Below are 263,159 nucleotides of genomic sequence, written 5' to 3'. Positions count from 1 at the left end.
TGCAGTGCTGGTTCAAACCCCGGACACCGGCGAGGGTCCCACATGGCGCGCAGACCTCTCCTGCCTCCCGCTGCTCCCCTCAGCAGTGTACTTCGGTCCTTCTGCCTGCTCTGCTCCACGCTCTGGCTCTGGTGAATTCTCTCACCCTCCCGTGCTTCTGACTGTACCCAGTGCTTATATAAATAAATAAATAAATCTTAAAAAAAAACCCAACACAGTTAGAGTTCCAGCCGTTATATATTGGGAGCAGCAGGCTCAAGCCAGTAATCATCACTCTATACCCCTACTTCTATAGTTTTCCATCAGCACACCCCCTATCCTCCACACAAATTCTGTGCACCCCCTTATCCAGAGCAGTGATGGGCTTCCAAAGTCCCTAAAGTAGGTATGTGACTCCTAAGTCAACAACTGTGGGGTGCTCTGTAAAGTAGCCCCCACTCCCTTGGAGTTGTAGAGTCCCACAATCGCTTCAAAGAGAGTTCAATGATGGTTTTTCCTACCCTATCCTGTTGCTCCTGATACAAACTGTAGTTGTCCATTTGTCTTTCAGGATTACTGACTTTGCTTTGCTGCAATTTAGTTGTGAATACATGGAGGAGGCAAGCACTGTGTATTCACTCTCTCATCTTGCCAGATTCCAATCTGAACTGTGTCTTGAAGGTTCTGGATTCTCCACAAGCATAGTGTCTTATTCAGAGTAAGTGTCCACTAATTTGTTAAATGAACAAAAGCCTATTATTTAATTCAGTACTTTAATTTCTCAGAGGACAGGTTTATTGCAGACACTAATTTATGCCCAGTAACTGTTCATCTCTCTACATTCTGGAGCTTATTAGGTATTCAGAAATACGATATCTGAGATGTCAGGAGTACATGTACTCCTGGGTGACATAATTTTGGCCCAACTTGTTTAAGACTAAAATACTGTAACAAGACTCTCAATGACTCTAAGCCCCGTTTATGTAGTAACAGCAGTTAAAATGTATTAAGTACCTACCATGGGCCAGATACCTTGTACAATCTTTAACAAACAAATTATTTTGGTCACTGTTTACCAACAAGGGACCTATGATTCAGTGAGGTTAAAAATATTTTCCATGACTTCATTGCTGGTGATGGCAGAACAGGAATTTTATTTCAGATAGTTTTATATGGAACTAGTCTCTTTCCAATATGTTATGCCACTTGGAGATAAACATGGCTTAATCAATTTTTTTATTTCTTTGTTCTTTTGCTTTTCTACATCCTTTATAGTTAGAAGGCAAGGTCTTTTAGGTTTAATTTACCAAGGCCAGAGAAGGACAAAACTATCTATAAAGGCTAAAAAGGCAGAGAAAAGACAAAACTTCGTCTATAGCATAAAGATTCAGAGGTTAAAAAAAAAAAAACAACACTTGATGTGCCTCTAAAATAAAATAAAATGTTATTAAATTCTTCACCCACCTGAGATAGAAAGTCTGCAGGAAAGAGAAGCCCCTGGGGATTCTATTTTTACAAGGATCTCCTGGGAGAAATAGTAAAGTACACTTAAAACTTAATGAGGTCCTCAGAGCAGAACCCTCAGCAAAGTGAGGTGAAGTGCCTTGAAATCTTTGGAAGGGCGGCTGGAAGAGATGATGGGAAGTCATTTAGGAGACCTCTTGCAGAACAAGGAGTGAGACAGTGGTGACAGAAATCAGAATGGAGAGAGGAGAAGTTGGGAAGAAGCATACATTGTTGAGAGAGTTAAGTGACAGAATTGTCAGCACTTGATTCACTGCATGTGGAAAGTGCAGGAGCAGGAGGCTTGGAAAACAGGCTTAGTTTCTGAGTTGGCCTTAGTCCTCCAGCACAGGCCCTGGAAGAATGCTCCATAATTCAGAGAAAGCCTTAAAAATCAGTACAGTACTTTTTAGACAACTGGATGCTGGTCATAAAAGCTATCACGGATGGCTCTCGGATGGCAAGACATTAATACATTAACACTTTTTTAAAAAAAAAAGATTTATTTATGCATATAAGAACTGGGGTACAGGCCAGAGATGCGGGGGGTGAGCGGATTCACCAGAGACAGAGTGGGGAACAGAACAGGCAGATTGACTGAAGCACACTGCTGAGGGGAGCAGCAGGCGAGTCAGGAGAGGTCAGCTTCGCCATGTGGGTTGCTCCTTGGCTGGCTGGGGATAGAACTCATGCTGCAGAGGCTACAGATTGCCTCATAGTGCGGTGCTTAAACATTTGCTCCACCAGGGAAGCCCCATTAACACATTTTTAAGCCAGAAAATGTATTAGAAGCTGATGGTATCTTTTTTTTAGGAATATCATCTTCTGATCATGGACTTTAAAATATGCCTGCCCATCCAATTTATTATTTTCATGTCACATTGTAGAAATGAAAGAGAGAATGAATAACTGATGGTTACAGTGCTGTCAAGTGCCAGAGCATGAAATGGACACATGCAGGCTAGCCCCAGAGCCTGCCTTTGTGTGCTCTCTCCTTACTGTGATTTACAATGCATTTTTGACTTGTTTTAAAAAGTACTAAGCATATATCCCATTAAAATTATAGTTAGTATTCTGTTTCCACCTGACAAAACACACACGCACAGATTGTGTTTAAAATACATCTTGCTGGGCCTCCCCAGTGGTGCAGCGGTTGAGCGCTGGGTTGCGAAGCTGCCCGCAGCCTCTGCAGCGCCGGTTCAATCCCCGGCCGCCGGGCAAGGGTCCCACATGGCGCGCAGACCTCTCCTGCCGCCCGCTGCTCCCCTCAGCAGTGTACTTCGTCAGTCTCCCTGTTCTGTTCTCCGCTCTGGCTCTGGTGAATTCTCTCACCCTCCCACGCTTCTGACTGTACCCAGTGCTTGTATAAATAAATAAATCTTTAAAAAAAAATAAAAATAAAATACATCTTGCTATAATCTAAGAGATCACTTCATTGGGTCAAATATATCTTACATTTTTTATACTTTGAGAAATACACACATTACCGGTCTGGATCTTAATAACAGATTTCTATGGTGATTTCACATTTCTAGTAGATAAAGAGGATCAGGGTCACACACACACACACACACACACACACACAAAACAACAGAAAGAAGCATCAACAGAATATATTCAGCTATGAAAGGTATTAGTCTTGGAAGAAAGAAGTGAAACCATGAGTCATTTTTGCTTTTAGAGATGAGAGCAATGAAGAGATTTGGGAAACAGCCTCCTCCGTGTGCTCTACAGCACACTCTGACTCCAGGGAATGGGTTTTTCACTGGCAGTACATGCAAATGTGTCTTCTCTACTGATTCCTTTTTATAAACCATAACGTTATGTGTCCTGATGAATAAATTAATTTGGATAATAACACTATAAACCTCAAAGTAGAAAATATTTGATCAAGATATATTCAAAAAGGAAATATATTACTATAGAAAATATTAATAGAGCTGGAACTACCAGAGGAAAAAGATTCAACTCTCAATGAGGTTAAATTTCTCAAAATCTGAGCATAAATATTCCCAAGTGTTATTCGCCGTACAGTCTTTTCCAAAAGCTTTATAAGATTGAACAGATGCTCCTGAAGGTCAGTGAACAACATTATAAATTTGTACTAACTTATTCTTTTTTTCCTTGTTTATAGGGGGAAGGGGTGAAGAAAAAAGAGAGCCTAAGTGGGGTCAGTATTATCGTCATCATGGAGGCACAGGGACAAAAGTATCAGGCTAAGCTCCAGAGGAAGCAAAGAAACTGAACCTCTCCAACTACCAATCCTGCAGAAACAGCCTGGAATGAATGGGAGACAGAAATAACTTGGAAACGGTTTTGCAGAAGGTCTCCCTCTATCAAGGAAGCTGTTTAACCACAGCTGTGGTTGAAATACTCATAAGTAAGCAATGTTTGCCAAAAAGAAGTGTTGATTTTTACTAGATAAATAAGAAAATCATTTACAATTAGTTTTAAAGAGTATGCTAAATTGAATATACATGATATTTAATCATCTCATATTTTGGCAGCAGGAAACAAGCATGTTAAGAAGCCAAAATCATGTTTTTAACTCCTATACATGTTGCCTGAATGGAATTCTTCTACATGGTAAAGATGCCTCCGCCGATGCAGTACAATCCACCCAACTCCAACGCCATTTTCTCAAAGCCTATTTCCTTTCAATAAGGCAATAAATCACTTTATTGCAAACAAAAAATGCTTCCTTATTGCTAGCAACAGTATGATACACTTACTTTTTGACATATGTTTCAGCTTTTCAAGATTTGGAAACACAGTGATCATCTATGACATTTTATAATATTCCACTCTGTTTACTGTTTTCCAGAATTCCTATCATTAATTAAAGGGACTTCTTCCACCACCATCCCTCCCCCAAAAATTATTCCCCAACTGCCTATCACAGACTAATAAAAGTCAGTCTATCACAGCAGCAGTGATGGTCATGCCAATTTCACAGAGTGATTTGTGCACTCATTTCATTTTGAAAATGACCCTGCCCTCCATCTGTCTAAGCCGAATGTCCTGCCTTTTTCAAGCCAGGCCTTGGAGCAGCAGCACATGAAATAAGGAGGAAGACACAAAATGGCCTCCCTCCTGCCACTTCAGCTGCCACACTCACAAAGGGGTATCCGTGCAAAAAGCGGAACCTCAACTGATCCCTGTAGGGATCAGAGAATTTTAGGGAGAGCAGAAAGTCCTTCTGTTTTCCATACATTGCCAAGAAGCCATTTGAAGGTGAATGCTTGCATGATGGAAATATAATACTGAACAACAGAGACAGGCTGAAGATATAAAAGGCAATTTCCCATTTCCATGTTCTGTCATCCTGACTTAATAGCAACACACCAAGGTAACAGCTCAATATATAAGGATTTAAAATACATACGGATTTTAAAATATTGAGCCTTAGGGATAACTATAATTTCCAAAACACAACTGTTAATGAGGTAGGCATAAGGAAAAAGACACTTTAGACCTTGATTTTGGAGTAGCACTAGCCCAGTATTCCTGAAACCACATACCTTCTTGGGTTAAAGACCAGAAAGGGCTGCAGCTGGACGATGGGTTGGAAGAAGTCTCGAAACAGGGTCATACTGAGTCTTCGTCAGCTGCATTCTCTGGGGATCTTAGGTTGTCCAGAGTCCCACTCAAACCTCTGAAATGGATGCAGTTTGTTCCTTCTTGGTATTCATGCAGCACAAGGCACTTTGTCCAGTCCCTTTGGCAAACTTCTCAGAAGAGAGAAGCATGTATGAATATATAAAGGCAATCCTTTGATAGTATAGTATTCGCACACTTTATTGAAATTTCTTTGTGGCTATAATAGGTGCGTAGGAACTACACCACCTCCCACTTCATTACTTCCTAACATCTACTCACAGCTGCAACTCAGGTCAGGTAATTCAAATTCAACTGTTCAAAGTTGTTTGTTTTATGAGAAAATAACAGCAACAACAAAACCCCAAGACACCAATCTTCAAACTTGGCCCAATGGGATGATCTAAAGTTTGAATTAACTTATCAGTTAATGTTTCCTAATGAATTTAGCTTTGGGATATCATGATTCAGTAATCACTAAGATATAGTGAATAGTCTAATAGAATTAAACAGTGTATCTCTGACTATACAAGCAGTGTGTAATTGACATATAGAAAAGATGTATGGGCAACAATACTATTGAGGAGGTAAAGGATTTGCATTGATGTTGTTAAATGATATAACAAAAACATGCTTTTAATCTGGAATATCATGGAAAACAGTGAAAGATAACTCACAAACCAGCAGGCCACCAGCAGAAGTGTAGTACATGTCAGATATTCATAAATTATAGTGAAAATTGCACATTTACCACTATCTCAATGGAATGAGTCAGTTTTGTCCATTACTAGGTGGTCAGCAACCCTAATACTTGACTGGAAAATTGTATTAATTTCCCATAAATTCTAGTCTCCAGGTTAGTCTAAACTACAGGATAATTAAGTCCAGTTTTTTCGTGGTCCCATAATTCAAAAAAATTCTGACAAAATTTGATGCAAGGTAGTAACATTTGGCACCTACAGCATCTATTCATAAATGCGACAGAGGAATAAAAGAAAATCCTGAATGGTTTTTTGTGCAGTCCTGTGCATCTCCATAGAGATTGTTATGCTAAGACTGACCAAAAAAAGTTAAGTGTGGACAACTGTAAAGGGCAGGAAAGGAAACAGTGCAGGTTTTCTGATCCCATGCAGACGGGGTAAAGGAGGAGTCAGAGTCCTCAGTCGTTTTGCAGGTTTTTTATTGGGGTTCAGCGGATATGTGGCAGGCAGGGGTACTGGGGGGCTGGGAGGCCGGCAGTCCTCCCAGCCCCCAGCAAATCTTCACTCTATCTGGGCTCTCTGGCGTTCTCTGCTTCTGCTCCTTCGCTTCTCTCATCGGCTTTTCTCAGCTTCTGGCGTCCCCGTGACGCTGCCCTTAAAAGCACAGTCTTAGCTCAGTTGAATCCCATCTACCTATGCCCACACCCCATTCCAGGTGCCCGCCATCAGGCATGCATTCAGGACAAGGATCCACCATCTATCCTGATAGCGGAAGGACAGAAAAGCCTGATATTTTCTTTACCCTACAGTCCACCCCCTCAGGGTTTTCTGCCATACAGTCTATATATATATATATATATATATATATATATATATACACAATTTTCTAAGCAATCAAACAATGCAGCCATGGCCCACAAAAGCAAATACATCAAATATAACAAAATACAATATAACAAAATACAACAGAACACAAATAAATCCAGGCAGGACACCAACCTAGTGCAAAAGACGATTATTGGTACCAGCAGATGAGCCACCAAATCTGCTGCCGAAGGCACTGCTCATACGAGGGAGGGGAAATCACTCACGGCATCTACTATATCACACCAGGAGCCGGCAGGCTTCCTGGCTTTCTCTGGCTGTAGCCTCGGCTCCAAGCCACACACAGCATCCACCCCCAGGATGCACTCGCTCTGGGATTGGCAATTCTATTCTGTTGGGGGTAATCGCCAACCCTCAGGGTTTCTGTCTGCAGTTGCTCCAACACTTGGCTTTCATAGCCACCCATGCGACTCGCAGACCTCTGCACTCAGGCCAATCTGTAACAGGGTGGTCCCCAGGAAAGGGGGAGGTTCCCTGCCCCACCCAAGGGAGGGTGGAGCTGAGCAGAAAGAGAAGCTGCAGAAGAGACTGAGGAAGGAAGCAGGATGGAGCCAGGAGACCTGGAGGAGGCGCATGGAGCCTAGAGACACGTGAAGAAACTGCGCTTGTCTTTTGGTCGTGGACGGGGTGACACAGATGTGGGTGAGACCCGTGGGGAGGTGACAATGGCAGCTTTTATCTTGATGTTGATTTTGCTCTTTTCCTTCCGGGCTTGTTTGGTTGTTTCTGACTCTTTTCTGTGGGTCCCCACTGGAAGGTGCTTTAGACTTGTGGCAGGCTTTGGAGCCTTGCTCTGGGCCAATCCCATATGGATGGACTTTTACCCACGAGGGGACGGGTAACTTTGGGTGCTTCATTTAGAAACTAGACTCTTTGCCTTACCTGTATTGTTTCCTAGTTTTATTAAAGATCCTTCCCATTAAAGTCTCATATGTTTTGTGTTAATGCGGTGGATGGCAGAACCCATTTAGAATGGGCAGGTTTGCGGGGCTTGGGCTGCCCCTCTCCCTGTCCTATAACAGATTCACTGCACAAGCACATGGGTTGGGGATCCAAACTCTGCATTCGGCTTGGGCTCCACCCCAAGCCACGTTCCCCACCCGTCCCCCAAGGACGGGTTCCTCAGCTCCTCACCCTCACTCAAGAATGAGCAGGGCATCACCCACAGGTGATTTTACGAGACTCACAGGTCTTCAGCATACTCAGGCTGCTTAACAGCCACTCAGGGCTTCTCAACTTAGCATCAGCACCAGCTTTTGCCTTCTCAGTTGGCTTTTCTCCTCCGCCTGGCTGCTGGGCATGCACAGGCTGCTTTTGGCCTTCTAGGCCCACTGGCCACCCCCATATTCCCATCTCCCGGGGTTTACAAACAAAACTGTTCCACCCCCAGGGTCCCAAAACATATCAACCTGCAAGGTCCTCCGCCTTCTGGCAGGATTGTCAGTCCAAGTTCAATTGTCAGTCCATCAGTCCAAGTCTCTTGGCATCTCCCTGAATCAGCACTGGCGAGCTCCAAATCTTGGTCCTCTCTTTGCCGATGATTCTTGCTGCCTCAGGGGTCGTTGGCTGATCCTTTCAGGCGTCTTTGGTTGGTTCTCTCGGGCCTCTCCTTCTCCTCCTCTGGGCAAGGTCTTATCCCATAGATCCTGGACATTATCCATCTCCTGGGTTGCCATGATGCCTCCGGCGTCATCACAGGCAGTCTTTTACTCCGTAGTCCCTCCAGCTCTTCAGAGGGCTCCATACCCGTCTGCATGGATCATCTTGCCGACTTACGCCAACTGTAAAGGGCAGAAAAGGAAACAGTGCAGGTTTTCTGATCCCATGCAGACCGGGTAAAAGAGGAGTCAGAGTCCTCAGTCATTTTGCAGGTTTTTTATTGGGGTTCAGCGGGTACGTGGCAGGCAGGGGGCTAGGGGGGGGAATGCCGGCCTCCCAGCCCCCAGCAAATCTTCACTCTATCTGGGCTCTCTGGCGTTCTCTGCTTCTGCTTCTTTGCTTCTCTCATCGGCTTCTTTCTCAGCTTCTGGCATGCCCGTGACGCTGCCCTTAAAAGCAGTCTTAGCTCAGCTGAATCCCATCTACCTACACCCACACCCTACTCCAGGTGTCCGCCATCAGGCATGCATTCGGGACTGCAGATCCATCATCTATCCTGATGGCGGGAGGGCAGAAAAGCCTGACATTTTCTTTACCCTACAACAACTAAAAAAAATTTAGCCAATATAAAACCACTTTTCATTAGTCTAGTGTCATTAAGCTAGACAAGCAGTTAGACATGTCTCTCTCACTGTCACATACCTACATCACAAACTAAGTTAACAGTTACAAGAGTAACCACGTGTACTAAAAGGAACACTTTGGGTCTTTGCGTATTTTTTTCTTCTCTATTGGAAAAGATGAGATTTCTCCAATGCTTCCAGCTGGAGTGAAATTTGAAGTATCAAGACAGTGTGTAGGGCCAAGTTTAAATGCTATAGTGTGCTAGGAATATTTGTTATGGGAAAGGAAGTCGACGGATGGGTGGAAATAAATCATCTCATCAGCGCCAGCTAAGATCCACAAGCACTCTTTCCTGCTATCAACCCCTGGACAACAAAATAAAGCCTCCTGGTCACTGCGTTATTACTCTGCTCTTAGAAAGTTTGCCTTGAGGGCGGCCTCCCAAACGGAATCTACTCTAATTTCAGAAGAACGCCTTTTCCATTCCTACTTCATTCACTACTACAACAACACACTGAACGCACATTACTTGCATGCATTACAAAAGGCAAAAAACCGAAAGGAACTTCTGACCTCAAACCTTCCTCTGCGCCAAAGCCAATGTGGCACAACAGACAGGTAACAAACCCCCTTATATATGTTCAGGCAGGAAGGCAGCGCCGACTTGCAAAGAAAGACTACGTTTCCCACAATGCATCCGACCACGTCCGCAGCGGTGACGACATTGGCGCAATGTCTGCCGGGAAGCAGAGTTTCCGAATCGGAACTGAGCGGCGGCTTTTCCTGTTCCCTGTTTAACGCCGCGCCTCAGCTTCACCGTTTGGAATTTTGGTGGGCCAGACCCCGGATATGGTAGTCACACGGTGATTTCCTTCCAATTTTGACCTAAACCTACCGCTGCAAAGAAACTTTTGGATATCGCACCCCCCCCACCAGCCCAAAACATTCTTTGTAGTCTTCCGTTTCCGGTTGGCTTGTTGCCGTGGTAACTGGGACGCACACCCGCCCTGGCGGTTATGGCGGGGCTGGGCGGCGCGCAGATCCCCGATGGGGAGTACACGGCCGTCGTGTACCGGCTCATCCGGGATGCCCGCTACGCAGAGGCGGTGCAGCTGCTGGGCGGAGAGCTCCAGCGGAGCCCGAGGAGCCGCGCCGGCCTGTCGCTGCTGGGCTACTGCTACTACCGTCTGCAGGAGTTCGCGCTGGCGGCCGAGTGCTACGAGCAGCTGGGCCAGCTGCACCCCGAGCTGGAGCAGTACCGCCTGTACCAGGCCCAGGCGCTCTACAAAGCCTGCCTTTATCCGGAGGCCACCCGGGTCGCCTTCCTCCTCCTGGACAACCCTGCCTATCATAACCGAGTGCTTCGTCTCCAAGCCGCTATCAAGTACAGTGAGGGCGATCTGCCCGGGGCCAGAAGCCTGGTGGAGCAGCTGCTGAGTGGGGAAGGGACAGAAGGCAGTGGGGGCGAGAACGAGCCTGATGGCCAGGTCAACCTGGGCTGTTTACTCTACAAGGAGGGACAGTATGAAGCCGCGTCTTCCAAGTTCTCTGCGGCTCTGCAGTCCTCAGGCTACCGGCCTGACCTCTCCTACAACCTGGCGTTGGCCTATTACAGCAGCCGCCACTATGCCCCAGCCCTGAAGCATATCGCCGACATTATTGAGCGTGGTATCCGCCAGCACCCAGAGCTAGGTGTGGGCATGACCACTGAAGGCATTGATGTTCGCAGTGTGGGCAACACCTTAGTACTTCACCAGACTGCTCTGGTGGAAGCCTTCAACCTCAAGGCAGCCATTGAATACCAACTGAGAAACTATGAGGCTGCACAGGAAGCTCTCACTGACATGCCACCTAGGGCAGAGGAAGAGTTAGATCCTGTGACCCTGCACAACCAGGCGCTAATGAACATGGATGCCAGGCCTACAGAAGGTTTTGAAAAGCTACAGTTTTTGCTCCAACAGAACCCTTTCCCCCCAGAGACCTTTGGCAACCTGCTACTGCTCTACTGTAAGTATGAGTATTTTGATCTGGCAGCAGATGTCCTGGCAGAAAATGCCCACTTGACTTATAAGTTCCTCACACCCTATCTCTATGACTTCTTGGATGCCATGATCACATGTCAGACAGCTCCTGAAGAGGCTTTCATTAAGCTTGATGGGCTCGCAGGGATCCTGACTGAACAACTCAGAAAAATCACCATACAAGTACAGGAAGCAAGACACAATAGAGATGATGAAGCTGTCAAAAAAGCAGTGAATGAATATGATGACACCCTTGAGAAGTATATCCCCGTGTTGATGGCCCAGGCAAAAATCTACTGGAACCTTGAAAATTACCCGATGGTAGAAAAGATCTTCCGCAAATCTGTGGAGTTCTGTAATGACCACGATATTTGGAAGCTGAATGTGGCTCATGTTCTGTTCATGCAGGAGAACAAATACAAAGAAGCCATAGGTTTTTATGAGCCCATAGTCAAGAAGCATTATGACAACATCCTGCATGTCAGTGCTATTGTATTGGCTAACCTCTGCGTTTCATATATTATGACAAGTCAGAATGAAGAAGCTGAGGAGTTGATGAGGAAGATTGAAAAGGAGGAGGAGCAGCTCTCCTATGATGAACCGGATAGGAAAGTCTACCACCTGTGCATTGTGAATTTGGTCATAGGGACACTTTATTGTGCCAAAGGGAACTATGACTTTGGTATTTCCCGGGTAATCAAAAGCTTAGAACCTTATAATAAAAAACTGGGAACCGATACCTGGTATTATGCCAAACGATGCTTCCTATCCTTACTGGAAAACATGTCAAAACACACGATCATGCTGCGTGACAGCGTTATTGAAGAATGTATCCAATTTCTAGAACATTGTGAATTTTATGGCAGGAATATACCTGCCATTATTGAACAACCCCTGGAGGAAGAAAGAATGCATATTGGGAAGAATACAGTCACCTATGAATCCAGACAGTTAAGAGCCTTGATTTATGAGATTATAGGTTGGAATTTATAGTAATGTCTGATAATGACTTTTATAGTTGTTTTAGATCTAGATTTTGTATCCTGTTTTATCTGCATTTAGCATCTTTACATTTGTTCCATGTTGAACTTTTTGACACTTAAAAATTATAAAAATAATTGCTTAACATTGTTTTTTAAAATCTTTACCAAGTTAAATAAGAACTTTGACATTAATTTATAAAAATTCAAAAGAAAACATATTTAAAAACTTTCTACTAGAACTTTTAGTGCCTGTCTTTCTCCTGTGTTGTAGTTGTGCTTCCTTATACCCTCCAGGTTCCCTTGCACATAATTACATTACCCAGGGACATGACACTACAAAGCCCAGCATTCGGTAGTTACAGATTTCTAGGCTTTTAATAATATCTTCAGGGATTGTGTGCTCTATTATCACAACTTACCCTCATCATCTGTAATGCACACATTTTACTTGAGTTTATGTTTCAATAGGGTTTTTCACGATAGATGTAATCCTTTATGTAATTGAAATTTCTTAGGTTATAAATGTTTGCTTTTTTTTTTAATGTGCAAAATTTACAGGAAAATATTGTGCCTGCAACATAATTATGGTGCTATGGTATAGAGAGAATAAAAAGTTGCCCAAAAACAATTTTACATGGTTTTCTCTTGTTCCATTGTTAATAATTTGAATACATGAATTGGATATATATTGTTTATCATAATACCTCTGCTCTCCTTTATCTATTAGCAGTGGCTAGTAGCACAGGGATCCTGAGAACTGATTCGTATTTGTGTTTGCAGCTTAGGATGTTAATGCTGAAGGTGTTTCCATCTTGTAACCTTTCGGATGAAGAAAAGTCTGCTATACTCTTCCATAACCCCACCAAACTTCTCTCCTTTCACCCCCATCCTAGATGAAAAGGTGAATTCTGAAACCTTCTCTGACAGATCATAATGCTAGTTTCATGCCCACAGTCCTCCCAGTGGGAGCCCATACATTCTACTCAAGCATTTTATTTCTGGGGTACAAAGCCTTTACTGTTTGTTTCTAAATCCTCCTTTCATAAATGCAACTGTCAACCCCGTGTTGACATGGCTTACAAAAAACCTGAAGTATTAGATTTGAATTATATGAAATTAATAATTTTGAAAGTTTTTGATTAATAGTCATTTCTTACGGTTTAGCCTAGTAGCTTTCTACTGAAACATAGTGAAACCCTGCCATAATGGAGTTCCTTTTTCCTTCAAAGAGAAGGCACTTAGCCACAGGTACCCAGAAGCAGTATGCACAGCATAAATCCTTTGTAGTATGACTTGGTTGCTCAAAATCTGTTACATCTGAGAAAATTTGACTTCTTATAAAATGCAATGGCTTTGAATTTATAGCATTTTTAACCTTAAGTATATGAGCTGGTGCCATTTACCACTGATGTTTACATCCATATTTGGAAAACAATAATTGTTTAATGACCTCTTCTTTGCATCCCATAGCATAACTCTATATCTGAGAAATGTTCTTTAACAACTTTTGTATTAAAAGTGTTGCTACTTCTTTGTGCAGTAGCTCTGTGCCCCTCTCAAACCTCAGAGCCCCTTAAGATTTGGAAAGTAAGTGAACTGATCTTATTTTCAATAGTTAAAATACTGATTTTTTCCTGCACATTTCCTCTAAACTTTTTCCCCCCAAAACAAAAATAAAAAGCACAAAGTGTAAGTAATGTTAACCACCCCAAAGCAAATGTTTTCCAGATTCCCTTTTGCAAATAGCCCAGCCTTTATTCAGTCACACTTGATTTACCCAGGTGCTGTGTGTTTGTGGTTTGCATGTATGTGTAATTTAGCTTTTCAGAACATTAAAAGCTTTTCAGAACAGTTTTCAACCCCTTGCCACTGGGCAGTTGGGGTTTCCTAGTTAGTAATGCATCAGGAAATTCTAACTACTACCACCAAATAAAGGAATGAGGGCCAATCATGGCATTTGGCTCCTTCAGTCAGCTCTCCAGAGAGGCACCCATTCGGAATGACAGATTGCTGACTGGCAACAGCAGGAACTCAGGAACCACGCCAACACTCGGCCAGGTGTGGGAGCGCTGGAGGCAACTGGCAAGGGGGAGGGCAATCCTAACTCCCCAGCATGTATTGTCTTTTATTTTTAGGATATACTTCTTTTAAACTTACCTTCAGAGTACTCTGTTCTGCTTATTGGTACTAACAGGTAATTAATTGACTTTACAATGACTTCATATTTTGCCATTTGAGTGAAGGCTTTCATTGCTAATGTTCCAATGAAAAGTTTGGTTCTGTGCTCCTAGAACATTCTGCATTAAGTGCTAAAAGCCTCTCCCCCCTTTTTTTTACTAAAGGATTTCCCTATATTGCTAAAGCTTTTGTTCCTTGAAAATTTTTTGATGCTATCTACATAGTGCATTTCAAAGGGATAAGATGTTAAATCCAGTATTTCATGATTTTTAGTCAAAACCCCTTGTCCATGGGTTCAAAATATGTCGCTCTTTCCATTTCCTCAGACATGAACAAGAACTTGATCTCTTTGCAGAACTCTTGAGGAGAAAGGATGCCCTGAACAAACTCCACAAATAGGTTTTATGGATCCCACCCCTACCCCAGACCAAAGGACTACAAATCCCATAATGTCATCATCACCGAAGGGAGGATTGCTGGGAACTGAGGGTGGAGGTAAGCAGCCAGGTTTGGTGTAATCAGACATGTGGGCCTTGAGAGTCTCTTGGCTCTTAGCTTTTCGTTGGTTCCCAGCATGCCATTGGGATTCCAGCTCAGTGGAACTGTTAAGATGCATTCATCAATTTATCAATTTATCTCCCTCTCTCCCTTTTTCATTTCCCCTTCTTTTGTAAATAAACCCCTTATTAACCCTTTTGTCTGTGCCTGCAGTTGAGTCTTATTATATAATAAGTCCCTTTAAAGCGCACGGGTGAGGATCCAGTCAGGCAACCCATTTCATGTCGGGGTTGCCCTGTAACAGAACGACCAAGCAGACTTCTTTGATCAGTGACATGACACACTTGCCAAAGGATTCACATTCCTCACTGACAGCCCCTCTGAACTTGGCCTCAGCTGCGGCATGGACATTCACATTAATGCCGCTTGTGAGGTCAAATGTACAATGCTACCTCTGCCCCAATCATGAGAAGGAGACAACTGGGAATTGAGAAAACTGGGGATAGAAGCAGGTCGTAGGGCAATGAGACAGTTGTAATCATAGGTGACACCCCATCCCAGAGACATGATATAGGACCTACAGTCATGGCCTCCTCAAAGGAGGACCTCATGGAATAATGCATACAGAATTGTCAGTGATAGGTTTGGCCTAAGGTTAAAGCAATTTGTTTCCAGAGGGTGATGGGATAGATTCCCCAAACAAATAAGCTTACTAGGAAATGTGAGAAAAGTAGGGCAAATGGTTGGAGGGGGAGCTTTTGGGGAAGTAACATTCTGATTACCTATAATCCTTGCTTGCACTCACTTCCACACTGGCAAAACAGTTCACAATGCTGGAAGTCTCAGATAAATAATATGACTATCTCAATTACCTAAATTTAAAAGGATAACTACACCAAAGAAAAACTTTCCATTTCAGGTGAACATCAGCATTTTCAAATACAATTGTTTGCATTTTTCTTAAAGACAAATCTTTTTCTTAATGACTGAGTGATGAGGAAATACTGGAAAGGTGCTTTCTTGAGGTTTTTCTCTGCCACACTGAGTTTTCTAAGCAGTTGGTTTGCAGCTCATTATTCCCCATTCATTAACTGTCCCTTTCTGTTGACCTACCACTGGGAATAAAAGTGACAATCGGGTTTTTCGCTGTGTCTCTTACTGGGTTATGCTTTTAGCAGTAAAACAGCACATTTTGTGATTGATAATTTCTTATCAACTCTGGGAACATGGTTAATAATTTCTTATTAACTCTGGGAACATGGTCGTGCAACCACATAGTCACCATAACTGTAACCACCAGAGTCTAAACTTTAACTTTCATTCTAGCAGTAATATAAATACAGTTTTTGAATACCCCAATGTAGCTCAAATCTCTTAACAGCAGCCTTAATTCTTAAATTAGCAGTTTTAAGGAAGTGGGACTTTCCCAAAAATCTAGATAGTCTCTAGGTTACAAAACATTTCTTTAAACAGCTCTCTTAATTTCCAGTTTCTCTATGAGAAGAATTAAAACTTACAGAAACAGGTTATACTCACATTTTTCAGTTCAGCTCAAAGGAATACAACATTAAAGTTATAAAAATGCAAATCTATTTTCAAATACAGCACTTTTAAGAGTTTCATATTAAACTCATAGCAGGACACTGAGGAGTAAACATTTACACAGCAGGACACAGCTGAGACAAAGGCTTCCTGATACTTCCCTGGCTTGTATTATGAAGACAACAGCTTCCACTCCATAGTTAGGCGGAGACTCCTTTTCCTTACTTATGCCCTTCCGTGGAGGGCAACAACAAATAAGCAGAGATTCTGTACGTGTCATAGTCACCCAGCACAAGCAGATTAGAACAGCGATGCGGCCAGCATGGAAGCACTGGCTGTAGTCTGATCTGGCTCCATACCCCTGAAATGCCACTTCCTCGTACTAACAATGGGAATTAACCTGGCTAAAGCTCAGTTATTTCAAGTAGGGAATGACTGCTGGAGAAAACTGGTGTGCACACAAGATTTCTGCATTACAACTTTGAACTCCATGAACTCCAACTTTTTTCAGTTGCTTCACGGGTTTACAGAGACAAATTTCAACGCTAACGATGGCACAATGTAGTAGAAAGGACCTGACAGAACTATGCAAACATGAATTTCAGAGCTTGTCCGTCAGTCAATACTAGGCCCAATCAACAGAACATATGGGAGAGGCAGCAGAAAACCAGCTAGGGAGTATATTGAAATAAAGGAGAAGGCCTGAGGCCAAACAGAAGCAAATGTGAATGGGATGGAGCAAGACCTCTTTTGTTTTTCTGAAAGGATAGCACAGGAAGTGGGAGCAGCAAGCTTTATCAAAGCAATTCAAGCTGGCAATTGATAAAGTTAAATAAAGGTAACTACATGTTGATAAAGTTAATTAAACGTAACTACATGTTTAATGTTTGGCAGGTATAAAACTAATTCATTGAAGTCTATTTGTGGACAAAATGTAAAAATATGATGACAATAGCCTGTCACATGGAATTGCAGCTACCTGAACCCTGGATCTTCCTTCATGGATGTGTTATCTGGCAGTGTGTACTACAGATATCTGCCAACTTTTGGATGAGTATCTAGAAAGTGTGTCTCTCAATTCTACTGATGACCCAAAGGTGGATGAGGCAAAGAATATTCTGGGTAAGAGTCAAGATTATAAAATTCTGAATATTTGGAAATCCAGTAAAACATTTATCTTAGTAAAGGCAAGTTAAAAAAAAAATCGACCACAGGGAGATGTGGCCAAAATTGTACATGCAGAAAAGACATGCTTTGTTAAATTCAAGTTCAGTGTGAGGTGACAGTGCAATGCCCATCAAAAAATGCATTTTAGTGACAAAAAGGGAACTGGTACTACTCTGGAATGTTTAGGGCCAGAAACCTCACATTAAGAACAATGGACACACATGGAGCAAGATTTGGACGGTGAAAGGTCTAGAACTGATATTGCAAAGGTTAACTGAAGAAGGTCTATCTCAGTATCTGAAGAGGTGTCCTTCAACACAGCAACTGCTCAATTCTTTATGATGACAGAAGACAGCTACACGAATAGGAGATTTCAATCTTATTAATAAACAAAAACCTTTTCAGAAGTTGGGAAAAGCTTCCTAGAAAGGTAATACATTCATTTCCATTTGGTCAGAGCAAATGTTAGGAAGATGGGTAATCTGTGACCCTGGAGGGGGTGGGGTGTTTTGAGGGTGGGGGTGTTAGACTACAGTTATGTTTGGGAAGATGATTTTTAAGGTTCATTGTTCAAGCTGCTATCAGTCAGGTAGAAAATTGTTTTAACTAAGTAATATAATACCTAAAATCTGAGGGTGGTTATTACTGAAATGTATCAATGGGTAGATTCAATAGGTCTGATCCTCAGCCATTTCAGAGCCCAGAAAGCTATAACCTCTCCAGAGTGGGAGCCACAGGTAGGGACAGAATCAGTGTCTATACACACAGACTTCACTACTAGAGAGGCTACTGGTGGGTATAGATAGTATTCTATTCATTCTCTGAAGACAGACTGATACTGCCAACAAAAGTTAAATGGAATGGACATGAAATAAGCAATAACTCTGTAACAATGACTGGTTTTGGTATTGTTTTATTTTTTTTTTTCCCAGCACATCTTAAAAATCACACATGGGCATTTGCTTATAGAACAGTACAGTCTAGGAAAAGCAATAAAAGAATTTAAACATACATTGAAAGCACAATATACACACTATGGTTTGAGCCCTTGTAGAAAAACAGTATGGCTCAGTCTGAATTGACAAAGTTATGCGGGAATCTCTCAGGAATTTTCCTTCTCACTACATATCCACTTTTAGACTATAAATGTAAAGAGAAGAACTGTTTGCACGCATTAGTTACAGCAGTGTAATGGCTTACATACAAGTGCTTACCCACATGTAGTTCCCAAAATATTACTACAGTACTGGCAGGAGTATGTACTGCCTTGGAGGAAGACTCGGGATAAGATATTATTCAAGTCAAGTTGTATCAGAGCCAAAGTATTTCACAGGCTTAGCAAAAGAGGACAAAAATTAAGAAATATAACCTACACATATTTCTCATAAGATTTATCATTGTCCAGAAACAGAAATATTCATTATTCTGAAGGCACCATCACACAAAAAAGGATTGACAAACATTGGGAATAGGCCCCTACCCCACCCCCACCCCGGCTCTGCTCCTCAAGGAGCTGTATGAGCAAACATCCAAAAGCAAGTAGTGGGTGTCTCAGGGACAGAGTGAATACACCACATCCACTAAGTCACACCTAGGACTACTAAGTTGGGACAGTAGGAATGAAATGTAAGAATGAAAATACATATAATTCTATCGTCTGAATAGATGTGAGAATGCAGAGCTACCATACAACTAATTATGATAGAATATGTGATCCAAACCAACACTGTGGGAAAGATTATTAGTGTTTCTACATACAACTACTTAATTCCTGACATGTTCTTGAAGAGGAATAGCCTTGAACTGCTAAACCACCTGTCTTTGAAGACTTATCCTCTCCCACTCACTTTAAATAATGGCTATTTCATGGAAAAAAAATCCCAACAAGGCACTGTGAGCTTTCGGGGATATTCTTTAAGTAGCTCAAAAAATAATTATTTATAGAAACTGTATACCAGTACAAGCATTTCATGTTTTTTTAGATATGTGAACAAGATTAAGGGTTAAACATGTTTTACAGGATGCTCATGTGTTCGTGAAAAACACTGCCAATAATAAGATGCCTTAAGCACGTGTACATGCTGCTTTGAAATCCACACTAAAACATTTTTTTCTTTCTCTCTTACAATCAGAAGTTCAGAATCTCTGAAAAATGTTCTTAATGACAATGTACTATTTTTCTTTCTCAGGGGAAAGAAAAAAAGCTTATCTCCTTTGTGAACTAGAAAAGAAATCGTTACATGTTCACAGGACTAAATATACTTAATTCTGTGATGGTTCTTTGGCTTGAGTGCTCTATTATCAGTGATCCTTACTCATGTCTGTTAAGGAATTGCTGTGGTTAGAAGAGCACACAAGAGTGCCCATTCTTTGAGGATCGCCCAAGGTTCAACTGAGAATGCTTCAGGTTAACAGAAGACTAAACACCTCCTAGGAATATAACATTGATTTAAAAACTAGAATGATTAAAAACTAGCTAACAATATACTTAGCTATAAATCCAAATGGATTTAGTTATATTTGGGTTGCACTTGATTATGCTACATTAATAAAATTGGAACAATCGACTTTCTATTTTCAACTCAGGAAATATGAAGATGAATAAAGTTGAAAGGAAAACACATGTAAACAGAAGAACTAGTGGCTTCAAATTCCCTTTGAAGAAAAAAATCTCTTAGACCTAGGTCCACTTAATTTTAAATTTTCTTAAGCTGTTGATGTTACAAAGTCGCTTTTACAGTTAAATTATATACTAAAGACAAACACTGGCTGCAGGAGCAGAAAGCTGAGTACTTACATCCTTCATATCAGGTACTATTATTTCAATAGTTCAAAAAATCTTTTACACTTACTGATTTCAGCATCAATTGTTGCTTCCTTTTCAGGATACTGAAATTAGTAAGAACAGGAGAATATATTGACATGAGGCTCAGTTGCGAACATGAAACTTTTGAGCAAAGCCAAGTTTCCATAATTCAATAAAGCCAAAGGCAATTCTAGATTCTTCAATTCTAAATTGGCACTTGTTAGTTTCAGATTTTCTCTCACCAAGAGCTAAGCTATAATTAAAATAAAAGTTGCTAATGATTAAGTGGTTCACATAGTTATAAAAGTTGACCTTCTATCTTGGTGTTTCTTAAAATATAGATATGCTTCCCACAGAATTCTATTCTGCTTCAAACACCAGCACAGGCAGTTTGTGAACAGCCAAGGTAACACATTTTTGCTTGGGGCTATAGGGCTTCTCTAAGCTAGGGTTAAGAACATGACAAAAGAAAATCTCTGGAGCCAACATGCAGAAAGGTATTTTCAAAAATGCAAAGTTGGACTTAGTAGTTACTAAGAGAATATTCTGAAAAAGAGGTTTCCGTGCAACCACCTATATCTGGCACAGTATATACACTGATAGATGCTCACCCCTTAATGCTGTTTTCTAAAATATATCAACACAGCTATGCATTCCAGAAGGCTTACAGTTTCTAAAAGTTAAAAATAACTTTTAATAATAGTACTAGAACGTGTAAGCACTTAGGAAGAAAACTGCCAACTCCTCAGAAGAATGAAGAATTTAATCTTCATTCTTTATGGTAAAATGCTGTGCACAATATAAACATGTGGCTTCTGCAAATCTTACTAAACTAAAAAAACTCAAATTACTCAGCATAAGACTAAATTCACTTATGTACTGTAAACTGAACCAAACATTAAGGCAACAGTTTCCCTAAAGGTCATAAAGCCTGTTCATACGGAATCTTTAGTATTCTATGCAGTATCTCACAAGCAGCAAGTTCTTATGCCCACTGAAACCCCAACCCAAATTTGACTTAACCAAATGAAACATTAGAAAGACAAGTCATTGTTATGCATCACTGAAAACCAAAATGGCTAGGAGCTTTTAAAACTTAAATGTATTCAAAATGAGTTCAGGGCCTTATACACACAATGTTTTCTGGGCTTTTATGAAACCATTTCAGATATTTCAAAAATCAGAGGCAAGGTTTAAGTGCTTCTGTGCATATTCAAAAACTCAGTTCTCCAGAGATACTAAATATATGCCGAGGTACCTCTCAGAAGTGGTTGCGTGAAAGTGGAGAAAGGCATTCTGATTTACTAAATCAGAGTGGACCAACACTGATGAGGGTTCATGTTTTTCAAAATGATCCCTGTAGAAATGACTCCAATTACAAAATGTAATCATCACTATAAATCAAGGTTGGGGAGTCCTGCATATATGGGGGAAGAAAAACAAAGACATAAATCTCTAATTTCCATAAATTTCATGTAGAATAGTGAATATAACAATTTCAGGTATCACATTTATGTTTCCTAATATCAAATACAGATTTCTGAGGTTGCTGAAATCTGAACTCCTGGAAAAGAACGTTGTATAACAATCATATGCAAAGGAATGGATCTGCTTATGAATCTGTTTTATTCAAAAAAAAAAAAGACTCAAATACGTATACACTCCAATGAAATTAGTACCATATTAAATCTTACATTTTGATCACCAATTAGAGAAATTACCTTCATGAATAGATGCATTTTATAAAGCTGAGATCTTTGTAATTCTAGAGGCAAGAATAATTTACTCACCAATTATAGAACTATTTTAAATATCAAGGGCTTCAAGCAAAGATCTGCTGGAAATTTTATAATTAAAAATTAATCACTAATGAAGAAAAGCAGTTTCTAAATAAAATACATAGTTTTTGTTATACTAAATATTTAATTTTGATTTGCTTATAGATTTAAATTTATTAGTTCAAGGCCAATTTTATTAGCTAAAAATGATTTATTATTTTGAAGTCTTAAAAATACCATCTTGTTAATTTTAAATTTTCACTTTTCTGGTTAAGGCTACTTCAGATATAAAAGGTATTAAACTGCCCAAAAATACTTTGGAGCTGTTGCTACAAAGACAGTGTGTCCATTTAAAGGATCATCTGCATTTTTCACTTTACATTATCTGATCAAATATTAATTTTAAAAAATTATCAAAAGTTAGGTATTGTATTCAGAAAAGAATCCATCTCAAAATGTGAATCATGAACTGTGACAGACAGTGATTCAAAGTAATCATTTATTTTAATATTCAGGTTTAAATGTAAAAATGTTTGCTAAATGTGATTAATGTTCTCCCTAGTATTTAAGAAATATGATATTTCAAACTTTTGATTATGGTACATGTATTAATACATTACATTTTCTTTAAATTTAGGTTAAACCAGTAATTAAAAAAAAGGCATTAAACCATTATTAAAAACTAAATTGAAACTTTACTTTTATATGAAAATTTATGTTTGGGTTAATTAAAAAAAGATTTTGTCATTGAAAATATTGAGGCTTTCAAGTTCAATAGCTGAATGATGACTGTATTTCTTTAGCCAAACAATTCTTTGAATTGGAGATAGTAAGTGTAAGGAGTCTTTCTTCTTCTGCTCCTGTTGCAGCTTCTTATGCACCTCAGCAACAAGAATGTCAAATCAGAAACATCAGGACTCTAAGTTGGAAAAGGCATTCATTCATTCTTGGTAAACCTGTTCTTCACACTGAATGAGTGGTAAATCAGCTTTTCCTAGAAAACATATTATGAATGAACTAAACTAGCATACAACAATAGGTTATCTCAGTGACACAAATACAACTCACATTTGAGTAGAAATAGAAACATGGAGAACAAAAACATGTCCCCTAACAGAATAATTTGTATATACGATTTTATAACTCTGCTCATTTAAAAGAAAAACATAGGCCAAACACCTTACACAACTGAAGGCATCCTAAATAACAGGTTGCCTATATTCTTTCACAAGTATCCTCCCTTAATGGTCTACTCACACGAGGATGCACTCTTTGCTTCTCAGAAACATTCTTTTAATAACAGGCGAGATAAGCAATAGATGACACCAAAATCTGCCTTTGTTCCCAAGAGGAAGAATCAATATAAAACAGCTGGCAGCATCTTCCCCTGAAATAACAACTTGTGCTGCCTGACTAAAATTTGAAATGACAACCAGTTGGCTGTAAACTGATACACTTACAATGATGGAGTTTTAGGAATACCATCTGTCAATCCACAGACGCAGAAACAAAACAAACTACAGATAAAACAAACTTGCTTTAAACCAACAAACAAATGTGGCTGAAATATAGTCCATGATATAGATATATATATATATATATGATTACTGGTATAACCATAGTTGAAGACTTAAAAAAAAAAGTGACTTTTTGAAACAATAGTAATGGATTTATAAAAGGTTTCTGTTTCCAAAGATGTTATTGGGGTCCACATATTCCTTGACAGACTTCAGCATCCCATAGCCAACATCAGAGATACTTTCTTTTAGCCACTGCTTCCGTAACTTGCCGACTGGAAAAACAAAATCAAAAATGCTTCAATATACACTATGATGCTGGGAACCAATCAATCTTATGACCACGAATGAACAAACACTGTGTGATAAATGCTTTTATTCAAAAATGAGAAATGTTTTGCTTTATTTGATTTATTGAGCCCACTAGACTATCAAGCTCATTAAGTCCAATGTATTCCCAGGGGAAGCCAGAGCTCCACTGAGTCTCCTTTCTCTGTAAACTATAAAATGGAGATGGAGGAAGCTTGGGCTGAAATTTTGCCCCATTTTACAAATAGCAGAATGAGAAAAACATACCTTTCCAAAAAACCCACCTCCCGTCTTAACCAAAACATGCTGAAGTTTCAGAGAAAATGAAGTTTTAACAAAAGAAAACATCATACCCAGATGAATTTGTTGGCTGCGCTATAGCAGAAATGGTAGTCTGTATCTGTGAAATACTTTATAAAGGGAACAAAAGCTTTAAAATTTTTTTAACTTGAAAATTTAATGGGTTTAAGCAAAAAACATTATCATGTAGCTTTCTATTTGTATTTTCTTTTCATATTTCTTTTATATAAATTTTCATGTTCCCTAATGATGGCTATTTTCTTCTTGGTAGAGTTTTTTTAGGTACTAAATAAATTCCTAATCTACTAAAATCTATATTTCTGCTTTTGTACCCTGTATAATGTTCTCTTTCTTTGTTTCAAGATCTTGCCAATTTATTTTGAGAATAATGAAGTAATATAATGGTTAGCAGCATAAATTATTTTTTAAAGGGCACTCAATGAAAAAAGTAACCTTTTTAAAGTAGAACTTTCGTAAAAAAAGGATATGTACTTTTAATCTGTAAAAGAACTCTGAAAGACCAACATGCTTTCGCATTTAAAAAAAAGCAATATATTTTGCTGACTTATCTGTGGTAAAATGGATACTTTTAATTTATGGGTAAGATTATTTGTGATTAGTACTTTTCAAACAGATTATTGTAATAATTAAAATCAAATGGTCATTTTCCACAAATGTTCATTAATGATCCAAAGTCATCAACAGTAATTTAATTGGCCAACTGAAATGGGAAACCTTTTTTCATTAAAGTATTCAGCCTGTCATTCTAAAATGCTTTCCATTTATCAGGCTGTGGTGATACACCACAGTGTCTGCATTTTGGGAACCTTAAAGACCATTTTAAACTCAACTCAAACCATCTTTTGATTCTAGTTCTTCAGGAAACCACCAAATTGTGAAATGATAAATAGAATGATATCCTTGAAAGCAAAATATTTCCACTTGACTTCTAGAAATTAAAAAGCATTGCTGATCTTCTGATGGGGACAGAATGTGGATGAAGTACAACAGGCAAAGTTATTTTAATTTAAAAAGAAAAATTTTGCTTTAAAAATGTCTAAAACCAGAACCTAAACAGTATAATTTCTTATTCATGCAACCTCTTCCACGTGAAAGATGTTCCACCAGGTTGTCCTACTACCTATCTTCCTAAGGACAAGCCACCTCCATGTTTCAGCCTCAGTTTTCTCATGTGCAAAGGAATTAGAATCTACAGAATCTCTTCACTTCAAGTATTTTGATTTTTAAGCACTTAAAAAAGTTACAAATCAGTTATTTCCAGATTTGCTCCAAGGGATTAAAAAAAAGGAGAAAAAAAAAAGCAACTACTCTGTGAGTGGTAGAAGTAGCATATTATAAGCTCCCCACACTAATGCAGCCCAAGAGAGAGGCGTGAAGCGCAGTCAATGCCAGTCTCCACTGTTATCTGTAATATAGTTTCACTGAATGTGTCCTGTGGTTATGGATGTAATTGTCCTGAAAAGACTGCAAACAACTGCTCCAACGAGATGGAGCACATTAGAACCTCAGCAGGATGCCCAAGAGCTAGCTTGTCTGCCTGGTTTTACACCTCTAGTAATAATGCAATTCCACAAGGAACTGAACCATTGTCTGAGAAGCCACCCAATAGTCATTGCATATTTAATGAAGTTGCTCACCAAGCGCTGGAAAACAGAAGGTGCTTGGAGTGCATCATTAGTTCTGTCAGAAGGATAATTTACACATCTATCTTGTCAAATTTTCTATGGTTTATACTTTTACAATAATCAATCTAACATACATTTGATTAGTGAACTAGAAAGTTAAAAAAAAAAAGAAGATAGTCAGCATAGCTGTGGCTCCTCATAAACATATTTGATCAAAGAATTTAACTCCTAGATAGCAGACATCTGTAAGGTGCTACTGTCAGTAAAAACAGTATTAACTGAGGTTAAAAATCATGAATTATGCAAATAAAGGGACTAGGAAATTGTTTGCTTTTGCTTAACAATTTAAGTCAACTACATTGTAGGATGCACAAATAAAACACAACTTAAGTAAAAATGCTCTGTGGTCTTTACAATAAGACATTCCTGGAAACAGTCTTCATAAAATTCTAGAGACTCTGTGGCTGTCTCAAATCAAAATGATAACAATGAAACATCCAAGGCCTTAATTCTAAATAGGGACCACAATTCAAAATAGAAGACTTTTATTCTAGAACTAAACAACAACAGTATTCCTTGTACAACCTTTAGTTGCACTGCTAGACATTCAGAAATCAGCTGACTATCCCCGTTTGTACACATGTAATGCATGTGTGCACAACTAAATAGTAACAGCTTTAACATTTCTAGAGGTCATGTTCAGAAATAAAAATGATTTTTATGTTACATTGGTGGAGGGAAGAATGGATTAATAAAAACAGCAAATAACAGGTGGCCTAAGATCATTTTAACATTGCTTGTATGTGATAGTTATCCCCTGAAAAGGCACATATATGTATATTTAGACCACATGAAGTTTACTCATCTCAGACATGGATTATCTGATGTGGAATATTCATAATTATTTTTATTATATTCAACTACATTCCTTTGACATCTGATTCTCTAGGAGTACAAACCTAGCCCAAGAGTCAACACTAGAGTTACAAAAAACCAAGTCCACTATCTTTCAAAACAAGATAGGGAGCCTGAATTCACAATTGACTATTATTCTAAACACATAATACTTTAACTAGCTATTAGTTTTAGAAGTATTTTTAAAGATACAAGAAACATAGCCAGATACTGAATATTCTAGAAAACTAATAGGAGAAATTTATTGTTCTGTTTAAATTAAAAGTGGACTTCACCTCTTTTACAATTTATTTCTAATGATGTAGATATAGATTAGGTAAAACAAGTATTTTGTATTTTGCAACAAATAGTATATTAAAAAAATTTACTTCTGGAACAGAGGAAATGGACACTTAAAGAGGTAGTCTTTAACATCACAGACTCAACATTCCCCTTTGGTTGCTAAAAGCTCTAATAAAGAAAGCATTTTATAGTATGATCCAGAGCAAAAAAAAAAAAAAAGAATGAACACACATGTAAACAAGGAGTGGGGAGTGTGGGATTTCTGTTTGTGGAGAATGTAAACATGGGTAGTCAGCCTAGACACCAAAATGATTTGGATCTACTCTTTGTAGTATAAAGGACTAAAGACTTAGCAGAAACTACCAAATAGTCCCATGTTAAAAGAGATAAATTTGGGATGTGCTAGCTAAAGTTTTTAGCCAGATAAACATCAAACTCTGAATTATGAATGAGTATTAACTTTGAAAAGATTTATTATATATTAATTTTTAAAAATAAATTATGAAATAGACTATATTTAGATTACTAAAGTTAAAGCTCAGATGTAGAATTTAGTCTAAGCTAAAACCACCTAGCCATTATTTTAATAACTGTATTTTGAAAGTTCTAGTTTGTACATACAGGGTACCTCCTTAGTACTAATATATAGATCTTATTTAAATAAAAAAATCTAGACTAAGCCATTTAAATAAGTGATCTGATTAGACATTAGATTTGGCTGTCTAAAGTCACTTCCTCCTCTAAGGAGTGTGATAGTGTACTCCCAGACTTCAAATTATACCATAAAGCTACAATAATCAAGAACAGTATGGTACTGGAACAAAACCAGACAAACCAACCAATGGAATAGAATTGACAGGTCAGAAATAAACCCAACCTATATGGATAGTTAATCTACAGCAATGGAGCCAAGAATATACACTGGAGAAAGGAAAATTTCTTCAATAAATGATGTAGGGAAAACTGGACAGCATAGGCAAATAATTAAAATAGACCACCCTCATGCCATACACAAAAAATTAACTCAAAAATGGATAAAAGATTTGGATGTAAGACCTGACACTGTAAAAAACATAGATGAAAACATAGGTAAAACATTCCATATCATAGGCCTTAGTGATGTCTTTGTGGATTCATCTCAAACAGCAAGAAAAACAAAAGAGAATATAAACATTGAGACTACATCAAACTGAAAAGTTGCACAGTGAAAGAAAGAATCCCAAAGACACTGTACTGAAAAAAATTTCACATACCATACATGGGACAATGGACTGATATCCAAGATCTACAAAGAACTCATACAACTTGAAGAAAAGAAAACAATCCAAAAATGGGCAGGACTAAATAAGCACTTCTTGCAAGAAGTTATACAAATGGCCAACAGACACATGAAAAAATGCTCACCATCACTTATCAACAGGGATGATAATGTGATCGCTGGTGAAAAACAGAATAAAGATTTCTCAAAATATTAAAAATAAAGCTACCATATGATTCATCAATTTCACTCCCAGGTATTTATCTGACAAATGGAAAAACACTAATTCAAAGGTATATATGCACATCTGTGTTTGCTGCAGCATGATTTATAATAGACAATTATGGAAACAACCTAAGTGCCCAAAGACAGATAAGTTGATTAAGAAGATGTGGTATGTATACAGAATGGACTATTATTACTCAGCTATGAAAAAAAGATAACCTGTGATCTGCAGCAACATGACTGGAACTGGAGGGGATCATGCTAAGTGAAGTAAGTTAGGAGAAAGACAAATACTGGATAGTGTCATTTATATACAGAATGTAAAGAAACAAAAGGTTAGATAAAACCAAACCAATAATAAATCCTAAAAATCTGGGCCTTCCTGGTGGCGCAAGGGGTTAAGTCGCAGCACTATGAAGCAATCCACAGCCACTGCAGCACAAGTTTGATTCCTAGCCAGGGAGGTGACTCACATGGTGTAGCAGACCTCTCCTGTCTCGCCTGCTGCTCCCCTCAGCAATATATTTCAGTCAATCTGCCTGTTCTGTTTCTCTCTGTCTCTGGTGAATCCTTACCCCCCTGTACCGCTAGCCTATACCCCAGTTCTTATATGCATAAATAAATAAATCTTTTAAAAAAATTTTAAAAAATCCTAAAAATCTGCAGAATTGAGGCTATGAAAGGAGAACAGAGTTGGAAAGGGGCACAACAGACTATGCTAAGGACTTTCAGCATCTTGGTGTGGTATGGGGACATACATCTGGAGAGGTGTGATAATATTCCTCTAAAACACATAGTGCTGTAAACCAATATTACTTCAATAAAAATATAAAAAAGTCATTTCCTCCCCACAGTTGACTCTTGGAAATCACTAATCTATTTCTATAATTATGTCATTTCAAAAACAATATTGAAATAGAATCATACAGTATGTAAACTTTTGTACTTGGCTTTTTTTTTCCTGCATCATAATTCCTTGGAGATTCATCCAAGTTGTTGCATGTACAAATAGCTGGTTTCTTATTGCTGTGTAGTATTTCATGGTATAAATGTACCACAATTTGTGTAGTCATTCACTATTTGAAAGACATCTGTCTGGGCTGTCTCCAGTTTTGTGTAATTATGAGTAAAGTTGCTATGAATATTCATGGAAAAGTTTTTATGTAAATGTAAGTTTTCATTTCTCTGATATAAGTGCCCAAGTATATGACTATTGGGCTGAATGGTAGTTGCATGTTTGATTTTACAAGAAACCGTCAAATTGTACCACACCAGCAATGTATGACTGGTCCAGTTTTTCCACATCCTCACCAACATTTGATATTGTCACTGTTTCTTATCTTAGCATTCTGATATCATCACCCAGTGATGTCTCTTATGATTTTAATTTGCATTTCCCTAATAATTTATGATGCTAATAAGCATCTTCTCATATAACATTTTCTATCTGTATATCTTCTTCAGTGTAATGTTTCTTTATGCGTTTAGCCCATTTTGTAACTGGATTGTTTAAATCTTACTATTGCGTTTTGAGTGCTCGCTCTATATATTGCAGTACAAATTTTGGATATGGAATTTGTACATATTTTCTTTTATACTGTAGCCTATCTTTTCATCTCCTTACTTGAGTCTTTCAAAGAACAAACATTTTTTATTTTGATGAAATCTAAGTTATTTTTTCACAAATACTACTTTTGGTAACAGTGTAAGAACTATTTGCCTTGCTCTAGAGCCTGAAGATTATGCCACATTATTTTTCCTAAAAGTTTGTTTTATATTTAAGGCCATTATCCATTTTGAGTTAATGTTGCTATCAAGTGTGAGGTTTAGGTGAAAATTTTTTTTTTCATCATCACTGTTTGTTGAAAAAGCTTTATACACGTCCATCACAGAACTGTTTTTATATACCTTTGTCATAATCAGCTGGATATATCTGTACAGGTCTACTTCTGGCTTCTCTATTACTAATCTAAGTATCTATCCCATAATACCACAAAGTCTTGATGACTGTAACTATGTCTGGAAATAGGCAGATTGATTGCAATCACTTTCTGGTTTCTTCAAAATTGTTTTAGCTATCTAGTTCCTCTGCCTTATCATATAAATTTTAAAATAATCTTATATTTTTATAAAAAGTCTTGCTGCAATTTTGATAGGAATTGCATTAGATAGACAGATCAATCTGGGAAGAAATGACCTCTACTCTGTCCAATTTTCTACCAACCCTAAACACATTCTCTCCAATTATTTATGTCGTCTTTGATTTTTTTTTCAGCAGCATTCTGTAGTTTTTAGTATACAGATCCTATATATAATTGGTTAAACTTATGACTAAGTATGTTAATATTATGTTAAAGTTATGCCTATTTCATTTTCTTTGGAGCAATTGTAAATAGTATTGTGCTTTAAATTTCAGCTTCTATTTTCAATATATGTTTGCCATACAGAAATATACAGAATTTTACAGATATTATATTATATTATATATAGAAATATAAACACTATTGTATTCTGTAATGTTGCTGCTGATTTTTTTGTGGGTTGGGTGGGATTTCCTACACAATGATGTTACTACCTACAAATAGGGACAAGATAGTCCTGTTTCTTCCTTACCAATTCATATATATATATATATATATATATATAAGTTATATATATAACTTCCTGACAGGACTTAGGTATAATTTAAGCAAATAAAAATTTAAAAACTTAAGTCATAAAGTGAAATTAAATATTTACCCATTATAAACTCCACTGTTTAAACTGACCAGCTTGTCAGTTACAAAAACAAGCACTGTGAAGATTAAGTTAAGCAGTCTTTATATTTCCTATAGCCTCCAGTTCCAGACTACATCTGTTTTCTTTGATACACAAAACCAGAGTTAAAATAGCTCCATTTATCACAGCATGATTGTAGGCAGACAAACCAGCCTGTCTGTTTCTAGATAGTGAAAGAACTGCTATTAATCACAATTACAGACCAAACCCTCTAAGAAATTGCATCAATATTCTCCCAACCCCCCCCCCTCCCCCGCCCCAGACCTCCTATTCTGGAACTCAAAAATGGTGGTAGAGAGTCACAACACTGCCTGAAGGTCAGTAAATAAAGAATCTACTTATCATGAGGTCAATTTGAGTTTTAAATTCAGGAGAAAAATTAAGGAAAATCTTTTCTACACATTAATGATCTCTCAAAAGCTCTAGCATCAATTTACTTAATAGGACAAATACACTCTATTTAAAATTTATATGGAAAGGAATTTGCTTTATAAAATTATACTGACTAACACAAAACACTTGAAGTTTACAAATTAGATGATTAACTTAAAGCAGAGGAGCATTTATGGAACTAGACATTTTTTTCTACAGCAAATTCTATAGCCAAGAATATAAAGGTAATTTCTTTCTCTTTAATACAGACTATAACAGAACTTCCCATAGAAAGACAACCTGTAGGCTATAGATGAAAATTTGTTAAGACCAGTATTGAATCATATCCTTTCTGAATGTGGGGATCTTTTCTTAAAAATAAGCTGTAACCCTTTCTTCAATGTTGTTAGAACAAGGGCTTAAGAAAACAAATCCACTTGGTGCAATTGCTATTACTTTTTCTAAAAAGCTTCTGTTTTTTAAGCATCTACTATATGCAAGGTACTTAGATGCTTTATAAACATTGCCACATTTAAGTCTTACAATAATCTATGAGGCAGGTACTATTATTCTCATTTTGCCAACGAGAACAATTCAATCCTGAGAAGTTATTTCCCTAAGGTAACACAAATAAATGCAGAGTCAGAAATCAAATACTGATTTGATTTCAAAGTTCTCTCCCTCAGTTTACAAATCTCTTAAACTTATATTTGTTTTAAGACAATCTTTGAATGAAGACCTACATATATAAATCATCTATGGAAAAACCTTAAAATGGCCATTGTTATAAAGTTATAGATTACTGCACATTATTTTACCCTGCTTTCACTAAAAAGCTGATTTAGCTATAAAACACCTTCCTTAAATACTATGAATTAAATCATGTCTTTCCATGATCCTTTATTCAAACAAGGCCTGACTATTAAATATTTAAAGTCAATGATACTACTGCCATCCTGATATGACAGCTTCAAAACTGTTTAAGATATTGCAAAACTGCCCCCAAATTCAGTGGGCACTTGAATGGTTATCCATTCACTTCCTATAATCATTGAGCACTGACTATACAGAACAGTTAGTTACTATTTTAGGGATAAAAGAACAAAGTAACAACTAAGATAAAGTCAGTAATCTCACTGAGTTTATTCAAATGAGGGACACAGAAATGACACAGAAAACAAGAAAGACATCTCTACAAAAGTAACTTTTTTGTCAGAAATCTAAATGATGGGTAAAGTTAAGTCATGCAGATATTTTAAATACAAGAGAAAGAACATTAGAACAAGAGGCAACAAAGAGCAAAGGCTTTGCAGGGGACAGAGAGTTGATTGGTCTAAGGAATAGCAAGGACAATGCTGCTAGATGGTAAAAGTAGTAAGAGGTGAGGACAGCATTTTTCCATGTTTCTCCTTGAAGGTGCTGATAAGGCATTTGGATTTTACAGTGGATATGAGGAGAAAACACTGATTTTCAGAAAGATTATCCCTGCAACAAAAGAAATGACAGGGGAGCAAAAAGAGAAGCAAACAGACCAGTTAAGAGACTACTGCAGTAGTCCCAGCAGGGGAAAATAGTGAATTTAGCACTAGAGTAGTAACAGTGATTTGAACTAGAGGCGATTCCTTCTGATATTTGGGAAGGCATCTATCAGCCTATAGACAGGTTAATGTCTTAATCCTTGAACGGAGGTAATCACTGAGGGAAGGGGAGAATACGGAGAACAAACTGGCTTAGGGCTGAGTCTGCCCTCACTTTGACATTAACAGTTTAGAAGAGGACAGTGAGCAAAGGGAAAGCACCTTCTCTTTACCAACATGTATGAACAACAATCAAGCTTTCCTAGTTTCCTTTTCTAAGTACCAGAGAAAACCAGTTTCTCTTTCTAAGTACCACAGGAAACCAGGTTTTAAAGTTTGTTTCCATGCAGTCATAATTTTGACTACATAGAAAATAGCAACATGGTAAATATGATAGAAATAAAAGATTTCTATTTAAATGAGGCAGAACGTCTCAATAAATTAATATGCAGTGAAGTCTTTATATGTTCAACATTAAGCCATTAATTTCTAAAAATAAATTATTTCACTAGATTTGTAATCTTCAACAAATAAAGATCTATAAGCCTATACAACCTGAAAGCATATAAATTATACAAGGAGTTTTACTGTAACATGATCTGACCTGCATTTGTTTTATTGCCTGACACTGCCAATATGTTAGAAACTACAATCCAGGAAGAATAAAAACAACCAGAGTCTCAAACTGACTTATGTGCAAGAACTTAGAAAACAATGAAGTATCTATGATGAGGGAATTAAAATACTGATTCATTTCTGTTTAACATCTAAAGCAGGGCATTAACTTAGTGTCAAAATTAAAGAAATAGAAGTTTTAAATTTTAAATGAAATGTAGTAATGTTTAGTATTTCTTTTTTTCATATACTTTAAAAAGTACGTCCCTCTTTCAAAGAACATCAATTTCAATCATTTCATATTTTTATCTATTTTAAGAAGATAGGGAAACCAAGGGCTGGAGGATCTAAGTTCAAACTCACTCTGCTATAACAATTATTGCTGATACCTTTGGGCAAGTTACTCTACACTCAAGAGTCTTAATATGCCTTCACTTGAAAGACAGGAATAATAATTACTTCATAGCATTTTGGTAAAGATTAAAGGAGACTTAAATTGTGCAGACTAGCAAATAATTAAATACTCACAAATGTTACTTCTTTTGCCTAGTCTATCTTCGTTCCTTTGTTCTCTTCACTGCTTAAGCATTTACATCTTTATTAAAGTCACCATTTCAGTTCTTGTCAAAGAAAAGGGCAGGCTTTTACCTTGGCTAAAGAAATGATGATGATAATCCTACCAGTTTTGACCAGTGGCCTGTTGAAATGCTAAGATATTAATTTTACTGGACTATAAGGTCTTTCAGGGGATGGACTAACAATTCTTTGAAAAACTTGCATAATGGATCAGTACATACATAGTATGGAAAACATACAACAGTATTAAAAAGTATTAAGCACATTTTGTTTCAAAAATATCACAGGAAACTATGTGTTTTGGGATCAAGAATTGAATAATCTTGATAGGGCTTACATTTTTGCATAATACTTTTCTTCTATTTGTGTGCATTGGTTAATGTAATGGACTATTACCAGAGTTTTCATAAATAACAAAATCCAGTTTTCATGTAAGTTTGTACTAGAGTTGTTTAATCCTTTATTACTTTGTGTATATTTTCTCTTCACTATAATGAGAGCTTAACTGGATAAATCACTTCAAGTATGTTTATGTAGACTATGTTAGAGCCTACTAAGAAACTCTCAGTCTGGGGTGTATACAAAAAAGTAATATTTGCAGTTCTGTCATATTCAACTTTCAGCATCTCACATACAGACACTATTGGAGAGAAATCAATATCCTAACAGATCCTAAAAAAGTAAAGAGAAAAAAACATTTTGCTTAGCTTTCCTCTATAACCTTATAGGACATGTGGTTGTATTTAGCTCCTATTGAACTTCTTATACTATAATGTTTGAGTAAACTGAGTACATCCTCCCTCAATTAAGGAAACAGTTCATCTGAAACCCAATTACCTAAATGACAATTAGCCTCTATTTCCTCCTGTATATTTAAGATTTAGCTACTTGCATCTTCGCGCAGAATCACATCTCTCATATGTAACAACACAAACATGGAAACTGCAGTTCCAAAGGTGTTCTGTTGGCCACTGACATGTACCAAAAGGTAAAATTGTTAGCTAAAGAAAGGAAAATTTTCCTGTTTTTTTTTCAAATAAGTAATTATGGCTAAATTATTTTGCTTCCTCCCTCCATCCAATTTAGATGAAAAACATACCAGTATTTCGCCATTCTGTAATTTAATAAGCATTTTCCTTAACATATTAATGTGGTGGCATCCTGCACTCAATAATATTTTAAAAATCTTAAATATATATGGCTTTCTGAACATTTTAAAAGAGGCTAAAAATCTAAGTATCTTTATGAAATATCTCGTTTAAATTTCCAAAATCAGGTGTAGACTTTTAGATTAGTCAGAAGCTTTTCATTCCACTTGAGAGGTTTCTAGTATCCATTTTCCTCCCGTCTTCATTTTTGTCATTCTAACATTCATCAGAATTTCCATCAAAAGATAACAAACAGAAAAGAGGAGTGAAAGAACAAATTTATTCACTTTAATGCCTATAAGTCAGTTAAGTTCGAAATTTGTGGGGATTACAAAAAAATGGTGACAGCAAAAGTATAACCGATATAGTTGCAGTGGTGACTGTCCTTCTATTTCATTCACCTACATTAGCAATCTACCCCAGGTCCAGGTACAACAATGTTACAAGGAAGCAGATCACTTTATAGTTCATTGTTTTCTCTACCAAAATTCTTTCCTTCATTCTATACACATGTATAGAGGGCTGACTGGGACAACCACTGTTCTACATCTTGGTACATAGCAAAAAAAAACAAAACAAATGCCTAGCCCTGATGGATACTCACTTTCTAGTAGGAGAGTATAGTTCACCTTAAGAAAAGTATAAATAGCTAGAATGTTAAATAATACTAAATGCTATGAAGGAAAATGAAACAGGGAAAGAGGACTATGGAGTAGGACAGAGGCAGGTGTTGAATTTTTAAATTTTGGTAGTCATTTATCCTCACAGTGCTCCCTAAAATTTTTTTTAATTAAAAAATTAACATGTTTCCATTTTTCTGAGCATCAAATTATATTGAGGCATGTATTAAGAACAAATTTGTTTCAGAGAAGAGACAACCTCAAAAGTTACTGTTTTACTATTTTATCCTCATATTTCTTTCAAAAGCCTGCTTATAACATAGGTAGATATATCATAATTTTTATCGGTGATGTGATAAATTCTGATGACATCAGAGATTTGACACAGAAACTTAACACCATAAAGACCATCAAGTAATATCAAAACTGCATCACAATTTTGAAAAACATTTCTTTTTTATATTCTGTTTTGATGAATTTACTGAGGGTGAATAGAACAAAGCACTCTTCAATGTATGGTACAATTGATGTTCAGCTACAATCCCATAGAGGCTGAAAAATACTTATCCAAGCTTTTTTTCCCCTTTAAAGACTTTTGATTTCATAGTCAAATACTTCCCAGGCAAGTTGGGTTATTCCTGGGTAACCAATTTCCCTGAGAACTTAGAAGACTGTCCAGGTTTTATATCTAGGCAGGCTTGTCAAAACAAGCTTCTGCTGGTGACTGCCACAACTTAGACAACCTCTTTGACAACTTCTCTAATAAATAAAAACTTTCAAGAAATCTCAAGTACTGTCAAGTTACTCATATTATGACTCTCTTCAATATTTTATTGAACCAAATATATTAAACAGTAGAACTACTAAAAAGTATGCCCCCCAAAGAAGAATACCTCCATGATGATGTGACAGGCTCCCTCCATTAGCGAGGATTTCTTCTCTAGCAGCTGTCTGTATTTAGAAACAACAACGACAAAGATTTCACTTAGACGTTAAAGAGGAAGACCCAACCCTGAAAAAAGGTACATATTCTCTGGGTCAAATAATGAACTAGAAGTCTAATTTTCCTTCCTCTTAGGTCAATTTGCACTAAAAAGCAATTAAAATATGCAGGCTAGCTTTATAAGATTTTTTCCTAGGGAATAATCACAATGTATATAATAGGCACTTAGAGATTCTAGAATTCAGCAGCACAAATTGTTTATAAAAAGTTTTATAAGGACAGAGATAGGTTCAATTCTGAAGGAAATCTCTCACTACTCCAGAAAGTTGTTTGTTGAATGTCCAGAAAGGTATGAAGCAATTTACCTACAATAATGCTTAAATTATGAAACAATTACAATTACTTCTATTTTACAGATAAAGAAAATAAGTCTTCGATGGCTAAATTACCTAGTGTCATACAGTAAACATCAGACTCAAGATTACTTACAAAGCTATCAGAGATCAACCATAAAGGCCTTTATAGCATTTCTTAGGTTGATGCCTAGGGACAAATTACTTGGTTATTCTGTGGATATCTAAATGTGGGGGGGAAAAAAAGCCTTGCTTTGTTGGAGGAACATGGCCCTAAGTAAGCTTACAGAATACTAAGGTTACAAAGGTAAACACACACACACACACACACACACACACGACAAACACTCACAGCCAAATAACAGAATGATTAACATGCTGAATGAAAGTGGGAAACAGAAATTAGAGCATTCAGTTCTTTATAATTCATGAATACATAATAGTTGTGAGATGAAATATTTACAGTGCTTCAAACTTCTTGGAATACACATGTTTGTATAAACCACTAAGAGTTAGACCAGGGTAGAAGAGAGCCTGGGGAAACATGGGACCATAGCTCATTGCCAAGTAAAATATAAGAATCTCATCTAGAATTTAGGAATTTTCAAATGAATCATAAATATGCTAGCCCTCTTCTAAGAAATAACTATCTTCTAACAAATTATTTTAAATGAAGCAATAACTACATGAACTCAACACATTTACAGAATTTCAGTTTGGATTAGGAAAGAAGAAAAATATCTCTGGTACTACTACAGGCTATCTTTGGGTAGCCAGAGTAGGCAATACTGAAACACAAACACTGAAAGGCTAAGGTTATGGGAAAGGACTCACACTTTTGAAGGTGGTGGGCATGTTCATGATTTTGACTGCAATGATGATTTCACAAAACTCATCAAATTATACAATTTAAAAATGTAGATTACTATTTTTCACTAATACTTCAAAAAAGTTGGGGAACAAAAAAAAGCATACAAGGGAGTCAACTAAACCTTGTGTATGTTTTGGGTCTAAAAGTATGCCACTGAAAATCAACTTACAGTTTACTGCAGGTCTGCAATAAACACTAGGACCTCAGTTTCCCACAATTCCTCACAATCTAGTCTGTGTCTTCAACTCTAGGCAGACTTACAATGAGAAGCATTCACCATCAAAAGAAAGCTTTATAAAAATTAGGAACTTAAGATCATATAAGAAATATAATATTAACTGCTAGCAAGTGAACTGTACTAGCCAATATATATAACTTCAGCAAATTAAAAAAAAATTAAAGCTAGAATAATAATATTACAGCAACATAAACTAACAGCATTAGAGCTGCTGACCTCAATAGTAGCAGCCACCACTACTTTGGGCTGCCAAAGTGATCCCTATAGTCTTTTGTTACTTAATTGAATCAGTTATAATGTGCAACAACAAAAGAAATTATAGGCCACAGAATATTTTCTTTAAAATTTGTAGAAAATATTTACTCTAGATTTACAATTTCATACACAACTAGTGTAACAAATATACTTCTCATTTCTATGGGCTAGCAACCAGGCAAGCAATGAATGTTCAGAGTCAAAAATAAAATTAACAAAATGATAGTCAAGTGTATTTAAGTCAATAAGAGAATGTAAGAACTACATTCATGAATGCAAAATTACCTCAGTTTGTTCAAACACAGTCAGTGGGTCACTTATTCCCCTGTAGTTAAAGGCAAAGTAGAAGTAGACACATGCACCTGCATCATAAGTCTGCGTCACCCTAAAAAACAGACAATCCCCACAAGGCTTTAAGTGAAGTGAAATCAGATTTAATGCACAGAAACTTAAAAGGTAAGATCACCTAAATGGATTTGCTTAAGCTATAATCACATTCTCTAGCCTGGCTAGAGAATGATTTCCCAGAGATAATAAGAGAGACTGGGTGAAAGATGTATATAAGAACTGTTTTATAACTTGTTTTGGTTAAGTCTTAACTATTAAATTTTTTTTTTAAGATTTATTTTTATTTATTTATACAAGCACTGGGTACAGTCAGAAGAGCGGGAGGGTGAGAGAATTCACCAGAGCCAGAGCAGGGAGCAGAGCAGGCAGAAGGACCGAAGTACACTGCTGAGGGGAGCAGCGGGCGGCAGGAGAGGTCTGGGCGCCAGTGGGACCCTCCTCTGGTGGCCGGGGAGCAGCCGGGGATCGAGCTGGCGCTAGAGAGGCTGCGGGCAGCTTCGCAACCCAGCGCTCAACCGCTGCGCCACCGGGGAGGCCCTTAACTATTAAAAATTTAATAATGTAAACAGTTCTCCAATTGGCAAGTCGAGGCCAAAATAACAAATAAACAAAACTCCACCTCCAGAGAAGGGATTTTCTTTCTCTCTCTCTCTCTCTTTTTTTTTTTTTACAAGTATACTGCAGTTAAAGACAGTCCCTGAACAGACTAGATGGAACTTGGTGAACCCATTATAAGTTTTCCAAACTTAATCAAAGTTGACAGAAATAAGTATGAAGCTTAAAACTCAAAAACAAGAGAAATGTGCACATACCAAAAAAACGATCAGATTGGGTTAAATACAGCAACTTTACTAGTTCACAAATTATTAGTAAAGACTGTGAAATCAAACTGAATGATCGTATCAAATTCAGTGACATGATCTTAAAGTGTCTTTACACTCGGGACCTATTTGTATACAGTCTGTCTATATGTGTGTTTAGAAAGGATATCAAGAACATTAGATCAAATCACATAATCTATAGCTAGGCTTTCAAAGTGCAATTAAGTGAGGCATTTAAAAGGGAGCTAAGGTAATCACAGCCAAATCTCTGAATTCAATCCACAAAGATTCCCACAGAGTTTGATTTAACAGAAGGAACAAATGCAGAGGGAATACTCTTGTTTACTACAAAATACAAATAGAAACTAATCTAAAATTTTAATGGCTTTTTAGGCCAAATGTTAGGTGCCTCAGAACCGAAGAAATAAACTCTTTAACAAAGCTACTGTCAATTTGCCAGCTGTGTTTTTCTTCTAGTGTTAATTCACACTCATAAAAAAGACCCCTTAAATGTTTACATTTTAAGTACCAGATTTACAAAGTTTAAAATAAACTGGAGAGCCATTTGAACTACGTAGGTACCATCATTAGGACTAACTAAACTCAAATAAATTTTAAAGGATACATGAATGAAATGAGTTTACAGTAATCAGTAAAACATACACTTATATGAGAATCATTGATATTAATAAACAGAAAATGTAATTAAATATTAATATAACATTGTCGACTTCTAAAAAATCCAGGATCTATATTATACGGTTCAGTTTTCAGTAGAAAAGTAGCTTCTATTGTTACAACAAAATTTGATGGATCAAGTATCTCCAAGTAGAAATAATGAAAAACAACTCTTGGAAAAACTCAGTTTCAAAAAGTGACTTAGATTTAATACATTTTAATAAATAGATTTTAACACTTAAAACACTTAAATACTATCCTCTTCCAAAATCATCTGGACAAGTGATAGTGTGATTGTCAGTCATTATACTATTCTTGAATTTCTAAAAATTGTGCTGTATACATTTTTGGAGTGCTTATGTTAGATTCATCAGGAAATTTAGGATTGTAATTTCTATACAAACTACCTTTTTATACAAACTACCTTTTTATAACTACTAACTAACTAACTCACTAAATGAAATAACGTACCTGCAGCTGACTTAGTTTCCTTAGGGATCTTTGATTTCAATGAGATCTACCAGTGTCTTAAGACACTAATTTAAAATATACATTTCATGTTCAACATTTACACAGAATAATCTCCTTAGACATTGTTAAGCAGTTCAAATCAAACTAAACTAAAATAAAACTTTATTTAAACATCAACTGAACCAAACATGAGCTATAAGAACCATATTTAAAATCCTACTTATCAAAATAATTCAAATAACTAAACGCTGCACATTCTAAACTTTGATTTAACATGTCAGAGAAGCTGGGAATCTAATCTTTTACCAGAAAATCATTCTTAAAAAAACAGGAACTTAATTGTGCAAGAGGAGAAGTCAGGCTGAGAGGCATCTCAATAGAACCCTCACATGACTCCCCGGCGAAATCTAAAGATAGGATGACCCATCAGACCTGTCCCAATAGGGGATGCTGGGCCTTTACACCTGCAAACCAGTCAGTAATTGTATGCACAGAGATCATCCCTGAAGTGAGCCCACAACAGTACTTTCAGTGGTCATTGTCCTCATTCCTAAAGGGATGTGTGCAGTGCTTCACAGCATCTACCACAAAATAGCCACTCCCCAAGGTCTCAGAAGTCTTGTGAATTCAGTCTTGTTACATTAAATCTTCTGGTGTTTATGGAGAAAATATCAAAAGACTGAGTATAAAGTGCCCCCTTCTCAAGAAAAGCTCTTTTTGGTCTGTTGCTACTTAACGAAGAGGACATGATCATCAGTTAACCATGGAGTACGGGAGACTCACTCCACACAATCATCAGTTCAATATGGAAGATACTTGTCACATTTCAATTTAGATTATTTAAAATTAAATAAAATTTAAAATTCAGTTTCACACTAGTCACATTTCAATCACTTAATAGTCACATGTGGCTTGTGACTACCATTCTGTACAGGTCAGATAAAAACATTTTATTATCTCAGAAAGATCATGGAAAGCAACAAGTTAATCTTCATTTGGATCTTTTGCTTCACTCATTCCTTTATTCAAAATCCATTTATTTCATCAATAACTAAAAAAATTTGTTAATCTCTGTAGATGAAAGAGTCCTTCTCTTATTCCAGGAGCTCAGGTGTTTGGCTCCCCGTCATACCATCCAGATAGTGCAGAAGGTACTAACTAGGATGTTCTCCCAAAGGACTCAGAACTGCTGTAAAATCTTCTAGGCACAATCCTAACAAGGTGGCAAAAGGGTTTAGAAAAGCTTGCTAAGTAGACAGACTGAAGCTTTTCTTCAGCTGACAAAATATACTTCTCCATTAATTAAATTTTTTCCAGAATAACATGTATAGGATCAAACTCACCTGCATGTAGAAAGAGGAGCAAACTGAACACCCTTCTCTTTGCATTCCCTTGTTATTCTTTCTTTTACATTTCTACAGAGATCTACAACTCTAGAAAACATAATACAATATTAAGTTTTGAAACAAGTTACCAAATTTCTACTATAAGCCAGTTTATTTGACATCCTTCAAGACAGAAACTGTCTTAATCAAAACTTTCATATGCAATTGCTCAAGAATGAACAAGAGCCTTGATGACTCAAGTTATGTCTTATATTCATAACTTTAAAGATCAGCAAAGTCATTTCTTTTTTTGCCATAGAAAGGAGAGAAGTCAAAAGAGCATACTCAGTCGCCTGAAGGCAGTTTCCTACACTTGGGAGAACCCAATTTCAAAATAAATTTTATAACAAGACTTCAGAGTCTGTTAAAATAGAACACTGTAATGAGAATCCAATTCTGAGCTATACAAATACCAATCCATAACCATGTCCAAGAAGTTTGTCTTAATTTGAAAACAATTAATAGTTTTGATGTTATAACAATTTCAATAACCTATTCTCAAGCACCTAGGTAAAAACCAATTCAACAAACTTATTGGTCATGAACTATATGTGAAGTGCTAATGTGCTATGCTAGACTGATATTAAAAGTCAATGAAAATAGGTGAGGGACAGCAATAACCCTTAAAGTGTAAGGGGGGTTGAGGATATTTAACAATATTAATTAATTAATAATTAATGTAAGTAGTAACATACTGTTATAACTATATATTTTGTTTCATCAAGAAAGTAAAACTATTAAGATATATATGCCTTTTATTCTCCAATAAATATCCTGACCATGTACTAACACTGATTCTGGATCACCAGAACTGAAAAGACACTGAAGAAACTCAAAAGGTTGACCCATCTCTCATCGCAAGATTTATTTGATTGTATGGAAACCAATTTGATAAAAGCAATAACATTCAAATGGATTATGCTTTCTAAAACACATTTAAGTTATCTATATTTCCAGTAAGAACATATGATTAGAATATAAATATCAAAAGGGTTTTAGTGTTTTATTAGCATGTCAAATTTTATTTTTAGAGGATCTGAAAGTTTTATAAATTCTGATTTTTTAAAACAGTGCTCTTATGTTAAATTCTGCCTTATTTTATGAGAGCTGCAGCAAATACAATTTTTCTGTGTGCTATTTTTGGAATGGTAAGGATGCATATTTTAAAGAAAATTCTCATAAAGTATTTAGATTATTGAAATTTTATGTTTTTATTTGGAAAATGTAAGTATATAAAGTAATTACAAAACAATTACTTTAAATAAAACCTACTAAGCTTTAACATTTACAGGGATTAATATCACAAATTTATAAAAGCAACAAGTTTTATAATTAGTAACTAGTGTGCTCTTATAGTCCTTTGCAAGTTAAATGTTTGTGTGGATCATATTTCCGTTAAAATGCATTCAAATTCAAATGTATACAATTGTCACAAATGCAGTAATACTGACATTTTAAGAACTGCTTATATCTAAAACTTCACAGCTAGGTGAGTAATGAGGAGATGGGACAAAGAACTGAATGTTATACCCCTTAATGGTATAGTTCCTAGACATGATTTGTAGGGAGGATGTTCTCATAGAACTTTAGCAAAGGTGAGTAAAGTTCCTTTGAACCAATCACTTTACAGGTGACAAACTTACATAACTGTGTCTACTTTTAAATCCTTAACTGACCTTTGAGCAAATTTAACACTATTGACCATTTTCTCTTTCAAAATAAAATTCCCAGGGCTATTGTCACATCACTGGTTTTCTTCTAAATTCTCTAGATATTATTCTCATCTCTTGCTAGTTCTTGTGCATATGACTATCACGTCTATGTTGAGATTCCCTGGAATTCTTTGGATAGGTCCTCTTTGTTTCTTTTCATTTCCATGTTATCTGCTGTGTTTGTATCTTCTCCCTTGTTTTTAATCACAGTCTCATGCTGGGGTCTTTAAAAATCTATGACTTGGAGTTTACAGACAACTATTTTATATACTATATTCTTGAACCACTTTAGAGTTCATTCAGACAACTCTGCAGAATATTCATTAAGCACTTAACAGGTACAACTACTGTTGCCAGGGCGACTAAGGAATACACAGAAACTAGTGAGACCATAATTCCTTAAAAGACTTATGTATGAAAAGGCCAAAAAGGCCTATGAAAAAAATTTCGTCACTTATTATCAGGGAAATGCAAATCAAAACCACAATGAGATGCCATCTCACAACTGTGACAATACACATTAAAAAAACTATAAACAACAAATGCTGGCAAGGATGTAGTGAAAATGGAACCCTCTTATACTGCTGCTGGGAATGTAAACTGGTCCAGCCATTATGGAAAGCAGTCGGAGGTTCCTCAAAACACTAAAAATGTATCTACCATATCATCAGTGATTCTACTACTAGGAATCTAGCCAAAGGACACAAAAACACTAATTCAAAAGGAAACTTGTATTCTAATCTTTATTGCAGCACTATTTATAATAGCCAAAATATGGAAACAACCTAAAGGCCCCAAAACAGACGGATGGATCAAGAAGATGCAGTATATATACACAATGCAATACTACTCTGTGATCAAAAAAGATAAACTCATTTCATTTGTGGCAAAACAGACGGAGTTGAAAGGGACAATCCTAAGTGAAATAAGTTTGAAGGAAAAGATAAATATTGGATGGTTTTGCTTACATGTGAAATATAAAGAAAGTGAACAAAGGATCAGAAAAAAGACAAATCTTGCAAGCTGACCACAGATCTGAGAGACACAACAGGGGAGTGGGAGGGAGAGGGGCTAAAACAGGGGAGGAAAGCATAAGGTACAATGGTGATGGGAGAACTATGGGGACTACACCTGAGAGGAGAAATCAAATACTGTCTAAAAATTAACAATGATGAAAGAAAATAAGTAATTTTTAAAAGAAGACCAATAATCTAATACCATATGAGGGCTGAAGACCCTGATCCCATGGGCTGTTGCCAAACACCATTTCTAACCAGCTAAAGGTTTGAAAGAAAAAGCAAGTTGTTAAATGAGTAACAAGTAAATACTAAGTAAGGAATATTATTGCTTCCCTTTAAATTTACTTATTAAAAACTTCAGCTGGAGAAATTATTTTCCAAGGAAAAAACCCTACATATGCAATTCTACGTAATAAGATATTGTCAGTGAATCTAACAAGCAGGTAAGTATATACAAGGTATTCCAGTACATTTTACCTGTCCCAAGGAACAGAAGTCTCAAAAGATTCTCCTAATATATAGTATTCCAAGCCCAAGTCCTGTTAAGACACACACATAAAAATCAAGAAATTAGAACACATGCAGAAAAATCAATAATATTGTCGGTATTTCATGTTCACTGTTAGTATTTCATGTAATTCTTATGCTAGCATCATGTTTTTCTAACTAACCTCCAAGGGTCTTTACTATTCATCTCATAAGTGCACTGGAAAGGTGTCCCAAGAGTGCAACAAAACCTCACAGAGGATAAGAAACCTGTCTGTCTTACTCTCCTCTGTACCTTTAGCACCAGACAGTGCCTGACACACAATAGAAACTCAAACATTTCCCCAATAAATGGAGTCTCTATCTAAGAACAGTCTATGTACATCTAGAGAATACCAACAACAGATTTCTAGTAACCTAAAATAGCAAATTAAACAATAATAAAAATTGGCCATCAGGATCAACAGAGCAAGCAGGTCTGAAGAACTAGAGGAAGAAGGTATCTTCCTTTCTTAAAATCAACTTTTCTTTGAAAAGAAATTTAGAAAACACAGTGCCTCTCTATAGTACATCTAGAAGGAATCAAACAAGCAGAAAAATATATTTTATCACAAACAAGGTACAACATCTTTATAAGTAACTTATAATACTAATTTCTTTATTCTATTTTACAATTCTGGTTTTGTTTTTTTTTTTAAAGATTTATTTATTTATTCACACAAGCACTGGGTACAGTCAGAAGCGCGGGAAGGTGAGAGAATTCACCAGAGCCAGAGTGGGGAAGAGAACAGGCAGACTGACGAAATACACTGCTGAGGGAAGCAGCGGGTGAGACAGGAGGTCTGTCGCGCCATGTGAGACCCTCACCAGTGGCAGGGGATGGAACCGGTGCTGCAGAGGCTGTGGGCAGCTTTGCAGCCCACGTTCAACTGCTGCGCCACCAGGGGAGGCCCTCACAATTCTGTTTTAATAGCAAAACTGGAAAAAACAATTCACAAGCTACCAAAGTGTAGATAGGAAAGAAACTTAAATTCCACTACTGATAGCAAGAAAAATTCTCAAATAACTGAAGTAAAATGTCTGTTTTTCTATAGGAATTTAATTATTCAGTACACATGTATTTGGTAAGAATGGTATTAAGCACTGGAAAAATGAAAAATAAGATAAAACAATCTCCTCCTCCAATCTCTAATTTGCTTTTGATTTAGTTTTAACATTCATTAGTAAAAAACTACTATAAACTCTCCATGCTGTACTCATTTTCATTTTTCAAATCTCACATAGCCTCAAAAAAAAAAAAAAAAAAAAAGCCTAACAAACAAATCTTATATATACCCAAAATGTTTACTATGGGAGAAAATAGGGATAAGTGACATTATTGGAGGCCTAAAATCACCTATTACTTTTCATGGATCTGTAAATCTTTTAATTATAATTTCTAATCCAGCACAAATGCAATAAAGTATTTTTTCCTTATCAGCATGGGGAAAAAAAACTTTAAGAGGGAAGAAAGACCTTATGAGGATGAAAGATCTACATGTTACAAATTCACTGTAAACCAAAATTTAGATCTTACCTAGGATGAAGACATTTTTTAAATGAGAACATAATTCAAGCTTTTCTAGAGAAGTAAAAGCAAATTTGGGGCCCACTGGTGGTGCAGGCAGTTGAGTGCCACACTGTGAAGCTGTCCACAGCCTCTACAGCGCGGTTTTGATCGCGGCCAGCAGGCAAGGGTCCCACATGGCACAGCAGACCTCTCCTGACACGCCCGCTGCTCCCCTCAGCAGTGTATTTCGTCAGTCTGCCTATTCTGTTCCCCACTCTGTCTCTGGCGAATCCTCTCACCCTCCCGCGCATCTGACCTGTACCCCAGTTCTTGTATAAATAAACAAATTAATAAATCTTAAAAAAATAAAAAAGTAAAAGCAAATTTTATATAATATTTTATAAAAGTATTTCCCTCAGAACAATTTCCAAATGAAATATTAGAGGATTTAATATTTGGGGAAGTCAAATTCTCAATAGACTACCTAAGAAATAAGCTTTAAAAGTAAAGGCCTTGAAACTTATAATACTAATTATAATATTAAACAAGCAGAGTTCTTTTAAAAAAAGTGACCCCAATGGCAGAAAGCAATTAAAACACTTGAGCTGGTTATAGTCAAAGTAAAAAACCAAAACAGAACAAATTTCCATATCAATAAATATACCAGAGTCTTTTATCCATTAAACTATGAAAACGGATTCATAGGACCTTAACTACTACTACTATGTTGTCAAAAGAACAGAATTAATCATGAGAAATAAGCTTAAACAAGTTTAAGTAATTTTCACAAACATTTTAACAAAATACTTTTTTTACTTTATTAGTCCAGATAACTAGTACAGTTTCTTACAAATAGAAAATCTATAACTGGAAAAAAATTTAATGCTCAAATATACACAAATTATCTCCAGTGAACCAATAACTGGCTGAATCAAGGTAAATACCAACTTCTAAAGATAAAAAAGATTTTTATCTTTGAAACAGATTATGGATCAAGTGAGGAATGTTTACTAAATAAGACAGCTTGATTCTAACCAAATAATGTTAGGAATGGTATATTCAACTTCCAGACAGAGAATATAAACTTTAAATTTTTGAAAAGCATATGTGAAAGGTTTAGCTGGTTTCTGAAGAATTGTACCTAATCCTGGATTCACACAAAGTGATGTATTAGCTTATAGTAGCTTAAAATTTAAGAACATTATTTTATTCACTCATGTGCAAAAAGGATTGTTTGCAACATAGACCAAAGTGTGAGATAACTTACTCGAATGTATGCAATGACATAGGTCAGTAAATAACCTCTCTGTCCATTATCTTCTCCAGCTGCCAATCCACTGTATATAAAGAAAATTTTTAATATTTTTCAAATGAACTATTAAAAATATGTAAAACTAAAGAAATTGATATGCTACCTCAAGATAATTGCTTTACAGAGTAACATATATTACATTGCATCTCACTTTTATTTTAATCTCAGATTATAAATTTATCCAAGTCCTAGCAATAATATAAGCTTGTATAGTAGAAATCTGAAAACACTTTTAATATTTCAGTTTGGCCCTTAGTTTCAAACTTTTATCCACCAAACTATGAAAACTGACTCATAGGACCTTAATTACTACCACCATGTTGTCAAAAGAACAGAATTAATCATGAAAAATAAGCTTAAACAAGTTTAAGTAATTTTCACATTTTAACAAAATACTTTTACTTTATAGATATACTCTTATTTAATATTCATTTTATTTGATAAGATATACTCATAGATATATTTTTATTTATCCATTTATATTATTATAATTATATTAATATAAAAAGATATGCAAGGAATCACTTCCAAGTACCAAGCAGTTGTTTGACTATTTGAGCACAAATAATTTGGAGCATTAGGCATGGCTGTTTACTTCATGGAACTTACAACTTAATGAAAGAACAAAACGTACTTACACAGAAGTATTACAGTTTGTGAAGCAACATAAAGGTTAAGTGCAAGACCAACAGGCAAGGTGCTACTACTATGAGCACATTTCAACTTGAAAGTAATTTTATCCATAGAAACTGCATTTGGTAATCTAGTTAGAATTAATCCCATACAACATATAATTCAGCACAAGCACTCCAGTTTGTGAGAGTCATTCTTATTTTAAAGGACTATGAGTGATTACTGATTTCCACTACTCTTCAGTAAAAAATATTTTTTTTCAGTTATTAGGCAGAAATTAAATTTTATTTTATTTATTTATGCGTGCATGCGTAGAAGAATTGGATGTAGGCCAGAGGTGCAGGGGCGAGAGGATTCACCAGAGATAGAGTGAGGAGCAGAACAGGTAGATTTACTGAAAGACACTGCTAAGGGGGGCAGTGGGTGAGTTAGGAGAGGTCAGCTGCCCTGTGTGGGTTAGCTCTTTGGCCAGGGATCAAATTCAGGTCGTTGTGATGGGCCTTCAAGGTGGTAGCACTGAGATTTAACCCCTATGCCACCTGGGAAGCCCCAGAAATTATATTTTAATTATTATTAGTCATCTAAACAAAACTTGGTCCAAATACTCAATGTACCCACTAAAATCCCCTCAATAAGACTCCCCGGTGGCGCAGCGGTTGAGTGCTGGGTTGCGAAGCTGCCAGCAGCCTCTGCAGCACCAGTTCAATGCCCGGCCAGCCGGGCGAGGGTCCCACATGGCGTGCAGACCTCTCCTGCTGTGCCCACTGCTCGCTCCCCTCAGCTGTGTATTTCGTCAATCTGCCTATTCTGCTCTCTGCTCTGGCTCTGGTGAATTCTTTCACCCTCCTGCGCTTCTGACTGTACCCAGTGCTTGTATAAATAAACCTTTAAAAAAAAAAAAAAAAGACCAGATAAAACAAAAATATACTTTCTTTTGGTGCTTGTTTTGGGAAGGGGGGGGCATCACGAATGATAATTAACTTTTATACCTATCTTTTCACATTTCTTCTTAATACCCTACCTTCACATTCTCACTCTCAGAATGCTAAGACTTTAACCAAGATATCATCTAAGATTCAGGCCTTGAGCCTGTTATTTGAGATTCTTTAGGAAGAATCATTTCTTTCATGACTTCAGTTAACACCTTAGAGTTAAAATCCTTCCTTCCTCTTAAGTTTGCTTAGATTTGGCAGTAAATAAATAATACAGTGCAGATTTAGCCTTGTTGTATGCAAATACTGAATGACAATTTTAGGCTAGTATATGTAGGATAACTCAGATTTCCTGACTTATCATTATAGCTGGATATGTACAAACTAGTGGCATCAAAAGGAGTGGTGAAAATTTGATAGGTGCAGCTCTAGTCTAGAACTACTTGAGAACTGGGTACAATGAAACTGAAGAGGTTGTTTATATTACTAGAATATTAATAAATAAAGAAGATAAAACAGGTCAAATAGTTGAGAGAGCAAAGTAACAAAAAAAAAGATAATTCTGGATTGGATGAGTATGATTTGAGTTTGGAAGCAGGGCGTCAAGTAAAGTTCTAGAACAAAAGGGAAATTAGAAAATTGCTATGGCAAGTGCCTGGAGAAAAACAGCTGAGTTTATACCTCAGATAGACATGTTCTGTTCATATGTTTGGAAACTGAATACAAGAGAGAAAAAATACTACTGATCTAGGAAATAGAAATGCTTCAGTGGTAGGAAAAAAAAGGAGAGTGAAAGACTAGGAAAGGGTGTAAAAGGCTAGCAAATTTTTGAAAAGGTGCAGCTAAGTACATATTTGCTGAAGTAATAGGTAGCCCTGTTTCTCATATCAGGATGATAAAAAGCCCTACTCTCCAGTCTCAGGTCAAGCAATTTTTCCTTAGACCCTATTCTAACATCTGTCAGAGAGATGGGGAGTGGGGAGATCTGTTCAATTTGGACAAATGCTAATAATACATTTTCTTACCTAAAACAGAAAGAATTTGGATGTCCACACTAAAGTCTTTCTAGATTTGCCCTTTCTGAATCATTGGTTTCCATGCAAATTTAGCTTTTGTGGAACTTCTCCCTTTTTTAGCTTTCAGGACTATCTATCTTCTAGTCAGAATTACCTGGAGATATAATATGTAAGCAACAGTAGGGCTGAGAAAATAAATGCTTCTAACTTGCTACTTTTGCAGTCACTCCAAGTAACTATATTTAAACTCAAAATGTTTCATGTTAAAGTAGCAACATTCATCCCCTACTTCCTGCTCCTTGCCACAAATTTCAAACATCAATTAACAAGGTTCTTAAACAAATTTAAAGCTGTTTCATGAGAAAGAACCAGGAAGACTAATGAAAAAGGAATGAGAAACAATCTTTTTATATAAAAGAGCCATCTGGTGAACCTAATCACTCTCACGCTGAATTACATTAAACAACTTAAGCACATACTTTAGAAATAATGATAATATATTACCTTAAGTTCTATGCTAAATGTCAGTACATCTGTCATGACTGTTGACAGGTAATGTTTACTCTGCTTAGCTCTTATACAAGTTCATGTGCATTACTAGCAAACAGATAAAACACCTAAGTATGATTATTCAACATTTGGCTATTACGTTCTGTTAGATGGTGTATGTTCAAAGCTATTTAGCAGTGTTAGGATGGGGGTGGAAGGCAAGGAGAAAAAAAATACCTAAGATAACACATAACAATATCCCAAATATTGGGAAACTTCATGAAAAACAATCAATTTAAAGTTAATTAAGCAACAGGAACAGAGGATGGAACAGAAAATAAAAAATAAAATAACAAAACCTAATTCAAAATAAAATACATCGACTAAACTGATGAAAACTTTGTAAGAACCACAGTGGAGGTTTTTATGCATACAGTTATGCAGAAGGTGTAAGAGTTGAGAAAGGGTTAGCAGAGTAGCATCCCAAATAATAAAAATACTATGGACTCTTTCAGCAATTAGAACAAAGAACTAGTGTCTGCAGACAACTGAGGGAAAACCAGTTCTGCTAAGAAACCACAAAAAGATATTTCCAAGTCTCAAAAAAAACCAAAAAACAAAACCCAAATAGTCCTAAATCATCTGCTAATAACAGAAAGGTTGCTCAAAACAAAAGATTTCTTCATCTAAATGAAGGGAGCCAGGATGAAAGTAGATGAAGAAACATTATAACATAACTAGGAAGTAGTAATAACAGCACAAAAATGAGACCCCAACTAAGATGTATTTAATGCTATAACCTAGCTTTGAATAGCTATCTATATATATCTATATATAGATATTATATAAAGATATTAATGGATATATATAGATATATCCATATATATTAATGGATATATATAGATATTAATGGATACAATTTTTGCTTACTATAAGATGAGCTGGAATCAAATGAATAGTTGTGGAGTCTAATATCAACACCTAATGAGACCTGGATTCATCTTAAAGAAGATTCTACCTTATTTTAAGTTGTAAATGGATGGTGCAATATGAGAAAGACAAAACTAGAATTATGTGAAAAAAGAATTTATGACAACTGACAGTTCAAATCAAGTAAGACTGACAAATGTTTCTGATAAGTACTTAAAGATTAAAACACTGTTTCTAGATTGGCATAGTAATTAAGACATTAAAGAAATAGAATTAAAGATGTCAGGGAAAAACTATTCAGTTTCATTAATTCTTTCCACAAATATTTAATAAAGCATCTAATATGAACCAGAAATGGTGATACCCCAAAAGAGACAGGGCATACCTTATAAAAATTATGTATGACGTAGAACAAAGAAACATTTTTTCATCATCCTACCCCAGTCAACAGGATATGTGCCAATAAAGATTTGCCAGCTATTCTGAATTATAATTGTAATTAAAGATCTTAAAAAGTAGTGGCAGGGAGAGAGAGAATCAAAGGACACAGGGTGGGGCGCTGAGAGGAATGAGATGGAAACAAGCAAACAATTTTATATATAGTGAGTCAAATATTTTCGGTATCTATTTCCTACAAGTCCTTCTGAAAATCCCAATTAAATATTAAATATTTAAAGAATTTTAAAAGTTAAATCTCTAAATAAGGGGTGGGGATGCAATTGTATGGGGAATATAACCAAAATGAAAATGCATACATTGTACAAAGATGAAAAATGATGTAAGAATTATATAAAATAAAATATTTTTTAAAAAGTTAAAACTCTAGTATTTAAGACTGGAGTAGATATAAAAAGTTTTAATTTAAATCTCAATTTTTCCTGAATAATATGGACTTTTAGAAAAAAGTTTTAAAATCAATTTATTTATGTGCTCCACACAACTATTTAGTATGTTACTAAATTCTGGTATGGTACTAAATGCTGTATGGAAAGGAAAACATATACATTAAAACAAAAATTCAGATTAACTGAAATTTAAGCTATTTGGTCATTAAATGAATTTTTATAGTATATTTACTCTTTAATTATTTAAAAAATTAATAATTCCAAAAAAAGTAGTGTGGAAGAGGAAATTGAAAGATTACTGAATTTCACATTTTACTAAAGAAATTAAAATTCCACTGGCTAATTTCAGAATAAGATACAAATAAGTAAAACCGAGAGAAAATGCAAAACTCAAAAAATGCACAAAATATACTAAAAATTTCAAGATTAAATCTTTTGTGACAAATACTACACTAACACTAAATTCAGAAAATCATAAGGTAAAGGGTTGAACATCACATGATATTCTCATAAAAAATAGCAAAAAAGGAATAAAAGTAAATATTTACAAGGAACTGATTAAGCATAATGTCTCCATATTTTAGTTCTGAAATAAAAAAAAGTACAAACTGGTATCCAGAAAACAGTTAGTCTATTTAGTTAAAAAGGAAAGAAAAAAATGTAGTCCTGATAAATGGCATTTTCACTCTAGCTCTCATCCATCAATCTTATAATCCATCAAGCAGACAGACAGAAACCACCCAATCATTATTCAGTTGGTTATAGATGTGAAATGTTTTCTGTTTCTTTAAACCAGCAGAGAACAATAAGTGACAGGGGGTGGAGTATAGATAATTTATCAAATACTTTTGATTAAACACAATTTCCTTTTAAAAACACACTAATAACATGTTTTATACATATACTATTATCATGAAAAATTGATAAACATGACATGAATCTCTCTAATTTCACTCTAGCAAAACAAACACAAAATATAAAATCAGCACAAATGGAACATTTAATGCATCATATATATGATCAGAAAAGCAAAAAGCAACATACCAATCTAATTTCTACAAATTTTGGTAATAAACCAATACAAGATTTTAAATTGACTATCATTTAATACTAAAAAGAGCACACTAACAACTGCTTACAGATGCTAGAATTTCAGTTTAATTTTCTCTTGGCATTATGAACTTAAACGCCATACCCAAATTTTGCAGCAATGTCGTACACTTGTTTTTCATGTTGAAGGACCTTCTCACGGTCCCCTTCAAACAGTAATGTGGCAACACTTATCTGATTTGGATCAAATCCTTTAAACTATAAAAAAGCATATATTAGACATAAGTGTTATGCAACAACATAATTACTGAAAATACATATTGCTCTTTTTCCCCTTCTGATCTGGTCTCAAACATAGCAACTCATTAAGAATTGAGCTTTGGAATTTTATGTGTCAATCAAAAAAGAATGCTTAATGCAATTATTCGTTACAATAAAACAAAACTATAGAAAATGCTTCATTTCAAAATATTCCATGGTGTCAATCATGACAACACTGGCTTTTTACAAAATACAAAAAATGACTTGCGATAATTATGATTTTAATAAATGATCAAATAAGCCTATCAGAATGACAGAACATAATAAAGAGGCAGAGTATGGGGGGGGTGAAAAACAACAGCATCTTTACATGCCAATAAAAACTTATTAAATATTTTTGAAGGAGATTTTAGTATAAAATTAAAATATAAAATAACTAAGAATAATCTTAAAAACAAATATATAACTTAATCAGGAAAAAATGCTTAAAAGAAGATAAGGACATGTTTCTGAGTGCATAAACTAAATTATTATAAAACATGTCAATGCTTGCCCAAATTAATAAATGGGTTTATATTAGTTGCAATAAAGTTTTTGATGCACTTCCTAAAATGGGTGAGAGTTTTCCTAAAATAATAAATAGGTAGATAGATGATGGTTTTAACAAGGAAAATTTTGAAAACAAGAGGGTAAACTAGACATACAGGAATTAAAATCATTTACTTTTTCAAAAACGAAAGCTCATTAAAATGAATTAGATACATTAAATGGAGTCTATTTCTTGAGTAAGTATATAAAAAGATGTCTCAGACATGGCAAATCATTATAAGGAAAGCAGGGATTAATTAGTTTATAGTGCTAGAAACTGGCTAGCAACTGGGGGAGCAGGAGATGAAGATTAATTTGGATCTTTATTTTATGTCACAAAATTGAAATAAATTCAAATAGGAATAAATATTTTTTTTAATTTCCATTTAACAAAAAAGTCAGAAAGAAAATATTCCTATATCATATGTATAGAGGAAGTCTTCTCTAAGCTTAGAAATAATCACAGGAAAAGAAAAAAAAATAATTTTATACACACACACACACAAAATCTCTTATTAAAAAAGGGAGTCATCTGATTGGAAAACTTATCTACATTTATCACATTTATCTACATTTATCAGATGACTCCCTTTTTTTTTTTTTTTAAAGTAGGTCATATTTTATTTTTTTTTTATAAATTTTATTGTTATATTCCCCATACAATTGCAGCCCCCCCATTCTGACCCCAATCCCTCCCCTCCCGCCCCCGCCCCCCTAAAAGTGTCTCTGGTTCATAGTTTTTTGTTGATTTTGATTTTCACTTTCTTATAGTTATTCATTTTCCTGGTCCCTTATTTAAGTTTTCTAGATTCCTGCTATGAGTGAGACCCAGATGACTCCCTTTTTTAATAAGAGATTTTGTGTGCCTTTGTGATAAATAATTCCATTACTCAAAGGACACATTCCAAAGCACCAAGAAGAAAAACATGAACTGTCACCCCTGACAAAACCATCATATCCAACTAATTCGCATGAAAATTGCATCTAGAAAATACAGGGAAATGGTTATCGTCTCTTTGGAGTTTCAAGAAACAACAACTAAAATAAAGTAGTATTTCCCCCTGGATATAATGATTTTAAAACAACAAAACAGGAATCCCACATGTAATAGCAAGGATACAACAACAACAGAATGGCACATGCAGTGCTGGTGGTAGTGTAAACTAGTATAATCCTTTAGGGAAGGAATTCATCAAAAGCTTTTTTAAAAATTCCACGCTATTTCACTTATGTATATTTACTGTAAAGGCAAATATTTAAGCTATAAAAAAAAGTTACATGCATGAAACTGTTCAATGCAGTGTTACTTTTAGGAACCTCAAACCTGGAAAAGAATTTCAATTTCTAAAATTGAATGCATGATTGATTTACTGATAATATTTATTCAAACATGAAAAAAATAATGATTTATACATAGCTACATGGAAAAACATACTTATAATAGGTCCATTTGAAGGGAAGAAGACAGGAAACAAAATACCCTAAATATTTAACACTTTAGCATTTATAAAATAATTACCTTTGTAATATAAAACTTTTTTAGTCCATCCAAAAATGATGTAAAAATAGAAGAAACCTGAGGTTTAAGAGCATGACCTAGAGAGAAAAAAAAAATTCACATTTTAAGTTAATAGCAGATTTTGTGTTTTTTTTAATCAAAAGGCTACTTTAACTTAGTACTCTAAAAGTAAATGAGTATAATTTTAATTTTTAAAATCTCCCTATTTATATATATAGCATTTTATATATTTATCTATCTATTACCCTTCTTTCAAGTCACAAACTGTTGTTCACAAGCCCCTTCATGGGTTTTTATTTTTAAGTCTAATTACTATATGTAATTAATACTAGACATAGTTTAGGATATCTTTCAGTGTAATAGTTTATATGTGATAAAATCATTTCATTAATTTCTATTTCATTTAGCATACCCAATGGTGGTGATTTTTGCTTTTTTTGTTTTTTAATGATGCAAAAGCCATTCAGATCTATAATCAAATATGGAGTCAATGCTGAGCTTAAGGTTGTTTCTTAATTAATTCTTAATTTACCCAGAATTCTTGGCATAAAACTAGTAATTGTTTCCTTAATCACACCCGGAGAGTTAAAATTGCCAAAATAACATAAATGGTGTCTCAGAGTCTGTTAAATTAACAACTTTGCCTGCGGATTGAGTTTAATTGAAGGAAAGTGTTTTTACTCTTTTCTCATTGTTTTCAGAGTAGCAATTTAACTCCCATTACTGTTATATTTGAGTCATGCATCTGGTCTTAGTGCTATGAACCCAATTCAGAAAAGATGTAGCATACCAGTTGCATATAGTTTTATAAAGAATTTTAAAGGTTCTAGTAAATCTATCTCCAAATAAAAAGTTTGTTTTTTAGAAAAAGGACTTTAAGATTTGGGGATTTTTTTTTTTTTTTAAGTGTAGGTCCTTTTTTTCTTTTAAAAGTGCAAAACTAGTTTTTTCATTTAAAAAAGGGCTTCTGTGGCAGGGAAGGAACTATCTATCACCTATAATCTTTCTTCCATTATCTATTTTTTAAAAGTAACAACATTAATCTATAATATTTATTACATTTTTACTGATTATAGTAGGAAACTGAGTTACATAAAATATGTAAATCTTAAACAGACTAAGAATTAGATAATCCTGGGAAAACTGAACAAAGCAAAAAAATAAAAAAATAAAGAAGGGCAGATTAAACAGAGATCAACCTAGCAATCTTTCTGAGTTCCTGAATTGAAAGTAAGAGGTTTACTTTGGGGATTCATTTTTTATTTCACTATAATCTATCAGATTTGCTTCTGTATTTCAAAAGATACCATTTCTAGCATATATAAAGTTTGAAATAACATATCATCAAAATATTTATTTGTTGCTCCAAATGGAATTCATCCTTTTTGACAACTGGAGATAAATTTATAAGTGTGTGCGTGTGTGTGCTTGTATGTGTGTGTGGGGGGTGTATTCTTACAAAATTGAAATTACCTGTTCCTCAGGTAAGTCATAGTATATGAGGATACCCCACTTTTAAGTGGGTCAAGCATTAGTATTAATTAAAAGATTTTATTATCTTTCATGTATTCTTAATGTTACCTATTCAATTAATTACATTCTAAGTATACTGTTTATCATTTTATCTTTTCTAATAAATGAAAGAACTAGTTTTCAAATATACTAGCGAGACAGATTAGTAAATTTTGTGTTGTTGCAGTATTAAATAAATTTAAAGGATTGAATAACATCTACAGGGCCTCCCCTGGTGGCGCAGCAGTTGAGTGCTGGGCTGCGAGGCTGCCCGCAGCCTCTGCAGCGCCAGTTCGTTCCCCGGCCATCGGCGAGGGTCCCACAAAAAACAAATAAATAACATCTATAGTTCAAAGAAGTAGTCTGAGACAGTAGAAAAAGTCTTGGGTTTTGGAATCAGATTGGGTTCAACCCCAGTTTTACCCTATATGACTTGTGGACTTTGGACAAAATATTTACAAATTGGGAATATCTCCTTGAAGAACAAATGTGAGGAGATATTTGATAAATTGTGCTATTTATAAACGTGCTTAGCACTTAACACCATGTGCTGTCCAAGATTTGTTCACCCTCTTTTCCCAATTTGATGATTGATCCAGCCAGCACGTCAAATGCCTGTTGTACCAATATGGTACAAACACCAACCAGTCAGTCATGTGGTGAGAGCAAAGTCCCTAACAAACCTTGCTGTATTAAGTGTTACTCTATAGTTGCCTCATCAAGATGCTATGGCAGGACATAAAGAAGCAAAGGCCTCAATGGGTAATGAGAAGCCAAAAAAAGTTATAGAGATTCAAAAGGAATTTTCAGATGTTGTAGGATCTAATAAGAGATCATCTCAGACAAATTTAATTCCTCTTTTAAAATTTAGCTTAAGCATCACACTCCTTTAAGAAGCCTTTCTTGATTCTCCATCACTATCTGAAGCAAAACAAAGCAGACAAACCCATTTCATTATTGGCACTCTTCTTTCTCAGCACTTCTAATAACCCTGCCCTCATTCATTTACATAACTTCCTGTTTTTATTAAACTGAGAAATTCCAGGTACCATGGCATTCGCCTTTCTAGCTCTATACTCAGTATTTTCTTCACACATAATTGGTATTTCATCAAATTTTATAGTTCAATAAGCAAACTCTAAAATTACCACTCCTCACTCACCAAACTGAAACTGCTGGTTGTCCATGAGGCGAATAGATGCAGGAGCACATCTCTGTTCAAAAAAAAAAAGATACAGACTTAATATAGTAAAGAAGCTACCCGGGTAGAATATGAATTTTATCTTTCTATATTTGAGATCAAGAGCTTAATTTCTATGGATATATACAGGGAAAAATATTAACTTTTTATATACTTTTATGAAGACAAAACATGACTGGGATCTATAAAATATTTGGAAAGGAGAATTTTATATATATAATACATACATGTTGCCAGAGTTCTAATCTGCAAAAAGATCTGCTTAATACCTAGCAAAAACCTGTGGAAATAACCTAAAAAAAAAAAAACCACTAGATTTCAAAGTACACTATTTTAGAATGAAGTAGAAATTTTAAAGACTAAAATCAGTGCTTAATGCATCATGCCATTATGAACTACAATGTGTCATCAGGATCTTTTACACTTTTAAAACAAGGAAGATGACGTAGAAATTTTGTTAGCCCAAGCACTTCAAAAGATTATCTGCAATATCTTCATAATTAACTCTAGGATTTGTTCCTTATTTTCATCTCCTCTTATAATCCATTTTTAAATAGAAAACTATCAGTGTCCACAATGCTAAGATCTTCCAAGATTACTTGATTTATGTATGCACACCCTAAAAGCTGCAAGGAAATAAAAATATAGAAAGCAGATATTCATATTAATTTTGTGATGCTTAACACTACAAACATTAGCAAGGCTTAAGTTAGCTACAATTTCTTCATAGAATTAAAATGAGCTACAACCTAAATGGGGCTTTTATTTTCTAAGCAAATTTTTAAAAAGGTTAAACGTCTATCATGATGATATTTTCAGACCAAGAATGTCACAAACTTTTTGAACAATTATCTTCTGAGTAATAACATTTATCATTAAAAAAATTCGTACCAACAGCCAGATTTATGAAAATCACTCGAGAACAAAACTTAACACACACTAAAAACACATTATAAGTTATTATTTGTTTTTAATTGAACAAATACTTAATTCTATACCACTCATAATACATATTTTATTTCACCCAACAAAATGACTAGATTCTTATTTTGAACACTACAATTAATTTACTCACCTTGACATTTAATAAAGGTGAGATAATTCAAAACCATTGTTTTAAAAAGTCACTGCCAAATCTAAAGAAGCAGTATTCAGTACTTTTATTTAAATATAATTAATAGTAACCGATTTACTCTCCTACATTTTTCTATGGTTCTGAGTTGCTTTCATATGACATTATTTAACATAGGAAACAATCCTGTCACAATAGCAGAACTGGTATTATCCCCATTTTATAGATGAGGACACATGAACCAGACAAAGACTTGTTTGAGATCAGATGACTGTTAGATAGTAAAGACAGAACTAGGACTAAGATATCCTGACTGTGAGATGAACAGTATTTCATATACACAACAGTCTCCTAAAAAATCACTTAAAACATACACATGCATGTATCTGCAGACATACATACACTATGAGCTTTCAAGCCATATTTGAGAAAAAATTACATTGAAACTATTTGCAACTTTGTGGTCTTATTAAAAGTATAAGTTATAAAATAAAAAATCTATAATCTGAAATATTTCAAATCTATCAAGATAAAGGTATCATTATAAATTGGGCTAATTTCTAAAAATGTTACCAGTTTCCAAAACACAAAAGAAAATCAATTTTATGGAAACATTTTTGTTATTTAAAATAGGCACATAAGCATTATAAAACATGATGGCTGATTAGAATAAGTTTCTTTTCTTCATAAAATGAAGAGTATCACATAACACAAACATTTCTATGTTTAAGCTTAAACTAACCAGTAATAATGAGAAAATTCAGTCATTCTCTCATTACTAGAAAAAAAACCCTTTAAATTCCTACCAATGACTTATAAATTCCATCTCCTACTGACACCCAGATTCTACTTCACTTGCACATACAGCAGGTGTTATTAATGAAAACAATCAGCATAAGCACAAGTATCAGAAAAGTATATGACATCTATAGTAAATTTTTAGTGGAATTTAACATCCTAAACAACTAAAGGATAATATGCAGGACTGGATGAAATCTTAAATTTGAAAAGTCTACTACAATCTATATCTTGTATTGAATTAGAATACTTTGATTTTATAAAGAATATTAGATGGCAATAAAATTACTGCTGGTCTTCTTAGATGTGATAATGGCATTGTGGTTATAAAGAAATGCTCCTTATAGGAAATATGTGCTGAAGTATTTACAGGTCAAGTGTCTTAATACCTCCAACTTAATTTCAAATGGTTCAGAAAATACATTCATAAACATGTAAAACAGAACAAAATTATTGAATTAAATAATTTTTGAATAATAATTATTGACTATACAACACAGATATACAGGTTATCAGTGTACTATTCTTTTAGTTTCTGTATGCTTAAAATTTTCAAATTAAAGGGTTGGAAAAAACAGTAAGATAGCTTTTAGGGCTCTTCAGGATATTTGCAACACATAATGACCAATATTATTATATTGAACATGATTTTAACTTGATAGCTTAGTCACATAAACTAGTCAGTCATATACTGTCCCCCTTTACAGTAAGGCAAAGTAGAAAACAGGTTAATGCTATCAAAAAAAAAAGAGTAAGAAGCTAAAAAAATTTTTATATTGATACTAGCTTTCAACAATGGCATTTTACAAATTAATAAAATCAAATCAACAGCTTTAAGTCTCAAGTTTTAATAATATTATTTATTTAAAAGTCAGTAAATGGAGTTTTTCAATTATCACAAATAAACCCTCATAAGTAAAGCATTCAAAATTAAAAAAACAGCATTTAGATTGGTTTATAATTCTCTGGCAATGGTTGATTTGTAAATCATTGTGCATTATTCTAAAAATAGAAAGCAGGAAATTTCTTAGGAATTTAAATTAAAAGCAGTCACCACAACTAAACAGAAGATCCTATAATAAAAAAAGACAAAATACTACTGCTAGTCTTAAAAAGAGATCTTACACGTCTAAATATAAACAAATCTATGTTAAAGCAATAAAAAACATTATTTTAAAAAAGCAGTAACAACATTCAATATGGGTTATTTTATCTATAGTGATGATTAGGTTGTATTTCAGCCGCTATAAAACTAATTTGGTAGGTTAAAAGAAACACAAAAGGTTTTCTTTATAAGTGAGGGGCTTCACAAATTCTGAGAACAAGAGCTCTAAATTCACCCCAAGATATTCAATTATGCTATAGCTGAACAGTATTCCACAGATAAGGGCAGGGGAAGAGAGGGTCCTTGAGTTAAAGTGACCTCTAGTGGTGGGTGATCAGAACTAACCAGAGAGGGACTATTTTTACTAAGTAATTTTAATGGTGGATTAATGACTAAATTCAGACAATGTAAGAAATGCTCAAACAAAAACTGCTTATTCAAACTGGAGTTAATAAAATAACTGATTTCTTGCCTGCGATAAATGTGGTCTTATTAGAATTTCTCATGTCACCTAACATGTACCTATGTATACTTTATACTTAGCTTGAAACTCATTATGGGCCAATAAAGAAATTATCATTACTTTTGTTTTATTTGAACAAAGAAGAAATAATCCCGTTAACCTCGAGGCACAGGTATACGACTGACTAGTAAAATTTCTAGCAGTTTCGTCCCTTTAATTATGCTACACAACTAGGAATTTACTTGACAATGAACCTAAAAAACATAAAACACTCTCACTAATCTTATTTACACAGTAGAGTTCTCTGTACTAACTTAAAAAGCAACATATTTCTCAACCCAATCATTTCATCCAAAAAATAGTCCCTACAAGAAACACATCAAAAGATTTCTGAAAAATTTGTTTTTATAGAACTCTGTTTCTTTTCTATTACAGAGAAAACTGAACTTGCCACTTCAGCTGAGAAACATTATTTAAGAAGGCCTCTTAATTACTAGTTTTTCCGGCAAAAGAATTTCAATATTAACAGCTTTAAATGTCTGCAGCATATCTACTATTCATAAGGATAAACTATTAAATATAAGCACTGAATGGTAGTCTTCTATCTCTGGTTCCTGGTTAAGGAATGAATCATCTTTGAATTGAAATTTTCAAAGAGTATATCAAACTTTCTGAGTAGATGCTAAAATGGACCTAATTCCTGAGCCTGAAGACTACTCTGGAGATAGTCTACTGAATCCCATGCTGTATCAGAAGTTAATGGTTCAATACCAAACACCCTGTACATAGCTATACAAAAAATTTAAATATAGATATGAAAATGGTGAGGAGACAGAAATCATGTCTATTTAACTCACACAATATCCATTGCACTATATGTTGGCTATAAAGTTAAGAATACACTATCTCACACAAAAAAATTTTTTTAAGTTAAAAAACAGGACCTGTTAAAGAAGAGAATTACACTAAATGCAAATTTCTAGATACAAAAACTTAACAGTGCTGACAGATAATTACGTCTTCCTCTTATAAATTACAGTTGATACCACAGATGAAATCATACAATATTTAAGACTACTGGAATAAATGGTCAGTCATATTGAAATGAACATACTAGCTTATAGCTAGGAGTCTATACTGTAAACAAGAACTTTTTAAAATGATAATTATTTCTTGGTTTTTAAAGAATGAAATTTTCCTCCCCTTATATTAAAGGAAGAAGCAAAAGTTAATGCCAAATAGTCTCCTAGTCATAGTTTTATATTTTTCATAGTAGAAAAGGTGAAATTACTTGTTCTAAATAGCTCCTGGTTAAGAGCATTTTGTTGGATCACACTGGAAAGAATCCATTTACCAAACAGTTGGCAAGGGTTAGTTTCTCTGCTTTAGAGGGAGAAAAACATGACACACACACAAAAGATTTAAAATACAATTCCATTGTCTATAGTTAACAAATTATTCCCAAGCAAGATGACTGAATCTGAAGAAGTTTTAAAAGTTTTATCATGTAATTCCTAAACCTAACTTCTTTCAACTTATTTGAACATCTTAAGGACAAAACAAATTTAAAACAGAATTCAGAATTGAGAATAACATTATGAGATGTCAGGCATGAAGTATGCATTTCTCCCCATATTATGGCTTATATTTATTAAGGAAGAAAACCAGTCTATTTGTTTAAAATTCTTAATTTTTTTTTAATAAAAGTGACGGTAGGTAAAGAGGGTCTTTTTAAAGGTAGTAAGAGGAAAGGCTGACTTTTAATTTATAATTATAATAAAAACCTAGTTCTGATACTGAAAAAGACAATGTACAGAGGAATGCACACCAATCTGAGCCATATAGACGATTAGTTTTTCCTTCTACTGGAGTAAATGGTCCTCTTTCAACACCACAGGGTTTTACTTCTAGATTTTTATTGGGTTCAAAGAATACCCCCATACCTCAAAAATTGCTTTTGAACTTGTTTCAAAACTCAGTTTTCCTTTCAAACCTTGTAAACACATCATTGTCATTTCTAAACAAAAATAGAAGAGAATAGAATATTACATCTGACACTGACATTCTAATTAAAAAATACTATTTTTCCCCTCTTGAGAGGTTACAGCAGGAAATCTATTTTCTGAGAAAGGCTTAAAAGTCACTTACCCATCTACTGAGTAAAGTTGGAGATTACACTTGACTGCCACTTATGAGATAGAATCACATTAATCTTCCACTAAATCTTCCTTTCTAGCTCCTCACAAGGCAGTGAAGTATTGAAAGAGGACAATTCCTCACATGGACAAAGATCAGATGAGAGACCTTAGTAGAATCCTTCTGCTGCCCGTATAAGGTTGCTTAATTTATTTCCTTCAGTAAGAATAGTGATGAAAATATACAGAGCTCACTTTGCTATTTGTGAACAATCACGTATGCTCCTTTCCAAAAGATACTCATCCAAAATACAGTTTCCCACTTCAAAAGCAACTTGAGTCTGAAAATATTGCAAAAATGGAAGTGCTATGAAATGACAGTGAGGAATTACAAGCAGTCAATTCATTAGTCAATCAAGAATTTGGCACATTCATAAACCATGTACCATCTATTTTAATGGATCTTAATTCTCCTGCTATCATTTGAAATTCCAAGTCACAAATTGAACAATGACCAATGCCAAAACCTGATAATTTTCTCAATTTTTCTGACTGAGAATACTATTACGAAGCAAGGCAGCATATACAGTATCATTCCTAACACATGAGAATTTTACGATCTGAAAACTATTAATATAAATATCCCTAAGTAGTAATGCTAACATTTACCCACTTCTAGAGAAAGTAAACATTAATGCCTCTATACATGTGTAATATAATGTGAGTAAAATATGTAGATTCCCCTAAAATAGAGGAATATCCCCAAATCCGACTAACTATTCTTAACAGCTGTTTTACTCATAAGAGCAGTATTTGATAAAACATTATCTACCTAGTTTTTTAATCAAATAAGGCAAGTTCTAGTCACATGGTATTTATACCTTTAAAAATTGTATATTACTAAACATACAGAACAAATCATTAAGAATTTAGATTAAAAAGGTGCTCTCCTTCTGACGTGCTTTTTAACCACAGGGTGGCACTTTATATTAATCAACTTTATTTCAAGATACATATCCAATAGAGCTTTGTGTAGTGAATTTAGATTATGGTCATTAGGAGACTATCCAAAGAATTTAAAAAAACAAATAAAAGGGTAATTTTCACTGACTTATGCAAGGATGAAGGAAAATTTCACAACCTACTTTCATTACCACAATAGCTCTTTTCAGTTACTTTCCCCTAGGGACATGTTCAATTTCAACAAAAACTGCATCATGTGGAAGCAAATATTTCTTCTTTTTTTTTTAAGATTTATTTATTTATGCATACAAGAACTCGGGTAGGCCAGAGGCGTGGGGGGTGGGAGGATCTTCCAGAGACAGAGTGGGGAACAGAACAGGCAGACCGACTGAAATACACTGCTGAGAGGAGTAGCAGGCAAGTCAGGAGAGGTCTGCTGCACCATGTGGGTTCCTCCCTGGCCTGGGATTGAACTCATGCTGCAATGGCTGCAGATAGCTTTATAGGTTGCATCTTAACCCCTTGCGCCACCAGGGAGGCCCCCAACTATTTCTATTTAAAGCTAACATTTTCATTTTAATGAAATTATAAATGTAGGATTTTGATACATTTTAACATAATTTCTCATTAATTAAATCCAAGATATATTCAAATGTTAGTAACTGCAATGTGGGGGGAAAGGAGAAGATGGCACACTTAGGAAAGCATAAAATTTGTCTACCTCTATTCCAGTGATCTTACAACACTTTATCAAATATGTGTTCCGCAGACTGAAGATAATGTGAAGGGGCAGAGTTGCCAACACAGACCTAACATGACCTTAATGAGAGACTTTGTTAAAAATACATAAATTATCAGACTAGTTTTATAAATTACCCATAAGAATCTAAATTGGCATTCACGTTTATTTCGCCATAAAAATGGAGGCAATCATGGTCAGTTAAAAATAAAGCACTCAAAACTTGAGAGATAATAAGAACTCTATCTATAATATTGTTTTTTTGGGAGCAAATAGTTAAACTTGAAAGTAAAAATAAAAGTACTTGTATAAAAAATAAATTACAATACAAAGTGAAAACATAAAAAAATCAATCATTAAGGAAGATCTGGAATTAAGAAAATAGAAACAATTTACAGAAAATGTTTGGTTTTGATTTTTAACTTATCATTATTTCCTTAAAAAAAAAAAAGACAACAAATCTAGCCTTCTATTCTTCTAGGTACAACTCACAGGCAAAACCATAAAGCTCTGCAAGTAGTTCTCTACTTCTTAATACCTGAGGTAACTTAAATTCAAAGATACTTTCTTTGACTTTTTAAGTAATAGAAGAGTTCAGCAACAAGAATCAACATACTTGAACCTTACTGCTCAATGCTTAAACATCATGTTAGCATAATTACTATTTACTCTTAAAACTTATCTGTACTCCTCCATTCTGCAATCCTATTTTTAAATATTATTGCAATTGGATCATTTTAGAAAACAGCCTAATACTGAATTCTTAACGCTATAGCCATTACATAATATTCCCAAAGTTCTAGTGAATTAGAGTGCTATGTAAGGATTTCAATTGTTGATATTCACTTTTGTCTTAACACCACCAAAGTAACCTGACAGAGTACAAGAATGTTCATTCCAGGACTACACTTTTAAAATCCTCCCTTCATCCAGGAAGTGTAAGACAATCAAGATTAGGAGGTGACTGACTTAATGGGGAAAGCAATGTAATTAAGTATAACTATAAAAATTATCCCTGTCAATTGTTAGACTAAGTTGATCAGATAGCTGAACTGCTGCTAGAAAGTGGGAAACTGTTAAACTGAATGAGTGTCTCAAAGCACTAAAGAGCAATGAAAACAGTAAATATAGATTTTTTTTGCTCATTTTAAATTTCTTAAAAATACTATTATTGGCTCTCCACATTAATTGTAGAAAGTGGGGAGTGGTTGGTAGGAAGATAAGACTCTTCTCCACTTTGTATTTCAGTACCTTGCAGCATCCACATGGACATGGAGCACTTGCTAGATAGCATTCCTCTCTGATCCTTCCTTCACTCTGTTCTCCATACTGGGATCACTTTAGAAAACTCTCTTGCCTTCAAGATTCTAGTTAGGTATATAACTCATAAAAAGTAGTAAAGAACTCGGGCATTTTGAGGAAAGCAACCAGAAAAAAGCTGGAGTATATTCCCTTGACATCCTTCCTGCTAGGAAATGTTAAAATAAGAATTTTTCACAAATCATTTTAGTTCAAACAATAAACCAAAGGCCTAAAGAAATGCCAGAATTTCCACACTGATACACAGAAATAAAAACAGAAATAAAATTACTTGGCATTATGTGTTCTTTTAAAAATCTTGATATATTTTAAGAAAGGAGGAGAAAATGGGAATTCATTTTAGCTTATAGCCAAATATATTACTCACTGCTATTGTTTCTTAATTTAAGCTACAGCTTAGGTAACAATATAAAACAAAATAGGTTCTAGTAGTTAGACATTTTAAGAGTTGATAAAGTTTAATTACCTATATTTAATTTCTAAATTTTGGGGCCACTGGTAGCCATTTCTTTTAATTTCAATAAATGTTTTAAGAAAAATTAAATATTACTTCTACTAATCATAAAATATCTTAGCCAGAACAACTTAAAAAAAAAACATAACATTCAACAAAAGACAAAATCATTGGAAGCCATTGACCCAAGTATGTATCTTACCTTGGCTTAAAATCATATAGCACACTTTGAACCAAGAAATAATTATTGAAAAAAAATAACTGTACTTAAAGGGATGATTTTACAACATTACCTCTTCATATAGAACTGGGTAAAAAACCACATATATGTAACAACTAAATATGAAGACTATATGTGACATACCACAATCAACTATGCAGTAGAATTTTTAAAATATAAATATATATGGGTTGGGTTTTTTTTTACCTGTTTTGCAATTTCTCTTAAACAGGCTACTCCTTGTTCAAAATTAGGGAAAGCTACTGAGCCATACTTTTGGTATTCAGGGATTGGTCTGATTTTTATTGTAGCTTCTGTTATCACACCAAGAGTTCCTGAAAAAGAAGGGGGAATAATCCAATATATCACATGCCAATTTTCTAAATCATATTTAAATCTATTTTATCTATTTATTCAATTAGTTTATTCCATTATTCATATTGAAATCTATTTAATCTATATGGGGAATAATGATTATTCAAGTCTTTTTAGAATAACAACTAAGCAAATTTTATAGTTTCTAAAAAAAGCTTTTGGATTACATTTTTCTTAGTTATGTATAAATATCTGAAAGCATTTTAGGGCAACCATTCTCCAAGAAGGTTACTTTGAAATAATTTTTAAATATTACAATTTAGTAAAAGAAAGACAGTTTTGAAAAACAACAGGTGTTTAATATCATATGCATTCAGACAGAATAGTTTGATATTTGTGCTTATTTTTGCTGCAAGGACAATTTGTAGGGTCAAAAAGAACCTAATTTTTTTGAGAACTTAAGATGACATAAGAAATTAGAGAGAATACTACCTTGTTTTTTCCCCTAATTCATACAAAGAAAAGACAAAGGCAATACTGACATGTCCTTGTAAGAAACAAAACAACATATTTCAGAGACAAAATAGTTATCAAGAACTAATTGGCATAAGCGAAACCACCAATGAAACAAATGTTCTTTTCTTTATTACATGGGAAGTGGGGGACAAATCAAAGAGGGAAAAAAACAAATGTAACCACACAATCTAAATATATATGCTAAAATATTTGAAGAGACAAGGTTAAAAACTATTATATTCATAAAATGAAGTTTTTTAAATCAGTGGTCTCTAATGTAAAAATGGTAGAAATTATTAATGCTATTAATAAATATTCTGAGCATCATAAAAAGAGCAAAGAGGGAAACATTTATAGAAGTTATAGAAATTAATCACAACACTAGAAATTAAAGTATAAAAATAAAAGCTTCCAATAAATTTATAACAGACCTAAAATAATATATAATACAGAGTTAAAAACTACACTAAGTCCTAACAAGTAAACAATATTACATTAGCACACAATATGCTTATCACACACACAAATGATTTCCTACTGAGATAGCAATATATCCCCATTATGATTTGTAAAATCACAAAAGCTCTGCAGGTTTGGTTTGACTAGTCATTTTAATAAAAAGAAATATCTGGTAACTTTTAAATGATAACAAAAGTGGTTTTCACTTCTACTGAGGTATAAAAGAGACCATAAAGTCCATGCACTTAGAGTATAAAACTCACTATTTTTAGTATAAACACATATATGTGCAACTCATTACCATCTAAGTTTAGAACATTTTTATAGCTCTAAAAAAGAAACCCAATACCCAGGAAATAGCCAGTCCCCCCAAACCCCCCACACGTCTCAGCCATAGGCAACCACCAATCTACTTTCTGTCTGTATAGATTTCTGTCTATTCTGGACATTTGATACAAATGGAATCTTACGATAAGTGGTCTTTGTGAATGGCTTTGTTCACTTAGATATGCTTTCAAAATTTATCCATGTTTTAGTACACATTAATATTTATTTCTTTTTCATGACTATTATTGCATTGTATACTATAACTCATTTTGTTTGTTCATTTATCATTTGATGAACATTTGGGTGTCTATATTTTTATTAGACTACCAGTTTATTATGAAATGATACAACTCAGGCACAGCCAGGTGGAAGAAATGCATAGGGCCAAGCATGGCGAGAGGAGCAGAGCTTCCATGCCCTCTTCACATACATCACCCTCCCAGTACCTCCACATGTTCGTTCATCAACCTGAAAGCTCTCTGAAGCCCACACTTTAGGAATTTTTTTAAAACGGAGAACTCATTTCTTGGTACGACTGATTAAACCACTGGCCACTGGTGATTAATTCAGCCCTTCTCCCCGCTGGAAGGGGTTGGATGAAAATTCCATAGGCTTCCACCTTTTGGTTACTATGAATACACATGTAGAAAAATTTGTGCAGACATGTGTTTTCCTTCAGGGAAGTGCAGTGGAGAAGTGGGAGTAGGAAGTGCGGGTGGGGGAAGGGGCAAGAGGGGGGCTGCTCACTTCTTACACCCAGCTTTAACTTGTGGCACAGAAGTTCTACTTTGAGTGCCTGGGATCCCAAATGCCCTTGCTCTTACTGGTAAAGCCCTCAGAGATGGGGGGAGAAATAAATCATAAAGCAGCTCCTAATCTTTCCAAAGGAAACTGATTCGCAACAGTACATAAGGAAATTCAAACCTAAGAATACTTTCAGAATGAATGAAGGATATGGTAAGAGGCAACTAGGAGGACATATATAAATTTATTGGAAATCCAGGAAAAATTGTGAGCCAGCTAATTTGCCTGGGTAGAAACAGCAGGAAGATCCATCCCAGGTTCAGAAAGAAAAATCTCAACACCAACTTTAGGAATTATTTCTTCTAAGAAATATACTTTAAATGAGTAAATTTTATGGTGTATGGATTATACCACAATAAAGCAGAGAATTATCCCCACACAGAATTATCTATCACATCTATTCTTTCTTACCAAGACAAGTTCTCTCACCTTAATTTTTACAGTTGTTAATTTTCCTTCTACTTTACTGATACCATCACTAAGTTAATTCGCAATCCTGTTCTTTTCAACATTTTTAGACGTTCCTGGAAATATTGGAATTATTACCTCATATTCAATTATGTCAGGTATAAACTCCTAAAGACATGAATCATCTCCACGATTTAATCTGCTCACAGACTATAGAAAATTTAATAAGTATTTGCTCAAATTCAAAAGTCACCAGGTAGGAATCATTAAGTAAAAGAAGATTAATAAAAGTCTGATTATAGACAGGAAAACTTCTATTTATAACCAAACTCCAAGTTTCCAGCTCTTTCTAAAATATTTCCTTATACCTAAGAAATGAAGCCATTTGAAATATTTCTTTGAATTACAGCAGATGATATAATCTAAATATAATCCAATCTAAATACAACTTGAATATAATCCAAAGAAAAATGAAAATCATTAAAATGCCAATTAATGAGGGTCTGGCTAAATACACCACAGTACATTTCAAGGAAAGGGATATCATGTGGCTGTGAAAAAGAGTGAAGAAGCACTAAATGTAAAGATATGGAATATTATAAAGTTAACTGTTAAGCTAAGAGTAGCAATTTTCCATTTGTGTATAAAAAATACATATATATAGCAAAAGTACTGAATCTGGGAAGAGAGATGCCTGGAAGACAGGAGTCAGAGGCAGATTTTCCCCTACACCTTCTTCAGTTCCTTTTGTATTTTGTACATGTGTTTGTATATTTTAATTTTGTATATGTAAATACTTATTAAAAATTGATTTTTAAATATATATAGTTTTACATCAGTAAAATTTGTTTAAAATTGGAATTCTGTATCAAAAATTATTTATATATATATATATATATATATATATAGTATAGGCCTTCTAAAGTAGTAAAGCCCACCACAACACTGTAAATAAGGCTAAAAAAGTAAAAATTAATAAAATGAGACTCTGCATTATTACAAGGTTAGTGAAATGACCAAGGCAAGTCTCCGCAATTATCCAGTTATAAGTCTCTTGGAGAGAAGGCTGTAGGGTGGGGTCACCCAACGTCAAGTGAAACCAATTCAGGTCCCAAATGCAGTTTGACAGAGGGGAGCTTCCAATCAGACCTAAATTCAAACTACGCCAATTAGAAATGGATATATCCAAATTTAGTTCACCAAAAGGCTCACTTCTATTGATTATTTATTGAGTCTTTTGCCCTGGGAACATTATATCCATAGAATGATATAAAACTAGTTAATCACTTGATTATCTACGTATTATACCAACATTTTATATCCACTATATTAAACAGTTTATAAATAATTCCATGGCAATGTGACATCAAAAAGGATAATATGACACTTTTCTTTCTGTTTTAATAAAAATATGCGACAATAAATTTTAGAATTTTGTTTTATAATCTTTAAATGATCTTAAGAAAACTGAAAGCTTTAATTACTATTTAATATAAAATGCAAGTATTTGCTTGAAGTAAACAAAATATTTCATAATCTGAATATATACTTTCAGGTGACTTTAGGATTGAGAAGAATGGGAATCATTTGATTCTGAATCTGCTGCCTCTACTTTTCCCACTAAAGAAAATCAACAAGAAAACAACCACACAGGACCTATGCCTTTAGTATTATTAGGAGACAAAAAACATCATGACCTTCAAGTTATCTATAAGTAGAAATAAAAAGAAAAAATTCCAACAGATCCACAGTCTTCTACTGTTGCAAGCTTGTAAGGGCAGAAAGTGAATACGGAGGCTTAAAAGACTACATAAGAAAGAGTAAAGAGTAGCAGAGGACTTGGCGGAAGGAGACAAAAATCAACCCAAGAAAGCAAAGGCACAACAAAAATGCCAAAATACAGTAACGCAGAGCCATAGTTATGAGTAGGGGTTTGAAAATGACAGGAACCAGAAATGGCTTATAGGAGCAAAAGGAGTATCTTCAGGGGAGCATCATATTTAGTGATGTGTATTATTCTTTGGTGACAAGGCAGTGAAGGGGAAAATGAAATAAATAAGGGCAATTAGAGATCTTTTAAAAAATGAAAGAGAAACAAGCTATGGCATGCCTTCTCCCCTGCCAAATCACCACCATCCATAAAAGAGAGTAGAAGTGACAAAAGGACACTCTCAAAGTAGGGCCCCATTTCAAACAACACATAGGAACCAAAAAACAGCAGACCAACCATTAACAAAAACTAGTGTAGGGCCTCCCCAGTGGTGCAGCGGTTGAGCGCTGGGCTGCAAAGCTGCCCGCAGCCTCTGCAGCGGCAGTTCAGTTCCCGGCCACCAGGCAAGGGACCCTCAAGGTGCACAGACCTCTCCTGCCGCCCACTGCTCCCCTCAACAGTGTACTTCATCACTCTGCCTATTCTGCTCTCCCCTCTGGCTCTGGTGAATTCTCTCACCCTCCCGCGCTTCTGACTGTACCCAGTGCTTGTATAAGTAAATAAATAAATCTTTAAAAAAAAAAAAAAAAACTACTGTAAAGTCAGAAAATATAAATCAAATCTTTTTTTTTACTCCTTTGTCATAGATTAGTTGCCCACTAGAAAATACAAATTAAATCAAATCTTGATGAAGCCTCCCTCCAAAAACCAATCATGATTCTAAGAAAACAGTAATACAATCTTTCAAAATGAATTAAAAATTGTCAAACAATTATTCGGGAATATGAAAAATTAGAGATTTGAATCAGAAATGAAAACATTAAAAACATGAATGGACCAAAAACAAAACAAAAAAACAAAACAGAAAAATGAAATAAGAGATGACCAAATTCAGGAAAGAAATATTAACAACAAATAAACAAAAATGAAAATGAATCTGTAAGCATCCAAAGGAGAACAGATGCAAAGGAAGACTAATAATGAACACTGACGTAAAACAGGTAAGTAACAAAGTGAATGAAAATGAAATAAAGCATTAAAGAAAAAAGGTCAGCGAAATAGTGGCTAAAATAAGTAAAAAAAAGAAAAAAAGTCAGTCATGTATAACTGGTGTTCCTAAAGAAAAAAAAATCAAAATAGGAGGGAAAATCAGTATCACTACAACCCAAAAAAACTTTGCAGAAATGAAAGACACAAATATATACATAGAGGGTCCACTGCATACTAGAGCAAAATGACCCAGGACAATCAATTCTGAAGTGTTAAAGTATTAGGGTTTAGCAATAAAGAAATACAAATCCTCAGGATCTCTAGTAAACAAGCTACAAAGAGAACAGGCATCAAATTTCTTCAAAACAACATACAAAACCAGTAACGATAGAGCAACATTTTTTAAGAAACATAAAGGAAAGGAGGTGTGACCCAAGAGTAGCCACTAAAATAGTCCTGCAAGGCCATTAGAAAGTAGTAGTATTCAGGCCATCAGAAAAACAGTTCGGAACCACCCAGAACTCATGGGACACACAAATGAACTGTTCCTGAATCTACTGAAGGATAAAATTCAGTTGATCAAAAGAGAACTATTAAAACTACCCCAAAGGGACTAATATTGGATACTGTATCTATTTTATTCTAGAATAAAAGCTAAAACAAGGATGGATCATGAGTTAAAAAATAAAAACCTACTTTTTCAGTTTTTCAAATAAAAGAACAAATCATTTTAAATTTACTACTACTAATAAATTACATATAGGACAGAATATAAAGCATTTTAAGTGCTTTGACTATCATAATTTTCATTATGGTAATTACATTTTAGCATCTAAAATGCAAGGATGCTGCTTGTTGAAAAAATTACGAAACATTCTTAAGATAAGACAAAAACATGAAACTTCATATGGTTAGACACATGTGGAACTTAATTGGATGGGGTAATAATTTTTTAAATGCTTTCAAGGCTGTCATCAGATAGTTCATCTAAAGGAAAACAATGAGAAAAAAAAGCTTGAGGAAAAGTTTAAGATGCACATTTAAAACAAAAAAAAATATTTAGGTAGTTCATAAATAGCAGATAAAAATACATTTTATAAAAGAATTATAATTTCACATAAATTTTCTCAATTACGCTATCACCTGACATAATGATTCTATATCCACATACATGCAGAAATAGGGATTAGAGATCATAAATATTCTTGAAATGATCGTTGATGCCAAAATAATAAAATGTTACTATAAGAGTAATACATTTAACATTTGTTAAGTATTTATTATATGCTTATAAACTGTTTAGCCTAATCTGATTTAATGCTCACAAAATGTTTATGAAGATGGATACTCTTATTGCCTCCACTTTATAGCTGAGGGTACTAGACATAGAGGATTAGTTAAATTATACAGTCACAGAAATGCCAGTCGTGGAAACAGGACTGAATCCAGATTTGAAAGACTTCAGGGTGAATGCTCTTAAATCAGGATGGTATTTTGCATGCATAGTTATTATAAAATCTTATTTAAATACAGTAATGTACCCTAATATATATATTTATTAATCATATTTGCTTATTTTATTATGAATTTGCCTTCCTTAAACTCATATAATAATTTACTAATGAGAGACGTCTAATCTTTTTGATAAAGTTCAAATTATTTTTTTAAAGATTTATTTATTTATACAAGAACTGGGGTACAGGCCAGAGGCACGTGAGGGTGAAAGGAGTCACCAGAGAGAGTGGGAAGCAGAACAGGAAGATCTACTGAAACACACTGTTGAGGGGACCAGGGGGTGAGACAGGAGACCTCTGCCGCGTCTTGTGGGATTCTTGCCAGGCGGCCAGGATCAAATCCCGCTGCAGAGGCTGCGAACAGCTTCACAGCGCTGCGTCAACCACCTGCGCCACCAGAGAGGCCCCTAAAGTTCAAATTATTTTAAAAGCATAAAAGATTAAACTTTTTCTTTTTCTCCCACCACCCTAATACCCTCACCACTTTGCCCCTGACTTGCTGTTGCCCACTCCATCCTATAATTGAATCTAATGTTCCAGTAATACTGTAAAACCGGCAGGTGACCACGCAAACTCGTCCTTACTTCTAAGGCTGCTATATGCTGTTCTTTCTGCAGGGATCCTCCTTCCCCACTTTAGTCCCAACCTCTTCCAGGAACTGTTTTCTCCGTAACAACCTGAGAGACCCATGTTAGGCATGACCTATCTGAGAAAGTTTTCTTAAGCATCCATCAACATGATTTTTGTCTCTATTTCCCCTGTATTCATTTCTAGCATAGAATTCATCACTCTATTACAATGGTCTGTTACTGCCAGTGTCCTTGAGTGTGCTGACAATCAGAGTTTTTTAAATGCTAATGTGGTTACTTAAAAAGATAACATACTTATAGAGTTCACCACAACTAGGTATTCATTAATAGTATAATTAATAATTATCATTTTAATACTTATTTGTTATTCAACTGATATTTGAATGCCAAAAGTTATTTCTTATAGTTAACTTTTATATGATGTATTAGTACAAGTTCCACAATAATATTTCTTGGAGAACTGTATTATTTTAAAGAAAGTTAACATTTTATTTCTTGTTAAGAATACAGTTCTGCTTAGTCCATTTATATTTAATATAGCTACAAAATTAGCTTTGAACTTATCATATTACTATTTGCTTTCTATTTGTTCCATGTGTCCTTTGTTGTTGTTTTTTTAAATTCTTACATCATTTTTCATTTTTGCACAATGTATGCATTTTCATTTTGGTTATATTTCCTATATGGTTCTGCCCCCTTGTTTTAACACTAATCCCTCCTCTTCAAGCAAGCCAACCTGAAAGATAAAGATTATCAGACCGGATTTTTTTTAACTAATACTATGAAAGAATTCTATAAGTAAAGGAATTAAGTTTTAATACCAGAAAAGAACAGAAAGCACAATTTGTGGTGTTTCCATAGTGCTGTGACTGGTAAAGCAAGGATTTTGCTGTGTTCACTATTGCATCTCCAGGGTCAGTTATTGGATCTAGTACAGGATAAAGTATTTACTAAATCAAAAAAAAAAAAAAAAAAACCAGTTCTGTATTTCCACAGAAGAATGTACTGATCAGTAAAGTAGTAAGAAAGTAAACTGTTAAGATACATTGAAAAAGTTTGTCACTGTCATGAAAAAGATCCAAGTTATACCCCTGGTCAACTCAAGCACTGGTCATCAACTCAGCAGTTGATCTCCGGCATGTCACTAAGATACAAAGTTACTTTTATCCCTTGTTGTTATTACCAAAGCAACATCTGTTACTAGATTAAAAATTTATGCCCTAACATATTCTTCATTATAATCTTTTTTTTTATTAATATAGTTTAATGTTTCTAAAATCTCTTTTTTTCCCTGTTTGTACCATCTTCTGAAGTTAGTAAAGAGTTCCTCTGCTACTGTGGAAACATTTCTCTGAGTTAAGAGTATCCCTTTTCAACATTCTCACTGAAAAATAACCCATTATCACCTTATCCATACAATACACAATGCCTATATAACATTTATTAGAAGGAAAATTAGTTTTTATTCCTAACCATTACAGGAATTAAATGTTCTGGACAGGAGGAAGAATTATATTCTAATATGCCCAGTACTAACTAACCAAAGAATACTGCTTACGTAGTGAAAACATAAAAGACCAACGTAAGTTTTACAAGATAATCTTAGCAGTGAATCAACAGAATTTTAAATTCCACTTCGTCAAAAAATCAAATAGCAGGGCCTCCCCTGGTGGCGCAGGCAGTTGAGCCCAGCGCTGTGAAGCTGTCCGCAGCCTCTGCAGCGCCAGTTCAATCCCGGCCAGCAGGCAAGGGTCCCACATGGCACAGCAGACCTCTCCTGACTCGCCCGCTGCTCCCCTCAGCAGTGTATTTCGTCAGTCTGCCTATTCTGTTCCCCACTCTGTCTCTGGTGAATCCTCTCACCCTCCCACACATCTGGCCTGTACCCCGGTTCTTGTATAAATAAATAAATAAATCTTTAAAAAAAGAAATCAAATAGCAAATAATGGGTAATTATATAAAGAAAAGATACTAAGACAAAACTTTATTAGTCCTTTCCCTCTGATAATTCAGATAAGATTAAAGTACAATATAAAATATTAAAGGAAACCATTTTAAATTCTGAAACTATTCCTAACATTATTGATTAAAAAATCTATAAAAGAAAAATAAAACCAAGAAGATCAAGCTGTCTTTAAAGCTATAAAAAGCAAAATGTAAGAGGAAGTTTAATAAGATGTTCTCATAATAAAAGTTTTATGAAGTACTAAATTAAAGTAATAAAACTTTTTTAAATCATCATTCCTTAAATATATAAAACATGTCTCGCAAAGATCTGATATCACAATATCACAGATTTTCACAAAACTCAGCCATTAACCTGTATTTTTTCATAATAAATTTGCAGTTATATTTACCTTCAGATCCCATGATGAAGTGATGGATATCAGGGCCTGTTGACATACGAGGTCCTTGACAGCTTTTTTCTATTATACCTCGAGGTGTTACCATTTTTATATGAACCACCTGTTTAATACAATGCATGATATAAAGTCTAGACATTTGTCAGTGCATGGTGTGGGTATATGTACACACATCCATTTCTATTCATATAAAACACTACTTTGAAAATATTTGGTTACATGATAAATGGATACCCTTCATATATCTCTTGGTAATCCCTAAGCGAAAATTAGATGGTATATAACTTTTTTGAAAGAAAGAAAAATCATTCTAAAATTATTACTAGTTTAGGTATTGAAAAACAAGTTTCTTTAAAACAAATCTAGCCTAGGGTTATCCATGTGGCAAAGAACTAAAGAAAAAATGAGAAATGATCATATTTTAATTGGCTTATTGTTTTACTTATTTAACAATATTTATAAAACACTATTATTCATGTCAAACACTGCTCTCAATGCTTAGAATCCTAAAAAAAAAAAGTTATTCTCACCTTATCCCCACATTCAAATTGTCTACTTTGCCCACTTAGTTGTAAAGAGTAAAATGAACAAAGTACTAATTATGATCAGGTCAAAATTGGGATGAAGAGGGAGATGCAGTGATTAAGTATGTGAGTTATGGCTCACAAAGGTGAGAAAGTATACTGGGGGAAGGGTGTCATCCAAAAATAGTTCCTGAGATCAGAATCAGAAATGGTTAGGTAAAAATCCTACACATTTTCAGAAATATTTTTGACAGGTAAGTAAAAAGTTGTATTACTGTTGATAGAAATGAGAAGAGAGTATCAACAAGCAATTCAAAGTACTTATTCAAGAAATAAAACTTACAAATATGGACATTTAAAAATTTACATTCACTAGCAAGTAAAAAAAAATTAAAAAAGAGGAATTCAAAATTATAAACAAAATGTCCAGTAAAATAAATATTCTCACAGTGTTAAAGGGAATGTCAACTAGTATAAAATTTCTACAGTGCAATTCGGTTATAAAGATCCAAAGACTTAAAAATATACAAATATTTTGATCCAGCCATTTAAATTCTAGGAACTTACCCCAAGAAGACAAAGATGTATACTAAAAGAAATTATTAAAAAGGATATTTCCCCTTGTTTTCTATAACTATGAAATCAAAAATAATTTAAATGTTCACTACTAAGCAGTTATTTTAATAAACCGTGCAACCAAAAGAGAATTATGCACTCTAAAAATTATGGTGCAAGGCTTTATTATTTTAATATATTGGTAACATAATTTAACGAGATTAAACAATATGGACCTTTTTATATTAAATATTAGATAAACACATATAAGTACATCAAGATGTATACTTATAATTTGTGCCCTAGCAGTACTAAATGTGGCAGGCTATCAAATATTTGTTTAGTTCTGATAAAGATCTTATTAGTTCAATGCTAAAGGGTAAAATTCTCTCCTCCGAAATTGAATTCATGTTATTTTAATTGCCAAAAAAACGTGATTTCTAAAATATACTCAATTAAAAAAAACAGGATAAAGTAAACTTTTTAAAAGTTTTTATATTGTAGACATGTAAAGCCTTAAATTGTTGGATGCTAGTAACCAATATGTTCTATTGAAAATCTGGTATTTCTAGCAACAAAGGTAATAATGAAAATGTTGACAGTTTAGATCTGAAAAGCAAGCAAAACTAAATAGTTCTACCCATAATGTTAGGAACCTGACTTGAATAGTCTCATAAATTAAAGTTCTTCTAAATTGTATTAAAATATTGATAATAAGGCAATCAACATTTATGAAACACCTACTACATGCTGGGAACTCTAACAGTTTTCATTTTAAGTCCTGTTCTCCCTGTAATTCTATGCTGCAAATATCATTATTCCATTTTACAGGCGGAAACTCAAGTTTAAAAAGTTGAACAAGTTTGTACAAGGTTATACGATCAGTCACTAAAAAAGCTACTAATGGAAGAAGTGATAAACCTAATTCCTAGTCAGGATGTCCATAATTATACTATTATCACATTAACTCTCAGACCACAGGCACCAGACGAGGTAAACAAAATTGCATGTACCTAAAAACATCAAATGTCATGCTGCCACTTAGAACATTTTAATCAGGCCTTTTAAATCTATATAAGGTTTTTTTCAGAAAAGTAAATCTCTTAAGGCAGAAGAGTTGCAAGGATAAGATCACCTAAGTAAATGCACTAAAATCCTGGTAGTTGAAGACAGAGGTTCCCATAAAGCTTACGAGCTATATTTATATATTTTATAAGTCAGTTATTAAGAAACACATACAAAGTTTAAATATCCACGACTTTAAAGGGCACACCATTAAATAATGACCATAGTTACATCTTTTTAACTGCTTCTATATACATAGCCAATGTTGCTATAACCAAAAGGGATAGATATACTTTGGGGGACTCAACCATCCAACTTTCAATATTTGGAGCTTTAATACACCTTTAATAACCTATATACTAATCAACTATTACAGAATAACTAGAAAAAATTTACCAGGTCTTCAATATTGCCATAGATATTCTTCTTCATGCCTGATGCCCGAGTTGATACCCATCCTCCCAAAGTGCTGAATTCCAGGGAATCAGGCTCATGACCTGTACAATAACCACTTTCTTTAAGCTAAAAAACAAAAAGGTAATATTTTACTAGTGAAATGGTCCCTTTTTACACACATTCTATACATTAAATCTCCTCACTTTAAAATTTCCATGTCACTGTATTTGAATGCATTAATACCTACATGAAAAAAGAAATTCTTTCATGATACTTGTATCATGAAATGTATGTATCATAAAATGTCTTTACGTATCATAAAATGTCTTAAGCTTTTGCCTTGTGGAAAAGTTGGCAAAGGTGAAAAATGTTGTATTTTCCACAGGTTCACTAGCCAATCTTACTCTTTCCATCCTTTCATTTTAAAGCTATCCAACTCTACTGTTTTCTTCCACAAAAAGAAAATTTAAATACTTACAGCAGTCAGATTATGCTTAAATAACTGCCAACTTCACCTAAACACTTCCAATAAATAAAGCATTTAATCTCCTGTTCTCCCTACCCTAATATAATATGCAGCAGGCCTGCAGAAAATCCAAACAAATTGCCTGTACTTAATTCTCTCAAGGAGTCATGTGTTTTAATGTACAGCCATCTGGCTAGGTTTCCTGCATGTAATACCGTCATTTATTTGTGATGCAGATCATGCATTCCTGTACATTAAATAGTCACTTGTTTCTCATTTTTCTATATTAGCTTGGCTTTGCCATCTGCACAGCACCTGAGGTTGAATAGATGCCCTTAACTCCAACAACACGAAAGCCATTCTACTGAAATCATTTTAAAGACTAAGCCATCTCATGTCAAATGGTACAGATACTCCCATCTGCATACCCACTGTCTATTGCACTCAAGCCCATCAATCTGTGTTCACCATTCTAATAGTCATCCAGTTAAGCTATGCAGAAATGTAGCGTATGTCAGCCATGTTTATATCTTTTCTAATTTCATTTCTAAGAGAACAAGATTAAAAAAAAAAATCACTGGTTACATAATAGGATATTTCTCACTACATAGTAAATATATATACTTCATTTGAAGAGATTACAAACCATCCCAAAATAAGTAGCTTAAAATACATGACTGAAAATGTTAAAATGTAGATTATCACACTACCATTTTATATCTCTTCCCTAACATCTCCAAAATCTACATTCATATTGTTTATTCCCAAAACAATACTGTTACTCAATTTCCCTGAAATAAGGAGAAGAAAAAGAAAGTACGTTCAGAGATCACTTTATTTATTAGGCTCGGTACTGAACAAGGGGTGTTCACATACTCTAATGATAAAATTTCCACATTACCTCTACAGAAGCAAATCATTAAATACACATATAAACTATTTCTAATAGTAGATACACTAGAGGTATTAATACACCTCTATGTCTGGCAATTTACTTCATTATCTTCTCCAATTAAAAGTAGCTACTATGAATCAGAAATTATGTAAAGCAATGGAAATTTAAAAAAGCCAACAAAAAAACAAAGCCTACAAGACAGCTAGCTCCTCCACGAAGGGAGCTCCACATGGTATACCAATGTAAATCTGCTTCTTTGTTGAAATCTGACAACTTCCTACTAGGTAAGTAAGGGAACTAATGTTAACAACCTGACTTGTCACTTATCCTTGCTAGAAAATTTGCATACTATAGTTCTATACGTACTATATATTACAGTACACACACATAATAATTCTTGGCTTACAGTAAATGCTGAATAAATGGTATTTATAACCATGTAAGTTCAGCCTCTCTTAAAACTGTGTTTTTGTTAATGCCATTAGCTACTAAAAAATATCTGCTAAAGAAAGGTTTACAGATTTATTCCTACACTTAACCAAATATCCTTTTTTAATAAAATAACTTTTTACCCCATCTGCATGCCATAAAGATCAGTGGGTGTAAAAAATTTATTTTACTTTTGTATACTCATTCAGAACAAGTATTTACTGACTACAATGTGTTAAAGCTTCAGATACATTACAAAAAAAGGAAAGCCTAATTACAGAGCTTGTATTACAGACAGAAAGAAGGAACCTGAAATTAATAAAAAGAATAATTAAATTAACACAGAACAATTAGAAGAATACAATGGAAAAAACAGAAAGCAGAGCAGGGACTTCCACTCCTATCCAAATAACTTACCCTCCCATCTGGAAGAATTAAAAAATAAGAAAAATTTAAAAATGTTTTCAAATATTGTATACAAGATAACAAAGCTAGAATCCCTATGAGAAAGCAGAGGTAAGAACTATAATTGCTCCTAGCTTACTGCTCTGGACTGTCCGACAGGGAAAAATAATCCAGGTAGAACTTGTGAAACACTGCTTTGAGGAGACTGATTTTAGAGTTGTGGGAAACCAAGGCACCTAGATGTCACAAGATAAAGTCCTGAAGAGTAGAGAACAGCACAAAGAAAATCATGAAAATCAGCAATTGTCTCTGAACCTGTTCCCTAGGAAGTCAGCAAACTACTGAAAAGCAAATGTGAGTAAGGAACCTATGGGGGTGGGGGATGGGGGAACGAATAATCCAAAAGGAATAGAGGACAGTGGCAGCATTCATAGGTCAGAACAGTGCCTAACTGGAAATACCCAGGAAAATCATTTCTCAGTAATGGGAAATGATTAGCCTTAGCCTCAGACTGAGCACGGCTCTGAACTCACCCATCTGAAAGATCATAAAAGCAAGAACTAATGGATCAAATGACTTCTAAGTAAGTTTATTTCAAAAAAAGTAAAATATATTTATAAAATTAAAAAATATCTAAGACACAACTAAATTAATATTCACAATGATGACACCTAATAAAAAATTACCAAGTACACAAAAAGACAGGAAAACACAACACACAATGAGAAAAAAATAATTATGAGGTGAATAATCAAAATCAACCCAGAACTAACACAGATGTTAGACTTAGTTGACAAGGACAGCAAAACAGTTACTACCATACCCTATATGTTCAAAGTTTAGTAGAGGCACAGAAGATGTAAAACACCGGGCCTCCCCTGGTGGCACAGAGGTTGAGCACTGGGCTGCGAAGCTGCCCGCAGCCTCTGCGGCATCAGTTTGATCCCTGACTGGCGGCGAGGGTCCCACATGGCGCATACCTCTCCTGCCGCGCCCGCTGCTCCCCTCAGCAGTGTACTTCGTCAGTCTGCCTGTACTGCTCCCAGCTCTGGCTCTGGTGAATTCTCTCACCTCTGCACTTCTGACCATACCCAGTGCTTATATAAATAAATAAATAAATCTTAAAAAAAAAGATATAAAACACCCAAATTAAATATCTAGAAATTAAAATATATAATGGCTGAGATAAAAAATATTGAGGGGATTGAAAGCAGAATATACACTGCAAAATAGTATATTAGTGAAATTTAAGACATGGTAACAACAACTAAAAGAAAGAAATGGGAAGAACTGCAGTGAGCTGATAAAGTTCAAACAGCCTCAGGAATTCGATGAGTAGACAGTCTCTGAAGGTCAGGTGGGATAAGAGGAGCAGACAGTTCACCTTATGAAGTAGAATTTTTTTTAAAAGATTTATTTATTTATGCATATAAGAGCTGGGGTACAGGCAGAGGTGCAGGGGTTGAGAGGATTCACCAGAGACAGAGTGGGGAACAGAACAGGCAGACTGACTGAAATACACTGCTCAGGGAAGCAGCAGGTGAGCCAGGAGAGGTCTACTGTGCCATGTGGGTTACTCCCTGGCTGGCCGGGAATGGAACTCATGCTGCAGTGGCTGTGGACAGCCTCACAGGTTGCGTCCCAACCCTTGCACCACCAGGGAGGTCCCTGAAGTAGAATTATTACTCCCATTTTATAGATGAAGAAACTGAGACATGGGGAAATGGGGGTGGGGGCCAGAAGTATGTCATATATCCCCAGTCTATTAACAAATAAAATAAAGTAGCCAAATATTTAATAAACTAAATAGATTAAAAATCAAAAATTCCATTGACATGTTAATGATCTTCCTTAACTTGTATACTTATCAAAATCAATGTAATTTATAAGTTAAAAGAGATTATAATTTGTGCTACCTGTCTACTATTACTTCCATCATTTTGAAACTTCTAGAAGAAAAAAGAATGCTGTCTTAAGTTAGTTACCTCAGCTGAAGTAGAAACTAAAGGACACAAGTTTAATGAGGAAGAACTTGAACTGGGATCAAAATAGATACTATATCACACTGTACTAGAGACAAAAAAGTTCTACATTGGCATTTAGGAAAATGAACTACTAGGTAAAATATCCTACTCTAGCAAAATGTCATTTAAATTTCCAGGAAATATGTTCTTGAATTTTAATTCCAACTTTAAAAAAAAAGAAAACTTGGAAAGGTTAAACTACTATATCAAATGTGACAATAAATAAAGAATATAAAACTGGAGACATGAAAGGCCACCTTTTGTATAAAGAATTGCTATACTGATAATGCCTCACTCAGGCAATGGAAGACTAAGAAAGGCTTTTTTATACATTTTTTTCATTAAATACTATTATTCTGCCCAATGAAATTCACTACACATTATAATAATTAAAAATCTAATTACCTTGATTTATATAAAACCTTGACTTATTGAAGATCTTTAACATTGCCTCAACAAATATGTTCAATTTTATTCCAGTTCTGTGTCTTAACACATTAAATCCAAAATAAAGAGTTTAATAGTTTTTTTCAATGCCTTTTATCCAGAATTGGTCACAAGCATACCAACTTCATTCATCTCTTTTCCACGGAAAAGAAAAAAGGGGCATCACACAAAAAAGTAAGATCAACAAGCACATCACATCTGTCTATATATCCTGTCTTTGAGGGAAGGGTCTCTGCAAGGGGTCAATATATCACTCAACAACTGAAATTTTTTGTTTACAAACATCTTGATCATGTTTGAGAAAGTTGAAGGAGCCAATACATTTTAATAATTACTTGCTTAGAATCTATCAAGTGAACCTAACATTTTCCGGAAGCTCATTAGGTTTCCAAAAATGTGTTATAAAGACTCCAAGAGTTTCATGAGACAAGCAGTTTTCAATGAAATTATGCACTGAAAAGTTCAGTGGCTGAAACAAATACCAACTACCCATTTGATCTAACTTATCAACTTCCAAGGATCCTATTCCCATTTGTTCCATCTTGATCCATTTTTAATATTTACTTCAGGTTACTATCAGCTCCAGCCTGAATCACTGCAACAGTCTTTTGACCCACACTTTCACATCCCATCCATCCTCCACAGAGCAGTCAGAACTATCTAAGTACAAGGGTAAAATTCAAACTTCTAAGAGGGGTTCTCTGAGGTCTGACCTCTCCATATATTCCTGATTTCATCCTTCACCACTACTACACCTATACCCACCCAATATACAAACAGCAAGAATAGGTTTTCTCCCATATACACCCACTAGATCTCAACCATACTCAGTTATCTGCAGGCCTCCAAAAGCAACAGCTGCCCTTTACAGTCTTTGTACACACTACTTTCTTTGAACATACTGTTTCCCCCATCTCCTTTTTGTTAACTCCCAGTCATCCTAAAGTCTCATTTTATTGTATTGTAAGTCTCATTTATATGTCTATGATACCTTGTTTGTCCAGTTCCTGCCCTCTTAACCTCATCTGATGAATCACAACATCCTACATTTGGCCTTCACCTAGCAATTCTCACTCTGAATCACAACTATTTATCTAAGATAACTGTAACTAACACAACTATATTCTATTATAACTATCAATGAGTATCTTATTTACCATTGAGTCCTCAGGATCTAATTCACTGCCTGATCTACAACAGAAATTAAACAAACTCATTCATTGAATGTATTGTGAAAAACACTTCATTCAGAGAGGGGATGCAAAGCAGTTTTAAAAATCTTAATTAAAGAAATAAAATACCTGTCTTTCCAACTCTTGTCCTGTTATGCCAGCCTCCACATGAGCTGTCAGATTGTTTTCATCAACCCAGAGGATTCGATTCTGTTGCAAAGGAAGAAAGAAGTCTCAATTCCACAAACTAATGACATTTTCTCAGAAAATACAACTTCCCAACTCAAAACAGCAAGTGACAAAATAAATCAGCAAGTAGGGTTACCCACACTAGAAATTTCCCTTTACGGCCTCCCCAGTGGCACAAGGGGTTAAGCACAGCATTATGAAGCAACCCGCAGCCTCTGTAGCACGAGTTCCATACCCAGCTGGCCAGGGAGCACCCACACGGCACAGCAGATCTCTCCTGTCTGGCCTACTGCTCTCCTCAGCAGTGTATTTCAGTCAGTCTGCCTGTTCTGTTCCCCACTGTGTCTCTGGTGAATCCTCTCACCCTTCAAACCTCTGGCCTGTACCCCAACTCTTGCATATATAAATAAATAAATCGTACCAAAAAAAAAAAATCTCCCTTTATACATGACTATATTATACAACAAAGTAACATATGCAGTTAAGTATATTGTGCAGGGGTTGGTTTAAAACATATTCTCTTGTTTCATGTAATAGAAAACTATTATTACAATTACACACAATAAGACAACAGTAATTTCAGTATAACTGTGGCAAAATCAAGCTTTTGATTCCATGGCGACTAAAAAAAGTATTAAATGGTAAATTACAAAGACAACTTATTAATCTCATGGTATTTTATAATGATGCATATACATCTTCTCCCCCATTACAATGGCTCTTGAGGCAATTATATACTTATGCTAATTATATACCTCACACTTAGTAGGGGTCCAAATATATTTCTGATAGAACAAAAGAACTGCAGGAGGCAGAAGTACAAACCACTTTTAAGGGCACTCAGAAAGAAAATGTACAGGCTACTCTTTTATATCCAACATATAATACCCAACACAAATTAACAATACAACAAAAAACTGTAAGGTTAACTGACCTTAGTATTACCACATATATTTAAGTAGCAAACTGACAAAAAAACTAATTCTTGTTATATTTTCTACATATCAGAAGTACATTGTACAAAGTCTGCACAGTTTAATGACTTCAATGTAAATAGCAATTATAAATAGCAGCCATTCAATATAAATTATTTTAAAAAGTTCAGTGTTAAAGGCAGTAAATATACTAGGTGGTTTTTGTCTGTTTGTTTTGCTTTACAAAATAAATGGCTAGAAATTTGGCATTTAAAATTCTGCCATAGAATTTTAGACTTTTACCCAATGTAAGAACTTTTACTTCCATTACCTTATTTAATCTTTACAATAACCTTCTGCAGTATTACTGTCTCTATTTTACATATTCAGTAACATTTAGAGATAAATTTGCACACAGTAAGATAAAGAGCCAGAAATTCAAACACATTCCAGAATAGGCTACCTCTTCAGATATTTATAAGAAAACTGAATTTCTTATACTTTGGAATAAGGTCGGAGGTTGATGAGAAACTATACAACAGAATTATTAACTTATCACCACTATAATCTGATGGTCAAAAGTGAACAAGCAGCTAGTATATGCCTGTGATACAATTTGACAAAAAATACATCATTTAGAGCAAGATAGTCTGGCTTTAAAAAAATTAATAGCTATGCCTAAATTTAGACCAGACTTTAACTCTAATTTGAAATTTAGAGGACATACTCAGACTAGCATTAAATGACACCAAAAAAAAGCAACAGGTAAATTCAAAATTGACATATTTTATACCAAAAATAACCTAGTTTCTCCAAATTCAGTAACATCTAAAAAAGAATGTTACTAACAATTAACATGAGCTGGATCTCCCCAGCGGCACAGCAGTTGAGCGCTGGGTTGCGAAGCTGCCCGCAGCCTCTGAAGCGCCTGTTCGATCCCTGGCCGCTGGGCGAGGGTCCCACAAGGCGCACAGACTTCTCCTGCTGGCTGCTGCTCCCCTCAGCAGTGTACTTCATCAATCTGCCTGCTCTGCTCTCCCCTCTGGCTCTGGTGAATTCTCTCACCCTCCCGCACTTCTGACTGTACCCAGTGCTTGTATAACTAAATAAATAAATCTTTAAAAAAAAAAAAAATTAACATGAGCCTTGTCTGACTCCCAATTTGAACAAATGACTATAAAAAAGGATTCTATTACTAGGCAGCTACCCAAAGAGTGCAAAAACGCTAATTCAAAGGGATACATGCACTCCTATGTTCACTGCAGCATTATTTATAATAGGCAAGCAATGGAAATAAACTAAGTGCCCAAAGAGAGAAGAGTGGATGAGGAAGATGTGGTATCTATTCACCATGGAATACCATTCAGGTACAAAAAAGGATAAACTCTTGCCGTTTGGAACAGCATGTATGAAACTGGGGGGGATTATGCTAAGCAAAGTAGGTCAGAAGGAAAAAAAACAAATACAGCATGGTGTCTCTTATATGTAGAATATAGAGAAACAAAACAAAGGATTGGACAAAGTCAAATCAGTAACAAATTCTAGAAATCTGAACTGCAGAATTGAGGCTACCAGAAGGGTAAGAAGAGAGAGGCAAACGGGGAAGGAAGCACAATGGACTAAGGTGGAAGACTATGGGTATCTTAGTGGGTGTGCTGTGGTGGCATATACCTGAAGAGGATAGCCCTATTCCTCTAAATCATACAATATTTTAAACAAATGTTACCTCAATTAAAAAAAAAGAAAGAAAGAAATCAAGGCAATGGAAAAAAAATAATAATTTTGAGTCAGATAGAAACTTTGAATACAGATAGGATATTAAATGATGTAAGAAATTACGTTAAATTTTGCCAGCACTGATAATATGAGAAAATGTCCTACTTAAAAGAGATACATGGAAACTTTAGGTATATATAGCATAATAGGATTTGCCTTTAAATGAAGTAGGGGGAAAAAAAGTCAATGGGACAAAAAGTTAGTAATTATTTTACCTAAAGAATGGCAATAAAATTCTCTCTACTTTGATGTTTGAAAACATTTCAAATTCAACAGCCATCAACAAATTTTTAAAATGACAATGAAGAAATATCTAGGAATATTGTTGACTATATGAACCTAAATTCAAATCTAAATTAAAACATTAAGATGGTACAATGTCCTACTCTTGCACCACAATAAGTCAAAAGCTTAAAAACCAATGCTAATTTCTTCCACAAACAAAAATGCAACATTTATTGGTAAAAAGTGGGGGGACAAGTTAAGTTCTGATGATTCACTAAATCAAAACAAGTGTTATTTGTTTCATTTCTCAGTAATACAAATCAGATCATCTATGATATCAACATTCCAATTCAAGCTTCTCTAAGTATCTACTTCACATGTCAATTTGGTAGAACCCATCAAGATATGTACCTTAGAGTAAGAATGAGCTTAACTTTTGGAGATCTGAAGACAAAGGTAAAATATAAAATTCAAATAAATTTAAAACAAAATGGACAATATAATATACACCTTTTTAATGACAACTAAGACTGAGACACACAATTTTTAAAAATTGAAAGCTACTGTCAAATACATCTTAAGTGATCAAATACCATTTGTGAAGTGTCCAAAGAAATAATTGTTCTTGTTTCATCTGCAGGACACATGAGGCCATATGAAACACTTGTTCCTCCTGCCAAAATAGAAAACAACAAAGTTATGCTTAAATATTTTATTTTTAGCAACAATTCTAGGACAAATTCCTAATATAAAGTGTAAGAAACCCACTAGGAAAGTAGTAAATTCCTATTTCTACTTTATAAAATGTAATTTGTAAATGCTAGCACACTGAAAATAAACTCACCTTTATTTTTATGCTGCATGCCAAAATGAAGAAATACTATGGAGCTGAAAGCAAAGGGATATGGTTTCATCCCCTGGGCACACTCAAGTGAAGCCCCTAGCAATTTGTAGAACTCCAAAAACATGATTAGAAAAGTTCTAAGCTAATGATTACTGTAAAAAGATAACTTAAAAGAGAACACACTTGCTTCAATAATAAAAAAAAAAAAAACACTCATCCTATACAACTAGAGACACCATTATTTCTTTTTTACCATGAGATTCATTTACCATGTAAAATAATCTTATATTCCCATACAAAAGTTTTAATTCACTAGGATATAAACAAGCTAAAACTTCTCAGGTTAAATGATATACATAAATAAATTTGGTTTTGGTAAAAAAGTGATTTTAATATAGAATAAAGAATAGGTACAAGTTATGTAAACAACATACTCCTATTTTCTCTTAACATTAGTTGTCCAAGGAAAAATGCTTACTTGATACCATTATAGAATAATATGGTGTTCTCAAATTCTTAACCAGATCTGCATTAGCATGTATTATTAAACTTTTAATTAGTTTCCTTATGTTTTGGACAGAAAACATGTGGAAGTCACCTTGACACAAATTAAGAATTATAGAGGATATTGATCTATAAGGTTTAGCTTAATTTTTCAAGGTGAGACCAAGAACTGTCAGTAAATGATGGGTAACCATCATTTGTTTGACATGGCCATGTGAAATCAGAAAAGTACTTAATAAAAAAGTATCTTAGTGCACTTTTGCATGAGTTCAATAGTAAGCATCAGCAAAGAAGAAATCTGGGGCTCCTTATTTGTGGGGTTCCATTCCATCACTGCCAGTTCAGTCAGTGAAGGTAATTTCCTTTGACTTGTATAAGTTGTTAAAACAATGTGGTTAATGAAAGGTCAAATTTATCTTAAAATATAAAATAATATTAGATTTTGTTATTAAAAGACATTATTGATTTGGGATCACTGTTCTGGTTGATCTTTTACAGTGCATAGCATTTCTTCTCAAAGAGGAATCGGGCATATCTAGCCTTTGAAAAATAACATTCTCTCCATAAAAACAAAGGTTAAAAAATAATTACTAAAGCAAAAACATTTATTTTTTATTGAGGCATTACATCACAGCTTTAATGAGAGTCCGTATAGGAAAGAAGTTAGTGAACTAAAGATACATCATGTCACAAATAGGTAGATCTACTCTGAAAATAAACACCACCAATTTTTCAGAGTAACCATACAATCATTAAAAGATTTTCATGTTTCCACTGGGATGGCACCAATATTTAAAATACAAGTGTTTTAAACAGAACAAATTTACATCATTTTAAAATTCAAAAGTCACAATACCTACCACCAATTGGTATGATACAAAGATTATATTTGCATGCTAGATTCACAATCTTAACTACATCATCGTGACATGCTGTTGAAAGAAGGGAAAATAAATTAATTACAAGAACATGAATAAAAACCCTATAAAATAAGGTTCTATAAAGCTCTTCAGTATGTAAACTTCCCTTCATTTATTCATTAACATATTAGTTAAATTAAAGCAAACTATCTTTTTAACTTTTCACTTTAAAATTTCATACTTACTACAATGTTGCAAAATAGCACAAAGAATTTCCTTCACCCAGTATCCACAAATATTAACATCTTATATAACTACAGCTCAATTATCTAAACCAAGCAATTGATAATGAAATAATACGAATCTTCAGACCTTATTCAAATGTTACCAATTGTTCTTCTTATGTCCTCTTTTCTGGACCAGGATCATATACTGCATTTAGTTACCATGTCTCTTTAGTCGTCTTCAATCAGAATTCCTCAGTCTATATTTGATTTTCACTACCTTGACACCTTAAAGAACACTAGTCAATTATTTCACAGAATGTCCCTCAATTTGAGTTTTTACAATGTTTATTGTTTAATGATGTTCAGATTATACATTTTTAGCAGGAATCCCACAGAAGTGATATTGTACATTTCTCAGTGCATTACATCTGGAGGCACATGATGTAGACAAGTCTCATTCCTGGTAAGTCAGCTTTTATCATTTGATTACATAGTATCTGCTAGCTTCTCCACTATAAGAATACTATAATTAGTAAGTATTTTGTGGGGTGATACTTAAGCAATGTACTCAAGTTCTCACCATACTTTCTTTCACCACTAATTTTTGCATCCACTGATGATTTTTATTATGTGTTATAAACAAAATTTAAAATATTATACAGGGTCTCTCTGGTGGTGCAAGGGGTTAAGACACAACCTATGAAACTATCCGCAGACACTGCAACACGAGTTCAATCCCTGGCCGGCCAGGGAGCCAGCTACACACAAGGCGCAGCAAGACCTCTCCTGACAAGCCCGCTGCTCCCCTCAGCAGTGTACTTCAGTCAATCCACCTATTCTGTTCTCCACTCTGTCTCTGATGAATCCTCTAACCCCCCACACCTGTGACCTGTACCCCAGTCCTTGTATGCATAAATAAATAAATCTTAAAAAAAAAGAAAAAAAATTACACATAATATACTGCATAAGAATTCCCTTCCATTGTACAGAACTGAAGGGAACTCTATCAATGTAACAACTTTCTACACCTAGTGTAGAAGACTTTAAATATCAAGACAGACTTGCTCAGACTCAATATGACTAGCAATAGGTCATTAAAGAAGGGAATAATCTGGCAAAAAGCTTTTTAGAAGAATATCAGATGACATAGAGAAAAAAGGGACTAGATGCAAGGCAACTATATAAAAACTGAATATTACTTGCTAAGAGCCTAAAAGGAAAGGATGCAAAGGAAAATGTATAAATGGGAATAAAAAAATCATTCTAAAAAAGTTGTAATTAATATATCTCAGGTTTGCTGAAAGCTAGAAATGTTACTTATATCATTCTAATTTTTAATGAAAATCAATTTTTAAACTTTCAGATTAAGTTTATAAAGCTTACTGATTATGGTAAAAAAATGTTTACTAAATAAAATACTAGTTCATTAATTATTAATAAAATATCTGAAGGTATCTGTTATAAACTTTTAACCAGGCAAAAGTATGTCTAGGATTATCACCTAATCAGGTGCTTTCTTTGACCATGTTGTCTGACATAGGTACTCCCTCCTCCCACCACCTATTCTGTACTCTATTTTGTATCTATTTTGTACTCTAGCTTCCTATATCTATTTTTTTAAGATTTATTTTATTTATACATACAAGAACTGGGGTGTAGGCCAGATGTGCTGGGGGGGTGAGAGGATTCACCAAAGACAGAGTGGGGAGTAGAACAGGAAGATTGACTGAAATACACTGCTGAGAGGAGCAGCGGGCGAGACAGGAGAGGTCTGCTGCACCATGTGTGTTAGTTCCCTGGCCAGGGATCAAACTCATGCCGCAGTGGCTGGCACTGCTGGTGATAGTTTGATAGCACAGAGAGACTTTAACCCCTGCACCACCAGGGAGGCCCTAGCTTCCTATTTTTCTTTACAGCAGTTATTCCCACTCAATATATTATATATTTATCTACTGTCTTGTCCTCCCCCTCACTAGATTGTACGGCACCTGAGAAAGGGGATTTTTATTGTTTTACTACTTATCCTCAAAGTCTAGAAAAGTAACAAGCATATATTTTTATAGGCCTAAAGTTGTATTACTTAGACCACTGAAAATAATGCATAATTACTAAATTTAATTAAGTGGCATAATTTTTTAAATGTTACTTCTAAAGACTTTATTTTTATACACCTACTTACAACACTGTATGAGTGACTAACCTGTCCAAACTAAATGAAAGATAGAGATATTCAAGAAGATGTGGTACATATACACTATGGACTATTACTCAGCAATCAAAAAAGATAAACTCATGCCATTTGCAGCAACATGGATGGAGCTGGAAGGGCTCATGCTCAGTGAAATAAGCCAGAAAGAAAAAGAAAAATACCAGATGGTTTCACTTTTAGGAGGAATATAGAGGATCCAAATAAGGGATCAGGGGGAAAAAAAGTAATTATAATAAAGTAAATATCAAAATCAACAGGCAACTATAAACCAGAGACATTCTATAGGGGGGGAAAGGGAAGTAGGATCAAAATAGGGGTGGGAAAGAGTACAAGGGCCTATGGTGATGGTACATGGGTGAATTGGTGGTGGGAATTCCACGGGGATATAACTCAGATGAGAAAGCATACACTGTATAAAATTGAAGAATGATATAAAAAATATATAAAATTTAAAAAAAGAAAGAGATATTCACACTATGTAAAGGTCACACTATGTAAAGGTCTGCTTCAAAAGTAACTCCACGTCACAAGTTATATATATATTACAAGTTCTTACTCTTAAGCCCATAACATCCTATTAAAGCCACATGCAAAACTCAGATTCAGATGACAACCATACTTAAAGATATCCACAACTGTAGATTTCCAAGATGTGTGTACATATGCATTATATATATGGCATATATATTCAAACTACAAGGTCAAACAAGCACCTCCATTCCTTAGAATACCACAAGGTGTCAAAATGACATTGTCAAAAACTTGCCCTCATGTAAAGAAACACCTGAACTTCATCAATAGGAAATTTACATTAAATTTAAACAAAGTCTTAAGTGAAATAATCTGTTGGGAAACTATTTCTATCGAGTTCTTATAATGGAAGATTCAACAGAATAAAATTATAAACGTGATTCACAACAAAAGACTATTAATATTGTTGAGATATGGTACAAGATAGTAAAAGGGAATATTTTAGAAAAATTAACCTCTCACTGTTAAGGGTCTAAATTGGAAATGGGGATGGAAAAACAAAGGAAGGGCAAATTGAAGAGGGAACTAACTAAAGGAGGAGAATTTTATAAAGCAAAGAAACTTTAGAGCAATGACTAACTTCATATGCTTCCTAATAAATCTAGATTTTTAAAAATATTTGATTTTCTTAAAGCAAATCACATATCTCCATTATGGTAATCTCTTAGTAATTTAATATTCAGACACACAAAGAAAAAAAACCTAGAATGCTCATTTGAAAGTTGTGTTTAAGATACATTAAAGGATAATCTATTAGGTTTTTCCTATATGAAATAAAAATTGGTCAGTTTTGCATTCCTTTTTCCCAGTAAAAAAATGGAATGAAACTACCTTAAATCTTAAGCAGGCAAAACGAAAGTATTTCTTCTATTTTTTTCCTCCAGGAATAGCTAAATTTCTGTATTACACTAACAGAAACAACAAGATTTATTTCATAACTTTTCCAAACATCACAAGTATCAGAAAAGCAATTTAATCTCAGCTACAGATGCTCTTGGATTTTCCTCTTATGTGTGTTACCTCCCTCCTACCCTTTATTAAAATATGATTTTTCCCACAGATACTCCCTGCAAACTAGAAATAGCACATCTAAAAGCTAAGAGACCATGAATGAACCAATTTTTAAAAAAATAGTTCCATATACTAATTAGATTATGTAGAATTTGAAGAGGGAAAAGGATCAGAAGATCAATGAAACTTTCCCATGTTCATTGCACCATTATTTACAATAACCAACAGCTGGAAACAATGTTAAGTACCCATCAATAAATGACTGGATAAAGATGATGTGGCATACTACTCTACTATTAACAAAGATGAAATCCTGCCATTTGTAACAACACAGATAAATCTGGAGCGTATTATGTTAAATGGAATAAGTCAAACAGAGAGAGACAAACACCACATGATTTCACTCATATGTGGTACATAAAGAAATAAAACAAATGAGTGAACTAAATAAAACAATAATAAACTTTGAGACTATAAGATTGAATTAGCAGTTACCAGAAGGAGAGTGGTTTAATCCAGTAAAACGGATCAGTTGTACAGTGAAGGATAAAACTGGACTTTTAATGGTGAACTTAATACACACATGTATTTGTACTGATGCACACCTAAACTTGTATAGTGTTACAATGCAATGATACTTCACTAATAACAATTTGAAAATCAATTAAATGAGGACTTAATCATCAACAATAAAATCAATCATTAAATCCTATAGTTCAGGATGATCAGCTCAAGAAAAACTCTATGACCTTTAGGAAATTCTAAAAATACAGCTACCTATATTTTTTACAACTCATATATTAAGAAGTATTATTTCCAATACTAAATTAATAATACAAAGGGAGAAAAAACTTACTTGGCCATAAAACTATATCAGGAATTCGCTGAAACATTCCTTCCCTGAGCAAAAATATCTCATGAAGACAATGACCTGTTTTGTGGTTTAAAAAAGAAAATGCAAAACCATCTTAAATTATAGAAAATTTAAAAATAAAAATAAATGTTACTTATATAAAGTTGCTTACCATGAGCTCTGAACACTCGATCAACTGCTTCTTGTGAATATGAAATATTAGTTTTTTTAAGGTCATGGAGAAAATCTTCATTTACTATAGAAGGAGGTGTATCACTAGGATTTAAGGATGCCTGGGGGGAGAAAATGGTTTCTTTATTTCTGGAAAATGAATTTTGAATACCTCTGTTAAGGAGAGTGTCCATAAAATGAAATTTTTTTTAAATCCAAACTATAGATAGAAACACAGAAAAAATACCATGTAATATGTATGGAAACCAGCTTTGTGACAGTAACAAATCATAAATGGCCTGGTTAATCACATTCTATGATAAAAGTTATAAAGTCTTAAGCTTCCTCTCTTGCTTCTATGATCCACATTTTATTTCTAAAGATTGCAATCAAGAACAAGTAAAGTCTCAAATCTTTAATTTTAAACTAAGAAGACAGGGGAAGCTACTCAATTTCCTTGCATTAATGGTTATTTCAACTAATAGAACATGAAAATAAATCCTCAACTCTGAAGCTATGTGACACTGGATAAGTCACCCAACTTCTGTGTCTTGGGGCTTCTTCATTTGTTAAATAAGATTATCACCATTAATACACAACTATCAGATTTATCACAAGATTAATTATAGTTGTTTTTTTTTTTGACTAGCACCTAATATCATGCCTAGTATAAAAGAAATGCTCTATAAATGGCAGGTTATTCAACTCTACTTAAAAAAAATTGCTATGATACAGAATTTGGAAAAAAAAGAAATGTAAGGCTATGTAAAGAAAAATATGTGCTATTATATAGTGCTTAAGTCATTATTAAGGTTCTATATTTAATATTCAATTACATATAATCAAATTATACTTTGATTTATGATAAATATTTAGTGCATGCCTATTGTAAGTTAGGCATTGTTCTAGGCCCTAGAAGTGCGTTAAAACAGGAAAAAAAAAATTCATCTGAAGGAATCTACCTTGTAAGTGGAAGAAAGTGATCAAAAATATCCCAAAAACATTTTTCTTATTATTTTGTTGATATAAAAAATTAAAAATGACTAACAAAAAAAAAGAACATATAAAACTGTAGCTGTTTCTGAATATGTATGTGGATTACATTAAAATAAAAAAAGGATTTCAAATAGTTGAGAGAGAGAAAATGAAGGAAATGAAAGATCTAAGAAAAGCTAAAAATTTCATTTGGGAGGATATGAAATAGTTGTTTAGCCTAGTTTAATTACAATAAAATGTAATAGCGGATTTATAAATAAATCTACCAAGTACTCACTGAATATCTATAGTCTTTAATAACATGTTGCATCTAGTAAAGGAGATAGTGTTAAGTCTTAGCTACTACATTTATGGAATTTATATCCAGTCAGAAGGATACAGAGAATACCATTCCATAGCACTATAATTATCATAAAAATAAGTCAAATATAAAGAAATGTTAGTTATTTCATTAGTTTCATATATATACAGTTTAAAATTTTCTAACCCCACTTTCAGAAAAGTAAAGCTACATGAGCAAAGCAAAATTCTAAATTTTCTATCACTCACACCCGCATCAAATTTTTATTTTTTATGTCTTCAAAGTCCTAAATGTTTTGACATTGAATGTAATATTACTTTTTACTTTAAATAATTCTAGGTTTATTCAATTCAATAATTTAGTAATTAATAATTTCATTACTCGAGATTTAAATTAATTACTATCAGTCTATTATATACCAAAAAAACTTATATAATAAAAACATGTATTTGTAACAAAATACGCTGACAGAATTCAGTTATTTGAAATTTACTAATACCCTAAATGAAGTTCAGAGAGGATAAAAAATTTGCCAGGTAAGTTTCAGATAAATTTTGAGATTAGAATTTAGATCTGTGGTGCTAAAAAAAAGTGCCCCCAGGTAACCTAATAAGGAACTAGTGTAACTAGCAGACTTTTTTAAACATAAAAAAGGTAACAATGCATTAAACAACTATAATGAATAACAAAGGTTACGCCTAGTTAATTTAATTAATTTGAGGCTTAAAAGCAAACACACAGAGTTAAACATTTTGGTAGTCATTTGTATTCACTTACTTTAGAGGTAGTTTTATGCTCCAGATTTACTCCAAGGGTATTTTGGATCCATTCTCTAAAAGTTGGTAAAATCATGCCACTAAGAGGGTACCTAAGATAAAAAGAAGGTAAAAGAGTAAAGCAAGGTATTTTCATTTAAATTTAAATCCTACATTCTGCTTCTAGTAATGGTCAAGTAGTTGCTAGTTGCTATCAAGTCAACCCACCCACATATAACTATAAATTCAGGATCAAAACAAAACAAACAGTCCCACTATCTGAAGGCAATACAGACTGACCCAAAGCAGGCCAACAAAGCCAAAGAGGTGTGATGCACTTGGAGGAAGGAAATGGCACTACACTAATTCTCAGTTTGAGTTTGTTTTTAAATAAGTTTTGGCCTGAGATAAAGTCCCAGCTGGTACACCAAAAGGAAACAAAAATTCAGAAAACATACAGTGTTCCTATTCCAAGACCACTGGATATGCTTAGCTCTAAATTTATGCCTCCACACAATATTTAAATACAAATTTTGTTTTCCACACATCTTAACATCAGAAGGGTATTAACAAGTGTCCGACAAACAGGAAAAGGAATAATATAACCATAAATTAATTGACTGGGCTTTTAATTTCTAAAACGAGGCATCTGCAAAGAGTAGAACATGTATTGGACCTCCACAACCTGGTTCTATTTGGGAAAACTGACAAATCAAATGCCAGAACACCCAAAATAAGGACCAGATTCTGAACCAATAGAATCACTAGTGTATAAGTACATGTGATCTTTTCTGTGACTGATCGTCTCAGATATCTATACTTCCAACATAAACCACCACTACCTAGAGTTGGTACTCTACAGAAGACAGTAAATGCTTTGAAGGCACTGTGCTGGATTACAAGTAAATAATCTCCACTTCTTGTGAAACAGAAATGCTGTAACTTCAAGATCCAAAGAAAGAAAGAGAAGAAAATGAAGACAGTGTCTGAGAAGAGAAGAAACTGTTTTTCTAAGGTAAGATTATTCTCCCATCCCCTGTCACCAGAAGATTTTGAAAAGTCAGTCTCTACATAAATAAGTTTCTACTATATTAGCCATCAATCTATTTAAAACATAAAAATGTTCAATACTTAGAACACTGGTATCTTTAATTTTAGCCAGAAATCCCTTTTACTCAAATTATAAAATTTCTCAACTAATCCTCTACCAATATGCTGCCCAGTCAATTTAGGATTATGATAATATCACAGATATTCTTATTTTTCCTACTAAAAAGCAAATGTCAAATGTACAACTTTATACCTTCATCAAAGTTATTTAGATCCTGGTTAGTACTCCTGAGGTTTTGTTTCAGAAAAATGGAATGATGGAGTTGCAAAGAAAAAGAAATAACCTCTTCATGTTCAAATGAATAAAACTTTCTTGCTGATATTTCAATACACTGACATACCATTACAATTAAAAAATATTAACCTACAAACACTAATGCCAAATAGATATTAAATCAAAGTGCAATACTGAAACATGTTCATAACATAGTTGTTCCAATTTTTTAACCTAGTCTCAATTACTTATTTTTTAGGGTCAACATTCAATTATTACATATTTGTACTCACTGTCCTTATGAAAGTTATATTAAAATTCAACAGTCAAACCTCAAACACCAACCATGGCAGGATCAACTGTTCCTTAAAACCAAGAACTCATTATATAATTTTGTCTGCATCTGGAATAGCATACTTTAGAATCCTTAATATATTACCAAAGATTTTATAAAGTGAAAGTTATCACACAAATGACTGATCTTTCTCATCACTTCTTCCCTAATATATCTCAGAAAACTAATTTTAAAAATACTACTTAGATTCACACACACCTAAAGTTGTTTACCTTTCATAACAACTTATACCCAAAAGCAAATTCTCAAACATGAAAGTACAGTTACTTTTAACAAGTCAATGGTGTGAAGATTTGGAGGTTGGGTGATTGTAGGCATTGTTTGGGTCCCGATTCAAACCATCTACAGAACAGCATTTTTGAGACAATTGGGGAAATGTGAATGTGGCCTGGATAATCAAATATAAAATTTTGTTGTTTGGGTGTTATATGATTGGTTATATTAGGACCTGATATTTTAAGGGATATATCTGTAAACACTGAGAAGTGATTTGATATCTCCAGAATTTTAAATTCCACAGAAAAGAAGCAATTACAGCAAAATGTTGATTACTTTTAAATTGAGAGAGATCATTGTATTTGTTTCTCTTTTTATTTAAACTTATAATTTAAATGTTATGTTTAATATTTATGTTTAAATTTTTGCATAGAAGGGGGGGAAGGAACAAAAGAAAGAATAAACAAACCAGTTACCTTTTCCCAGTCAACTCAAGTTGGCCTTTCTTATTTAAGAAGAACTTGGAATCACTATATCCCCAGCCATTCCATTTCATAACTTCTTGCCTAATAAAAAGAAAAATAAATAAAAATGAGACCTGTGCTAAACATCTCAAAACCATTAACTTTCCAAACAATTTAAAAGACTTTATCCCACTGATAATAGTTTAGATGAGTACATATCACAATGTCTATATGTGAATACTACTAACTATAGAACCACTCTATGAATAGCACCTGCTTCACAAAGGGCTACAACCACTAAATTTTATGCATTCAAAGGAAAAAGAAAGTACAAAGAAAAAAATGCTTTAGAGTATAAATGATTCATTTTGTACATGTTATACAGTTTACATTTTAGGATAGCCTGAAAGATACTGTAATCAGAATTCACTTAATAGAAAACAGTTGTTCATGTATTTAATAGAAAATAGTTGTTCATGTATTAGAAAAATCACATTTGGGCCTCCCCTGGTGGCGCAGCGGTTGAGCGCTGGGCTGCGAGGCTGCCAGCAGCCTCTGCAGTGCCCATTCGGCGGCCAGCGAGGGTCCCACCAAAAAAAAAAAAAAGAAAGAAAGAAAAATCGCATAATCTTCTGTTATGATAAAAAAGACCAATTTACAAAGCAGGCTAACTAGTAGTGACATACTACTAGCAGATACTTCTAATAAAATACATTAAATATCTGAGTGCTGGATTTAAAAACAATTTAAATCCTTCAACTTCATTGTAAGCTAGAAATGCATTAATCTCAACTGTAACCCTGTATCGTAAGTAATGACTATGCCAGTTTTCAGTATTCCAAGGTAACATGCTATTTTTAAGTTCCAAAGTGTTAGCATCTCAGTTTTAAAAACCATCTTTATCAAATCCATAACTCATTCATTCAACTTTATAAATTACATAAGAATAGAATTTGGACCTGTGCAGAACACAATAAGCGACCACAAGGAAGTGCTGTGTCAGTATTTATTACATGTATTAGCAATGGTGCCCAATATATATGGAGTACTGAAATAAACTGATCGTGAATCTTCTTATTGCAAATTTATTTATGCAGTTCATGATGAAAATACTTGAAGCAGCTATTCTCTATTCTCTATACAGAAAATTATCTACTCATTAAGATAGTCTCAAGCAAGAATGACAATAGAAAGAAAAATTTTATTACAATCATAACTGTCCAGTTCAAAGGATTTTCAAACAAGTAGAACATTAACACAATTCAGCTGAACCAAATACAGATAATTGTATATTGAAATCTCCAACTATACATAAAACTAGGACAAAGAAATTATGAATGCTCTCTTTAAAATCAGTCTGATATCAATAAAAACTAGAGTCCCTATGCAAAATTAAGCTGTTCAAAAATATCTCAAGTGTCAATCAACTCACAGATTTGATTTGTAGGAGCCTGTTATAAACTGTAATCCAATATTTTCTTTTAATTTCCCATTACTACCTCCCTGTATAAGGAGGTTTTGGAAGAGAGCTTCTGAACAATCTCTACAGAAAACCGCATAACTAATGTCACCATTGATATCTTTTTTTAATATTACACTTCTTAAAAACAGAGTAGGTTATCATTCACTTTGTTTTTTTCATAATTATACTCACTTCACTCCTATGAAGTATAGCTTAATATTTTATTTCCATAATAGTTTACATTAGAAGGGCAACATGTATATTTTAATAATCTTTGTTTCACAATAAGTACATTACTTTTCCTACATGAAATGAAAAATTAGTGAATTTAAGCATTCATCCATGAATGCTTAATTCATTGTCATAGATTCTCTATAAAATAGCAGTTTGGTATTTCAGGACTGCAGGGATCCATCATCAATCCTAATGGCGGGAGAGCAGAAAAGCCTGATTCTTTACCTACCCTACAGCTATTTTAACTGGCCTGGTGCAAATGTTCTTTGACAACGGTTGTTTAAAAGATGAAATAAAACCATGTGTGCAAAATTAAAAAAAAAAAAAAAGTAAAAATACCACTATGATCACCTTGCTTTATCATTACAACCACCAGACACTGGGAAATTATTTCAGTACAAATTTGGTATGTTTACAAAGCTGAACATAGATTATTTTCCTTAAGATTCTGCTTAGAATTTTCAAAAAGTATTCCCCGGTTTCCAAAGTAAAATGTTAAACCTGACTGAAGCAAAGAAAGCAAGAACCACAAGAAAAGCAGAGAGCAGAGAAGCAGGGAAAAAAAAAATTTTCCAGGGCCTCCCTGGTGGCGCAGAGGTTGAGCGCTGGGTTGCAAAGCTGCCCGCGGCCTCTGCGGTGCCGGTTCCATCCCCAGCTGCTCCCCGGCCACCAGAGGAGGGTCCCACATGGCGCGCAGACCTCTCCTGCTGCCCGCTGCTCCCCTCAGCAGTGTACTTCGGTCCTTCTGCCTGTTCTGCTCCCCGCTCTAGCTCGGTGAATTCTCTCACCCTCCCGCGCTTCTGACTGTACCCAGTGCATGTATAAACAAAACAAACAAACAAATAAAATAAATAAATAAAGCATGCCTCTATTAAAAAATAATAAAAAAAAAAATTTAAAAATTTAAAAAAAAAAATTTTCCAGTTGGGTACTGTCCTAAAGAACTTCAAGTTTTCAAATGTAGGATAATGTAGCCTTTTCTCCATTTTCATTTCAATCTATGAAAAGGCCTTTACTACATTTATACCAACTTTTGAGTCTTCCCAGACGTTGCACTATAGGCATTTGGAATGTGTTTGTGGCCCCAAATAAAGAATTATGTTGCTCTGCTAGTGTATAATTAAAATCTAGGTCAACCCAAAACCAATCTTCTGATATCTTCAAGTATCACATGAGTTAAATTAAAAGCAGCCAAATTTCTTTGGTTTCTGGTTTTAAACTTCAATACAAATGTATTTCCTCAAATGACTAATTTACTATGTGATAGTTAAACACAACTACGTGATTACATTAACCCTTTAAAAAAAAAAACTTCATATATAAAAGATAAAAATAAATAAAGTAAATTGAAGAGCATTACAGCATTAACATTTTAAAAATTAGAGTAAAACTTTACAGGGTCATAAAGTTGTAAAGCCTAAAATTTCACTAGAAACTATCCAGTTCAACTATTTATTTTCCAGATGAAGAAAGTAAGCTAGAATGCTAGCATCAATAAGCAAACTTGTAATTCTTCTTTAGACAGGTAACATCTCACTTGAGTAATGTTTACTAAATCATGCCCTCAGGTAACAAAAATGATTAAAGGAATACTTTTTACATCACATCAATATTTTTCAAAGCACAATTACATTTTATTATTACAGTTATTCTTCTGACTCAATAAATAGGAAAAACATTTAAAAATCAAGGAAAATGGTTATGTGAGTAGGCCCAATGCCCTTCCTTTATCAACAGTGTTATGAATTCTGCCATTCAGAATAACGATCCAAAGCACGGCAAACAGTGATATGAAGAAAGGTCAAAGAACCAGCAACTTTCCATAAGATTCAACTAAAACGGTTCAATTCTCAACTAACCCCAGAGTTCAACAAATCACACTGATCTTTCAAATTGCCCAGTTCTTATAGTTAACTACACCAAATGTAATGTCTTCAAAATAAAGAACCCCAACCTTGTTAAGAAAAAGAAAAGTTGGCTTGATTTTACTATAGGAACAAAATAAAACAAATGTTTCACACATTTACATATCCATCTATAGTACTATCTATAGTACCATATGGTGAAAAGGCACAGAACAAAAGAAAATGGAAACAAAACAGCATCACATATACACAAGGTGGCAGTAGTCTACTATGATATACATATTCAGTATTCTGTACTTCTCAGTGCTGTTCGCCTAACTTTTAACTGAAATATTTAAGCTTAGGAAAAATTTCCTAAGGCTGAAAAGGGAAAATTTCCTATTTAAGTCCCCACATACATAAATAGTCAGGTTACTATTCCTCTAATTGTAATAAACTGCAAGCAGCCTGATACATAAAAGCATGGTTTTCTACCATTACTATCTAATTATTACTATTAATTTGTCCATCATTTGCATAACTATATGTGTACATGCTTCACTGACCCTCCACCAAACTTCTAGCGCCAAGTCCTATCTATCCTCTTCTTCCCCATCCCCTGACCCCTCCCCCATCTATTATTATTTCTAATCATATCATTTTTCATTAGAAGATAAGAAAAAGAAAATATTTTAACTTAATTTTTTTGGTTAACAACAAAAAGTTCTGCTAGCTGATAGCTAAAATAAAAGAATGTTTTCCAATATAAATCCAGTAACTGAAGTTATAATCTAATTTACTACTCAGTTCAGATGAAAACCAATTTATCTTTTCCAACTTAAACAATGAGAAAAAGATTATGTGATCTCGTATTTTTTGAAAAACAAAAACTGAAGTATGCTACTTAACTCCTGATGTTGGATTTCTAATTAACCAAGCTCAGTATCACTTAAATTCAAATTAATTCCATATATAATACAACAAGTAGAAGTTAAAAATAAAATCCTTCAAGGATTTTTTTGTGTGTGCCAATTAAAATCCTTACTGTAAAGACTGTATACTTAACTATAGCAAGACACAGATAACCTAGTGAAAAATAAAAGTAAAAAATAAAAGTGATGAGAAAAAGACCAAGAGTTGATCAATGAAACATATATCCCTGAAAAAAAATAAATACGCTGCAAAAATTCCTATACATGAAATAATATTCTCACTGGCTTCATTTAAAAAAGAAATTTAAATAATGCCTATTACATACTTTTTTTGGAGAGTAAAGCTAAAGTGTGTAGAATCGCTGGTAGTGTCCAGCAGAAAGAGGTGCTAAATAACTGGTAACATTGTTTTAATGGGCAATGATGAAAAATACCAGAATGGTCATATGTCCTCCTCCAAAGTTAAAGTATTAACATATTCAGTAATACACTATTGCGTATCTGAAAGTTGCTGAGATCTTAAAAGCTGTCATTACAAGAAAAAAAACTATGTATAGTGATGGAGGCTAACTAGACTTATCTTGAAAATCATTTCACAATATATACAAATACCAAATCATGGTGTAAGCCTGAAATATGTTATGTGTCAATTATATCTCAATTTAAAAAATAAGAAGTATTAGTAAACTATTTACTTTTCTTGAAAAAAAATTGATGCTGAGTTCCCATTAGAAATACAAAGCCCTAATGAGGGGCAAAAACTATAGAACATTAATTCTAAATCCCAAATAATCTTCTGATTATACTTAATTTCCTACAGAGAAAAGGTTACTAACTGAAATGACCTGAAGGCATTTTTTTCAACATGAATTAGTTTATTGACATTCTAGTTAACTTTATCCATTAACAAGGGCGATTAAATGGGTTAGATTACCTTAACATGATTGACTCTGGGACCCTAACATGATCAGGTTTCTGGACAAGTCAACTAAGTAATATTCCTACCCTCTTCACAAAGAGACTTCTTGTGAAACATGGACAATATCATGTAGGACATTTAAACTTTGACATGAATTTCAATCTTCTTTTAACATTCCCATGAAAAGTTTTAAAGCTCTAGTTGCCATAACAAAAATTTGGCCATTAAATATAGGAAATTATTTATCAACTTTCTAATTTTTTCCCAAATGTGACAGCACAAAATGAATTAAATGTAAGATTTATGACACAGAAAGTTATTAGAAAAAATATGGAGAAGAGAGACCCATATGCACACCAGTTTAGTTGTACAACTCCTGAGAATATATTCAGGATAAATTTACACCCCCTTCCATTAAGGAATATGTTTGATCCTTACAGCATGGATCACTGAAAGAGTAGCTGAAGGCATCATTAGAGAAATGAATAAGAGGCAAATAAAATCTGTGAAATACCATGAAGCAATCAGAAGCCGTAAGGTGGGTAGGTAGGTACGTAGGTAGAGAAACAAACATACTTTTTAAACTGGTGAACACAAAAGGAGGAATATTAAGATATATAGGGTAAAACCATTTAAGCAAATTAAAAAATAAACAAGGATTTTTTTAAAATAAATAAGTAAATAAAGACCATACCAAATAACACTGCATATTTTATAAATAACATGTTTAAGAACATTCATGGATGCCCATGAGAGGGAGCAACTGGGATTAGGAATTAAAAATGGAAAGTAAAGGAGTGGTCTTGAATTTGTTCATAGACAAATGCCATATATGTTTACAACTCAGATTCTGAAGCAAATAGGCTGCTCAACCCTTGATTCTCTGTGCAGTTTCCCTCTGTTTCAAGAAAACAATTATTTGTTTCACATATATACAGAAATTTCATGATGATTTGTTATGAATCCTGCTGTTGGCCTTCTCAGCAATCTCTACAAGTTTTGTTTTAATGAATAGAATTCCATTAAGAACTCAGCTTCACATATACACCAAATCAAATATATATTTCATTTCCTACAGTCAACTTTGCATAGTTGGCAAAAAAAAAAAAAAGGCACTTTAAAGAAAATCTGAATCAAAAACTGTATCCCTTAACATCCAATTTCTGTATCTTTTGCTAGGAATTAATGAATGAAATAAAAGGGATACACTGTTATTTATCTTATACATATACTTTATATATCTTACAGACAGACATAAAGAAGTGAAAAAGGGGAGGAGACTGGAGCAAATAAGTCAAGGTTGTTTTACCCCTTAGCATAATAATGTGGCACTCACTGTTCAATACAGGCTCCTGGGATACCTTCCCTCACCTCCAAATGTCTCTTACATTTACATATTATCCAATTCTATCAATTAGAAATCCATTACTGTTTGAATGATCTTTTTGAAAATGGAAATAGAGGTTATTAGTCATTTACACTTGTAGGAGCACATGTCACAGATATTTTTGCTAGACAGGTCTGTATGCATGTGCACAAAGCCACAACCACACATGCTTGGTACCTGCCATTCTGAAGGTCTGGAAAGGTACTACCATCCTATCAGTTAGACCTTAACCTGTTGGTCTAAAGAATGAGGAGAACAACACAAACCAGTATCAGGGAGTTGTCTTAGCAAAGGACAAAAAAGACAAAGGTACATATTTCCCCTGATCACTTATGCTTCCTGGACTATACTTTAAATTACATGGTTTGTTCTCTTCACTGGCCATTTGTAATTTAATCAATATGGCAATTTAGGTAACCAATTCTAGACTTTCTTGATCATCAACTGGGAAAATGCTAATTCACTTTCATTGCTCCTCTCTGCTTGCCAGTAATTACAAGAGCAATTTATGGTACAAGCTTATTATACTGACCAATCTGTAAGGGACCCAGGGTCACTTCTAGTACAGTCTTGCATTTCTGCAAAAAGTATAAAACTGAAAAAAGAAAATATGAATGGCTTCAAAAATCTGTGTATCATTTTACCACAAAAACAAAGCCTCTGAATTGCCTTTCTTAGCTGTCCTCCAGGAAATAAGACAGTCCAATATGCTTAACAGGACCCTAAAAAGTCCAAGATTTAAGTCTATATCTGCTTGATATACATAATATTCCTGCAATATACATTTTTTATTTAATAATAATAAGCAGCAGCCCCTTTTATTTTAAATGACAAGTAACTGGAATTATTACATTTGCTTCTAGCAAATCAGAGGAGGAGAAATGAACCCCACAAAATGTGGGGGAAGAAAAAAATTTTAAATCAGAACCCAAACCTAACAACAGTGGTTTCCAAAGTTTTGGGAAGTATAAATCACTTTATGACTGGGGTACTCATTTTATAAAAGCATCCTGGATATCATTCTATACCTAGCCAATAATTAGAATCTCCAACAATGGATCTCAGAATGTATATTTTAAGCAAGCACCCACAGAAAATTCTGACGCAGGCCATCCATAGAACACACATAAGTAAACACTACCATAAGACCAGAGGAAAAGCTGACAGCAGAGGTTTCATCTGTCTAACAGACATAAAGGGATACAAACCATAATATAAATTATTTAAAATCAAGTTGCGTTGACCCAAATTTTATCCAAATATAAAGGGAAAAACTTTAAACTCTCTGAACTACAGATGATGAACCTGAATAGAATTTTACAACAAAATAACAGGACAAAGTGACATATTCACCAAGAAGAAAGAATAACAGGAGATTTGGTTATATGTCTGGATATAGCATAGTTCTAAAACCAAATTTTACAAAGGAATATCCTGGAGAGGAAAGAAATATTTTCTGATCCAAGTTTCAGGGAAGCTGACCTGTTATGGAGCTTTTCCTAGTTGATACATGTTAGCAGTTTGCATAAAAATTCAAACTTATTAAATAATTTGTCTTTAGCACATATTTTTTCATATTTAAATGTGGGTGGTTACCAAGGCCACAAAGCAAGTAAAGGCACTAGGGAACTGTGACTCTTAAGAGCCACCCAGAAGAGTTGCAAATGAGAAATATCAATAGCACAATAGTGCCATTTTGTGTGTGAAAGTGACAATCATTCTACCCCCAAGTAGGAGAAATTGCCAATGCTCTCTTTACTCTTTGGGTTCTTCCTTTTCCGCCCTAATGCACAAGGTGATATTTATTAGAAAATCCATTTTTGCTATTAAAATTCCAAGGTCTACATCTTGCTGTACTTCCACCTTCAGACACTATTTCAGCACTGGATTCTTATTACTCCTTTCTATACAGTTTAATGCAGTAATAATAGCATTGCATAATACTATAAAATTAAGGGATCTACAGTCATTATTTCATGTCCTTCTCATTAATCCTGTTATTATCCCTATTTATTAAAACATGAGAAAACAGGTCAAGAAAGATTCAGTAACTTGTCCAGGGTCACACACAGTATATGATATAGCCAGGACTTAAGTCTTAGTCTCTGGCTCCAATGCTCCTGAGCTACCGAGCTATCATTTCAATATTCACCAACTGCCACACAAGGAGTACAAAGTATTACAAGAACTCAGAGAAAGTAGTGTTGGTCATTTCTAGCTGAGAGAGGGCTTTGCTGTGTTGGTATCTAAACTTAGATTGCTTTGTAAAATGGTAGAAATTCAATAATCAAGCAGAGGCAAAAAAGTCACAAGAAGTCACAAAAAGAAGGGAATGGAGGCATCACACTCCCAGACTTCAAACTATACTACAAAGCCATAATCATCAAAACTGCATGGTATTGGAACAAGAACAGACACACAGACCAATGGAAGTGAATAGAAAATCCAGAAATAAACCCACAGATTTATGGTCAACTAATCTTTGACAAAGGAGCAAAGAATATGTATTGGAGCAAAGAAAGTTTGTTCAATAAATGGTGCTGGGAAAACTGGGTCGCTACATGCAAAAGAATGAAGCTTGACTACTACCTAACACCATGCACAAAAACCAACTCAAAATGGATTAAAGAACTAGACATAAGACCTGAAACCATAAAATACATACAAGGAAATACAGGTGAAACACTCCATGATATGCACATCAAAGACATCTTTACAGACACATCACCCAAAGCAGTGATAGTGAAGGCAAAGTTAAACAGCTGGGACTACATCAAATTAAAGAGCTTCTGCACAGCAAAAGAGACAAAAACAAAAACAAAGAGAAACCCCACCGACTGGGAGAACATTTTTGCACTCAACACTAATGATAAAGGACTGAGCACAAAAATCTACAAAGAGCTGATGAGACTCAACAACAACAAAGAAAATAATCCAGTCAAAAAATGGGCAGAAGAGCTAAAAAGAAACTTCTCTGAAGAGGAAATGCAAATGGCCAACAGGCATATGAAAAAATGTTCAACATCACTTGTAATCAGGGAAGTGCAAATCAAAACTACAATGAGATACCATCTTACACCAGTGAGAATGGCACATATTAAAAAAACTAGCAACAACAAATGTTGGCGAGGGTGTGGAGAAAAAGGAATTCTCCTGCACTGCTGGTGGGAGTGCAAACTGGTCCAACCACTATGGAGAGCTGTGTGGCAATTTTTGGCCCTACTAAACACAGAGCTTCCATATGATCCAGCAATTCCACTCCTAGGTATTTACCCAAAGGACACAGAAACATCAATTCCAAAGAGCACCTGCACCCCTATATTTATAGAGCACCTGCACTATTCACAATAGCTAAGCTTTGGAAACAACCCAAATGCCCAAAAATAGATGACTGGATCAAGAAGATGTGGTACATATACACCATGGAATATTACTCAGCATTCAAAAAAGATAAACACATGCAATTTGCAGCAACATGGATGGTGCTGGAAGGGATCATGCTCAGCGAAATAAGCCAGAAAGAAAAAGAAAAACACCGGATGGTCTCACTCATAGCAGGAATCTAGAAAACTTAAATAAGGGACCAGGAAAAAAGAGTAACTATAAGAAAGAAAATATCAAAATCAACAAACAACTATGAACCAGAGATACTCTATGGGGGGTGGGGAGCAGGGAAAGGAGGGCTTGGGATCAAAATAAGAGGGTTGTAATTGTATGGGGAATATAAAAATAAAATTTAAATTAAAAAAAATATGAAAATGGAGCTCCAAGAGTGAAAAATATTAACTCAAAAGTTCTCCCAATAGTGACTAAAAGCTAATACAGGAAATTTTAGTTCAAAAATGAAGCTACTGATTTTCCTTAAAATGCATCAAAAATAGACTAATGCTGAATGGAGAGAACAGAATAATAGATATGCCATAAGCAATAACAGTAAAATGTTAATGGTAGAATCCAGGTAAGTTGATAAATGTGTTTATTATAAAATTCAAATGCACTATATATAAATTTATCAAAATAATATGTTGGAAAGAAAAAAAAACTGCTGAACTATAAGCCATAAAATGCAACACCCCATATAAAGGGATTTGCCCCTTTAGTAAGTAGGAGATAGTAAGTAGAAGTCGAGTCGTGTGAATAAGCATGTAATGTACATCAATTACTCATAATAGCAAGTTGTTTAAATTGGCACATTTAAGCTATTGCTTCAGCTCTCCCTCCTTAACACCTCAGGCAGGGTTATGCACTGTTTCCTGGACATCCTGTGACCATATGTTGGTTTCCCCTTTACAACTCAGGTCAAAACATCTAATTTCTTTTCACCTGAATTTCTAGAAAGCTATTGCTTAAGTTATAAAAATATCAATCTGTACACAGTGATGTCTTCCTCCTCAGATTCCAATCATTTTCAAATCTTTCTTCTTGGTGACAAGTCCGAACAAGCAACTCTTTTATTCCTGCCTCAACCCCCTGAGATGAATGAATGGTGTATTCCAATGCTCTTTGACCAACTTAAGTCTTTTTTTAATTTGTCTTAAGAAAAATTTTAAGAACTTAATTGTAAAAAGTTTACCACAGCATTCTTTATAATAGAGAAAAATGGGAAACAAATAGAATGTGATTCTGGTTTGAGTCACTAAAGAACATGTTAGCCATTACTATTTCCTGACTAGAAAGCTATATACAAATCGTAAGGAAAAATGGTGGTTTCCAGACATTATTACTGCATGACTTTCCACACATCATATCTGCCAAGATGTAACAGGTGTTACCTCTTAATTAGTTTGGACACTTTTCTTCATATTTATTGTCTACTATTCTCTATTTTTTCTGCAACAAAAATATAAAACATTTCAGAACTATTTATCTCTCCATCTTTTATAACTGTAAAGTAACTACCACATATTCTACTGCTAGCAGAAAAAAATTTCTAAAAGATCCAGATAGGTGAAGAACCCCATCAATACACAGCCAACTGCCATACCATTTTATAAACTTATATTGTCCATATTCTCCCTACTCTAATTCTTGTGATTCTACTCTAACCCAATTGTTCTTATCACTGTTTCTGCCTTCAGATTTAAGAAATTTTGTGTAACATCTTGATATAGAAAACTACTCTCTCAACCCTTCTGATGTGTTTCTTTCAAATGAAGCTGTCCTTCCATTGCTGTAATAACCATTCGCCTCCCATACTGTTGTCACTGCACTTAGCACCTTGCAGTAACAGAAGACAGCACCAGTCTTCCTTAGCAGAGCTCCACATCGTAGAAGGCAAAAACTGTGCTACTCCAGTACTTAGCACATAGAAAAAACTGAATAAATTCCAACAAACTTGGGTAGATGAGGTTTCAAGCACATGAAACTTCAGATGGTGGGAGTAGCTAATTTAAATGAATTAAAGGTTTCATGTCTAGATATTACATTAACATATAATTTTAGAATTATGTTCATATATGAAAAATCAAGAAGAGGTAACACAATAAACCAACGCCCCGTCCCACCAATTCTCTAAAATAAAATGAGAAGTTCCTCAAAACAATAGACCCTAAAACCAGATTTCAAACAAGCAAGGCTATCCAGATGATGACACCAAGAAAGGTGTGTAAGCTAAAAAGTGTGGCATGAATAAGAAACCATGGTCAAAAACAGAACAGACAGATAAATTAGAAGCTGAGTTATAAAGGTATAAAGTTTTAACAGTGGTGGTGGTGGGGCAGGGAGAGGGATATGAACTGATCCTAGTTCAACTAGTGTCCTCATTAATCTCCTCATATTCTATATGCGCACCTCCCCTTAGAGTTTGTGCACACACTATTCCTCTGCCTGGAACACTCATTCAACTAGATATCCATATAGCTAAACTCTCTCATCTCATATTTGAACATTTGTTCAAATACCATGATCTCCAGTGTCAGTCTATTTAAAATGAATACTACCTTCTTATTCTGCTCCACTTTTTCTTTTCCCCATAGCACTTATCGCCTTCTAACATAATTAATGACTTATTTGCTTATATGCATAGTTAGCCATTTCACCCATCAGAATGTCAATTCCATGAATGCACAGATCTTTGTCCATTTTGTTCACTGATATAAGTCAAGCACAAGAACACGAACACAAGTAACCGATAAACACCTATTTAATGCACAAAATGAATGTGAAAAAGGTTGTGGAGGAAAAATGAACAGGACTTGGTGATAACAGTATAGAAAAAAGTTGTAAATTTTAGATAAAAAATCTGGATTCTAATCTAAGCTCTATCACTTACTAGCTAGCCGTGACTATATTCTAGCAAGTTTTTATGAACTTAATTTACTCATGTGTGAAATGGGTGGCTGTAAAGCTGAGATGAGATCAACATATGGAAGAGCAGCAGAGTAACTGAAGAATTCATTATATTAAATAAACTAATTCAAAACAGCATTTAATCTTACAAGAAGAAAAAGATGTTCAAGAGGAAGGACTGAAGAATGTGATTATGGGACGAGTGCTAATAGTAAGAGAAGAAATCCCAGCAAAGTAACCTCACTTGGGAATAAGAAAGGAGAATGAGTTAGGTTTCAATCTATAGTTGTGTGGTATCAATAGCAAGAGGTGCCTATTTAAATTTAAGTAAAATATAAAATTTGGCCTATCGGTCACACTAGCCATATTTAAGAGTTTAGTGATCACTTACGACTTGTGGCTAGTATGTTGCACAGCACAGACTGCAGAACATTTCCATCATCATAGACTAGTTTCCTGGAGAGTGCTGACATATAAAAGCTGACTTGACAAGCAGAGTGGAATTCAAATGGGTATCATTTTAAAATCCCTGGTGCTGAATTCCTGCAAAGTTCAAATACCTTCGGAAGAAATGCAAAATTCAACCACTAATGAATCTGAGTGGGAGTTGCAAACTTCTGTGCCTATAATGAATTAGATCATTTGTATTACTTGACCAGAAGGTCCTGGGGTGAGTGAATGTTCTCCACCTGATGGTATGAGGTTGCTAAGGTGGCAACTATAAATAGAGTCTGGAGACTCTCTGAGCTTGTTGACAAGAATTTGGTCAACATTCTGGCCCAAACCACTGGTTTCATAACTTCAAATATGCTGACAGGGCCAACTGAAACATACAATAAATATAGATCTTCCTTGACTTAAGATGAGATTTCTTCCAAATAAACCCTCTATAAGAGAATATGCATTTGATACCCCTGACCTACCAACTATCACTGCTTAGTCTAGCCTACCTTAAATGTGCTCAGGACACTCACACTATCTAACAGCTGTGTAAAGTCATCTAACACAAAACCTATTTTAAAATAAGTGATTATCTCATGTAATTTGTTGATTACCACACTGAAAGTGAAAAATAGTCTAAAGATACCAGTTGTGGGCCTCCCTGGTGGCGCAGCTGGTTGAATACTGCGCTGTGGAGCTGTCCGCAGCCTCTGCAGCACGGGTTTGCTTCCGGGAAGGCCAGGGAGAAACCCAGATCTCTCCCGTCTCGCCCGCTGTTCCCCTCAGCAGTGTCCTCAGTCCATCTGCCTGTTCTGCAACCCACTCTCTCTCTGGTGAATTCTCTCACCCTCCTGTGCCTCTGACCTGTACCCCAGTTCTTGTATAAATAAATAAAATCTTAAAAAATCAGTTTTATCCACGTGACAGAGTGACTGACTGGGAACTGCTACTCACTGCATCTGCCCTACATCACCAGAGAGTATCTTATCATATATAGCTAGTCTGGGAAAAGATCAAAATGCAAAATGCAAAATTTGAAGTACAGTTCCTGCTGAAATGCATGCCTTAGCATCACGGTGAAGTTTAAAAGATGGTTAAGAATTATTATAAATTTCAAATCTCATCAGAGCGGCAAAATTCTCTTGTCAGAAGTAACCAATTACCTTGAGTGGTAACAGCAGTCACTAGTGAGAGGGCATATTTCAACTATAGAAAGATCTAGAAGTAAATATACAACATTTGACAGAAAAGAGTCAGACGTCAGTGTTTGTTTCAGAAAAACTATGCAAAAATTGATCTTCTGTATACTTACAAAATTTAAGAGAATCTGGCCTGTAAAAATGACTGACTTGCAACAAACTTAAAATGTGTAACTGAGTAACAGATTTTAACTTATGATTTTAAGCTGAAATTTTACATATTCATAAATAACATTTGGACATTGCAAAGACTTTAAGGTCACTGTATTTACAAATCTGATTTAATATATTTATAAGAATGATTTAGTACCTAAGAGTATTTTATTATTTCATACAACTGATACACTTAAGAAAATGAAACATATTAAACACTAAACATTATTAATTATTTTAGTCTAATCTCATGCAATAGTATCTGTAAAAACACTGCTTACTATGTAGTTCATATTAAAAATAATATTTAAACCTAAAATTAGCAAACATCTAAATGTCCTTCATTAGTAACAGAATGGATAACTGTGCTGTATGTTCACTCAAAGAGAATACAGCACATTGGCAACAATTTGTGTTCAACATAGTTTTGTTATGGGCTGACAAGGAAAAAAAAATTCCCCACAAGGGCGAGTATGTGGAGTTTTTTCTGTGAACTCTGATGAGAGAGAGAGAGAGAGAGAGAGAGAGAGGAGAGAGAGGAGAGAGAGAGAGACAGAGAGAGAGAGAGTCCTGCAATGGAAGGGTGTCCCCTTGCATCCTGAACTGCTGGGATAAGCTCTGGCCACCAACACTCAAACTGGAATAGGCAGGTTAGAAAATGAAGAATAAATGCATGATTACAAAGGACTGGTTAATATTAGAAGTGTTCTGGGACTTTACATAGAAGTTTGGTAATGTTTTTATGGCCAGAAATATGCTACAGAGGGGCCTCCCCCGTGGCGCAGTGGTTGAGCGCTAGGTTGCGAAGCTGCCCGCAGCCTCTGCAGCGCCGGTTCGATCCCCGCCTGCTGGGCAAGGTCCCCACATGGCGCTCAGACCTCTCCTGCAGCCCACTGCTCCCCTCAGCAGTGTACTTCATCACTCTGCCTGTTCTGTTCCCCGCTCTGGCTCTGGTGAATTCCCTCACCCTCCCACGCTTCTGACTGTACCCAGTGCTTGTATGAATAAATAAATAAATCTTTTTTAAAAAAAAAAATGCTACAGAAACTTAACTCTTGTTTATATCAATTAACCTACGGTACAACTGTTTTCGTTATAGATGTTTCACTTAAAGTCTGTTTCAAAGAACCTGTGGACAGTGTTAAGTGAGAAACTACTGTACTATTCACCTGAGGACAAACAAAATACAACTAGCCACCATCTGACTGAATATCACATACATGATACAGAGGGAAAGAAGCCAGACACAAACAAGTACACACTGCATGATTCCATTATAAAATTTCATTTATATAAGTTTCAAAAGAAATCCAGGAAGTGGAGGGGATGATGCTAAGTGAAATAAGTCAGCAGGATAAAGACAAACACCAGATGATTTAACGCATCTGTGGAACATACAGAACCAAAACAAAGGATCAGACAAACTAAATCAAAGCCAACCCTTGAAATCGGGCTGTAGAACTGAGGGAAGCAGAGGGGGAGATAAAAGAGGGGGTGAGCAAAGGTGGCAGGGACCCAGTGGGCTGTGGTGGAGCATTATGGGTGCTTTGGTGGTGGCTGTGGTGTGGTAACACACATCTGAAGAGGTGTGATCCTCTACTTCTACCACATTCACTGCTGCAAACCAACATAATATACATACATACAAACAGGTACATCCAAACTATGGTGCTAGAAATCAAGACAGTTATCTTGGTGGGAAGAAGCACTGGAAAGGAGTATGAAGGGGGCCTTTGGGTACCAGTAGTGATGTTTCTTAACTAAACACCAAATAAATGTTCACTTAAGAAAAGCAATAAGCTATAAACTTATGATTTGTGTACCTACTTTTATAATAAATTATGTAATAGTTCAGTAAAGTTTAATAAAAATAGTAAATATATACAAATATTTATAACTATTCAAGTAAGTTTTTTTTTAATCTTTTTTTTTTATAGAGGCATGTTTTTATTTATTTGTTTGTTTGTTTGTTTTGTTTATACATGCACTGGGTACAGTCAGAAGCGCGGGAGGGTGAGAGAATTCACCAGAGCCAGAGCGGGGAGCAGAGCAGGCAGAAGGACCGAAGTACACTGCTGAGGGGAGCAGCGGGCGGCAGGAGAGGTCTGCACGCCATGTGGGACCCTCCTCTGGTGGCCGGGGAGCAGCCGGGGATCAAACCGGCGCCACCGAGGCCGCGGGCAGCTTCGCAACCCAGCGCTCAACCGCTGCGCCACCGGGGAGGCCCTCAAGTAAGTTTTTAATCCATGTACCACTGTAGATTAACTCAGGACCATCAGTGCTGCATATACTACACTTTGAGAAGCACGTATCAAAGGAAGAGAAGGAAGAGCATGTTCTGGGAATAACAATCATTCTAGTCAGTAGCACAAGCACATAGCAGGTACATAGAAGATATCAAGGAAATGAAAGAGAGGCCGAGAAAGGCTGATTAAGACCTTAACTGCCCTCCCAAGGAAACTGTGAAAACAAGTAATATACTCAGCAGGCAATGGGGATAACACATGGTAATGAGGCAGGTGGAGGACTTTACCTACCATAGATTTTCAGTCTTATCCCTTAATTTCTCCAAAAACATTGCAGCAATACCTCCATTCTCTGGCCTCCAGTTTCCAATGTGGAGGGCCTTCAGCAAGAGTAATAGTCCTGGACTCTCCCCAACCCTCACACGCATTCTTTCTCAAGGAAGGAGGGATTTACCTAGTTAGTGAATTTTGAGACATGGCACTAAATGTATGCGGCAGCCCTTCCTCTCTCTTTAGAAATCTGTATCCTACAGAAAGGTTATGCTCTAATCTTGCAGTGCCATGTATGCAGCTTAGAGGAGCTGGTTATGTACTCGCAGACAGGCAGCTGTGATCCAGCATTACCTGTATCTAATTCTAATTCAGGGTAAGTATTAGGTAGTCCAGCTCTCAGCCACATTCTCCACCCAGGTTCATTCATAATAAAGTTGGCTTTTTTATCAACATCAGTTTATACTGTGTCTTAATTCTCAACTTATTCTAAATTAGACTTGGGACAATGACATAATTAAATATTAGCCCTCAAGCCTGACAAATAAGGAGTGATAGTGGGAGAAGAATGGCTACTACTTTATGAGAAAACAGAAAACTCTACTTAGAAGTCTTTGGTTTGGGGGCCTCCCCGGTGGCGCAGCGGTTGAGCGCTGGGTTGCGAAGCTGCCCGCAGCCTCTGCGGCGCCGGTTCGATCCCCGGCTGCTCCCCGGCCACCGGAGGAGGGTCCCACATGGTGCGCAGACCTCTCCTGCCGCCCGCTGCTCCCCTCAGCAGTGTACTTCCGTCCTTCTGCCTGCTCTGCTCCCCACTCTGGCTCTGGTGAATTCTCTCACCCTCCCGCGCTTCTGACTGTACCCAGTGCATGTATAAACAAAAAAACAAACAAACCAGCAAACAAATAAATAAAAGCATGCCTCTATTAAAAAAAAAAAAAAAGAAGTCTTTGGTTTGGGGTTGAAATGAACACACTTACCTGTTGAATAGTCAAAGTTGTCTTCTCAGTAATAAAAAATAAAACTGAAAGGAATAATAAAACAAGTGCTTAGCACTTGTTTTGAAAGTGTTCCATCAAGCATCCGGACTATAACTGCATTCCATTTCCATGAAGCCTAAAAACAAATCAATCTAGTTCTAGACATAAGTGACCAGAGGACAGATGGTTCTATAGTAACTTACTTCCTGATATAAGGAAGCCTAGGTGTTGTCCGCTCCAAAATGATACTTGTAATCTACGAGAAGTAGGATGCCAAATAACCATGGAGTCTAGGTTCATTCACAGTCCAAAGACAACTTATAGAAAGGCAGTAAATCCGCCAAGACCTCTCCTCTTCAACTACTTTCTCCTCTAATTTTGAATCTTCCACATTTTCCCTCCGCTTTCCCCCATTTAATATTGTCTTCTCCCTTATGTTAAATAGCAAAATTCACTCATAAATGGAAACAAATGGGTTCATCTTTTTAAACGATGTTCCTGCATCCTACAGCCCGCTCCACAATTCCTATTTCTTTTCTTTATCAGTTAGTTTCATTTCTTTATCAGTGCGGTGTTGCTGAAAAAACAAATGGCCACATGTATACTATTTTCTTAAATTATAGATTTCATTTTGACAACATCATATAGCTTACAATTTATTCAGTAAGTACAATATAAACTAATGCTTTCTCAACTATATGACTGTGTTTGACATGATATATTTAATTACAAAAGATTTGGAACTTGGCATGACAACAAAAGCAACTTGATGAATACCAAGTATATAACGCCCCCATTCCTGCTCCCGTCAGAGAACATGACCTCAACTGCAATAATACTGCATAGAGAAAGGAACATGGCCTCTATAAGAAAGATCAGAGTTGAAATGATGTCTCTTTCATTTCTAGTTGCATGACCTGAAGCCAATTTCTCTGAGCTTCCACAATTCCACACACCTTCAGCTATAACATACATATCATATCACCTAATTTTCAGAGCTGTTGTGAGAATTAAAGGTGGTAATATACAAAAAGCCTCTACACAGTACCTGGTATATTAGGGCTTAAAATTCTACTACTATTTCTAGAATTCCTAGCTAAGAACTCAAAATAGGTTAAGTGGCCCTTAGCATAACTACTAAAATCAACTCTAAGTCATATGTCAGGTCACTTGTGCAAATAACCTTGTTGAAGAAATGTATCAGCTCTTAGGGTTTTCAGGATGCTCTCCTGGGAAACATTTATAAGAGATTAACTCATAATTCAACTTTTTTCCTTTTGGAAAACACATCAAGGATTCTAGTAGATGTTAATATATTATTTTTCAAAAAGTTGTGTGGATAAATACAGAATAAGCAAATAAATTAAACAATTAGTAGCAAGCTTAATCAGATATTCTTTTGAGCTAAACTATAACAGTTTACAACCCCTATAAAAATTGCCATAGGACACTTCTGAGTAATGCAAAACCACAATAAGGTTTGAGTTAAAACTACAACTGGAAAAGCTGTTCACTATGGAGGAACAAATGTCAACTAAGTTTGTTCTTTTTTTTCTTCTTTTTTATAACATTACATTAGTCTTTTAAATCCAAAGCCAAGGCACAAAAATGTCAATTAATATTTATGATGAATCCTACAAATATAAAACTTCATTCAGAAGCAAGATCAAAAAGAAACTGCTCATAACTTGCACTTTAAAAAAAAGTACAAAAGTAAACTCACTCTTAAAACTGTGCTCAGGAACTCTAAATAATGAGTATATATGTTTCTGAGAAGTAATTAGAAACAATTCAGAGGAGACCACGTGACAAGTATAACATGTTTTGCTCTAACATCCCCTTAAATATCAGCAATCCTGAGAACTTTGTCATCCCTTTTCTGTTTTCATTGTATCCAAATCCTCCTGGTATTTAGTCACATGGTCTTATGTACCACTAACCTTAACATACCAACTTCCAAAACTCAATCCATCTTTTCACCTCCATTCTCATTACCATCATCTTGGTTTAATCCTTCTTTAACTTGCCCTATGCCCACTTTCCCTCTCCAATTCATTCTTAACACTGCAGCTGGAGCGATTTCTTTCGAGCCCAAGCCCAATCTAATTGTGTCCCTCCCCAGCTTAATTCTTTCAAGGGTTCTCCAGTTGCTTCATTTTTCATTACATTTATCACCATCTGACATATATTACTTATTTGTTCAATATCTCCACTCAAATACAAGCTTCATTAGGTTGAGTTTTTGTTCACTGCCTCACGTTGCATAGTAAGCGCTCAAATATGCATATGAATGATGACTGAAGAATAATGAATGAACTGATGACATACCAGCCAAAGGGCTCCATGACCTCTTAATTCGCTCCTGTTTTTCATTTTAGTCCTACCAATATAGAATCATTTAGTTACTTAAAAGCAAGATGCCCCTTTGCTTTGGCACATGCTGCTCCCTTTACCTGGAATACAAACTCTCCTCACCATCTAATCAACCTGCTATGCAATCATCAATATTTTAAAATGCCCCAGAAAGTTTCCTCTACCCCCTAGAGTATACACCACTTCTTCTTTGTGCTATTTCTATGCCTACAGTGGCTCCATCAAAGTGTACTGGAATGTGCATTTCCCTTGCTAGATTGTGAATTCTTTGCAGTCAAGGACTAATATTTATCTCTTCACCTCCAGTGCCTAGGATAATACTGTCATAAAGCAAATACTCTATAAAAGTTGAGTAATGTATGCAAGACTATCCTGTAAGAAGATATGGAGTTAAAAAATCATTCCTCTGATTCCATGATGATAAGTAATAATTAGATAATTACAACCCATGATATCACCCACGGTTATGAAAAAAGGAATTTTACAAATAATACACATCACCAACTAATTCCAAAATAACTGATATAGAGTCACATTCACACATTATTGGATATACACACTAGCTCCTCCTTCCTCCATCATTTGCCTTGCCTTTAGGCTCAGCTGTGCTGCTGGCAAACTTTGGTGAGGTTATGCAACAGGACATAGAAGTTCCCCATGAACAAGGAGATCACTCTGAGGAAGTTTTTGCTGTTCCATCCAATACAAATTTTTATGTTCTCTCATATTTTGATTCAAATTTAAAAATAGTTGACAGGACTAGGTTTCGCCACTGGCCACTCTAAGCCTGAACCAAAAACCAGAACTTTCTGCCATCAATGTATTACAGTTGTCTTCAGTGTTTGGAGTAGCCACACAGGGACAAACTTGCAGACCAGTAATGTTCAGATATGGAAAGGCTCACCCACTACCCCAATATGACTTACAAACATTACTTTTTCTCTAAATGCTTGTAGAACAAGGCCCATAAATCCAACCATACAGAAATACCTGTCCTACCGACTTATTTCTAAAAACGCAAACCTGCATATAAATGTACAATCACACAAATGCCTAAAAGTGAATACAACAAATGCACACAACACCATCAAGAAAATTAAATGTTTTAAACCCTTTATGGTTAATATAACATTAAGTGAAGTCAGAGGTCAAGATGTGATCCTTGATCCCTCCCTACTACACCATTCTGTAGCCATAGGGAAAATTTACCTCCTAATATTTTTTCCAATAGGTTGCCCACTCCTAATATTATGTCTCAGGTAAGAATCATGGCATTTCTCATCAAGTAATAGTGTCCTAATTTGTCTCTATTTTTGAATTCCATAAAAATTTCACCTACCATAGCACTAAGTAATTGATCACTTAACTCTGTATTTGCAACTGCGTAAAGCAAGAATTACTGTTTTTATATACACACATGAGGGGACTGAAGCCTGGAGAGGTTAAGTCGTTTGTCCATGGTCATGCAGGTGGCAACCGTGCAGTTCCGAATTCAAACTCAGATAAAAGTTCCCATACATTATATGCTAAAATGTATAACCTTTAAATCAGTCCCCAGACTTTCTAAAAGGTAAATGTAATCATGTTTTGCCCCACATAAAATCCTGCAAACAGAACCAGTCTTTCTAGTCCTCCCTAATCCCCTGTCATCCTCACCCCTTCATGCAAATTTAACACCTAGCAATTCCCTAATCTATCTCTCATTACAGTTTTTCCTCTTCAGTAGATTACTTCCAACACAAGCTTCCAAGATTTATGCAGATAGTCTTTACTCTGGGAAGCTTTTACCCTAACACATCACCATTGGATTAAATGACCACTTGCTACAGTTAATCAGATAAGTTTCTTATCACATTGTATTATAACTTTACCTTACTAAGTTGTATTATGAGTAAATACTAAACTTCTAAATATCTGTATTGCCAGTACAGCGTGTAAGTAGTAAAGTCTCGCGAATGCTAAATTAATAATAATTGGATTCAATAGAAGCAATACAGCTCAGGAAGTAGGCACTAGAGTCAATCTTATATGCTTTTAAATCTCAACCGCCCACATAATATAGTTCGCAAGGTTGTAGCAAGTTTCTAAATCCATCTTATTTCTTCATCTGTAAAATGGGACATAACTACACGTACTTCATAGTTATGTGAGGAGTAAAAGTAACAGACTTACAGCACAATCTCTGGCACATTGAAAGTACATGTGAAACATTAGCAACTTTTCCCCTAAAGTTGATCTATGATGAGAAACCATATCTTAGAAAACAGCTTCTCCCAGTAGCTTCCATAAGATTTTAAGAACTCTCAAAAAGTGGGAAATCAAGGTCTCTCACAAACACCTTAAACCACAAACGTGGGTCTTTAAGCTTCTGGTTATGCCCGAGCAAGGTAGCTACCACTAAACTAGTTTAGCTATATATAACTAGTATCTAAATCACTAACATTTGCAGATTTTGCTTTCTAACCCTACCCTCCGTTTACCCTCTCTCCTGCACCTAAGCAAGTGGAAACCTGCCCCCCAGAAATCAGTCAGTGCTTTCCAGGAACCACCAACTGCAGCACCCAGACAAGCGTGAATTAGAAGAGATCATCAATACGAACATCTAGTACACATTTAAATCTCAGGATCATGACAGAATTCCTTCTGTCCATCCAAGACCTTAGTCCCCAAAGTACAAATGCAAGATAATTCCCAGCATTAAGAACCCAAGAAAAAAGATCCCCTTAAAGCCATTCCCGGTAAGAGTTCCTCATGTACTGTTACTCCGAAACAGTGCCCCAAGTCCACCATTCCATCCAGACAGGGTCTCGTCCACTCTTTCCTGAACGAGAGAGAGGGGTCGGCATCCTTCCAGGGACCGGATGCCTCCCTTCCCACCTGACCGGTGCCCTCCCGCAGCACAGGCCCGGCCTGGTCCCCAGCTGCCAACTCACTCCACCCGGCCGCTACTCACCGCTTCTTGGGGATGGTGCCCGACTCCTGCGCGCCGGGAGTGGCCGTGGGCTCCGCCGTGGCCGCCGACGCGGATCTCCGCGCTTTGCACTCATTGGTACTCAGAGCCTCTCGGGGCCGGCCCAGCAGATGGCCCGAGAGAACCCGCAGCCTCCGCCCGGCGCGGTCCCGCTCAGGGTCCCGGTCCCGGTCCGCTACACAGCCGGAGCCCGAGCCAGCGCCCGTCCCGCCGGCTGCAGCAGCCGCCTCCGCCATGGCTTCCGCCTTGTGCCGCCGCCCCGGACCGCTGGGCGCGGGTGAAAGGTCACTCACAGCGGCGCCCGGCGCGACCATTCGCTGCGGCGCATCCCGGCAGCCACTGCGGCGACTGGGCGGCGGGTGCCATGCGCCTGGAGCTTCACATTCTCAGCCCCCGCCCACCGCCCCCGCCCACCGCCCCCGCCCGCTCTCGGCGGTCACGCCTTGGAATGACAGCACCTGCTAAGCAGGTGAGTTTGAGCTGTCTCGGGATTGGCCCAGCCCGGGCCGGACCTGAAGCCAAACCGCAAGCATACTCAGGACACCCCAGTGCCCTGGGTGGTGTCATCTGGGCCTCCGGAGTAGCTTTCAGAGCCAGACGCCTTGGAACCGGAGGCATGGGCAGTGCTGCTGGAACTGACAACCGGAACCAGGGCCATCCTTTACTTGAATGCGCTCTTGCTGCGCCTTCTCCCTGCCAGGTCACTAAAGTTACTCAAAATTGGTTGCCTGTCACCGGTAGGGCAAATAGGTTATCATTTTCTATCGCCTATTTCAAGTGTAGCACTATGAGTAATATTAGATATCAAGTAAGTGATCTCCATTTTACAGATGTGAAAACTGAGGCTCAACCACTAACTTGCCTGAGAACATACAGCTCGTAAATGCTACATATAAGTTGTAACCTAAGTTCTCTTGCCATTCCTTTTGGATGTGGTGCTCTTTAGTCTAATGGAGGCAACCTATTTTATTGCTACAGATAAAATTGCCCAACAGCTGTTCTTAAAAGCGCCTACTTATTTGCAAATTAACTTCATTTCTGCACAATGACACGGTGAAATTATAGAACAGTGCTCCAAAACCATTTTTACACTGGGTTAGATAGTATTTTACAAACCATCCTGCAGACTTATACATCAGAAGTAAATTTCCCCTTCCTATAATGTGTAGTTCAAAGATAAGGCTTGGGAATGGTGAGAGAAAGGATAATCATAAAAATTTCAAGCCAAATTTAGTCACCTTTTTTCCTAATACAGACTCCATGAAAGCATTAAGAAACTCCCTGAGTTATTTAATAGTTCTGAGAAAGTTAAAGCAATAGGGAGGAGGACTTGATTTGTATGCCAGTTCTCCAGATCTTAGGAAAAAATTCAGCACTAAATATTAAATATTCAGAATTATTGAACCCAACTCCTGTTTAGCTGCAGCTTCTAACTATTGTTCTCTTTCAAAGGGGGAAGCCAGTGGCTATTTCAAATGTACTAAAGTAAAGAAAAGGAACATATGTTACTGGGTGATTTAAGGAGAAAGCCTCCTCGAATTTGAGAGTCCAGCAACTGTCTACTCTTAGAGCTTCCCACAACCTCTATAGATGATACCAGAACAGCATTAAAACTGACTCGCACATGTACTTGAAAGCATATAAAGTCCATGGATTTATTGCCAAAATACTTTTATCAGTAACAATTTCCTCAGCTTTTTGGAATGAGATGGGTGTATTAATTTTTTCTTGACTCTCAGAGAACTCAATATAACATTACCGACACTTTAAATATAAATGTAGATAACTGATTTCTTTATTCTTGTCCACATTGAGCTATGGACATGCTTCTTGCCAACTCTCAGGAGCTAAAACTTACAAATACTGAAGATATTAATAAAAGAACCAAAATTCTTTTCTGATTGGTGATATGTTTGATGTAAACCAAAGTTAGGTACCAGTAGAAAAATTACTGATTATATATTTCAAATACATGTATATAGTAATGAAACACATACAGGAATTAAAAGCATTTATTGCAAGCCTATTATATACCTAATTTATTACTGTGTCCTATGAGTTGCAAAATATTTTAGCCAATGATTCATCTAAATGTTATAATCAGACTAATTAAGAGTTAGAATATATGTGGGGGAAGATCTGTGGTACTAGTAGATGAAATAAGTGGGGTATAGGTGACCTTATGAAATCTTATCCCCTCTCCTTATGAGAGAAAAACCCAAGCAGAGTGCCAAAAATTTATGCTGCCTAAGAGAGAGAAATGTTTCACATGAAGCATATCCCATTAAGATGCTTATGATTCCCACAAAAGCACAAACCTTGGTGATTTTCACATTCGGGATAGCCATCTTAACGAATTGTTCCTTCTAAGTCCTGGAAATCTTAGCCTTGTTTACCTGCATTCCACTGGAATCCACATGCATAGAAACAATGCATAGGCCACATGCATAGAAACAATGGGGTAAGCCCATGAACTGTGGATTTTTAAATGAAGCAGCCTTTATTTGCATTTATAACATCTCTTCTAATGAGGCATAATAGCACCTATATAGCATAGATTGATTCCTGAAACATGCACAAAAACTTCTTTACTGAACTGATTTTCATTACTCAACTTTAGATCTGCTAAATTCTTGCATTTTCACACATTTATTATATGATATAATGCAGAAAAAAAGTAAACCAATGCATAAATTATCATGTATCAAGCACCATGTTACTTCCATCTAGGTTGAGAATAGATACTGACAGCACCCTGATGGTCTCCCTTAGGCCCTCTCCTTCCCTACCAAAAGTTGCGATATCCTGAGTTTTATGAAAAACATTTCCCTATTTTTCTTTATGGCTTTAACATACACATGCATCCTTTACTTGTTTTTTTGCACTTACTTAGATGGAATCATACACTATGTTCTTTTTTCTCTGATTTGTTTCATAAGTATTATGTTTGCATGATTCATCCATATTGTTGCATATAGTGGCAGTGCATTCTTTTTTTTTTTTTGCTGTATATTATTTCATTGAATGCATGTACCAAAGGGTACATTGAATGCATGTATGCTACAATCATTAGACATTTGAGTTGTTCCCAGTTTGGGACAATTGTAGAAAAGGTTGTGATGAACAGTCTTGGCTTCTCTCTGTAGGTGGACATGTTGATGAATTTCTGTTGAGCACCCATCTAGGATAGAATTGCAGGACATAAAGTATACAAGTTTAGTAGATAATGAATTGTCAAACTGTTTCCCACAGGGCCTGTACAAAATCTATCCCAACAGTAGATGAGAGTTTTAGTTGCTCTAACATGTTGTTGTCAATCTAATTTCAGTTATTATATATTATTATCTTTTTTGTGTTCATTGGCATTTCCCTCATTGTCAATGAGATCAAGTGACCTTTTTCTATGTTTGTTGGCCATTTGGATATCATTGTTTGTGAGTGTGTAATGAAGAGAAATCTATGGTAGTACCTTCTAAAAGCTTTATTGGTTTTCCTTTGACATTTATACTTACAGTTTACATGGAATTGATTTTTGTCTATGATGTGGAGATCAGGTTTTGATTTTGTTTCCCCCCGCCCCATATGATTATCCAGCTGTCTCAGCACCACTTGTTGAAAGATTTTATTTTACTTTGTCACCTTTATCTTATTCAAGTGTCCATATAGCATTAGTCTGTGGGCTCTCTATTCTATTTTGTTGATCTTTTCATCTATCTTATGCAATTATCACACTATCTTAACTATTATATATGCTTTTAAGGCTTCGATATATAGTTACATTCTTTGTGAATAACAGCAATTGATTTCTTCCTTTCCAATCCTTTTTTATTTTTTTGCCTTACTGAGCTAGCTAAAACCTCCAGTACAAAGTTGAATAAAATGTTTCGTAATGCCAGTCTTACCTTGTTCCAGGTTTCAAAAGGAAATGTCTCAACATTTCAGTAAAGGAGGTCACTATTTGTTTTAATTAGCTTTTTAGCAGATTAAGGAACTGACTTTCTACTCCTAATTAGCTGAAAGTTTTTATCCTAATTTGCTGATTTTTTCAGATGTTATTTCTGCATCTGTTGAGATGCTCATATGATTTTTCTCTTCTATTCTGTTAATTATACTGATTGGCTATCCATTTCCAGCCAACTTTGCAATGCTGCCATAGCCCCATCTGGACATGATATATTGGCCTTTTTGTGTATTCATGAATACAACATATTAAATAATCTACATTTTTAAGTAAAGTTGGTCTATGGTTTCCCTTTTTCTAACAGGAATGTATCAGGTTTTGCTGGCTTCATGAAATAAGTTAGTGAGTAGATCTTTGTTTTTCCAATTTAGGAAGTGTATATTGAGATTGATCATTATTTCTTCTTTTGATATTTGTTGGAATTCAAAAATATCATCTGAAGCTATAGTTTTCACTATGGGAAGGCTTTTATTTACAGATTAAATAGTTTAGGCTATTCAGATTTTTATTTCTATTTGTTTTAGTCTTTCACAGTGTGTTTCTAGCAATTGCCACTTCATTTACATTTTCAAATATACTAACATGAAGTTTGTCGTAGTAGCTTCTGTTATCATTTTAATGTCTCTGTTATCTGTGGTAATATCCCATTTTTTTCATTTTCAACATTGGTTATTTTGCGCTCATGCTCGCTCTCTCTCTCTTTCTCTTTCTGAATCAGTTTGCCAAGGCATTTATCAATTTTGTTAACTTCTTAAAGTGCCCACTATGGACTTTATTTGGTCCTATTATATGCATACTTTTTATTAATTTCTGCTAATATTCCTTGTTTTCTATTTTAAACCTTTTCTAGAATTTCTTTAAAATGAATCCTTGCCTCATTAATTTCTCAGTCTTTTTATGTGTATGTTTTCTAATATAAATTTTAGGGTTGTAAATTTCTCTCTAAGCAATTAACTTCAAGTTTTGATAACAGTATTTTCACTATTACTAATTTCTAATTTCCAAATAGTTTCCATTTATATTTGAAAAGAATGAGTATTCTCTTTTGTTTTGTGGCATAGTATTTCCCAAATACAAATCTGACCTAGTGGTTGTATTGCTTATATCAGAATTGGTATTTTGTCTACTTACTGTATCAGTTTTAAAGTATGCTAAAATCTCCCAGTATTATTATGGATCTCTCTGTTTCTTTGTACTGCAAATTTTTGTTTCTCTGCTTGGAAGCTGCATACCAGAAATTTCAAAATTATTATATTTTCCTGATGAATTGAGTCTTTTGTAAGTGATTAAACATCACACTTTGTTTCTAATAATGATTTTTGTCTTAAAGTTTAATGTACATGTGTGCTATTCACTAGTGTATCACTACTGGATACTAATCTTTTTGCATCTATATAACCTATTGTGCCTCTTTGTAAACAGTGTTTAGGTGTTTTCTTTTAACCAGTCTGAGTATAAAATCTTATCATTTAGCCCATTTAAATTTAATTAGACTAAATTAATTAAATACTGATGTATTTAGTACAGTGGCTAACACCACTAACCTCTTGCCAGACAGACTTGGGTTTGAAAATTGGCTGTATTATTGACAAGATGTGTTGTCTAGAGTTATCTAGAGTTATCTCTGGGCTTGGCTCCTTGTCTGTAAAACTGAAATAGTAATGACTGCTTTTCAGGTGTATTAAAAGGTTAATGAGCAAAATATATAGTAGACATATATAGTAGATCCTAAATACTGTTACAGGGGTAGGAGTGAGGCTCATAAAAGGAAGAGAGCATTTGAGAAAGACAATCCATACTAGAGAGAAAAGAAATGGCTACATGGATACTGTGAGATCAACTCATGGGAACACTGAAAACTTAACAGAAGAGTAAATACTTGATCGGCTGAGAACTATTGTAACTTCTGGAGCAGGGGGTTAGCTGTATGACAAGCCTGAAGAGGCCACTACTTTGGAATTCATTCTCAAGTGGAAGTCAGCCTATCCCTTATACCTCAGAACCCATTGGTAGTTGTAAAAATAAGCGGTCCCAGAAGATCTAAAGAACTACAAACTTTTACAAATGAAGTTAACATTTTTGAATGCCAGGGAGGCATTGAACTGTGGTTAGCTTCTGCTCTAGAAAAAGAGCTCTGAGTTAGCGTAGGAAGTGAAGATAGTTAATGTGAAAGTGGGTAGAGGTGATTCCATATTCCGTTGCAATACTACTCTATATCAAGATGTCACAATCACACTAATACATGTAGGGCAGGGAGGATTGACTAAATTAGCCAAATCAGTGTGGTAGAGTTGAAAGTACTTTATGTTCTCTTTCTACTCCGCTACTAACTTACTATGCAATTTAAAATTCTTTGTTTCTCAAATATTTATAATTTAGATAGGAATAATTTCTGCCCTGCCTACTTCTCAGGTTTATTATAAAATAACAAATATGCAGGCATTTTAGAAATCAAAGTCAAAAGTAAAATAGTTAGGTTTTGGAACATACAAAATCAAGATTTGATATTTACCAATTTATACACTAAAGCAGAAAGCTTTTTTTGACCATTTATCTAAATGGAAGTAACATTGCTTTACAACACTATCTGTGATTCAGAGAGAGGACCACATGTCTTCATATGTATGCGAGCACAGTCACCCAGCACCAGGGCACCCACAGTCCTCCACCATAGTTCATTGTGCCCCACCTCCATACCATGTACTCTATTCTCCCCTGCCCTCTGTGGTAACCTCAGTTTTATAGTCAGATCTAGGGTTTGTTATTGGTTTGGTTCTGTCTGACTCTTGTTTTGTTTCTATATATTCCACATATAAATGAAGCCATCTGGTATTTGTCTTTAAATAAGCTTTTTGAGTTTTAAGCTTTTAAGTAAACTTATACATTTTGGTCTCTAGAATTCCTCCATAATCTTAAAAACTGAGACTCCTAAAGAACTTTTGCTTATGTTTATACTTCTCTACCTATCTGTGCCATATTAGAAATTAAAATTGAGGGCCTCCCTGGTGGCTCAAGGGGTCAAGCACCTCACTATGAAGAAGTCCGCAGCCTCTGCAGCACGAATTCGATCCCCGGCTGGCCAAAGAGCAACTCACATGGCGAAGCAGACCTCTCCTGACTCGCCCACTGCTCCCCTTAGCAGTGTATTTCAGTCAGTCTGCCTATTCTGGTCCCCACTCTGTCTCTGGTGAATCCTCTCACCCCCTGCATCTCTGGCCTGTACCCCAGCTCCTGTATGCATAAATAAATAAATCCTTTTTTAAAAAGAAATTAAAATTGAAAAATATTTAAAATATTCACCAATTTATTTTAAAATGATAGTGATTAGGATAAATAATATATTTCTATTAAAAATAACTAGATCTTTTAAAGAAAAAAGCATGGGAAGAATGGCATTTCCTTACAATTTTGCAAATCTCTTTAATGTTGGACTTGATAGAAGACAGCTAACTGAATTCTCATATCTGTTTCTGAATTCAGTTTGCTAAGATGTCATAGGCCATGTAACTATGGGAAAACTCAATTCATATTCATGAGAGAATGAGTGTGAAAATGACAAACATCTTAGTCTTATTATGAAAATGGTTTTGACTTTACTGACACCCAGAAAGGGTTTAGAGTTTCCAAACCATATCTTGAAAATTGCTACTCTTATTTCTGTAGATGTCTCCTAAAACACTTGCCAGAGAATCTTTTGACAACTGGATGCTAAAAGTTGACAGTGCTGTTGCTAAAAAGAAGTGGTATGTAATGCCATTATTGATGAAACAAATTTTTCAAAAATATTTAAGGCATAATTTCATATTTTGATAGTTCTATATGAATTATTTATTTTTAACTTCATATAGTCCCATTTTGAAAGTGATTTGTGTGGTTTAAAATATAATTTACAAATTCAACTTATGTTTGAAGAGAAAAATAATTCTTACAGCTGAATTTAATGTGACTTTTGTGACATAATATGATTTGATTTATTTTGTAAAATCAGGCTCACTTCCATTTTAGGCTTACAACATTACTGTTATCATTTCATTTAGATCAATGGCAAACAGTTAAAAAGATGTCTTGGGGTCATTTGTTTCCCAAGTGATTTTTTTTTTTTCCAAATGCTGGGGAGAGCATAGCTTGGAAATTATTTATTCACAAATCTTGGCATTTGGTTTTTCACACCTCAAGGTTTCTTCTTAGCCCTCCTCACTAGCTTATTTACACGTCATGGCCAACAGTCATCAAACACTGAGGAACAAGAGGTGTTCTCAAAGGGCAGTCTTTTATGTCCTAAATCAGATATGATAGGAATAGTTTTTTCCCATTGATCAGAAGTATTCCTGGAGAATAAAGAGAGAAAGTAAATCTTTGTGTACACTAAGACTTCTCCAGAGCCCCCAATGGGAGCCAGGTTTGGGGCTGCTGTGGCTTATGTCAGTGGACAAGGGCCTGTACTCAACTCTGGCTTAATCTGCTTTTGACTGCTTCAGGACTGTAGACTCTTTTAAGAACCCCTACTCCATTCTCAGGAGAACTTAGAAAGGAAACAATTTGCCTGCCTAGCCCTCCCAGGAGGTCCTCAGTTCTATGTCTATTCAACTTTTCCCATTATTTTCTTTTCCAAAAAGGGAAAAGAACCACTGACTTAGGTTATGCTATAAGAAAACTACTGTGAGTGAATTAGGTGTAAACACACCTCTGTCATCCCATCCTTACTCTTTACAGTCAGAGAAGTTCCCTCTCTAGTCAGTTGAACCTCCTGCTACCTGCAGTGACATCTCCTTGAAGCCTGAAGAGGTATGAAAGCTATGTTCAATCAAATGTTTTAAGCCACATATATTCCACCAATGCAGTGTGCCCACTACACCCCTAAAATTTCTACTTAAAGGAGCAACGTCTGGTTTTGGAATCTACTTTTAAAAATGTTGACATATTAAGTGATTATTTTCAAGCAAAGATTCACGGCATCTTACCTTTTTCCCCTCATTTTTAAATACTCTCCCTCCTTCCTATTTTTTTCTTTCTTTAAAAGCCGAGATGGCTTCTTTTTTGTTTTTTTCAACCTGGGTCAATATAATACAGGACTAGAAGTGGGGGGAAAAAAGTATTCAAGTTCAGTAAAAGGAGCAATAAAATCAGTCCATGAGCCAAGAGACAAAGTCATGGGAAGACAGCAAAGGCTAATGCCTTCTCCCCTGAGGAGAAGCCAAAGCAGAAAAGACTCCAAAATAGAGCCCTGCATGCAACCATGCAACCACTGATAGCCAGACTGCAAAGCATGGATGTGAAGACAATCATTAAGAGGCCAACTAATTCTGCTAAAAGGGGTCCTTTATTAAATATGCTCTTAAGGACATCATCTGACCCTTGGAATATAATCCTCAAAATATATTCTTTATCCAGCTTATTTAAATTTTATTCAAAATCATAGTGTGTTTGAAAATGTTAGATATTTTTTCATTTGGTTTGAAGGCAGTCAAATATCAAGGACTATGCGCATATTCATTTCTTATTTCTTAAAAAAAATATGTCCAAGTTACTGGGAGGGGCAGAGTTGAAACTCATACAACTTATTTTTTATTTAGAATAAGTCCTAACACTTTATTTTTATGATGAACCATATGATCCATAAGCAGCTTTTAAGCTCATCCATTTAATCACAGTTCAGGCCAGAAGATGAGGTTACCTCTGTAGGGTAGGGTCACAGATGAGCCCCCGGAGAGCAGGCAGGACACTGGTAGAGAGGTGAACATCAAGAAACCTCCTACAGAGAAGCAGTGCACCAGCTGGAAAAACATGACACCAGATGCAATAATAATCATGGAGAGATCTAGGCCCCACAGCAGCCAGGGGTTCTGGCAAGGGGATGGGGGAGAAACCTGAGTGAATGAGCCACTTTGTATGCTAGTTCTGGGTGGTACTTATGAAGCACCAGGGGTGAGGAAGAGAAGCCCGTAGTATCTACCCACTGACCTGCCCTTTTGCACTTTCACTGCATACACATTTGCAGTCATGGGAACAGCTCCCCAAGTTCCAGTCATAGTTTTCTAAAATCTACTGCATCACTGAAGGGGATTGTTTATTATAACCAATCTACAGATCTCCTGGCTCCCCTGCAGATCTTAAAATATCAGGTGAAAAATGCAGTACTCAAAAATCAGCATATAAATACATGAAATTACCATAAAATATATGAAAATTCAGTTTTTCTCATAAGAAATCATAAAATTTCTTTTATGTGGGTTGATGACCAGGTATACAACTTGTCTATCATAAAAACATATTTCAGCTAAATCACATTTTCCTTAGAACTATTGATGAGAACGATTGGTGCTCTTCTGCTTTCTGGCATTGAAATGAGATCATTAAAATTGCCTTGTCTTATTTGAATTTGCATCCAAATAATGCAATTCAGGTTACAAGTGGATTGGAGAATAGATCAAACAGAATTGGCCATGTTTTTTAAAGCTGGATGATACCTACATTGGGGTTCCTATACTCTTTGTTTTCTTATGTCTCAAATTTTCCATAATAAAAGTTTAAGAATTATATTTAAGATTTTAACTTACTGTCTTTTTAAATTAGTGTTTCAAAAGCAATCTATGCATATTGTAAGAAATTCAGAAAGGATAGTAAAATGTAGAGAAGGAGAAAAAAATCTTAGTGTGCACAAGCTTTCGTAACACTAAAATATCAAATATGCTAACAACAGCATTCGATAAATATAAATTGATCGGTGGTCGTAGTAGCCTCAACTGGCCCTTAACTTTAATGACATAATTTCCCCAGTATTGACGGAAACTGATAGTACTCAACATTTGTGAAAGTGAATGGTGATTTAAAAACAGCGATAACATACATGTTGCTTTTTAACCACCCAGCAGTTGTGATAATTGTCAGTTTAGGTCCAATGGTGAACTAGTGTGAGTAAATAGATTCTTGAGAATAATGTGTTTATCCTCCACAATTTGCATGACACTTCCAGGGAAGAAAGACATCATCTGATCATTTATTGCCTACTGTGGCTTTATAAAGCATCTTGAGAAAAGTGCTGCAGAGCCATTCATTTCCACTGCCGAAACTGCAGTATCATTTCTGCAACCAACCATAAACACAGTATTTAACATTTCAGTACAGTTATGGTATTTTGTTTATCACTAGCTAACAAATTACCCTAAAATTTATCAGCTTAAAACTGTAAACATTTATTATCTCACATCATTTCTGAGGATTAAGAAACCCCAGGAGCAGCCTAGGAAAGTAGTCCTGACTCAAGATCTCTTCATGAGTTGTAGTCGAACTTTTATCACTACTGCATTTACCCCAAGCCTTGACTAAAGAATCGGTTTCCAAGTTCACTCACAAGATTGTTAGCCAGCCTCAGTTTCTTACCACAAGGACCTCTTCGTAGGCTGCCTTAGTGTCCTCATGACATAACCACTGTTTTCCCAGAGTGTTAGTGACCAGAGAGGGAGACAGTAAAGAGCAAGAGCATATGAGAGTGCCTAGATAGAAGCTACGTTCATTTGTAATCTAGTCTTGGAAGTAACATACCATCATTTCCACCCTGTTCTGTTAGACTAATCCCAGTGTGTTGGTGGTGGGAGGGGGGGAACGCAAGGATGTAAATACCAGGAGGTGAGGATCATTCAAGGCTGGCTGCTAACATGTAAGAGAGAAAAAGAAAAATAAGTCATAAATATTAGAGATAAGATGCACATAAATGGATTTGTAAGGTTTAAGTCACATACAGTTGGCCCCCAATCCATCTAGGATTATTTTGTTACTAATATAAAGAGGTTACTTCATCAGTTAAAACTTTTATTTTAATGCAAAGTACCCCTCTCAAACATCAAGTCAGAAGATTGCTGAGTTTATCTACATTCAGAGCTAAAGAGATTGCTGCTAAATTCTGTCATATCCCCACCCTTCACAAATGGAATCATCTGTCCCTCTGCCAAAGTTCAGTTTCTCCTTTCTTGCCCCATTTCTGGTGAACTTCAATCTGAATTGGCACTAATGCTCTAAACGGGTATTTTTGTTGATTTCTAATCTTAACTATCCCAACCAAAAAGTCATGGTAGAAATATGGCATTTGACTTCTGCCTCAAACAAATTTAAAAGCTCAACAAAAGAAGAAAATAATCTCCCAAACCCAAACTAGAGGCCTTTGGAAAAAGTGAGAAACTTTATAATCATAATTCATTGCTATCCCTAGGCCTCTGTTTATGCATACTAAGTTAAAAATTATACTTCAGTCTCTTTCCTAGTATTAAACTCTAAATCCACACTTACATGTTGATTTTTAGTAATGGTAGTTTTAAAAAATATTTCAGGGTCTCCTACCTTTCAGAATATAAGTTATCACTGCAAATAACTCAATTCAGTAACTTAACAATTAATGTCAGTAAGTCACTGATAGTCGACCCAGAGAATCATATTTTTTCAGCTGTGGTATTGATCAGATTGTAATAAAGCATGTAATCTGTTGCCACGTTTGTACCATCTCATCAAAAGTAGAGACAAATAATGTACTCAAGTAGCTCTAAAATTACAAATTAAGGAATGATTATTTCATTTTAAATCCTGAAAAAAAAAAGATTATTCAAATATAGTAGAAAGGGAAGAGAGAGAAAAGTGATATCTTTTCACTTTCATAATAGCTGTCATAAAATAGCCTTTATAATAATTTTTATTGGTAAAAAAGATTTAATCATTTTTACAGATGATTGACTAAGTTAACCCACTTTAATGGAAAGAGTTTGATGTGTGACCATTCATTCTGGGGCCTAATAGTCACTATTAATCATTATCTTCTCCACCCACAGTAGTGCTCTCAATAGCCTACAATTCTGATTCTTTCTCAAGTCTTCCCTTGATGTTATCAGAACATGTGGAATTATATTGTCAGGTATTTTTTTCTTGTCAGGATAATTCATTAGTATCTCTTCAAAGGAGTTTTTTGTACCACTTTGAAAATAAAGCATCTACATCTCCCCACACAAGTTAATGTTTTTAATTCTTTAACCAGCATTTAATAGTTAGGAGTGAAGAGATTCTCCCTTCTGTTTCATTTTCTATGAGTTATTATGTTTATACAACCAAATTTTGTTGGTTTTCTTTTTGGGTCCTTTTTAGGTTCTCTTTAACAGATACTTTTTCCCAGGGAAACACAGTGGTGTTGATCATAGCAGTAGGTCTAATTCCTTTCTCCTATGTTTACTTTTGAAGAACTCCCACAGACTGACTTGGCCTTGGCCATAGATAGAAGTTTATTCTGTATGATGTGTTTGTGTAAAGGAGGGGGTGACAAGGGTAGTGTAGGGAATAATGTATACAAACATGTAAAAGAATCCTCAAGTACCCTTGGTAATATCATACCCAAGAATGAACGATTAATGCCAAATTCCTGCCTAAGGACAAGTTTTGATAGGGCAGGAGTAGAGATACCACAGAGATACCAGGCACCTAAAAGGGGGTTAGGTGAAATTAGGCAGAACATACTTATATCCAAAATCAGTCATCTGTCCTTCCATCCAAATGCTGCCTAAAAAAAATCTCCCCCAGTGACTTCCAAAGAAATTTAAATCAATACGTGAAAATATTCTTTCATTTTATGACTTTGAAACTATTTTCAAGTCTATAAAACTCTTTCCCTTACATTTTCATTAAAAAGGCCCTAATTTCACAGTTATTCTTGTATTTCAGAGAATTATCCCTGATACCTAGGTGGGATTCCTTGATGCTGAATTACCTAAGAATAACGTAAAGGGTAACATAAAGGCTTCATTTTATAGGGACAAAATGAGAGAAATGAGAGACAATCTGAAATCTTTTTGTGACCTTGTATAAATACTGTGTGTTCACCCATGGAATTATTTCCCCTAAAATCTATGTATAGCCCTTTGGGATAAGTTAAATTATAAAGTCCTACAGAGCAGGTTATCAAGATATGAATAACCAACACCAACACCCAAAGGACAGTGATTAGTGATGAACCAGTCTATGATTAGTGGCCAAAGTTGTCAGTCTGAAGTTTGAAGTTATTAATGGATGAAGGTCATAGGAACATGTACTTACCATTTGAAGATGATATTAAAGCTATATCTGTGTAATAACTTTTTCTCTTGGCTATAAGGTAAATTCAACCTCTTTGGCAAACCTCAGCCTAATAATCAGCCCAGGAAAACTTACTGGACACACAAACACATATGCACATATAAATTGAGTGTCTTTATATATGGAAGCCATAATTGAGATGAGTGACCAAGGTTTTCAAGCTTGCTGTTTCCCGGCATGAAAGAACAATAATTCATGATCCTGAGACAGTCCACAAATAGAGTAGAAACAGCACCGAGTCCAATACTTCTTAGGATAAAGAGAGGGTTGCAGATTTAGAAGAACATTGTGAAAAATAAAAGAAGGAATTTAGCTCTACCTAAGCATTGGAAAAGTCATGATGTCTCATGTACAATTGACAGTTTTCAGGGACTTGCGCTGCATAGCTCCACTTCTACACAAATATTCTTCTACATGCAGGTTCTGTGTTCATGGATTCAACCAACAGTTGCTTATCTCAGTGATGCAGAATCTATGTTTAGGTAAAGCCAACTATAAATTATACTGTGTTTTTGACTGGGGGGGTCAGTAATCCTAACCCCTTCATTGTTTAAGGGGAAACTGTATTCCTATGTTTATTATTTGAGAGGATAATGCCTACTATGATGGGAAAAATGCATATGGTGGAGGATGAGAATATTAGCAGCTCTGACTTTGCTACTTAACTTGAAATGGAAACAGTATTCTAGACAGAAAAAGTTTCAGAAACGGACTAGTAAAATGTCATTTGTATAAATTGGACTAATTATCTCCTGCCCTAAATTCCATGAATAATCCTCATTTTCCTCTTTCAGCTTTTTTACCCAGAAAAGGAAAAAAATCATCTTTATGCATTTACCCTTTTTTTTTAGAAAGTGACCTTCTGGAACTGCATTTTTGGCATGTTCTGGGTGGGTGTAAGCATTCTGGGGGTGTTCAACAAATGATGATAGAGAAACTTAGATGAAGAACATAAAGTCAAACAACTAATATAGTTCAATTCAGAACTCTTAATGCCGAAGTTTCCAGCAAAGCCAGGTCTCACACACATCACCTTTAAACTATGTCTAAACAGATTTTTAAACAAACTGATTTTGTTTCCTTATATTAACTTACTCAGGTAGTCCTCTTAAGTGTTGAGTTGAAATGCCAGCAAGTCGAATTTTGTTAAATTGTCTTGGAAATACCATTTATTTTCTAGACATGTTCAAGACGTGTTTGCACTATTCTGTCATCCTTGGGTAGGGAAAAAGAGGACTTGCTACAAATAGGATTAGTGGGTCACAGATTGAATTACTACTCACTCATGTGAAATCATGAACTTATTATATTTTCATGGTTTGTCATGCATAAGATTTTTAAAAAGCCAGACTTGAAACTTATATATGTTACTAGTCATCATCTGCAGGGCTTCTCAAGTCAATGATGTCCACTCACTTGTTGGATATATTTTTTAAATTTACAATAAAAATGTTTGTATAGTCTATAACTTGCAGAGTACTTTGTTCTACATTCTTCTCAATATGTTCTAGAGCTGTGACCTCCAAGAGCTTGAATTGGCTATAGCTACAGTATCTGTTTTCTCCAAATCTGCTGTCACTGTCACTATTCTTGCAGTCTCAGAAACTTGAAAGCTTTCCATGATTTATCTTCTGTCCTTCCACTTCCATTCCAATTGTCACCAAATTACACCACAAAAGGAATCACCTTTCCTCATTGTCTGCAGGCCATATCTCCTCACTGGCCAATCTACTTTTTCCAAACTCCCTCTTTTGGATTACTCTTATGTACAGTCCTTCCAGAATAATCTCACTAAAATACCATTTATAATATCCTCTAGCCAATCTGACTACTACAGACCTAAGTGATTGCTACAGACTCAGAGTACCTATATTACTTATAGTCAGGCCCATGTAGTTTAACCCTTTAGTATTTGCAAACAGTTTCATTTGAATTAATTGTGTCTTTCTTGAGGAAAGAGAAGTGTCTCATGTTTCTTTTCAGCTACTATATCTCCCAACATAAGATTTGTTTAAGACTGATCCTCAGGATCTAATCCTATTTAGTAATACTTTATTTTTTTTAACCCACTAAATTTTAATAAAGACACCATCCAATGAATTACGATATAATTAAAAGTTTGCTTTAAATATTTTTTAGAGAGGGGACACCACACTTCTACTCAATTAGGTGAAACATTTTTGTAGTCCAGAGCTCTTTTATTTCTTTTTGCACACCTATCATGCCATGAATTCATAAGGAATAGGTTCTAGCAGCTCAGGCTCCTTCCCATTGGTTCTCACAAAGTGTGCTTCTCTAGGTGGAGCAGGCTGGCGCTTCAGCTGAACCCAAGTACCCTTCTCTTTGGCTTCCTTTTTCTTCTGATCATTTTCTTTCACACGTTTCAGGAAGCTATCTCGGCTCTTAGAGTGCTTAATGTGCTCAATACGAACATTAATTCTCTTTGCAAGAATCTTGCCCTTGCTTGTTTACAACAATGCCAACTGCATGCTGGGTAACATTATAGACTCTTCCGGTTTTGCCATGGTAGCATTTGTGGGGTATTCCTTTTTGAACAGTGCCCATCCCCTTGATGTCAACAATATCACCTTTCTTATAGATTCACATGTATGTGGCCAAAGGAACAACTCCATGTTTTCGAAAAGGCCTAGAGAACATATAGCGGGTCCTTCTTCTCTTTCCCTTTGTGTTAGTCATTTTGGCGACTGACTGGAAGATGGCGGTTCCGGCCGAAAGGCTATTTAGTAATACTTTAAATGTGCCATCTATATTCTGTGCTATGCGGGAAGAGGTACACTATGATTTATTCCTTTATTCATTCACTCATCAGATATTTTCAAACTCTGTATGCTAGACACTGTGCAATGGACATGAAGAAGCCTTGTCTTAAAGGCTCTTGTGGAAGAGTCGGGTAAGTACATTGTGGGTAGCACTGGAAAAGAGGTCTGCTCAGGTGCTTATGAACACCCAGAGGAGACACAACTAATCAGACAGGGAATAGTAAGGAATCCATGGTTTATTTTATATATATATATATATATATATATATATACACACATACACACACACACATATATATAGCCATATATATATATATATATAGCCATATATATATATGGCAAGAGTATTATCGAGGGGCTGTTGAAAGGAAAGTACATTGAGGGTGTGAGGAATTGGAGACAGTGTCAATTGGACTTTTGAGAAATTTGGTTATGAATGCTTGGGAGTAATCTAGGCATTGAGAAAGAGAGATGCATGAAGTTGAGTTATTTGACAATAAAGAAATTTGAATTTCCTTATATGCTGAGCCAACTGGATAGGAAAGGTTAAGATACAGGTGAATTTGGGTGAGAGTGCTTTGTAAGGCTAGATAAATGGACAGGGAGGAGGGGATAAATCACAGATAAGGTGGAACCAGCCACAAACAGAAAGAGAACAACTTTTTCTTCTGGGCAGAATTTTTAAAAAAGAAAAGGCAAGGTAAAAGGGAGGATAAAGTTGTACTTGGTAAGAAACTTATTAATAACATGGGTTAATACTGAGGACCTCTTGTGTGCCATGCATTGTGCTGAGTCGTTTGCATAGGTTGTCTTATTCAGTCCTTACAGCGACTTTTAGGACAGGCACTGATATCCCAATTGTACAGATGCATAAAGAGCAGTATGGAGATAAACTAGGTACCTTATTGTATCGTGGAGTCAAGACGCAAATTGAGATTAAAATAGGTCTTTTGCCTAATGAGTTCATTCTTAGAAGGCAGTTCATTCCAGATGCTCAGTTTCTCAGGATGAAGTGGGAAGCAAGGCTGGTTCCTGTGAGTGAGCAGAGAGGAGGCAAGGTAAGGATGTCTGAGGAAGAGGGTGCTTACAACTGGAACAGCCACAGACAGGAAAGAGCACTTAGCTGAAGACACATTTGAGAGCCTAGTTAAAGCTGGGGGCAAACTTTAGGAGAGATTTCAGGTCTCTGGTTTGTGACACCCCACCTTGACCTGCTATGCCAGGGCTTAGCTAAGACAGCAGGGAAAGGAGGGTTGAGGTGTGTAGGGTCTTGAGAAGAGACATGCAGTCCTCAAAAGTGAGCACCAGGACATGCAACATGGTGTGCTTTCCTGTAGACATAAGTAAAGGGTTGCCAGGGTGCAGAAGTCAGAGAGGAAGGCACTCTGATTGGAGAAATCTGAGGATATGGGAGAAATTTACCTCCTCTTCCCATGTGAAACTGAACAAATTTCAAGCCAATTCCACTGAGAAATGAATAAACAGCACAAAAGGAAGAGCAAGTTCATAGGAAAACTTTAAGTTCAGTTTTTAGACATACTTCGAGATGCCTAGATTTTTAACACATGGAGATGTTTGGACTTAGAAGTTATCACCTCAATGTATTAGTTGAAGATTTCACACACCAAGTTGCTGGCACACATTGAGTGAAAAGGGTTCTAAAGCTATCTCACATATTGCTTACAAATAAGGGCAGAAAGATAGTATAGTCACCTGATGATTGATAAGAGTAAATGCTACAATACCACTTAGCCCCAGAACAGAGTTCTCTAGTAAGGAAACCAAGATATAAGAGGAGATAAAATCTGAGATGCCTTTTAGGACATAGGATGGATAAAGAGTCACTGATATGGCCCTTAAGAATGATTAGGATATTGCATGAGGTGTAGGAATAATTTAAGATTATACAGAGGGAGGTGGCACCTGGAGGAACTACAAAAACAAAGGTCTCTACTTTCACAAGTTTGCCTGGATCCCTCTTTGTAGAGACTTACAGCAAAATGTTCTGTGTTCAGTGGTAAGGTCAAAATTATTAGGAAAGGCCTTGAGGAAACTATGCTATCTCCTAAGTTTTTTTCCTAACCTCTTCAGCTTTTCATGAACCGTGCTCTCCTCTCACTGACATCATCTCAGAGATCCCTCTTTGCCCTAAAAATATATTCTAAGTGTAAAGAAACCCAACAAATTTGTAAAATAAAATTATTTTTTAGCAAGTTCCAAACGCTGTGTATATTTATGTCTGGTTAAATCCTGGGCTTGCATCTTAAAATTCAAATGTGCAGAGGCAATCAAACTGTGTTTTAGGAATAGCCCCTGGTAATAAAAGTAGGCAAAAGCCACCTCAACCATGCCTACCAAAAATATGAAGGATTGCTGGCTAGTCACTGCTTCCTCTAGCTACATTGCGCTTATCCATGAGTACAAACCTTTGTTATTGGACATCTCTTGGACATAGCTTAAAATTAGGTTCTGTGATCCAGCATCAACTCCCTCTTAGATAATACAGCTGCTAGACCTTTTAGATTTCAGTTCCAAACTCACGACTAGCTGCCCGTGGTATGTAGGCAGGTCAGCCTCTTGAAGCCTTATTTCTCATCTGAAAAGCAGAACTAACACCTGATCCCCTTCTTCACATGATGTGCTGAGAATCAAACCAGACAGGTACTAGATGGGAACATCTTTTTGTAAGATGACTATCATAATAAAAAAAAAATAAGCTGTTACATTTTTAATAATTTTATTAGTGGTAATGATCATTGTTATTAATAACAGTAGTAAATATGAGTTTATTTTCATATAGTCTCATGGCATAATCCCTAAGGGCTCCATACTCTTGACCATTAAAACATCCATAACTAATACATCGTGAAGTTCAGTAACAGGCAGGCAGAGAGGCAGGAAGAAGAGGAGAGGAGGAGAACAAATGGAGAGAAAGGAGCAAGGGGAAGCGAGAGACGTGGGGAGGATGGCAACACAAAGCACTCTTTTACTGCCTGCCTTTAGCCTCCTGAAGCCACTTATTAGTAGAGTTACTAAAAGGTGGTCTTCCTAAGGATTTTTCCATCTGAGGTCGCTGAGATTATTTTTTAAAATCTTTTAAACTTGGTTATTTTCTTACATCGTAATTTTTGTACAGTATTTGATTCTCTTCTCACTTGTAGTCCCCATAGTTCTCCCACCACCATGTGATCACCACGTGATCCATCACAGAAAAAAAAAAAAAGAGGTCATTGAAATCATTGACTGAGCAATATACTAATGCATTGTGTTTTGGAAGGTTCTGACCTTTACACATAGCCCGTGGAGAAGGACATACCAAAAAAAAAAAAAAGTTAGATTTTAGAGAAGAAAAAGAAATTTAATGATCAAGGAAATAATCTGGTTCAGTAACGGACCCCTATTTTACATGAAATCTAATTTGGGGGAAAACGTTTATGGCTGCATTTTTTAAACTAAATGAAATATCTCTTCTATTAAGTCCCTTGGGGGTAAGTGTGTCTATTTTTACAATATGTTTTACCTATTTATTAAATAGCAAAATGTCAATGAGCAAATTACATAGCTTCTTAGGGACTTAATATCTGGACATAACTGAAAAGTAGATAAATTTTCAGATTTTTTGCTTTTGATTAGAATCAGCAGCATGGGGCAACTGGTATGGTAAAGGTGGTTGGGCATCAGGAAAGGGGAAGGAGAAAGGGGGCAAGAAATGCATCAAATAGCCATTGAAAATTCAAATTTTCCATATTTCTTTCTCTCTCTCTCTTTCTCTCCCTCTCTCTCTCTCTCACACACACACACACACACACACACACACACACAATATACACAAACATCATTAATCATTTCTGAGTTGCTGAGAAATAATTTTATTCCTCATGTACAAAAACCTAGGCCTTACTCCTCTGTATATGTTATGGAAGAAGGTTTAGGTGCAATATTAAAAAAGTTAAATTAATAATTTTTAACCTGCCAAACAAAATTAAACTTCTACCCCAGGATTAATAGTTTATATTTTGCTATTATCTTAAATTATGTGGTAAATGAGAGAGTATATATGTTCAGTAGATTGATTGCAGAGTGAAGCAAAGCTGCACATTTCCAGTCAACACACTTGCCTTGAAATGAAAAGGCAGGTTTCAGCTGAAAGACCAGCAATCATTTCAGACAACATATTCCTTCAGCTGAAAATATGGGAAATGGAGTGGCACAAATGAATATCCGCTGTCCCAAATATCTACAGCATAATTAATGTGCCCTTCACCCTGCTGAATGGAGCCCACTACTCCTCTCTATTAAATGAAGGCAGGATCCTTTCAAATAGTAGACATAGGGGGACAAGAAGATGACATAGATATTAGATATAGGGGTAATATATGATATATAAATATGTAATAAATACTTTCCTAATTATAAAGTAACTCATGGGAAAAAATTATAATGAAAATTCAATTCGTTTGTTGCAGAAAAATTGGAAAATTAAAAAAAAGAGAAGGAAGAAAATAAAAATAGTTCATTGTTCCATCACCTCAAGAGATATGCTGATAATATTTTGTTGTATTTCTTCCTAACATTTTTTTTTTCCTTTAATGCAAGACCATCTTTGTTTAGTACAAGAAAAATACCATCATTTGATGCTTTCTACACTGCTGGACAGGGAATAATAAAAATGTAAAAGCAAAAGAGAGACAATAATTGTAGCCAATTGAACTGTGGGAAGCTGTACCAGCCTCCAGAACTAAGTATTCAAAGAGGAAACAGTTGTGAGAAATCAGCAGAGTAGAACACAGAGAAGATTCTGTTTTAGCACAGTGTTACTCCACGACCTTAGGAAAATCACTTTCCTTCTCTGGTCTTCATTTTCTTCATCTTTAAACTAGGGAACAGCAGCTCAGAAGTTTCACAAATATTATAAGGTGTTTCCCCCTGTGCTGGAGACTAGAGATGATGGGGGGAGTCCTCCAGTCTTCTACAGAAGGCTTCTACTTTAGAAATAAAGTCAGGTAAAATTTAGATATCCCTAGAACTTGAAAAGAGATAATTTGCAAAAATCTTGGTTTAGTGGACAAATGCTACCCAAAAGTTCCTCAGGCTTTGAAATTCTGTATTATATTAACAACAGACAAGTGCATCTTTAAGACACCACACCACTAAATTAGTATTGACCATTCATGTGAGAGTAGTCAGTAAAATTGCTGAGGGTTTAGGAGAGCTCCAATTTCAAGGCAAAGCCAGAGCTGGAATTGTTATTATATATCCTCTAAATACCTAAGGCTAAGGTTTCACAAAGTTGGGCAGTGAAAATCTATCTTTATTCCAAACCTTTCTCCTTCTCATTCTCCCCAATCAGGTACACCTTAATCTAGGAATTCAGTGTCTTTGAATTTTCTCTGCTATTTCCTATGAAAAACTATTGAATTAATCATTGATATATTTACTGATAAATGATTCCTCTAGATTGGTGCTGCCCAACAGAGCTTCTGAGATGATGGAAATTTCTATCACTGTGCCATCCAGTAGACAGCCACTAGTCCTGTAGGTTTTTTGAGCACTTAAAATATGGCACTTGAAATTCAGAGACTAAATTTTTAATTTAAATTTATTTTTATTTGTTTAAATTTAAATAGCCACATGTGGCTAATGGATGCCTTATTAGTCAGCACTGTTCTAGATGATTCTTTGCAGAAGCTGGTTGGGTGCCACACACACTATTGTGATACTGACAAAGGAACTTTGTTCAAATAGGATGAATATATGTGTAGAATTTCAGGTCTATTAGTTGCCAAGTCAAAGATAGTTGCTACTACTATAAACCAGAGACACACTGAGTGGGGGGGGGGCGGGGGGGATTAGGGAGGAGTGGGGGGAGGAAGAACTAGAGTCAAAATAAGGGGGTGGGGGGTGCAATTGTATGGGGAATATAACCAAAATGAAAATGCATACATTTTACATAGATGAAAAATGATGTAAGAATTATATAAAATAAAATATTAAAAAAAAACAAAGATAATTGCTATTGACAAACCAGAAAACCCACATAATTGCCATGGAAACACTGTGTGTGTGTAGGGGAACATAGGGTAAACCAGTATTTTGCTATTTAACTAGATTCACATAGGCCTGAGCCTGTCCCTGAAAGTGATCCAGTAAAGCCAACTTAATGCTTTCTATGTTTCCTTAATTGTGTGTCTCCTGAGATCTTTTCATGTTTCTCTATTAATTCTTGTTACAGGATATCTTGAAAAGATCTCCTCTGACAAAATATCCCCTGAAATCACAGTTTTTCTAACTAATAGAATTAGGAAGCTATGACTATGGTCTGTTGTTCTTAAACAAGACTTTTGGGGCCCTGCCAAGAAGTAGCTTAAATATCTGTTATAAGAAAGAAGAATCATACGATATCTAAGAGCCCTTTGTTGAAAATTTGTTTTTTGATAATTTATGTTTTTATCTAAAGACTCTTTGTCAAAACTCTCTCTTTGAAAATTATGCTTGCTGACTCCTCTGATCAGAATTTCTATTTTAGAAAAAAAAGGAGAAAGTTTGCCCATCAGGTTTTCAAGTAAGGTAAAATTATGATAAAATGTTAACATTGGCCCTCAATTTCTGTCCTGATTGAAACATTAAAGGAGTATAAAACCATTACCCCTGACCCTTTTGAAACAGTTATGCTTGCCAGTACCTCGGTTACCTGTTACCTACAGGTAGTGTTAGCCTACAACCCACTGAACTCCACTAGCTGTAGAGACCACTATTTGCAAGAGCAGATATACATGGAGATTCCCTGGCCAACCTTGCCATACTTATCTTCATTGCCCTTTGGAAAAAATAGAATTGATTGGAAGATTGGAAGTTATAAAATTATACTTACTTCTAGAGTTAAAGAGAGATTTTCCCACTGGTTATAAAAGATTAAAAAAGCTCTGAAAGGAAATCTGAGGTTTGACTGCTCTGGGTCAGTGCCCTAGGAGACTGGGAGACTGGGATAGAAGAATTTTAAATGAATACAAGTCTTTGGTGAGGTTCTGGGTTTCCTGTGTTGTTAACAAAGTTGGGAAACTGAGGATTTCATGAAGGGGGAATACTTGTTTTAGACAATAGCACTGCTGATAGAGACAGGTGATGGGAATCACTTCCTAGTCAGGAGACAGAAAATGGAATCCACATTTGGATCCCATCTCACATTGAGAGTCTTTAAAATGTAGCAAAGAAGCTCACTATGGCTTTCAATAATTGGCTTGCTTGCTTTTCTCCCTCCACCCAAAACTATGTAAATTTATAACATACCATCTTGGACTAAAAATTACATGTAGCATTCATGTTATATAATCCCTTTACTACAAAGCTGAACAAAGATTTGTCAAGGTTCAACTTGTTATTACTGGAACTCCTGGCCCAGTTTACTTCATATGCCACAAAATTCCTGTTTTCGCAGCAGTAACCAAGCCCTTCTTTTCTGTTTCCTTCTCTTTTATGTAATGAAATAAGTTGTGAGGCTCTGAATTTTGCTGAGAATGCATAGCCCTAGAACCTTATGACAGCCCTCTAACAGATAATTACTGAGCAGCTGCAAGGTCCTAGACCTGGACCCAGGTGTTGCTCCAGCAGATAAAAGCCTCAAACAAAGTTGCAGGTAACATACTCTCTGAAGAGTGATGTGACCTGCATCCAAACATAGGAAGGCCTGGGGTACTAGTATCAATATATTTTTCTAACTCAATGTAGTTAACTCATATTTATTAATTTTCCTTTTCTTTCTACCTCTTATGTCTCCCTAAGATCCTTGCCTGTTGTCTTTGTTTAAATTTGAGGAGAAGATTATGAGAAAGGAATAATAATACCTAATTGTGACTCCACAAGCTGAATCTTGAACAGTTTCTGCATATGGAGAAAAGAATGAATGATTCTTGAAGTTCTGGCTTGACTTTGGGCTTGGGTTTGGGATATGGGGGTGGGGATTCTGATGTGAAGAAAGAGTATAACTAAAACCGGTGCAGATTTGTTAGTAAGATCTATTCCCTGTCTGCAGGAATAATCGTATCCCTCTCATTGCCACACACACACACACACACACACACACACACACACACTGATCTTGTCAAGCCATTCTCTTCAGATCTTGTCAACTTTTCTTCTGTACTCCCTCCCTATCAACTATCTCCACCCTCGTCCATGTCATGTTAATATTTTTGCCAGAACTCAAGAGGCCTTGATGGCTTGCTGAGTGACCTTCTTACACCATTCTGTGGAATAGTGGGCTTTGATCTTTTCTGCACACTGCACTAGAATGACCTTTCAGAAATGTGTGGCTTCCTGGTGTGCAAGTGTAATGACCCAAATCGTGAATGGGGCCTAAAATACAATGCACAAAGGGCCTCTCTGTTAGCTTAACACTACCATATGTATGGACTGAGTTTGATCCCGGCCAGAGAGCTAACCCAAATGACGCAGCAGACCTTTCCTGTCCCACCATTGCCCCCCTTAGCAGTATATTTCAGTTAATCCCCTTGTTCTGCTCCCCTCTCTGTCTCTGGTGAATTCTCTCACCCGCTGCACCTCTAGCCCACACCACAGTTCTTCTACTCAAAAATAAAAAAATAAATAAACTAAAACATTTTAAAAAATACAGTGCACAAAAAGACTTTCATCTATCTTATTAGCCTTCTCCCTCTTTGTGGGAACACCAGCTTTGTTCTCCCTGTCCTGAACTTAATTCCCCAGCCTCGATCCTAACCCCAACTGTCATACCCTTATTTTTCCTTAGTACTCAGCTCAAATGTCAATTCTTCACAACAGCTTCCCTAATGCACCAGACTGAGGGGCCTGATCAGAGTTCCCCGGCCATCGCACGATTTTCCCTCACACTGCTTTTTACAGATGCAGTTGTATAATTACTGATTCAAAGACTATATCTTCCTAGTCAGAATATAAAGTGAAATCAGAGATTGTGGCCATCTTGTTCACTCTTCTACCTTCAGCCTCTGTCAGTGTCCACCATTAAATATTTGTGGAATAAATGGCCACACTCATGTTCCAGAGATCCACATGACTCCTTTCCTGACACACTGATTCTGGAAAGAACCTATCCTGTTCATATTGTGTCCTCCATATTGGTATTCTTTTGACTTTGTCTTGATTGTTATTTTTATCCTATGCTTTTATGTTTTATTCTAAAAAGGAAGAAAGAGCTCGCTCTGATGGAATTGCACCCAGTAGCTGCAGCCTCACCAATGTTCTCATAACATGCCCTGTTCTTTCCCATTTCCTGTATGTACTGAAACCATCAGTCTTCCATGACAAGTCTTGACTTCTGATTCTCCGCTGAAGTAAGAGCCTTCAAGGTCCCAATCACATGCTACTTTCTCTCAGAACGCTGCCAATTCTGGTCAGAGCTACTCTCCTCTTACCAGAGTATTTTGTTTTTATCCTGGTTCAGTGGTTACATTCTGGCTTTTTATTACAGTTGTTTTAATGCCCATCTACCTTACCTACTAAATTGTGCTCTCTGGGGACAGCACTGAACTGATACATTGTCAGAATCATCTTTATATTATTGCATCTAATGCAATGCTAGGTGTTTATTAAATTAATTTGATTTTTCCTATTTGTATAGTACCAGAGTCACTGGAGCAAAGTCCTTTAGTCTTACCAGTTCCATTCATTAATTTCATCATATATTCTCCCTTAGTTTCAACAAGAATTACAGAAAATAAAACTATTCTGTCCCCTTTGCCCTTACTATGAAAGGTTCCCAAAATTACTGGGGAAGAAAAGAAAGCTTTGTAAAAATATAGAACCCACCAAGGAATGCCAGTAAATACATAGATTGAGCATGGCACATGTTTCAAGCCCTATAGCTCTTTCTCAAATCAGATAAGTTAAAACAACAGGGGCATCTGGCAAAAGGGCATCTTTTGAAATTGATATCTTAAAAAAAAAAAAAACAGGCCATGTGCTGATAAATTGAATGTGCTTTATTGTTGGTTCCTAGTACAATACTGTGCTTTATATGCTTTGTAAGTAGAAATCATTCTCCCTAATGTGTCAACCTCTAAAAATGATATATAAACCAAAACAAAACATACAAATGTGGGTTCTAATCCCATTTCTGCCCCCATTTAGCAGGGTGCTCTTGGGCAAGTCAGGTTACCATATATAGTTGAATATATTGCATATGAGGCCTCATGTTACATATTTACAAAATAGAAGGCCTCCTAAAGGATCTTCTTTTTATTTAAAGTTTCTGTCATAGACTTGGGGACTTGTAGACTTGAGGAGGGCTGCAGTCAGGCACAGCTCTCAGATGAGAAATTAGACTTTGCCATTTCCAAAGACACAATATATCTAGAAAATAAATCTTTTTCAGATAAAACCCCTTCTAGCCAATTGCTAATTAAAATCCATTCAGGTACATCTCGGCTTTGTTTTTTTTGTTGTTGTTTTCAGTTTAACTGGTATTTATTAAAGTCTGTTCAACTCAAAATATGGCAGAACTATCGATCAAAAAATCTATGCCCTAGAGCTATATGTACCATTACAAACTGTGTGATCTTAGATGTCATAATATAATAATAGTGACAGTTGCGACTTACAATCATTTTCTCTCTGTTCACTGTGCAAGACACTTTACAAGTATGATTCCTTTAATTCTCACAAAACCCTTCATGGTTAGGCTCATTATACACATGACTAAACTGATGTCCAGAGAAGTTGGTAACTTATTCCATGTCACATAGCATTGTAAGTGAAATCCCAAATTCCTTGTTTTTTCCACTGACTGAATTCTTTAGACCTCAATTTTTTCGATTCATCCAAAAGGAATTTTAATATTCCACCAGGGATAATATTAAATTTCATTTTTTTCAAGTTAAATTTAACTTTAACTTCTGTCAAGAATGCTTCATAAGTGGTAATGATTCTTCTATCAGGAGGCAATGTTATCTAGTTGTCTTTCTTTTTATTTGAATAGTCTGTGGTGATCACAGCCTTGATCCATTTTTACCACCAGAGGGTTACCAAACGGTCATTTCTAATTATATCTTTTCTTCTTCATTTACTAGCTAGACTATTTCTATATATATTTCTATAGTGTCCTGACCTCAACTATTTAAATTACCATAAGGCACAATTCATTAAAAAAAAAAGGTTAGGTTAAATGCATGATCCTTTACCTTTATTTACCAATTTCAGAATATTGAGTTGGCTCACTAGCATCCTACAAAATGATCAATAAAATAATTTTTAAATATAATTATGACCTTATGGATTTTAATATATTAGATCAATTATAGTTATTTTCATTGATACTCAAATTGTAGGAACCTCCTCAGTTGGCATGTCCCTTTGACATCCAGTAGTCTTTGACAGCAACCTCACTTTTTGGTATGACAAGATGTTCAGGCTCATCTCATACATTCCTGCCCCAGAACTCAAATCCTCCATTTCTCCAAGGAGGTTCTGGAGAACACAAGCTGGGCATTTATATTGGGCTGTTTGCAGTTTCTGGGCCTTTTCAGTTAAAGGAATAGGAAATATCCTTTTTTAAATTTAAGAGAAAAATGCATTATGATTTCATATTGGCATTTTCAGTTCAAATTTAGGAATACAAAGTTTTATTTCTTGATTTTACAGTTATATGTATCTTCTCGTGCTAGAAATCTTTTTTCAATTATTTATTTATTTATACAAGAGCTGGGGTACAGGCCAGAGGCACGGGAGAGTGAGAGGATTCTCCAGAGACAGAGCAGGGAACAGAATTGGCAGACTGACTGAAGTACTCTGCTGAGGGGAGCAGCGGGCGAGACAGGAGAGGTCTGTTGCACCATGTGGGTATCTCGCTGGCCGGCTGGGAATCGAACCCATGCTGCAGAGGCTGCAGACAGCTTCACAGCACTGCGCTCAACCCACTGCGCCACCGGGGAGGCCCTCATGCTAGAAATCTTACTCCCTGCTCTTAGAATACTTTAATACTTTCAGAATTTTTACCAACAATTTAATCATTTAAGATAATGTAAGATATTTTTTGGTGGTTTTTTTTCCGCCTGAGGGTATATCCCTCTGTAGGTGAAATTACACAAATTACCATGTGTGCGTTTGTGTTTTAATTATTGTGTTGGTTTTTTTTTTTTATACCACAGATTCTAAACAACCAGTTGGAAGTGGTGACTGAAATAAGTTCTCAAGGACAGTAAGAGTTAGATAAAATGAAGATTGAAAACTGGGAAGCAGCCCCACAGATTTTACTCTCTGAGAACTGCTCCATCCTCCCCAAGTTTCAGTTCAGTTGATGTATCTTCTTATAGAGTAAGATACAAGCAAAAGAAGAAAAGGAGCAGTGTGTCACTGATGGTAAAAATGTAGTTATTCTTGACAGGGAGCTTCTGGTTTTTGTTCATAGGTTTAGATCTTCTTGTTTTCTAAATTATCTTGACCTAAATAAGTATCCATGCTATCATGATGTACCGAGGAGGGCAAAAGCTGGGGTTTCATCATTTTCCTGACTTCTAAAGAATACATTTTGGAGACAGGGGTAGGAACTAGGCCCAAGTCAATATAACTGGACTTTTCAAACTAGAATCCAAAAACTGAGTCAGCCATATTATTATTAAAGGACTCTGACCCAAAGAGATATTGGTGTCCATGTTTATGGTGAAATTCTGGCTGCAGTGAGAGAAGATGAAGCTGACGTGCAGAGAATAGCTGAGCCTGTTGTCAATAAAAGTTTCGATAGCAGTGGAGTTCCTGCACTTTTCCCTGAGACCTAACCACAATGCTGTCCCATCTCTTAGATTGTCTTTTTAACTCTATTTTGAAATTCATAAGCTAATAATTTCTAATTTTTGCCAAAGATAATTCAACTTAGACTTCTGTCACATGCTATCAAAGTAATCCCCACTTTATTGACAAAGGGATACAGAATAAATTTTCCACAATAGATTACTGTTGAGTTATATCTGTCTTATAATGTCCACAGATTCTCTCAATTCACCCATTATTATCAATTTTAAAATGGATTTTTGATTACATGATTTTTCAACTTGGATTTTTATAGGCTAGCATGTGGTAGAAAAGACAGGATCTAAGTATGGAGAGGTAAATTGGGTTTAGAATATAAAGGCTGTAAATGTCAATGCTAAGGTGTTCAGATTTTATCCTATAGGTAGCAAGGATCCAACTGGAAAGCTTTCAAGAAGGAAAGAGATAATGTTTGGATCATTAGACTTTGTGGATAGGTAGGTTTTTTTTTTTTTTTAAGATTTATTTATTTATACAAGAATGGGGGTACAGGCCAGAGGCACGAGAGGGTGAGAAAATTCACCAGAGACAGAGTAGGGAGCAGAACAGGCAGACAAACTGAAAGCACTGCTAAGGGGAGCAGTGGGCGAGAAAGCAAAGGTCTGCCATGCCATGTGGGTATCTCCCTGGCCGGCCGGGAATCAAACCCGCACTGCAGAGCCTGCGGACAGCTTCACAGTGCTGTGCTCAACCCGCTGCACCACTGAAGAAGCCCTGGATAGGTAGTTTTGATGGCAATGTGGAATTTCAATTAAAATGAGTTTTAAAAAATGGAGACAGATTAATAGTTTCTTATTCTGAAAATGTCATTGCTTGAAAGCTATTCTAGATACCTGAGGCTGAGTTGATTAGGAAAATTAACTGGAAAATGTTTGGGAGAGAGAAGGATTCAAGAGCTATTTCAGTGGTAGACTAAGCACACCTTGATAACCTGTTGGACATGGAATGAGAGTGGGGAAATATAGATGGAGTGTAAACAAATGGAGAGACCATCAACACAGGAGGAGGGAAAGAAGATAGTTTGGAGCATGAGTGTCTTCCCTTGACTTTAAATCTATTTTTGTTTTTATAGCTTAAGTGAATCTCTTACAAGCTACATGTAGTTGGGTTTTGCTTTTGTCTGGCCCCTCTGTGCCTTTTGAGTAGTAGTTCAATCCATCTATCAATATATTAAGAATGATTGCTGATGTATGAGGACTTGCTACTGCTATTTTGTCTTTAGTTTTTTGTTCTATTTGCTTGTTCATTTTTTTGTGGATTTTCTTTTCTTTGATTTATGTATGAGAGCTCCTTTCAACATTTCTTGTAGGGGAAGTCATAAGTCAGACAGAATGACAATCACCACATAATCACATGGTATAGCGGGAAAACAAACAGATGAACTAAGTAAAACAAAACTGTTTTGGGGCTGTAAGACCAGTTAGGGTTATCAGAGGGAAGGAAAAAGGAGGGTTATGTGTAAACCAGGAATAATGGCATGGACATTCATTGATGATTCTCAATGCTATACATTGAGAATGCTATACATGTTGATTCTCAATGATACACACTTGAAACTTATAGTACATTATAAAGCAATGTTATTTCAATAAAAAGTAGAAAAATAAAAAATAAAACCATACTTTAAAAGAGAGATAGACTGTATTTCATTTCAATGAAATAATATAATCATATCAATGGGAGGAATAAAAACTATTCCAATTAACCTTTGAACATAGTGCTTTGACTATATGTATATCATTATCTAATAAAAAAGAGTATAAAGATAAACTGAACTCTTTTTAGTCATTTTCTTGTGGTGGTATGGATACAGCCATTTTAAAACTTTTTTATCTTATGTCTATTATAAAATTAAGCAAATGAATAAATATGAATAAATATGTCCCTTAAAAAACGTAAAGCAAGCTACATGTGTAATCGTAAAGGAAAAAAGTAAAGAGAGACAGGTGAAAATGATCTTAATCATATATTTTATTTAACCAACTTTTCTAAAATGTCATTTTAACATATAATCAATATGTTTTAGTTACTGATGAAATATATTACATTTTTTATGCAAACTCTTCAAAATCTCTTACTTTGCATAGTTTATACGTATAGCACATCTTAATTCATTCCAAGAGCTCAATAGCCATAAGTGTCCTTGGCTACCATATTGGACAGTGCAGCCTTAGATAAGAGTCACAGTTGGAGATAACATCTTTCAAAGACCTAAGCTTCTTTTCCTTTATTTATTTTTTTTAATTAATTAATTTATTTATTTATACAAGCACTGGGTACAGTCAGAAGCGCGGGAGGGTGAGAGAATTCACCAGAGCCAGAGTGGGAAGCAGAGCAGGCAGAAGGACCGAAGTACACCGCTGAGGGGAGCAGCGGGCGGCAGGAGAGGTCTGCTCGCCATGTGGGACCCTCCTCTGGTGGCCGGGGAGCAGCCGGGGATCGAACCAGCGCTGCAGAGGCCGCGGGCAGCCTCGCAACCCAGCGCTCAACCGCTGCGCCACTGGGGAGGCCCAACTTCTTTTCCTTTAAATGATATAATGAGTATGATGTGTTTTTCATGGTGTTTGCCACTTTTAGCTGGAAAGCCATTCCCAGTCTATTGCAGATTACAAATGCATATCCAAATATTTAATCTTTTTTATTCTAATGTCTACTAACATTCTGTTTTCCATATTTTGAATAATAAATGGTGTTTCTGTAATGATGAGTTATGTTCCTATGTAACAGGAAAGAGTAAATTGCTATTAATGGATTTTATTCCCAAATACAGAAGTAATGTGCTATTCTGGAGGGAGTTCTAGCTTAAGAGGCAAATTTCACTTTTCATCCTGGCTTACCACTAACTATATGGTCTAACACAGGTCAAATCAATACTTTGGACTTTCTTATCTCTAAAATGAGGATAGACTACATTAATAGCTTCCAAGCCACGCTTTGAAGAGTCCAGGAGTTTATAAGGGAAGAGCGAGGAGAAAATAGATGAGATTTTTGCTACACACACTCACACAGACACACAATAAGTATGCACAGATATGTGATCAAGCACAAACATACACATCACCAGACTCAATCACTGCAGCATCAAGTTCATTTGTTTTATATATTAACCTTCAATGTAAGCTCCAAAGTTAATTAAAAATTTAAATATTACAACCAGGGAAATTAATCATCTCTACTTTTTAATAACATCAGACATAATATTTGAATCTTCTGGCTCATACCTAAAGATGTTTTCACATACCTTTTACTCAAACTTGTCACCAGTTTTACCCCTCCCAAGTTGGTAGTCAGGTTACCAACCATTGGTCACTACTGATTCCAGGCAAATTGAAAAATGGCCTGTATTAGTTCAAGCTCTGACTCTTCCTTTCCCCTTGTTCTTCTGGTCTCTGGGTAAGCTGAGAATGCTAAAGCTGTCCACTTGCAGTCGGCAAGAGACACCTGTAAACTGGATTTTTTTCCCCTCCTAAATGAATTGGCAGTAATGAATACCCTGTGAGGCAATATATATAAATTGGAGGCACAACAGTCTGACAGGAGTAGGCAGGAAAATTGAGCAACTTGCTAATTAAACTTACCTGCATTCAAGACTTGTCCAGGCCTGGTTCTACATTTACCTTTCTTTTTTTTTTTTTTTAAAGATTTATTTTATTTATGTATACAAGAGGTGTGTGGGGGAGTTGGGGAATGAGAGGATTCACCAGAGACAGAGTGGGGAGCAGAACAGGTTGATCGACTGACATACACAGGAGAGGTCTGCTGCACCATGTGGGTAGCTCACTGGCCTGGGATCAGACTCATGCTACAAGTTACTAGCTGTTCATGCTGAGTGGCTACTGACTGCTTCATAGTGCTAAGGCTGAGAATTAACCCCTTACACCACCAGGGAGGCCCTCTCATTGACCTTTCAACTCAAATGAGGAGTCTCAGATAATACCTGGATCATGCTGAATAATTGGGATTACAGTCACTTGGATTAGGTTTTCCAGTGGGATTCAGTAGGAAGCCTTTTAAAACCCAGAAGTTCTAAACAGACAATTATAAACCAGAGACATCCTGCAGGGAAGGAGGAGGGAGAGGGATCAGAGGGAGGGAGGGAAGGAGGGAGGGAAGAGCACAGGGAACTGTGATGATGGTGCACGGGTACATTGGTGAAGGAAAATCTGTGGGGACTGCTTCTGGGGCAGGAGGGAAGCAAACGTTTAAAAATGAACAATGTTGTAAAAAATATAAAAAAATAAATAAAATAAAAAGATAAATGCAAAAAAAATTTAACATATCACACACACACACACACACACGTAAGAACTAGGGAAAAAAATAAAATCCAGAAGTTCTCTAAAATAGTAATAGTGCCTCTTTTTATTGGTAACAGTTCAGGTATAATGGTTTATTTATCACTTTAGAATCACAAGTACTTATTCTACATGCCGCTGCACCCTTGAAAATTTTCTACTCTGTTTACAGAGTGTTCCTTCAAGGTTTCAATGGCAAATAACACTTTCTACCCCTTTGTCCCTAACTGTCTAGAATTAACAAACTGATGAGTCAGTGTCATGCAATGAGAAATAAGCAAGCTTTCTGCTTAGTTGTGGCCCAAACTCTGAAAGTTGATAGAATCTTGTGGCAAGAAAATGAAGCTATGTTATTGTCTGTACCAGTTGAAAGCAAACTATTTCTGCCTCATTGTTCATTAGTTGTCCTAAAAAAAAAAAAATGGCCACGTGTTCCTCTGCATGACAGAAGAAAGATTTAAAGTAGGCACTCCCTCAAGAGTACCCAGATTTCCTAAAATTGTGTCTGAGAACTGAATCCTATATAGAAATGGGATAATGTTGCTCTCTTTTCTGAACCTGAATGTATTTTTGTTTGTTGGCTTGAGTTGATATGTAAGTCAAGTAATACTATGCTGCCCATCTTTACCAGTCTTAGGAATTCCATGACCAGCTAATCACCTCAAAGTACTAATGAGTCAGCTCATTCTGATTTCCGCACTGACCCTCCCACTTTCAAGCCAACCACGTTCAAGTGTTAAGTGCTGCTACCTTGACCATGTTTCCCTGGGATCGTCCCATCTCCTTGTAACTCTGTAAACCAAATTCAACTCCAATCTCTTACCATCATCCCTGATCTAAAGAAAACATTCTCCAGAATATTTTCAAATATGTTGATCCTCTCCTTATAGATTCATTTCTCAAGATCTTTGTGAAGAAAGTCTTTTGGATCTTTTTGAAAGATACAGTTGAAGTAGGTAGGTGGGTGAGAAATGATCAATTCACTCCTACATTCCTGCCACCTGAATTTTAAAAATTTGTTCTTTTACCTTTACCACATAGACTTGCATCTCAACTTCGCTTTGCATAATTCACCCTTCAGCAGAATAAATGGAATGATCCCAGCTTCTCAGGCAACAACATTTAATCCAGGATCTCTTATGAAATCTATTTGTAATACCAGCCCTGTCTAAATTTGTGTCCAACTCTTCTCTATCGTAACCCATATTGTAACCTATTGTAACCCATATTCTATTGTAACCCATATTCCACAGATTGATTAGTAAAGTTCTTCAATTCCTCTGGTGCCTGATTCCTGTCTTCCTGAATTTCACTTTATAACTGACCTCCTGAAGCATATTAGAATTTTGACTCTAACCAAAGATCTGGAGATAGTGCAGGGTGAGAGTAGGGCATAGGAGAACTGTCTTCTTCTTGTTAGACAACTCCCTCAAAGTAGGGTTCTTTAGTATCTTCATACAAAGAAGCCTCCTACGTAAAAGGAGATACCATATCAGCTGCCAAGAGAGGCTCAATAGAATTTGGGAGTGGGAGTTTTCTAAGTTCACCACACTTTCTCCTACATAGCATTTTACTTTTAAAGATCTTTTTCTTTCTGCATTAGCACCTTAAATATGTTTATGTAAGATCCTGGTTAAGGAGATGAATACAACTGATTTGCAAGTCAGCAATCACCTAAAACAAATATTAGTTACCTTAATCCTAAAGCTATATGAGTTTGTATTTTCCCTGACAAATTTACAGTTTGGGTTTCAGTGCAAGTTTTAAATTGAGAATATGGAGGCATTCACTTGTCAGTCTTTTGAGCTGAACTAACCTCAGCAATTCCTCAAATGCTTCATACTGTTACATGAAAATTAAGGTCTCGAAAGCTGTATCTTCAATGCCCACCATAGCCCTAATGTTCTCAGGCATTAGTTTCTGTAGTTGTTTCATTATAACAAGCCATAGGCTTTCAAGATCATATTTCTAATATTAACTGAGATTTTATTATCTCAGACATAATACATCTGCATAGGTAGGGACTTCTCATTTCCTTAAGAGTCTGTTTGTAACTAACTTCCCATTACCAGTTTTTGTACAAGTCAACTCTGGGTACCTTAAAAAGAATGGAATTTGTGTAAGGATACCAAGTAGCTCATAAAATCTATGGTAAAGTTAAAAACTGGTCTCAGGAAACAGAGGAGTCTCTAAAGAGACTACCAGCAGAATTCTCTTCCAAGGACCTCTATGGGAAGAGTCTGGTTTGAAAACTACCAAGAACTTAGTCAAAAACTGTAAAAGGAAGAGTCTAGAAAGAGTCCTTCGATTGACACTGCCACCACTAGAAATTCTCTTCTAGATTGTTGCTGTCACCACTATCTCTGTAAATAACTTTCAGATGACTGTACCTTTACATCACTCCCACTGGACAAATCTCGGTTATATGCTGATGCCCTTGCTGTCTAGAAGAGGGAAGATATTCCCTTCTTCAATTACATATTTGGAAAAGTATTGGAATGCTAGATAACCAAAACATGCACACACACACGTACATGCCCAGGACACCATGCTTGGGGTTCTGTACTTGTTATTCTGTTATTTCTTTTAGAATATTATAGTCCAAATTCCCTTTCCCCTCGAAGCTTAAAAAAATTCTCGGTTCTTCTCAGGTTAGTTTTTTTCAATGAATTTCAGAACTTTTGCCAAGTTTCCAAGAATATCCCATTGGAGTTTTGATTATAATTATATTTTGGGGAGTAATTTAAAATTTTTACAATGTCTTCTTATCTAAAAACATCTTATCTAAAAACACCTCATCTAGGGCCTCCCCGGTGGCACAGCGGTTGAGCGCTGGGTTGCAAAGCTGAGCAACCTCTGGAGCGCTGGTTCAATCAGCGGCTGCGGGCCAGGCGAGGGTCCCACATGGCGCGCAGACCTCTCCTGCCGCCTGCTGCTTCCCTCAGCAGTGTATTTCGTCACTGCTGTTCTGCTCTCCTCTGGCTCTGGTGAATTCTCTCACCCTCCCGGGCTTCTGACTGTAGCCAGTGCTTGCATAAATAAATAAATAAATCTTAAAAAAAAAACAAAACAAAAAACCTCTATTAAAAAAAAACCACCTTATCTAAAAATATCCTTCTATTTATTTAATTCTGCTTTATACTCTTGGGTAGTTTTTGTCAGAGAAGAGGGATAATTTCTCCCTGTCCCTCTAGATTTTTCTTGGCCTGGTCTAGAAATCAAATTAACATCAGACAGATTAGTAGGAGAAAAAGCTAAATTTAATATGCATGGATATATGTAATGTATGGGTTCCAAAGCCAGCGAGGCAAAATGGGGGTATAATATATCCTGAACTAAGAAATGGGATAGGGATCTGGGCCTTTCACTCAAGAGGAGGGGGATTCATATGACAAGGAAAGGGTGAATCATATAAAGACCAGATGCTCTGTAATTAGATGTTTGTAAAGTTCTCAGATAAAGAGATTATTTCTGGTAATAACTGTCATTCTGGGTAAGATCCCCAGTTTTCATTCTTCTAGATAATTAAGGGAATGTTTTCTTATGAGCAGGCAGGGCCTCAGTTAACTTTTGTGCAAAATAACGCACATGCCAGAGTAGCACATCTTGGAGACTTCTAAACATCTGGCGAAGGGGTTCAGAGTGAAGGCCTTGTTCTGAACATCTTAAGGAGGCCTCTCCTTCACGATATAGTTGTATTCGCATAAATTTGACACTCTTATTAAGGGAATGTTTTTGTTAGAGTAGATAAAATTCCTTCCCTATGAAAGCATTTCCAGGTCTTCCTTTTGGTTCAAGCAAAATCTTAATACCTAAATACCTTACCATGTCTCTATGACTCTAATTTTCCTACTAAGCAATATTAATCGAGGGAAATTCTTTCAGGATTTATCTAGCTTCCATTACCAAATTAAATCTTATATTTTGTAGCATAAATTTGAGTTTGAAAGTTAAAAAGGAAAAAAGTTTCTCAGGGAAGTAAATTCAGGAAAATAGTTCAATCCAATTGGATAAATTGGAAGCCGGTGGCTACTGAACTAGTACTGCAGTACCCCCTAGTGGACACAAAAAATGTGATTTAGTTTATACCAAGAATAACTCCTCTTTGGCAGGCAACAAGAATCTAGATGGGCCTTAATGATAAACCAGGTCAACCTCTCTGGCTTCTAGATAAGAAAACTGAGGAACAAAAATGATAAATGAAAAGAAAAAGAAAAGAAAAATAAGGAGAAATGATAGGGCCATGTTGACATAGCCAAGATAAGACTAAAATCCCTTTTTTCTTCCTTTCCCCCATTTTCTATCTTCTGTCTTCTTTTTCAATATATGCTGTCCACCCATTGTAAGTCAGAATGTTAAGAATATAGATATTTAAAAAATTTAGTCTTTGTCTTCTACTCTATTTTCCTTCTAAGCCTACTTTTATCCATTTTCAGAGAATAAATTTGTTAGAGGGGAAGGTTCTCAATCATCCATAAATTGATATGCAGTATGATTAATTAATTATTGAGACTTAATTGGAAAATACATTTACAAATGTGGAAACTGCCCTTAACTAGGTTCATGAAGAAATGACTTACTTTTGAATAACCTGCATTAATCTTTTTCTTATTTCCCCCTTACAGATTCATAACTGAATTCTCTTGCAAAAAAATAGCAATAGGATATTGCCCACCAATAGGTGGGTCTTCATATGTGCCCACCACGTAATCCTAAACATTATCACTTGTGCTTACTTCATTGGGCAAATCTTTATTGAGGACCTACAGCCACGCCCCTGTTAAGCACTGTATGTAAGTTTGGTAAAGCGAACAGAAGTGGCTCATGGTTTCTGCTCTCAGAAAGCTTACAGTATCCTATGAATGTGTGTGTAATTTTCTAGAGCTCAGGAGAATTATTTGTCCATTTCATTTTGGCAAGTCATATTTTTAGGTATATAAATCAGGGAGTATGCAAAATATTTCCAAAATTACTCTGCCCTGTTATAAAGAAAATAAGTAATATGATTTCGGGACCAGATAAGACTGGATTTGAATTTCAACCCCACCATTTACAAGCTATTAGACAAACTGATTGACTTTTCTGCACTCTAGTTGCTTCTATTAAATTAAAATAAAATGCATCCCTTGTGAGGGAGGATATTTTATTATTATCCTTATTAATACCTAAACAGACATTATTTGAGTCATAAGCATGAAAAATATATTCCTTTTCCTAAGTACAGGAAAAAATATTAAAAGAGAAGAAATTAATATTGTTAATTTCACCAAGAATGTCTTTTTTTCCAGCATTAATACAGAGAAATAGTCATTGATTGGCATTTAAATTTTTTTATATAAGGTAAACTCCTCTAACAATTGATGCTACTTCAGCAATATTTCTTTAAGGCTGTTTTCGCCCGTGGGTGAATATGTTCTTGTTCCATAGAAACAGAGCCCGTAATTTCAGTTCTGATGCATAAATCCAGCAGGACCATCAGTTTTCTGTATAAAGGATCTTTTAGTAAATTTCATGTATATTTATCATTCCACCTATTTCACGGTTCGACAAATCAAGGGTGATGTTGTATTCAGCTCTGTTCTCCCCCACCAAATGGCATCTTGCATAGAGTTAGAACAAGCAAACTGTGTGCTAAGTAAAAAGACCATCTTATTGTATGCTATTGGGCATGTAGGCTGAGAGAGAAAATCTGGCTTATGTTATGAGTAAACTTATTTTATTTTACCTGAAAGTAGCAATTATCAAAGAAATCCTACTATTATAAAATTCCTACTAGGAAGAAAAGTATTTAAATTCCCCAACCTCTACTTAAACCAAAATAGAACTTCAAAAGTAATTAGATGCAGGGTGGCCTGGGGTTAAGTCTCAGCACTATCACCTCTAAAGGCCTGAATTCCATCCCCAGCCAGGGAACTAACCCACATGTGGCACAGCAGACCTCTCCTCTCTCACCCGCTGCTCCCCTTAGCAGAGCATTTCAGTAAATCTGCCTGTTCTGCTCCCCACTCTGTCTCTGGTGAATCCTCTCACCGTTCCTCCCCACCCCCCCAACACATACCTCTGGCATACATCCCAGGTCTTCTATGCAAACAAAAGAAAAGAAAAAAGTAGATTCAGAGAGAAGAAATTGGGCAGATCGGTAGATCAGAGGACTGGTATGTTTGCAGATAGTTCTTTTCCCTGTTGTAATATTTCCTGAAGTTTGCTCCACACAACACCTGTCCTATGAAAAGCCCAAGGTCAAATAAATTTGAAAAACTGTTCTCAGAATTTTCCTCTCTTTCAGGTTCATAGTGTGCATTGCTAAAGATTATCAGAAGTCCTGTCTACAATAAGAAAATTGCTTAAAATTGTTTTATTTAGCATTCCCCAAATTTATTTGACTGTTTCATCTTGCAGAGCTAGTAGTTTCTGTGAACACTCTGACTTCTGGAAGCTGCCCTGCAGTTTTCAAAGGATCTCTTTATGGTATTAATAAACACAATCTCTCTCTCTCTCTCTCTCTCTCTCTCTCTCTCTCTCTCTCTCTCGCCTTTCATCCACAAATACTGCAAAACTGAGGATGTGAACATAGCCAACAGTGTTCTAACTATGGAAAAATCATACTTCATTAGCGCTCCCAGAAAGTTAGTAAGATTGAAGAGGTCGGTTTGAATCCAGAAAATGGCTTCCCAGCAATGCCTGGAATGTTGTCACAAACACGGATAAACAGACATCCAAATCCTGTTTTGTATCCGAGAGGGACAGAATGAGAGAGGGGAATAAACAAAATTATAATTATACCAATGTCACTGATATTTCTTACAGTTTTCTACAAATAATATACAGTATCCATTTCCCTTTTACTCCATCTTGGGACTTCCAGTTTATTTTTGTGTTTCTAATTCTCCTCTCTAGATGGCAGCACAGATGAAAAAATGCTGGATAACCTCCAGGGAGCAGGCTGGCTTCATGAGCAGTGAACAGCCAATGTCTAACTCATCCTCCCTTTAAAAGAGAAAAGAAAGAAAGAAAATTAAATGCTAAGGTATGATGTTTGACACTTGAAAGCTGATGGAAAACTGATATCATGAATGAGATAACTAATTGCTTAGCAGCTGGGTGTGTTTTCTGTACTTTAATGATAATAGCATCAAGAGTTCCTACATCATCCAGAGTGTTTCATAAGCATTCTCATTTGCATCCTCACGGTGGGCATTTGATACAGCCAAACTTTAAACCACCTGGTTTTTTATAAGTGTTGGATTGATTTAAGACATATAATGGTGCTATTTACTGGCCCTTTTGTCAATCCATGCTTTGAACCTGGTCTAAAGTGATTACCATTTCGCTAGATGCTGCACTGAAGCTTAGGAAGTTCGCATAAAAATAGCACTTCAATAAAAGCATGCAATTTATGAATTAAATTGTGAATTAAATTGAATTAAAAATGCAAGAGAAAAGGAGTGGCATGAACTCAGAAGACCTTTAGATTTTACATCGAGCCAATAAGGATTTTTTTTAATCTTACTCTATATGGATTCATTGACTCTCTTCATTAAATATTAAAATGGGGTCTGTGAACAAGATGTCCTCAGCAAAATCTGCTGACAGGGTGAACGTAAGGAAGCTGGCCTATTCAACACATGGCATTTCAAGGGCTCAAAAATACTCCAGAGAACACTAAATTGTTCATGTGTAATGAACTAGACAGAAGCTAAAATGCGACCAGTGCCCTTTAAACAAACAAAGAAATTCACCATGGGGAATGAAAATAAACATAATGCATACATAAACCAACCTGAGATCCAGTGGATTATAGTTCCTATTTAAGAAAAATTCAGTTTGTAATGTTTCAGAGTCCTTTTTAAATTCCCATTCTCTCTTTTTTCAAAAGTGGAAGCAAACATTCCTGGAAATTATTCTAAACAGCGCATCTTTCCTTGAAGGAGGACCTTCTAATACTCCTTGGGTTGAAATTGATTAATGCTATGGTGAATCAGAAGATCTGCCTTTCTCAAAACACCTATTAGTTTTTCTCTAAGTTTTCCCAGGGCTATAAATTTAGAAATAAAACTGAACCCTAAAGTGAACAAGTAGAGAGACACTGAGATAGTGTAGGATCTGAGGAATAAAGGAAGCTGGCATCTTGAATGTCACCCAGTGACCAGTCTGCACACACCACAAGGTTCATGGCACCCCATATCATTGATTGCTGCAGGCCATCAGCCCTCAGCTTTGAGCCCTTCCCTGGAGTTAAGACTCAGCTCAATCTTCAGAGACTTAAGAATCTTGGAAGTATGACATACCCACAACAGAGCTGAGTCCTGAGGTGCCTGGTCTCTTAATACTCTTGCATCTATATAGTTCCCAAACCCACCATCTCTCAGACTCCTGATATCTTTGATATGTGCCCAAGAAGGAAGTCTTTTCAATAAGTTACCCATTTAAACACACTCATCCTCATACTTGACCTGGCCTCCTAACCCTCCCTTTCCTCTGAAATTTTTCCTCTGTGACCACAGAAATCCCACCTCATCATCAAAAGTCCTTGATAGCCCCAAACTCTTCACTGAACATTCTCCAGTTTTCTAGCCCTAAGAAAACTTTCTCTCCCCTCCTGCTTCCCCTTCTCCACAGGACACTGAGTCCCTCTACAGCCCTCATATATGGATGCTGTTGGATCAGTCCTTTCTGTGCCACGATGTCAATTCCATGGGTCTCAGCTCTCTGCTCCAGCTGTCATCTGCTGACTGCTGGCCATGTCCATCATTTATTAAAGACCTGGCAATGGACTAACAGTGATCCTTTTCATTCCAAATTCTGCCAGCGATCTGGCACATTTGGTAGTCTGTGAGACATATTTGACCTCTCAGTTTCTTGATTCCATCTCCAGTTACCTTCTGTTTCAGTCACCCAACCCCATGGCTCATCAAGATGCTGTCATCAAGAAACCACAGCACTTCTGAATCCATGACTTTCTAGTCCTCATTTAGCTATTTTCATTCTATCGGTTTTCCAAACTTATTAAAGCCTGTAGTTCTTTTTTCTCCTTATATATCACTTATTTCCTGTCTCCGTTTCCTTCTCTCTTAAGAAGGACTCCATGCCTCATAACACTAGCCTCTTATCAGTGTCCTTAGTTCCATTGCTCCATTATTCTTCTGTTTCACCTGACAAAGCTTGGAACGTGTGCCCTGATTCAGTTGTCTGCATTGGCCATTCCTTTACCTGGGCTGCTGGACACTGCTGGAAAAAAACGCGTAGTCACGCAGACTGTGGTTGTCCTCCATTCATGCTCAGCAACCTCAAGTGGTACTTCAGTGCTGCCAGCAATCCTGCCACATTTTCTTGACACATTTACTTTCTCTTTGTCAGTCTCCAGAGGGGCTATTTCATGAATTCTCTTTTCTTTCCCAATCCTGTGCCTGCTCTCTCTTCCCTTCTCATTCCATAGTAATCTTATTTGCCATTTATCAAATGGTACAAAAAGAGGTTAAAATATTAGCTGTCTCAGTTTTCCATGCCAACTTCTAAACACATATAAATCATGCACAGCTTTACCTCACAGAGGGCAGTCGTATCCCCAGGGACCAACCTGAGAACATCTCTTCCTTTTATCCAACAGGTCCCTTTCCATTCAGGGCATTTCTTCTTCCTCCCGGCAGAGAGAGGGAAATCAGTTTCACTTTTACACATTTATATGAACTGTTTAATCTCATTGGTTTAATCTCTTAAAGTGCAGAGACCTTTATATTTAAATTTTGCTATGTACATTCTGGGTCTTTTTTCAAGCAAACGTTCTCCACAATCAATAATATGCTTTCTAATCTATTGCAACAGAGTCTGGTTGTGGTGGTGGTGGTGAGTGTATTTGTGTGGGGTGGGGGGATTTGGAGGGTGCAGGTTGGCAATCCAGAACCTAAGGAGAAAGTAGCGTGGAGGGAGTACATTCCATTAAAACTTCACATATCATCCTGTTATATGTTCTTTCAAAATCACAAATCTTCTCAGGTCACTCAGATGCTTACAGCCCATCTGTAGCTTCCCTTTGCCTTTAGGGTAAGTGTAAACTTTTAACCTTGTCTTACAAGTAAGGTCTGCCCCCAGTTCACCTCTACTACCTCATTTCTCACAATTTCTCCCTCTTCTTTCAATTCCACATGCTTATCACGCGCTCTCCCTTGCCTCTGGACTTTCTTGCATTCCAACATTTTCTCCAAATTTTTCCTACTCCTGGCTAGTTCCTGTAGTCTCAGATTAAATGTAGTCTCCCCAAAAGATATCTTCCTTGATCTCTCTCTCACCCCTGACTTTGATATGTCCCTTCTCTGCACTTCCATGACCTTCTCATGTCATAGCACTTGCCGTATGTTAATTTGCTTTATTTGTCTGCTCTCCCACTAGACTATGTAAGCTTTCAAGGCAAGACTATGTCAGCCTTGGTCATGTTCACCCTCCAGCATGTGCCTGATATTATATAGCAAATAAATATTTTTTAAATAAGAAATGAATGAAAAAATGAAGGCCAAATTGAACGTGGTTTGCATGTTCATATGGACTGTATTCCACCTTACAGCAGGACTCAATGCTTTATTATGTCTCTCCATAGGCAAATCAACTCAACAAAGCACAAGTGAGCAGTATAGATTTGACTGAAGATTTTATGAAGAGACAGGGGAGAAAGTTCGAATGTCAGGCGTTTCTATTTTCCCCTCATTGTCTCTCTTTGACTTCTAAACTCTGGATGTTTTCTCTTTTGTTACTTCCCCTTCCTCCCTGCTCCCTAACCTCCAACTCAACCTCTACTTTTCTTCCTAAAGGAATGTCCCCTAGGAGAGCTCTAGCAAGAATAAATGGGAGAAAATGAGGCTACTATGGTGAATACCACTTAGGACCCAATTGAGTGAGGCCAGACAGAGATCACGAGAGCCTGAATCAAGAAAATGACAAAATGAAGGGAGAATGGGTTTAGGAAATGTTTAGGCTGGGGCGGGGGCATCAACAGGATGGAGTTGACTAGATTGGGGCAAAGGAGAAAGAAAAGAAGAATATAGGTGTATTTCTGTTTTCTGCAAATGCAAAAAGAAAGAAGGGAGAGAGGGAGTTAAAGGATAGGGATTGAGATAGCCACAGGGTTGAATTTATTGTCAAGGGAGGTAAGAGAAGGGATTAAGCCGGGAAAGACAAATGTAAAGATTATTATCCCTTGATGTCTAACTGATATTAAAAACCAAAATTGATGTTAGCACTTGTCTATATAATTATGTGGTTCTTTAATAATTTGGGGGTTGGGTAGTATGAATTGAGAAAATGGATAAATGAGTGATGAATTGATATAAGACTTGGGAATTACTGGGAAGATGGAGCAGAAGGATCAAAGGACAAGGGGGTTGATACTTCTATTTAAAAAAGTGTTCAAACTGGTGGACAATGCATCTAAACTCAATAGTGATGGAAGTGAGCCAGGATGGTGCTGAAAGATTGGGATAGAAGAAGTAGAAGGGTCAAAAAATAGATATTTTGAGGTAATGAAATTTGGCATAATAGAAATAGAATATCCAGAACAGAGAAAAGACCAAATATGTGAGATGCAATATTCATACAGGCTCCAGGACCAAGAGGAAAACAGACCCTAGAAAGGAAGGGGTTCCCTTCTTCCTCTGAAATGAGAATGAAGAAGAGGAAGTGTCTTCTTTAAATATTCCTTAGTAGACAAGAAGCAGAAAGAGGGGGGCTTACATTGTAGAATCTTAACTTCATTAAGCAAGGTAGGAAATTATATGCAAAAGGAAGAATTGGGGCCTGAGAGGAGTAGGAAAGATTTCGAAAAGGAGCTGTGAGGTGTGCCCTAAGAAGCATATACCCTGGTTGAAAAATCAGAGAATTGCCTTTTAGTAGTGAGGACTCTGCTGGCACCAAGTCAGCTGACATTGGCTTGACAGAGTTCCAAATTTTTCTGTTGGGGAGCGAAAACACAAAGTGCACCGTAGATTTCATTCAGGGGTGGAGATTAAGAAAACAGGAATGGATGAGGACTAAGGGGATAAGGATACCTATCAGGATTACTGCTGAGATCCTCAACCCTAATGAGGGGCGGACAGCAAGGACAGGGAGAGCTGGTGAGGGAATAGGAGTCATAACAAGGAAGACAAGCAAGAAAATCAGTGGCTCTGATAAAAGTAAAATCAGAATCTTGCAGAGATTTTCTCCATAAAGTGAAAAGGTGAGTACCCCTTTAAATCATTAACTAAACTGGCATCCAAATCGGGACAGACTCTCCCAGATTGGGCTGTGCTGCTTGCCAAGAATTGATAAACTCCTGTGAACCCTCCAGGGTAAACCAGGCATGATCCATCTTCCCTGTCTGAACAAGCTTGGTCTGGTCTCCTCCTCCTGCTGAAGCAGGCCTGAGGTATGTGCCAGGAATCCGTGCCTTAGACTAATTATCACATTCCAGAATGTGCTGATACCACGTTTAGAGTTTTGAGGGCCCTGCTCTGACACTCCCTGACTGTGGCCCTCACCATGGGTTGAGGAAATTGGGGGGCCAGAGGATGGACTGACTCAGAACCCACATAGACTCCTCCTAGACCACAATCTGGTTATCATAGACCACCTCAGAATTCTTTGCCCAAATGTTCCAAGCCTACTTCCAAGGTCTGCCTATATTTTCTCCCATTCCTGTCCTGTAAGGGCTAACCATGCCACCAGTGTGTTCACTCCTCAGCCTGCAGGTGACCAAGAGGAGCTGCCTTTTTTCTTAAAGAGATGTGCACAGAGTAGGGATGTGTCGGCTGGGCATCCACACTCATGCATGACAGGCCCCTCTCAGTCAGAACCAGGGGTGGGAAGAGAAGGGAGCAGCTTCAGGCTAGGGCCCAGGTACCTCCTGCCTCCTTGTCTTGGTGCAGAATTTCAAGAAGTCCAAGAATTACACATTTAAATTTGACCTTTAGGTCATGAGGAAGATAGAGTTATCAAGTTAAGAAAGTAAAATGTATTTTATTTTAATAGTTAGATGTATAACTTTTACATAATTAGACATTTGGAATACACATTCCATTTATACTCTTGCCCTTGGTCCCACAAATGTAAGAGACAATCCTGACTCCTGCTCCAAATTCTGTTTCAAAATGGTAAAAAATTAACATCCATTAAAAATGCTGTGTGGGGGCCTCCCCTGGTGGCGCAGCTGTTGAGCACTGGGCTGCGAAGCTGCCCACAGCCTCTGCAGTGCCGGTTCGATCCCCAGCCCCCAGCGAGGGTCTCACATAGCATGTAGACCACTCCTGCTGCCCGCTTCTCCCCTCAGCAGTGTATTTCGCCAGTCTGCCCGCTCTGTTCCCTGCTCTGGCTCTGGTGAATTCTCTCACCCTCCCGCGCTTCTGACTATACCCAGTGCTTGTATAAATAAATAAATAAATCTTTAAAATAAATACTTTCAGATTTGAATTATAACTGTGAGATTTATTTGGTATTTTATTAAAAAAAAGAAAGAAGAAAAAAATCCTGTGTGGATTTCTAAAAAGTTTTAGTAGCTCTTTCACCAATTTTTATATCATTTGATATCATGTGATAATATTTCCCTGTTTTTTTAAATATTCTTATTTAAACTCGATTTTCTTAAAGAATCTATCAAATTTTTGTCTTGTGTCATTCATGGTACGCAGCTGAGTCCCGAGCATAAACTCCATCAGATATATAAACTTTGGAACATATCTTCAGCACATCCCTTTTGATGTTGAGGATGTAATGTTTCATATGTTCTAGATGCTTATGATATATAAGTCTGACAAGTGCTAGATTTGAGACCTGTCCTGCAAATCCGTGCATGATGGCTTCCTTCTTTTATTATCATATTGTAATTAAAGGACTAGAATCAGGTAAAGCTGAAAATGTTTAGTCATTAAACCATGACGAAGGGAGGGTGATGGCCTCGGAATTGTCTAACATGACCCACTTTTATCCCATTTGTACCTTGACAAGCCCTCTGTGACATCTTCAATCTCAGAATGGAAGGTGACCTCTTGGGAGAGTCTGAGCTAGTTCCCTAAGATACTCAGTTTACTGTCTGCCAACAAATCCCAAAGCTTTATTTAGTGATATCAAGTTGAGAGGTGGGAGGCTCAATTTCTAAAGAATCAGAAAAGAACATTGATCTAGGCTTAAGAAAACCTAAATTCTTTATTATGTTAGTGCTTAAGTGACACAAGGCATTTCACTTTTCTGTTCCTGAACTTACTGCTGTAAAATGGGGGGGGGGGGGGGTTGGGGGAGGCCGATTAGTTTAGGTTACTGTTCTCTAAAGTAAACTGTGGTACCCTTTTCTTTTGCAATATTGAGCAAAACTAATATTCAAAGGATACATTTTCCCTTTAGAGGTCTTTCACCCAGACAGGAAATAGAAATCTAAATACACTGGGAAACTGAAGATACACAAAGGAGCTCCTTAATCTCTTAATAGGTGTTTTAATTTCCCCTTTGTGACCTCATTTTTTTTTTGTTTTTATCCAGAAAAGTAATATTAACTTTTAATGAAATTCATGGAGATTGATCATTTCTCTAGTGTTTGAGCCCAGAATGTATTTATTGGTTAAAAGAGCTCTTTATTCCATTTCCACAAGTAGAAAGTAATAAAATATGAAAATTTGATCTACAAATGAGGCACAAGGGTTATTTTCTTAAATAAGAGAAGAACTTAAGATGACAACATGTTTTGGGTGTTTTTTATAAACCCAGTTATAATTCTAGACTTATTTTATTGCTCATTACATTTATACTGATGAATAATAGATTTAATTGTGTTCTATCATTTATGGCATTAATATTTTCTCTAGGTTGGAGTGCTGTTAAATTCTCCTTTAAACTTGTAGGGGGATTAAACTTGGCAGTGATTTAAGGTAATTAATTCATATGTCAGTTGTTAGCAATGTTCAGTAATTAAAGTCTAGTTTAGAGTAAGTTATTAACTCTCCAATAAAAAAAGTACTTTATCAACTTATCAGTTTTAGCTATTTATTCTATTTGACAGATGAGATAGGGAAGTTATTGACTGTACATAATCACCTCTCTACTTTCACCACTGGGGTGAAATGGAAGTCTAGGTTGTTCAAGGTCATAGTTTAAATCTAGAATAAACCAATTAAGGTTGATCAGGGTAAGGAAGGATTCCCTTGTAATTTGTTACCCTTCAGTATAATTGTCTTAAATTTTTGCAAAGTCCACAAATGCCAGATGATTTTACCCACATATGGAATGCAAAGAAGCAAAACAAAGAAACACAAAACCAAACCAAACAAACCCTAGCAATCTGACTATAAAATTGAGTTACCAGATGTGAAATGTGGAGGGTGTAGAGCAAAATGGAGAGGGGATCCAGTGGACTGTAGTGGAGGATTTTGGGTGCATTCATAGTGGATGGGGCATGGTAATATGCACCTCTAGATCATATACAGTGTTGTAAACCAACTTTACCTCAAGAAAAATACATAATTAAAAAAATTTTTCACAAAATCCATTTTGCGCTATTCAAAATTCTCAACATCTATGCTAAAAATAGCTTAGACTAAGGATTTCTTATTGAGATCTGAGATACTAAATTGCTTTGCTGTTTATGTTCTTATTTTAATAATATCTTTTAAAAAATAGCATTTGGGGCCTCCGCTGTTGGTGCAGTGGTTGAGCACTGGGCTGTGAAGCTGCCTGCAGCTTCTGCAGTGCCGGTTAGATCCCCGGCTACCGGGCAAGAGTCCCACATGGCGTGCAGACCTCTCCTGCCACCCGCTGCTCCCCTCAGCAGTGTATTTCGTCAGTCTGCCTGTTCTGTTCCCCGCTCTGGCTCTGGTGAATTCTCTCACCCTCCCACACTTCTGATTGTACCCAGCACTTGTATAATTAAATAAATAAATCTTAAAAAAAAAATATCTTAGATGACTTCCTTGCGTATAGGCTAGAGGGAGGAACTCTTAGAGCCTGGGACACAATAAGTGGACACCTTTAATTTGCAGGCCTAACCAGACACAACTACCATCTTGTGATAGCAAATCTCCTTATATTTTGTTGTTTCTTGTTCTGACATGTTACATTTATTCAGTTTGAGGACACCCCAAAACAGGTCCTTTGCTTTCCTCTGGTTGACTGGTGAACTACTACCAAGGTCAGTTAAAGTCTGACTCTTTAATGTGGTCGGCGCAACTATAGTAGTGGTTCCCAAACCTCAATGATCATCAGAATTACCTGGGCTGGTTTTTAAAGAGCTTTCAGGCCTCATCCCAAATTTACTGAATTTGGATCTCTAGAGTGGAGCAAGGGAATTTGTATGTTTCAGACCTTCCGAAGATGATTCTGATGTTCAGCCAAGTTTGGGATATTGTCCAGAACTGTCTTCAGGTGCTTGGTAGTTCCATGAATTTGGGCTTTGGGCACTACCTCTGAGAAACCGCCATCTATTTGCAAAAAAGTCTAAAAGACCAGAGGTGCCTATTTGCAATCTGCCCTTAATGACTGTCTACTACCTTGTCAGAGTCATATGTCCTTTCATTGTCCTCTTTCGCTCCCTCGGGCTGTTCTTGTGACATATTTGCATCTTCTAGAAGCCCAACAGTGTTACTGGTGAAAATAGAGTTGAATTTAGTTCTGATAGGCTTGGCATGGGCTCTCAGCCCAGCCTCCCCTATGGGTACCATGTGCCTCATCTGGCAAAGGGGCATAGATAGCATTGTCTTTATTATGAAAACTGGAAGAATGTATTTATACTACAGTACCTAAAATATAGTTCACCTGCATTAGACTTTATTGTTTTGGTTTTACTTGTCCAGTTCTGGGAATGTGTTGTTGGTTAGAGAAGCTCACTCATCAGTCATCCATGATTGCAGCCCCCTATGTTGCTCTGGGTTGTACTTTTCAAAGTAAAGAACACAGACCACCTGCAATGAAATAGGAGGGAGAAAGGATAGAAATCTGCTCTCAGGCAACTCTATGCATTTTTAAAATCTTTCATTGCTGTATAACACGCATATAGGAAATGTGTTTCTTGTAAGTGAACGTCTCAGTGAATTTTCATGAACTGAACACACCCATGTAACTAGCACCCAGACCAAGAATTAGAACATTATCAGCACTCCAGAAACCTTCCTCTACACTCTAACTTTGAGAACCAATATTATAGGCAAAGCCCATCCCTGGAGCTCACCTGTGCCTCTGACCCGCCCTTCTCTCCTGGCCAAATCACTCTGGGCGAGCCCTCCCAGTACTGAGAGGCTGGGCCTGTTGCCTCACATGTGCCCTTAATGAGGAGGCAACTTCCTTTGTGAGAAGGGTCACAAAGGGTGTTTCCATCATTTATATTCCTAGCATACACCCTAAACTGCTTAAAGTAAATGAATTCAGGTCTTGGCCAACAAGGAAGGAGTGGAGATCAGTCATGGCCTGAAAGCTTCAGCTTATTACAACACTCCAGCATTTTCTCACAGAGGGTGAATGAGGTAGATTCTAGTGTAATTACCTTCATGTAATTGAAAACTAAATCACTGATGACTGCATAGTTTAAATATCCATTTAAATACTTTCATTTTATTACACTTATTTTTGCAGGACATGCTACCACCAAATAGGCTATTAATTTTTCTATCGGATTAAAATCTGAATGGGTACATTAAAAACTGGCACAGCTCAAATGCCCTCTGTTTCAAGAGATCATTAGAGAGAGTTTTTCTGTTTCCTTAATCTGGTTATTCAGCTTATCTATTAAACTAGGACCTATAATAATACAGGTCTTGCTCTATAGAAATGAAGTTTTCTATGTAATATAATTTAGGCATGATTTTAAATAGCACAACAATAATCTGTGGGTACTTTTACCTATAGCTTCCCAAAACTGAACATGCATACAAATGAACCAGAAGTTTAGTTAAATAAGCATGTGGAGGCCTCCCCGATGGCACACCCAGTTGAGTGCAGTGATGTGAAGCTGTCCGCAGCCTCTGCAGCACGAGTTCTATCTCGGCTGGCCGGGGATATACCCACATGGCAAGGCAGAGCTCTCCTGTCTTGCCCACTGCTCCCCTCAGCAGTGTATTTCAGTCAGTCTGCCTGTTCTGTTCCCCGCTCTGTCTCTGGTGAATCCTCTCACCCTCCTGCACATCTGGTCTTTACCCTAGTTCTTGCATGCATGAATGCATAAATCTTAAAAAAAAAAAAAAAAGGCAGGTGGAACTTGAGACCCGAGAGTCTACATTTTTAACAAGTTCTCCACCCAGTAATTCTGGTACTAGTCTGAGAGCCACATCTGAATAGTACGAGTTTTCAAAATAAGCACTGACTAGAAGCCTGGACTCATATCTGAGTTTCAGTGTCCTGCTATGTGTAGACTATTTATTTTTAATGACTTTTTTTTTAAGATTTATTTATTTATTTATACAAGCACTGGGTACAGTCAGAAGCGTGGGAGGGTGAGAGAATTCACCAGAGCCAGAGTGGAGAGCAGAACAGGCAGATTGATGAAGTACACTGCTGAGGGGAGCAGCCGGCGGCAGGAGAGGTCTGCGCGCCATGTGGGACCCTCGCAGGTGGTTGGGGATTGAACCGGCGCTGCAGAGGCTGCAGGCAGCTTCACAGCCCAGCCCTCAACCTCCGCACCACCAGGGGAGGCCCTATGTGTAGACTATTTCTAAGATTCTTCTAATAATCCCTCTTTCTCTATTAACTAATTTTATTTTAGATTGCTGATTTTCATTGTTCATAAGCTGTTTTGCTAGATACTGTTCTGTATCAAATGACCAGGTTAAAAACTCTTACCTTTTGGGGCCTCCCCAGTGGCACAGCGGTTGAGCGCTGAGTTGCGAAGCTGCCCACAGCCTCTGCAGTGCCGGTTCGCTCCCCGGCCACCGGAGGAGGGTCCCACATGGCGCGCAGACCTCTCCTGCCGCCCGCTGCTCCCCTCAGCAGTGTACTTCGGTCCTTCTGCCCGCTCTGCTCCCCGCTCTGGCTCTGGTGAATTCTCTCACCCTCCCGCACTTCTGTGCGGGAGTACCCAGTGCTTGTATAAATAAATAAATAAATAAATCTTAAAACACACACACACACACAAAAATAATAGTTTAAAAAAAAAAAACTCTTACCTTTTGTTGACACTTTTCATGTTTCTACCTTCTGCAAGTCTACCTCAATCCATGGGAAATTTTGGCTAATAATAACATGACACTGGGCTTGCCATAAGCAAACTTGAGTCAGATATGCAGGGCTTTGGTGAGATAAGCAAGTGCAAACCTGGGAGTATAACCAAAAGAAAGGGACAGTTAATCCTGCCTGAAGAAGCGGTCATTATGTGAGAGCTTTATTCAAATAGCCGCAGCTGAGAAGAGTTGCAGAACATGTAAAGTTCAAAGAACTGGTATTATCTTGCTTGTGAAGAGAGGACAATGGCAGAAGAAACCAACGTATCCGCCAAAGTAAATGGCTTTAACAGTGCTTCAAAATAGATTTAGGGTAGGCATAAAGCAGAATTTTCTCATGATGAGACTTTCCTAGGTGATAGAATTGACAATGGTAGTTCCCTTTTTCAAGATTTTTTAAAAAGATATATTTATTTATGCATGCAAGAGCTGGGGTGCAGGCCAGAGGTGGGGGTGGTGAGAGGATTCACCAGAGACAGAGTGTGGAGCAGAACAGGCAGATTAACTGAAATACACTGCTGAGGGGAGCAGTGGGAGAGACAGGAGAGGTCTGCTGCTCCATGTGGGTCACCTACCTGGCCAGGGATAGCTTCATAGTGCTGACGCTTAACCCTCTGTGCCACCAGGGAGGCCCCCTTTTTCAAAACTTTTAAAGCCATCTGTAACCCCACTACATTGTTCCTCAGATGTGTCACTAGTTGATATATCAACTGGGATTCAGTAGGTATTGTACTGATTTCACCGTAGGTATTGTATCCAACGAATTTTATGCTTACAAATCCATTAGAGAAGTTAAAGGGCTGCACTTAGGTTTCCAGATGAAATCACACAGCTGTGATCTAGATGTTAGGAAACTATGGGGACTGAGGTCACCACAGCAGCCACTTCTCACAAATGGAGCTGGGATATCACAGAAGCATCTAAAATTTGACCACTGAAAAATCGCATCTAATGTGCCACACCCATCAACAACTAACAGGCAGAGAAAATAGCCTCCATTTTCCTTTTACTTTCCAAATCTTACTTCCTGATGGGCAAAATCTAAATTGTATACAGAATCCTGTTAGCTGGGAAATCCAATAATTATACTTATTGTGTTATTGATTTTTAATGGTAGGTCCATTTTTATAACATACAAACAAAAATCATAATCTGACAGCTTGATGAATTTTCATAAAGTGAACACACTTAAATGTGAAAGATTGATGTTACTGGAGCCATTTTGAAATAGGGCCAGAGCAAGTCATGGCAGAAAAAGCCACTTTACTGACCTCTTTAAATTGGGTCAAATCCCTACACTGGGCCAAACCACCCACAAAAAAGAATGTCCTACTTCACAAGACTGATTGAAGTGAACTTTTACCTACTTTTACTTTGTGACCCCTAGACCTGACCCCTAGACCTGAGCCTCCATTTTCTCTCTATATCCCCTACCCCAGAACTTTGTCCCTCCTTGGGATATATTTTAAGTTTCTAACCTGAACATATGCTCCCTAAATGGCAATTTTTTATCCCATATAAACTTACTTTGCCTTTTTAATTGCCTCCTGAATTTTCAGGTTCATGCATGGAACCAGCACCCAGATCAGGAGTCACATATTACTAGCATACCAGAACCCCCCCAAATGCCCCGCCCCGCCTGCATCATGCTTTTTCTAGGCATTATCCTCCCTGAAGGTAACTGCAGCCTCTGTTTCAACACCCTAGAGCAATTTTGTCCTTATACAAGTGCGATGATACAGTGTCCCATTTTGTACAATCACTTTGTGACTGGCTTTTCTCATTCAAAATTGTATTTGTGAGATTTATATCTGTGTATGTAGCAATGATAGCTTCAATTACACACGTTTGTACAATATTCCACTGGATGAATATAACACAATTTATGCCTTCTACTGTAGATGGACATTAGGTTTTTCCAGTTTGGGATTTTTATAAACAGTGCCCCTACAAACATTGGTGAACATATGTATGCATTCAGTTGGCTATATAAGGATGGAATTTCTAGCTTATAGGAATTTCTAGCTTATCCATATGTTTAACTCAAGTAAATAAATACTGCTGGTTTTTCAAAGGAGTGGATGTGCCACATCCTCACTCAAATTTGGTATTTTCTCTCTTTAAAATATTAACCATTCTGGATTTCACTTATATATGAAATATAGAGATACTGAACAAAGGGTTAGGAAAAAAAACTTGCAAGCTGATAGTATATCTGAGGCATCTAGCAGGGAAGGGACAGGGAGAGGGGGTCAGAACAGGGGAGGGAAGAGCATGAAGGACTGTGGAGATGGATCACGGATGCTGTGGTGTGGCAGAACTGCAGGGACAACACCTGAGGAACGAAATCAAATATTGTCCAGAAATTAACAATAATGTAAGAAAATATATTAATGAAACATAAATAAAACTTAAACATTTTTTAACCTTTCTGTTGAAAGGCTAATATGATGTATTGAATTTATACTGTGGTTTTCATTAGTTTTTATTTTTCTGCTGTCTAACAAGTGAAGTACCTTTTCATATGTTTATTGACCCTTTGGATATTCTTACCTATGAAATATTTTACCCAAAGTCTTTTACCCAATTTTCCCTCTGCTTGCTTAACTTCGTTGTTGTTGTTGTTGTTTAGTTCTTTGTTTTGAATATGAGTCCTTTATTGGGTATATGTATTAGAAATACCTTTTGCCACCCGGTGGCTTGTTTTTTTTCACTCCTTACCAGTGTCTTTTAATGTTCATAATTTTGATGCAGTTCGGTTTATCAGAGGTTTTCATTTATGGTTTATTTATTCTGTGTGTGTCCAGTTTAAGAAATCTTTGATGACTTCAAGATTTTAAAGGTATTCTCATATGTTTTCTTTTAAAAGGTTTGTTTAATTTTCACACTTAGATTTTTTTTTTTAAGATTTTATTTATTTACTTATACAAGCACTGGGTACAGTCAGAAGCACGGGAGGGTGAGAGAATTCACCAGAGCCAGAGCAGGGAACAGAACAGGCAGACTGACAAAATACACTGCTGAGGGGAGCAGCGGGCGCAGCAGGAGAGGTCCATTGCTCCATGTGGGACCCTCACTGGTGGCCGGAATCGAACCGGCGCTGCAGAGGCTGCGGGCAGCTTCGTAGCCCAGCGCTCAACTGCTGCGCCACTAGGGGAGGCCCTTCACACTTAGATTTACAATTAAATGGGTATAGATTTTTATGTCTGGTGAAAAAGTAGGAAATACAGTTTCCAACTCTTATAGTAATACTGTTTTGGAACAAGGATGGGATATCCATGGAAGGTGGTAAGTGCCAAAGAGACTATATTCCCGTAGTAACTTAGGTGAGTTTTTACACTGTAAAATAAGTAGTTTCAAAGTGTGTTTTTTTCTGACCCCCTTTTCAGATGTGATCTCCTGAGATAACGATTCTTCACTTTCCACACTTCCACACCATCCACAGTGCGGATGTTGCCACACTGATGGCAACATCCATCTCAGAAAATTGCTTTGCCTCTTCTTTCTTACCCGGCCCCTTGGAATATCATCATTGTTTCAAGGGCACTGTGATCTTTTTCAGAAATTTTAGCAAAAAAATGATCTGCTTTCAGATAAATGATAATAAGACCAGAGTTAGACTTTGTGGATAAATGTGTGCATTTTTAGAAAATATTCTAAAATATTAGAATATTTTAAAAAATATGTAGTTTTACTATTTAATCTAAGAAAGTGTGGTTGGTTTTCTCGAGTGGGTTAAGTAAGTTCCAGCACACTACCCGCCCCCCTTACAGGCACAACTGCCCTCTGCAATATTGTCTCATGTGGAATTATAGATAGGATGTTCTGAAGCAAATTCCTTCCCTACATAACCAGGCCTTCTTCATCAGATCTTTCTTTAGAAATTACAGGATGGCCATTGGAACAATAAAATGTATCAGAAATCTTCTCCCATACCTTGTGCCTGAATCCCTGCTCGTTCCTCTGACATTTGGAAATACATATATATATATGCACACTTTCATTATCTAATAATAATCACTGAAGTGGGTTGCCAAACATGACTTTTCTATTACTCAACTCAATTTCTATTTTATGTTCCTGTGTCTCTGGGCTGTTAGGAAAAATAGTATTAGTCATGTCAAGTCATACTGAATTGGTCATATCCAAGCTAATCCACACAGTTACAGGATCTTACATAGTGCCAAGATTTCTGGAATGAGGTAGATATCCTAATATGTCCTTCAATAGTTCAAAGTGCTATGGCCAAGATTGATATATGGTGTAGGGGTCCCATGGTGCCATTATAACTAGAAAACTTCTCTTGTTTCTGGATATCCCTAGAGGTCTGACCATCTGCATAAATGCACCTGACAGGCATTATCCCTAGATTTTTCCCATTCTTATTTGCCAGGAACTTTCTAATTACTGTTTGCATTGTCATATTTAATCTTCATGATCCCATATATGATAGTTGCTATTATCCATGTTTTCAAAGACTAAGACTTTGAGATTAGATAGAAGGCCCAAAGTCCTTATATTTCATTAGTGGTGAGAAATCTTTGCTGTGGATTGATTCTCTTTATTCTTCGGCATGCATGTTCTTTAATTATCTATGGTCCACCCTTACACATCCTCTCAGATCTTAGACAAGCCTCTCATTTTCATCTCCACTTCCCTCCAGAATTTATCTTTGCAAAGATCCATCACACCAAGGCAAGTCAGTCATTTTAGTTAATTGCCTTACTCATTTCATGAAACAAGTATTTCTTAGCATTAGCTATATGTCCAACACAAGTTCTAATGACTGAATGGGATGAGGAACAAACGAAGACAAGAGTCCCTTTCAGAGGAAACACAAATGGAATTTAACTTAATTGGAAAGAAACATAAATCCTTCACTACTAACCACTGACACGTGAAACTCGGACATATGAACAACTGTTGTTTTTTGATGGCCCTTTCTTTTTTTTTTCTTTTTTGTGGGACCCTCGCCAGTGGCCGGGGACCGAACCGGTGCTGCAGAGGCTGCGGGCAGCCTCGCAACCCAGCGCTCAACCGCTGCGCCACCCGGGGAGGCCCTGATGGCCCTTTTTTGGGTCATCTCCCAGAAGTGGCATTAAATTTGCTGTTAAGCTCATTTGAGAGCTATTGAACACCAAAGAGCCCACTTTGCACACAGCTGCCCTCAGAGTTTAGTGCACCTCAAGTCTTACTTTCCCAATTCTTCAATACACTCAAGGCTTCCACAAGGAAAAAATGAGAATAGAATCTTGGGGAAATTGAAAATGCCATTTCAGAACCAATATAGGTTTTGATAGGTTTTAGGGAATGAACCTGGACCTAACCACTAAATATCAACATAAGGTTATTTTTTTAAAAGGATTTATTTATTTATGCATACAAGAGCTGGGGTACAATCCAGAGATGCGGGGGGTGAGAGGATTCACCAGAGACAGAGTGGGGAACAGAACAGGCAGACTGATTGAAATACACTGCTGAGGGGAGCAGTGGGCAAGTCAGGAGAGGTCTGCCTTGCCATGCAGGTTGCTCCCTGGCTGGCCGGGGATTGAACTTACAATGCTGCAGAGGCTGCTGATTGCTTCATAGTGCAGTGCTTAACCCCTTGTGCCACCAGGGAGGCCCAACATAAGGTTTTTATGGAAAAATTTGCATAAACCCCAACCCCAAAATTTGGAACACAGTCTGCTTATACTTCTTAACTGCAAATGATGTTACATACTTTGCATTTGTGGGGGTGTTACCTTAACTTATAAACCTGACTGCTTTAAAAGTGGAACTTCTCAGTTCTTCCAGACTGAAAATCTGGCTGTTCTGTAGATGTTTACATCCTGACACCAGTTCTTAAGAAAATTAATGCTTCTAGCCATTTTGGGGAAAACAAAGCTCTTTGGTAGGACTCCTTTAAGACTTCATGGGTCTCCCTGGTGGCGCAGGCGGTTGAGCACTGCACTGTGAAGCTGTCTGCAGCCTCTGCAGCGCAGGTTCGATCCCGGCTGGCTGGCGAGAATCCCACACAGCGGGGCACACCTCTTCTGTCTCGCCCGCTGCTCCCCTCAGCAGTATATTTCGTCAGTCTGCCTGTTCTGTTCCCTGCTCTATCTCTGGTGGATCCTCTCACCCCCTGCATCTCTGGCCTGTACCCCGGTTCTTGTATAAAAATAAATAAATCTTAAAAAAAAAAAGACTGTACAGCAGTGCTTAACAAAGTTCTAAATTACCCCTGTGTATCAGGAATCTCCTAAAAATTAATCCTTACTTAGCTGAATGTAAGATGCCCCATTATGGGAACTACATTGGGAACATTGCAACTTAGATATCTGTGATTGTGAATTTAGTCCTTGAAAAGGGAGAAATATTTTCTCCACTCCATCATGTGGTCTCATCGATAGGACCTGGTCAAATAGTACATGATTCCTGTGGAAAGCAAACTGTCAGGACTTTGTAAGAAGAACCATAAATTCTATAAGTGATCAGTTCACCTTGTTGCTACCACCTCAGATTAAGATAAATTTTAGGGTGAGTTCCCTGGGCACAGTACCTGCAGGAAGGAGAGAATAGTACCAACATGGAAGATAACCCTAAACTTTGTCTGGAGGAATTTTTAAACCATCCACCTGAGTTGTGTTATCTATGAAATGGGGTCATAATATCTACTTAACTGGAATATTATAAGCTTACATAAGACCCATGAACATGCTTTATAAATTTTGAAGTAGTATATAACACTATAGATTTTGAAAATTCATTTTCACATTTCCTTTATGTTTTAGCATAGAAAATGCCCTAACATGCCATATGACCACATTACACATTTTGAACTATTGCTAGACTTAGGTGCTGGTATGATAGTAATAATAACAGGGAAAACAGAAAGGAAGGGTGAATAGTGGGGGGCTATGCATGTGCATGTCCATGGATTGGGTTTTCTTCATGTCCCAAGCCATCTAGTGTTTAAATGAGAATGAGCTGAGAGCAAATGGGGAATTTACTCAGGTATCAGAGAATTGACATTAACCTTGTTGCCAAAATAACCATTGATTTCATTGCCTTTTCAAAAACAATAGACATTTTTATCACTATAGTTTTCAGACTAACTAGTGGAACTTTATTTTACATCTGTTAAGTTGGTTTAAATTTCTTAAGTTAGGCATTAAAAGTTTATCTTAAGCCACAACTGTCCTTCCTTATTTTCAGGGGATACATTCCAAGACCCCAGTGGAGACCTGAAAGTTCTGAATCCTATATATATTATGGTTTTTTTCTATACATACACACCTATGATAAAATTTAATTTATAACTTAGACACAGTAAGAGCTTACCAACAATAACTGATAATAAAATAGAACAATTACAACAATATTCTATAATAGAAATTATGTGAATGTAATTGGCTCACTCTCTCCCTCAATATTGTATATATTTTCAGACTGTAGTTGACAACAGGTAACTGAAATCTGGGAAAGCAAAATCGCAGGTAAGGGGGGGAACTACAGTAGTTCTATTTTAAGACATGAGGTAAATTCCAATCTGGAAGCAAGTGTGACCTAAAACAGATGTCTCTTTCCAATTTCTCTCCAATTAAAACTTTAGACTGGATTCCACCTCTTAAAAAAAAGAATGTGTGTGGTGGGGAGGGGAGGATGTGCATTGACTAAGTAAGGGTGGAGAAAGGAAAGCTGATAGTGACTCACTCTAGTTTTTAGGAGGAGGATTATGCTTCCACCCCCACAGGCCTGATGCTGGGAGCTCCCACTTTGGAAAATGAGGCAGATCTTAACATGAAAGCAGTTTGAAGTATTGTCTCATCCTAGGAAAAGAAGCTAAATGTATTGTTAGTTTCTAGATTTCACAGTTAAAAAAAAAAAAAAAAAAAAAACAGCCCAGTCCACTGAAAGATCTTAAAAATGTATATATCTTTTGGTAGGAAATTTCAGTTTTAGAACTCTGTCTTTAGGAATTAAGTATATACACAAAGATTTGAGCTACTAGACAGATGTTCATTGTACAAAAATAGTAAAAGCAACCTACATATTTGAGAATAAGAATTCAGTTAAATATATCCATGTAATATTTTATTTATTTTTATTTATATTTAAATTAATGTAATAAGAGTCTAAAAAATATTAAGGACAAACACAGGTGATCAACCAATATGTACTCAATGATTTCATTTTTGTAAAAGAAATGAATGTATGAAGGTAAATACGGTTTTAACAACTCTTAGCTTCTCATTCAAAATGGTAGACTAAACACATGTATTTAATCTCTTTTTGCTTTCCAAATCCCACTAAAATGATTTTAAGACATACACACTGACAAAGAATATATTTTATAAAAGTGCAAAAAAGGAACTCCATCTGGGGCCTCCCTGGTGGCGCAGGGTGTTGAGCGCAGCGCTGTGGAGCTGTTCACAGCCTATGAGGCATCGGTTCCATCCCCAACTGGCCAGGGAGATACCCACATGGCGAGGCAGATCTCCCCTGTCTTGCCCACTGCTCCCCTCAGCAGTGTGTTTCGATCAGTCTGCCTGTTCTGTTCCCCACTCTGTCTCTGGTGAATCCTCTCACCCTCCTGCACCTCTGGCCAGTATCCCAGTTCTTGGGGAAAAAAAAAAAGGAACTCCATCTGACTTTACCTTCCCCACCCCCTCAAATCAACTCTCTCTTGCCTCCATCCCTCAGAGTAGGACAAACACTAAGGAGTAAGACAAGGGGATGGGGGAAAAAATTTACTTTTATTTTATACTTTCTGTATATTTAATTGTTTTCATTACTGTGTATGCATTTTTATACATACTTTAAATAACTTTCAAAATTATTGAAGGATAGATACAAATATACTAACATAGTAGCATCATAACACTTTGCCTTTAGTTAAACTAGGATTACATAAACTTGGGAAGGGCTGAAGGCAGAGAAGAAAGAATAAAGGAAAGAGGGAACAAAAGAAAGGGGTGGGAGAGAGCAAGAGAAAACACTTTCAATGGTATAGTGATTTCTGCCTGACATTCCTTTCTTTCAGATAGCTTGAACTTAATCCAAAGTAAATCTGAAAGAGGTGATATCATTTGATACATTTCTGGTCCTGTGTACTTTTCATGCTTTGAGTATCTGGTCATGCTAAGTGTTACTCTAGTGTGGACAGAGACTTTTACTTTTAACGTATTTGTTTATGTCCAAATAACAAGGCTGATATGTACAACTACTTCAGTAAGGGCTCAACTGAGGAAGAAGCATTCTATTCCAACACTGAGTGACTTCAGTTATTCGGAAGGGTAATTCTCATTCCTTCCTTAATTTAAAAGTTAATTCCCGAAACAATGAAAAACGACTGCAGATATTAGTAATCAATTACGTGTTTTTCATTTTCTCCCTCTCTCTTAGTTGTATTTCCTACTTGAATAATGAGGAAGCGTTCTTTCTGTAGGAAGAAAACTGTTGAAAACATCTATAAAATACGACCTGTACCTGTCATTCCACCTTCACCTGGCTGTTCAGAACCTAGCGACTCCTTCTCTTTTCCAAAGGCATCACATTTTCATGACTCAGCTCTATTCTTGGAGTCATTTCATTTTTTCCTGCTCCCCCTAAGGGAGACCTTCTTAGAGATAAGACACCATACCATCACAATTTTGTGCTTACTATGCACTCTCAAATAACAAAAATCCAACTGAGTTCATTTTAAAGATCTACGTGGCTTTATAAAATAATTCAAGGATTTGGCAGTGCCTTTCTGCCTAATTCAAGGATGCACCCAGATACAAAAATCACTCAAACCCAATCTGGGTCATTGGTATTCATAATTAACTCCTCGATTGTTTTACTTTTCCCTCATGTAAAATTTCCTTCATGAAGTTTTAAGAAATTCAAATTTATATTCATTAGTATGAATTTTTTTTCAGAACTTGAAATAGATTATTAAAATGCTGTTTGTAGCAGAAAATATTGAATAGACTACTACTTTATTATATAAATGTAAAATTCATCCAAGAAACAAGATCATATAGTAGAGGAACTCACAAACTGATGACTAATTTGTGCTTCTGCTTGCAAATTTGAGCAATCAAGGTTGGGCTGTCCCCAAAGAAACACTTTGAAATCCTAAAAGGACAATCAAGGATTTATCTTAGAGGGCTGTGGGATAAACAAATCCTTTGGATATTTTAGAAGTTAGAAAGTAAGGAACAGCTGAGGGCTGCCTTTAAGATAAACTGTCTTAAAGTGGAAATCTGTGTAAACTGGTAGCCTGACTAGGTTATGAGGTTAATGGTTCTGACCCATAGACAGTGGGACTCCAAGACTGTATGTTCTCTGTAGAGGATAGAAACTTGAATAGATACCTATTTACAAATTAAAAATCTATAATAATACCTTACTATGCAATGCAGAATGACTTATTTAATCTCCTGGACACCTTTATTTTTATAGATTTGAAATGGAAATAATACTCTATTCATTCTCCAATTTAAATGAGTGGTTTCCTATGGGTGTACAGTATTAGTGTGTTAAAATATAGGGATAAGCTTTAAAATGTTTATTGAGAAAAAATTATGAAACACACCCTATCTACAGTAGATTTGTAGGAACTTAAGTGTGTGGGAAGTGGCAAACAAGTAGTTCCTAATGATTCCAGGAGGAAGCCTGGAAATATCTTCATTTCCCCCTAGCATTTTGCAACTTGTTTACTTATTAAATTAATATCTTGGCAGCAATTATTGCATAGACTACTAAGAAAACACACGCCTGGAAGCTTTCAACAGCAATAAACTTGCCAAGCCAGAGTGAGTCCATTGACAAGGTTGGCATGGATCAGCTTTAATCCTTTCTCAGGGCAATGAAGCAAAGGACACAGGAGAGTACCTGTCAGCAATTCTCAGGTGAATTCCATTCTGCCTGTAGTCTGTCCCACAGTCACCTTCCCTGTCCATCTAACATTAAAACTACTGAGGCCCCTTTATAGTAGACTCAGCTGAACTAAATTCAGGGGATTTCTAACAGCTACAAGTTTAGATACAAATCTGAAAACCCTTAAGACAAAGGTCTGTCACCTCAGATCCACTGAGATGCCTGAGACTCCCTACCCGGACATTTGTGTTCATCACCTCCGATCAAGGACTTGAGCTAAAGTGCTTACCTGACACATACCACATCCCCCAACTTTCCACAGCTTCCATAGACATTCTTCCCATTGTATCATTTTATCCAAAACTCTTAGATATGCTGAAATTTCTCTCTAACTTGGACTGTGTTCAGTCGTTCATGCCATCTCACCACTATTTCCAGACTTACCCCAACCAAATTTGCTGGGTTGGTCCTATCCTCAATTTCCATACTACCCTCACCACTTCTTCAATTGGGGTGACAAATATCCTCTTTGTTGGATTAGTGCCAAGTGTAAATCCCTGCCAGTGTGTTCTACTCTTTTTGGCCCTTAATAACATATGATAAACCTTTGATGGGTCCCTTGGATTCTACAATATTTGCTAATAAGAGATGGTGAAGACATATTTTCTGCTCTTCCTTCCTTTCCTACTTCTGAGATGGGGACTGAAAAGGAAAGTACCAAGTTGATCCAGGGAATTTAATATCTTCCTATTCTATTGAATTAGTTGAACTTAGATTATGGAGCCTGACCTCAATTGGAAGGTAAGGGGGTGGGATTGGAATCCTAGCCTACCAGTTTGATATCTAGTTTTAAGCGTTAAGCATTAAACAAGAACAATTATGAAAATACTAACCTCCTTGTGAGAGTGAGGTCAAACAAGGTAAAGGATATGAAAGCTCTTTGCCAACTGTAAACTATTTTAAATAAATCATGTTAGCAGTCATGGTAGTGATTCTTTTCAAAGGGAAACAGCCAAGTCCTTGAGTGGGTGGAAATGTTAGTACATCTCCCACCTCTTGCCTCCTCCTTGGCCCCACCCTTAAATCCCAACACTTACTTCCTTCTATCAGACCCAAATCTCTCACTCCCTTTTCCTCACCCCCAGATTTCTTCACACCCTCTAATGGAAACTTCTTAACAAGCTGTTATTCTCATTATCAGATTTTAGAAATTAATAATAGGGCATGAAATGAGGATTAATTCTTCTGGAATATATTTACTTTTTTAAAAAGAATTTGTTAATCAGGGCCTCCCAGTGGTGCAGTGGGTTGAGCGCCATGTTGTGAAGCTGTCCGCAGCCTCTGCAGGGTGGGTTCAATCCCCACCGGCTGGTGAGAATCCTACATAGTGCAGTAGACCTCTCCTGCCATGCCCGCTGCTCCCCTCAGCAGTGTCTTCAGTCCCTCTGCCTGTTCTGCTCCCAGCTCTGTCTCTGGTAAATTCTCTCACCCTCCCGCACCTCTGACTGTACCCCAGTTCTTGTATAAATAAATAAATCTTAAAAAAAAATCTGTTTAAAAAAAGAATTTGTTAATCAAAAAAAGCTATATTGATGGAATGATCTGTAGAGATAAAAAGAAAACAATTTTTAAATGCAGTTTAGGTAGTTTGTTTTTTTTTTAGATTTTAAATTAATGCATATAATAGCTGAGATGTATTCATATTTTCACCAAAAAATATGTACAAAAACATTCATAGGCACATAATAGCTCCAAACCAGAAACAATCTAAATACCCATCAGCAGTAGAACAATCTGTTATAATCTATTCACATAATGGAATACTGCTCACAATGAGAATGAAGAAACAAAAACTTTAGAACATGGATGAATCTCACAAACATGATGGTGGTCACGCAAAGGAAGACATCCAATGAGTACACAACATTTGGTTCCATTTATAAAAGTTAAAAATAAGACAAAATGAATCTGATGTTGGAAGTCAATACAGTGTTTACCAATTTGGTGGGGAGGCAATAGGACAAGAAGTAAGACACAGGGACAACTTTGGGGCTGGTAGGAATGTCTATTCTTTGATCTAGATATGGGTTGCATAGGTGTATTGCTTTTGTGAAATTTTTCTGACTTATAAATTAAAACAAACATCTTGTAATTTAATATGCATGAGTGTTATACTTAAATTTGAATTTAGGCTTGCATGCACGTTATGCTTAAAAGTTTACTAAAAAATTTGCAGCACATATTTACTGTAGAAAATGTAGACTATATGAAAAATGTAGTGTTAAATGGTAACTTTCAGAAAAGGTAAATTCATGGGTCATGTAAATATAAGTCAAACACGACTCAAATATTTTTTAATTCATTAATTAATGAGGGAACCAATAAGATGTTATTACCAGTTCAAATGGGTTTGAAATTTTTGCATTATTTAGTAGGAATAATTTATGGACAGAAAACATTCGCATTATTATAATTTCTTTCTCTACAGAGTAGTAAAATAATTAGTCAAAGACAATGAAAGCAGAAATAACCAGAATGAATGAGCTAAATTTCACCCACTAAATTTCAGAGACTTTCCTCAAGATTGAGCAAAAACTCAGTCACTGGGGAAAAAAGCATGGGTTGGCACAGCAAACCACAATAATCTCAAGTACACACACAAATCCAAGGCTATTAAAGATATCCCTGCACTGATGGGGTCATCTATATTAAGTTATCAATCCCTTGAAGAATTTTCCAGGACCCAACTCAAATCCCATTTCCTTCATATAAGTTAATAAAATTAAACCAACCTGTAATCATTCTATTCAGAGATAACCTATAGTGCTGAAAATCTTTCCCTTCTTCCTTGCTAGTTTTTCTGACTGGTTTAATAATTAAACTGACATAGCCAGATTAACTGGAGAAAAACAAATTTATTTATGTACATAAGGAAGCTCAAAGACATGAGACTCAAGGGCAAACTGGGCACCTGAAACCTAGATGCCATCATGAGCAAAGGAATGGTGTAGAGACCTGGGGCCTCAGAGGGGAGGACAGTAATTCACAAGAAGATAAGAAGAGCAAATATTTGGTAATTAGATGTTTGCTTTGCCATGCAGGTAAATTTTTCAGATAAAAAGTCATTTCTGGAAATAGCTGTCTTTCTGGACTAGGCCCCCTATCTAAATTCTTTTAGGAAGTTAGGGGAGAGGTAAAAGTTTTTCTTGAGTCTCTAAGTCTTGATTACTTTCAGCTCAAAATAATCCACATGCCAAAGTGGTACTTTGTGGGGTAGCCTATTCTGTTTCCCTACACTTATATGTATAAAATTTATTGTATATTTTCAACATTATGTGAGAATTATTTGTAGCAAAACATCTATTTCCATATTAAGCACAGATTTTTCCTTTTTTCCAGAAAACATTTGTGCACATTTCTGATTTTTTCCTTCACATACTTTCTTAGATGGAAAATTACTGAATCAAAAGATACAACCATTTTAAGACTCTTGATATATATATTGCCAAATATTAAAGGAATACATTGAGCACATAGTTGGGTTGGAGGGAAGGAGGAAGAAAAGACAATTCTAGGTTACTTTTATACTCCAGAAATCACTTTTGTCAATAAAACTTCAAGAGTTAATGTATTTTTACAATCCTACAACTATCCACTATCCACCTTATTTTCCTTTGTGGATTTCCCCAAGATTAAGTAAAAACTTAGTCACTGAGGAAAAAGCATGGGTTAGCACAGCAAACTACAAAAATCTCAAGTTCATACACAAATCCAAGGCTAATAGAGGTGTCCCTGTATTGATGGTTCATCTGTATTAGGTTATAAGTCCCTTGAAGAATTTTCCAGGAGCCAACTCAAATCCCACTTCTTTCATATAATTTCCTGTGTTCACAGGTTTTTTTCTGATCTTTTTTGCCAGTTTGGATATAAAATATTCTGTAAACTACATGTTTCTAACCATGAGACCTGAATTTTTTCAACTATTCAGTAGTGTTTGTCAATCCTCTACCAGGTCAGGCACCATGGTTTACTAGGTCTGGGGCAAGTGATAAGCAAAGGAGACTTGTTCCTGCTCTATGAATACAAACCGTATGTTACCATATAATACATCAAATATAATCATATGTATGGTATGAACATCATGCATTTTAAAGTCAGGCTCCTGCTTTTGTTTATTTTTTGATTGTTCTCAGCAGGTTGATATTCTCTTTCCAACTAAATAAGATGCTCCTTGAAGTCAGGGGACATGTGCTCACTTCTCTGGCATCTTTCAAAGTATTGAATACTTAACAAGCATCCACTAGAAAGCAATACAACTGAAAACATTAGTGCCTCATATCTGTGTGGACCAAGCAAACTATTCCTTCCAGTTCCTCAATTGTACTTAGTATCTCTGTAGGAATGCATAGCAAATGAATAAGAAACATGAAATAAGTTATTACATAACTTACATTTTATATCCTCACCAATAGGTGGCACCATCAATTTTGAAATCATAGTTTATATTGTTATAGTTCAAAATTGTTAATATTTATAAAGTCATTCAATAAATATATATTGGGCACTTTTTATGCAGAAGCTGCCCACTGGCCACCACTAACAGAGTAAAAAATAAGAATACTACAGATTTGCTTTGTCATACTAGCTTTTCCAGTTATACCCTTAAGGGCATTCCACTTTCGGATTTCATCCTTGTTTTAAAAAATTACATCTAAATCTTGGGTAACAACTTGAAAACAACAGTTTGTTTTTTACAACTCTGTGTGTGTGTGTGTGTGTGTGTGTGTGTGTTCCAACCTTACCTAACATCATACTTTAAAAGGAGGAAAGGAATGCAAGTTAAATAAAAAGCAAACCAGAAAAATCTGGATGGGACAGAGTGGGGTGGGATCTATCTGCAGAATTTAATCCAAGTTGGCTTTTTAATTAACACAATTTACTACTTCTCAGTGAAAGGAACTTTTTCTTTTCCTTTTGGGAGATAAGAGGAGTGTGATCCAGGCATAGAAGAATTATTTCTACAGCTTCCAAGCCTGCACAGGCCCATCTGGATATAATAAAAGGTCCCATTCCTCTGTGTTTATTTCAAAATGTTCATTCTCTGAATGACCTGGGTTTGCGAACTGTGGAACGTTTGCCAACTAAAGAAGACTGCTCTCTGAGTGCTACTCAAGAAGTCTCTAGTGCCGAGGAAAACTCCTCTGAGGTCTCCTTAGAGTAGAAAGAGGTCCTTTCTGCTCTTCCCAACAACATCATCACTTTCTCCAACAAGCTGAGGACAGAAAAGGAACAAAAAGAAGAAACAGAGAGGAGCAGTAGGGAAACAGAACTGCATTATTTACACCAAATAACATAATAATCACTCATTTACCCACCTATTGATCAGAGAAAGGCAACATCTGGCCAACTTGTGCCTCTTTTTACTGAACTTCTTTAAAGTGTAATGAATGGCATTAGGTACTTTGAGAGATGCAAAAATGGAGCCATCCACAAGGATTTTTGCCATCAAGGAGCTAGCTCCCAGTCTCATACACCACAATAGTGTCTTGTGTAGTAGAGGTTAGAAGTATGGGCTGTGGAAACAAACTGCCTCCATTCGTTTGAACCCTGGCTCCACACTTATGCATTCTTGAATAAATTATTTTACCTCCTAGGGCTTAGTTCCCTAACCTGTAAAATGAAGATAATCACTACCTCATTGTCAATAGAGGATTAAATTAAATAATACATTGAGATTTTAGCAAAGGATATCTATTGTTAATAATACTCCAACTAAATGTTCAGTGTCAAAAGAGAGGTCCAGATAAAGAGCTTTGAAAACTCAGAGACTGGAGTGATAACAACTGGTTAGGGGGACAGAGCAGAACAAAACACTTATTGATGGCTTTAAGAAAGTAGCATAACTAAGCTTTGAGGAATAAGTAGAATTTGGAAAAGAAGAGATGGGAGAAAGTAGGTGAACTATAAACAAAGCTGATGGGAAAGATATTGAGAAGGTGAGGAGTATTTGAAGCATAAATAGTAGTTTTTGCTGGTTTGAAGACCACCTAAAGGGAAATGAATGGTGAAAAATTTGGCTGTAACAATATCTTATAGGGCAAATATCCAGCATTAGCGGTTGGACTTTATACTTTGGTGATAGTAAACCGCCAAAGATTTTTTGAGCAGGAAAATAAGTAAGTACCATGCTTTCAGAACTAAACTGGCAACCAAGTGTGAGATGCATTAGAAGGAAAATTGTGATAGCAATTGCTGCCATTTGCTGAGTGCTCATGTACTAATCCATTCATAGTGAAGTAATGAAGGGGGTAGTGGAAACAGAGGGAAAGAAGAGATATGTGATATTGGGGTGGTTACAATTTACTGATTTGACTTGTATTGCATGTGGAAGAGAAGAAAAAGAGAGAAATCTCCGGTTTTAGTAATTGCAATGATAAAAATAATGACCTAGCAGATCTGCAGTGGGAAACTCAATGAGTTTATTTGTTGACATTTTAAGTTTCAAGAAGTGAGACAATTGGAACCAGCTAGAAATATGGACCTTGAGAGAAAAGTTTGGTGCTAGAGATTTTCAGAAGTCCTGCAAGGTAATGTCAGTAGATGACAAAATAAGAGATTGGATGAAATTACCAAAAAAAATTATAGAGGGGGCAAAACATAACCAAGGATGAGTCGGGGCACACCCATATTGGGGGGAGAGGAAAGGAAATAGAGCCCAAGAAGAAATGCCCAATGAGCAGAAATGCCCAGAAAAGCAGCAGAGTCAGAAAAAAGAGACTTGCAAGAAAGAGGGGAAAGTCATCAATTTCAGATACTAGGGAAGAGTTGAAAACAAGGATGAGAAAAAAAGTCTTTAGATCTGGCAACAAAACAGCCATTGTTGAACAGTTTTAGGGGAGCTAAGAGACAAGAAGTTGGGTTGTGGAACAGGATAGACAGAGCAGTTTTTGAAGTTGGGCAGACCTGGATTCAATTCCATTAATCTTAGGCAAGTGACACTGCACAAAGGGAAAAATTGTAACCCTTTCCCCTCTGGCAAAGCACAAAAATCCCCTATCTGCCTCTGCTGTTTTCAGAAATTTAATTGTTTCAGGAAGTATGTTTTAAGTGATGTAAAGCAATGAGGCAGTTTTTATTTCAAATCACTTTTTTATTTTACAATCACCTTCATTGCCTGTGGTGATTAGATAATGGGACCTTTCTAGAACTGGAATCAGCAGGGTTGGCTACATAAGGAAGGCCGGGGTGACAAACCCGGAATGCTGGTCAAAACCTTGCCAAATCATCTCCCTGTTGAGCTCAGTCTCAGAAAGGGCTGCCCGGCCTTATCATTGTCGGTACGGCTGTCATAAAAAAGAACCACAAACAGGATGGCTTAAAATAATAGAAGTTTATGTTTTCTAGTCCAGGAGGTTAGACGTTGAAAATCAAGATGTCGGCGAGATTGGTTTCTTTTGAGCACTGTGCAGAAGAATTTGTTCCATGCCTCTTTCCTAACTCCTGATAATGGCAGGCAGTCTTTGGTGTTCCTTGCCTAGAAGATGCATCACTCCAACCTCTGCCTCCATTTTCACATGACACACTCCCTGTGTTTCTGTGCCTTCACATGGCCTTCAATCACATTAGATTAGGGCCCACCGTACTCCAGTGTGACCTTAATTTAATTTGTTACATCTGCAGTAACTCTATTTACAAAAAGATCACAGTCTAAGGTACTAGTAAATAGGACTTTAACATATCTTTTGGGGAGGGGGAGATAATTCAATCAATCACAGTCCCGATGGCAGAAAGAGAGTAGCATGAGGTAGGAAAAGAAAGAAAGAACAGGGCCTGGTCATTATGGCGGGGTGCAAGCGGAATTTCTAGGCACTTGGGAATGGTTGGAAGTGCTTTTGCTTCAACTGGGTCTTTTTGTACAGATTAATTATGCATCTAGCTTTAGAACATCATTTTTTTAACTCTCAGGAGCTGACTTGGATGTGCAAGTTAGGTGCTTTATTAAATACCCAATGTAGATGGACATAGTTTTCTTCAGAGGTTTGGGGTTTTAATTTGGTGGGAAGTGAGAGGCTAGGTAACTTGTCCTACAGCTACATTTTATGGTAACCTTATCATGTTTACCTGGGGTCACCTAAGGTTAGGGGAGCCAATAAAAGTAAGAGGAGGAGGGGTAAGTTCCCAGCTAACCCTTGGACTTTATGTGTCTCTCGCCCATACATATTGCTGACCTTTCAAGATCTATTGCAACTGTATTAATCCAAATATGTAATTTGAAAATGGAACCCAGACCATGATTTCCATACTCCTGGACACACTTGCAAGCTCCATATTCTTCAACAGTGAATTGTGAACCCACTACTCACTAGCGTTTTATACATTTGCTAACCTCTACCTCTCAGCTCATCTTCTATAGAATGGAGATAACGTTCATCAGATTGTTGTGTGAATGAAATGAGTCTGAATTAGTAAAGTGCTGAGAAGAGCACCTGGCACATAGTGAGCACTTGGCCATAGGGTTGTGAGAATTGATTCAAAGAATCCATATAAAATGCTTAGCACAGCTCTGAGTCCACCATGTTCCACAGAGATTAGTTAGCTGTTGTTATTGTCATCAACATTATCATCACTATCATGTCGCTACATGGTGAATACCATTCTTCTAGTGAGAGAGAGATAACTGAAGACTGTTTTGTAAGATAAGAAGACAATACTTTCTCCTATACTAATTCTATCTTCACCATTTTCTTTTGTGTAATCTTTGGCCTGTCCCTTCTTTCAATATTGAATTCTCCAAGAAAGTCTCCAGTATCTGTCACCAGAATTAAATCTCACTCTTGGCACACCACTCCTTTGGAGGCTATCGTGATAGGATCCCAAACTTAGTATCTGTTAGTTGTTGTGACAGAATCCAAAGCAAAGACAAGGGCCTGACCCTTAGGGAAGTCACACTGATCCTAGTGAAACTGCTAGACCCCAAAGGCCTAAGACAAACTCCTTCAAACAAGACTACTACATGTGTAGTCCAAATGTGGAGTCATTAGGAACCATCAGTGTCACATGGAAGCAGAGGCTCAACCAAAATGGGATAATCTGGGTCACCCATTATCTCAGGGATTCTACTTGTCTTGTTCTCTACCACCTGGACCATCATCTGATCCTTTATCATATCCTTTTATAATAAACTGGTAATCCAGTATGTAAATGTTGTTTTGAGTTCTGAGAACACTTCTAGCAAGCTAATCTAACTCAGAGAGGTGGTATTGAGAACCTCTGATTTATAGGCAGTGGTCAGAAATAAGGCAATATTTGGAAATTTTGGAAATCTGGAAATATTTGGAAATCTGGACTTTTGGGGCCTCCCTGGTGGCACAAGGGGGAAAGTGTCAGCACTATTAAGCTATCTGCAGCCACTGCAGCAAAGATCGATCCCTGGACAGGGAGGTGACCCACATGGCATAGCAGACCTCTCCTCTCTTACCCGCTGCTCCCCTCAGCAATGTATTTCAGTGGATCCACCTATTCTGCTCCGTGCTCTGTCTCTGGTGAATCCTCTCACCTCCTCCCATGCCTCTGTTCTGCACCCCAGCTCTTGTATGCAAAAATAAATAAATCTTAGGAAAAAAATCTGGACTTGTGATTGGCATCCTGAGTCAGGATAGGATGTGGGCAGTCATTGGAATTTGCAATTTGTAACTGATTGGCAGAAGCAAAGGTAATAACCTGGGATTGCAATTAGCACCTGAAATGGAGAGCAATCTTGTAGGACTGAGCCCTTTACTTATAAAATTGATGCTCTCTCCTGGTAGACAATGTCTGAATTGCATTGAATTGTAGAACACTAAGTTGGAGTCTGAAAACTGAAATTGGAATCTGGACACATAATCCTTTGTGACCCTGTGTGACCAATACATGACCGAGTCTGCATCCCCACTGTGCAAGATTTTCTGCTTGGATCAAACCCAACTTAACTAGTTTAAAAGCGGTTAGTCTTTATGAAGGAATGACATGACCAGCCCTCTCTAGGAATCCTTCCCACTGGCCCAAAGACATTAGAATAAAGCCTTTCCCACAGAGAAGGTGGTGAGCAGGCATTTGGCAGAAGAAATTTGAATCCCAGGACCTTGAACTACACTCTCTTGCCAGCCCTGGGCAAAGAAAGTATGGTTTTGTGGACAGGATCCCTATGCTGCTGCCTGCAATTGGACAGTCTCCAGGGCTGCAGTGAGACTTTAGTCTCGGAGTATTTTCGTCTGTACCAACTGCTCTGGGGGCTTGACCAGAAGTTCAGCTGCAAATGTGTGTATGTGGGAAATGTTTAGGCAATAGAAGTAGCAACAAGGAGACAGGCAAAACCCACTGCTTTAAGCTGTTTTGTAACAGCTGTGCTCCCTGCAGGATGGGTTTCCTCATTGCCTGGATCCAAGAGCATCTCCTGGGTCCTCCCTGACAGAATGCTGAGTGTCCGTGGAGAGTTTGAAATGAGGAGGGAGGGGGCTGTCTCCCAATTGAGACTGTTGCGATCTTCATGCAAAGTAAAATCTTACAGCTGTGATGAGGTAGTACAGAGGGTCAGGTGTCTCTCAGCTCCAGGTTTATAGGTGACCATGCTTCCACTGAGCAAACCAGACAGATTTAAATGTCATCGCCACTTGTGCCTGTGATATCTCTGCCCAAGAACAGAACAAATTGAATTTTAGTTTTCTTCACAGTATGGAAGGAAAGATTTGACTAAGCCATTTCTTTGTCTTGATACATCTCAAAATATGTGTGTACATATAGGATATGTATATATTAAAATAATATATTATTATTATTTTATTTAGTATTGTGTTCATCAAGCTAGAGGGGCTGTATTCATACCTTTACTTCAAAAATATTGTTGACAATAAAAATTTACATCTTATATCACAATCCAGTGTAGGAAGGGGACTTTCCTGGGCAATTCCTCCAAGTGGTAACTTAGAATTCAGTCTCCTTTCATCTTAAAATGCCATCACCTTCAACATTTAGCCTCAATAGTTGCCACAGAAGGAGAAGAGGATGTGTAAGACCACATAATATAATTTGTAGCCAGGCCTATAGGCACTGTCCCTGCCAGGAAAGCTGGGAATTGTCTTTAATGTACCAGGAAGAGAAAATAAAATTGGTAAATATCTAGCTAGTCTTTCCTACAAGTTCCTACATGTTGGAGTTATGATGCAGTATTCTTCTTCTAATTATACTTTGTGTTTTGATACCATCTAAGCTGTCTCCTTGCCTCACTGTATCTATGACATCTCCCTGCAGCATCCCATTCCTTAGAACAGAGCTATGAGTTGTCAAACAGGTGCTATTATACACATTTTATAGATTTGCGGACACATGACCTGACCAGAGTCACACACCACTGAGTGAGTGACAGAGCTTTGTTTCAGGTTAGTGATCTCTCCACTATACCACACTGTCTTCCCCAGAAGTTCAAACTAGATTGAGCTTAGATTTCAGTATGCAAACTCAAGTATACAAGTAATGTATCTTTATTTTCCTGTAAATCAACTTAATTTATCTTTTAAGCCCCTGCTGTATGTTAGAAGATGTCAGCGATGACCCTTTTATCAGCTCTGTATTTCTCTACCTTTAAGGGACCATCTAAGTTAAGGGTAGGATGGGGTGAGGGTAAAGAGGTTAATGCCAAGATATTGGGACATCCATTTGTTCCTCAAGTCAACTCTTTGTGGAGGATCAAACAAGATATCTGCAGTTCCTTCTGGACTTCCTTTATTATGCTAATGAATCTGTGCCTTTGTTTACATGGTCCATTCATGTCTAGCAGCTCCCTGCTACTTTGGGGCCACTCCAGGATCTGGGAAATTCTGAGGGCCCACACCATACAGTCTTTTTTCTCCCTAAGACTTGCTGCCTTTCTAAGGTGAAGGGATAGGGTAAAGGGGAGGACCCAACCATGTCTTTGCTCTGTCATTTTTCATACATCTCTTTCTTTTCCCATCCCATGGAGGGAAATGTTTCTGATCTTCCAGAGAAGCCCTACTCTCTTCAAACCTTCTTTGTCAGAATATTTTTTTGTGCTCCAAATATTCTCCAGTTCTCTGAGAGCTTTTATAACATAAAACACAACTCAGAAAAGTTTCTTTTTATTCTCATTTTATCCTGTTGCATTCATTCCCCCACCTTAAAGCAATAATAACAAGGGCCTACTGCCCCAAGGTATGGAAGTTGAGGTAGGGGAATAACAAGAAAAAACTATTTCTTGGTCACATGTGTATCACTTTTTTTTTCAATTTTTTTTTTAAGATTTATTTATTTATGCAAGCACTGGGGTACAGTCAGAAGCGCAGGAGGGTGAGAGAATTCACCAGAGTCAGAGGGGAGAGCAGAGCAGGCATAATGATGAAGTACACACTGTTGAGGGGAGCAGCGGGTGGCAGGAGAGGTCTGTGCGCCATGTGGGACCCTCACCTGCCGCAGGGGATCGAACCGGCGAGGCTGCATGCAGCTTCGCAACCCAGCACTCAACCGCTGTGCCACGGGGGAGGCCCCACATGTGTATCACTTTTAACTTTACCATATCCTCACAAGGTGAAGTCTCTGTGTCATTTTCCTGAAATAGTTAGGGGAAGAGGCACTGATGCTAGTTCTAGCAGATTAAGTGAGAACTAGCAGATTAAGTCCCCTCCTTTGACTCCATCCCTGATGGCTTCATCCAATAATCTTGGTGATCAAATTTTCACTTAAGAACTGAGGACCTGGTCTTGACAGAGGAAGACCTACAACTGCAAAGATCTGTTCATAGATGGCTTACTAGCCTACTAAATATGGAAAAGATGATTTGTTTCTCTAGTTAAGTGTTTATTACTTCCCCTACCTCAGTTACAAGCATACACTCTGAAATAAATCTGTTCCCAGGGGGACTTGTCATTGTAAAATGTATCCTCAGTGAGGAAGAGAAAAGGAAGCATTAAAAAAGCTTAAGTGGTGGGCCTCTCTGGTGGCGCAAGTGGTTGAGCACAGGACTGTGAAGCTATCTACAGCCTCTGCAGCACAAGTTCAATCTGCAGCCAGCCAGGGAGCAACCCACATAGCTCAGCAGACCTCTCCTGCCTTGCCCGCTGCTCCCCTCAGCAGTGTAATTCAGTCAGTCTGCCTGTTCTGCTCCCTGCTCTGTCTCTGGTGAATCTTCTCACCCCACCCCACCCCGCACCTCTGGCCTGTACCCCAGTTCTTGTATGCATAAATAAATAAATATTTTTTTTAAAAAGCTTAAATGGAAAAATCACATTCTACTTCTAAAAGCTGAAGGAACTCAGACTAAATGATGGGCAAAGAGTGCTGTGATAAAGCAGAATATTTTTTTTTTTTAAAGTCTGACCAGTACCAAATCCTACTTATAAAGTAGATTTTAAAACCATTTCAAAACACACTGAGCTTTCAAAAGATTTTTGTTTCAAAGACTACAGTTGACAACCGTTGGCCAAAAAATGAAGTTTCGGCGAGGCACAATAACAATTGAAGTATAATTACTGGCCACAAAATACCAGGTGCCTAACCAAGCCTTTTCTACCCGTTTAAGAGAGACAAACCAAGCAAAAATGCCCTACCTAGCCATACCCACAAGTTCAAAAGCTCAGCCTTTGTCACCAGGAAGAAATTAATCCAAAGCAAAGCCATTATTAGGCACAACCAGGCATTCTATCATAAACAACTTTTGTTAATACATGTTAAGAGCTGAACTTTCTCACATTTGAAAGAGGCCTGCTTGAGAGAGAATTTAAGCCTAGCCAGGTTCAAGGTTGTTTTCTTTCATTTAAAAATTTTTGACATCTTGTCTATGGGTTCGTCACAGTAGGAAAGTGCTGGCCTTGGAATCTGAAGCCTTTCCCAGCTACTGTATCACCTAAAGATTGTGTGGCGTTCCCTGTTCTATGAACAGACTGCTTTAATGTCTAGGAAATGGATATGAAGAAAACAGACAAAACACAGGAGTGTTATAAGGAAGAAACATTATAAGACTTAAATAAACATTTCCTCACTATATGTAAGGAAAATATTTCCTAGATTCCTTGAGCCATAAAGAGAAGTGGATTTGCTTAAGTTAATAAATTTTATTGAATTACGGCAGCTCCATAGAAAATGTTTTATGTTTCCTCTCCTTTTATTGCTTCCTGTTACTGAGAGAAGAAATCTTTTTTGTACTCTGGTAGTGATAAGGCTGTCTCATATGTTTTGTATGTGCTTCACAGTGCATGGCTGTGTGTGTGTATAAAATGAAATTGAATAAGATGGCCAGTTGTATGGTCTCTACAAACACAGATGTAAGGCTAATGGGGCCCAATTTGGATGGAGCAAACCCCATCATGAAAGCTCTTTGCTATCCTTTGGAACTGATTCTTTTGTACTGAGAGGTAAAACAAAACCTTAGTTCTCAGAAGACGTGAAAAATCTGTGATATGAGCCTTATTCCTAACCCTGGGGTTAGAATGAAATTCTACGGTCAGTTAAAGTGATCAGTGCACTTTGTATTTTTTTGTTTGTGTTTCACATCCCAGAAACAGTCTGGACCCGCCTAGGGTCAGCTGATGAAATCTGTGGGCTCCGTGTGCTGCTTCCCCAGTGGTGGTGGAGTCAGTGGCGGAAGCGCTGGCGATATAGCAGACATCATGGAGCTAGGAGTGTGAGTTCTGAGGACTGATGTGTCTTCCCTCATTTAGTTCTCTGTGTATCGCTGATGGTTGGTGCCTATATGCATTTCACACATGGGGACACGAAAGAAAAGAAAGAGCAAACTATTTTTTAATTATGCATGTTGAATTATTTTCATAAGTCAAAAAATAAATAAAGTCCAATGTTGGCAAGTTCATAATATTCAACCTAATACTTGCCCAATATTACAGAGTTAGTAGGTGGTGATTCCAGAGTTTGAGCTCTCAACTACACCCAAAATGATAGCTTCATATCTGTATTTCAGATGACAGACCAGGGCGAAGAGCAAATGACTATAAAAATAAATAATTCTATCAGTGGACTACTTCCTTTCTTCTCCAATCTCTGGTTTCAACTATTGACTTTATTCACGTCATAGTGTGAAAGTTGGCTAAGACTACCCTGCCTGTGGTTGCTGTTCCTGCTGTGCAGCTAAAACCAGTGCATCAAACCAACTCTCTCTGGCTGGTCTCCTCAAATACCTCCTGTCTAAAAATATTTTCCTCTCAGGGCAGCACAGAGCCACACACCCCACCTCCCCAGTTGAACTCCCGTCTATGAGCCTCTCAGCTAAACCACATGACTTCCTCCCAGAGCCATTGTTAAAATTCCTCAGCGAAGCCTATCGGCCTCCCCTATTAACAGAGCAATGATTACTTTATTATCAGATTACGTGTACCTAGGACTTGGATCAAGTGAATTTTGCTTGGGAACTGATAGGTAAGGTTGGGCGCATGAGGGTGAATCATGGACTATTAGATCTAGCAGCAATATTAGAAGCTTTATTGGCCAATCCCAGCATTTTACAGCTGAGGAAAATGATTTTAGGGTGACCAATTCCAGTTTGGCTGGGACTGAGTGTTTTCCTATAATGTGAGATTTTCACTTCTCAAACCAGGAAAGTCCTGGACAAATTGGAGCAAGTGGACCACTCTGCTCAATGGGAGTCCAAAACTCTTCTGTGTCTTTGCACAGGTGGGACTTGAGCAAGGCCTTGCAGCATATGCCCCATGGCTGTTTAGTGTGGCTCAAAAACCCCAGCGGGGAAATGACAGTAAGTACACATTTACATAACAATAGTTTAACCAAGCCTGTCTCCCTTGACTGGTCAGTCTTCCAGGAAGAACTTAGTTGCAGCCCTAAGAGCTATGGTTATGTCTGCCACATGACTAGCTGAACTCTTAGCCTCTCAGGTCACAGCACTTGGGAAAATTGGTTAGATCCAGTCAGTCTCAGAAAATAAGGCTCTGTCTGACTTAGCCACTTCATAGAGATGGGGCCTGCGTCAGCCACAGCCTGTGGTTCACAGAGTCCACAAGGAGAGTGCTGCTATTTGTTCCTGCTCTGTGTGGCTGCACCAAGGATGGAATGGAGAAGTACTCAGGCAGTGATATGGGTCAGCAGGGTGCCCTGTGCTACCATCACTTCCTTTTTCAGAAGTGTTGTCATTCAGAGGTTTTGAATCCTGCAATAAGCAGTCATCCTTGGCTAATTTTGGACTTTTTCCCTTAAATGTCAAGCACCTAATTTTTAAGTATTTCTTGTTTTTACTTCTCCTCCTGGCCTATTTTGCACCAGCCCTGGTTGCCTGGCAGTTGTTTCCTCCACCAGGTCCCCGATTTCAGTCCTGTTGGGTCCTAATCTGTAGTTCATGTCATGGGTGAGAGCATGTGTTAAATAAAGAAGGGATGAAATGGGGAAACAAGAAAAATAATGCAAGTATATCAGTCAGGCAAAGATGTCAGAAGATATCTTCACTCTTCTCTTTCCTGCCTACATTTCTTTAAGCTACACCAGAATACTTCCCCCCTCTTCCTTACCCCTAAACACACCTACTAGAATCTAAATTTTTCATGATCGACCTGTGGTTCAACTACCACTGGAATGACATTCTTAGTGCTCAACTGTCAAATGTACTGACCTGTTAAACTAATCACTGTAATGGGAGTTAAAGTCAAGAGGCCAGACCCTCAAAAAGAGAATCTTTTTTTCCAACTCATATATTTAAAAAATTACATTTGGTTGTATCCCACTTATCGTCCTCTCCAGTCACATTCTCCTCTTTGCCTCATTCTCTCTGGCATGTGTCTGCTCAATAGTGTGGGCGGCTGTGCAAAGCAGAGCCTCTTATGGGTTGTACTGCCCTATTATTCCTCTAAACAAGGTTCATTTAAAGATTCTCTTAAGCTTTTCCACAGAACCAGTGTTCCTATTACATGCTGCCATGGTTAGTTTCCCTTTGTGGGGGGTAGGGGGGTTTGTTTATAGAAGTTTTATTGTGAAGTTTTATTGTGAGTATCTGGAGAAGGTGAGCCTGGAGTTTTCTGCTGCCATCTTCCCTGACTGCTTCACCTTAAAAAGAGAATCTTAACTGTAACCTGTATGGTTAATATTCTTCCTAGGTTGAATTAATGGATAAATGAAACTAATTTAGGTGGAGGGGGTCTTGAGATTGGGTGAAGGGACAGGAAGCATAGTGGAGGACTGTTGGGGAAGAGCTCTGTGGTGAGGATTGCTAGACTTAATAAAGAAATACAGGGCACTTAGTTCAATTTGAATTTCACATAAACAATTCATAATTTTTTAGTATAAGGATGTCCCTTGCAATATTTGTGGTATTCTAAACATTATTTGTTGTTCCTCTGAAATTCAGGTTTAGCTCAGGGTCCTTATTTTATAAGGCAAACCTGTGACCCACAATGTCTTCCAAATCGGCAGCCTATGTGGTAGGAAGCCAGGATTGCCATAGAGTTTGGAACTGTTTCAAATTCTAGCAGAAGGGAATCAGCCCTTCAGAGAGGGCATCACATGGTACAGTCAGGTGAAATCACTACTCCCAATGCCAGCCGTGCCTATGTGTGGGGGCATCTGAGGTAGGCCTGAAAGGAACACTCCTGGGAACTTACCAAGATGCCAGTAAAAAAGGGCGTGTTCTGCTGGATCATTCCCAGAAGATACAGTGTTTGGCTCTGGCGCTGACAACTGACCTGTCTGATAGCCATCACACTAGCACATTATTTTTAGATGTGTGGAATGAGTGGCAAGCTTTTAAAAAATAAGGTACTGAAGAAAGAAACTACATTCACGAAATGCAATCTGTGGACCTGCTAACATTAGACATGGAAAAGGTTAGCAGTGGCAGCTTTCCATGTAAAAATATGTAAGGCTCAGACTCCACACTTTTCTTTCATTTTCTATAAACAAAGATGATGTGCTACTTCAAGAAAAATTGCTTTTACCACTTATAATCATTTTGTTTTCAACTAATAGAGAGGCTGTTTTATTATCTGTTATTGGCTTCTCTACTAGATAATATACATTGCTCTTCCAGATCTAAAAAAGACATAGCTGCATAGGAAAATTAAAAGTTGTTAAAATGTTATTTCTCCCTAAGTTATTTAAAAAATTTAATACTTACAACAAAGATACCAAGGATATCAGTGAAGATGCCAAAAAATAAACAGAGCAAGGAAAAATTTCTCAGTACATGGTGTTGGAAAAACCACCAACTATTGCGTTTACTGGGACAACTGCATGTAAAAGATGAAACTCAACCACTATCTTACACCTTACACAATATTTAATTCAAAATGAATCAAAGATATGAATGTAAGACCCCAAACCATAAAATACATAGAAGAAAACACAGGCAATAAACTCCTGGATGTTTGCATTAGAGATATCTTTATGGATTCATCTCCAACAGCAAAAAGAAAGTCTAAAATAAACAAATGATACTATATCAAACTAAAAAGCTTCTTTTGCACAAGCAAAAGAAAACATTGTCAAAATAAAATAGTAACCTACTGATTGAAAGAAGATATTTGTAAACGATACATCTGACAGAGGGTTAAAAACAACATTAAAGAATTAACAACCTGATTAAAAAATAGGCAAAGAATCTAAATAGACATTTTACCAAACAAGACATATAGATGGTCCACAGGCACATGAAAAGATGTTTATCATCACTTATCATTAGGGAAATATAATCAAAATGACAATGAACTATCACCTCACAAGGTAACAATCCTGTTTACAATCACATCAAAAAGAAATACCTAGGAACAAATTTAACAGAGTGAGTGAAAAACCTATATAACAAAAACCATAAGATACTGTTGAAAGATACAGAACAAGACTCAAAGAAATGAAATTCCATGTATTAAATGGGGAGACTTAATACAATCAAAATGAACGTCTAACCAAAAGCAACATACAGACTCAATGCAATCCCAATCAAAATGCCAATGATATTTTTAAGGAAAATCAAACAAAACAAAAACCCTTAGAGTTTGACAACAGAATTGTGGTTTCAAGAAGGGAAGGGGAGGGAGTATGTAGAGAGGTGTGATTAGTTAGTGACTTGGACAGACATTTGGTGATGGGCGTGGTATAATAATATATACAGTTGCTGAGTTGAGAAACTGTGCACCTGAAACTTACACGGTGTTTTAAACTAAGGTTACCAAACCAACCGATCAATCCGTTGACTCAAGTCTGGAAACCATTAAAAAATTAATAGATTCAATATATAAAAATTTAAAAATTCTGTGTGAAAAAGTCACCATAATTAAAGTTAAAAGACAAATGACAAATTTATATCCATTCATATCACCAGTATCTCTTATGTACAAAACACTATTAGTAATAAATTTTATATATAACCCAATGAAACACATTGGGCAAGGAAATGAATAAGCAATTTATGGAAAAATTCATAAATTTATGCAAAGGTATTCAACTTCATTCATAATAGAAATGCACATTAAAACTATACTCATGTACCTTTTTCACATATCAGACAAAATTTCAAAACTCTGAAAGCTTATCTTTCTGGGATCATAAAATGGTAAAACCCAGGGTGGTCAGTTTGGCAAGATCCATTAATCTTAGAAATGCACCTATTCTTTGACCCAACAGTCCCTATTAAGTAAATTTATCCCATGAATATATTTGACACATAAAATTACCTAGGTGCAGGTTATTTGCAGCATTACTGTAATATCAAGATTGGAAACAGCAGTACTTGTAATATTAAGATTGGAAACAGCCCAACATCCGTCAATATGAAACTAGTTAAATAAATCATGATGCAACAGTATAATGGAATAATATGTGGTCATAAATAAGATAGAAAGAAGTGAAAACAAGAATAAGGATGTGCTATGTATAGTAATGATATGGAAATAACCCCAAGATTTTTTTTTTTTTAGAGGCATGTTTATTTATTTATTTGTTTGTTTTGTTTATACATGCACTGGGTACAGTCAGAAGCACACGAGGGTGAGAGAATTTACCAGAGCCAGAGCAGGGAGCAGAGCAGGCAGAAGGACTGAAGTACACTGCTGAGGGGAGCAGCGGGCGGCAGGAGAGGTCTGCGCGCCATGTGGGACCCGCCTCTGGTGGCCGGGGAGCAGCCGGGGATCGAACCGGCGCTGCAGAGGCTGCGTGCAGCTTCACAAGCCAGCGCTCAACCTCTGCGCCACCGGGGAGGCCCAACCCCAAGATATTTTTAATGAAAAACACAAGATGCCAAGTAGTATGTACTATCTGCTACCTTGTATGTGAAAAAAGAAAACTAGAATGTGTGTATAAGTATCTGCTTTGCATGTACATAAACAACTCTAAATTAATATTTTTTAAAAAGCCAGTTACAGTAGATGGAGGAGAGGTGGAAAGGGAGGAGAATTAGTGAATGGGGGGATAGGGAAGGGAGAGAAATATTTACCTTTTATATTTTGTAAACATCTGAGTCATGATGAGCACATATTACTTATTTAAATGTTAAATATTTTTTTGGGCCTCCCTGGTGGCGCAGCGGTTGATCGCTGGGTTGCGAAGCTGTCCGCGGCCTCTGCGGCGCCAGTTCAATCCCCGGTTGCTCCCCGGCCACCGGAGGAGGATCCCACATGGCGCGCAGACCTCTCCTGCCGCCCGCTGCTCCCCTCAGCAGTGTACTTCGGTCCTTCTGCCTGCTCTGCTCCCCGCTCTGGCTCTGGTGAATTCTCTCACCCTCCCTCGTTTCTGACTGTACCCAGTGCATGTATAAAGAAAACAAACAAACAAACAAATAAATAAAACATGCCTCTAAAAAAATAAATAAATAAATAAATGTTAAATATTTTTAAAGTGCTTATTTAAAAAGTCAATCGATACATAAATAATATAGAAAGAGAATGTTCCCCTACTGCTAAACCTACCACTCAGAGAAAACCAATGCCAGCAGTAACCTACGTACTTGAAGAATTTAGTCACCGGCAAACAGATTTTTTTAATTACATATTAGGCAAGGAAAATACTATTTTCTGAATCAGTGAAATGTTTTGGCAGTACCAAAGCCACTCAGACCAAAGATAAGCAGCTGTGATAAATATTGACCCCTATCAGCAGGCTCACAGTGAACGTTTGGGATTACAGAGCACACTCAAACCTATGTTGAGTTCAGACATAATAAAATTGGATTTTGAAAATAATTCTGAATAAGTCAGCAATGTGAAAAGCAATGTGATAGAAACAATGTGATAGAAGTCATTAGCTCTAATGACTAAAAATTATGTGGATTTGACATTAAGTCATTAACATTTCAGAAAATAAAAATATTCATGCAGTCTGCAAATTCTTGGCAGTAGTACCACAGAATTCAGCCAGCAAAGGATCCTAAGTAACAAATAGAAAGAGTTGCAAAGAGCAATAAGAGTTATTCTTTGTTTTCCACTGCCATTACTAAAAAACATTAAAAATATTTTCTAAATGGAGCCTTACCTTCCACTAATACAATAAAGCAGACCTCTCATTACATAAGATTACATTCCTTTGACTCAGAAAATTCCTTGATAAATAGAAAATGAGTGTTAATACATGTCTATTAACAAAATATATGTAAAAAATTACATAGGCAGCCTCTCCATGGCAACATAAATACCAAGATCTCTTGCCAAACCAGCAGTCACTATTCTATTAAGAATGTTACTTAATACAACATAACAGGGTCTATATAATACACTCTCTTTACTGACATTTTCTTATAAAAATAGTGTGTTTATGTTGGAAGAAACATTAGAAATTAACAAGTCTACTCATGCAATTTCTCTTTTATTTAACAAATATTTAGAGTTAGCTCTAATTATTGAGTGACTTTACATATCCAGTAAAGTAAAAAGCAATAAGGATAAGAAGATGAGTAACACTAAAAAACAACATTGTAAACCAATGTTACCTCAATAAAAAATAAAGAAATTTATATATATAAAAAGAAATTTAAATATTGTGTGTGTGTGTGTGTGTGTGTATTCAAGAGGATGAGTAACATAGTCTCTGTCCCTTGAGGAGTTTAAGTAAGCCAACTTTTTAATTTTTATTTTGAAGAATCTGTCTTTCAGGTTCAGACCAGTATTTTCTCTCATTTGCTAAATATCAAGCACTTATAAAAAGAACTATATTTAATGGCATAGCAGTGGCCTATTATTACTTTAATGTTTTTCACAAAGCAATTTTTTGGTTTTTGATTATAATTTCAGACAATCTAACTGCTCCTCATCTTCACAAGTAATTATTTATAGTACAATATGTTTGCCTCCCAAAACCCTTATTTCACAGATAAGGAAACAATGTCAGTGAAATTATTCAGCTTTCCCAGAATCACACAGCTAGTGTGTCTAGTGTCGATCTGTCTCTAGTGTCATATTTTCGCCACTATAGTACTTAGCAGGATTTATCAGATGTAGGTTAGAGAAATTATAATTTGTATTAATACTTTAATAGTATGTGAGTGTCATTTGTTAAATTCTCTGCTCTACATTACAGAGAATTTCTTAGCACATGATAACTGTAAACACACCATGAAATAGGGCCTCCCTGGTGGCACAGGGGGTTAAGCACAGCACTGTGAAGCTATCCACAGCCTCTGCAGCCATCCCTGACCAGCCAGGGAGCTACGCACATGGCGCAGCAGACCTTTCCTGTCTTGCCCACTGCTCCCCTCAGCAGTATATTTCAGTCAGTCTGCCTGTTCTGATCCCCACTCAGTCTCTGGTGAATCCTCTCAAACCCCCCTCCCCACCACCACCACCTCTGGCCTTTACCCCAGTTCTTATATGCATAAATAAATAAATCTTAAAAAAAAAAAAAAAGACCATGAAATGGCAATGACTGTTAGTTTTGGTGATCACAGTACTTTGCATTAAAATGATTGGTGTATATAATGAAGTTACTGGGTGGTAGTGGTTGTTTATTTTTCCCACATTATATCCCTTTACCTTTTTATCCTTAAAACTTCCCATAGCCTCATCTCTTATTCCATTGAACTGCTTTTCTCTACGTCTTTTGAATATTCATATCAAGTATACTGTGCTTTTTAAGATTCTACTGTTTTTTTTTTTTTACAGTATATTACTGTTTTCTTGAAGGTATCTGAGTTTTCTTCTTTTAACTACATTGGTGTAAATCTCCTCTAATACACACACTCCTCTACTCAAATCTTCTAAGGAGCTAAACATTCACTTTATAGTGAATGATCAATGCATAGATCACTCGGAGCAGGGTGCAAATTTTTTGCAATCATGAAGGTGATCTGTAGTAAAAGAGATAATTTGAGTAAAGTCCCATTACCTAATCTGGCGCCCACTGGCAGTTAGCTTTGAGGATCTTGGACTATACAATCAGACCATAAAAATCTGAATTGTGTTCCTTGCAGTGATATTCTTTTTTTTTGGTGCAAGCATCTCCTGCTGAGGGTCTCAGCAGGTCTTTATTTATACTTTTAAGACAAGCAATGGGATTACATCATCCTATGCATAGAAGCAAAATAAAACAATCAAGCAAAATAAAACAATCAAGCAAAATAAAACATTCCTTTTCCATAGACATTTTGTCACCTACGTGTTCTTTTTTTTTTTTTTAAAGATTTATTTATTTATTTATACAAGCACTGGGTACAGTCAGAAGCGCGGGAGGGTGAGAGAATTCACCAGAGCCAGAGCGGGGAGCAGAGCAGGTAGAAGGACCGAAGTACACTGCTGAGGGGAGCAGCGGGCGGCAGGAGAGGTCTGCGCGCCATGTGGGACTCTCCTCCGGTGGCCGGGGAGCAGCCGGGAATCGAACCAGTGCTGCAGAGGCTACAGGCAGCTTCTCAACCCAGCGCTCAACCGCTGCTCCACCCGGGAGGCCCGCCTATGTGTTATTAAGAAAAGAAATGACCTTAAAAGTTAATAGATAATTAAAACTTAGACGCATTATTTCAGCCTAAACAACTACCTAGGTCAGTTAACAGTCTTGGTACTGCGATATTCTTCATATTCATTCATGAGCCACTAGCAATCAGATAAAGGTTTCTAGGAACCCTTATAATGTCTCTTTTAATGTATTTATAGTTTAGATCAATAGTAAAGGGTTGGTAAGCAGCAATCAAGAATGGAAAATCTTAAATTGAATTTCAAATTATAAGCCAATAGTATAAAATTATGCTTTATGCTTCAATTTATGTCATGTGCTTAAAAGAGGTCAATGGCAAAAATTATAGTATAAATCATGACCCCTACAATGTTTAATTATTTACAAAGCATTAGGAGGTGTCTTGTGACCTTTGATGCATTGAAAAGAGCAAAGGTTTTGAATAGGCAAAAGGCTTTCACAGGAACTCAGCATGGAGAGTTCCCTGGCCAAGTTACTGAATCATGGAGCTATGTGACCTTGGCTAAGCTACTGTATCAGATTGAACTCAGCTTTACCACCAGCACAATAGTTTTTGTGAAGATTAGTAATGACACACATAAGGAAGTCGAGTTTTACCTAGTAAGTGTTTCAATAATCACAAGTCTTCACACAAGACACAATGATTTTTATGAAATTGAAATGTTTCTAGGGAGATTTAGTGTTGGTGTTATATGACCTTCCACCTGGTGTGGACAAGTGAAATTGAAAGAATGTATTTCCTACTGCTGACTATACAGTACTTACTTCCCCCAAGAGACTAGAATAGGAGAACTCCAGCAAGAAATGTCTCTATAATGTTTCTTTATGGAGAAGTTTATAGTATATAAAAAAAGTTAGCCTATCTTATAAATCAGCATTGTCACAAAATACCTATTCAATATTCAAGGCATTGAAGAAAATAAAGTTGCAGTGACCTTGTCAGGGTAGTTAATAGATCACTTTAATCAATTTGATTAAAATTGTTTATGGTGAGAACTCAGGTTTCAAAAGGAGAGTCAAAGAGGAAAAAGAAATGTAATAGTTGTTGCTTTTAAATGCATATTAGGAAACAGAAGTGAAGGACAAAGGATATAGCTCAGTTTAGAGATCTTGACTACAAAAAAACACGAGTGAATCCACTAATGCATGGTGCGTGGGAGAGATTCTGAGGTAGCCACTGAAAGTAAATGCTTAGTATTTTTGTATTTTTTTTTTAAATTCAGATTTTCACGAAGGTACATATTTTATGTTTTCTGGAACTTTGGTATCATTAAAATCAATAATGATTCATAACTTTTCTTTGATTACCTAACAGCTAAGTTTCTAACAAAGAAGCATATTTTAAGGATCTATCTCTTCTCTCAAGGTATAGAAAATATTAAACTGCTCTGCCATAAATATAAACCACATTTTAGTCATCAGGGGAATACAAATTAAAGCCACAAAAACAGATGATACAGATAGATAAACAGAGATTATACAGATTTATATTATTATAGAATGACTATACTAAGTAGCATCCACAAGGATGTGGAGGAACTAAAATTCTAGTAGATTGCTTTTGGGGTTGTAAGAGGGTATGACCACCATTGTAGTGATCATTTTGCTACATATACAAATGTTGAATCATTATGTTATACCATGAAACCAATATATTATAGCATTATACCTCAATAAAAAAACTGGTATAACCACTTAGAAAAAGGTCTAGCAGATTGTTATAAAGTTAAATATATCCCTATCCTATGGCCCAGCCATTCTCTTTCTATTTATTTCCACAAGAGAAATGAAATGTATATCCACACAAAAACTTACACTTATCAATAGCTTTATTTGTAATAGCTAGAAAATGGAAATAACCCAATGTCAACTGATACATGAATGAATGTTCTACACAATGGAATACTACTCAACAATAAAAAGGAATTATTTATTGATACATGCAATAACATACATGAATCTGAATTATGCTGAATGAAAGTCAGCTTAAAAAGACCATGTGTTGTATGATTTTATTTGTAATGTTCTAGAACATGCAAACTAATCCATAGTTATAAAAAGTACATCAGTGGTTGCCAGGGTGGAATGGAGGCTAGAGAGAAGCAGAATTAAAATGAGATATAGAAAACTTTTGGGGGCCTCCCCGGTGGTGCAGCGGTTGAGCGCTGGGCTGCGAAGCTGCCCGCAGCCTCCTCACCGCCGGTTCGATCCCCGGCCACTGGGGAGGGTCCCACATGGCGCGCAGACCTCTCCTGCCGCCCGCTGCTCCCCTCAGCAGTGTACTTCGGTCCTTCTGCCTGCTCTGCTCCCCGCTCTGGCTCTGGTGAATTCTCTCACCCTCCCGCGCTTCTGACTGTACCCAGTGCTTGTATAAATAAATAAATAAATCTTTAAAAAAAAAAAAGAAAAGAAAAGAAAACTTTTGGGAGTAATGGATATGTATGTTCATTATCTTGATTATGTTGATAGATTCTTGGGTATGTCTGTGTGTATACATACACATACAAATTTATCAAATTGAAATATTAAAAATGTGCCATTTAATGTATGTCAGTTATACCTTAATAAAGCTTAAAAATTGTCAGTTTTTTATAAAAATAGAGACAACCCTGACTTTCTGCTATTAGGTTGGGTAGAGTCACTGCCTGCCCTTGTGTGGCATTCACCACCTCCTGGCTATGGGCAATTGTGATATTTTATTTCTGGACTGTAAGGACCTTGAAGGTAGAAACCATATTTAACTCATCTTGATCTTTCCTCAAACTCCCTGCATGTTTTCCCTCATTAAGGATTCTACTGTTGATTGAATTGGCTAGATATTTTTTGTCAAAATATTTCTGTCTGAATTCTCTAATTAATCGTTGCCATTTAAAAAAAAAATTAGTGAGAGACTGCAGCTTTTCTGTTTAAGAACTTTAGAGCCAGAGTGACCTACTCAGCTACTTACTAACTGCTTGACCATAGATCAAATTATCTAGTCGCTCAGGGCCTCAGTTTCCTCATTTCTAAAGGAGGTAGTAACATAACTGTGTTGCTGGTTTCCTGAGATGATTACATGGAAAATCCATTTAATCCATGGCCCATAGTAAAAACTCAAAAAAAAAAAAAGGCAAATAAATTCACACATTTTCTGGTCACAAACTTGTGAAAGTCTGTGAACCCCAAAGACCGAAATATTATTAGGGGGAAAAAATGTGATGAACAGGTACCTGAATCTTATCAGAAAAGATAACTCTAACTAGCATTTAGTTACCTGCATGTTAGGTTTTGTGAAAGCATACACTAGAGGAAGTTCATTTACTGGAAGAAATGTAAGGATTGCAATAACTTGTAGTCTATATAAAATGTAATACATTTTATATCTTGTTCTTAGACCTTTTCATTCAAACAGAAAAAACCCTGCCACTAGGTAGAGAAGCTGAAGTTGCAAAGAGTCCATTTAGTTTCTCCCTACCCTTCCTTTGAAGTTCTTAAATATAGAAACCCTGTTCTCATACTTGTTTGCAAGTTTTCTCTATGGTGCAAAATACTTTATCATTCTGCCCATGGGGAATTAATTAAACAGAATGTGGAAAAATGTAACCTTCAGGGAGTTTTGCGGTGAGTGCTCTCAGTAAATACAGCACAGTTAAGGGATTCTATAGGGACCTGACCTAGAGTGGACTGAGCCTGGGCTCTAGCACCAGCCTGTTCAGATCATCCATCATTTTCTTCAGCTCTGAGAAACTCATTTCATAGTTTTGTAGCCTACGGATTTACAATACTATTCCTAATCACATCTACATGATTTGTAGGGAATGTTCATAAAGCATATGAAACAAATGTGCAAGTGACTATATTTATAGCATATTGAATATTTGAAAGTTGCTGAAAGAAAATTTTAGTCCTCATTGCAAGAAAAAAAATTGTAGTTATGTATGGTGAGGGATGATAACTAATGATCATCTCCCAGTATGTACAAATATCCAGTCATGTTATACACCTGAAACTAATGCTATTTATGTCATTTATAGCACCATTAAAAATAAAATGTATGAAATAATAATTGTCATTAATAAACTGGATCATTAATCTCCAAAAGCAAGTGCTAAGATATAAATAAAATTTATATCTCACCTTTAGGTCTGGCCCAGTACTAGACTTGCCCTCAAAAGTGTAAGTCAATTGTTGTATGAGAAGAACATATTACCAAGAGTCAGGAATGTTTTTATACATCTATTGTTTCTGCCAATAGCTAGTTCTGATCACCAGTGACCACTTCACTCCTCATTTTCCCCAAATGTAACCATGTTGTACTAGAGTTGGACTATATCGGAGAAGGAAACTTACGTGTTCCACTATTCCTGTCATTCTGTACCCATGGCAAACACTGTTAATCACTGAAATTTTTCTACTAAAATTAGGAAGATGCTGCTGAATGCTCAGCAAATCACTATAGGCTGCTATTACCAATCAGAGCTGGCAATCAACATGCACTTACTTGTTATCTTAAGGCCAGATGATCTCTAAGATTTCTTTTAATTCTGATTGTACTCAAAGGCCAAAATGAGAGTCCATGGAATAGTGAATGCCAGAAGACAAATATCTTGGCAAACCTTAATTCCCTTTTTTGCTTTCCAGCCTCCCAGGGTGTTAAATATTTGGTCTGCAAGACCTATCCATGAAGCTGCTTTGCTTAGCTCGCTGTATTGTTTTTTGTTTATCCAAAAGGAATGCAATTTAATTGATTTCTCCCCTAATTCTAAAAATGCTTACTACAAAACTGTGAACTGTGCAGAAAAGTACAATAATCAAAGTGAAAATTATCTGGTATCTGACATCTCCTATCAATATTTGGTATTTGGGGTCCTCCCTGGTGGCGCAACCGATGAGGCTATCCACAGTCACTGCAGCACTATTTCGATCCCCGGCTGGCCAGAGAGCAACCCACATGGCGCGGCAGATCTCTCCCGGCTCACCCACTGCTTCCCTCAGCAGTGTATTTCAGTCAGTCTGCCTGTTCTGCTCCACACTCTGTCTCTGGTGAATTCTCTCACTTCCTGCGCCTCTGGCCTGCGCCCCAGTTCTTGTATGCATGGATGAATGAATCTTTAAAAAAATAAAAAAATTGGGGCCTCCCCGGTGGCGCAGTGGTTGAGCGCTGGGTTGCGAAGCTGCCCATGACTTCTGCGACGCTGGTTCGATCCCCGGCTGCTCCCCAGCCACCGGAGGAGGGTCCCACATGGCGCGCAGACCTCTCCTGCCGCCCGCTGCTCCCCTCAGCAGTGTACTTTGGTCCTTCTGCCTGCTCTGCTCCCCGCTCTGGCTCTGGTGAATTCTCTCACCCTCCCGCGCTTCTGACTGTACCCAGTGCATGTATAAACAAAACAAACAAACAAACAAACAAATAAATAAATAAAACATGCCTCTATTAAAAAAAAAAATTGGTAATTGGCCTTACAGACATTGCTTCAGGTATAATTTATTTTTCTGTACGGTGTTTATTTTCCCCATAAAATAATTTTATGAATTGGCAAATTTGCTTATCACCCCAAAGCTGCAGTTCTGTCTCTACTCCATGAATTCATAAAAGCTCATCTCTACCTGGGGGCTCCTATTCTGAGGGGTGAAACTTTGAAAATATAGCACCAGATTGAAAGACAAAGGGTCTCTAGATCCTTTACCAAAACCACACTTAAGGATATGGTTGAATTCTCCAGGCTACACTCTAGTAGATGCTGTGTGGAAAGATTGGCAAAGCATTTGGTTAAAATTCAATTTGAAATAAAATGGACTTGGGAGAAAATGAAGTATTCCTTCTTACTCTTACAACCCATGTCCACTTTTCCCCCTCGTATTACAATAACAAAAAATATTTAGAAAAATGCAGACAGACAAAAAAGAGAAAAATGAATTCATCAGTCATCTAATCAGAATAATGGTTAATATTATCATGTTTATTTATATAGATAGCCATGCTTTTAAATTTCTGGGTTCTTTTCTCTTTACTCACTGCACTGTATTTCCTGAAGGACATGTTTCTATTTTGAACAGGAATTATACAGGGTAAAACCAGCTTTTGAGATAGACAGCTCTTTATATCAGTAGGTTGCATAGTGAGTTGTGCACACCAAGGAACCAAGGTTATGGGTGTGTTTTGAAATTAATATGCCAATTGTTTTGAACACTGTTATACCGGAGTTCAGTTTATCCATGGACATGCTCCTCCTGAAGTTCAAATTTTCTCAGCAGATATTCAGCGAGTATTTTACATAACTGATATAAATGAGTTCATGTCAGGGGCAGAATCTCTGTGTGTATTTATACCTCTATTTAATTGAGGGAGTTTGTTTTCTGTAAGTTTATTTTGAAAAAGATACTATCATCTATCTAATGATATGAATGCATGATGTGATAAGGTGATTTATTTATTTTCAATGTAGCAACGAGTAAATATTATGGAAAGAGAACCTTCTTCATTTCTAGAAAGTCAGTTTGCTTCTGAGGGTGTGAGACTATTAAATTGCACAGTACCCATCCCCATATATGTTCCCAGTGATGGTTAACAAAAAGCAGGCAGGAGAAGCCTTGCCTTTGACAATCAGTATATGCTGTTTTGGTTACCTATTGCTATGAAGCAGGCCACCCCAAAACTTAGTGGCTGAGACAACCTGTTATATTCTCTTGTGATTCCTTGAGCTGACTGGGCTCAGCCAGAGTCTTCTGCTAATCTGTCGTGAAGTCTCATATATGGTTTCAGTGAGACAGCTGGTAGAGTCGGAGTCCCGTGGGGGCTTAAGTAAGTGCGCTAGAAGGTACAAGATGGTTTGAAATGAAAAGCCGTCAGACATTTATAAGTCTTAGCATGAGACCTGGCATAGTGTCATTACTTGCTGCTTCCTTCCATGGCTAAAGCAAGTCACAAGGCCAACATTCATTCAATATGAATGTGGGGCAGTTGGTGGGAGAGGGGCAGGGAGGGGCATCACAAGTGCCTCAGTATCAGGAAGGGCAGTTCATGGAGTGCCATCTCTGGAAACTAGCTACCACATATACTCCAACTATAGGGCAAAGTAGAATTTCCTTCCTTCCTCCCTCCCTCGCTCCCTTGCTCCCTCCCTCCCTCCCTCCCTCCCTCCTTCCTTCCTTCGTTTTTATTAATTTTTTTCTTACATCGTCATAGTCCCCATAGTTCTCTGGCCACCATATCACCTGAACCATCATCACATTCCCTTGTGTTCTTCCCTCCCGTCTTGACCCACCCCCCACCCCCACTGTATGCCTCAGATCTATGGTCAGCTTGCTAGTTATGACTTTTTCTTTCTTTTTTTAAAAGATTTATTTATTTATGCATACAAGTACTGGGGTACAGGCCGAGGTATGGGGGGATTCACCAGAGACAGGGGGTGAGAGGATTCACCATCCCCAGAGTGGGTAACAGAACAGGCAGATTGACTGAAGTACACTGCTGAGAAGAGCAGTGGGCGAGTCAGGAGAGGTCTGCTGCACCATGTGGGTAGCTCCCTCGCCGGGATTTGGAATTTGTGCTGCAATGGCAGCGGATAGCTTCATAGATTGCATCTTAACCCTTTGAGCTACCAGGGAGACCCAGTTTTGACTTTTTTTTGACCTTTTGTTTGGTTTCTCTATATTTCCCGTATTAGTGGGACCATCTGATATTTATCTTTTTCCTTCTGACTTCTTTAGGCTAGTATAATCTCTTCCAGTCAAAGAATTTCAACTTTAATTGTAAGAGTCTGAATATTTTTTGCTCAAACATGGAGTAACATTAAGGGGAAGTGAAGAGGGAAGAAGACTTAAGGTAACAAAAGATTTTGAAACAGGTATTTTTGGGATCTTTTAAACTTGGCAAATTAGATCACAGAGAAAAAGGTAAAGTAAATGGGTCACTGCATTACCATTATTCAAACTTTGTATACTAGAAGGCTTACTGAGGATGCTATTTCTTTATGAGAACTGTAGAGCAAAGTATTACAAATCTGACTCATTACAAGTATTGAAATTGTCTTTCAACACAGTGAAGAAATCAGACCTGGGTAGAAATGTACAGGGTTAGTGGAATGTGAAACAGTGGCATAGAGGAATAAAATAGAAACTAGAAGAGGCTGTGAGTAAAAAGGACTCCCGTGGCACCAGACAGGAGGAAAAACCAAGCATCTTCTTTCCTGTTCCCCTGGAGCTTCAAAATATGTTCTATCTGTGCTCCCACAGCACAAAAGTTAAGTTTACAGGGCAAGGTGGAACTCAGGTTCTCACATGACAACAAGCTCATTTTAGTGTCTGTCAGAGCTGGGAATCCCCTTAGCGTGGATGGTCTGAAACCAGGGCTTCTTTTCCTTGTGCTGAGCCACACACAGTTCAATGTCAGACAGCTTTTTCTGAGTGTTTATTTTTCTTAACATGTTCAGACTCTTATCATATTGTTCCCCTCCCTTTGAAAATATGTACTCAGCAGGTGTCGGAAATAATATACTCCCAGCAATTCCAATTTTGTAAAAGTAGAGGTTGTTCTGGTCAGTCTAAATCTAATGGAAATGTGTTGCTTAACAAGAAAGTGCCAATTTTTTAAAAAGATATATTTATTTATGCATACAAGAGCTGGGGCACAGGCCAGAGATGGTGGAGGCCGGCAGCGAGAGGACCCACCGGAGACAGAGTGGGGAACAGAACAGGCAGACTGATGGAAACACTCTGCTGAGAGGAGCAGCGGGCAAGACAGGAGAGGTCTGATTAGCCATGTGGGTTTTTCTCTGGCCTGCAGGGGCTTGAACTTGTGCTGCAGAGGCTGTGTTTTGCTTCATACTGCTGTGCTTAACCCCTTGCGCCACCAGGAGGCCCAGTACCAATTTAAAAAAAAAAAAAAAAAAAAGTCTTAGAGAGCAGTGACCATGTCACATTTGACTTTGGTATGTCCTACATCCTGTGTTCATTGTCTAGCTTTTCCTCCGTAGTTGGTTTACTAAGTAATTAGAATTGCGAACAATATACTGTTGTGGCCTTCTTTGATGCAGTAATGTCACTTCATTATGTCTCTGCATGTTTATTGTCAGGTTCATTGTTAATAACTTCTCCTAAACTTGTTCTCAGATCATTTTGCAGGCTTTTCACATAACAGTCAATTGAAGCTTGCTTCAATTACAAGCAATTAATTTAGGCTTCACTTACTTCAAGGAATATTCAAACATATAAATTTACAGATAAATCCTGGGAGTGTCAAATTATGCAACCCAGAAAGAGTAAGTATTTTGCAGCTTTTGGGGCGTGTATCTGCCATTGTCAGGGCTTTCTTGTTCGTTTTGTTTTTGGCAGAAGGTTTTTGAATGAAATAGTAAAACCACTGCGGATACTGTCTTCATCTTGTTTTGCCTATTCCAAGATGCCATAAAATGAAAACCAGTCTTGGTAAAAGAGTTGGAAAGATAGCAATGCATAAGAGAAACAAAACAAAACGAGACCATTTATTCTCTCTTAAAGCATGCAAGATTTCACAATATTCCTTTTTCCAAGTTTTATGAGGCAATTAATTTAAAATAGTTTTTAATGTAAAAAGTAATACATATTCATTGTAGATTTAAACTACCTTTCAGTAACAAAATGACTGAAAGTCATTCACTATCTTGCAACCAATGATATTAATGCATGGGTCAAAAACTTTTTCTAGGCACGTGTTTTTACAAAATGGGGCGATACTATGCAAACCATTATATAACTTAAAATATATATATATATATATATCTCGACTATGGCATGTTCTAGTATTTCACGGTGTGCAATCAGTGATGCAGGGTGTGCGCTTGGTGGGCAATACTGATCACTCACTCAGACCGTGACTTCTCGGTCTGCCCTAACGATCGGATCTGGCGAGCATGCCAGCGCGTGGGAGTAGGTGGAGGGCGTTCAGGGTGACTGCGAGCACGAGCTCCCGGGGCGGTCCACATTTCCCCCAGGCAAGTCCCACTGACCGCCACCCTCGTGAGCACCAGGGCGGGCGACAGGGCAATTCGCCGAGCCCACAGCCCGGTCCAAGCCCGGGTCCAAGCCTTAACCCCCGCCCTCCGGGCCGGCGCCACTCTCTGGCGGTGGGGTGAGATAAAACGGGGCTAGGTCCTGCAACTCCAAGTCTGGGAGGCGCAGCTCTGATACCAGAGCCTTCGCCGGGTGGGTATCCAGGAGTGTTTGTGCCAACAGTTTAAACTGTTGCAAAGCGCCAGAACCCGAGTCACCTTCGGCAAACAAACTCTTAATCTCGCGGGGCGGAGCGCGTCGGTTTTATTTGCGGGGGGAGCAATTCGAGCGCGGAGCCGGAGCGCGCATTCAGGCCTCCTCCCAACACCGGGTGCGCCCGCCGACCCCTGGGACCCCCGCGGGGGCCCCTTCCCGCCCCCTGCCGCGAGCTTCTTGCGTCAGCCGGGCGGGGGTGGGGGATTTTCGGAAGCTCAGCCCGGCCGCCAGCCGGGGAGGGAAGGAAGGGCCCCGGCTCTTGCCCCGCCCTCGGGGGGCGGGAGGCGGAGCGGGGCTGGAGCCCGGCGGGTGACTCGGCCGGGTCGCGGAGGAACGAGTCCCCGAGAGCCCGCCGGAGTCGCTGCCGCCCGTGCCGCCCTGTCCGCGCCGCACCTCGGCCGCCGGAACAGGGTCGCCGTCGGGGAGGCCCAGAGCGCGATCCCTAGTTGAGCATGATGGACTTGGAGCTGCCGCCGCCGGGGCTGCCGTCCCAGCAGGTGCTGCCTGGGTCCTCTGCGCCCCGCGGCGGCGCCCGGGCCGGGACAGGGGCGCGGGGGAGGCAGGACTCGCAGGGACAGCCGCCGCCGGCCGCCCCTCCCGTCTGTGGCGGGAGCCGGGACTGCAGTGGCCGCGCGCTGGAGCCGCTGCGCCTGCGCCGGGCCCGCGGGGAGGGGGAGCCGGGGCCGGGGGCCGGGAGGGGAGCAGGGGCGCGGCGGGGTGGTCCTGCCGACAGCGTGTCCCCCGCCCCCGGGAGCGGCTGGAAGGGGTCTGGGAGCTGAGCTCCCGCGCGGGGCGAAGGAGGATCTCTCGCAGCGTCCCCGGCAGGCGGGGCTGGGACGCGGTCGCCCCGGCCAGCTCCCCGAGTTCCCGCTGCCCCCGAAGCGGATGGGCAGGAGGGGGCGGACGCTGGCCTCTGAGCCGGCGCGGCCCGGCCCTTCCGGGGCTGAGCGGCTCCCCGGCCGCGGGGCCGGCAAAAATGTGCCTAGTCACGGGGCCGCTCTTGGGGGAGCTGAGGTCTCCTCGGGGCTGGGCCCCGGGGCCCCTCCTCCGCCCCCGCCCCGGGCCACGACTTCCGCGGACGCGGGTGGCGCCTGGGTGCCCTCCGGGGACTGGGCTGTCCGGGGGTGTCCCTTGGCAGAGCAATTCATCTGTCCCTTCATCCGTTCGCTCTAGGCGAGGAAGGCCATTCCCCGTGGTGGAGGGGAGCAGGGGGGGCATGAAGCGCCCGGAGTGCTGAGATACCCCGACGTGCGGCTGCTGGTCGGGGCCTGCGCGCTCCCTCCCTCGCGCGGTGGAAAAGGTTCGGGCTTGGAGACCAGGGGCCGGCCCCCCACTAAGCACCGAGAACTGCGGGCGGGGCAGCTGACTCTGGCAGGAGTCGACCGCGCCCCCAAGTTCGTGTTGCGGCGGGGTGCCTCCCTGCCTCCCAGGGGTGCAAGCCGCGTGCGTGGCCTCGGCCTCCCTGACAGTGACCAGTTGGCTGTCACGGCGGCCCTCGGTGGGCCCTTTGCTGCTTTATAGCGTGCAAACCTTCCCGCGTCGGGGCCAAGGGACAAGTTGGAGCTGTTGATCTGTTGCGCAATTGTTATTTTCCCCTGGGCGGCTTTGTCTTTGGATTTAGCGTTTCAGAATTGCAATTCCAAAATGTGTAAAGCAGAATATTCTGTTCTGTGCTGTCAAGGGTAAGAATTGCGAGTGCAGATTAGAATTTCTGTTGCTCTTAGGCTGTTTGTGAGTGCACATCAGAATTCCTGATGTTTTTAGGCTGTTATTAAACTTTTTTGCTTTCATGATTATTTCTCCCTTGGGTGCTTTTCTTTCTGTTTGAGAATTTGTCTTGCTTTCTTAGCATATTGCTTCTTTTACCAGGGCAGGAGGTGGGACACTTGTGTTTCTCGATGCCTTGCTAACACGTTCTGTAAATTGTTACAAAAGGGAAAACAAATTTCTATTCATGTTTTGTAAGAACTTCTAAAGAAGTAGATATTTATATTTCCTTTTTTCCCCGTAATTGGGATTTTAGGGGGAAAGTATTTGATTCGAGCAAATGTGTAATTTAATTGCTAGGGCAAACATCTTTATGCTCTTCAACTAGTGTTAGACTAATCCTGAAAAGCGAAAGATTTTTAGTTGTTAGTAATGTATTAATTGTGCTTTTTTCTTTTAGAGTTGTTTGGCGTGAACTTTCCCCCAGTGATTAGAATTGTATTCCCTCTAAAATGGAGAAGTAATTAGTTGCTGTTCTAGAATAAGCTTTAAGACCATCTATATAGTCTTTTTTTTTTTTTATTTTTAATTTTTTTAATATTTTCTTTTTTTTTTTATAGAGGCATGTTTTTATTTATTTATTTATTTGTTTGTTTGTTTTGTTTGTTTATACATGCACTGGGTACAGTCAGAAGCGCGGGAGGGCGAGAGAATTCACCAGAGCCAGAGCGGGAGGCAGAGCAGGCAGAAGGACCGGAAGGACACTGCTGAGGGGAGCAGCGGGCGGCAGGAGAGGTCTGCGCGCCATGTGGGACCCTCCTCCGGTGGCCAGGGAGCAGCCGGGGATCGAACCGGCGCTGCAGAGGCCGCGGGCAGCTTCGCAACCCAGCGCTCAACCGCTGCGCCACTGGGGAGGCCCCCATCTATATAGTCTTAAGTCTTATGACCAAAGGATATATGATACTGATTGATTCCGTTTTCAAAATCCAGGAATTGTAACCCTTTATTTTTTAATATTTTTTTCTGTCTGTACCGTGTAATTTAACATTCCATATACAAAAGTGCTTAAGACTCATGTTTCTTCTTTTAGATGAGAACTTTTCAGTTATGTTTGACAAGTTACTTTTCCATCAGACATGGGTTTGCATGTTTGAAAACTATGAAAAAGAATTGAGTAAAATATGGAATGCATTTCATGCCTGTATGTATGAAGGAAGCAAAGGTGAATTCTGACCTTTTGTCAAAGAGACACCATGTCTGAAGTGGTACTGAGAGACAGTTTTCACCCCTCTGTGCAGAGGTGTGTTTGATGAACCCTGCGGTAAGGAGAGACTTAGATTCTCTATCTCTATTAGGTGGAAGGAACCATTCATTACTCTTTTCAAGGGTGTCTTGGAGAGATAAAGTACTTTTGTAGATGAAGGATGAAGTTGATTTGGGACTAGACTGATAAGATTATTTATAAAAGGTAGGAGGGGGGGAATAGGAGGGGCCTGCCTCTCATCTCAGTGAATTGTTAAGCAAAGAACAACTTTGATTTTTAGATATGTGAAAAATCTTTTGAAAGATTGTGGAAGTAGCATGTGGGAAGATAAATACAGAACTAACATTAGTCATTTTGTATTCAAAATGAGCTAGGACATTTGGGACATTTTGGAATCTTTCTTGTTAACTTGGGTTGTTATAAACAGCGCTAGAGATTTAAAAGCAACAACAAAGAAACATGTCTTTCTTTAGGACCACCAGGAAAAGTTGAAAATCAAATACATTATTTTTCTTAATACTTGTTTTTATTCAGGATGAATTATACTTTACAGAGTGCATGAGAAAAGGAAACATTTGTGGACTCCAAGGCCTTTTTTTTCTGGGAATTTTCTCTGTAGTGGCTGAACACATGTAAAAGGAGGTTTTCCATAAATAATATTTCCTCTTTAAATTTCCTTGATCTGGGGTTAACTTTTCTATGTAAACTCAGGTGCAGGAAGAATTTGGCGCTGAGATGATAATAGATGAATTGTAGGGCATTTCCCTGCGTGCCAGGCAGTGCAATAATTGCTTCACATGCATAATTTCACAGTAATCCCATGGGAAATACTATTCTCTCCAGTTTCCAGGTGAGAAAACAGGCCAAGAGAAGCCAAGAGTCCTGCTTAAAGTGACTCAACTATTGAGTAGCAGAGGTGGGGTTCAGATGTAGGTAATCTGAATCCAAGGACTCTTAATCACCACTTCCAACCTGGACCAGGACTAGTTAAACTTTAACCAGGTGGAAAAGTCACTTTAAAAAACAGTTGCATTGAGAAAAAACAGAGGAAAGACTGGCAGAAATTAAAAAGGTTAATCTTTGTACCTTTTCCACTAATCAGAAATTCAGTAATTGTATATGAGGGTGAGGTGAACCATCTTAAATCTGATGAAAATAAATGGAATTACTGCATGGGGGCCTTTCAAGAACGGAGCAGAGACTTAGGGGGCTTTAATATGGAAAGGCAGGACCTTTTCTTAATATAATAAAATTTAAAAAATTCCCTGGGATTTCATCAGTGTCCAGAATGCGGCCTTATATTTTCAGGGATTTTTTTTTTTTTTTCCTAATTAAATCACTTATCTGCTGGAGTCTCCGCTTTTTCAGTTGGTACATTTTCCTGTTACATTGACTTTCTGTTTTGAAGTAGTGATCAAAAATAAGTTTGGTGAAAAAATGTATTTTTACATATGTAGATGTATGGTGGAGAGTTGGACACACAGGGTTAAGCTAGGTTGAAGGGAAAGCAGTAGATTTGGGGGAATTTGAGTTGAAATTCAGATTTCTACTAGTGGAAATTTGCTAATAGAAACCTGTTAGCTCAAATTATACACTAATCTCCTGTTTTGGCACTTCTCTATTGAAGCAGGCATATGGGCCCAAGTCTAGCTAATTGAAGCTTGCTTGGGGTTTTGAGATAGTACATTTCAAAATTAAATACTGTATTACTTAGTCCTTATTGTTAAATTGTTTTCAGAACTGTTGTCTTATTTGTCTGAATTAAGGATGCTGCAGGATTTTTTGGATCCAGTGGTTGATTTACCTAAAAATTGGTCTGAATATACCTAGAGTATTTAAGTGCCTGGCCCATCCATCCAGTCTGTAAATTGGCTGAAATGTGTTGCACACCAGGGTGCAGAAGGACAAGTGTGCTAAGTGCAATATTTTACCTGTTTCTCTTCCTCTATGGCTGTACATTTAAGTTTATTGCAAAATGGTGAGTGGTTTATATTTGGATAATGTGGTTTCTAGAGATTATTGAAATTTCATTGCCACTTGTAAATATACTTCAATAAACATTTATTAAAAAGACTCTAAGGTATAAGTCAAGCCTTCTTTAATGAATAATGTCGTGTTTTCTGGAAATAAAGCCAAAACATATAGTTCAAGTTGATAGTTCAAATATATAATATTTACAATCCCAAACAGATTAGAAAAATTCAAATGGTATTCTTCTACCAATCCTCTGCCCCCCAAAAAACAAGACTGCAAAATAGAATCCTTCCTTTCCTAAAGTTGGAGTTTTCTATGTCAGCCCCTGCCACAATAAATCCTTTTTTACTATTAGTATTAGGAATTTTAGAAATTCTTAAGGTCAGAAGTTTTTATAACGTATGTCCCATAATACTGTGATGGCAAAGCCTCATGTCTTTTTGTATGACAGCATGTGAGTTTATTTTGCCCCAAACTGGTGGCAATAAAGACAGATCCAACACTTGAGGATTTAGAGCACCAAGTCTATTTTTCAAAGGTCCTGTTGATCATTGACTCCTGAGAGTTAGTATAATCCATCAATAGCCTGTATTCTAAAGGATTAAAAAAGATTACTTGACAATATGAAATGGTCATTCCTTTCTCACGGGCTTGGAAATCGAGACTTTGGGGCCTGTAGTATGTATCAGTAGCATATGACAGATCCAAAATCTGTTGCTTTTTTACATTGGAGAAAAAAGTTTGTGTAAGAAAAGAACAATATCTGATCAGTCAGTGTGGCTGTGAAGCCTCCTTCTGAACGTAAGAGTTTTTATTTTCTGTATTAATTAGGCAACTCTCTTCAATCACTTTTTTAAAATCTCTAATACTTGTTTTGTCTATGTATCTATGTTTTTTACTCTATAGCTAGATTGTAAATGTCTTGAGAACTGGGCATAGAATTTACATATCTCTCCTTTTTTAAATGAACAACCTTATGGGCTATATAGTTCACGAGTCATACTTGTCACACGTGCGATGTGGACATTTCAGTGGTTTGGTGTTATTCAAGGTTGAATAACCATCACCACAATTAATTTTAGAATATTTGCATCTTACCCCAAAGCCCAAAGGCATTAGCAGTCACTCCCCATTCCCCCTCAATTCTCTTGCTCCCTGTAACCACTCATTGATCGTTTCTATCTCTGTGGAGTATCTATTCTAGGTATTTCATATAAATGGTATTGTACCATATGTGGTCTTGTGTGACTGGCTTCTTTCATTCAACATAATGTTTACAGGGTTTGACCATAGTATGTATCAGAATGTCATAGCTTTTATTGCTGAATATTAATCCTTTGCAGTGTAAATATACACACTTTATCAAATCATCAGTTGATGATGGACATTTGAGTTGTTTCCAATTTATAAGATTTCTTTCTGTTCTCTACCACAACAGTTTTTAAACTTTGCTGTACAGGAATATCACCATCAATATTTACAGTACAGATGCCCAGACCATATCCTCCATTAAATCAGTCTCCAGGGTGAGACCCAGTATTTTTTCAAGCTTCTGAAGGGAGCAGTCAGGTTTGGTAACTCGTGCCCTAGAATACCTAGTCGTGCCCTAGAATACCTACTCAGTATTTGTATCCATTGCAGGTATTTACATAGTGATGCAGAAGATCTAGTTGGGATGTTTTATTCACAAAAGAAAGTATTTTTGTACTTGATTGCTGACCTCAGAGTTTTAAGATTAACCCCTAATCTGGGAACTGTGTTACAATTGCCTTACTAATGTTTGAAATCTAGTAAATATAATTTGAGCTCTTTAATCCGTCTTAAAAATTTGGGTGATAATTTTGTTATCAAAAGGTTTTCCCTAAGTGGGACAGTAGAATTTTTCCATGTTTTGTCAGAAATGTGGCCTGTGACAACCTGCAATGTAGATTATTTGGGAATGGCATAGAAGAGGCAGGGAGGACAGGTATTCAGAATAGGGATTGGAGAGCCTGGAGGCCAGCACAAACACTGGCCAGCTCTGGGAAACTCTGTGCTCTGTGTTCCTCAGTCTCATTATTATTATTATGTTTTTTATATTTTGAGGGTCAGAGTTAGAGTGCCCTATATCTGTTTTATATATCCTGACCACTGTAGCTACCATTTATTCTTATGTGAATGACTTTCTGTTTTACATTTGAAAACTCATGTTTCCAAGGGTGTACGTGTGTGTGTGTGGGGGGGGGGGTGTTTAGGGCCTTCTAGCCTAGGTGGGAACAGGCCCTGAGGAAGTGGGCACCCCATTGAAGGAGTCTGTTTTGTCACCCTTGGGAAGCTGCATGTTTTGCTAACTCTAGAACTCAGCAGTTTGAAATTCTTTTAACCTGTCCCTCCTTTTAACCAGCTGTATCCTTTGATTTGTTCTTGTCATTTTATGGTGCATCATGTACATAATATTTGTTTAATCTCAAGCACAGAAAGACTTTAACATTAACATTTAGGCTATTTGCAGTGTATATAGTATTTATTTTTAATAAATAAATTTTAATAAATCATTTTTAATAAATCATTTTTCCCCATTCCTTCTTTGAGGAATGTAGTGCTATTAGGGTAGGTTAGTACCCACTCACCTCTGGTGTCTGTAAGAGGCAGGGCAGTTGTGATTGCACATGCAGGTGGCTTACTGATAAAGAGTATGGAACTTTTCCTTATTCCAGACTTCATCTTCTTTTGTCTCTGCTTCAGCACAAAATTGTAACACTGCACATGGATGCAGCACCCAAACCTTTTCCCAGCTTAAGGGCTTAAAAAGAGAGGGAAATGATTATCATGTTTTGTTGCCTTCTGTAAAGGCCGTGGGCTCATACTAGGACGCATGATAGAGCCACACTACTTCAAGTGCTTAAGGGTTGATCAAGAACCTGTACTTTTGGTTGGTTTGTTTTGCAGTACTGGAGTCACAGAGACTTCAGACTGTTAAAGAACCATGAAATTTTTTTAGCCAAAAAAAAAAAAGGTTTAGTCCTTAAAATCCTGATAATGGAAATGACCAAAAATAAATCCATTTTTACTTTTTTACTTGGTAAAAATTGCCAATTTTTGAAATAATCCTCAATGAAACATAATTAAAATATATATTTTGAAAAATCAATCCCTAAGGACAAGAACAGGGCTGGTTTATTTTGTGCTAAACCTTGTGCTGGGATCCTATCCTCACTCCCAGCCCATTGTTCTCTCAGCAGTCTCCACACTGAGACCAGGACTGAGAATGCGAACTGTCTTGTGGGTTGTAGTCTGTCTTCTCCTGAGACAAACTTCCTTAGCAGGCTGCATGGTTGAAGGAGGCCTTGGAGCAGTGGGTTGAGAGTGAGTATGTTGCCTTTGAGAGGGGAGGTTACATTTCATGTGAAAAGTTCCAAAATTGAAGGGAAAGAGAGGGTCAGAGGAAAAAAGAAGCTAACTTAAAAGATTTCTTTGAATGAACCCAGAAGGAATGCAGTATTTTTTGAACTCTTACTGACAGATGCCTCAGATTGACACATATTTGACTTAAGGATCTCCAAAATCTGTAGTACTTAGATTTGCTCTTCAACATTCAGCTTGCTCTTGGGTCCTCTCTGTGAAAACAGAGGAAGTAAATTGAATATTTGCTTGTGCTGTGTTTACATGCCTTATCTTTCCTTCTTTACCCTTAAAAAAGAGTAAAGAGGGTTAATGTAGGTTTTGTCATTGAGAAAACTCTGTGAAGAGATTAAGAAACATTACATAGTTTAGGAAAGCAGAAATCACACTGGATATTTCAAACAGAGAGGATTTAATATGGGACATTAATTACATGGCTAATAGAGGAGCCAGAAAGACAACCCAGAGATTAGCAGACTAGGAAGCCACAGCTACCCTTGGGACTAGAGGGGCATTGGGAATGCCCTCCCCCCACCGACCTTTGGTGGAATGTAGTTGGAGGCCATTGGCAAGGGAGCCTGGGAACAGCAGGGGTGGGGTGGGAAAGGTATCTGGTAGCCACAGGCAAATGAGCAGCACAGTCACCGAGCTGGTTCCAGGATAGAACCTTTGCCATCAAAGTCCTTGCTCTTTTCTCTAAACTCATTCCTTTTAGGACTCTCAGGCCAGGCCTGGTACTTTGCTTTAGGGACACTGGTCACTCTTACCCCAGGATGAGTTGCCTGGGAGGCCCACACAGCATGGAATGCACATTTCTCCATTACAGGGGGAATTTGACACAATGCCTGTTTTATTCTGACTTTACAGCTTCCCTCTAATTAAGGGAGCACACATATGTGACCACAGAGTAACTCTGTGATGGCGTAATCTTAGGAATTCCTCTGAAGAATACAGATAGCATCTCCGTTAGAGGAGTTCACAGTTCGGGTAAGCATGCCCATTATTGGGAGCTCTGTGCCTCTCCCTCTGTAGGTGCCCTGGGGATGCTAGGGCAGGATTGATTGTGCGTAGATATTTTTTGTGTTGCTTCGGTGTCTGGTCAGAAAAAAGAAAAAATCTCTCAAGAAGAACTGGGGCAGCCTCACTTCTCTTCTCACTGATAAATAAAGCCTTTTTCCCCCAGAAAGATGTGGGTAGAAATGATTCCCCTACATGGAAACGCATTCATCTCCCTTCCTTTTTTTCTCTGTGGGCCTCTCAGATGTCTGGGTTCCGTTGCACAGGTTTCCAAAGTTCACTTGATAACAGCACTGTACTGTGGAGCTTTAATGACTGCGTGCCGGGGAAGATAACCATGGAGACTGACCGGTTTTTTATTTCCGTTCATATTACCAACTCCAGTGGTATGAAGAGAGCCAGCCTTTTGATGTTACAACACATCTGAAAACAGACAACTGGCAATTTCATGGGGGCAAAAGAGAGAGAGAACTAACATTTACTGAACACCTATTAGTACTGCACTGGGCCCTAGACATGCCCTCTTACTTGATCTTGACCATAAATCCATGGTGATGGTGGCTATAATCTCCAAGTTCCAGAGGAAGACATGGGTTCAAAGAGTGAAGGTAATTTGTCCAGAGCAGAGAGTTTGATGTCTGCAATCCCAGCTATCCCTTCTTCCTCTCTTCTTGTCTAAGGAGCATGGGTGCTTTGTTAGATGATGAAGAATACATCCCTCCTTTACAGAGATTAATTTAGATAGTATCCATATGTCAAGGAGTCCACCTGGCATTTTCAAAAGGGGGTGCTGCTGGTACCTGGGCTCAACTTCTCTTCATCCCTTGTTCCAGGACATCTGGTGGCATTGTGACAACCAGAAAGGAATCTCCCCACACTCCTGAGCAGCAGTGCCAGTTCCAGTGGCACCAATGGGATGATGGTTTAACTTCTGTAGCCCATTTGAAGCCAGTGGATTACTTCTTCTTCTCAGGAAATCTCAGCATGTTGTTTGCTCCTGGTAGGGAGGCCCAGCCTCTCCCTAGATGTTAGCCTGCTCACACCTTTTATTCCAAACTAAAATGACCTGGAAGAGATCATAGAAAGTGATGAAAGAGCTAGTAACCAGAGAGAACCCAGGTGCATTTCATTTGCTCAGGTAGAATGTCTGGTCCAGTTCCCTTAACAGAGAGGAATGTTATTTGATATGGTAATTGTTGCCCCTAGTACTTAGCATTTCTCTGTCCTGTGACTGCAAGGAGTTGGTCCTAAAAAGGTAAACATTATTTTAAAACTTCCAGATGAAGTATAAAATCACATGGCATGTCTCTCGCTGAGCCTTCACTGCCTTTTTTTTTTTGGACATTTTTGAAGAAGTTTCAAGTTCTGAGATAAAACAGTAAGGACAGCTGTGAAAAGCTGAAGAGGTTAGTATTTTGGTAGTGGGTTGATGCTTTAGAAAAAATGTCTAGAATATGGTTGCCCACTTTCTAGTGCTATTTCTGACCATCGGCCTGAGGGAAATAATGAGTGTCCTTTAAGAAAACACACTTAACATTTGCTTTGATGGACGACTTTATTATCCTGATTGTAAAACTCCTTAATGAATATTTTAAGATACTATCACATTCCCTAAAAAAATCAATTTTATTGTTAACTTGAAGGAGAGTTCGTTTATCATTCTTTAGATTATTTTTAATAGCATACCCGAGGAATAATTTGAAGTGTTATTACTGTGGTTGACGTTAAATAGTTCTTTTATGACTAGTGATTGGGTCATAAACGATGTAAAACAGGATACCTTTGTTAATTAGAGAATTAAAACTTTTTAACCCCAGACACCTTAGGTATACAATGAAAATAATGAATTTTGATTCTGCATGTAGACTTAGTCATTCCACAAATACTTATAAGGGTTTACACACCCAGGGGACTTTAGGGCATGAAGTTGTTTAAATTGTTCAAGATAATCAGCAAATGTGAAGGATATTTGCTTTTCAAATTGCCACTCCTCCTAATTAACCTACCCCATTGCTCTTTGTACACTTGGATTATAGGGAATGTTTCATTCATAATTAATGTAATTACATCTCTATCCCCTCTGCTTAAGAACTCTAGGGTAGGAACTGTTTTCATTTTTATAACTCTGATGTGTCTAGCACCGTGGAGCTGCTCTGTGGGGCTTGGTATTTAATACCAGTTGTCTGTGCTACCTGCCAACTCCATGACTGTGCAAGGGGAAAGCTGTCACTTCCAGCTGGAGTGTTCAGAGAGGCTATCCTGAATGAGGCAGCATTTTAACTAGACATTTTTTTGAGCTGGTAGGGTTTCATTTGACTCGAGCTTCAGCTGGAAACACAAGTTAGGGTCCACGCCTGAGCTGAACTATGGCAGTCTGTTGGCACATGGGGTGGCCATGACATCATGGACTGACAAGGTTGATTTGGGGCTGGTGGTAGAGGGCATCCCGTGCTCCCTTGCGGCATTTGAAATTTACACAGTGTGTCTGGAAGTCACTGAAGGTTTTGGCAAGGACCAGACAGATGAGCTGGCTATAGACAGGAAGTATGTCCCATGAGTGGGAAGAGAAGCTGGACAGGTTGGACGCGTGGAACTGGTGAAGGGGCTCTTGCAGTGTGTGGGTGTGACTGGCTGGCTAGGCATCAGCTGACGTATTGGGGATCTGCAATGATAGTTCTAACTGTACTTTGCCATTTAAGAAGAATGTTTCTAAAACCTCCTTTTTAGAGGAGGGGAATAGATTTTTTTTCCGACTGTTGGCCCCATCATGAAATTATGCATGCTCAAGCTTGGATGCCCTGCTCTTTCAGGATTTTTAACAGACACTCACTCACCAGTTTTCCATTCTGTTGACGAAAAACCATCTAGAAGTTGCACTTTTGCTTTAAGGATGGATTGTTTTCTTCTCCACAGTGGCACAGGGCAGTGTCTCTCTTTTCTGCCCTTCTTTAAGACAGATTTGTTTACTATCTTCCAGTTCCAATGATTAGCAGTATTTGCCCAAGAAAAGAAAAAACAGTGCCCTCTCTTTTCTCTTCCACGGGCTTTGCTTGTGAGTCCTGAGCTAACAGATACCAATAATGTTGATAATGGCTGCTTACAGTCTGGGACTCTTCCCAGTACTGAATTTTAACCAACTGATTTTTGTCATGTGCAGTCACCACCCTGGAAAGGAAGGAGCATTATCCCTGAGACCCACAGAGGTTGCTGGATTTTATAATGTGTTATGCCTTAGTTCCATCATCTTTAAAGTGTGGATGCTATTTATGTTACAGTGTTCTTAAAACTAAGAAGTGGGCACAAGATCTCACCTGCAGGATATATTCCTCACATGGTGATTGTGATTATTATATTTTGTTTTTTTGTTTTGTTTTGTTGTTTTTTTTTTTTTACACTGCTGAGGGGAGCCCGGTGGCAGGAGAGGTCTGCACGCCATGTGGGACCCTCCCTGGCGGCCGGGGATCAAACTGGCACTGCATAGGCTGCGGGCAGCCCCGCAGCCCAGCGCTCAACCGCTGCGCCACCGGGGAGGCCCATATTTCGTTTTTATTCAGGGATGTTGGAATATGTAGGGACCTGAGATACCATGGCCCACTTAAAAAAAAAAAATCTCTCCTTTAATTCTGACTGTGTAAAGGCAGAAACATTCGTTTCCTTTTTTTGCTCTGCGCTATAATCTTCTCATTCTACTGTGGTATTCTCCAGGTGTGTCCCTGGCCACGTGTGGGCCTGAATGGGAGCCTCTAGAGACTGAAAACCAATCCATAGCAACCATGGCCAGGCCTCACCCATGTCCTAGGACCTCAGAGGCCGCACTGGCCACACTGCGGGTCCTCCAGCCTCACTGCCCAATCGCCTGTGCGGATTGATAAGCCATCCCATGGAACTTCTCCGACCCACTTCTTGCTCGTGGCAGCATTTCTTACTCTGGGGTTCTGCACCTAGAAACTGAGCGGCGTCCACAGGCAGGTCATAAAATAAGGAGTGGAAATGCGAGGTGGAAGGCTAAATGCAGGCATGAACTAAGCTGACCCCTTTCCCGTGTCCTCTTCCTGCCCCGCCCCCTTCTTTTAGTCCTTAAAGATGAAAATAATTCTTTGTAATAACTACCCCTTAAGCACTTCTGGCCTTGCCAAAATAAGACAGAGTGGCGAAGGGAAAGAAGACCCATGACACTTAAGGGAAATAATCACAGCTGAAAACTTTTTACATTTACTGCCCTTCGTTGCTGCCCTGCAAAAGCGATGACCTCATCTCCTCTTTTTTCATATACTGGTCAGACCCAGAAGTGTAAAAATTAGACACTTCTCATGTTCATTTGACATCTGCACCAGGCCTTGAACTTATTAATAGTACTACTACCTCATCCTGAGTTGTCCTCTCTGTTTTTAAGGGGCATTCACATACTTTTTTTTTTCCTGTATGCCAAACGATTCTGAGAGGAGAGATGGCATTGCCTTGGTTGCCCTTGCAGGACCACACAGTAAGGTTAGGTGCTAGCCAGCTGCCCCCTATAGCTGGCGAGCAGTGGCCCCAGCTGGCTCCTGCACACTGTGCATCATCCCCAAAGAGGCCGAGGTTGTTCTCAGGTCCAAGTCAGTGTTATTTGTGACACGAACCTGGGCTGGATCTCACTGTCGCTGTTTATTAGAGGGGGACCTTCAGACAAACATATTTATCCTCCCTTTCATGCTTCTGTTTCTGGCTCTAGAAAGACTGTGGTAATACTATTACCTGCCTTACACTTTGGCATGCATTTAGGTGGGTTCAAGTGTTTAGCATACTGTTGAATACATGGAAAGTGCACAGTAAGTGGGGCCATTATCATCACTTAGATTGTATCATATCTGTCTTTATCTGGACTCAGTACTGCCACTGTGATTTTCCATTTTCAAATCTAAATGTAATCAGGTAACCACTATCCTTATGTATTTATTTTGTGGCTTACCTAAAAAGATTTATGTTGAGAGAAGATTTTTTTTTAAAGATTTATTTATTTTTGCATTTAAGAACTGGGGTACAGGCCAGAGGTGTAGGGGTTGAGAGGATTCACCAGAGATAGAGAGGGGAGCAGGACAGACTGATATACCAAAATACACTGCTGAAGGGAGCAGTGGGCGAGTCAGGAGAGTCTGCTGCACCATGTGGGTTATCTCCCTGGCCTGGAATCAAACTCATGGTACAGTGGCTGTGGATTGCTTCATAGGTTGGGTCTTAACCCGCTGCAGCATCAGGGAGGCCCCTTGAGAGAAAATTCTTAAACTGATTTTGAGAGAATGAAATACGATCTGTATACTAGTGATCATTTCCTTTTTAAGAGGTTCATATTGCTGCCCAGCATTTAGCAATGACAGTGGGTACTGTGGATTTTCAAATCTGTACTTCTGAAATGAGCTGAAATACAATTTCTGAGCTCAAGATTAACTCCTATTGTTAGATGAAACAGATATAGTACTTTCTCATCAGCTAAGGCCCTTGTATTTCTACCCATTATTCAGATGACCTTTGCAATAATCATGGTGATGGCGTGGCATCTGGACCATAAATAACATTGCTGAATAACATCAAGGTGATCCAGATAAGTCATGCAGTTGACAAGCTGTCTGATGTTTGATACTTAACCTTTCTGAACCTGTTTCTTCTTCTCTCTAATCTCTACACAAAGTAGTATAAAGGTTAAATGACATAATGACCGAGTGAAAGTGTTTTGTGCTCATAAAGCACTACAGATGTAAGAGCTGTTATCTCACAGGGCCTTCTTTCTCCGAAGAGATGTAGAACTGTGTCTTGGTCTTAGTGAGCCGTTAATGGGTATGTAGACTTGACCCCATCATTTTGGGGTTCTCAGAGAACTGTCCATGTTTCTTCTTGTTTGCGGAGATGATCAGCCTGAAGGGGCTTAATCTGGGAGATGACTGTTAGTCCTATTATATTGAGTCGGGGTGGAGATGGGGCACAGTCTTTAGAAAACTACACAGTAGTTAGAGTTTGGGGTTTAGGGAAAGAAAAGTTTCCTACTGAAAAGTGGTTGTTTTCTCCTAAGGGCAGAGTTTCACAAGCTCTTAATTTGGCCACAATAGTTTGCTAAGGTCTGTTTTCAAGGTCACTCCAAATATTTCCTCATTTCTGAATAATACACATTGCAATAGGAAAGTCTAGTTTGAGATCTAACTTGTGTTAGCTCACCAGATGATTCCTCCAGAGTTCTGCTTAATTAGAAGAGACTGCAAGCCACTTATTCAGCTAGCATCCCTGGGCCTCAAGATCCTTGTTAATAAACTGGGGTGTAAATACGGTCTCCAAGATCACTGTAGTCAGTTGTGCATCTAAACGTAGCTTAATGGCCAGTAAACCTCTATTCCTGAGAAACCCATCCTTGTCTGAAAGGCTGAGGTTGCTGATTTTGCCAGCCACACTTGAATATTTCACCTGTTGAGACTTTGCCCAGTCTGTCTTATCTGTGTGCACCATGCATGGCCTCTACGTTTATTGCTCCCGCAAGAAGTTAGTTTGGCTGGCACAAGGCAGGTTAAAGGCTGGTGGCTTAAGAAATGTTGTTTGCTAACCAACTGACATTTCTCCTGTTCTTTTCTCTTTTCTTTAGCCTTAATTTTATTATTAAAACATAGTGGGAGGGGTTAACTTTGAAGTGACTCTGGAATTAATATAGGAGACCTTGAACAAACAATCAGTATGTACTTATTAAGTGGGTATCATGTGCCAGTATGATGCAATGTGTGAAGGACAATTGAACTGGGAAAGGTGTGAGGAAATGGGCACTCTCACTCTCTGTTGATGGAATGGATAAGGTACAGTCTTTATAGAGCTGTTTGGCAATATCTGTCATAATTAAATATGCATATACTTTAAAAATATTATCTGTTTATTTAGCACTTGACAAACTGTTTTCAAGAGGGCCATATGGTTCATTTTGCATTGCTGTCCAGAGCTCTGGATCTTGCCAATACTTGGTATTAGCAGTACTTTTTATATTAGCCATTCTTTTTTTTAATGAAAATATACTTTTATTTTTAATTTTACTGGTTACTGTGTCATTCTTTCATTTGTGCATATAAATGCCATATACTCTTTGACCTGGCAATTTCACGTTTTTAGACAAAATATCTATTACTGGATTATAATAATATTTAGGTTTCAGGTATAGAGTATTAATATTCTGTATATTAATAATATACATAATGTGTGTATAGATATACATATACATATATAGATACTAGTTTCCATCCTTCACCATACTGTGGATCTCTTTTACCTGATTTACCCACCTCCCTTCCCTCCTGGTAACCACCATTTTGTTCTTAGAGTGTAAGAATTTGTTTTTGTTTTGTTCTTTTGCTTTGTTTCTTTTATATTTTCACTCCACATGTGAGTGAAATCATACCGCCTTTGTCTTTCTCCCTCTGACTTATTTAACTTAGCCTTTTCCCCTCAAGGTCAACCCATATTAACACAAATGGCAGCCTTTCCTTTTTTTTTCCTGAGTATTTTCCATTGTGTAGATGTACCACATCTTTATTTACTCAGCCATCGTTGGCATTTAGGTTGTTTCTGTATCTTGGCTGTTAAAAAATGCCACAGTTGGGCCTCCCTTGGTGGCGCAGGATGTTGAGCGCAGCGCTGTGAAGCTGTCCGCAGCCAGTTCCATCCTGGCTGGCCAGGGAGGGTCCCACATGGCGCAGCAGGCCTCTCCTGACTCACCCGCTGCTCCCCTCAGCAGTGTATTTCAGTCATTCTGCCTGTTCTGTTCCCCACTCTGTCTCTGATGAATCCTCTCACCCTCCTGCACATCTGGCCTGTACCCCCGTTCTTGTATAAATAAATAAACAAATCTTTAAAAAAAAAAGCCCCAGTAATAAGCATAGGTGTACATAAATTTCTTCAAACAATTAGTGTTTTCGTATTCCTCAGATAAATATACAGAAGTTGGAATGACTCGATCCTATGGTATTTCAGATCTCAATTTATTAATGTATGAAGAATTAGACCCAGTGAGAGATTAAAATTATAGATTTAGATAATATATTATTATTACACATAATAATAATAATGTACACTCAGCCATTAAAAATAATTGGAAAACTCTATGCTCTGATATAGAACCATCTCTAAAATATATTTCACAGGGAGAAATAAGTGTAAAACACTGTGATTATATGCTACTTTGTATGTGTCTGTCTGTGTTTAATAGACTGTCTTCCTAAGAAAACAGAAAAAGCTGATACCAGTGATGGCCTTGAGTGGAGGCGGGGGTATCTGGGAGATTACTTTTACAACTTTTATGTATTTTGTACTATTTACATGTGCTGCTATTAAAAAAGAAAAATACATTGCCATGCCCTAGAGGAGACTGTACTTTAGTGCGACTATAGAATTGTACTTTTAGTGGTGAACTTAATGTAGTCTATCCAGACATTGATTTATAATGATGCACACCTGGAGCTTATATAATGTTATCTTGGGATGTTACTTTAATAAAAGAACTTAAAAAAGACAGCCCAGTTAAGACATGAAGTATGGGTTAAATATTGGCTTTATGGAAGATTGATTTAAATGCCAAACTTGAGGTGTACACATAGATGCCTAAAACATATCCAGGGTTGTAAACCAAAGTTATCTCAATTAAAAAATGAAATATATATATAAAAAATATATTGTGCATAGATATATAAATTTAGAATTTATGTAAATTTCTCTCAAATTTACATATATAAAAGAAAAAAGAGAACTAGAGATTAAAAAGGACATTGAACCCATTAAACCATCTCTGGAACACTGCAAAAAAAGTAGGTAAAATTTAAAATAAAAAAATGCCAGTTCTCATTGTGCAGTTAAGTTGATCTGATTTGTCCATGTGTCTTCAGGGTAGGAAGGCCTGGCTGACAGGAGGGCCAACTTGGAAGTCTCAGTGTTCCGCCTGGGGAGAGGGCACCCAGGCTAACGCGGTGACAGACCTTGTCATGTTGTGTGAACACAGAGGTGCGGCACCCCAGCGTGGAACAAGCCTGCCAGGCTTGGAATCAGTGTTGAGTTGGAACCCTGGCTCTGCTACTTGCCAAAACGTGATTTGGGGAAGGATTGCTCTATCCCGAAAGCCTAGAAGTGCTCATCCATAAATGATGATCAGCCTTCTCCCTGGTGCTTCCACAGCAAGCTTCTGGCGAACACTCCAGTAAACCATGATGTGTGTGTGTGCAAACCGCTGCTGTCAAAGAAGCTGTTAGGTGCCTGCAGGCGGGTAAAATAGAGCAAGAGGTGCTAATTAAACAATTAAAATGAAGCCAAAATATATACTTTTCCCTCTTAAATAACTTGGCACGAGTTGTAAAATTGAGAAAGTAAACCCTAAATGGGACCTCTGACCTTGGGGCCAGTCATTTCACTCTCTAAATCCGTTTCCCCATTTGGGAAATGAAAGGGGCTCTCCTTGTGTGTCCTGTGGCTCCTTCCAGTCGGAGCATTCCGTGACAGTGTGGCATTAACAGTCATTCCCATCTCAGCTGAGATGAGTCACACTGCCTGAAATTTCAAATGTGAGGAGGAAGTCTCTTTGTATATGAGAATTCTCCAGCACTGGGGATTCTGAGCCTCTGGGGAGAAGAGGGAAGCATTACCACCATCAAGAGGAGAGACCAAGAATGCACCCAGTGGAAAGTACTCACTTTCTGTTTGTGCTTTATCCACCTCCTTCCCTCCTTGGCTTTTAACTCACTTGGAGTAGACCTTTGGAAACCAAGTTTAACTGTTGTTTATTGGGAGGCCGTTTACACAGTCGTGACTGGTGCACTTTGTCACTTGTCACTCCTGTGAGGTTTTCTGTGCGTACTGATTTATCAGTCTGTGCTGGTTGCCAACACAAGCACAGTTCCTAGCCTGGGATCTAGACATGTGTATTAGATGGATTCGTGATCCCTTTAGGGTGGTATATACATTACTCTTGTGCCTCTTGGTCACCCCCTTTATTATAACTACCACCATTCTGGTAAAATGAAGTTCTAGCCATTGATACCTTATTTCATGCTCAAAAAAACCCACACTAAAAAAATTTTACATGGATTCCTTGGGATATAGGTTTCGGGATCTGTAGTATTTTTCTAACATTCATCACCACCCCAATAGGCACATAAAACCTTTGACAGCAACAAATAGTATACCATATTTCCCTGGCTCTCAGGCCTAGGGGACTATTCTGATTCTTTTTTTCCTTTTAGCTAATTGTTAATAGTTGTATCTGGAAAGAAACTTAAAGATTGAGATAAATTATTTCTTTTTAAAAGTGGGGATCCAAAGAGGATAAAAGATCGTGCAGGGTGTTCAGAAGTGGCAGCTGGAAAGAGCTGCAGTGGCTGGAGGAGCACCATCCTCCCACACAGGGATGCCTGCCTGGCAGGAGAAAAGTCCATGAGGACAGGTGGGCAGGCTGTCTGACCTCAGGGTGTACTTCTGAGCCACCTGTTTAGTCCACACCCAGGTCATTCATTTGTAGGTTATGTAAAGTAAGTTAGGGTGATAGATCCAGTACTCATGAAGGTTCTGTGTGTGTGTGAGTGTGTGTGTGTGTGTGTGTGTGTGTTTTCCTTGGTGTTCCTGTAGAGCCATTCTAATAGTAATGAAGACATACTCACAAGGGTAAGATGTTCCTTTCATGTGTGTGGACAGCATCCAGAACAGGATACATACATGTCTTGTTCAAAAATGGGGAAGAGATTAGAAAAAAGTATCCTAAAGTTTGCTTGTTTCAAACCAAGCTATTGGTTTGAAAGTAGTGAAAGTAGTGAAAATCCTTGCTTGAGTCCATTGAGGGCTAGCAGTGACATCCTGCTTAAGTATAAACTAAAAAATAACTCTTTAATAAGTAGGTGTGTAATATCTCATGTAAAATCTGATCCATATGCTTTTTTTTTTAAAGATTTATTTATTGATTGATTGATTTATACATACATACATACAAGCACTGGGTACAGTCAGAAGCGCGGGAGGGTGAGAGAATTCACCAGAGCCAGAGCGGGGAGCAGAGCAGGCAGAAGGACCGAAGTACACTGCTGAGGGGAGCAGCGGGCGGCAGGAGAGGTCTGTGCGCCATGCGGGACCCTGCTCCGGTGGCCGGGGAGCAGCCGGGGATCGAACCGGCGCTGCAGAGGCTGCGGGCAGCTTTGCAACCCAGCGCTCAACCGCTGTGCCACTGGGGAGGCCCCATATGCTTTTGTAGCAGGTGGGATCCCCTGCTATTTTGGGAGTTAACTGCCCTTTGACTCCTTTTTGGCCAAATGCATGAGGCTTGCGGAAACATATAATATGAATTCCTATTTTATTCACTTTACAGTTTTACTTTACCTTTGCATCATACTTTGTAGTTTATAAATGAAACGGGAAAGATTTTCAGTAAACTGGCTGGATCATATTTCTTAGATTTAGTCATTGCTGAAAAACTTGTTTGTGAACAGGAAGAAGTCCATGAAAATGTCTACCTAGTCAACATGCCAGGCTGTGAGGAAGCTGGACCACTTTTTAGCTAAAAGAAAAAGGGTAGAAGGATGATTCTACAATACAGGGAATAGTAAATTTGTGATCTAGGGTTTTGTTGAATGATTTATCTCAGTGTATTTGAGAAGTTTTATATTGTTAAAAATTACTGGTTGTTGAAGGTTGGGGAAATAATTCTTAGTAAGAGTTCTTTAGAAGGAAAACTTAGATTAGTAGTAAATATTAGTACCTACTAGAAGTTGCTGCTATGGTTATTATGCTGCTTATTTTTTAAGATTGAGCTGTAGGTACAGAAAATTTAACCAAATGACATTTGCCATTGGGCTAGTAGCTACAAGACCCTTTTAATCTTATTCTGTGATCACAGAATATTTGTGTGTGATTTGATATTTTTAATTATTTACTTCACAATTATTGTAACATTTTATTTTTTAATTATTTAAGAGTTAGCAAATCAGTCTAGTAGAACCAAAAGCACTTGAGTGAGGGCAGATTGAAAAGAATAACCTGTGATCTGCCTCCTCTACATGCTCACTAAGGAAGCAATTGGCATCATGTTGTGTATCTTCTTATAATGAACCAGTGGGAGACAATCAAAGAGAAGTAAATAGGTGGATAAATATTTATGAAATATAATAGTCATCAGTGAAATGTATTTTAAAAACATACCTGCTTGGTCTCACCTTACTTTGTTTAGTAAGGGCTGTGACTGCAAAGGAGAGCCTTGTGAATCAAAGAAGAAATCTTTTTGTTTTACCAGCTCTCCAAAATTCAAGCATGTCCTCAATTGTTTTTGTAGCCTCCTATAAGTCTTAATTTGGTTTATGCTCTAACAGTAGGCTGTGATTCATATTCCATCTGGTTTTGCTCAAAAATATTTGAGCACCTTCTAATGGAAAAAAATTAAGCCAGATTTAGGTTTTTGATGAATAATATAACCACCTGGGAATAAAATAAAGAATAAAATGTATGAAAGAAAAACATTACCAAATGTAGCTTAGTCTCTGAATGCTAGTAATTAATATTTGCATGGAGAAATCCAGGGGAATGAATGTTAAAAGAAAATGTATTATTTTCCTAATAGGAATACATGGTTTTTTGGAAGGAGTAACTTGAGGCCTTCTCTTAACCTTTATACTATAAAATTATAAGTGAGAATCAGTTTTCATTTTCTTTTTACAAAGTTAGTAATCTGTGCATTGAACACTGTATTGATGAAATGTATTTTTAGAAGGAAACCTACTACTACCTTCCTGTCATTCTCAGGACAAAATAGAGGATGATGGGAGAGGAGAGTGAGGAAAGAGGGGTGAGGGGGTGAGAGGTGTCTGCCTCATTAAAATATTTGCCTGTATAATAGAAAACTTTTTTTTTTCATTTAAAATACTTCTCAAAAGTGCTCGCTTCGGCAGCACATATACTAAAATACTTCTCAAAAGCCTGTTTACTAAATAAATTTAATTGAGGACCAAATCAAAATATCTTTGCTTTATTTCTGATTTTTGGGGGGTATCATCTAGCATGATAAATGCTGGCTTGTTTGAGGCATTAAGATTGACATAAAACGTGCAGAAGACATAGTTAACATGGATTCTGTGTTAGGGCTATTCTTCTTTGTTTATCCCGGTACAAAGATGTTTGTTTTAAAGTGGTATGAGTTAACAGTCCAACTTCGAATTTCCCATAAAATGTATGACAGATTACCCAGATGGCAAAAGATGATATATACATTTTAAATAGAAATATTTCCATGAGCCCAGATGGTGATTTAACATGAACTATCGAATATTTATGTTTCTTATTAAATCATCTTCTTTTGTCTAAGCCAAGGTTAGCAACATAATTTGGAACACTCAGGAATCACTAGAGGACGACCAAAAAAGTCCAGACTCTGAATGGCAGACAGTGTTTGCTCCATATGGCTTGTGAAGGCTCACAACCAGTCCCTGCGTTGCCCTTGGGAACATTTTTGCTAGTCTGGAGGAAATAAATACCTGTTGGAATGCTGTACAAATAAATCATCCCTCTGCTTCCCTCTCCCTCCCCAAACCCAGTTGTTATCGGCCATTCTGCATCGGAGCTTTCCTCCTTGGGGATGTGGAGGGGATAAGGCAGCTGTCTTTCCTCAGTGCCTTGGACTTAAGTGCAGGAGAGAAGTTTTAGTTCTTCTTAGGCACTTCCTTTCCCCACTCACATGTCATGTACTTGTTTGGTATGGGCTCCACCCAGACTATTTCCTCTTAGATGGTGCACAAGTTTTGCAGAGAGATGGGTCATTTGTGGACAAAGTCATGTGCCTGGTCACAGGGCTCCTTACAGGAAATGCTGCTCACAGCCTTTGGGGTTTGCACAGAACACAGTCCTTGAGCTCGTGGGGCTCCCCACCAGTGGATGGACATACTTCTGCCATTCTCATTTTCAAAATAAAGCTTTGAATAGTTAGTTCATCTAGTCTAACACCTCTGCAAGTTGTTCAATTCTAAAATTTATGTAAAAATCTGAGTAACAAAGAGTGGGACATAGTAAGTCCATGACAAGAAATTCCTTGTTACTGCATCCTAAATTTGATCAGTGTCTTTTTAAAAGGAGTTCGAAGTAGTTAAAGCTCGCCTTAAACAAACAAAAAAAAAAGTAAAAGTTTTCTTACAGGGACCTCGCCTAGTGAGAATAAACATGAGATAAATACAAACTTAAAAATAGAGAGGACAAGCTCTGAGAACACTTTGAAACAGCCTGGTGTCATTATGAGCTCATTGAATGCTGCCCAGCCTGCATTAACAGCAATTAGGTGCTGCCGCTTGAAAGATCTTTTGGCTGAATTCCTGGTGGAGAGAGCATTAGGGCGTTAGGGCAGAAGGAGCCACTCTGCCTCCCTGGGTCCAGCATTGTTTCTGATCAGATAGTGGGAGCAGGCGCTGGAGGAGGGTGACATGCTCTAGAACAGATCCAGCTGCTGCTGCATGTTTTATGTTTCTTCTGTGTTGACAGGGATCCAAGATGTCTTTTCCTGATCGTGGTTTTTGAAACTTAAAAAAAAAAAATTGGAGTTGTGCATTGAAGGGTAGTCATCTCAGGAATTGGGCAGCAATGAATGGTCTATATGTGTATATAAACATACACATAAAAATGTATGTCATTGTTTTATTTACAACACATCTTTCTTAAACCTAGTACCCAGTTGTAGTACTTCCCTGAAGAGGAACCGAGTAGCTTCATTTCTGATTATTTCAGTCTCCTACTGTAATTAGATTAAAGTCTTCAGTTTTGCCCATTGGCCTGGAATTTAGGCTAGTTGACAGCACATGGTAGGGCCCATCACTTTCGGTGCATAATGGCATTTGCGTATAATGTACATTTACAGATTTCTTTCACATGTCTCGATCCATCAGCATCTGCATGATAGGGGTTGGGTTGCACTAAGTGTGTAGCTACATCTGAACCTACTCAAGACAATTCATCTGGTGGAGAGAAAAGGGGATAAAAATAAAGAACAGTTACATCAATTCTTGGTGTGACTGCCACAGATAATTGTAGAGAACATTAGAAATGTTCCTCCAACTCATTGGACTGAGTGAGGTTTAGGGATACTTTGAAATGATCAGCATTGTGAGCAGGCATTTCCAACATTTGCTTCAGTGCTTTCTCAGTTCTTTTCTGAAAAGTTCAAAGGTGGATACTGGTTTTCACCCTGGCATCTCTAAACAAGAAGCCCCAAGCCTACACAGTCTGGGAGAAGTGAGGGAGCTCTGTGGTAGAGCTCTCTGTGTAGGGGACAAGTTTTTGGCTTTTTCCTTTATTGACCTTCTGAAGACCTCAGTGTACTTTCTGCATCAGTTGTTTTTTTTTTTTTTAATATTTTTCATTTATGTATAGAAGAACTGCGGTATAGGCCAGAGGTATGGAAGGTGAGAGGATTCACCAGAGACAGAGTGGAGATCAGAGCAGGCAGACTGACTGAAGTGTACTGCTGAGGGGAGCAGCAGGCGAGTCAGGAGAGTTCTGCTGCGCCATGTGGGTGGCTCCCTGGCTGGGGATCGAACTCGTACTGCAATGGCTGCGGATTGCTTCAGAGGTTGCGTCTTAACCCCTTGCACCACCAGGGAGGCCCTCTGCATCAGTTTTTGAAAGGGACCATCTTTTTTTTAAAAAACAGAAATTAGAGTTCAAGTGTGTGATTACGCATTCCTTAAATTTTTAGTGTTGGCATTTAGTAGTTGTAAATATATTAACCACCACCTTGAGACCATGCATGGTCAAATGCTCCAGTTGGAGAACAGTCTAGGTAGGATACCCTGATATACTAAGATGTGGCCCAACCCAATTACAATTGCAACATAGGTTTCTCTATACCTTGGGCCTTTCTCCTTCTCATGACCTTTGGATAAACATCTTTAAAATGGGGGAAAATTTTTTTTTTTTTTTTAACAAGAGAAGTTATTCTCAGCCTTTATTTTAGTTGGGAACCCCCTGAGAAGACAGCCATGAAAGTGCTACAGTTGCTGTTTTGTTGTGCATGGTCAGGAAAATGATCCAGGTGACATGTGCCTAATCCAACGTTCTGTGAACCTGCTAAATAGTCACACCACCAAAATGTCAAAGCAAAGTATATACATGACAGTGGATTTTATAACCTAGTCAATGATCAGATTTTATATTTTGAGTGTAGACTAGTGGTTGAAAACCTTGAATCCATGATTAAGACTACCCAGTTACATAGGTTTCTCTGTTCAGCTACTTTCTAGTAGTCACTTTCTAGACCTCAGTCTTTTCATCTGTAAAATAGGAATGTTTTTTATATGGTGGTTTTGAAGATTAGTTTATATATGTAATGTTCTCAGAACAGTATCTGGCCGATAGAAACTCTTAAGATACTAGATTAATTAAACAATGGTTTACTTGAGCCAGTTCTAAAGAGCTGCAGGTGCTGTTTTAACTATACCTATTGTATGTGCTTTATGTTCTGTGTTACACTGTTCAAGGCTAGAATAATGATGAACTCCTAAACAGGGCTTCATAGCATTTAAGATTCCAGCCATTGGGCCTCCCTGGTGGTGCAAGGGGTTAAGCCACCGCACTATGACGCAGTCCACAGCCTCTGCAGCACGAGTTCGATCCCTGGCCGGCCAGGAAGCAACCCACACGGCACAACAGACCTCTCCTTTCTCGTCCGCTGCTCCCCTCAGCAGTGTATTTCAGTCAGTCTGCCTGTTTTGTTCCCCACACGGTCTCTGGTGAATCCTCTTATCCGCCCCCCACACCTCTGGCCTGTACCCCAGCTCTTGTATGCATAAATAAATAAATCTTTTTTAAAAAAAAAGATTCCAGCATCGACTTTCAATCAAGGTTAGTTGTGGCCTCTACTATCTGGCTAGTGTGCAGCCTTTAGTCTGAGTGGCCAGCTCCTCCTCTGCTAGGTAAAAATAGCTTGACTGCTCACTGAAGCAACAGCCATGTTCTTTTTGTCCTTGGGAGGCTGACAGTGGTGGAGCTCTAGACATGCAGGGCAGGCTGGTGCTGCGGGCAGTCAACAGAACCAAAATACAAAGCTTGACATTTGTGCACACTGTCTACTGGCTTCCGGCCCCACACTCTTCCTCCCAGTGTCTTGATTTTGCCAGTTTCAATCTCATTTTAATACTTTCATATAAGTGATCAGACAGAAACTGATACACATTTCCTACCTGTTTAGACTTTTTAAAAACTAAAGTTAACAAATCAGAAAAGTTGCTTTTCACACATTTGTGGTTAAGGAAGTCTGGAAATGGTTCTTAGCCCTAACCTTCTTATGTAAATCAAAATAGCCATTCCCTCATTTTAAAATTCTCCCTATTATCTTAAAACTTAGTACTTTCTCCATCTTTCTGGGAAGCCATTCTTTTGTTTTATTTTTAAAAGAGGGTTTTTTATGATTTCTCAGCTCAGGAGTAAATTAGTGATCACTAACCATTCTTTTCCCACTCTGGTGGTTGGCAGTAGGCAACCCCTTGGTTCCCTCATGGCACAAGCTTATCATTAGCTAGGACTTTTCTTTACAGATAAGTGAGCCATGGAGATAGTAGTAAAGGTGGGGACAAATAATCCAATGTAGTAAAGACCAAAAGAATGGCGGTATTATTTCACAACTGCTAGACTGGCAATTTAATTTGGATACTTGGATTTCCCCCCCACCCACCTTGGTTAACTGGGTTAAGCAAGTTTAGAAAAAGTCCATGTATTCAATCCGTATTTTGCAAACCCAGTTTTTTGTAATACTAGTAATTTGGAATACTTGGTCTGATTTCTATATTCCACTGAACAAGTATGGGATTTCTTTTAATTCAAGAACTTTAATGTTTAGCGTTCATCACTTCACTCTTTAGTGAATTCTACCACTACCCAATCATTAACAATTCAAGTAATAAGTGATTAGAATGGATGGCTGTTTGTAGGTTGTTATTGTTTTTAATGAATAGATTCATTGCATGAAATTAACTATGCCCTTCCAAAACATTGGATCTGTGTTCTCATTCAGATTTTGTTTGTAATTTCCTACCCACTGCCCTCCACAAACAGTGGCATAATATGAATGATGTGATATCTGTCATTTAAAAACCATCTTAATCATGCTCTCCCTCCCTCCTTTTTTGTTTTAAACATAGGACATGGATTTGATTGACATACTTTGGAGGCAAGATATAGATCTTGGAGTAAGTCGAGAAGTATTTGACTTTAGTCAGCGACGGAAAGAGCATGAGCTGGAAAAACAGAAAAAACTTGAAAAGGAAAGACAAGAACAACTCCAGAAGGAGCAAGAGAAAGCCTTTTTTGCTCAGTTACAACTAGATGAAGAGACAGGTGAATTTCTCCCAATTCAGCCAGCGCAACATATCCAGTCAGAAACCAGTGGATCTGCCAACTACTCCCAGGTACAGAGTACGCAATTCTTGGGAAAGTGTATGGCAGGGTTTAAGGGAGGAGCATTGACCCAGGAATTAAAATATCTGGGCCTGTGTCTTTCATTAACTATGTCTTCACTGCCTAATCGAGTCAAATTGCCAACTTTGACTTCCCAATGAGTTCAATATCTGAAATACTTCTCTGGGTTACTGTAAGGATTAGGAGGACATTAATTACATGAAAGAGCATTGTAAGCTAATGAAACATCATGTAAGGATCAAGCAGAATAAATAGTAGTGACAGGAGTGGTAGCAGCAGGACAGGCACTATTCTAAAGCACTTGACATATATTGATAGTTAATCAACAATGAGAGTGAGGAGCCAGTATCCTCATTTTATTTATAGATGAGCAATTGATGCACAAAGAGGTCAAAAACTTGCCCAGAGCACTCAAGAAATTGGGGAAGCCAAGATTAGAACCCAGGTAATTTGGTTCAATTCTGTGCTCTGAACTGTTATACTAAACTGATTTCTGCCTGAGTAAGCCATGTTTAGATTTTAGCTAATAATCATGTAACATTGTTCATTAGTGATAAAAGAATTCTTTATACTTGCAATTTTCTGCAAACATTGAAAGCTATTCTGTTTGCTTAAGAAGTTAAGAGAGACAGGTAGATACTAAATTAAGACTTTAAAACTTGATCCTGAAACTAGTAAAATGCATTTTGATTTCTTTTTAAAAAATGGTAAATTTAGACATAAACCAAGCCTGGCCAAACCATATAAGCAGAATATTAGTAAACTTTTAAAATAACTTAAAAATGGACATTTGCAGAATGGCTTTTTAAAAAAGCAACTTAGTATATAATCTAGAAGTCTTTAAAAAAGATTTTAAAAGATTACCACAGTTTTATGAGAAGAGCTATTAATTACCATTTAACTTTCAAACTTCAGAAAAAATAAAATTGACAAGCAAAACAAAAACTGCTGAAGTAAGAGAAATGTTTGATTTAACTCGACAATAAACATGTAATGAATATTGAACAATTTTTTTCCTTCCTTTATGTCTTTCCCTTTCATCCAGGTTGCCCACATTCCCAAATCAGATGCTTTATACTTTGATGACTGCATGCAGCTTTTGGCAGAGACATTCCCTTTTGTAGATGACAATGAGGTATAACATTTAGTTAATGGCAGAACTCCACAACTACATCTAATATATCTTCTAATATACCCCTTTAATGTATCTCCACTTTTTTTTTAAATAATGAAAATAATTTTAGGAAATTTTGTCAAGGAAACCTAAGTCTCATAACTTTACAGCTAAGAAAGAAAGAGACTTCCACTTACATACACCACAAAATCAAAATCTTTACTTACTGCATAGCCCAAAGCATGGATCAGGGTAACCGTGGAAACAAGTGAACACATTTGTTCTCCGTAATTAGAAATAAATTTCAGTGAGTAAAGAGCAAGCTGGGTAATAAACCAAGACTTGTTCAACTAACAATTTTAATAAATCTCGTGATTAAATCACTATTCTAGTTATTACAGAAATACAAATTAAATCCTAAACATTGTTTTTAATCATTTTAAAGTTTACTTTCAAATGCACAGGAGAAAGTAATTACACCAGTAAATGAATAAATCTGGAATCAGTTGGGTAAGAAAAGATGGGATCATAAGTGGCTGTAAGGAGAGAAATACAGAACCACTGCTAATTCCATTTAAGGTGTTATGAATGGTACCTCAGAATATACTCATCTCCTGTTGACTTATGTAGATGAACCCCTTATCCATTACAGGTTTCTTCAACGACGTTTCAATCACTTGTTCCTGATATTCCCAGCCACACTGAGAACCCGGTCTTTGTTGTTCCTAATCAGGCTCAGTCACCTGAAACTGATGTCATTCAGTCAACCATCACTGATTTAGACAATATGCAGCAGGACATTGAGCAAGTTTGGGAGGAGCTATTATCCATTCCAGAATTACAGGTAACAAAATCTAATATAATACCAAAGATGCTATTTCATAGTCAAGTGTAGTGTCTTTAGTCACTACACTTACTTATTATTTATAAACCACCTACTTATAAGAGGGATGGGAAAATGCTTTTAAATTAGTCAGAGAACTGCCCATGCTCACCTAACTGCACTGAGTTAAAAGGACTGGATGTATTGAGGCTAGATCAAGTTATAAACCTGAAGTCTGATTTGGGAACTCTGTGAAATTAATACATTTTCTTAGGCATAAATATCTGTGGGGAATGGGAATTATCCCTGAATTATAGAAGATATTGGAGAGATATTAGAATTGGCATGGGGAGAGTTTACCGTCAGATACTGACTAGCAGGTATTCAAATATTTAACTTTGATTTATATCACATAAACTTCTTTTCCATGCAGTGTCTTAACATTCAAAATGACAAGCTGGTTGAAACTAGTACAGTTCCAAGTCCAGAAACCAAACTGACAGAAATTGACAACAATTATCATTTCTACTCATCATCAGTCCCCTCACTGGAAAAAGAAGTAGGTAACTGCAGTCCACATTTCCTCAATGCATTTGAGGATTCCTTTAGCAGCATTCTCTCCACAGAAGATCCCAACCAGTTGCCAGTGAACTCGTTAAATTCAAATGCCACAGCGAACACCGATTTTGGTGATGAATTTTATTCTGCTTTCATAGCAGAGCCCAGCAACAGTGTGCCCTTCTCCACTGCTTTAAGCCAGTCAATCTCTGAACTTCTAAATGGGCCCATTGATGTTTCTGATCTGTCCCTTTGTAAAGCTTTCAACCAAAACCACCCTGAAAGTGCAGCAGAATTCAATGATTCTGACTCTGGCATTTCATTGAACACAAGTCCCAGCATGGCCTCACCACAACACTCAGTGGAATCTTCTATCTATGGAGACACACCACTTGGCTTCAGTGATTCTGAAATGGAAGAGACAGATAGTGTCCCTGGAAGTGTCCAACAGAATGGTCCCCAAACACAGCCAGTACAGTCTTCTGGGGATACAGTCCAACCCCTGTCACAGTCTCAAGGGCACAGAGCTCCGGTGTGTGATGCCCAGTGTGAAAACTCATCAAAAAAAGAATTGCCTGGAAGTCCTGGTCATCGGAAAACCACATTCGCAAAAGACAAGCATTCAAGCCGCTTGGAGGCTCATCTCACGAGAGATGAGCTAAGGGCAAAAGCTCTCCATATCCCATTCCCTGTAGAAAAAATAATTAACCTCCCTGTTGATGACTTCAATGAAATGATGTCCAAGGAGCAATTCAATGAGGCTCAACTTGCATTAATTCGAGATATACGAAGGAGGGGTAAGAATAAAGTAGCTGCGCAGAATTGCAGAAAAAGAAAACTGGAAAATATAGTAGAACTGGAGCAAGATTTGGATCATTTAAAAGATGAAAAAGAAAAATTGCTCAAAGAAAAAGGAGAAAATGACAAAAGCCTCCATCTACTGAAAAAACAACTCAGCACCTTGTATCTCGAAGTCTTCAGCATGCTACGCGATGAAGATGGAAAACCTTACTCTCCTAGTGAGTACTCCCTGCAGCAAACAAGAGATGGCAATGTATTCCTTGTTCCCAAAAGTAAGAAGCCAGATGTTAAGAAAAGCTAGAGTTTGGATGACCTTTTCTGAACTAGGTTGTTTTTTTTTTTTTTTTTTGTACTGTTTATACTAAAAGCTCCTACTGTGATGTGAAATGCAGAAATACACTTTATAAGTAATTCTATGCAAAATTATAGTCAAAACTAGTGTAGAATATAAAACTTTCAAAAGCATTAAAGTAAGTTATCAGTATGCTGAATCAGTAGTTTCACTGTAACTGCAAACTTAATTTCTCAGAACACCATTTGGACTAGTTTCTATGTAAGTGTAAATACTACAAAAACTTCTTATTTATACTGTTCTTATCTCATTTGTTACATTCATAGATTTATATATGACATCTGGCTAAAAGCAAATTGTTGCAAAACTAACCACTATGTACTTTTTTATAAATACTGTCTGAATAAAAAAAAAATGGCATTTTTTTATATTAAATTGTTTAGCTCTGGCAAAAAAAAATTAGTTGAAAAGCTGGTACTAATAAAGGAATATTATGACTTAATTTTTGGAATTCAAGTTTATTCACAGTATCTTCCATGACAATGATATATTTAGAACATTATGTGTTCTGTATTTTCATTGAAAATACGCAAAGAATTTTACACTGAACTTCTGGTGCTAGAGATAGAAGATACTTGATATATAAGTTTTATATATCAAGATACCTCTTAAATATCTCAGCAGGTGCATCTCAACCAAGGGAAATATTATACCTCGACATGAAAGATAATATAGTGATCATTTATTCACATCAATAGATGTAAGCCTACTATGTGCGGGCATTGTTTAGAGAATAAAATGGAAATCCCACTCTTCCTGGAACATACTACATTATTTCAAAAAGGGAAGGATTGGGAAAGACAATAAAAAAGGCAAGGAACTGAACTTTTTTAAGAACTGAGTTGTCCAGAGATGGGAAATACTGGTTAGGAGGTGGTCTAGGTGGGGAAATCAGTTTACTTTTAGACGTATTGAAAGATTAAACATGTAAAATCAATGCCCCCCTCCTGCTCGCTAACTCATTCACAACAACAATCCAGTTTTTTTCATGTGAGATGTTTGTCTTCTTCATGTTTTAAAGTGTAGAAATGGAGATTCATCTGAAGGTTAAACATATTAAGCACTAGATGCAAGTCATTTCTTGTCCTATCAGTTCATTAGGGGCAAAATGGTGGCATCCACATCTACAGAGCCAGACCAGTTAGGCTTGCTGCTGCCACTTTCCTAGAATGACCTCCAATAACTCAAAGCAATTTTAGGGCTGCTTCCTCACCTGTGAAGGGAGGATAAGTGAGTTACTCCACAGAAGTATAGTGCCTTGCTCACTGTAAGCACTTTTTATAATTGGGCGTTTTCTCAAGCCTGGTATTAGGAAGTCTTTAGTGATAAGTGAAAGAAATCAGTTCAATTAGCTTAAGAGAATGTGATTCAGAAGACTGAAACGCTCAGGGCTGAAAATGATTTCAAGGACTAATCATCCAGAGATTGAAAGGGGAAGATTCTGCTGTTGCCCTTTCTAACGTGGTTGAGACCTAGTGTGGTGGTGGTGATGAAATCACTGGAAGATGTCGTGTTTCTAACTTAGCTAAAAATCTCAGATCTTGAGTAAGATGAAATTTTGGGTGAGAGCTACAGGTGGATTGTTGTAAAAATGTTAACAGCATCCCCATCTTGAGCACCTGGAATTCATTGAGGGGAAGAGAAATGCTGGACAGGTCAGATCAGGCTTCTACTACCCTGGCAGGTGCCTTCAGTCACACGTACTCTTTTAAAAAGTCAAATTTCAAAATACTTAGCTGAGTTCATTCAAAGAAACGTTCCACGCTGCATTATGTAGAATTAGATATTAAATATAACAATCCCTTACTTGTGACTTAAAAATCTCAAATTTTCATTGATCTGAACCTGAAATAATAAGAGCGTCAATCTGTTGTCAGATTAAATGGCCACCTAATGTTTAAAACCTTAAATTGTTTCTAGTACTTCCCAAGCCTTTATTTTTTTGCTTTTACAATGTAATTCTCAAATGTATATTTTAAAGATATTTAACAGGCCAATTTCACCTATTAGTTGATGTGTTTTTTAAAAAGATTTATTTATGCATACAAGAGCTGGGGTGTAGGCCAGAGGTGCAAGGCATTGAGAGAATCCACTAGAGACAGAGTGGAAGCACAACAAGTGGATCTACTGAAACACACTGCTGAGGGGAGCAGCTGGCAAGACAGGAGAGGTCTGCTGCGCCATGTGGGTCTCCTCCCTGTCTGGGATGGAATTCATGCTGCAGTAACTGTGGATAGCTTCACAGCGCTGACGCTTATTAACCCCTGGTGCCACCAGGGAGGTCCCCCTACCAGTTGATGCCTAATTCTTTTTGAGAACTGAGAATAATGTAAAAGATTAAATTTTAATTCTATGCAGAGGAAAAAACCTCAATATTGGCATAATCAGTTTGTCACCCATTAAGTTTTGGTATGCTTCAGGATATTGACAGTATCCATGATTACTAATACTTACAGACTATGAACCAAACACTAGGTTAAGCTCTTCAAGCCCATTGTCACAACCATCAGATTAATATAAAGGCAGGTATTAAATGCACTTTACTAGAGGAATTAGGTAAAAGCAGTACCCAATGAGATGAAATTTAGATCAGAATTTGGGAGATTTTTTTTTTTTTTTAAAGATTTACTCATTTATGCAACAAGAGCTGGGGCACAGGCCAGAGATGCAGGGGGTGAGAGGATTCACCAGACAGTGTGGGGAGCAGAACAGGCAGACTGACTGAAATACACAGCTAAGGGGAGCAGCGGGCGGGATAGGAGAGGTCTGCTGAGCCACGTGGGTTGCTCCCTGGCCGGCTGGGGATCGAACTTGTGCTGCAGAGGCTGCGGACTGCTTCACAGTGTGGTGCTCAACCCCTTGTGCCACCAGGGAGGCCCCTACTTCCTTATTTTTCATTGGAGTTATTTTAACACTGAAGTTGACATTCCTCATAGGCAACAAATCACAATGTACTCAGTACTGGACAGTTAAAATCCTAACTTTAACATCAAGCTACTGTTGCCAGATATCTCAAAATACCATTAATGCATCACAACTTCAAAACCCTCATTTAACATTTTGAGTATCTACTAAATCAAACTTTTGAAAACTATTCTCAACGTGGTTAAGTACTTTATGTAACATACAAAACATTCTAAGGGATGTTGGCATTGTCAATCCCAAAGTGGAGCACAGTGTAAGAAACTCCAAGTAACTAGCCCAAGCTCTTAAAACTACTGGTAAGCAAAATCTTGGTATGTAAGAATCAAACTTAGTTGCATTTTCCTATTACCTACCTATTAAGAGTGTTAAGATGACTGAGTAAATTTAGAAAGCAACATATCATTTTTAAGTTTTAAATTAGATTATGTTTACTCAACTTTTCTGTCGACAGAATGCACAAATTAGTGATTTTTAATGAAAATTATCTGTGTAACTTTCAGCTATAACATTTGACAGAATTCCTGATTTGTGATTGCAAGATTATAGCTATATAAATGTAAATTTTTCCTTCACCTCTTGAAGCTTGTCAAAACCCTTTCACTCATTTTCCGTACTGTCAGTAAATTTTAAGTTGATTCCTAGTCCTACAGTATTATGCCCATGTAACCACATGGATGCAGCCTAATATGTTTGCCGTTATGATTATCTTTGAAAATTTAAGTAAAACTTACCTATCACCCTACTCTTCCACATTCTCTGGTACTTTGACAACCTAATATACTAAACAGGATAGGTAACAATCTTCAAAAATTTCAATTGCAGTGTTGAGTAAATGCCAGTATTACAATTTTTTAATCTTGCTACCTGTGTTATTTTGCAGCTTTTTTGTTGATAAAAATATACCTATTTTAGTGGCAATCAAGGGCACCCTTGTCCAGAATTAGTTTGAGACTGGCCATTACAAGGCACTAAACCCCATAGAATATGCAAAAATATACTGTGAAACCAATGTAAAAAAAATATATTGCAATTCTAAAAAAATTCCTTTCCTTTACAATTTCTACTTAACATGTTAAAGCTAAGAACTTATAGTTGTGCCATAAAGAACTTAAATCACCATCAAAACCTTAGCCAAGGAATCTTTTAATGGTTACTTTCCATGTGTTACAACACTGTAGTTTGACTAGACTTTCCTGTTGGTCAACATCACCCCAAAATGTTTCTCATCCGCTGCCTGTCAAGATTAAAAAACCCAAGGTATTTTAAGTTTTTACTTTGGTAGTTTCTTTTGGAAAATGTGACCATAAGCTACACCAAATGCAGGGATCTTCAAATCAGTTTTTGGGCAAGTTTTTCCTCCTTTAAAAAATGAACATTCAAGGGCCTACAGTAGTAGCTCCACCATCTGTACCATTTCAACTTCCAGCTTTTCACTTACATTTTATTGTCAATACAGGAACTGGGCTATAGGCCAAGAAGTGTGTGTTGGGGTGTGTGTGTGTGTGTGTGTGTGTGAGAGAGAGTCACCAGGGTGAGAAAGGTGGGTCTACTGAAAAAACTCTGCTGAAGGGAACAGTGGGGCAGCTGTGAGACTAATGCTTGTGCCATCAGGGAGGTACCACTTGATTATTTTGTAATTATGTATTGCCCCCACAATTGGTTCATGTCATCCAAGCAACTCATGTATACTTTATGTTCCAGACAATCCTTAGGAGACACGCACAATTCCTGTTTCCCATTTTTAATGTAGTTATTTTGAAGGCTCGCTTCAAGTTTTCTGTTCATTTTACTAGTAATAATCATCTACAGTATGTCACCAACATCACGAAACAACAAAATCACACACACATTTCTAAAAATACTTTAATGAAAAAGTTATCTTTCTGTAAACATTTCATTATGCTACAAATCAAACATTTGAATCCATTACAGACCACCTCTTCTTAAAAATCAGAAACATTGAAATTTAAAATTTTGATTAGACTATCAATCCTTACATTAACCCTGGCACATTTGCATGCTTATTTGCTACTTTGTGACATCAATTACTAGTACTCCAAGTCATTATAAATATTTCAAATTGTATATACTGTAGCCTATATACCATAAAACCAAGCCTATTTCAATTACTTAGTTCCTTAACATTACCAAATTTCCTTCTATAGCTTTTTTGGGCAAGTAGTATAGTGTGGGAAGCAGTAACCTATAACAGTATCAGTTCAAGTTTGCCTCATTTTGCCCTTTATGACATCTTGGTGCTGACTTGAGAGAACAGTAATTTTCAGAAACGACAGTGAACTATTTAAGTAAAAATCACTTTATTTTATAAAGAATTAAGATGAACTGGAAAGAACAATGCCTTTAAAAAGAAAGTTGTTCCTATCTTAGGAAATTTGCTTCACTAAAACCATATTGTAAAGTTTATTAAAAGGCTGTATTATATTACCTTTTCAATACTTCATTTTATGTCAATGTGTAGTAATTCAGTCCTGATTTAAGTACAGAAACAGAACCAACCAGCCGTTTTCTGAGAATAAGCTCTGGCCAACTGCCCACTGTTTATGCAGTGAGTTGACTTATGGTTTAGAAACATTTTAAAGCATGGTTTCCCTTTCCCAAGTGCTTTAAATGTGAATAATCATCAAATCTGTTTTTAACAAACCCTTCTGGTGCAGCAATAGCCCTTATCAATGATCAGCAACTGATCTCAACAGTTGTTTTACTCACTCTAGGTTTTTCAAAAGGAGGGATTAGAACCCCACTTTTTCTAGTCCTGAAGTTATAACCAACCCTTGACACTCCCTCCCACATGTTTAGCCCAAATGAATTTATATGTGAGAACTTGTGAGACCATTTTACACCTGTATAATTTTGAAAATTCCTTCCAAAATGCTTTTCCCCCAGAATAAGGATTGGCAGTTTGTCTACTTCGTCTTGTGTATCACAAAAGATGTTCTCAAAATTTGAGCTATCCTTTGTCAAAATGTACTTTACCCTAAAGACACCAACAATAAATTGTATACATGGGGGGGGCCACATCTGACTCAAGATGAACGCTTCATGGTTACTGCAGGGATATTTCAAAAGTTTTATAATGTGTTGAATGCAGTTTTCCAAGTAAGGTTTTCAACCATCTACCTGTATGTTTTAAATACCTAACATAAATTTTTAAAGAAGCAAATGGTGTCATGAGGTTTTACTGTGAGCTACAAACCTTACCCAGCCAGAAACCTTCGTATTTAAGATGGTAGGAAAGACATTCCTCATTTAGGCAAGTAGGGTTCTCATTCAACCTGCAAATCAAAAAGATTACTCTTACCTTGCTTTACAAAAAATTACTCTTTAATTAGTGAAAAAATTCAAATTCAAGCCTTACCTAATGCTTATTGCCCTTCCTTGCAGGTCTAAATGCTAGACCTAGTGACTGTGGCAACTATCTCTCATTGAAGTTCCAAAAGGCGAAGCTCCTTCCTGCTAGACTTTCTTCGATATTTCAGTTGTAAAAAGCAGATTTAACTAGCTTTTGAAAAGTTGCTCACTATCATCATAGTATCTTATGCCTTCACTTCTCTGTAGTTGAAGCTCTTGCTGCTGCCTTGTCATTCTTTATTTATGCTGACTTGTCCATACTCAAAAGGCTGCTGAAGTCCTGTCTTAGTGAGTCTCCTTTGATCCACACTGTGCTTAAAAAGCACATCTTAGGTCCTTTAAAGCTGGTTAAACGCTCTCCTCATGGCTTACTTTTCCACACTGTTCACAAGAACTAAGCTAATACAACTTATAAACAGGTCACATACACAGATTTCACCTGCTTATAGGTTGCAAACATCAACTTACTGAAAATGTTTTCACTATTACACTAATTCCAGAACACAGAAAATTTGTTAACAGTACAATTAACTCCATGTCATTAAAGGATACTGTCAAGGTTGTGTCAAACAATTTCACAAACATCGAAACAGGTATGTTGATCTCCCCCATTCCTTCAACCTTTATTATATGAATAAAAGAACTTGAGACAATTTAGCTCAATTTTAATAGTGTTTCCCAAGCATTACTTTGACCAGGTACCCAGGTTTAAGTTATGAACATTGACAGTGTCCATTTATATACCACACTTGAATTTGAAGGACTTAACCAGTTTCTAATAGCCTATTTTCTACGCTGCTTATTCACATTATGTCCATTAACAAATGGAATGTTGTCCGTTACATTTATTTGTTTGTGAGTGTTTTCTGGAAAACTGCAGTATCTGTGAAGACCGATTTCCATGCTGGCATTGCATGCATCCAAGTATTAATAATGCACAGAATTAGAACAAGAGAGCATATTCAAACACTAGCGCGCCCCATTCCCCTTTTTATTGCTTGTTTTGCTTAGTACTCCTTAGAACAAAAATAAGAAATCTCCAATTCAACGTTCAACTGCCAAAGAAAGAATAACAGCAGGGCACATACTTAGAGCTCGAATGAAAATTGTAAGCACTAGCTGGCGCAAAACAGTAGACCGTGGTGGTTATGTATGTGTGACCTCATGATCTACACCTTCTCAGTCAGGGTCCTCCCAGACAAATTAACTTATACCAACATGATTTAGATTCAAGTATACACATGGAGTATCAGTATGTTCTTTGGGAATTTAAGAACTCAAAAATATCCAAATTTGAATTCAGGTCTTTGGGAAGTGAGTATCTTATACTAAGCAACTGTGCTACATTTCTACTGCAATAAATCATTTGGGATGATTATACCTTAGACTATCCTTGGTTTTATCCAGTAAAACGTAGAGGGTACAAACAGGAAAGCATGCCAGCCAGTTAAGGGTTCAACAATGCATGATTTTTATTCTCTTACTCTGAGAGCTTGTATCAAAAAAATATATTAAACCAAGGAAAATAACTGAAGACTTATGGGCCTCTTGTGCTTTAAAAAAGAAAAAGTCACCACTAATTTGCTCACATATAGCAGCTTAGTGGTTCTGAATTTTGAAAAGATTTTAAAGAATGGATTTTAGAGGAGGAAAGGGAAAATATCCACTACCCTTTCCAGAATTTAAACAGGGCAGCAGACATTCTTT

The 263,159-nt window shown here is 37.0% G+C and overlaps 4 protein-coding genes and 1 pseudogene across 8 annotated transcripts in view; 2 read left to right on the top strand and 3 right to left on the bottom strand.

The window, feature by feature from the left end:
- Window positions 1-9,904: 9,904 nt before the first annotated feature.
- On the top strand, window positions 9,905-11,902 carry LOC311180919 (intraflagellar transport protein 70B; the record flags this gene model as incomplete). The annotated part of the gene is made up of 1 exon (XM_084249012.1): window positions 9,905-11,902. One exon carries the CDS (start codon window positions 9,905-9,907, stop codon window positions 11,900-11,902), a length of 1,998 nt encoding a protein of 665 aa, XP_084105138.1.
- Window positions 11,903-23,531: 11,629 nt separating this feature from the next.
- AGPS (alkylglycerone phosphate synthase) lies at window positions 23,532-126,080 on the bottom strand (the record flags this gene model as incomplete). The annotated part of the gene is made up of 20 exons (XM_084237052.1): window positions 125,683-126,080; window positions 102,017-102,106; window positions 99,668-99,758; window positions 97,595-97,715; window positions 97,426-97,500; window positions 92,592-92,663; window positions 90,977-91,056; window positions 87,409-87,489; window positions 81,442-81,567; window positions 78,896-79,004; window positions 68,893-69,020; window positions 59,378-59,429; window positions 56,704-56,780; window positions 54,481-54,593; window positions 48,396-48,465; window positions 45,571-45,632; window positions 42,321-42,410; window positions 38,945-39,044; window positions 36,893-36,950; window positions 23,532-23,653 (listed from the first exon to the last, which is right to left on the bottom strand). Exons 1-20 carry the CDS (start codon window positions 126,012-126,014, stop codon window positions 23,532-23,534), a joined length of 2,049 nt encoding a protein of 682 aa, XP_084093178.1. The 5' UTR covers window positions 126,015-126,080.
- A 15,879-nt stretch (window positions 126,081-141,959) lies between these two features.
- Window positions 141,960-142,465, bottom strand: LOC311168699 (large ribosomal subunit protein eL21-like; annotated as a pseudogene). Its single transcript has one exon. The product of its transcript is annotated as a large ribosomal subunit protein eL21-like (transcript).
- An 81,737-nt stretch (window positions 142,466-224,202) lies between these two features.
- On the top strand, window positions 224,203-255,271 carry NFE2L2 (NFE2 like bZIP transcription factor 2; the record flags this gene model as incomplete). 4 transcript variants are annotated; one of them, XM_084245418.1, is made up of 5 exons in its annotated part: window positions 224,203-224,247; window positions 251,234-251,281; window positions 252,556-252,645; window positions 253,277-253,468; window positions 253,881-255,271. In XM_084245418.1, 5 exons carry the CDS (start codon window positions 224,203-224,205, stop codon window positions 255,105-255,107), a joined length of 1,602 nt encoding a protein of 533 aa, XP_084101544.1. In that variant the 3' UTR covers window positions 255,108-255,271. The 4 variants fall into 4 exon arrangements, with proteins under 4 accessions (XP_084101544.1, XP_084101542.1, XP_084101541.1 ...); XM_084245416.1 differs by having other exon boundaries at window positions 251,234-251,500; window positions 253,298-253,468; XM_084245415.1 differs by having other exon boundaries at window positions 251,234-251,500.
- A 6,042-nt stretch (window positions 255,272-261,313) lies between these two features.
- The window catches only part of HNRNPA3 (heterogeneous nuclear ribonucleoprotein A3), a gene marked incomplete at its 5' end in the record, with an annotated part of 7,785 nt that continues 5,939 nt past the window's right edge, over window positions 261,314-263,159 (bottom strand). Inside the window, one exon of the mRNA XM_084231095.1 lies at window positions 261,314-261,376. The remainder of the gene's footprint in view (window positions 261,377-263,159) is intronic.

Source organism: Talpa europaea (assembly GCF_964194135.1).
Source record: "Talpa europaea genome assembly, chromosome: 1".
NCBI classification, from domain to species: domain Eukaryota; kingdom Metazoa; phylum Chordata; class Mammalia; order Eulipotyphla; family Talpidae; genus Talpa; species Talpa europaea.
Note: the sequence above shows the minus strand (reverse complement) of the source record. Positions and strands in the feature narration are given on the sequence as shown.